The sequence below is a fragment of the Choloepus didactylus genome, chromosome 9 (genome assembly GCF_015220235.1).
Source record: "Choloepus didactylus isolate mChoDid1 chromosome 9, mChoDid1.pri, whole genome shotgun sequence".
NCBI classification, from domain to species: domain Eukaryota; kingdom Metazoa; phylum Chordata; class Mammalia; order Pilosa; family Megalonychidae; genus Choloepus; species Choloepus didactylus.
In genome coordinates, this window is record NC_051315.1 from 63,447,770 (window position 1) to 63,729,118 (window position 281,349).

Here is a 281,349-nt window from a genome sequence, read left to right on the forward strand (position 1 = left end):
TCTCTCCTGGGTTTTGTTGCTTCAGCTTTTGGCTTCAGTGGCTTCGCTTCCTCTGTTTTCTGTGAGTCCTCTCTTAGCTTCTCTGAGGGCTATTTTTCTGTCTTTTATCTTTTATAAAGGACTCCAGTAAGAGGATTAAGACTAACCTTGAATGAGGTAGGTCACATCTTAGTTGAAATAACCTAATCAAAAGATCCCACCTACAATAGGTCTGCACCCACATGAATGGATTAAAATATGATCCTTTCTGGGGTTCATACAGCCTCCAAACTACCACACTCCTTTGTGATTCTTATGGTACCAATTTGGAGAAGAGAGAGTCATGTGAAAGACTAGGGGAATCCTGAAGGTCTGCTTTGGTATTTTCTCATCTCTACTCATCCCTAATCATTTATTTTATTGGCTTTAAGGATTGTAAACAAGTTTGGGTGAGTAGAATGAAAATCCCTGTCAGCCTAGATCAAATAAACTTGAAAGCTTTCAGCAATCCATGATTTTCCCATTTGATCCCCCCTGGAATAGTCATAAGCAGTGTCTAAGTAATAATAATAAAGAACATTTATGTTTCTCTCTTCTAATTTTGTACTCACCAAGTAACTTTCTGTTCTAAAATGTGGTCCCTTAAGTGGATACAGACACTAGAAAAACCACCCCGAACATAAGTTATAAGAATTGCTAATAATTACTGAGTACTTACTAGGTGCTAAGAAGTTTTAAGCATTTTATAAATATAAATTCATTTAATCCTCACAACCACCCCATTGAGGGAGGTCCTATTATTTCCATTTAACAGATGAGGAAACAGGTAAAGTCAGGATTCAAACCCAGGACTGCTTCTTGGGTATGGGCCTTAACCACCATTTGTTATTTATATATCAGGAACACATGCTACTGTACATTAACAACTTGGTGTTCTTACAAACTAGACTCATAGAAGTTTGGAAAGTGTTATACAACAGCATCAGCTGAGCTAATTAAGTACCGAGACCTGCAAAGCCAAGGACCATATCAGATGTGTGGTCTGAGAACTGCGAAGTGCTGTCTGGGTGGTCAAGTGAGTACCCTCTTTTCTGAATTACATGAGGCTTCTCACTGAGACACTAACTTGCAAGTGGTTTGGGATATTCACAGACCATACCATGAAGGCAAGTGAGTAACTGTCATTTTTATAAGGGGCCTCAAACCAGTTAGGAGACCCGAAAGTCACTCAAAAGTCAGTCCTAGACCTCTATCTATTGCCATAGTTTATTTTTATAAGCTTAAAATAAGTTCAGATCAACTTTCTCAGCTAAAGCAGTCTGCTATTAGACACAATCAACATGTTTTTAAGTTTCTGGCAACAGAAAAATACCATGTATTAAGTGAATTTAAGTAGACTAATCAGAAATATATAAGAGGCAGGAAAAGAAGTAATTTTTCTGATTCTGACCCTTGGAATGAGAGGGGACACAGTTGTTTCAAAGGAGCTTTGAGAAGATACAAGGAGACAACCAGCAATAAACAATTTGGATTTCTAATGTAGGAAAGTTGATTAATCATGATAAGGAGATTTACTCCACAGATTGAGCTGGCTACTCATAAGTGAACACAAGTTTCACTTATAACTATGTTAATGAAGAAAAGTGTGCTTCTTTGAGAGATCTGGTTCTGATCTGAGCCATGCCAAAAGTGCAAGTTAGGAAGGTAATATGAGAAAACTAAATTAAATGCTACCACAAATACTTTTCAAACTTTGGGCACAAATCAAATCTCTTTTAACTACAAACCTGATTAAGTTGGAGCTGTAGATAGGTGTACAAATGATATTTCTTACAATCCTAAAAAATCACCAATTTTAAAGGAGGGAAAACATTAGGAGATAGGCATATGCCTGGTTATTTTTATGTAAAAGTTCATGTATTGTGGACTTTTGTATAAATATCCCCAAGGCAATTTTGTACATGTATATAGAATGTTATGAACTTCTAACCAAATTAAACGTATTCAGCGTTTACTTTCAGCCTCTAATGAGTGCTGTTACCTCAAAACTTTTTTTGTTAATGGTTCTGCTCTGCAATGTGTAATTATCACATTAGAAGTTAGAGAAAGTAAAACTCCACAATCTTAAAGGCTTTTTAATGAGATTTCAAACTTTTCTTCTTTAACAGGTCTATACAATTTACTTTGGAGAAGACTTAAAAGCAAGATACTTGATTTCTTCTTATACTATTGAAATCTCTAACAATCCACTAATCTATACATTACTCCAATAGAGAAATATAACAAGAATTTTTCTCATTAAACTCATCAGTCAACCGTACCTGTCCCTGAATGTCATTTGTTTTACTTAGTACCTGTTTCTTTTAACTTTTCACTTAGTTTTATTATTTCTCTACTGCAGTTTACTCATTTTTATGCTAGCAAAAGAAGATCACTATTTTCAATTTCAAAAAGAGCATACTCAATAATAAGCTTTCAAATTATATTCACTACTCAACTGAACTCTCTTTAATATCCTTTTCTAGGTATAGCTAAATCTCCTTTAAAATCATCTCTTTTCTTGCCTTTTGTGTTACATTAGGTAACTTTCAATATTGTATATGCATGTTTCTTTAATAATTCCTCATCTTTAAAATAACCTGCAGTAAATGTGACAAGATAATAGAGTAGAGGCAAAGGCTGGTCAGGACAAGAATGCATTCCATTGAAAGGGTCCTATAATTACACAGGAGCACAAAAAGTCATGGATAGGGACAAGGGAAGGTCTCACAGGAGTGTGAACATGGGAGAGAAAGGGAAGGCACAGGGCTGGGAGAAGTCTAAGACCAGCATCACAAGAAGGCAGCTGAGTGGTAACTGGCTTCCAAAGAACTATTTTGTTATTATTCTTTCTTTCAGAATATAATGTTGCAATTTGAAAAAGTACTTAACTTATACATATTAAAATTTCAGCTGGCCCAAAATATTTTAGTAACAATTGTCAAGGAAAGTTTTTTATTTTTTTTTAATTTTCAAGGACTACTCTTTTTAGTGATTTCAAAACTAGTGTATGAGCTTTTGTACTCACTACTGAATTGAAACAAATATATAACCTGCCAGACATGAATGTGCCAGTTCACACAATTTAATAAATTCAAAGGATTAAAAATGAGCACTCTCTTCAATATGGTTAGAACCAAAAAAAAACAAAAAACAAAAAAAAAAAAACCCTATAATTTTTGAAGCAGAATTTTTTTCCTGCCTTTTTTTTTTTGTCACAGCCACCTACGTTATATCCTTTGTTAACACCACAGCTACCACTTTCAATAAATGTCCATCTACAAATTAATTAACTTTTTTGAGACAAATCCCTGGTATCTATTTTTCTGATTCCCATGAAAGACTCACTTTTAAGATACAATTGCAGCTGCCCCACACTGCCAGTTACTGTGTCATACACACGCCTTAAAATTCTGTAATCAGCAACCACCAGGTGCCGTATCGCATTCAGCACACCACAGTCAGTCAATACAGACATCCCCAAACACACCAAGGCTGGTTTTGTCAAATGTTTTATTGAGTGTAGACATCTGGAGTACTGTAAAACATGCATTATCTGTAGATTCAAAAAGGAGCAGGCCACATTGTCCTCACTGTCAAACGTGTCAGGCTTGGCATACATGATGGAGATTAATGAAGTATCATGAGAGTAATATGGTTCTTGAAAAGCTTCTACAATTTGGATTAGGGTCTTAATGACATGAAAAGCAAAGCTGTTCACATTTATTGAACTTGCATTTCATTGGAGGTACACAGTATTTTAATTTTAAAACAAATAAAAATATTTTTTTTGTAGAAGATCCCCATCCCCCGACTTTATTTTGTCCCTTAGTTTTCAGAAATTTTAACTTAAAAAAAACATGTGTCTTTTGGGAATTGCATGTTTATCTGAGCAATAACAAAAATTTATTTCTTTTTTGGTTGTTGAGGTGTATTAAATTTGAAGAAGATAATATCTCCATCTTCAACGACATAATTTCTGCCTTGTTGTCTGTACTTTCCAGCAGCCTGCAAACAGAAAATATAGAGGAAGCGGGTTATTATTTCACAACTTAGTATATAAGGTAAATGGCAGGTGTAGATGCAAAAAGCACCATATCTCCTAGGTCATATATAATAAGGAAGAAAAATGAAATATAGGAAGGCATATGAGCTCAAAACTAGACTTGACAAGAAGCAAAGTATTCCTGATTTGGGCAGAACTAGATTTTTACATACATACATAATCATAATGTATTCTCCACTAAATTGTTGGTACATAAATGTAATTATACCAATATCATTAAGTTTCATTACATGCTGTTTATAGTACATTTCTGATGTGTCTGCAAACATCTAGCAAGTCACTGTAACAAAACAGATCAAACCAGGCAGAAAACAGATTATATAACAAGTTTAAAGCTGCTTTATTTGCTTAAAAAATTATTTGGTGACATTGGTGATGGCAAAAAGATAGTTTGCTATAAGGAAAACTATTTTCAATTATAGTGTATAGATTCTGAACTATTTCCTTGTAAAGTTTTTATTTCATCTTCACAATGATCACACTTATGCACAGTGGTTTGTACTAGAATTCATCACAAAGAAGTTTACTAACAACCCTAGTTACAAAACAGAATCTAACAGGTTGGAATTGCAAAGGCAGAATGTTTTCTACTGGGGGATTCATAGGCAAATCAACTGATTCCACCTACTGGTATGCAGAGATCCAGATGTATAAGCCCAATAATTCTAATTTTAAACAAGCAGCAGTTCCAGAAACCCAGGTTAACTCTGGCACAGTATACACACTTCACCCTAAGCACCACAGGCTCTTCAGTACCCATGCATAACCCTGCATACAACTGACCAGGTCCCATGTGACCTCACTATTGGCCACTCAACAGGGACTTGTGGATCTTTTGGAATAAATTCTCAAAAGTATTTTTCTTCTGTTAGAATTTATTGATCACATGAAATCTTTGCCCAGCAAGATTAGTAGTTCCCTTTGAAGCTGTCAATAAGAACAAACTAACAAAGATCAGCCATCTGAGGTTAAAATCAACAAACCAGATCAAATATCTAGTAGGCATATTTTCAATTATCTAGACTACATATAAAATGACCTACTAATACAATGTACCATTAAAATGAAGCTTATTTTTAAAAAGCCAACATACTAGGAGATTCTACAAGGCATATATATAAAGATATGCAATGTGTTGTGTCAAAGGCCATATGTATGCTACTTATTTCTAGAATCTAAAGTCCACTGTTATAATAGTCAATTTAAATCAAATATATATCGACAACATAAATGTAAGTTTATATACTTTGTTACCATTCAAGTTTACAATTAATTAAAAGTGACAGTGTTTCTTTAAATTCTCTAGAGACCATTTAATCCATTTCCACTGCTATCAGAAACACTGGTTGAAAAAAAAATCAATACCCATTTGTGAATCTTGAGTATGTATTAAACAAGACACGTCTAACCAGTTCATTTGCACTTGAAAGCAGCCATCTGTAGAAGCCAGCTTTGCCTAAGCAGATATGATTGCTAATAATGTGATATCCCTGTAGACTACAAAGCCCACACAGAGCTATTCAGTATATAGTTCACAGCACTGGCATTAAATTAGTTATGCTGCACTGGTATTAGAAATGCATATACATACATACGCATATACACAATCTTGCTTGCATACCTAAAAACTACTTGATAATATGCAAGTCAATATTTGCTGAATAAAGGAATATAAAGCAATTTAATAAAAGCTATATTTTACTTGGAGTTCAAATTTTGAAACAGTTTTGGAGGCTAAAAATCACATAAAATACTTAATGGTATTCTAAGCTGAAAGGTTAGAGGTCAACCTTCTCCTTTTTATAATACGAACACTTCCAGATAGTATTAAATATTTCTACAAAAGCAGGAGATATTATTTTACTGTATATTATAAAGTTTCTCTGCATCATTCAAAGAAGTATTCACAGTATATCTTTCAACTTTATTACAACATAGACATCTATCAAAGGATTATCTTATAGTAAAACAGGCTTACATTTATTTCAGAGTATAAAAAAAGAGGCATCTGATTTCTTAGTTCTAATAGTAGAAAACATCCTCATTTTAAACATCTTTATGAAAAAATATATATGCTAACATGATATAGCATGTTAAAAAATAATTTTAGACTTTAAAGTCTAATTAGTACTCCTGACAAAGATCAACCTCAAAATTTACATATACCTATCTATTGATACGGATTGTACCACTGAATAATAAATAACTTTGCTTAATCATAAACTGTAACTTCTTTCTCTCTTTTTAAAAAAAACAAAATGGTACTCATTCCACATGGAAACACACTGAAATTTCTTCCCTCCTCTTCCTGGAGTTCCAACAGGTCTATAAAAACCATGCTATTCAGTATGATCTTTCAACGACACTAAATGAGATAGAACAACTTAAACTTTTTTGCATTCCTTTCAAATTATGAAATAGTAAACATAAAAGACCCCTTTTTAACATTTTCCATGGTAGTGTTCAAAAAAAGTCAAACCAAATACCAAATTAAGTCAAAGATAAAGAAGTCCTCCTAAAATGTCAGTTTAATCAATTGACCTACATATATGTCTATTAGGGATGGCATATCTACTAGATTTATCTAAGTAAAAACTACTAAGCCAAGCAAAATTAAGTTTGCAACAATTTACATTAAAAAAATCATTTATTACTCATATAATGTTGCTTTACTATTAATGGCTGCAAATCAAATTACACTTAATAGCTAAAATAAAGCACAATTTTGGACCTGCCCTCTAGTGTTGAGAAAGTAAATCAAATTCTCAAAGATCTTTCAAAAAAAAAAAAAAGTATAACTTTTGAATTTCAGCAAGAACAGGTTTTATTTAACTAAATTTGTCCCTTCTCTGCAGGTAAAATTTTTCATTAGCCATTAGTGCACATAAATTCTTTGAAATTTTTAAACAATTATTTAAAACTAATTTTCAAAATTTTCAGTTTTAGAAAAGAATGCATAAAATTACTGACAATTCACATTTTGAAAAATTATCTAAAAGCATGTGAACATGTACAGCTCTTCAATCGGTTGAGAGTAACAATAAACCCCTTATTATTTTATCTTAGACTACACAGTTTAAAAGACAGTTATCATTAATTTTTGTCATGAGTATTTTCAGGTCACGGGGAAAATTGTAAAATATGAAAATAAAAAATAATTCCTTACCTTAACTGCATTTTCAGAACCTTCCTCTTTAAAATCTTCATATTTCATTACTTCAGCCATAATGAATCCCTTTTCAAAATCTGTGTGAATCTTTCCTGCAGCCTGAGGAGCCTTTGTCCCTTTCTTTGAAAAGAAAGACCAGAGAAAAGTAATTGCATTTAAAATGATAGATTGTAAGTTTAGAGTTTCTCTTCTCTGATGTGCATTTGGGCTCAACTTAAACTTAGTTTAATACCAATTAAAATGTCAGGTATACAATTAGTACATTTTCAACACTGGGGCATGATCTGTGTCAGCAGAGATAAATCAGTAGATACTAAAGAGGTGCAGCTTTGGTTTTCCTAACAGTTATCCACAGTTTTATTGATTTAGATGCAGTGGTCTGGTTTTGGTGTAGATTTCATTTCGATTTTCTATTCTTCACTGAGGAAGAAAGTAAAGATTTTTAAGTAACTTTCAAGCTGAAATATCAAAGGTTTTAAAAAGATAAAAAGCCCTCAAAATTGCAGTTCATCTAAGGAACATACAAAAATCACTATATAAAGGGACTTTTTAAAGGCATTTCAAACTAAAATAATCCATGTTCAGCAAATAATTTTGAAATTCTTACAGAAATAAAATTTTAATAATAAATTTACTGAATGTGTTACATAATACCTACCTTGCCTCTTACCATCATAAAGGAAAATTCAAGTTAATATAGAAAGAGAAATAAATGTCTTACAATTACCCCCTATATTAAATTACAAGGACGTACATTCAGACACACAACCATGGAAAGAAATTTGAGAAATAACGGTGACCTAAAGGCTGCTTAATAAAGCATGTTAAAGTGATAAGGAGTCTGACACTATAAAGCACAGTTTTTACAATAAAAGATGTATTGGGTTAATATGGCTACTCACTGATGCTTACCTGACTAAATATCTTAGCACATTAAATCATGGATACTTACAATCAGTCTTAAGATAAACCAGCTTTCGCATTTGCAAGCCAAGAGCATGTCATCTTTCCTGCTGCATGTACTTAAGTTTAGAAGTTTTAAGGTTTTAAAATATGTCTTTAAGATATATAGTAAAAATAAACCTTGGCAATTTGTTTACCAACTTGGATTTGCTTTGACATTGTTTTGTAAGTTTATATAAAAGGACCTTGGTTAGAAGTCAATCAAACATCCTTTTACAAAGGGTAGGAGAGGAGATAAAAGCAAAGTGAATCTCACATTCACACAACCATTTAACAGTATGTTGAACTGCCTCCATGTTTCTATCCATATTAAATCAAAATAAATGCAACTGAATAAATTATAGTAGTCACTGAAAACAGAAATCAAAGCAGCACTAAAATTTATCATGTAGCATATATTAAAAAAAGCATAATAAAAGACCAAATCAGACAGTATTTCTAAAAGTTCTGGCATTACTTTTATATTCCATAACACTATTTTATTTAGGACTACATATATTTCAAAATATTTTTCAATAGCAACTACCATATTACAATATATTTACATTTAAAAGCAAACCATTACAGTTTAGTTTCTATTGTCCTTTGGGAATAAATTAGTCATTCTCTCTGGTCATAATCGGTACAAGTCAATATTTAAAACACATATTTTTAAAGAAACAAGATTGAACATAAAACACTGTAAAAATAAACACTACTTCTATGAATTCAAATTTTAAAAAGCCATGAATTATTACACATTGAGTTTAGCTTTTTGAACCCAACTGTGTATCTATGAAGAGCATAATGATGCCACAGTGCTTTTACTGCCGAAAATGTAATCCGAGCAAAGCAAAGAAGGATAGAACCACCCGCAACCCAAACAAACTTAGTGAATACAAAATGAAAAGCAACATCAATTTCACTGCAGACAAACCCAGTCACACAGATTAAGCAAGCACAATACTGGTGCGTCTTATCTCTGACCACAGGAGGAGGGTAGACAGATTCTACAGGATGAAGAAATTCAGACTATGTAATAGGCAGAATCAATTGTTACCTGCCTCAATCAATGCCGCTCCACTTTCACTGTTCAGCAGCTCACAAATAATTAAAGTTATCCTGGACAAAAACCTCATCTGTAATGACTAGCTAACCGCCACCATGACAAACTTCAAAGTCAGTGATATCAATCTGAATTCAATAGTGTGGAACTGGATATAGCTGATGAATAAGTATGACTCTTACCCTGATGGTCCATGCACGCACTTCATCTGGGCCTGCAGTGAAAAAGTATTCTAGTTGGAGTGCTGCAAACCCAGCCTTAATGATCTTTGGCAAAGCGCTGAAATAAAATGAAACAAATTCACTCAACATATAAGTTGATTGTGCCAGAGACTGGTATAGAGTTAAAATTATTCATTTCGAGCAGAAAATGTTAAAAATAATGGTAAATGACCACACATCTTTCATAATACACTTGAAGAGGTCAGAAAGCATATAACTCTTTCTAAAAATACCTCTTCTAAAATTGTCTTTAATTGCATTAGCCTGAAGATATCATTTTGAATTGTTTATACTATTAAAAAAAGAGAAAAAATTTAGATCTACCCATCCTGTGACTATTTTCAACCAATATTAATTATTTCCAGGACATGGGTCGTGAAAGCAAAATTATTTGATTGATATTCACTGTTTAAACCATATATTACTATTACTCAGAAAAAATTATGGCAACTGATTCACCCTTTCCCCTCCCCCACTGAACATGACGAAAGAGTTTTGGCGATCATTCTTTCTCAAAAATATACATAACTAATACCTATGTTATAATTAAAACACTGTACAGAGATGACAGATGACAGTTAAAAACTTAATTTAAAATAAATCTTTTCACTCTGTCTCATGGTAAAGAAAGGAGAAGATTCCCTCTTTATAATGGTAATTACTCTGTCATTTATTATTCTATCAGCGCAAGCAATTAAATTACTGCAAGGAAATAGTTGATAATAAAGTGTAGGGAAAATGAATGCTAATTAACCTTTGTGTCATGTTCGCTTCCAGATACTTCTGTCTCTCCTCAGCACTCAATTCTTGCAACTTGAGTTCCAAGGCCCCACTAAAAGGAATGACCAAGGCACCTGGGTCATACTTGTCCACCCACTCTTTAATTTTTATCAACCTATAGACAAAAAAGGGCACAACATTACCTTGTAGTGCATGCATGACTGTACCACATTCATTATTATCAAGTAGCACATACATATTCATAAGAAATGCACGGTTTTATGATGCTATCTTTTTGTATATAGCTTTCCAAGGTCAAGGCATTAACAGGCAGCAATTGCTTCAGGTATGTGCCATATTTGACTGTAATCTAGTTTTACTTGAGCACATTACCTATAGAAACTATTATACAAATATTTTTAAAACTTTCTTCAGTTATACTAAATCTGTTTAGCATAATATCTATGTCCTTGAATAAAACCTCAATTTTATGATTTCTCATTATTTTCCTTACTTTACAAAGTGAATTTTTTAAAAGAAAAAGACATAAAATTCTGTTTGCACTGAAATTGTGCCTAAAAGTGCCAGTTAAGTTTGAAGACTATTTGGCAAACAAAGAATTTGCTCCACCCAGATATCTATATCCTATGTTCAGTTCCTTCTTAGACTAACAGAACTTAGAGCTTCCACTGGGTTTGAGGAAGATTTTTGCTAACCAAAACAAACACGTCCTGAAGTGCAGATTTACAAACCTAGTTAATTGTGAACACATTGTTCTTATGAACCCGAATTTTGTAGGATCATGAATAATTTGAATTGCAGAGGAACTGAATTCCTTTAATCACAAAAGATTTGGAAAGTTAGGAAATTGATACCTGAAAAGACAGAATTGGGTGATTTTTTTTTTCCTTTTCAAAGCATGGAGTGTTTTGGCAAAGTAGTAATTAGAATGCAAATAAAGTAAGTGTAGTAAACAGTTTAAACAGGTTTCAATTCCACTACTTTATGAGCTTTTTATTTCCTAGGCAAGTAACTAAACGTTTCCAAGTCTCAGTTTCTCATCTGTGGAAATGGAGATGATAATAGTACATATTATATCATAAAGAACCTAGAAAAATAATACCTGGCAAATAGTAAACAAACAATTAACAGTAGTAACTTATTTTTATCTCAGGCAATCATAGTATATACACAGAGTTCAGTACAGGACTGATTATAGATTCTATAGAAATTTATATGAAGAAAAATTAACGCATACCATAGTCTTACATAGTTCCACTAGTCTCCCATATTTAGAACAAGGTTTTAATAGCTATCACAGAAAAAACAAAAACAAAAACAAAAACCTGTGGCAGAAATCCTGTAAATAATCAATGTAAATGTCACTTCAAGGGTAAAGAAAATCAAGAACTAAACCACAAATTCATCAACACTCACCTATCAAAGAAAATGTCAGGGGATAAGAGTTACTAGAAAATTAAGACTATGACTACAAAGCAGGATTTAGGAAGGGATAAAGGAATGAAGAGTCCACATAGCCTTTTATACATGCTTATTATAAAAGGAAAACCTATCATTTACTTATTTCTTGTGTTAGTGGTGTTTGATCTTCATAATAACATTTTTTTTTCTTTTAGTCATATCCTAAAAAATGGACCAACCCCTACAATTCATTTTGGAATAAAGTATGTGAACTTTAAAATACAAAATCCAAATCAGATATTTCCTTATCCAAAATTATGAAGGACAGGTAATTTAAAAAAGAGTGGGGGAATTAAACTTTGCTTATAATAAAATTATGGGGTTCTAAATTACTTCATAGGTTTACACTATTCAAACAAAACTTTCAATTAAAATGTTATCAATAGTTCAGTAACACACTTTTATTATACAAGTCGGTATCAAATATGTACTTTTTAAAAAGTAGATCACATACAAAATACAGATTCAATGAAAGAGAAAAATAAAACAAGCCCATGTAAAAGGATAATATAAAAATATCATACACATTTTGTTTCATAAATATGGTCAACATAACTAATCAACTAGAGCTGTTATAAGACAACAAGGCAAGAAATAATTACTTTGGCTAAAACATCAATTCAGAATAACAATAGTTCTACCCTGTCATTTTAATAGCCTTTCCTACAGAGCCCTCAGAGGGATTATTTGCATTCCTCAGGTGTTCTATTGTACAATTCAGATGAATAAAGACTTACAAATCATTCCTCTACCGCCAAAGTGAGACTTTGATCTGGTGAATACACCATTGTACCTTAACTATAATTGGCAAAAAACCTGACAGTGTAGAGCATCACAAGCTTAATAACAAAGGAGAATATCTCAAAGTGTTGACAGATGATCTTCATAATGCAGAAGCAGAGCTGGTACATTTTAGCAATAAATGAGCACTGAGGTCTAAAGGTCTCTAAAGTGACTGACATCAGACCTGCTATAGCCTTACTAAAAGAAAAAGGTACCATAGCACTCTTCGTAAAGTGAGTTAGGCTCTTTGCCTGCAAGCTTCACTTTTGTGACTTTCACTGTCATAGAAAACACAGGGAAGATGAAAAGTGAGTTAGGTTCTTTGGCTCTCTGTTTTACTTTTGTGACTTTTACTATTAAACAAAAGTGAGAAATGTCCCAAAGTGATTTTTAATAAGGTATTTGAAATAAGCTTCAGGTAATTAAAAAATATGACTAGACTTCAAGATTACAGGCTAAAACATATAATACATATCTGTTAGATCAGATGGTTACAACAGCGTGATAATGAGGCCAAGATCACAAGTTAGAACCCCATAGGGACCAGGTGCCTTTTGCAGAAAAATGTCTATTCTATTGCTACAAACCATACCCCAAACTATAGCTAGTCGTCTCAAAAATGTGTGCTACTGGCATATGAGGGATATAGAAAATTAAAGTTGAGGTCAGTACCACTACTAGAAAAATGATTTCAAGTACATTCTGTCAAAGTGACTTAATAATAATCTCCATATACAAATGTAAGCAAACATCTAAAAACAACTATCCAACTGTTACTGACCAAAATAAAAATTTAAAGAAAAATGATATTGTCACAGAATATCAACTCAGTAAAGTGAGCTGACCTCCAAAGAGTTAAACTGTATAGACTTTTGAAGTGTTCATTTGTAAATTTTTTATGCATAAATTATTGCAAAGGGGTTCCATTCTTCTCTTGATAAGGAGCCAGAGCTACTTTTGATTTTCCCCACGTTTCATAAGTGATAGTTAGGGAGAGGAACTGCACTAGTTCTATTCTTCTCCCTGGTAGTGATTCTACAGCAAGGGAACAAAGCAGGGACCACCAGTTTTAAGAATAAAAAGGTGGTGTGTGGAGATACACTGGCAGGTTGTGATCTATTAGCTAGAATCTTTGGCAGAATATCGTTAATAGAGAGAATAATATTAAATTTCCAAAATTACCATGTCTTAAATTTACCTTCAGTGTTATAACGTGATCTTCTTAAGCCAGTCTTGAAATTCCAGTAATTTGATCTTTCTCAGGTTAGTTTATATTCTTTGTACATATTTTCCCAGTTACTAATTTTATTTCTAAAAATTCTATTTGTTTCTTTTTCAAACCTGCCTCCTCTTTTCTGGCAATATTTTACTCTTCTTTAATGAATTCTTTGTCCCTTTTGACATTTTAAACAGATTAACTTAAAAGTTCCTTTCAGACTGCTCTAATTAACTCTGTTTCTTGGGTAACCCCCACTCCCACCCAATTTCTCATCTGCCAAAAAACTCTCAGAGCAGTTAGTTCTTGTGTTTGCACTGTATTTTGCATGTGTGTGCATTTTGGCAGCAGGATTTATCTTCCAAGGGAGTCCTGTGGTCCCCTGGGTAGCTGAAATGTATCTATGGGGTAGTTTTGTGGTTGCTTCTTCTAGGAGACAACTCTGAAGTGTTCTGGGCTCTGGGTCAGTTTATAGGTTTCTAGACTGAGGGTTTCTGCACCAGGTTATAGGAAATGGAAATTAAGGCTCCCTACCTCTTATATAGTAGAGGCCCAGTTGAGATGGGGCATGGAGGATACATTTTTCTAGTATCTGATCATGGAAAAGATAGCTTCTTCTAGACTTTGTGAGGAAGCCTAGTTCCAGAACCTGTAGTGTGGGGCCTGGAGCCTGGACTCTTATTCCCATATGGACACCAAGGCCTCTAAACCACACATGAGCCCAGTTTTCCATCAGAATTATACACTGTCAATTTCACTCTCTACTATCATTGAATTCCTTCTTGATTTCTGACATCTAGAGAATTCATAATCTTGCTTTCAAGCTATGCTGTGTTAAAAAAATACCACACCATCATCAACACCACTCTTCTCTGGTTATTTACTCTGCTGTTTCTATATATCAGGAACAAGAAGGGAACTTCCTATATTGGCTCAGTCTATCATCTTAACTGGAAGCTCTCCATATTAAGTTCTCCATTATATTGTGATCTAGTACAAGAGCTTTCAAATGTTTTTAGGCCACCACGCACAGTAAGAAGTTTATAATTTGACCTAAACATATATGGCACAAAGACATATTATTTTCATATATATATATCCAAACTGAAACAAGTTCTACAAAACAATACTTACCTTTAAAATGGAAAAAGAAGAACCTCAACAGTGTTATTGGATATTGCATAAAATCAAATTCTTCCAACTTAATAAAAAAACCCAAATAATTTTATATAACATATTTTAATAAAGACTTTAATTTCTTCTTTTCTTTGCATCATGTCTTTCTAGCCTTCACCTACTCCCAGGTACTCAAATTCTGATGATATTTGCTAAAAATTTTATAAAAGTGGCCCAATCCAACAATGAAGCCCAGTCATATTACCATGTATCACATATTTGTTAAACATTAGAATTCTCTCAAATCTGCTGCTTATTCTACTTTGCAAGGTCAAAATATATTTAAAATCTTTAAAAATATTATATATGGTATTAGATCCTTATAATATACTTCATATAGTATTCTGTGTGAACCTACGTCTTCTCTCTTTTTTTAAAATCAGCAGTGATATCTTGCTGCTGAGTGTACACAGATGGTGGTAAGAACTATATATCAATATTCAGAATATGATGCAACCTACATATAGGAGGCTCCAGGGCTGTTTAATTCAATGACATCATTCATGATGTCACTCAGTCAATGTCTCTAAGGACTTGGCCTTTTACTAAAGCTAGATCCCCTCTTACTGTTAATAGTATGGATGTACCATTAATTCAGGAGACACTGATAGACACAGAGGTCATTTCTAGGTCTCCTCCCTTGCAGGTTTATTCTCATTTCTATAACAACTGCTCAGAGCCTCAAAGAATGTCTTCTAGATATCACATTCCTCTTTTCTACTTTTCAAATATGAACACTGTAAATTAATGTCAATTTACAGGGACCTTAAAAAAAAAAAAGGTAAGGATGACACAAACATTATTTCATTAATCCAGTTATTTTACAAATAGCATAAATTACACTAAAACCTGCACTGAAATTAATTCCACAAATATACAAACTGAAATACATAAACACTATTCTTTCAAGATCAAAAAAATTAGCTCTAGAAAACCCAAAATTACCAACTCTTTAAAATCCTTTATTTGAATAAAGTTATTAAAATACATCTTAAATTTCATTTTATTTCCTTTTGTAAACATTTTTATGAATGGGGTTATTAAGAAAACTAGCAGGGGGAAATGAGAGGGACTGAAGAAATACCAAAAAGTAAATTCTAGGTTAATTGACCAGTGACTAGAAGACTTATTAATCCTTCTTCTACAAGAGACCCATGACTCTGATGCAAGTAAAGGACTTCCAGTTTGAGGGTGCTTGCCTGATTTATTTCATGGAGTTGTACAGAACAACAGTTATAACATTGTTACTCAAAGTGTAGTCTGGAACAACAGCACCATACCACCTGGGAGCTTCTTAGAAATGCAGAATCTTGGGCCACTCAGCAGATCTGAATCTGCATTGTAACAAGGTCCCCAGGTAATTCAAATGTGCATTAAACTTTCAGACATGCTGAACTGAAGGACTCTGAAAACATAAACACATTCACTGAAAGCAATGAAACATCTGAGATAACTATGCAAACCCAACTGATAACTAAACAGATGTTGCCTATCTATCCCACTAGTACAGGAGAAGTGGGAGAATGATTTCTACTTACATTTCCTCCTAGGTTCAAAACCAGAAGCGGAAGGAGTCACCAGAATTTCAGGAACAATAAGGAAAATGTTCTTAATTGCCTGTTATGTCAAAGCAGCTTCAGATTCACAGGGATATTAATTAAAAAGTTTAAACAGAATTACTATGGTCCATAGTTTCTTAGTTTATAAGGCATAATTATGCCTCCCTTACTAAATAAGACTCAATATCTGGAAAAACATCTGTAGTAAATTTGGACTCTAGATTCAGAACATAAGAAGTGATTCCACCAGAGAGGATTCTGTGGAATCTGAATTCGTATCTAGTGAAAATGATATTATCACAAATTTTTCTCCATGAGGAGCTCACAGATCCACTGTCTGGAAAACCTTATTCATTCTGCAGTCACTATAAAAAAACAGCATTTTGCTGTTTTATTATAGTGACTGCAGAATATATATATATATATATACACACACACATACATACACATATATATATGAAAGGAAATGAATTCTAGAGAAATGGACATTCCTTTTGCAGAAAATAAAATCATATTTCAAGCTTTCTTTTTCAAGGATTAACAAGCTTTCTGACTCTAGTGATAACTGGAAGGCTATCAGGAAATTGGAATGATAGGTGTTGCAACAAGCAGGCAACCCTAAAATCAAATGATAAAAATTGGAATATACTTATCCCAATACTTTGGGCTCACCATGATGTTGGGATTTCTTTAAGCCTGATTATGTTTAAAAAAAAAGAAGAAGAAGAAGAAGAAGAAAAAGGACAATTTATGCAGTTCAATCTGTATTTGAGGAACATAACAACTATATGGAAATATTTTGTTTCTACATTCAACAAAAGGCTCCATTTAAAAAAATTTTTTTTCAATGAATAAATAAGAAGAACCATCAGGGCAAACCCTAATTAGTTTGAGTCTATCATAATTATCCCATTCTCCATCTGGAAACTGGTTTGGGAGTAGGTGGTGTGTGAACTAGTTTGGGCCAATGGGGATGAGGGGAAGCCTGCTAGGGGGCTTCAGGGAAGGATTCTAAAAGGTTCCCTGGCTCTTAAAAAGAGAAAATAAGAGCATTTATGCTGGACACACTAACATCTGGATGTTACCTCTTAAACTCTAGTAGTCATCTTGTGACCACGAGAGTGGAGTTGGGGAAAGAAGGAAAAACTCCTTTTCTTTGATAATATCACAGGGACACTGAATTAATTAACCCTGGAGACAAACTACCTTGGATCTTGTTATTATGTATTGTGATCATCTTTGTTATTTGTAGCTGAAAGCATCCTGATACTGATTGATACTGATAATGACCACATTTTGAGATTATCCTCATTTAAGTAGTGTGTGACTGCAGCTCCCCCTGAATGGTCTAACTCCAATTTGCTGTTTAAGACACGAGCTCCACCAGAAAGCTTTCCTGGAGCTCTTGAAATGTGGTTGGGATCCCTCATATGGGTAGGCACTACCACTGCATTCCATCCTATGCTATTAATTGCCTATTTTCTTGTTTATTTTCTCCTATGATAGTAAAAACTTCCTGCAGTCAGGTACTGTGTCTTTTCCCCTTCCAAATCCAAAGAAGTCTCCTAGCACAAAACCTGGTACATAGTGGGTACTCAAATATTTTCTGAATGGATTAACAAAGAGGAAAGAGCATTCGCTAATAATAACTAGCTGAGTGACTCCAGGCAGATTATTTAACTTCTCTTAGCTTTAATTTTCATCTGCAAACTGGTCCAGATTGGTAGTTTTCAATCTACTCTGGGTTCCCTAAAGGTGCTTCCAAGGTGCTAGGACGAGAAAGCATAGGATAACAAAAGAGGAAGAAAGACTGAGGTTTTGGACACTTTATTCTTGCATTGCAACCAGAGTTGCCTCATTTTTATATGTTGGATTTCTGCATAAAATTTCATATGAATAAACAGTCCTCTTGTTTTTAATAACTGTAACGTTTACTGATTCAATAATCCTTTTCAGATGAAAAATTCTATCACTTTATGGCATGTGCCAGAAATTGAACAAGTACAAGTGCTAAAGCATTGAGGTACTTTATTACGATTTCTGCTTAAATGCTATTTTTTTAAAAATTCAGTTTTATTGAGATATATTCATATACGATACAATCATCCATGGTGTACAATCAGCTGTTCACAGTGCCATCTTATAATTGTGCATTCATCACCCTAATCTATTTTTGAACATTTTCCATACACCAGAAAGAATCAGAATCAGAATAAAAATAAAAAATAAAACAAGAACACCCAAATCACCTCCCCCCCATCCCACCCTATTTTTCATTTGGGTTTTGTCCCCATTTTTCTACTCATCCATCCATACACTGGATAAAGGGAGTGAGATCCATAGAGTTTTCACAATCACACTGTCACCCCTTGTAAGCTACACTGTTAAACAATTGTCTTCAAGAGTCAAGGGTTGCAATTTGAAAGATTCAGGTATTTACTTCTAGCTATTCCAATATTAAAAGCTACTTTTCACCATCTTAAAAAAACCCCAAAACATAGCCTCTCCCCTTCCCACTTTTTTTGTCACTCCCTTTACCTTATCTTGACTTATTTTTCTTTTCAGCACTTATACTATATAGGTGATCGTTTATTTTCTTCTATTCAGTAGGATATATGCTTCTTTATTAGGGCAAGGACATTTTTGAATACTTTGTTCAGTGTGGTATCTTCAGCACTCCCTGTAATAATGCCTGGCATAAGCAGATGCTCAATAAATGTTTGGTAGATCAATGAAAAGGAATCAATTAAGTTGAAATTTAGTGTTAAGAAAAAAAAGATTAGGTAAATGAATACTCAGGAGCCCATATGATTCTTTCTGCCAGAGTCAACCTTTAAAATTAGTAGACTATAGTTGACTTAATTATTCAAATATGCATGTTTATTAAGTAGAGCAGTGAAGAGAAAATCACACCAACAGACCCTGGGAGAAGCATAACTAATTCCAGTTAGAGTATACAAACAAGAATTCATAGTATAGCAAAGTTATTTTCCTTTCCACATTAAATTTGTGGCTTGAACTATCCTGTAATTCAAATCTGAACCACAGAGCTACTAAATATCTCAATATTCATTGTGAATATACCAAAATGAGAACATCAAACTTCAAGAAGCTCCCTGAATCTTGGGCTTCCTATTCCTTCAAGGCTACTGACCAGGTTTATGATTTGTGTTCACGCTAAGTGGCCCATGCAGGGTACATTTTTGGTACTTTAGAACACAGTTTCCCAAAATATAGTTTGGGGACCATCTGTTAATCTAGCACTCTACAAAAAAACCTAAATTTATGATCTTTGGAAGTGTGAATTTGCACTTAACTCTTACAACACTTTACACTCTGATGTCTGAGAACCACTACTTTTAGTACCCCTTCTTTGTAATTTAAGTCTTAAACACAAACCATGGAAATTATTCTGTAATCATAACTGTCTTGAGGTGTGAAATCAATATTTGTGGCTTGAGATTATGAAACTGCTATCTGCAAGAAAACTTCCCAGCTATGTTATGATCCTATAAACAAGATGAAACTGTTTTTGGCCATGTGGACTTGGAATAATGTGGAGACATGGAAGGTTCCCTGGCTTGATAGATTTATACGGTGGTGCGGCCACTTCCTAGCCTCGGAAGCCTGAAGGCCGGCACCAGGCTGGGAGAAGGCCAAAGCTATGCATGCCTGAAGGCAGGCAGCAATTTAGATAAGGGTATAGCTGTGGGGCTCGTTCTGTGCTCCCGTCTCCTGCTCCTGCTGTCTCCTGTCTAGTCCCAAAGACATTGTCCCTTGTGATCAAAGACATGCAATCACACCTTATAGCTTTAGAAAAAATGTACCCTCCCTGACATACTTGAAAACAGTCACGTAGGAGACCACCTTGTATGCTATAAAAACCTGTAGGAATGAGTAGAATAAAACTTTCTTTTGCATGAACACACAGACGGGGTTGGCTCCCTTCTTTCACAGAATAATTTTCCTCTTCTTCCAGTTTTGTCCAAAGAGGAAAACATCAGGTTGGTATATTCTATAATCAAAATATATGTGTATAGAGAGAGATACAAATCTTGATTTAACTTACCACAGACATAATTTTCTAAGAATGTACATGGTATCAGAGACGGGACATCCATGCTTCCAGGTTCAGATTCTTTATGGAGATGAAGACTTTTAAGAGATTACCTTAACATATTAGGAGAGAGGATGCTAAGAATAAGAGTGAGTGAGTGCACACGGGAATGAGGGAGAAGGAGAAGGAAAGAGAGAGAGAGAAGGAAGAAAGGGAGAATGCACCACAGTAGAAGCACCAGAGTGGTAGCATGCCTAAGAGACACAGTACCATAAAGATGATAAAACTTCAGTACAGAGTCTTTCTTGAGATTGGCCTAAGTTTATGAAGGGCTTGTAAATGATAAAAACTTAACTGAAAAAGGAATAAATTTAATTAAAATAGCATAAGACCCAAATAGTTTTCACCCAAAATAGTCAAAACAATCTTGCAAAACAAGAGAGGTAGAGAACACACCCTTCCCTATTTCAAACTTACTACAAAGTGACAGTAATCAAGACAGCGTGGCACTGGCACAAGGAGCAACATATAGATCAGTCGCATAGAATTGAAAGTCCAGAAATAAATCCATACATCTATGGGCAATTGATTTTTGACAAGGGTACCAAGACAATTCAATGGGAAAAGAATAGTCAACAGATGGTGCTGAGAAAACTGTATATCCACACACAGAAATGAACTCAAAGTGGATCAAAGACCTAAATACATGAATTACAACTTTCTAGAACTAAAAAACTCTTAGAAGAAAACATGGGTATAAATCTTTGAAATCTTGGATTAGGCAATGGTTCCTAGATATGACATCTAAAGCACAAGCAACCAAATTAAAAATACAAAAACTACAGTTTATCTAAATTAGAAATTTTATGTATCAAAGGACACTATCAATAAAGTAAACAGACAACCCAAACAAGCTGAGGTCTGAGTGGCTGACAGATCTCAAATAGAGTCAAGAGGCTATCCTGGAGGTTTCTCTTATGCAAGCTCCAGCTAGACATCCTAAATGGCCACAGTATGACACACCCTTTCCAAAAGTAGTTCCCAAACACCTAGGTCCCTATCTGAGATTCTATAAAAGATTCACTCACTAAGTTTTAACTTTCAGAAACAAATCCACCAGAGTGTTCCTATGCCAGACAAGTCCCAAAACCAGAGGCAACAGCCTCTTTAAGATTAACAATCAGATGCAGCCAGTCCCCTTCCCTATACTGTCAACACATCCTTTCAATATGAACAAGTTAGGGCACTCACTGCCTACACACCCCCTGAAGATGGAGAAAGAGATTAAGTGAGAGGAAGGGGTAACAACAAATAAGATAAGATTTAACAAAGGTTTATGAATAGTGAAACTTTATATAAATAAATATATATATATATATATATTTTTTTAGATGTTGGGGTGTTGGAATAGCTGGAAGGAGGTAAAGGACATGGTGGAGCGGTAACCTATAACATCCTTTGAAATTTGCTCTATAGCTACTCGTTGAATTGTGCTTTGAAAGCCTTCACCTTTCTGTATATACCCTATATTGCATAAAAAGGAAAGAACTGAAACTGTGGAACTACAACCCATAACAATTTTTTAAATTACCTATATAACTGCTTGTCGAGCTGTACATCAACAGTTAACACCTTTTTTGTATGTATGATATATTTTACAACAATGGAAAGAGCTGAAGCTGTGGACCTGTGACCCATGACATTCTTTGAAATTTGCTCTCTACTTGTTGAATCATACTTTGAAAGTTATCACTACTATGTTTATATATTAAAGTTCATAACTGAAAAAAAAAGACAACCCACAGAATGGGTGAAAGTATTTGGAAATTATTTATCTGGTAAGAGTTTAGTATCCAGACTATATAAAGAACTCTTGCTACTCAACAATAAAAAGACAAATATTCCAATTTCAAAATGTCAAAGGATTTGAAAAAACATTTCTCCAAGAAAGATATACAAATGGTAACAAGCACTTGAAAAGATCCTCAACATCATTAGTCATTAGAGAAATACAAATTAAAACAAGGAGATACCACTTCACACCACTAGGATAGCTCTAATAAAAAAGACAGATACTAATAATATGTTGGTAGATATACAGAGAAATTGGAACCGTCATACATTGCTGATGAGAATGTAAATAGTGCAGATACTTTGGAAAAGTCTGGGAGTTCCTCAAAGTTAAATACAGGGTTATGTGACACTGCAAATCCACTCCTGGGTATATACCGAAAAGAATGGAAAACACATATTCACAAAAGACTTGTATACAAATGTTTACAGCAACATTATTCATAATAGCCCCAAAGTGGAAACAATCCAAACATCCATCAACTGGTGGATGGATAAACCAATATGCTATACAACGAAATATTATTGGCCATAAAAAGAAACAAAGTACAGATACAAGCTACAACATGGGTGAAACTTTAAAATCATTATGCTAGGTAAGATAAGCCATACACAAAAGGCCACATATTGTATGATTCCGTTTACATGAAATATCCTCAAGAAAGAGAAAGTAAGATTAGTGATTACCAGGCGCTAGGGGAAAGGGGGAAATGGAGTGACAATAAATGGTCATAAAGTTTCTTTTAGGGGTGATGAAAAAGTTATGGAATTGGAAAGTGGTGATGGTGGCACAACTTTGTGAATACACTAACAACCACTGAAGTATACACTTTAAAAGGGGGAATTATATGGCATGTGAATTATATTTTAAGAAGAAACAACCCAAAACTAAACCAAGAACTAATCTAAAGAAAAACACCAAGATGCTCACCTCCCTACATTATGACCATATAATATCTGAATTTCTTGCAGAGATAGTATTGGACAAAAGAAAAAGCAAAGATTTTTAAGTAAGGCAAACATCAAATTCCAGCCCAACTGCTTACTAGTGATAAGATCCTGGGAAAGCCACTTAAACTTTCTGGGCATCAGTAGTTTTATCATTATGTTATATTACCTATAACTGAAATGCATGCAAAAAAAATAATTTTTTAAATAAAATACAAATGTTCATCTACTTTAAAGTGAAGAATGGCTTTGTATTTTATGAATACCTCAATTCTGAGATCATAAATAGTCCTTTTTTTAAAACAAAGTTTTGATGTGGTAACATATATACAACAGAAAATTTCCCATTTTGACCACTTTCAAATATACAATTCAGTGATATTAATTACATTGACATCATTGTGCTACCCTAGCTACCATCTATTACCAAAACTTTTCCATCACCCTGTACCCATTAAGCATTACAGACCATACGTTCTTAATCAGAATTGTATTGCATCCACTTGTGATCTAGCTATTACTCTGATTTAGTTGAGAAGGCAAGTCTAAGCACTAAGCACTAACCACTTCAAAAATTTATTTAAAGGCATTTCTTTTCTTACCTTACAAAGTCTATCTGCTATATGGAAAAATAAGTTTTGCTACTCATTAAAATAAGTTCTGAATGTTATTCTTCCAGCTTCTAAAAAGGGGTAAAAAACTATTTAGGGTTGCAAATATCAAACAATAGATTTGAGGTAAACGAGTAGGACGCATATTTGACTTTGCTATATTCAAAACCATTTTTCACAGTAGCCAGTCTAGGAACCATTTGCTGATACTTGGCTCTGGATATGAAGAGTGACTTCTCATCTGGTTCCCTGGTCATATCAGGAGAGAAAAAAACTGATGAAATATTTATACATTTGCTCCCACTGCCAATGCAAAGCTTCTCTCCACCACCCTGACACACTGTCTGTTAGTTACATTTATCTACTTTTTTCAAATAAATTAATTCATTTGAAAAGAAACTGTCAGCAATAATTTTATTAATGACATATTACAATTAAATGAATATTGAGTGGTTTCTCTTACTTTACTGTAACATAAGATTTCTGCTCTTAGCATACATCAAAATAATCATTATAAATGAGAAAGCAAGAAGTACGCAATTGACTTTAGCCCATTTCTAATTGTGTTCCCAGTGGAGATGCAAAACAAGTGTCTATGCTCTCTCTAATGATTATTTGAACAGTTATCAAATGTACCTTACCTTTCCATTGTAATCAAACAACTAAAAATTAAAATAATATACCATTTTTCACCTATCAAATTGGTAAATATTAAAACAATACTACCATCCAGTGTTGGTTAGGGTTAAGGAAAATGTACTTTCTTGAATGGCTACACGGATTTCCACTACATTTTATTCATTCAGACAAAAAAAAAAAGGTAAAAAATGCACAGTTTTTAGATGTTCAGTTGAATGAAGTTTTGAAAATTTTATATATCCATGTAATCATTCCCCCCCCCCCCGCAAAAAAAAAAACCAGAATATTTCCATTTCTCCAGAAAGTTCCCTTATGTTCTTTTTTGGTCAACCCTACCTCCTGTCCATGCTGCTATGTATTATATGTATTCCATAATATAAATATACCACAATTTATTTATCCATTCTTCTATTAACACACATTTGAATTGTTCCCAGTTTTGGACTATTGTGAATAATGTGGCTACATACATTTTCACGTAACAAAAATATTTATAACATGAGAACATACGCTTTCATTTCTTTTGGGTAATAGTGAAAGTTGGAATTACTAGATCACAGGGTAGATGTATGCTTAACTTCAAAGACACTGCCAATTTTCCAAAGTTGTACAATTTTACATTCCCACCAGCAATGCCTGACAGTTCTGATTGCTCCACTTACTTGCCCACATTTGGTGGTGTTAGTTATTCTGACTTTAGTCATTCTAGTGAGTATGAAATATCTCACTGTGATTTTGATTTGACTTTCTCTGATGACTAAAGATGTTGAGTACCTTTTTATGTTTATTCATATATCTACATTTGTGGAGTGTATATTCAAGTGAAGTATATGCCAATTTTTCAAATTGGATTGTTCTCTTCATATTGTTCATTTAAAGGAATTTTTAAAATATATTCTGGATCAAAGAATTTTGTTGGATATATGTTTGTAAAAATATTTTCCCAGTTTGTGGGTAGTCTATCCATTTTCTAATGGTGTTTTTTGATAAGCAGAAGTTTTAAATTTTGATGACTTCCCCTCCTTTTTTTTAATGGTTAGGGCTATTTGAATCCCTTCCAAGAGATCTTTGACTACCCAAGATTGTGAAGATACTCTCCTATGTTTCAATGAAGGATTGTGGACAGAGAAAATGGCAGAGTGTAAATGTTTAAAGCAAATCAGGATGCCCTGCTGATGGAAAGAATGGTAAGTTAGGAGGCTGTTACCTAACCCAAAAATGAACTGGTGAGGTTTAGTTTTGGTTGACAAGCAGTGGAACTGAAGAGGAAGGGATGAACAAATGCCAGATTTAGAAGAAAAAAGATGGAACTTGATGATTATAGTGTATGAAAGAAGATATGCTAAAATGATTTGAAGAACTCAAGGTCCAAATAATTCATAGAATAAAATGCTGGCACTACTAACAAAGACAGGAAAGTTTGAAAGAAGTTTCCACTGTGGGTGTGGGTCTACAGGAAAAAATAAGGAGTTTAGTTTTACACGTACTAGGTTTAAGATAACGGAATATCCAAATGGAGATTTATTGTTGACACTCAGGAATAATGAAACTTGAAACTAAAGCTGTACATTTGCAAATTATTAGCAAATCAGTGGTGCTTCTCAAAGTAATATCCATTTATCAGCAGCATTAGCATCACTTGGGAACTTGTTGGAAACAACCTATACTAAATCAGAAACTCTAGAGGTGGGGTCCAGCAATCTAGGTTTTAGTAAGAGACCCCCTCCCTGATAATTCTGATGTGCACTAAAGTTTGAGAATCACTGGCATATAGGTTAGAGTTGAAGACTTAAACTCAGATGGCATATGAAGAAATTTAACAGACACTCAATTAGTAATCTAATCCCTAGGGAAGGGCCATGGCAGACAGAGAGAAGAAAAACCAGTAAAGAGAAGAATTAGAAGAAAAAAGCCTACTGCTACTGTATCTATCACCCAAAAGCTAAAGGGAAGAGAATCATTAAGTTTCTAAGCTCAGCTTATTCTGAGAGAGACAGAAAGACAGAGAAAGACATAAAGTATTGAAGTCCTCTTTCACCCATTTTAGACACCCCCCCCCCAATATAGGGGTCATTTTTGGGGGGGGGGTGTTATTATTTGATATATTTTCCATACTGGCTTTCCTTTTAATAAGGCAAGTCTGCAAACAAAGTACAACAACAACAACAAAATGCTGCCATATACAAGCTCTTTTCGTTAAAATGGAAAAGGAGAAATTAATTGGCATTTTCCACAAGCAATTTCATTTAACATTTAAACTAATCCTTTGAGACAGATGCTACTTGACTATAGTGGAGGATGGGTTCCAGCCCATTTGACTCCCAAGTCCCTGCTCTTTCAGCTAAACCAAGTTGTATGTCTATTTTTAAAAACCAAAGTTGTAGATTTAGCTATATTTTTCAAATGCTTTTTTTCTTCTTCATATGTACACAAAAGATTGCTGAATTTTCTTGGCTTCTCAAATAACAATGAGTATGTAAAACTCAAGAAGGAAGAGAAAAATGGATTGCAATTTGAGAGGTAAGTGAGGTCAAGGTTAAGTTTTGTTTTGTTTTGTTTTGTTTTGTTTTTAATAAAGATGGGAGATACAATAGCATGCTTACATGCTAATGGAAAAGATTCACTAGGGAAAGAAAACCTGATAATACAGGAGGAGAGGGAAGATCTGTTGGAGCATACCCTTCAGTAGATCAGTGGGGAATATAACTACACTAACACCATAGATCAGGGGTGAGAAAATTATGGTTGCACCTGTTTTTGTATGACCCATAAGCTAAGAATGATTTTACACTTTTAAATGATTATTCTAAAAAATCAAAAGAAAAATATTTTGTGGCATTGAATATTATTTGAAATTGAATAATATATATGATACACATAAATGAAGTTTTATTGGAACAATGACACACCCACTTGTATATGTCTGTTTTCGCACTACAATGGCAGAGTTGAGAAGCAGCAACAGAGATCCTGTGGCCCTCGAAGCCAAAACATTTAGTATTCGATCCTTTATCGAAAAAGTCTGTTGACCGCTCATTGGTTTGTGCTCTAAACCCTAGATACACCTAGACAGAACAGACTGAGTTCAAATCATCAAGGTACTTCTATTAATGAAGACTAAAATTTGGTGCTGTAATATAGGGGATACAGTCCACTGATTTCATCCATCAAGTCATTCAACCAATCAACAATATTTAGAGTCCAGTGCCAAGGACTGGAGATATAAAATGAACAAGGCAGGCATGGTCCTTGTTCTCATGGAATCTAAATTCTTATGAGAAAGAAAGACAAGCAACAAACAAGCAAGATTACATAGCTTGTAATAAGTGCTCTGAAGGAAATAAATATGGTACTGTGACGGAGAACAAAAGGGAGTCTGGGGGATTACTTTAGTCAGGGTAGTAAGGCAAGGCATTTCCTAGGAGGCCACAAGGAACTAAACACAGTGGGGGAAGGAGTGTGAGTGAACAGGGGAGCAGACAATTAAATATTCTTTAATTTCTACAGATGCAGAAAAAGATGAGGATGGAGAAATTTACAGATTGTGAATAGCACATGCATGAAATACTTTCGCTGATGAATTTTCCAAAGGTTTTTTTTTTTAAACTACAAAGTACATACAGTATAATTATATAATGGGTCCAAATGATTCAGGAACAAAATAGGAATTAAAAAAAAAAAACCCACTGTATAATTACTTAATTACCCGAGAGATAGGAATGGTTCCAGAAAGCCATTTCTGCTTATCAGGTATATACAGTAACAGTTTTTTTGTGTTTTTTTTTAATGGGGAAAAACATTCAACACAATGTAAGTTTGGTAGGCATTTCTTAATTGCTTAAAATAAAATTAAGCTTTTCCTACTTGTAAATTCTATGACTATATCACAACAATTAAATTTCAAAAATGATCATAAAAGGATAAACAATACTAGAAACTATAATTTTTTTGGTTGTAATTCATACACAGCTAATGCAACATAATATAGCAGTTGAAGCTTGACAAATGATAAGCTATGAACTCTGGGAAAGAGTTGGTGGCATTTGGTTCTTAACCTGAAATTTCTTTCTTGACATTACCAGCTTGACCATTTAAAATACAACTTGTCGATTTTGTGGGTTGGCTATGCAGTTTGTTCCATGTCTCGAAATAATTAATTCTTTCATTATCTTATTTCTAGGATATAAATAACAACTTTCTACTTGAAATTTAAGCAGGTTGAAGCAGTATAAAATAAAATTTTCAACAATCTTTTAGATATTTATAAAATAATTATATAATTTTAGTTTATTTCTTTTAAAAAAATGATAAAATATATGATTTTCAATCATTTGAAAAGCCAGACACAGGTTTATGGAAACGTAAGGAACAGTACAATATAATGATTCATCGTATCTCTAATAGGAAGATTCAGCAGTTCTCAATCGAGACCTTTATTCCTTCTCTGAATAAATGATGCCTGAAAATTTTATTCTTGTTCTAATGGAATTTCAATGGCCTTCACTGCAAATCTACTGGAAATTTTTGCATATTAAGTGGAAAAAATTAAATGATGTTAACCACATTTTAATGTGATTAAGGCTGACAGGGTCATTATTTCTGCTAATCACTCAGTTTAAAAGCTCAAACAAAACTTTATAACAGACAAGGTTTTTAATTTTCTGTATATCTTACTGAAATTTTTAAAAAAATATATAGAAGAAAAAGGAAGGGGAAAAAACCATAATACAGTTCTTGACAAAAAGCAATGAGTAGTTCCTACAATTTGCAGACGGGTTTCATTAAACTTCATCTGGTGATGTAACAACAAAAACGCAAAACAATCTTATACTGCACATATTCCTCTGGCTTCTTTCCTTTTAAACACGAAGAGGGTAAGAGAATGCATTTTGTAGAATTTTGAGTTCTGTGTTTCCTATTTGCAACTAAATGGAAAAAATAGTTTTTCTTTAGATCTTATAGCATACTAAAATGTATGCATATTCCTGCCTCAAACAATTCTTCACTGTACTGTTTTTTAGATTAATCTGTGCCATCCAACTATGAATGTTTCAAATATATCAGGGTAAACTAAAAATCTTCACTGATAAAATTCTCCAAAAAAGTGACACTAATTGCTGCTAGAAGAATATTAGAGATTCTAATCATTAGTAGTACTTATAGATAATTTGTTTTTTAACCCAAACTGTTGTTTGACGTGAAATTGACTTTGTTCATCAGTCATTCTATTCTAGAAACTTGATATTAAATTAATTATTTAAGACTGCAGGTGCATTTGATGTAATACTAATGCTCTATATGCAAAGAATTGTTTTTAAAAGTATAACATTACAATATTCTTGAAGCAAAAATGAGTAGCAACCCAGCACAAAAGACAACCAGTATGTTCTCTAATTTTCTTAGCATTTCCATATTTTTCGTGAAGAAAGACAAATAAGCTACATTACATTCAACTATCTAAAACTGATTCAAATACCTCACTACCTCTTTTGTTGGCTGTCAACTGCTTAACCAGTACTGGTTGTTGAAAATCATCTCCCAGCTACCAAAATGGTAATTTCTAAAAATGATTTGAGGACTGTAATTCATTTTGACATACAAAGATAATATGCTGATTCCTAATCTAGTAGTTCTTGTTTTTACAAAACAAAATTAATTAGCTTTTAGAAAAATATGATGAGCAAATGATTTTTGAAAAGAAACACACACCTGAAGTTCAGGCAGTCTAATTCATATTAATTCACCCCAATCTAGTAAACTTAAACCAAATTCAATGACTAAAATAAAAAATCTCATACATTAAAGAAATGCAATTTGGTATCAAAAAGTTTAAGAAATTGCTATTCCACATTCATATTAAAAATCACAACCAAACTACTATTTTCAGCAAAAAGCTCAGCCTTTCATGAAGAGAGTCTGTAGGAGATTATATGAATATCAAGAAAAGAAGTTCAATATTAATGCTGCATTGTAACCACAATCTTTGATGTCCTTAGAATTAATATTGTTGGACATTTTTTATTTTCGTGTGATGCGATGCACTGGTGCACCAACTAATAACCCTCCAGAATTTCTGTGCTTATCTAAAAAGAGTCCCTGCCGAATGTTCTAATGCATCTTATTGTGAATCTTCAGCAAATAAAACTTCATGTATGAGCTCATGATGTGCTTTGCTGCCAGAAAGTCACAGACTCTGTGGGAAGCTCTTTATCTTCCCAGCAGTCAGTTCTCTGAGAACATCAGTGTAGCTACTGTAGTTACCTGTAGATTACTTGTATTTTCTCACATCTGTGTCCAGCAATCTAAACCATGATGATAAAGGGTCATTAGGTTTTGAGTGAGGAAGGGGATGGACTAGACAATTTGCTCTGATAAGCTCCTTGTTGGAAGCTCCAGTTTAGAATGTGAAATGTCAGATATGTACAATTTTTACACTAAAAGGAAAAAACAATTTCACTTTTCTGCACTAATAATTAAAAATGATATGGTTTAATGTCTCACTGACGTCTACTGACTCACATTTTATGTGGGGGGTTTACAATTAAAAGTATTTAAGAGAAATAATTTTCTGCTTGTAAAATGGACATCCACGCTCTATTAGCCACAAAAGAATTCAGGTACAATTACTAAGATAACTGCTGTTTGGAGCACAGCAAACCAATTTCCCGCAGAGGGACTTACAGTTCAATTTACCAGTTGCGCAAATATTTTGTGCTCTGTAGTGGCCTAGAGAGTTAAATCTATAGGTAACATTCGAGCAGTGTTATACTTGGAGAAAAGTTTCTTCAATTCAAATAGATGGTTGAGATTTCAAAGTAAAAGTAGTACCCTAAAAACATTCCCCCAAATTAATATTATCATATAAAGTCTAACACAAAATACAGTTGTCACAGAAATCCCTACTGACCTCTTGTTCCCTCAAAACAGAGGCTCATAATTTAGAACTTGACACTGTAGTTTATTTTCATATTTGTGTTGGATCCAAAATCATTCTGATATGCAATCACATTTCCCAGTAATCAGCTGACAGAATATGCTATATTCTTGATTAGATTATAGAATGGGAATACTAATTACTTAATTTCAAATAGCTTAATATAATTGTGCCAGGTTACAGAAATGTAAAAAAGAAAAGGGGGTTAATTTTTGGCATCATTCAGATATTATGTGGCACACCATATAGATAAAATGAAAAGGAGAAATGTTTTAAAGACAGTAGACCTTAAAAACGACTCTCTAAATTTGCATTCATAATTTACCTCTTTATTTAGGTACGCTTATTCTAGTGCAATATTATGTCTTTTAAAATATTCACTTACCCTCCTCCAAAAGGAAATTTTAAGAGAAAATAGTGACTGAAACAAATAAAATACTGCTCTGCTTCAAAGAACTATATTGAAATAATAAAAGTATGTGAATAAAAGAATACAATATTTAAAAATGAAACATCAATAGTGATTTGTTTTTCTTGGAAATAGTTTAAAACAGTATTCATTTGGAGTGTTTGAAGGCTTTCCAATGTTGCTGGCGAAGAAAAACAAAAATACTAATTTTCAAAATTGTTAGTGCTAAATACAAGCAAGCAATGTTTTCCAACAGATTAAAGATAAAGTAAGCATTTAAAAACTACTGGTTTTCCCTTCAAATACATGAATTGTCTAAAATCCTTTTAAGAAAGTCCGTAAGATGGAAGCTGTATCACTGCTACCAATGTAGAGACATTTCTTAAAATAAAAATTATCGTAAAATACAACATTTTGGTAACTAATGTTAACTTCCTAAGGCAATATGAGAACACAAATCCATAATAATAATTCATACACCAAGTCACTGTAAACCTAAATCATTTCTGAAGACCTAAATGTGTCAAGAACTTTGACAATTATGACTGGAGCCAGGAAACTGTAGCAGTGCAGAATTTCTTATGAATTTCTCCAGTTACTTTTTATAAACGCTGTCTTGGATGACAGCTTAATGTGTACCACATGCAATATTTATTCTTCTTCAGTGTCAGACTGTCTAGCCATCTAACGGAATACAAAGAATGTCATTTATTAGGATAAAAGCACAAGGAAGGTAATCAAGGACATATGTAACATCAGCCAATCATGCCCTATTTCAACATCCTATTCCATTCATAACAGTTCAACAATTATTTGCTTACTGATAATTTGCTTTCAGGCTGTTTGTGTTCACCATAATGGTGGTTTGCATTTATTTTGCTCTTTAGAATTGGACACTTGCTGTGTTATATGGGTTTGTCAAAACTTTATATCTTCTGTCAGAAATGCTTAGCATATAAAATAATTTCTATTTGTCAGAAACTGCAATGCAACAATCAGTAACCCTTAATGTCAACAGGGCACTGAAATAACTATAAAACAGAAAATACATAACTATCAAATATTTCATAGCAAAAAAGTTCTATAAATGATACATAGTATGAAAGTAGTTACTATTGCTAAGCCATACCTTAGCACATATCCTTCTCTAGCTTATGGCTAAAAAAGTCTAATAGGCAGTTATTTCTTTTGTTTTGGTTTATCAAGACTGTAAACCAACAGAATTTCCCATTCTAATCTGGTGGTCTTTAAGCTATATATCCAAAATATGATAGCAGATAGGAGAAATTACATTAAAACATATATGTAGCCACCCATATAAATTTAACTTAGTAACAGATTTAAAATAATGTCCCATCATACACCATAATCATGAACTGTATAAACTGGAGAAATATATTTACTTAATCAGAAAACTTTAACCAGATATGGCTTTAACAATGCATTCTATTAACATTTAAAAGCTTTCAAGAGTACTAATTCCAAGAGATCCAGACAACTTGGATGGTTAGCCCTGAATACAGGAAAGGAAAAAAATGGTTGCTATTCTCTTAACATTCTCTCAGTCTCTTTTTACCTCTGCTGTCTCTATCTCAGATTTGGCCTGAAACAGATACAAGTTCTATGACATGAGAAATATTCCATATATTTATACAGAAAATATTCTATATAATTTCTCAAAATAAGACCTAGAAACAATGCTTTCAAATAATAACATTACCATAGATTTTTCTTTTCCTAAAACTGTCTTGTAAACCACTGATTTTCTTAGTTATATAGAAAGTGATACAAAGTAGCTGCTGATTTTTAAAGTCAGTATATAGGACTAGAGAAAAATCCATTTGAATAGAGTTGGAGAGGTATAGGGGAACTAGTCTTGATTAATGAAAAGAGAAACACAACAAGATTTTCTAAGTTTTGCTGTCCTTTTTAAAAGTCTTAGGCATCCACAAAACAGTAAAATTTCTCAAAATGTGATGTTTGGGACTTATATTTCTTAACAAATTTCTAATTGGATTCCAAATAAAAAAAAAAATCTGGTGGGGAGAAGGAGAGGAAAATCTGAAATATATACATAGTAACCTTGCTTTTGTAAATTTCAGAAGCCAGAACATTATAATAGGAAGTTGCTATGTTTTATTTCCTGAGAATAAATAGGTTAAATGTTTTACAGACTTTTTTCAACTCCAACTCATGAGAGAAAGTGTAATACATTGATTGCATTCATAGCATGCTTTTCATGCAACAAAAAAGTGCAGAAAGAGTTTTGTGTGTTAGTTGCACCCTAGTAAAAATTACACAGAAACAAATTCCTGCTGCAGAACAAACATAATAGCAATGTTTTATATAAGCAGGACTCAAGACAATTTGATTGTGGTTGCAACTAAGTCTGGAGTCTATTCTGCAGTACATTTTAGACTTGGACACTTGATAAAAATTTTTAGTTGTGGTTTCATTAAGAGCCATTGTACATGGTATTTTCTCCATGGAAATTTTTACATAAAGTATTCCTTTAAAAATGGATATTAAAGTGGGTGCTAAAATATGTTGCTGTTGCCTCTTTAACAATAAGATACTGTATAGTAAATTATTTACTAAATGAAGGCAAAAATAGCAGCAGCAAAAGATTACCATAGGAAAAGCACACACTTGCCATCTGAGATTTGTTTCTTTTTATTAACTAAAACCCTCAACAAGTTGATGGAGATGAAATTTTCTGAGATAAATGTAGCAGGATGCTAAATTTATTAATGAAATATTTCCAAAGATTTCTGGAGATTCACAACAAACGCTTGTACCATCACTTGGTTATCAGCCATCAAATGTGGTACAGGCACAAACATTCAAGTCAAACGGATCTATTTTTGTCACTTATCTGCTACAAGAACTTGGTATGCACCATAATCTCTCCAACTGCCCTATCTGTAAAATGGGCATAATACCTGTTTCATAAGTATTAACAAAATTTCCATATGTTTAATCTCTTTTTGCAATTAGTAACTTGCCAATTTCTAAGGACAAAAGAGTGCTGCATAGCAGGAGCTAACCAATAAATGATGGTTTGTTATGTATGTCTTTTGGTTTGGTATAGGAAAAGCTAAGGTAATGTCATTAAATGGAGAACGGGGGAATATAGAGGGAGGCGAGACAAAAGAAAAAGGGCACAACTTAAAAGGTAACAATTTTAAATAAAAACTATGTATAAAAAGAGCTAGTGGCCTTCATGTTTCAAAAACCCAGATATACCTTTTGGGAAAAATCTTTGAAAACATCATTAGAAAGCTAAAAATGATTACCAAGAGATGGAAGCTATCTGATCTTTTCTTTTTAAATTTCAAAGTGGACGAAACCCAAAGATGTTTTCCACAGCCAAACTGTTCTTTTTAAAGAATGTCTAAGGAAAATGCTGATTATCATCCAGGAATCCCTTGATTTTAATGACAAACCTTAGAGTACTGAAAAGGCACCTGTGAATCTTTACTAATGGAAACACAAATCTTATTTATTTCTCTGCTGGCTTAACCCATCCACTCCTAAACTAAAACACAGAACTCTTAATCCAATGATGAAACTGTTTCATTTCAATAAAAATTCAAGGCCAAAATAATACAATGTAATGGGGGCCCATGTTAGGGCTTGTCTGAGGATCAAATGGAATAATGTAAGTTAAACACTGTAAAGTTCTATATAAATGTAAGTTGCTTTATTATTTCTTAATGAAGTTCAATCTATTTCTTTGAGGTCATGCCTTAAGGGACTTTTTAAAAAGTGCCTGATGAATAGTATAGTGAAGTTACTAGACTAGATGGAAAGGAAAGATGAAATTCAAAATAAATGTTATAATTGCAAATATCACTTTAGAGATTGCTTAAAACAATACCTAAAAATATTTCTGAACTATAGGAATCAATTAGAGAAAATAAGAAAACACAATCTTAAAAACCCCAATTGAATTTTAGAACTCATTTAGGATTTTATTTTTTTTTAGGATATGTTTTAAAATCTACTTAAATGCAATTTGAATAAGAATATATAAGTTCTTTTCAAATGGTTGTCTTCTTATTTTATTCTTTTTCAATGCTCCATCACACTCAGAATAAAATCCAAGGTGCTCGCTGTGGCCTATTAACCTCTACACATTAACCTGTCTTCCTCGCTAACTTCTTTTCCTATAACTCATTCCCTTATATACTCCATCTAGCCATCTCAGTCTTCTGCACTTGCTGCTCCTGCACTACTAGATCCATGTTTTCCTCAGACAGTCTCGCAGCATACCTCCTAACTTCAGAAAGGTATTCCTTGACCACTTTAACTGAAACAGAATCCACTTTCCTGTGCTTTATTTTTATTCATTGCTGTAATCATTTCCTGACACTACATTACATATTTGTTTATTGTCTATAACCCCATGGGAATATAAATGCCACAGGGGCAAAGGATTAATTCTGTTCACTCTAAGACTACCCATCTCCTCAGTGAGCTCACAGTCTTCATAAGGAACATAAATTTGAAATCTATATTCATGACAGTTCTTATAAACTTAATATTTGTTCTTGATAAAGTGTTAAAATGACTGAATGGAAACCAACATGCAGCCTTACACACATAAATAGGTTTGTAATCAAAGTTCAGTTATTTTTGAACATTTTTTAAAGCAGAATTTAAAAACTGGTGATAAAAATGGTCACAGATAGCAAAACATTTCATACAACTATGCTATTTCTGCTACATTACAAATGGCTTTGGAGGGTAAGTCTCAGAAGCCAATGTTTTTGATGGGGAAATACTTTCTAGGTCAGTTTAGAATAAGAAAATGCAACAGTTTGAGTAATATTACTAGCCTTGACTTACTCTACAAATAGGTTTTATTTCCACTATGTTCTTATTCTAGCCAGAACAACAGCTGCCCAATATGAGGAAAGATGGAAATATGGTGAGACTCAGAAAAGACTAGAGATATGGGAAGGAATGAAAATAGAAGAAAAGACCTAAGCTTGTTTTAAATCCAGACTAGAAATTTTGCTTTTAATTGGGCATTTGCAATCTCGGGGTTGCTCTGTATAGTTTCACAGTTAGGAAAAATCCAACCACAATAACCTATATATACGTGTTGTGAATATACAAGATATTTGCATGGGCATCTTTTCTTTGTGAATTTGCTATAGTCCAAGCATTAAAATTTTAGCACTGGAAGGGAACCTTAGAGATGATCTCCTTGAATTCTTTACTAACCATCACTGCGCCTCACTTCCAACATATACATATAGACATACATTCAAAAATGGAGAAACTGAGACACAGAAATCACAATGGACTTTAAAAGGCTTTTTTAAAGAACAAACATCTATTAAAACAAAACAAAACAAAACAACAAACAAAAACTATGCCACTGTAACAATTAAAGAACGATTTTGCTCTAATGGAAGCCAAGGAACTATAGTAAAATCCTCTGGGCTACAAATGGTGAAGTCCATGGGCCCAATCTGAGAGAGGGATGGGGACACGGGTCAAATGGAAGATGGCAGTGATATCAGGGCAGCGATATCATATCTGCACAGTAGATGGTTCCTGGTTGGTTGTTTTAGAGGACAACTGTTTCAAAGCATGGAATTACTGCTGCACAATATAGAAATACATATATAGTACATTCTGTTCCTTCATCCATCTAATGAAAAAAGAAACAAACAAACCAAAAAGAAAAACAAAGGGAATGCATCCAGAAGATGCATTTAGACCACACAAGTTCTTGCTCTAGTATTGTGTTCTTTTTGAACTATGATAATTAAGTTGGGGGAATACTATTTATACAGAACACATTTTATGTATATATTCTGCAGCAAAAAAATTTAGAAAACTCCTTGTTGCAGAGTAAAATTCTTCAGCTAGTTTAAAAAAGATGAGAGTCCTCACACATTTGATAAACTATATCACTCACAAATCAGTGAGTCCGTGGACAGTGTTAATGAAGATTACCCAACCTGCCCAAATATATCACTTTCTTAAATTCACCGAACCATCTGGCAAACAGAAATTATTAGTTACAAATAGTGTGGGCAAGTTTGCAAACAGACCAGGGGAAATTCCTATACACATATATTGTTGGTCAATAGCATTATGTTCACATATTAAAAAGAGATGTGCTTCCTTCTAGAATTATCTTTTCATAATGAGAAATCATAAGTGTGATTTGGCTTCATCATGACTAAGTGCTGCAGGGTACTAGACCCCTCGATAGGCCATAAATATGAAATTGTTTGAAGAGTAACCAAAAACTATTTAAATTGAAAACAAGAAAGAAATTCACAAATATTACACATCCAAATACATCCAAATACAAAAGTATATTTGAAGAAAAGATTTCTGACTGGGCAAAAAAATGTCCCCACCCCCACCCCCACCCCTTTCAGTCCTCCATCTCTTATAATAAAAAGACAATTTTTCTTTAGTGAATTATTTTTAATTCTCAAAATTTTGATCAGAGAAAGAAATAATCAACTCAACAAAATCCATTCACTAAAATTATTGAAATCCTAATTTATAGTATGTATGATACTGTTTCAAAGCTTTATCATAAATACAAATTTTAAAGCAAATAATTGAGAAATCATCCAGTAGCAGAAATAAGAAACTATAAGAGGAAGGAGTCTTATAAAAATGTTTGTTTGTGAATTCATTTAATACTTAGTTCAGTGAAATTAAGAATATTTTGTATAGAAGTTCACTGATTTAATCAATTCCATATTTTAAAAAAATCCCAGTTTTGACTTCGAGAATACCCTTGACCCACCCTGTCACCCACTCCCATCTGTCAAAGGGGAACATGAGAACTGGTCCTCATAAAGGTATCAACACTAAAAATATTTAATCCAAGAAAAACCACTATAAAATTAAAACTTGTACAAAGTAAATTTAGATTAAAAAGCCTCATATGTTAAAATAAACCTACCAGCACTATGTTGTGGTTTCAAATAAGCAGGAACACACACAGAATAAACAATTCCTGTAACCATCATAAATCAGGCACTTGAGGATGAAGCTAACGTTATATCCTCCTAAAGTTATATGAACCACAAGTGGTAAAAACAAAAAGTATAATTCCAAAGAAATTGTGCATGGATATTTTGGGGCTTTCACTTGGCCATGCTAGTGGATGATAAAATGAAACATTAAAAAAATCTTATACATGTAGATCTTGCTTTACATAACAGGGTATGCTCTTAGAATCTGTTTATATAAATTGATCCTAATTTCAAATGTAGTTGTGAAGCCTCCTGAACTAAAATGAATAATTTAATTAAGAATAATTAAACATTTCCATTTTATTTGTTTCAAGTAAATCAGACGTATAAGAATGTGATTTTTCCAAAGCAGCATATCTGTGGTAAAATCTCTAGCTTAAATGAATAATCTTGTCAAAAACTAATGACCTCTTACAATAGTTTTATATTTATAGGCATGTGTGTGTGTGTATACAGCTGCATACAAACACAGACATACAAAATTACATATCAAAAGTAAACATATTTCACCCTACATGCATAGATATCCTAACTGTAGTTTTCATAGGCAGTTCAAGAATCAAGAAAATATTGGATGTATTCCCTGATTCTCCCTCTAATCAAGCACATAATGTATAGTATCTCTAACTCATTTTTAGTTGCACATAAATTATATGAAAAACTAACAAAAGCAGAAAGAGAGGGAAAACTCCATAAATTACAGTATAAGAATAATAAACCTTTCCTATTTAAAATTCATTTAATAAACTTGACACACTGACCTTGATTATAAAATGGCTTAAAAGACTTTCCAAATATTTGTCTATATTGACTCAAATAGTATTAGTCAAAAGGTGATGTTAAGTAACTACAAGCTCACCAAGGCATATGCAAATGTGTGTACACATACATACATATGTCTCGGTGCCCTAAATTTTAGTTATATTTCCCAGTTGAATATGGTTATATAGTACAATAAACAATGGAATGTAATTATTCATTAACAGTTTTAGGAAAGGTAGGGGTAGGAAAGCACAAAAATGAAGCATGATTGGGTAGCTATGCAGGAGTACAAAATATTTAAAATTAGTTTGTTCTACTGATTTCATAATTGGATGGCATGTACTACTAACAGAACACAAAGGTGCAAAGACTGAATTTAAACCCCTAATTAAGCAATGGTTTGACAATTCTAATGTCCGTACCTGCTTGACACCATGACTCAGTGGTGAGTTCAAATGAAAATTAAAACTGCCTATAGTATATCTTAGTACAAGTAACACCAATTATGTTCAGATAATGAAAACCTCAAAGATCATTAGCACCCCACAAAAAATGCAACTTCTACACAGTTTTACTCATTCAAAGAACAGTAATTCGTAATAATAATAAAAAAGGTTTCTATGGATTCCCCTTATCTTGATTACTATCATTCCATCACAGCACAACTGCAACTACACAACTGCCATGTCATCTTCTTTTCAGTGGCTAGGTCATTATCGTAAATCAACAAAATGCCTAATTCAACATTGTTTAAAATCAGTGAGGACATGCCTGGAGCCACTCTGGATTTTACATCTTCAAAAGTAAATATACCTACTCAATAACACAATAGACTTATCTTTCAAAGTGTTTTCTTCCTTATTAGGATTGAAAAATAACATTACCATTTAAATTTAAAGTGAAAATTAGTAATTAAAATGTTCATTACTTCTGAAATGGCAACCTACTAAAATAAAGATAATTTTAGTCTTCCTCTTGTGGCCAAAATCACAACCCTCTCCTCCTCCTGTCTGACCATTGTAAACAGTTTTCTAGATCTAAAGACCCATGAAATATTTATTACTGCTTCCTGTATCAGTTTAATTTGCTACAGTATTGTTACACATTAACCTTAAAAAATTAAAAACTTTCTTTTGCTTGAAGGGAGCAACTAATGGAAATAGAACTTGGATATAAAACATTACCAAAAAATATAAAGCTAACACAAATTAAAAGGACATCGTGTTAAAATGTATTTTAACTGTTTACATCTGCTTGATGAAAACCCAGTGTTCCATATCCTTCATAATAAAAATTTATTCTGCATTTTAATACAAAGGCTATGTTGCATAAACAGAAGAATTTAAAAGCTTATGCATAGTGGCTGACTGAAAGGAAAACGGCAATCTTTTTTGGCTCCAGTAGATGCCATTCCCTATCACACAATGTTTTCGCCACTCATAAATACATGACAAAATACTTCCTCAATCATTTTTTTACGAGCAGGGATGCACAGGGGGTAGTCATGGCTAGCTTGAGGGAAATAGGAACAGCAGGCGGCAGAACTGTACAGAAAAATGGCTATGTGGTAATTCTCTTCTGGAACAATCACTCAGTTACCCAGTCCTTTGATCTTTCAGCTACAATTACACTAACTTCCACAGATTTGGATGCCCCCCTCGCTCCCCAAAACATAAATAACACTCCAAACCAGATCATTAGTAATACATAAAAGCCACAAAAATTTGTTTTATAAATGTGATCATTTATATCTCTATATTTTTATAAATTAAAATTTGTATTTAGACAAGAGTTTACTTTCAATTGGCTATAACCATATCATCAATCATCAACTGTCTCAACAAAAACATGGGGTGTCTGGCGACAGCTAAATCACGACTTGGCGTCTCCCAGCATCTGTCTACATTAGGGTCTGGGAAATGGTATTTACTATTCAATTAGAGCCAAGGAGTTCTACCTGTAATCATCCAATACAGGTTGAGAAGCCCCTTTGGGCAAGGAAACTGACTCATCCCTTTTCATGTAAACTTTGAGTGTCTGTATTGTTTTACAGAGCTCAAGAAACCGCAACCATTCATACTACAATGAGAAGATTTACTGACTCAGGTCAAGTGATAAATTTTAAAATTTCTTCGTTCCCAAAGGTAACAGTTTTAACACATTAATCATCACATTTATAAGAATCTGAAACAAGTCAGAACTGATTGTTCTAAAGTTAATTACTGGTTAGAAGACACTGACCAGTCTGAACTAATTTTTATGTTAAGTTTATTATGCTTTCTAGAACATTACCAATAAGAAGCTAAATTCAGTTTCCCATCAGGAACACAAAAATGTCTTACAGTAATATCAACAGGGCAGTTTTAGTTGCAGTAATTTGCACAGAATTTATTCTAATGATATTGAGTTAAACCATCTGACATTAATTATTGTTTTGGCTTCCAGTCTATGAATGTTTATTTTCATTTAAAAGCCTTCTCACTACTTTGATATCATATGGAAATGAGAATTTTAATGGAAAATTGAAACCATGTGCATCTAAGGTACTTATAATGAAGTACAGGGAGAAACCGACAATATATTTTAGGAGAATTCTGATATTTTGCTTTGGATAGTTTTGATTTGTTTGAATGACTTCATAGTATAAAAAATACTGAGAGTCTAGTGAAGCACGTCAAAGTGAGTACTATTGCCAAATATGCACATGCCCAAATGTATCAGGAATATATATGATCTTTTGAAGTTGTTAATAAAAGAAAGCAAACACATACACATTTTGGTATATGTCAAAAATGACAGTCAATACATGAATGCACATTTCTGTCCTTGTGCACATTTTTAAGTATGTGAAGACACCTGTGTTTTCTTTCCAACTGCCTCCTCCCCTCCCCCCCCTACCTTAATTTAAAGCCTTGACTCTGGATGTAAAAATTTATGCCCAGGTAAAAACTCTGGAGCAGATATTTAAAGTCACATGTATTATCAACAGAGAAATTTCTAGCTTAAAAAGTGTTAATTGTTCCAACTAGCTTCCATTTTGGCAAAGGAAGTAATCAATAATGGCTAATAAATTGAAATTTGAAAAGTAAATAAAATTCAATAAGCCATATTGCAAAATTAAATTTTTTTTTTTGTTTAGTTTCTCTCAATATCAATTAACAAGGTGATATCTCTGAATGCAAATACCAGGTAAAGCTTTTTCAGCCATTTTAAACCTGGACATAGCAGTAAGTACGTAAGTGTGTGTGTGTGCGCGCGCACAGATATATGTCGGGTACAGCTAGGCGGGAAAACTTACCATTTATTTTTCTTGTCTAATGTTATTCTTTCTCAGAAAGAATTAACCAAGTAGACCATTGGTTTTGAAGTCAGAAATAAGTGTTTATTCAACACTTCAATCTAAGTAGAGAGAGATAGAATCCTTTAAAAAATTGAGTAAATATTGAGTAAATCATTGAATATTTGAAAGTAAACTTGTTTTAAAGTAAGCATTTTCATTTTCATAATTCTTGATTCCAAAAGATTAGTTGTTATTAAATATTGGGAGTAGGGGAAAAGAAAAACAATCAAGTCTGGAAATAAGCATCACTGACAGAAATAATGTTTAGCTAGATACAGCAGTAAGTGTAAAAAAAGGGACAACTCTAATTAGAAATCAAAGCAAAGGGCAATAATAGGATGGCATGATATTTTTAACTTACCTCTTTGTCATTCCAGTCATGAAAGAAGCGTACAGGTTTCTTGATCTATAACCCAGGATTTGACTTTGCACATTATGTCCTATACAGATTAAGAAAAAAAAAATACAAGATGTTGACCTACTAGGCATTTAGTTACTAAATATTAAAATCAAAAGTTTTCAAATCTTTAATAAAAGAGGAACTAGAGCTACAGATAAGTATTTTCATATCATTAAGAAACAAATACCAATAAAACATTGTTTGTGGCATTATTTTAATACATAAAAATGGAGAATACTAGCAAAAATTAGTAACAAACTTAAAAGTTTTCAAGGCCATTCAGTTACACAAAGACTAGAATACAGGAATTAATAATATTTTAAACATTAGCTAGAGATGCCACATGCAAGATAAACATGCTATTAGGAAATGGGTGAGGGGTTGGGGCAGCAGACTATTGGGGAGAGACTAACAATTTTTTTCTTAAAAGAAAAAAACAAAACAGATGAAATTGAGCCTATTATTGATGATCCACCCTTCAAAATATTAAACCAACTGGCCCAAATCCTTTCTATTCTGAATTAATTTTTTTGCCAACACCTTCTCCCTGCCCACTTTCCCCCCAACCAACCACCCGCACCCCCCAACCTGCCAAAGCCTCCATTACACAATGGCAAGAGCCCTGCACTGCTGACCTCCAACCAGCTGCATTCACTTTCAGAACATCTCTCTCTGCTGGAAATCTAAAGGCCTTTTAGTTAGCAAGCTAGTGTGCATTCAGAAGGAGTAACTGCAGGAAGAGCCCAATGTGCTTTGTTTCTACTGGCCTTTCTTCACAGAAAGATTAATCATCTGTGAAATGGAAACGGCAAACAGCAAGTGACACAAACTGAAACCCGTCAAAGCCTTTCCTCATCAGTTTGTGGTTCTGAATCTAAAAGCTTGCGTGTGGCAAGGTTCTCCCGTACAGGCAGGTGTTAATAAAAGGCCTCTCTAGGTCTGAATAGGTCAACTTAGCTCTTCCAGAAGAAGTGCATTTGAGAGTCATCTTTTTTTGTGTTAAAGATAATTTATGGATATGTTTTAAAATATGCATTTCTTAAAATTTATTGTAATACTCAATTGTTACTAATAGATTTTCTTGAATTTTCATTGATAGATTTTACTTTATCATAAATCAGTTATTCTTCTTGAACATCCACTTGTTACAAATTACCCTCAATATTTAGTATAACTTCCTTCCAAATCTTGCTGTTACAAACAGAAAAAATAAGGAAAAAGTCCTGTATCCTTAGATCCTGATTGGAAACCCTCCAGGAAAAAGGACTTCCCACAGATTTTAACAAGGAAGGGGCAAGCCAAAAACTTTTAATGAAATCTAACATGTTCTCTGCTTAAGAAATAATCGCTTTTACTCTTCTATAACTGAAATTTCACTCATAAATGTTTAAAAGTGGCTAATGTAAACACCATTTCTACAAGGAGAAGATCAAAGTGCTATATTACAAATGCATTATGATTAAAAAAGCCCTGGTGCAGCCTGCTATTAACTGTTCTTTAAACCCTAAAAGGCTTTCCATAGATCTCACTTGGCACTGCATATACAACCTTGACAAGTATATGTAGACCATTATTTATTCATTGCCTAAATTGTAGGCAATTAATGTGCGTCACACTGGCCACCTGCAAATTCTGAATGCCTGCTCCAGTTTGTCAGTGCAAAAAACTAATGTCGGAGGGGATTAATCTAGGGGGAGAGAGTCCTCTTTAATGGCTCCAGCAGGTGAAATGGCCCAGCTGGTTACTCTGATGAGTGGCCAGAACAGCTTATGTAGAGACACGCAACAAGATTACACAAAAGAAGGAGAAAACAGTGGTACTATCTTATATTTGGTCCCATTAGTTTTTTCAATTAAAAAAAAGAGGAGAGAAAAAGACAAAAGAAAGCCAAACCCAAACTAAGGGAATTAAATTTCAATCATATAAAAAGTGTAGAATACTTTTGTAACTATTAACATTTTTCCAAAACCAGAGGGCCTCAATAAATGCTGATCACTAGTGAAGGAATTTTAGTATTTCTCTTTCATTTTAAATTAAGTAGACCATTCAGACATAGGAATCCTATCACAGAAGCTTTTTTGCATTACAGTTTTTCCTCACATCAACATATTATACTACAAATTCGGAGCACTCAAATTTTAGTTAAAGAGAATTAATTCATAATTATAGTTCTCAAAGAGTATATTCCCTTAAAGCCACAATCACATAATTTACCAATTATAATCAAGTTTTTGAATAGTTGAAAATATTTAAAATATTTTGTACTCAATGTTCCCATAATTATCTCCACAAAAGATATAATAGCCAAGAAAAGACACCTTAAATTTATTAAAAGATGTCAATTTTACTTGAGACAAACTAAAAATAGATCACTCTTAGATAATATTATCTTAGTAAATGATCCCTATATGGTGTGGTTGCAAGTTAAGAAAGTAAAAATTAATCTTAATTTTAGCAAAAAATTAAAAGATCATGTTATATTTCTTATTCTGAAAAACTTTTAAACAGATGAAAGAAAACATTTGGACTTATTTGTATATAATACTCAACAGGTTGATCCACATTTTTTTCTTATGAGCCTATGTATAAACATATATTAATAGTGATGGTTAAAACAATAAAACGTTCCAGTTCACTGACTCTTGTAATTAAATAATCTAATACGTATATTATTGACTTTTAACAAATTAGACTATAATAAAAACATAAAGAATGCTTTAATCCTTCATGCATGAAGAGTTACTTTAGGATTTCATACTTCTTTAGTAACATCATTACACAGAAAAACAGATGTAGGTAGAGTACTAAACTGGGCTGTTCTGATAACTTTAATTCCTCATTTTCAAAATAAATTTCCAAACATGATTGAGACCACACAAAAATTCCTGGTCATTTGAACTTCTTGGTTAGATTGGAGTGATATGAGTGTACTGATTTGAAGGAGAACAACTTAATGCTTAAATGTGGAAACAAATTCTAGATCTACCACTTATGAGGTCTGTGGCTTATTACTTTCATTGATAAAATGCAGATGATAATATCTACCTCCTGGGGATTGTTGTGAAGATCAGAAAAGATAATGCATATAGAGTGCTTAGCACAGTTCTTAAGTTGTCAATAAATGTGAGTTGTTATTGTTATTATTATTGTTCAAGGATTAAATAACAGCAATCTAACAAAATGGCAGTATATTCTCTCGAGTGCCCCTTTGCCTCTTTAAAGCACATTATCATCTTCTTCAGTCTGAATAATTGTACATTAGTCCTTTTCTTCAAATTTTTTAAGGTAACCATAAAAGTGACTCTCTTAGTGGAACTTCAAGTCAGGCTCCTTGTCTTAACATTCGACAAGAAGTAGCTACTCTTAGATACTCCATCCAAAATTACCTTTCTTACCTCTTCTGCTTTGACTCTTCTTTCTAATGGTCTCACACTGAACTTCAGAAATGCTCTTTCCTTGATCTCTTTTATTATTGTGTTGTTAATAGAGGCTGTCATGTATTTAGATTCAGGGAAGTTGTATTACTGGACTAAATTTCCCATAGCTAGTATGTAGCAGAGCTGAGATTCGATTCCAGATCTATTAATGACTGAAAAAGTTCATTGTTCTGTCTGATCACCCTGGCCTGTTTGTCTTCTTTCCTGCCTTTTTAACTGGTCCTTGTTTAACCTACACATTCCCAAGGTTGTCATTCAAAGTTCCTAGTCTCATTTTAAGGTCATCAGGGAAATTTAATATTCTTACTTTATTAATTGGGTCTAATATCTGTTTGTCAATCCATACATTACCAAAAAAAATTTTCTCTTTGCACACAATAACATGATAGCCTTCTCAGTATAAATTTCCTTTCCTAGACTACCCATTAGACTTCTCTATTTTGGTATTCTTCAATTCCCACAGCAGAGGCTATTAACCCATGTTACAGATAGATTTCAGGGGTTCCCTAACATCCTGAAAGGCTTATGTGCCTTTGGGGGAAGATGGCACATACCTTCAAAATGCTTTGCAAAATCCAAGAACCCTGGGCTCTATAGTCAATCAAATAAATGTTCTAGGTCCTTGGACTCCCAGACCAGAGGTCCAGAGACATTGGCCCAAAACTTGGGTCAGTCAGACCCTGCACTCAAAGTTCATCTATCCTGTTCAATACTGTATTGATAAAACGTCGACTCATTATAATGTAAATCTAACACAATTCCAGTTAACAGGGATGTTGGAGAACATAAATTGAATATACCATTATTGTAAGAGAATGGGTTGCTTGAGAGTAAAACAATCTTTAAACAGTAAACTGTGTGACTTACCTTACTATATATTAAAATAAATCACAAAACTACAATAATTAAACAGTGTGATACTAGCATAAGAGAGAGACAGACTGGAAAACTAACAAGACATTAATTGCAGATTTACTAATAAATTATGAGTCATTCATACAACAGAACACTTTGTATCCACTAAAACAAGCTATATCTGCATGTACATTTAAATGGAAAAATGTCCAAAATATATTGCTAAGTGAAAAAAGCAGGTTAAGAAAATGGATTTTGGTGTCAATTAGATTTGGGTTCAAGTCCTGGCTCTGCCGCTTTCTAGCTGTGCAACTCTGGGTAAGTTACTTAACCTCTCTGTTTTGTTTCTTCATCTGTAAAATGAAGATGTTAACAACTCCAATTCAACATCTGGTGATTGTGAGAACTAAATGAGAAAATACATGTAAAGCAACTGGTACAGTGACATAGGCACTTAGCAAACATTCAATAGGTATTAACTATTATTATTTATGGTAGAATGTATAATGTGATTTTATTTGTGGTTTTGAAACTATATATAATACATATAAATAGATACTCAAATAACAAAACTGGGTAGATACCACACCAAATTGTTAGCAGTAGAAATCATTGGAAAATTAGATTCCAGAGAAGCTTTCCTTTTCTGCTTTCTTTTTTAAAAAGTCAATGCTGCTTTATTTTTAACTAATAGCCATCACTTTTATAATAGGAAAAATATAAAGGTATATTCACAAGGGGAGAGGGGACTTCATCCATTTTCTGTCTACCATTCATAATCCTAAAATTTGATGGCTTAATGTATACACTTGGCAGTTTATCAAGGTGATATACTCTTGTTCTACAATAATTTATAGTTTACAAGCTTGATACTTTCCTCTAACTAGACCAGCCACCCTAACACTGATGATGGTACTTAACTAGGTGAGCTGACCTATGTTGGTTGAGTGACTTTAACACAGACAGCCAACAATTCACCGAGACAAAAGAATGAGAGACAAGACCTCAAGCTTAAAATAGTCTCCTAGTAAAAGCCTACTAATATGGCTTCCTCCAACTCCCCAAGCCCAGAATACTGTCTTTAAATACCCCAAATCCTGGAAAAAACAATCTAGGCTTTCTTTCATGAAACAGACCTCCATTGTATATTCTAAACTGATTTTTAGGATGTGTCTGAACCAGAATATTAAGCATTTATAACTCTACTAGATGAATGCTGCTTTTTGGGGGAAGCCACCGTACTGATTCCTGACTACAATCTTTCTACATACTTCAATGACTGAAACTTTCAGAATAGGTCTTAAAGGAGAGAACTAAGACAACTGGCAGCAATGCTCTGCATGGCTATGTGTGTACATGGGATAGCCTCCGAGAATGAAGACAATAAACTCTAGCAATAACCAGGGTAGAGTGTAGGTTGGCATCTGTGGGTTTTCAGTTATATGATTCACTGAAACAGGGTGTGACACCTTAATAACACAGCAATGATCCTGGCTTCTGTTTGCTATAAAGTGGCAACCAGAATGGACACAATCTATTCTTGAGGTATATAGATCTAAGCAGAGGATTCAACCAAGAAAAGAAGGCAACTGTCCCTATAATTCCTGAAAATAAGTTAGAATGGATTATACTGTACTCAAGGAAGGACAAAGAGGGAGGGAAAAAAGCCAATAAATCTGATTTTAATCAAAGGGCTACTGAATAAGGAGAATCATAATGGAAGAACATATCTTTAAAAACCATCTATGGCAAAAAAATCAATGAATTATTTGGCATGGTTGGTGGAATGCAAAGAGACTGAGCATCTATGAAACAGGAGTGTAAGGCCATAAGGAGAGTAGAGAGGCAGGTTAAAAAAAAAATGGATGAGATATCAAGAACTGATGAACTAAGAAAGACTTTTAAGAAAACCAAAACCAAAGTAGGAAAATAAAAATCCAAACTAGAGACAAACTGATATGGCAGAAGATAATCAGTAGTCTGGAGGTCAAAATTTGAGAAAGGGTTATGTTGAAGTATAACATACACACAGTAACAATATAACATATGTTAAGTGTACAGCTCAATGAGTTATCACAGAATGAACACACACCTGTTAACTATCAAACAGATCAAGATACAGAATATATCAGCAGTGTACTGACAATACCCCACTCCTCCCTAGAAATAATTACTATCCTGGCTTCTTTGCATCACAAATTAGCCTGTTATTGAAATAGAATACATAAAATATCTGGCTTCTTTTGCTCAACATCAGTTGTGAAATTCATCCATGTTATTACAAGTAGCAGAAGTGTGTTTTTTTCTTTCCTTCTCCACAAATTATCTATCCATTCTATTGTTTATGAACTTTTTGACTGGGAAAACACTGAAGCCATACTTCAATTCCGGAAAGACTTAACATCTTTACAATATAAAGTCTTCTAACACATGGTATACTTCTCCACTTACTTAAGTATTCTTAAATTAACCTTGGTAATGTTTTATAATGTTCTGGGTATAAATTCTAGTAGAATGTTCACTACACTTATTCCTAGGCATTTGTTTTAATGCTTTAACAAATAGTATCTCTAAAAAAAAAGTTGCTTTTAAGTTCTGGAATACAAAATATAAATCATTATTTGTACTGACCTTGTATCCAAAAACCCTGTTGACTTCACTTATTAATTCTAATGGTTTATCACAGATTATTTCATGTTTTCTAAATATACAATCATGTTGTCTGTGAATAATAACACTTTTATTTCTTGCTTTCCAATCTTTATATCATTTATTTTTCTTGCCTTATTGCACTGGCTAATACAAGAACAGAAGTAGTGATAGTGAGCATCTTTGCTTTGTTCCTGGTATGAGGGGAAAAGCTTTCAGTATTTCCTCATAAATTATAATTGTTTATATAAGTTTTTTGTAGAAATCCTTTCTCAGATTAAGGAGATTCCCCTATATTCCTATTTTGCTAAAAGGTTTTATCTCACCCTTAAACATGAATGATTGAATATTATCAAATCCTTTTTCTAATATATAGAGACAATCATGATTTTTCTTCTTTAATCCATTAATGTGGTGGGTTACGTTGCTTAATTTTTGAATGTCAAATCTACTTTGCATTCCTATGTTTTAGTAATGATATAATTATTTATACTGTATTTGGTTTGTTAACATTTTATTTACAATTATGAATTTGTATTTAAGAACACAGATTCGATTGCAAATTTTCTAATTTATACTGTAAGGTTTTGGTATCACAACTATGCTGACCTCATAAAACCAGTTGGGAAGTGTTCCAGTTTGCTAGAGCTGCTATTATGCAAAATACCAGAAATGCATTGGCTTTTATAAAGGGGATTTCTTAGGTTACAAATTTACAGTTCTAAGGCCATAAAAGTGTCCAAACTAAGGCGTCAACAAGAGGATACCTTCACTGAAGAATGGTCAATGGTGTCTGGAACACCTGTCAGCTGGGAAGGTACATGGCTGGCATCTGCTGGTCCTTTGCTCCCAGGCTGTCTCAAAATGGCTTTCTCCAAAATGTCTCTGGGCATCTGTCTTTGCTCCTCCTCTCTCAGCTCCTCTGCATCCTTTCTTCTTTCTCCCAGGGTGTTTCTAAGCATCTGGGCATCCTCTCTTAACTTCTCTGGGGCAAACTTTGGGCTTCATTTCTTAACTCAGCATCTTCAAATGTCCTTCTGTCTGCATCTCCAAGCGTCTCCAAGTGTCAGCATCTCTGTTAGTTCTTGAACTCTCCTAAGTACTCCAGTGAACTAATCAAGACCCACCTTGAATGGGTGAGGCCCACATCTCCATGGAAATAACTGAATCAAAAGGTTTCACCCAACAAGACTGGATTAAAAGATCATGGCTCTTCTGGGGTCCATAAGTTTCAAACCGGCATAGGAAGATTTTCCTCTTTTTCTATTCTCTGGAATAGTGTACAATAGACTGGTTTTATTTCTCCTTTAAATGTACAGTGAAGACATGTGGGCAAGGAGTTTTCTTTACAGTAAGGTTTTAAGTTATGAATTCAATTTAATAGATTCAGAACTATTATTTTATTTTTTGTTAGTTTTTTAAAGTAGTCCTTTAAGATACTTGTTCATTTCACATATTTCTAAAAATCACAGCCATAAATTGTTTACAATATTTTTTTATTCACTTACTAAATTTCGGTAGGACCTGTAGGATCTTTATCATTCTTGATACTGGTTTTGTACTTCTCTTTTTCTCTTAACCAGTCTTGCTAAGAATTTATCAATTTATTAGTCTTTTCAAAGAACAAACTTTTGGCTTGTTGCTCCTCTTTATTACATGTTTCTTTTCTATTCTGCTCTCAACTGCACTGTTTCCTTCCATCTACTTTCTCTGGGTTCTTTTTATTGTTTATTGTTTATTTTATTTTTTTAACAGAGAAAGTTGTAAGTTTACAGAAAAATCATGTAGAAAATGCATAGGTCCCATATACATCGCCACTCTTTACACAAAATTTCCCATTATTAATACTTTGCATTAGTGTGGTACCTTTGATACAATTGATGAAATAATTTTATTATAATTGTAAGTATTAACTATAGTCCATAGTTGACATTAGGGTTCACTGTTTGTGTTGTACAGTCCTATGGTGTTTTTAATTTTATTCTAGTAACATATATACTACCTAAAATTTCCCCTTTCAACCACATTCAAATATATAATTCCAGAAGAGTCTCCTGGCCAGAAATGGTGGGCATGTGAAGTAGTCTCATGCAAAAACAAACAAACAAACAAAAACAAACTCTACCCAAATGGAAACCTATGAGGCAATTAGATGCTTGTTCTCAGGAATGTGAATTAAGAAATACCAAGAGAACAGAAATGAAAACTTAAGCTAAAAGGATGCACTGTAAGAAAACAAAATAGAATGATGCCTATGAAGTTGTAGATAAGTTAATCTGTAAGTAAGGAAAAATGATGATGAAGAAGAAATCAGGACTAAAAACAATATATAAAACAGAACACACACACACACACACACACACACACACACAAAACCACAGAAGATAAACTATGGCAGCAACAGAAAGAAAAGTAGGTAGAATCATAGTGAAGCAGACATGGAGAATATCTGAGTTATAAGACTGGCAAAGCACCACAGAGAAGATGCACAGACTTCTGTTGAATTCCTCCATGCGGTCCTAGATTGATTTACAGTTCAACTCCAAAAGGCCTGGTCATACCACAGTTCATGCTCTTGGATGTCTTTAGATGTCCATTTTCCTTACTGCTTTGTATTTTAAAAATAAAATTCAATTTCTTTAGTCTAAGTTGAATCTGTTCCTTACACCTAAAAAACCCCAATTAGATAAACAGATAAGTGGGAATTCCTCAGAATTAAAAGCTTTTATACCTCGGGGGCGGGGCAAGATGGCAGACTGGTAAGCTGTAAGTTTTAGTTACTCCTCCAGGAAAGTAGGTAAAAAACCAGGAACTGCGTGGACTGGACACCACAGAGCAATCTGTCTTTGGGCATACTTCATACAACACTCATGAAAATGTCGAACTGCTGAGATCAGCGAAATCTGTAAGTTTTTGCGGCCAGGGGACCCGCGCCCCTCCCTGCCAGGCTCAGTCCCGTGGGAGGAGGGGCTGCCAGCTCCGGGAAGGAGAAGGGAGAACTGCAGTGGTAGCCCTTCTCGGAAACTCATTCTACTGATCCATACTCCATACCATAGATAGACTGAGACCAGACACCAGAGAATCTGACAGCTGCCAGCCCAGCAGAGAGGAGACAGGCATAGAAAAAAAAAAAAATAACACGAAAAACTCCAAAATAAAAGCAGAGGATTTTTGGAGTTCTGGTGAACACAGAAAGGGGAAGGGCGGAGCTCAGGCCTTGAGGTGCATATGCAAATCCCGAAGAAAAGCTGATCTCTCTGCCCTGTGGACCTTTCCTTAATGGCCCTGGTTGCTTTGTCTCTTAGCATTTCAATAACCCATTAGATCTCTGAGGAGGGCCCTTTTATTTATTTATTTTTTTTAATCCTTTTTTCTTTTTCTAAAACAATTACTCTAAGAAGCCCAATACAGAAAGCTTCAAAGAATTGCAATTTGGGCACATCAAGTCAAGAGCAGAACTAAGAAAGCTCTGAGACAAAAGGCAATAATCCAGTGGCTGAGAAAATTCACTAAACACCACAACTTCCCAAGAAAAGGGGGGTGTCCGCTCACAGCCACCATCCTGGTGGACAGGAAACACTCCTGCCCATCGCCAGCCCCATAGCCCAGAGCTGCCCCAGACAACCCAGTGTGACGGAAGTGCTTCAAATAACAGGCACACACCACAAAACTGGGCATGGACATTAGCCTTCCCTGCAACCTCAGCTGATTGTCCCAGAGCTGGGAATGTGGAGCAGTGTGAATTAACAAAGCCCCATTCAGCCATCATTTGAGCAGACTGGGAGCCTCCCTACACAGCCCAGCAGCCCAGAACTGCCCTGGGGGGACGGCAGTCACCTGTGACATAGCACAGTCATCCCTCAACAGAGGACCCGGGGGGCACAGCCTGGAAGAGGGGCCCACTTGCAAGTCTCAGGAGCCATACGCCAATACCAAAGACTTGTGGGTCAGTGGCAGAGACAAACTGTGGCAGGACTGAACTGAAGGATTAGACTATTGCAGCAGCTTTAAAACTCTAGGATCATCAGGGAGATTTGATTGTTAGGGCCACCCCCCCTCCCCGATTGCCCAGAAACACGCCCCACATACAGGGCAGGCAACACCAATTACACACGCAAGCTTGGTACACCAATTGGGCCCCACAAGACTCACTCCCCCACTCACCAAAAAGGCTAAGCAGGGGAGAACTGGCTTGTGGAGAACAGGTGGCTTGTGGACGCCACCTGCTGGTTAGTTAGAGAAAGTGTACTCCACGAAGCTGTAGATCTGATAAATTAGAGATAAGGACTTCAATAGGTCTACAAACCCTAAAAGAAACCTATCAAGTTCAGCAAATGCCACAAGGCCAAAAACAACAGAAAATTATAAAGCATATGAAAAAACCAGACGATATGGATAACCCAAGCCCAAGCACCCAAATCAAAAGACCAGAAGAGACACAGCACCTAGAGCAGCTACTCAAAGAACTAAAGATGAACAATGAGACCATAGTACGGGATATGAAGGAAATCAAGAAGACTCTAGAAGAGCATAAAGAAGACATTGCAAGACTAAATAAAAAAATGGATGATCTTATGGAAATTAAAGAAACTGTTGACCAAATTAAAAAGATTCTGGACACTCATAGTACAAGACTAGAGGAAGTTGAACAACAAATCAGTGACCTGGAAGATGACAGAATGGAAAATGAAAGCATAAAAGAAAGAATGGGGAAAAAAATTGAAAAAATCAAAATGGACCTCAGGGATATGATAGATAATATGAAACGTCCAAATATAAGACTCATTGGTGTCCCAGAAGGGGAAGAAAAGGGTAAAGGTCTAGGAAGAGTATTCAAAGAAATTGTTGGGGAAAACTTCCCAAATCTTCTAAACAACATAAATACACAAATCATAAATGCTCAGCGAACTCCAAATAGAATAAATCCAAATAAACCCACTCCGAGACATATACTGATCACACTGTCAAACACAGAAGAGAAGGAGCAAGTTCTGAAAGCAGCAAGAGAAAAGCAATTCACCACATACAAAGGAAACAGCATAAGACTAAGTAGTGACTACTCAGCAGCCACCATGGAGGCGAGAAGGCAGTGGCACGATATATTTAAAATTCTGAGTGAGAAAAATTTCCAGCCAAGAATACTTTATCCAGCAAAGCTCTCCTTCAAATTTGAGGGAGAGCTTAAATTTTTCACAGACAAACAAATGCTGAGAGAATTTGCTAACAAGAGACCTGCCCTACTGGAGATACTCAAGGGAGCCCTACAAACAGAGAAACAAAGACAGGACAGAGAGACTTGGAGAAAGGTTCAGTACTAAAGAGATTCGGTATGGGTACAATAAAGGATATTAATAGAGAGAGGGAAAAATATGGCAAACATAAACCAAAGGATAAGATGGCCGATTCAAGAAATGCCTTCACGGTTTTAACGTTGAATGTAAATGGATTAAACTCCCCAATTAAAAGATATAGATTCGCAGAATGGATCAAAAAAAAATGAACCATCAATATGTTGTATACAAGAGACTCATCTGAGACTCATCTTAGACACAGGGACACAAAGAAACTGAAAGTGAAAGGATGGAAAAAAATATTTCATGCAAGCTACAGCCAAAAGAAAGCAGGTGTAGCAATATTAATCTCAGATAAAATAGACTTCAAATGCAGGGATGTTTTGAGAGACAAAGAAGGCCACTACATACTAATAAAAGGGGCAAATCAGCAAGAAGAAATAACAATCGTAAATGTCTATGCACCCAATCAAGGTGCCACAAAATACATGAGAGAAACACTGGCAAAACTAAAGGAAGCAATTGATGCTTCCACAATAATTGTGGGAGACTTCAACACATCACTCTCTCCTATAGATAGATCAACCAGACAGAAGACCAATAAGGAAATTGAAAACCTAAACAATCTGATAAATGAATTAGATTTAACAGACATATACAGGACATTACATCCCAAATCACCAGGATACACATACTTTTCTAGTGCTCATGGAACTTTCTCCAGAATAGATCATATGCTGGGACATAAAACAAGCCTCAATAAATTTAAAAAGATTGAAATTATTCAAAGCACATTCTCTGACCACAATGGAATACAATTAGAAGACAATAACCATCAGAGACTTAGAAAATTCACAAATACCTGGAGGTTAAACAACACACTCCTAAACAATCAGTAGGTTAAAGAAGAAATAACAAGAGAAATTGCTAAATATATAGAGATGAATGAAAATGAGAACACAACATACCAAAACCCATGGGATGCAGCAAAAGCAGTGCTAAAGGGGAAACTTATAGCACTAAACGCATATATTAAAAAGGAAGAAAGAGCCAAAGTCAAAGAACTAATGGATCAACTGAAGAAGCTAGAAAATGAACAGCAAACCAATCCTAAACCAAGTACAAGAAAAGAAATAACAAGGATTAAAGCAGAAATAAATGACATAGAGAACAAAAAAACAATAGAGAGGATAAATATCACCAAACGTTGGTTCTTTGAGAAGATCAACAAGATTGACAAGCCCCTAGCTAGAATGACAAAATCAAAAAGAGAGAAGACCCATATAAACAAAATAATGAATGAAAAAGGTGACATAACTGCAGATCCTGAAGAAATTAAAAAAATTATAAGAGGATATTATGAACAACTGTATGGCAACAAACTGGATAATGTAGAAGAAATGGACAATTTCCTGGAAACATATGAACAACCTAGACTGATCAGAGAAGAAATAGAAGACCTCAACCAACCCATCACAAGCAAAGAGATCCAATCAGTCATCAAAAATCTTCCCACAAATAAATGCCCAGGGCCAGATGGCTTCACAGGGGAATTCTACCAAACTTTCCAGAAAGAACTGACACCAATCTTACTCAAACTCTTTCAAAACATTGAAAAAAATGGAACACTACCTAACTCATTTTATGAAGCTAACATCAATCTAATACCAAAACCAGGCAAAGATGCTACAAAAAAGGAAAACTACCGGCCAATCTCCCGAATGAATATAGATGCAAAAATCCTCAACAAAATACTTGCAAATCGAATCCAAAGACACATTAAAAAAATCATACACCATGACCAAGTGGGGTTCATTCCAGGCATGCAAGGATGGTTCAACATCAGAAAAACAATCAATGTATTACAACACATTAAAAACTCGAAAGGGAAAAATCAATTGATCATCTCAATAGATGCTGAAAAAGCATTTGACAAAATCCAACATCCCTTTTTGATAAAAACACTTCAAAAGGTAGGAATTGAAGGAAACTTCCTCAACATGATAAACAGCATATATGAAAAACCCACAGCCAGCATAGTACTCAATGCGGAGAGACTGAAAGCCTTCCCTCTAAGATCAGGAACAAGACAAGGATGCACGCTGTCACCACTGTTATTCAACATTGTGCTGGAAGTGCTAGCCAGGGCAATCCGGCAAGACAAAGAAATAAAAGGCATCCAAATTGGAAAAGAAGAAATAAAACTGTCATTGTTTGCAGATGATATGATCTTATATCTAGAAAACCCTGAGAAATCGACGATACACCTACTAGAGCTAATAAACAAATTTAGCAAAGTAGCGGGATACAAGATTAATGCACATAAGTCAGTAATGTTTCTATATGCTAGAAATGAACAAACTGAAGAGACACTCAAGAAAAAGATACCATTTTCAATAGCAACTAAAAAAATCAAGTACCTAGGAATAAACTTAACCAAAGATGTAAAAGACCTATACAAAGAAAACTACATAACTCTACTAAAAAAAATAGAAGGGGACCTTAAAAGATGGAAAAATATTCCATGTTCATGGATAGGAAGACTAAATGTCATTAAGATGTCAATTCTACCCAAACTCATCTACAGATTCAATGCAATCCCAATCAAAATTCCAACAACCTACTTTGCAGACTTGGAAAAGCTAGTTATCAAATTTATTTGGAAAGGGAAGATGCCTCGAATTGCTAAAGACACTCTAAAAAAGAAAAACGAAGTGGGAGGACTTACACTCCCTGACTTTGAAGCTTATTATAAAGCCACAGTTGCCAAAACAGCATGGTACTGGCACAAAGATAGACATATAGATCAATGGAATCGAATTGAGAATTCAGAGATAGACCCTCAGATCTATGGCCGACTGATCTTTGATAAGGCCCCCAAAGTCACTGAACTGAGCCATAATGGTCTTTTCAACAAATGGGGCTGGGAGAGTTGGATATCCATATCCAAAAGAATGAAAGAAGACCCCTACCTCACCCCCTACACAAAAATTAACTCAAAATGGACCAAAGATCTCAATATAAAAGAAAGTACCATAAAACTCCTAGAAGATAATGTAGGAAAACATCTTCAAGACCTTGTATTAGGCGGCCACTTCCTAGACTACACCCAAAGGACAAGCAGCAAAAGAAAAAATAGGTAAATGGGAACTCCTCAAGCCTTAGAAGTTTCTGCACCTCAAAGGAATTTCTCAAAAAGGTAAAGAGGCAGCCAACTCAATGGGAAAAAATTTTTGGAAACCATGTATCTGACAAAAGACTGATATCTTGCATATACAAAGAAATCCTACAACTCAATGACAATAGTATAGACAGCCCAATTATAAAATGGGCAAAAGATATGAAAAGACAGTTCTCTGAAGAGGAAATACAAATGGCCAAGAAACACATGAAAAAATGTCCAGCTTCACTAGCTATTAGAGAGATGCAAATTAAGACCACAATGAGATACCATCTAACACCGGTTAGAATGGCTGCCATTAAACAAACAGGAAACTACAAATGCTGGAGGGGATGTGGAGAAATTGGAACTCTTATTCACTGTTGGTGTGTCTGTGTAATGGTTCAGCCACTCTGGAAGTCAGTCTGGCAGTTCCTTAGAAAACTAGATATAGAGCTACCATTCGATCCAGCGATTGCACTTCTCGGTATATACCCGGAAGATCGGAAAGCAGTGACATGAACAGATATCTGCACGCCAATGTTCATAGCAGCATTATTCACAATTGCCAAGAGATGGAAACAACCCAAATGTCCTTCAACAGATGAGTGGATAAATAAAATGTGATATATACACACGATGGAATACTACGCGGCAGTAAGAAGGAACGATCTGGTGAAACATATGACAACATGGATGAACCTTGAAGACATAATGCTGAGCGAAATAAGCCAGGCACAAAAAGAGAAATATTATATGCTACCACTAATGTGAACTTTGAAAAATGTAAAACAAATGGTTTATAATGTAGAATGTAGGGGAACTAGCAGTAGATAGCAATTAAGGAAGGGGGAACAATAATCCAAGAAGAACAGATAAGCTATTTAACGTTCTGGGGATGCCCAGGAATGACTATGGTCTGTTAATTTCTGATGGATATAGTAGGAACAAGTTCACAGAAATGTTGCTATATTATGTAACTTTCTTGGGGTAAAGTAGGAACATGTTGGAAGTTAAGCAGTTATCTTTGGTTAGTTGTCTTTTTCTTACTCCCTTGTTATGGTCTCTTTGAAATGTTCTTTTATTGTATGTTTGTTTTCTTTTTAACTTTTTTTTTCATACAGTTGATTTAAAAAAGAAGGGAAAGTTAAAAAAAAAAAAAAAAGAAAAACAAGGAAAAAAAAAAAGATGTGGTGCCCCCTTGAGGAGCCTGTGGAGAATGCAGGGGTATTCGCCTACCCCACCTCCATGGTTGCTAACATGACCACAGACATAGGGGACTGGTGGTTTGATGGGTTGAGCCCTCTACCATAAGTTTTACCCTTGGGAAGACGGTTGCTGCGAAGGAGAGGCTAGGCCTCCCTATATTTGTGCCTAAGAGTCTCTTCCTGAATGCCTCTTTGTTGCTCAGATGTGGCCCTCTCTCTCTGGCTAAGCCAACTTGAAAGGTGAAATCACTGCCCTCCCCCCTACGTGGGATCAGACACCCAGGGGAGTGAATCTCCCTGGCAACGTGGAATATGACTCCCGGGGAGGAATGTAGACCCGGCATCGTGGGACGGAGAACATCTTCTTGACCAAAAGGGGGATGTGAAAGGAAATGAAATAAGCTTCAGTGGCAGAGAGATTCCAAAACGAGCCGAGACATCACTCTGGTGGGCACTCTTACGCACACTTTAGACAACCCTTTTTAGGTTCTAAAGAATTGGGGTAGCTGGTGGTGGATACCTGAAACTATCAAACTACAACCCAGAACCCATGAATCTCGAAGACGGTTGTATAAAAATGTAGCTTATGAGGGGTGACAATGGGATTGGGAAAGCCATAAGGACAAAACTCCACTTTGTCTAGTTTATGGAAGGATGTGTAGAAAAGTAGGGGAAGGAAACAAACAGACAAAGGTACCCAGTGTTCTTTTTTACTTCAATTGCTCTTTTTCACTCTAATTATTATTCTTGTTATTTTTGTGTGTGTGCTAATGAAGGTGTCAGGGATTGATTTAGGTGATGAATGTACAACTATGTAATGGTACTGTAAACAATCGAAAGTACAATTTGTTTTGTATGACTGCGTGGTATGTGAATATATCTCAATAAAATGATGATAAAAAATAAATAAATAAATAAATAAAATCTTCCCTAAAAAAAAAAAAAAAAAAAAAAAAAAAAAGCTTTTATACCTCAAAGGAATTTGTCAAAAAGGTAAAGGGGCAGCCAACTCAATGGGAGAAAATATTTGGAAACCATGGATCTGTTAAGAGACTGATATCTTGTAAATATAAAGAAATCTTACAATTCAACGACAATAGTACAAACAGCTCAATTATAAAATGGGCAAAGATATGAAAAGACATTTCACTGAAGAGGAAATACAAATGGCTAAAATATCACATGAAAAAATGTTCTTAACTAGCTATTAGGGATATACAAATCAAGAACACAATGAGATATGATCTCACACCAAGAAGAATGGCTGCCATTAAACAAACAGGCAACTACAAATGCTGGAGAGGATGTAGAGAAATTGGAACACTTATTCATTGCTAGTGTGTCTGTGTAATGGTTCAGCCACTCTGGAAGACAGGTTGGAGTTTCCTCAGAGAAGGAGATATTGAGTTACCCTATGATCCAGCAATTTCACTTCTCTGTATTTACCCAGAGGATCTGAAAGCAGTGACATGAACAGATATTTGCACACCAATGTTCACAGTGGCATTGCCAAGAGATGGAAACAATCTAAATGTCCTTCATTAAATGAGTGAATAAACAAAATGTGGTATATACACATGATGGAATACTACACAGCAGTAAGAAGGTACGAGGTCATGAAACATATGACAACATGGATGAATCTTGAAGACATAATGCTGAGTGAAATAAGCCAGACACAAAAGGAGCAATACTGTATGTTACCACTACTGTGAACTCTGTGACAAATGAAAAATAAGTGTCTTATATTGTAGAATAGCAGCTAGGGAAGGGGGAATGATAATCTAATAACAGACAAGATATTGAGGGTGATCTTAATGATATGGGAATGCTCAGGTATGACTATGGTATGACTATGGCTACTTAACTTTCTTTTGGTATGGGAGGAGTATGTTAGAAGGAATGAAGTTATTTCAATATTTGTTTTTCCCAATGATTTGCTTAATTTTGTTTGGAAATGTTTTTTTATTTGATAAATAAGGTAATTAAAAACAATTTATGAGACAATATTATTATAGTCATATTATGAACTTAAGTCCATAGTTCACATTAGGATTCACTCTGTTTTGTGCAGCAATATGGTTTTTTAAAAAAATTTTATTGTGGTTATATATATACTATAAAATTTCCAATGTTAATCATTTCCTTTTTTTTAAAACTTTATCAAAAAATTAAAACAACAAAAAAACACATTTCAAACAAAACAAAGAATTAAGAAAAACAGACAACCTAAAATAACTACTTTCCTTCCAAGATGTTCCTACCATACCCCAAGAAAATTAATAAACCATATCTAAACAAAGGAATAAGAAAAACAAATAACCTAAAATAACTACATTGCTGCCAACATGTCCCTACCATACCCCAAGAAAATTAACAAACCCTAACAAAACAAAGGAATAAGAAAACAAATAACCTAAAATAACTTCATTGTTTTCAACATGATCCTACCATACCCAAGAAAGTTTGCAAACCATAATCATTCTTGAGCATTCCCGTAACATTGAGATTACCCTCAATAGCTTATCTTTTCTTATTAGATTATCGTTCCCCCTTCACTAATTGCTGTCTATCTCTATGCCCCCTATATTCTACAATATAAAATATTTATTTTACATTTTTCACAGAGTTCACATTTGTGGTAACATACAATATCTCTCCTTTTGTGTCTGGCTTATTTCACTCAGCATTATGTCTTCAAGATTCATCCATGTTGTCATATGTTTCACAACCTCGTTCCTTCTTACTGCTGTGTGGTATTCCATTGTGTGTATATACCACTTAGTGTTTATCCACTCATCTGTTGAAGGGCATTTGGAGCATTTGGATTGTTTCCATTTCCTGGCAATTGTGAATAATGCCACTATGAACATTGGTGTGCAAATATCTGTTTGTGTCACTGTTTTCAGATCTTCTGGATATATACCAAGAAGAAACTGCTGTATCGAATGGTAACTCGGTATCTAGTTTTCTAAAGGAACCGCCAGACTGTCTTTCAGAGTGGCTAGACCATTATACAATCCTACCAGCAATGAATAAGAGTTCCAATTTCTTCACATCCTCTCCAGCATTTGTAGTTGCCTATTTGTTTAATGGCAGCCATTCTAATTGGTTTGAGATGATATCTCATTGTGGTCTTAATTTGCATCTCCCTAATAGCTAATGAAGATGAACACCTTTTCATGTGTTTTTTAGCCATTTGTATTTCCTCTTCAGTGAAATGTCTTTTCATCTTTTGCCCCTTTTTATAATTGGGTGATCTGTACTATTGTTGTTGAGTTGTAGGATTTCTTTAAATATGCAAGATATCAGTCTTTTGTCAGATACATGGCTTCCAAATATTTTTTCCCACTTTCAAGTATATATATATATATAATTTAGATAATTCAGCGATGTTAATTACATTCACAATGTTGTGCTATCATCATCACCATCTATTACCAAAACTTTTCCATCCTCTGAAACAGAAACTCTATATCAATTAAGCATTAACTCTCATTACCTACCCTTACTGCTGGTAACCCATATTCTAATTTCTGACTCTGAATTTGTGTATTCTATTAGTTTCATATAAGTGAGATCTTACAATATTTGTTCTTTTGTGTCTGGCTTATTTCACTCAAAACGATGTCTTCAAGTCTCATCCATATTGTAACACATAGCAGAACTTTTTATTACAGCTAAATATTATTCCATTGTATGTATATACCATATTTTATTAATCCATTTATCCAGTGATGGACAGCTGGGTTGCATCTACCTTTTGGCTACAGTCAATAATGCTGCCATGAGCATCAGTATGCAAATATCTGTTCGAGTACCTGCTTTCAATTATTTTGGGTATATACACATTACTGGGATTGCCAGGTCATATTACAGGTCTATATCTAACTTTTTGAGGAACTGCCAAACTATTTTCTACAGTTGCTGCACAATTTTATATTCTCTCCAACCATGCATGAGGGTTCCTATTTTTCCACATCCTCACCAACATTTATTATTTTCCATTTTTAAATAATAGCCTTCCTAGTGGATGTGAAGTGGTATCTTACTGTGGTTTTGATTTATATTTCCCTAATGGCTAGTGATGTTGAGCATCTTTTCATGTGCTTATTGGCCATTTGTATATCTTCTTGGAGAAATGTGTATGAAAGTCCTTTGCCCATTTTTAAAAAAAATATTTATTTATTTTTATTTTTTTATTCATTTTATTGAGATATATTCACATACCATGCAGTCATACAAAACAAAGTATACATTCAATTGTTCACAGTACTACCACATAGTTGTGCATATATCACCAAAATCAATCCCTGACACCTTCATTACCACAAACACACAAAAATAACAAGAATAAAAATTAAAGTGAAAAAGAACAATTAAAGTAAAAAAGAACACTGGGTGCCTTTGTCTGTTTGTTTTTTTCCTGCCCCCATTTTTCTACTCATCCATCCATAAACTAGACATAGGAGAGTGTGGTCCATATGGCTTTCCAAATCACATTGTCGCCCCACATAAGCTACATTTTTATACAATCATCTTCAAGATTCATGGGTTCTGGGTTGTAGTTTGATAGTTTCAGGTATTTACTGCTAGCTACTCCAATTCACTAGAATCTAAAAAGGGTTGTCTATATTGTGCGTAAGAGTGCCCACCAAAGTGACCTCTTGGCTCCTTCTGGAATCTCTCTGCCACTGAAGCTTATTTCATTTCCTTTCACATCCCCCTTTTGGTCAAGAAGATGTTCTCCATCCCATGATGCCGGGTCTAGATTCCTCCTTGGGAGTCATATTCCATGTTGCCAGGGAGATTCACTCCCCTGCCTTTGCCCACTTTTAAATTGGGCTGTATTCCTTTTTGCTGTTGAGTTGCAGGAATTCTTTATACATTCTGGATATGTACCAGTTTGGGTATATTATATCCCCCAAGAAAAAGCCATGATCTTTTAATCCAATCTTGTGGGGTATTGGGATTAGGCTGTTTCCATGGAGATGTGACCCACTCAAGTGTGAGTGATGTCTTTGGTTAGGCTGTGACCTCTGATTGCATATTTCCATGGAGGTGTGGCCCCACCCATTCAAGGTGGGTCTTGATTTACCGGAGTACTTTAAAAAGAGCCATGCAGGCTTAGACAGAGAGAGCTGCAGCTAAGAGAGGACAAAATGCCCCAAGAGCAATATTGTGGAGAACACCATTTTGAAATGCAACCTGGGAGCAAGCAGATACCAGCCACATGCCTTCCAAGCTAACAGAGGTTTTCCCAACGCCAAGGGCCATCCTTCAGTGAAGGTGCCCTATTGTTGATGCCTTACCTTGGACACTTTATGGCCTTAAGACTGTAATTCTGTAACCAAATAAACCCCTTTTATAAAAGCCAATCCATATCTGGTATTTTGCAAAATGGCAGCATTAGCAAACCAGAACAGGATATTAAGCCCTTATCAGATATATGGTTTCCAAATACTTTTTACCATTCTGTAGGTTGTCTTTTCACTTTCTTGAAAAAGCCTTTTGACATCCCAAAGCTTTTAATTTTGATGAAGTCCAACTTACCTATTTTTTCTTATGTTGCTTGTGCTTGCTGTGAAGTCTAGGAATATATTGCCAAATACAAGAGCCTGAAGATGTTTTCTTTTTTCTTCTTCTAGGAGTTTTATAGTTTTAGTTCTTATATTTAGTCTTTGATCCATTTGAGCTAGTTTTTGTATATGGTGTGAGATAGGGGTCCACTCATTGTTTTGCATATAGATATCCAGTTTTCCCAGCATCACTTGTAAAAGAGACTATTCTTTCCCCATCGATCAAATCAACCATGGCCAAAATCAACTGGCCATATTAAGTTGAGATCTCCAGCAAGGTATGCAATTGACAAATTTACCCTATGGTTTCCATCTTCATACTAAATGAAGCTCATTTAAAGGGTTAAAATAAGTAAAAGTTAAAAGATTCACCAAGTATACAGTATGCTGAGTATAGATGAGTATACCCAGTCTGAAGCAGAAAGAGGCAGTATTGCTCTGGAAATTATATTCCATCCCTATATTTAACAAAATATCTGGATTTTTTGTTTAGTTTTCATACTTTCTGTCCATCCATATTTAATGATTTTATTTCCATATTTATTTCTGAGATTTGGGGGAAGGTCTGCCAGCCATGCAGCAGCCTATGGTACAAGGCAAAAAGCTGCAAACAGAATGAAAAGAACGGTTTAAATTGTAGAGCAAGAAATCCCCAAGGGCAAGCAATGATGATAATGGGAAATGGGAGGGGGAAATTCTAATGAGAAAGACTGCAAAGAGAAATGAAGAGAAGCTCAACTATAGGTATGTTAAATGCAAAAATTCTCCCACCCCAAGGTATCCCTTTTACATGTGTGCTTGTAAATTATATCAATTCAGTTGCATTGCATTCCTTAAATGAAGCAGTAATTTGATTGAAATATGCTGTGAAAGATTAATATGGAGTGATTATCATCAACCAATTGCTACCAACTGACATTCCTTCATCAAATTATAAAACTATCTAACATTCAAAAAAAAAATCAACTGGCCATAGATGTAAGGGTTTATTTTTGAATTCTCAATTTGATTCCATTGATCTATATGTCTGTCCTTGTGTCAGAAACACACTGTCTTAATTACTGTAGCTTTGTAATAAGTTTGGAAATCAAGAGGTGAGAGTCCTCCAACTTTGTTCTTTTTCAAGATGGTTTTGACTATTCAGGGCCCCTTACCCTTCAGTATGAATTTGATGATTGGCTTTTCCAGTTCTGTAGAGAAGGCTCTCGAGATTTTGACTGGGAGCATTGACTTTGGGTAGAATTGACATCTTAACAATATTTTAGTCTTCCAATCCATGAATATGGAATGTCCTTCCATTTATTTAGGTTTTCTTTAATTTCTTTCAGCAGTGTTTTGCAGCTTTCTATATAAATGTCCTTAACATCCTTTGTTAAATTTATTCCTATGTATTTGATTCTTTTAGTTACTATTGCAAATGGATTTTTTCTTGATTCCCTTTCCATATTTCTCAGTATTAGGTTTTATCTCAGACAGCAAGATCCACTGTGAAAGGTACCTGCCAGTTCAGAGTGTATCACTTTTACTCCCGGGAAAGATTCTGTTTAGCTGGAAACTTTATAGGAAGAGAGGTTTGATGCTGAAAGATTATCCAGAAAACAATCTTTTTGTTTTTGTTTTTGTATGTTGAAAGACTGTCTAGAAAACAGAGAAGGCATGTTTGAAAGAACAGAGACAGAGTCAGCAATATTAAGGAATAATCAGCTGAAGAGCTGGTGGACAGTGACCTAGCTATCTTTCTACTAGCTTTCAACAGCTACCTCTACTGCAAACTAGGATCTATGTCCAACCAGGGCCCCTGAGTTTGTTTGCCAAGACTACAAACATAAACTGAGGAAAAGGAGCAAAGAGACATTCATCCTATTTTTATATCTTTAGACCATTTGTTATGTTAGAGAAAATAGGGAAACATTTTTTTAGAAACTACCCTATAAGAACTAGCTGATATCATAATCACATGGGTATCCTTTTTCTACAGAGAAAACGAAATAATCAAAAGCAAGAAAAGCACAAAACACCATCAAAGTAAAGGAAAAGTGATCTTAAAGAATAATAAAAAATAAATGGAAGGGGTTGGGCTGGAGACAGGCAATGGGGAGTTAATGCTTAAACTGTACAAGGTTTCTATTTGGGTGGATTGTAAAGTTTTGGTAATGGATGGTAGTGATGGTAGCACAACACTGTGAAAATAATTAACAGCATTGAATTAACAAGTGTGAATGTGGTGAAAAGGGGAAATTCTAGGTTGTATAATTGTTACTAGAATGAAAATTCTAAAAAAAAAAAATAAATAGAATGACTTAAACGTATATTAGGTGAACAGATGGATGTATAAGTCTAGTGGAGGCTGTTGCTGTCCAGCCCATATCCCTATGCCCTCACTAGTCCAGTACATGCTGATGGCTTCTTACTGTAAGCATCTGAGAGCTCTGTTCAGCCCACACAGACATCAGCTACTAGGGAGTAAACACCTGTAGTAGTAGGCCTCAACCAAAGACCGAAAGAAATTGGTTAACAGTTACCCTAGCTTCCCCACTCTACCAGTAGAAAAGCTTGAGGCATGTTTTACAATCTTTTTCACAGGTCCCCAGCTGGACTGAAAACCAGCTGTCCAATGATAACTTGTTCATTTACACCCTTTGTACTGGTTTCCTTCCCTTCCCTGTCTCAATTACCCATTCCCTGATGTTTACCTCCTTGAGATCACCTCCCAGAGAAAGTACTTGCACTTCAATCCATGCTTCATGTTGTGCTTCTAAGGGAACCTAACCTAAAACATATAGTTTAGATTAAAAGGCAATGAAAACAGCCAACTAGTAAATAGTCTGGAACAACCATCTGGGAGACATCAATGACCGGACACACGTCGTATACCAGTCTGGAATGGGTGAAAGGGCTGAGATCACAGCATGGAACTGTAACTAAAGCCCCCACAAACTGCAGAGCTGGCACACTCCCTCGTGGGAAAAACAAGCGGTCTCTGCTGGCAGCAAGGGAAGGTAGCTCAACCAAGCTCCAACTGTGGTTTTAATGTACAAATCTGGACTATTGAATACAAACTACAAGCACAGACAAACCCTGAAGTCTCTCCCAGCAGAGAGGAGGCAGGGCTAATGGGGGAAAAAAAAGTAAACATATAAAAACAGAGGCTTCTGGAGTTGGCTGAGCTCAGTATACTGGGAAAAGGCTGTGTGCCAAGAAAAGGTGCACAAAGAACCAGGTACCAACTCTAGTACCAACTCTTGACTGGCAAAACTGGGTAGCTCAGGATTAGCTCTGAAAGGAGGATTTTTTTTTTTTTCTCTCATTCTAAGTAGCTCATTAGAGAAAGCCTCAGGCATTTTCCATTGTCAGCTATGACCCAGGAAAGGGTGGAGTTAAGATAGAGAGACAAAGGAAGAAGTCAAGTAAAGAAGATAATTCCCTAAAGGGTGCATCATCCCAAAGAAAAGGGGGGGCATGGCCCAGCTCAAGTGGCCATCCTCCCTCAGTGAATTCAGACACCAGGGCCCAGGGGGTGGGGTGGGACAAAAACAGCTTAAGTTTGGCTTCTGGTTCACCCTCTGTCCCAGGCAGGGGCAGGGTCTGCTGAGAATTAAAGGCACCAAGCCTCTTTATGCCAGTGGGGAGCTGCGGACTGACAAGCACCGCCTGCTGGACAGGAGAGGAAAAGCACAGAGTCTAGAGGCCTCACAATAAAGTCTGACAATCTGCTCTGTCTCATCTTCAAGGAAACTTGATACTGGTTACACTCTCCTCCTGAGTCCTGGGCCTGTCTGGTCTGGGAAAACGGTATTGGGGTAATGAAGAAAACGAGATGCCTAGACAACAAAAAATTACAAGTCTATAGGAAAAACAAAAGATATGGCCCATCAAAGGAACAAACTTCACTTCAAATGAGATACAGAAATTGAAACAACTAATTAAAGATGTTTAAACAAATAGTTCAAAAATCAAATTGATGAGCTAAGGGAAACATGGTGAAAGAGATGAAAGATATAAAGAAGACATTGGGAGAACACAAGGAAGAACTCAAAACTTTGAAAAAACAATTGGCAGAACTTATGGGAATGAAAGGCAGAACAGAAAAGATGCAAAACACAATAGAGAAATACAACAGCAGATCTGAACAGGAAGAAGAAAGGATTCATGAACTAGAGGGCAAAACATCTGAAATCCTACACACAAAAGAACAGATAGGGAAAAGAAAGGAAAAATATGAGCAGGGTCTCACGGAACTGAATGACAACATGAAGTGCATGAATGTATGTGTCATGGGTGTCCCAGAAGGAGAAAAGGGGCAAAAATAATAATGGAGAAAATTATCACTGAAAATTTCCCATCTCTTATGAAAGACATAAGTTACAGAGCCAAGAAATGCACAGTACCACAAACAGAATAGATCTGAATAGACCTATTCCAAGACCCTTAATAATCAGACTATCAAATGTCAAAAGACAGACAGAATTCTGAAAGCAGCAAGAGAAAAGCGATCCATCACGTATAAGGGAATCTCAATAAGACTATGTGCGGATTTCCTAGTAGAAACCATGGAAGGCAGTAGAATGATATATTTGAGATACTGAAAGAAAATTTGCAAAGCAATAATTCTATATCCAGCAAAACTGCCCTTCAAAAAATAGGGGGAATTTAAAATATTTTCAGATAAACAGACGCTGAGAGAGTTTATGAACAAGAGATGTGCTCTACAAGAAATACTAAAGGGAGCAATACAGGCAGATATGAAAAGACAGGAGAGAGTGGTTTGGAGAAGAGTGTAGAAATGAAGACTATCAGTAAAGGTAAAAAGAGAGAGAGAGAGAAAATAAAAATAAAATAAGATATGACATATAAAATCCAAAAGACAAAATGGTGGACAATAGACATTATGTTGTGTGAACTTAGCCAGAAACAAAAGGACAAATACTCTTTGGTCTCACTAATATGAACTAACATTAATGAGTGAACTTTCAGGGTTAAAATTGAGAATACATGTTATAGAAGATAAAAAGAGGGTAGAGATTGGGCATTTGATGCTGAAGGAGTACAGATTGTTCAACAAGATTGATTGTATAGATCCAGAAATTGACAGCACAATACTGTGATGGTAGTAAAATAGTGTTAGTACTCTGAACAAAGAAGAGTGTGAGTACAGTTCAAAGAGTTAGGCTAAGGGCATGTATGACACCAGAAGGAAAGACAGAAGATAAAGACTGGGACTGTATAACTTAGCAAAACCTAGAGTGATCAATGATGGTGACTAAATGTACAAATATAAGAATGTTTTTATGTGAGGGAGAACAAATGAATGTCAACATTGTAAGGTGTTGTAAACGGGATGGTGTGCTGGTTTGGATGTATTATGTCCCCCCAAATGTCATGTTCTTTAATGAAATCTTGTGGGGGCAGACGTATTAGTGTCAATTAGGTTGTAAACTTTTGGTCGAGTGTTTCCATGGAGATGTGACTCACCCGACTGTAAGTGACATGTTTGATTAGGGTATGACCTGTTGATTAGATCACTGCCATGGAGGTGTGGCCCCGCCCATTCAGCTTTGGTCTTGATTAGTTTACTGGAGTCCTTTAAAAACACTGGCCACTCTCTAACTAAGCCACCTCGGCAGGTGATCTCACTGCCCTTGCCCCATGTAGGACCTGACTCTCAGGGGTGTAAATCTCCCTGGCAATGCAGGATATGACTCCTGCGGATGAATCTGGACCTGGCATTGTGCGATTGAGAACATCTTCTTGACCAAAAAGGGGGGATATGAAATGAAACGAAATAAAGCTTCAGTGGCTGAGAGATTTCAAATAGAGTCGAGAGGTCACTCTGGTGGACATTCTTACGCACTATATAGATAACCTCTCTAGGTTTTAATGTATTGGAATAGCTAGAAGTAAATACCTTAAACTATTAAACTCCAACCCAGTAGCCTTGACTCTTGAAGATGAGTATATAACAATGTAGCTTACAAGGGGTGACAGTTTGATAGTGAAAACCTTGTGGATCGCACTCCCTTTATCCAGTGTATGGATGGATGAGTAGAAAAATGGGGACAAAAACTATATGAAAAATAGGGTGGGATGGGGGGGGGTGATGATTTGGGTGTTCTTTTTTACTTTTCTTTCTTATTCTGATTCTGATTCTTTCTGGTGTAAGGAAAACATTCAAAAATAGATTGGGGTGATGGATGCATAACTAGATGATGGTACTGTGAACAGATGATTGTACACCATAGATGACTGTATGGTATGTGACTATATCTGAATAAAACTGAATTTAATTAAAAAACAAAAAAACAAAACACTGGTCAGACCGAGATGATTGCTGGCTTAGCTCACAGATGCTTGGAATTGCAGATTCCTGAAGTTGGCTGATGCTTTGGAAATACTAGCTTAGAGTCTTCCCTGAGAAGCTAAGCTCAGAGACATTTTGGAGAATGCCGTTTTGAAACGCAACCTGGGAGCAAGCAGATGCCAGCTATGTGCCCTCCCAGCTGACAGAGGTATTCGAGACGCCAATGGCCTTTCTTCAGTGAATGTACCCTACTGTTGATGCCTAAGTTTGGACACTTTTATGGCCTTAGGACTGTAAATTTGTGACTTAAAAAAATTCCTTTTATAAAAGCCAGTCCATTTCTGGTATTTACTAATAGCAGCATTAGCAAACTGGAACAGATGGTATAGGCCAAAAAAATATAATCAATGCAAACCAGAGTCTATAGTCAATAGTAATATTGTAATGTGCTTCCATTAATTGTAACAAAGGCAATATACCAAAGCTAAATGTCTATAAGAGGGAGATATGAGGGAATGATATGGGATTCTTGGTGGTGGTATTGTCTGACCTTTTTATTTTATTTTATTTCATTTTAATTTTTTCTTCTTTTATTTTTTTTATTCATTTTTTTTTCCTCCTTTTCCTCTTTCTTTGTGGAAGAAATCAAAATGTCCTCATACAGACTGTGGTGGTGAATGCATAACTATGTGATTAAAACACGAATCACTGATTGTTTACTTAAGATGGATTGTATGGGGAGTGAATAAAACTGTTTAAAAAATAAACAGAGGGATACAAAAGCTGGAGAAAATGTGAACAGGGGGAGGTATCTATCCTCTACTATTAGGGAAGTTGAATGATGCAGCCCATCTGGAGGGTAATGTGGTGGTTCCACAGCAAGCTAAGTATGGGGTTGCCATATGGAATGCCATTTGGAGGAAATGAGAACAGGGATACAAATGGACATTTGCACACTGGTGTTTATGGCAGCAGTATTCACAATTTTCAATGGATGGAGGTGGCCGAAGGGTACATCAACTAATAAACGGAATGGTGAACTGTGGTATATACATAAATGGAATATTGAGGGGCGGTAAAAAGGAATGAAGTCGTGAGGTATGCAACTGGGTGAATGGACCCTGAGGACAGCTGAGTGAAATAAACCAGAAACGAAAAGACAAACATTGTAACGCCTCAATAATATGGAATGTGCAAACTCTGAGAATTTAATCTTGAGAACACAGGTTTTCAGGGGAAGGCTTATCATAAAGGTTCCTAAATTGTAAGCTCTTATAGTAGTCACTTCTATTCATGAATTGTAATGGTTCTTTCTAAATTCTGAGATGCTAAGCTGTTTGTGTATAAGCTGGTTGGTCCCTGAAACTTTGAGTATTTGGTAACAACTAACACTCAGAGCCAGAGTTCAGCAGCTACGAAAGTCAGTATTACCCCAAACAGCAATTGTTAAAGAAGCTGAAAAAGAGATCAGACTTCAATTAGAGATATGAATGAAATGGACTTGGTTAGGACTAAGGTAAATCAGATTAAAGAGTAAAGGATGATATTGACTGTTTTAAAACTTCAACTTCTGCGTGAAACCAAAGGAAGAGATGTTTATTTGTGTAAAAATCTATATTTTCTGAAGCACACTATCTAATTTAACTTGTATGGTCAGTTTATTCAAACACCATAAATACATGGAACCCTGAATAGGGAGTGAGATCCTATTGGTTTGTAAAGGTTAAGTCAAGCCCTGGTACATCCCAGAGTAATCTGGGCAGAGAATAAAAAGTATTTTCAAAGCCCCTTTGAGGGACTAGGGGAAAATGTAGAAATATTAAACTTCCCCACTTGAGGAATTCCAGACATTCTCACAAACACCGAAGACTACCAGTTTAGTAGGCTGAGCCCTTGATCTTGGGGCTTGCCCTTTTGAAGTTTGTTACTGTAAAGGAGAGGCTAAGCCTACTTATAATTGTGCCTAAGAATCACCCCCAGAGAGCCTCTTGGGTTGCTCAGATGTGGCCTCTCTACGCCAGTTTGGCAGGTGGAATTGCTGCCTTCCCCTCTACATGGGACTTGACCCCCAGGGGTGTTAATCTTCCTGGAATGTTGAGCCCAGACCCGGCATTATAGAATTGAGAAAGACAAAAAGGGGAAGAGAAATAAATAAAATTAAGTTTCAGTGGCTGACAGATTTCAAATGAAATTGAGAGGTCATTCTGAAGGTTATTCTTATGCAATATATATACATATCTTCTTTTTTAGTTTTTAGTTTATTAGAATAGCTAGAAGGAAATACCCGTAACTGTTGAACTGCAATCCAGTAGCTTTGATTCTTGAAGATGACTGAATAACTATATATCTTATATGGTGTGACCATGTGATTGTGATTGTGAAAACCTTGTGGCTCAGTCTCTTTATTTAGTGTATGGACACATGAGAAGAAAAATGGGGACAAAAAGTAAATGAATAATAGAAGGGAATGGAGGTATGGGATGTTTTGGGTGCTCTTTTTTACTTTAATTTTTACTTTTATTTTTATTTATTTTTATTTTTGAAGTAATGAAAATGTTCAAAAATTGATTGTGGTGATGAATGCACAACTATATGATGATATTGTGAACAACTGTTTGTACACTTTGGATGACTGCATGGTATGTGCATATATCTCAATAAAATTGCATTAAAAAATAAAGGCAATGAATCTCATTGTCTTTGCAACTCAAAATGGCACAGTCTTGAGAAAACTCATAAGGGGTTTCCTTTTAATCTTTATTTCTAAATTATATTGCTGTGATGGGTTCATTTATGTGTTACCTTGCTTGGTTTATCTTGGTCAAGCAAGCACCAGCCTGATTGTTACTGTGAAGGTAGTTAATGGAAAGAAGAATTTTAATAATCAAGTGGATTGGATGACCAGTTCTGTGGATACCAGTTGGCTTCTTTCCCTTATTCCCAATTCCTTTCATTGCCCAATGGGCTCATGAGCAAAGTGGTCAGGACGGTAGGGATGGAGATTATGCATGGGTTCAGCAACATGGATTTCTACTCACCAAGGCTGACCTGGCTACAGCCACTGCTGGGTGAGCAATTTGCCAGCAGCAGAGACCAACACTCAGGCCCAGCATTGTTACCCCTCCCTGAAATGCTACCACAGCCTACTAGTTAGTGGTAGGTTGATTACTTTGGACCACTTCTACCATGGAAGGGGCAGCATTTTGTTCTTACTGGAATAGAGACATACTCCAGATACAGATTTATATTCCCTGTACATACAATGCTTCTGCCAAAAATAGCACCCATGGACTTACAGAATACCTTATCCACCATCCTGGTATTCCACACAGCATTGCTTCTGATCAAGAAACCCACTTCACAGCAAATGTAGTGCGGGAATGGGCTAATACTCATGGAATTCACTGGTATTACCATGTTCCGCACCATTTTGAAGCAGCTGGATTGACAGAACAGTGGAACGGCTTTTTAAAGACTGAATTAGAGTGCCAACTAGATTGCAACACCTTGCAGGGCTGGGGCAACGTTCTTCATGAGGCTGTATATACTCTAAATCAGTGTCCGCTCTATGGTGCTATTCGTCCCACAGTCAAGATTCATGGGTCCAGGAATCAAGCAGTAAAAATGGGAGTGGCATCACTCACTATTACCCCTACTGATCCTCTAGAAAGATTTTTACTCCTTGTCCCCACGACCTTAAGCTCTGCTGGTCTACAAGTCTTAGTTCCAAAAGGAAGAGTCCTTTCACCAAGAGAGACAACAATGATTCCATAGCATTGGAAGCTAAGACTGCCACTCAGCCACTCTAGGATCCTCATGCCTCTGAAATCAATAGGCAATGAAGGGAAATACTGTACTGGCTGGGATAATCAATCCTGATTATCAAGAGGAAACAGGACTGCTACTACACAATGGAGGTAACGAAGAGTTTGCCTGGAATACAGGAGATTGCTCAGGATGTCTCTTAGGCCTATCATGCCCTGTGATTAAAGTCTACGGAAAACTGCAATAATCCAATTGAGGAAAGCTCTAACTGTCCAGACTTTAGGAATGAAGGTTTGGGTCACCCCATCACACAAAGAACCAAGACCAGCTGAAGTGCTTGCTGAAGGTAAAGGGAATGTGGATGGGTAGTGAAAGAAGGTAGTTATGAGCTATGTCCAGGTGACCAGTTGCAGAAATAAGGACTACAATAGCTATGAGTATGTTTTGTTTTGTTACGAATATGTTTATATATAAACATTTATTTTATACATAAAATATCTTTATTTTCTTTATTTTCCTCCCTATCTTATCCTTTTATCATGTAAAATAAGTTGTATTAACTTTATGTCATAGTGTTTAAAGTTATAAGATCTCAATTTGAGGAGTGAGTACTACCCAAAGACCTGCATCCTCTTTTTGGGGAAAGGTTAGTGTGTTTCTGGTTATAAGCACGACAGCTGAATTATGGTAGGTGGAAGAATGACTGTGAGTGTTTTTATTTGGAGTTTAAGTATGATTTAAGGTAAGTCTGAGTGCCAAGTTGATGAGGGGTTGACTGTGACGGTTTATGTGTTAACTTGACTAGGTTATGGTGTCCAGTTGTTTGTTCAAGCAAGCACTAGTATGACTGTTACTGTAAGGGTATTTTGTGGATTTAAATCATTAGTCAGTTGAGTGCATCGATGGATGGTTATACCTACAATCAACAAAGGAGATTGCTTTCAGCAATGAGAGAAGTCTCATCCAATCAGTTGAAGACCTTACAGAGAGAACTAATGACTTCAGCAGTCAGAAAAGAATTTCTATCTCTACTTCAGCCAGCCAGTTTCTCCTGAGGAATTCACCAAAACCTTCATCCGTGTTCCCAACTTGTGGCCAAACCTATGAAATCCGGATTTGCTAATTCCCATGGCCATGCAAGCCAAGTCCTATAATAAATCTCATAATATTTATATGCATATATATCCCATTGGTTCTGCTTCTCTGGAGAACCCTGACTAATATCATTGCCTATACTGTTTTTCTGATTAGCAAAGATGGATTTGATTCTAAAGCCTATGATTTCTCTTCCAGCTTCACAACTCCTACCACATCCCTTTTCCAAGTTCAGTAAGAAACTCCAAAAATCTTTCTCTAGTTCAAAGCCAAAGTTACAGGTTGATGAATACAGGTCAGAAACATTTAAGGACAATGTATATAGATTTAACTCTTTTTGGGAGATGAGTCAAAGGAAATAATATACTTAGATCTTTTTTCCTAAGTTAAACAGTTTTAAATATATATATATATTAAAAAAAAACTGATATAAAAAAAAGTCAAGTAACAGAAGTCTAGAGAGTAAATAATCAAACTGCCCAGTCATTCACTCTCCCACATCTATTTCCTTTTCCAGTATAATTACTGTTAAAACATTGAGTGTATTTCCAGACTTTTGATTAATTAGGAAAAATACAGCTATCACTTTTTATATAAACAGAATTATGTTTGTAAATATTGCCGTGATTTGCTTTTTAAAGGCAAAAGTAGTCATAATATAAACATAATCACTAATAAACCAACTAGTCAGAAAACTAAAAATATCTTTCACTGGTTAACATTGGTTTATATTCCCATCAATGTTCATATATTTATATTATGATATTAAGCAATTGTTGGTAAAACTATACCCAGGAGACTTCTACTTCTTTAATGATAGACTAGGTGATTTAAGGTAAACCCCTCTCTAAAGACAACAACTACAACAATAAAGCAGGTTTAAATATAGAAAATATCTTCTTAATAGTACCAAGGACCTAATAAGATAGCGAGGCATAACCTGACCAATAAGGGTAGGGGGTGGAGGAGGGATGGAGGTGGGAAATCTAAACCATTTCTACCTCTAGAGGGATAGGCTGATCTAGAGCATTGCCTCTCAAATTTTAGCAAGCATAAGAATCACTTGGGGAATTAGTTAAAACCCAGATTCTTGTTCCCATCTCCAGAGATTCTGATTTAGTAGATCTGTAGGTTGCTTTTCTAATAAGCTCCCAGGGTGATGGTGATGCTGCTGGTCTGAGGACCACACTTCAAGTGTCCTTGATCTAGGCTAGAGAATGGGGACAGTAAGGGTTGAGGTGAAGTATAGAAACAAGTGGTGAACAGACCTGAGGCCAAAGACTCCATGGAATATCAATTCCTTTTTCCATCTTCCCCCTTTTTGCCTTTACCCATCAACAGAATTGGGACCTTTCTTTGCTTTGGGCTGCTTCTGGCTGGGGCCAGCAGTCCGATGATTTATGAGAGACATGCCAATAATGACACTTCATTGGAATAGGGAAAGGGCACTTTGTTTTTAATAAATGATGCTAAGCTGGCTTTCCATATGGAAAAAAAAAATGCTTACCTCACACAATTCACAAAAAAATTAACTCCAGGTAGGTTAATGAATTAAATGTGAAAGGTAAAACAATAAAACTTCTGGAAGATAAGAGATCATCTTGATGGCTTTAGGGTAAGAAAGGTTTCTTAAACAAGTCATGAAAAGTATCTGTTCATCAGAAGATACCATGAAAAAAGTAAAAAGAAATGCCACAGAATAGAAGATATTTGCAATCTCTTTACAACACAGGAGTAGTATCCAGAATAAATAACTTTTACAAATTAATGAGAAAAAGACATTAATCAATAGTTGTTTTGAGGTATAATTTCTAAAAAGTCATCTGTTTTATCATACTTACCAGTAACCTGGATTATTTGCTAACAAGATAACATATAGCATGCATTCTCAATAGGGGCAATATTGCCCCAGGGGCAAAAATTGGCTCTTGGGGGAAAAAAAACTTAGAGATCAAATGGTTTATGGCTCCCCAAAGCTTAATTCTACTAGAAAAAATTTTACTAATTAATATTTAATTTATCTCAGGGAGAAATTAAATTAATTTGAAGTAAATTTTAATTTCTTTTTTTCCCAGGCAGGGGGCGTGATAATGGCAAAAAGGTTAAGAAACAGTACTGTATAGCTTATTCTGAAGCAACTGAATCTCAGGAAAGGAAAACCTGGGATAATTACAATGTTTGGAAATGACAATATTAGGCTATAGTGCTTTCTATCTAACCACAAGAGCCTGATAGTGAAGGGGAAAACGAGTGGGGAAAAGGTGTTTAGATTTCTCTGTAACAAGTCCAAGCTATGCTATTAAATCTCGTACAGGAATTTTAGGAAAAGAGCGAGAAATGAGAAGAGCAAGGAGTAATAGTACTCAATATTCTGGTTTCCTTTGAGAGGAAAAGCCAGGACATAGTAGCTCAAAAATTTCAGAAGAGCCTGATGCCCCTTTCTCCCATTTTAAGTAAAAGCAAGGTATAAAAATTCATTTTTAAGGCACTTAATGTTTCTGAAAGACATTTACAGATGTCAGTAAATTTTAATGAACTAAGGGATAACTGCATAAGGACTTGCTTTCAATCTTAACATCTTTTTCTCACACCTTTTTTTTTCCTTTTCAAAAGGAAATATTTTCCATATCCACACTTTTATTCCTTTTTTCCTTCATGAATCTTGTATAATTTTCTCAGACAAATCTTTCTCTTTTCCCCATTTTATCTGAATAGGAAATAACTGCAATGTTAAACAAAGTAAAGTGATTTAAGTTTGTTACACAGTATCAAGGAATCACAACACAGGTCTCCCTTTTTCAAATCCAGGGCACTTTTCAGCCATAATTTATTGAAAATGTGCCCAGGTTTAGAAGTTGGTTCTGTAATTTATTTCTGCCTTACTAATATAGTGCTCCCTGATCACCCATGTGATTTCCAAACTTAATAAATAAGGAAAGGGAAAGATGAGATAATCAGTTTCTGGAAATGAGAAAATTAAACACAAGCATTAAAAATAAATACATGACCCCTGGACGTATTAAAAAAAAATATATATATATATAGATATATATATATATCTATATATATGAAAATTTAAAAGTAAAGAACATATTTCCCATGACAAAGTATAAAAAGCAAGAACATTTTAAGGATGATTTTAATAAATGAGAAAATGTACAATTAAACCATTGCTTTTCTAATGTAAAATACAACGCGATTATATTTAAACTAAAAACTTCACAACTGATTTTGAAACATTACAATGTTACTCATAATAATTCACCAATCATGTGATATCAAACATATCTGAATGTTAAAGAAAATGACACATTTTCATTCCTTAAAAGATTAAAATTATCTGACTACTTTATAATAGTACATTCATTCAGTCACTCTCCTCCCCTATGGAAGACCAATTCCTTGTATTAATCACTTATTGAAATCTCTGAAATTTGTATATAGGTTCAGTCATTTCTCTAAATCCAATAAATTTTTCATCATAAAAATCACACTTCCTAACACCAAAACTCAGGATCTGCATGGTAACCAAATAAAACACTCAATACTGCTGCTATACTGGACTTGTTAAGAACAGTTTAAGTAGCTTGTTACCATGACCTTAAGATGGCAGAAGAAAATGAAGCTTTAACAATTTTTTAACAAAAATGTCCCTTGGATTCTCATCAACTAAAATTCCATAATAATAGCTATTCTATGTGCTTTATTTTAAAAAAATTTAATGTAGAAAAATGAACTCAAGTATTTAAAGAAGACATAAATTTTTACTTACATATTCAGGTTTTAGTTTTTTATCTCCTCCTCTCACAGCCACCTTTTCTAGTTTATCTATAATGGGTCCAATCATTTCCTCATCTTTAAGCTGAAGCTCTTCATGTATTATTTCTATATCACGAATAGGATCTACACTTCCTTCAACATGTGTGATATCATCATCTTCAAAAGCACCTAAAATGAATTAAAGGAAGCAATTCAACAAAAAACAATACATAGGGTCATTAATCATTGTGTAGGAGTGAAAGGACTAGAAGGTTAACAGATAACTATAGTCAATAAATCATTCTGAACTCTTCGCATATAGGACATGGCATTTTTTCCCCACTTAGTAATATTTAGGGCACTAGCAACAAAATGGTAGTTCAAGAGTCTTATTTCAAAAACCAATTCAAATAAATAAAATTATGGTCTTTACAGAAAGTAAATTATGCTTCAGAACTACGAGCATTTCCAAATTTGGTACAATAAAAGACACTGAATTCTAGGCATAAAAGCTTGAAGTTCTAAATGGCACTATTAGGGTTTCCAAGGGAAACTAGATTTAGAGATGGGGAGGGGGCAGGAGAGAGGAGAGAAAGGTCTGAAATCATCTGGCAGACCTCTTCCCTGCTTCAATCTACTTTATCACTGTGGTTCTGACGGTGATTAGATAATGAACCACTCAGACACACAATTTACACAGCAGCTAATTTCATCGGCCTGATTTGAGGGTATGGTTTTTAGGGGACTATCAAAGAAGCAGATGAAGGTGCATTTGTCATATATGAGTGACGACCATTCACACTATCTGAACAAAATGGTGCTGGCCCTTATTAGAAACACATGCTATTATCACATATTTAAAGTGCAGTTGAAGCCATAATTTCAAATTGCCAACAAGAAACATAAGGGTAAAACAACCAGACATTACTGAAGCATGTGTACTGACTTTATGCCCTTTTGAAGACATAATGTGGCAACATAATTCAACTGGGATTTCTCAAATTACCAGATAAGAACAGTATCAAAAAATGTACAAATACTAAGAAAAACTTATAAAGAGAAAACAATGACATAACCACAAAACAAACACACTTATAAACAAATTAATTTCATTAAAATTACCAATTAGGTTATATTCCCAAAATGAGATGTTTCCAAATTATCAATTATTTTAGATAGACATACCATAAAAATCATGAGACAGTTCAAGTTTGATAAAAGAAACAGTGAATATAGCTCATTGTTAGATAGACCAAGATATTCTCATTACAGTTTACAGTAAGTTTTTAATATAATTTCCTACGATTGAAAATGATAAAGTTGTATTTTAATGTGGAAGTATTCATAAGAATATTACTGCAATAAAAATAAGTCATTAAAGTAATATTTAAGTAGTCTTGGCATACAACTAATGTTGCATTATATAATGTCAAATTCAGAGAAACAAAACACCAAGAAATGAGGAGGTATATTATATTTTATACTCCAGACATACAGTGGTTTAGGTCAATTTTTTGAATCTTTGGCAAGTATGAAAGAAGTCTCCCTGGAGGCACAGTACTATTTACTTCTCATGATTTGAGGTTTCTTACACAAATAGTACAATAAAATAGAAAAGTAAAAAAATAAAAGTTAGCTTCCTGGCAGTCAAAGCAAAAAAAGAAATATGGTCAGTTATAGAAATAACTAAGCTTTTTCTGCCACTTAGGGTAAATAATAACTATATCGTGACCTTTATGTAGGGGCCAAGATTAACCATAGTAAGTGATGGCCTCAACAGCATCCCAACAGTAAATGCACTAGCAAGTTTTAAGTGGCAATTTCTTAATTATGACTCCTAATTTTAATAAATGGATAAAATGGAGGAACTTACTAATTACATTTCTTCTGGGAGCAAAGAAAAAACCTAGAATAAACAGTGGGGGAAGGAATCATTTGGATATTTTATAACCTTCAAACCATTCCCTAGATTGTCCCTTGACGAGAGTCTGCCAACGATTAGTCTAGAAAAGGAGATATGACAGGATCATCACTAATGCATTCTCTCAACTACAAGAAGTAAAGAAAAAAACAACTCAAAACACAGACCCTATATACTCTGGATTATATTGTTGTTACCATGCTCCAAGGTTAGTATACTAACCAAGTGAGTAAACTAACTTGCAAGGGACTATTGTATGTGAGGTGGTAACATGCCACGGGAAGAATTTACATCTATTTTTGAAAATAAATATTGCCAAAAATCAAGAGTAAAAATTAAGTGAAGGGAACACTGGAGCTATACTTTAAAATTCAATAGCTTTATGATGAGATGAGACCTAGAATAGTTGTAAAATATAAGATTCTACACAATTTGGTGACCATTTGGACAACTTCCCATTTCTTAGGGCCAAAAGATTAGGGATTACTTTCCAAAGACATACCCATACCCCTGGTTCAACAGACTTCAACCTAGACTTATGTTATAGCATCTGTTCACATCTTGTCATTTTTAGTACAACATTTAGTGATCAAAATTATGAGCTTTGAAGTCAGACATACTTAATAGTCATTGAATCTTTGACAAGTAAGTTAATTTCTGGATCTCATTTTCCCATCTTTAAAATGAGGATACTTCTTTCTCTCAGAGAACAGCATGATTAAATCAGATAATGTATATAAAGTATTTAGCAGAGTGCCCAACATATAAAACTCTTTCAGTAATGAGGGTATATACTTGTTTTTTACTTATGTAGGAATTAGTAATTTAGAAAAATTCCACAGCAATATATTCCATATACTCAAAACAGTAACTCTGATCAATAAAGTTCCATGTTACTCAATTCACCTTAGGAGAGTTTAGATTTCCCCCCACTGATTTTTACTAGTTCACTAGTACAGTGACCCTACTCTATGACTCAAGTTACTTCTTTCAATTTCATATTATCTAAACAGTTGTTTCTCCAGAGGTATACTGACTTTAGGCATCTTAAAGACTACATTAAATTATGCTGAATTGCATAGTGAAAAAGTTATTTCTATTTCTGTTCTCTTTCAATCCTTTTAATTATGTCAAGGAGAAAGTCTCAGTTTGATGTTGGTGGGTGTTTAATGTCTTACATTAACTAATCTATCTTCTTTTATCAACAGAGCAGTCTCCACCTTCTGAAGGCTAAAAAATTTAATAAAATTGTAATTTTCATTGTATTAAATTTGAATCAGCATGTGTAAAATTATCACATTTTTGGGTAAAATGACTTCTATAAATAGAAGTGTCAGAAAAATATTAATCATGGTCATTTTGATAGTGAGATGTTATTTTATTTTTTAAAAACTTCATTCCTGGTACTATTTTGTATAAAATAGGGTAATTTAATAGGGCATATGTATGTGTGTGTGTGTGTTTGGTGGGGGCTACAGAATACTTTAGCTAGGATAGCCAGGGAGGCTTTTTTGAGAAGATAACACTTGAGCTGAAACCAGAATGGCCAGAATGTGAACATCTGAGGGAAGAGGATTCTAACAAATATAAAAGCCCTAAATTGGGAGCAATCTTGGAGTCATCCAAAGACAGCAATAATAAGGCCAGTGTGGTGGGTCACAGCAAAGAAGAAGAATATAGGTAGCATTTAACTTGAAGTGGCTCCATTGTACTTTGAGGTAAAATAAAATCAAATACCTAAAAAAGGTATTTTATTTTAATAAATACCTTTAAAAGCCATTCACCAAGTGAACAAATGCAAATGCCATTGCTTATACTAAGGTTGTGACTTTTATAACTGCCTCCCTTACTGAGGGCCAATCAAAACACACAGATAATAACTGACTTAGTGAGACACCAAATATTCATACAGTAACACATATTCTGCATATTTCTTTCTTGGTATCATGTGGCAAAAATCATGAGTGAGCTATTTTCAATGATTATGAATGGACTGAAGATTGATCAATTCATTCACTCATTTAGAATCTCAAAGTTTGTCTTATTCCATAAAGATGTGATCAAAAAGTATAAATCTATATAGATATTAGGATGCTAAATCTAACTGTGAAGAACTTTAGCAATAAAAATGTACACTGGAAATAAGGACCTCAGTGAACTGCTTTGCTATATTATTATTTAGTTTGGGCTGTATTACTTAGTTTGGTCTGTATAACTTAGTTTGGGCTGTAAAAATAGATTTTAAAACACAGGCTGTATTGAAGTCTACAGGCTTCACAGCAGTAAGTTATAAACCATCCGTCATAGAAAACATGATGTTCCAAATATTTAGAGCTTTCTTGGGAATATGAGAATATGTATGTGTTAATATGGACGTATTTGAATTATGCTTTTTCCATCTTCTACCAATGCATGAGGCAGAGATAAAGAATTTCTTAGTAAATAAATCAATGCATAAACTGCCACCCCCTTAACATATATGCAAAACACAATATGTCTTACTAAATATAAGTTCTCTAATTGAAGAAAATGTGTTTATATGTCTAACAATGTGCTAAGTCTTGTCAGAATTAAGAACAAAAACCAAAATAATAGGACCTCCATCTCAATGACTGGACAATCTGGTTGGGAAAACAAATCCAACCTATCAAGAAGGGAGAACAATACTCTGGACTTTAAATATAAGTATAGTTATTAATAGATAATCAGCAAGGCCTGTAAATAGAGAAAAAAATCAGTATAGGTGTGCCGGTTCAGGTATATTATGCCCCCCCAAATGCCATATTCTTCAATGCAATCTTGTGAGGGCAGACTGATTACAGTCTGCTGATTAGGGTGGAAATGTTTGATTAAATTATTTCCATGGAGATGTGGACCCTGCCTCATCACTGGAGTCGTGTAAGAGAGCTCACAGAGAGAAGGAGCTCAGAGCAGCTGAGAGAGACATTCTGGAGATGGCTGTTGAAGGCAGATACTTGGAGACATTTGGAGATGCTAGTCCAGAGTTTACTCCAGAGAAGCTAAGAGAGACAAGCCCAGAGACATTTTGGAGAAAGCCATTTGAAACCAGAACCCAGGAGCAAAGGATCAGCAGATGCCAGCCACATGTCTTCCCAGCTAACAGAGGTTTTCCAGACGTCATCAGGCTTTTTTCAGTGAAGGTATCCTCTTGTTTGGACACTTTTATGGCCTTAGAACTGTAAATCTGTAATCTAATAAATCCCCTTCATAAAAGCCAATCCATTTCTGGAATTTTGTATAATGGCAGCGCTAGCAAACTCGAACAAAAGGTAAAGAAAATACAGAAAGGCATGATAAGTAACAGGAAAAAGCATCGACAAAAAAATAAAGGTTAAAATGAAGAAGGCTTATTGTTAAGCTGACCCTGGTGAGAAATTGTTCCGGAGAGCAGTAAAGATAAAAATTTATATCAGGCAGAGGTGGAAGACAGGGAAAACTAAAAGTCAGGGTAAATCTGGATCTCATCAGTTAGCCAACAGGAAACCAACAAGGGTTCTTAAGTTACTGAATAACAAATGGAAAGCAGCATTTTAGGAAGACTAACCAGAAGTAGGGAGCCAGCTAAAGGGGAATTGTTGCACTCCACATATGGTGATGAAGAACTGCACTTGTATACTGATAGGAGATACGAAGACAGGATGAATAGCGATACTGAACCAAAGAATACAATGGCAACTAGGTAAAAATAATATTGGGGGGAGGTGAAATAGGGAGGGAGACAAAGTAAGGAAAAAAAAAAAGACAGATCATGACAAGGTTTCAGGCTATTGATCTTTATTTGCATTTAAGGTAAAGTCAATACATATAAGATTAAAAGCTCAAATCAGGATTGAAACAAAAATATATTATATAACCAAATCAAAGACTCTAGGAAAAAATAAAATTATTACACAAATATGTTGTAGTCTTATATCATGGCACCAAAATGTCCTGTATGCTACATTATTTTACATTTCTTTCTAGTTGGTCCTATGTGGCAAACAGTAAATGTTTTGAACATCTATATCCTAATCCAAATTTCCACCAAAACCATTAAAAGCCCACATTCCCAACCAGCAGAAGAAGATAAATTATTAAATACAATGTTAGAAGTCAAGACAAGGATATTATGCTCATTAAAAACTTTGTCTTTTCTAATTGCTAAAATATTCTTCAAAGCAAAGTCCTATCATATCAGAATTCTGGTTCCCAACTTCCTTATAATTCTACAGCTCATTAATATTTAGAGAGAGAGAGAGATACATGTGTGTACTAAACTTGCACTGGTAAATCATTTAACATCTATATCTTTATTCATAAATACTGGAGAATGCCAGTTCCTACTCACTTTCCACAAACAACAATGCAAAAATTCTTATTGCATGGGAGGAGGGGTGGTTAAAAGGGGGAGTTAAAATGCTATTTATCGTCTACTATACTCTAAATGCTCTGATTTAGAAATGTAGTTTAAGCCCAGGTTTACAAATGTACTTTAAAAATCTGATCCTAATCTAGATAAACTCCTTTCCATCCTGACAATAAAAAGCAATTTGAACAACCAACAATAACAACAACAACAAAAAATAGTACAACAAAAATTTTTTTAAAAAATTTCAAAAAGCAATTTGAGCAAAAACATACTGTAAGTCATAGCTTGATCTCATACGTGTAATATTTCTTTATCTCTGTATTAAATAAGATGTGTAGGTTTAACTAATTTCCTTGAGGTACAAAATGGAAGAAGGACATCTCAATTTATTATATTTACTTCAAAAATTATTTGCCCTGCTTAAAGTGAGGCAAATTTTGGAACACACAAAAGAACTAATAAACTGTTCTGCTAATAAAATTCCTCTAAAAAAGGATGTATGTTTAAATCTTTAGCCTTCAAAATCTGAAGCAAATGAGAAGGGTTGTATCAATCAAGTTTCAATTACTTTAAATGGTATAGATCTAGAACTCTGGAGAAACAAAATATTTTGTAAACATACAAAAATGGAAATAGTTGTTCTAGTAATGTAAACTGTTTATCACTTCATTAAACAGCATGAATGGAATGGTACAACTGGACTTGTGGATTGTAATATTTACAATAATGAAACAATCAAAAGGAGCCTTTACAAATCAGGCCAAAGGGTAAAGGTGATATTGACTGTGTTTTAAAACTTCAACTTCTGTATGAGACCAAAGGAAGAGATGTTTATTTGGTGCAAAATCTATATTTTCTGTAGCAGACTAAATCATTTAACTTGTACAGTCAATTTATTCAAATAACATCATTACATGGAACTTTGACTAGGGAGTGAGATCCGGTCAGCTTGTTCAGGTTAGTGTGAAACCCTGATACATCCCAAAGTAATTTGGGCAGAGAATAAAAATGTATTTGCAAAGCCCCTTTGAAAGACTGGCGTAAAATGCAGAAACACTGAACATCCTCACATGGGGAAGTACTGATATTCTCACAATCATTGGGGACTACCAATCTAGAAGGCTGATTCCTTGATCTTAGGAAGTTTGTTACTGCAAAGGAGAGGCTAAACCTACTTATAATTGTGCCTAAGTTTCACCCAGAGAACCTCTTTTGTTGCTCAGATGTGACCTCTCTCTAAGCCCACTTGGCAGGTAAACTTACTGCCCTCCCCCCTATGTGGGACTTGACTCCCAGGGGTGTAAATCTCCCTGGCAACATGGGACATGACTCTCAGGGATGAGCCTGGACCTGGCATTATGGGATTGAGAAATTCTTCTTGACCAAAGGGGTAACAATGAAATAAATGAAATAAAATAAAATTTCAGTGGCTGAGAGATGTCAAATGGAGTTGAGAGGTCATTCTGGAGGTTATTCTTATGCGTTATTATAAATATCCCTTTTTAGTTTTAGTGTATTGGAATAGCTGGAAAGAAATAACTGTGATCCAGTAGCCCTGATTCTTGAAGATGACTGTATAACTATGAAGCTTACACGGTGTGACGATGTGATTGTGAAAACCTTGTGGCTCACACTCCCTTTATCCAGTGTATGGACAAATGAGGAGAAAAAATGGGAACAAAAATTAACTGAATAATGGGGGTTGGGGGGTGGGATGCTTTGGGTGTTCTTCTTTACTTGCATTTTTATTCTTATTTTTTTGGAGTAATGAAAATGTTCAAAATTTGTGGTAATGCACAACTACATGATGTACTGTGAACAACTGACTGTATAATGTGGATGATTGTAGGGTGTGTGAATATATCTCAATAAAACTGAATTGGAAAAAAAGAGTAGCCTTTGAAGTCTTCAACCCTCATTCTCAAGGGAAAAAACTATTTTTAGATACAGTAAAGGCCCTAAAATAATCTCCAGTCTATGTTACAGGCTAATTGTTTAATGCTAGAATAGCAAAAAGAACTATGCATAGCTAGAAGAATCTGCTTTTACTTTGTTTCTCTCCTACTTCCTCTCTCCTCTGCCTCTTTCATTATAAGGAAAAGCTCTGAAACTAAATCTTGGCCAAGAGAAAGAAATGAGTATCAAAATCCCTTTGATATTCAAAAATTGATAAAAATTTTCAAAAGCATAGTAAAATAAAATGTACATGTGACTGAGTTTGAGGGAACAATCTAAAATTAAAGATATTCTAAATGATTCATGTAGGACTTTTACACAAAGTAGATAACACACATGGAAGCAATCAAGCCATGCTTCAAAGGAAAATTTTTCTCAATCTTGAGACAAATAGATATTTAGTGTAGGAGAGAATAATAAAGTGGGTCTGTCAGATTATGAGAATCTTAAAATTTTTTGTGTTATTTTCTAATTTTAAAAGTTCATTTAAATTCAGAACAATATACTTTTAAACAGTGACTTGAAAACAAAACAATTAGTAAGAAGGATGAGATAAAGAGAAAAAAAGCAGATAGAAAGACATGGAAAGCGTTAAAATTGGAGCTTATATCAGTATATTAACAAGATAAAATCCTTTTGGTTATGACTGACATTACTTACCTGACAAGAATCAACACTTTATTCACAATATTAAACAACATAATTATTTTAAATGTACAGAACACCAGAAATCCTATATAACAGTCACTAATAATGTATTCATATTGTAGATAATTAGACATCCACACCATTTAGGGATCCTTAAAGTCACTTAAAAGTTATGAATTATAACCCAGAGTCAACACCTGTACTTAATTATATTCAATTGCTCAAAGGTTTTACATTTTTAGTTGATATCAACTTCTACCAAAGATGCAGGCAGAAAAGAAGTACCTTAATGAGATCTAGCATTCATCTCTCAACAAGATTTTCACTTCTTAGTCTATATTACATAATAGATGCTTTAAGTGTGTAAAAGGCAAATTTAATAAATGATATTTTGAACTAATTTTATTGAGATTCTGCTCTATCACCAATGTTGTGTTGGCTGCTTTTGCTGTATTTAACCTTCCCAATAACCATCTTGCCAACTCATCTCCACTTTAAAATATTTTTCCTCTACACCAAGGTTAAGTTTTTTAAATCACCATTTAGCCTTATGCTCGTAGAAAAAAACCTCTATAACCTGGCCTCACCCACCCTTACCCTTCCCACTTCACCACCACGACTCTCCACAAATTCTCAGTTCAAGCCAAAGTCTTCTAGTGATACATTAAGCCCTGAAAGTTCCTCATATTTAAATGTCACTGTATTTTTGCCTATTCTCTTTCCTGGGCCTAAAGGACACATATCTTTTCTTTCCATTACACGTGACATTGATCCTTAAAATGCATAGTATAATTTCCCCTTATCTACTAGGCAATTTTGGAGGAATTCAGCTGTAAGCAATCTCTACCATCCCTGAGTCACAGAAAGGTTTGTAGAGACTTGTTTGGAATAGAGTACAGTGAAACTGATGGTACAGATATGATCCTAAATATGGCTTCTGAGAAAATCCATTTTTATACCTTCCAGGGGATAATGTAGTAAAAGGAAAAATGCAAAAAGAGAAATTAACAACTAGAATTCTATCCTTACTACCAACACAGTAAGTAGTGAGCAAAGAGGTCATGTGACTCTGCATCATTTAAGAAATAAACTAAACCTCTTAAAGGGCAAATCAAAGCTTTAACTTTTTGAATGTTGGTGCCCACAAATACCATTCATTTCAATCAAACAGAACAACTCTAATGCTTTCATTATTCATCTTCCATGCTGCTATTGATTCTTTTTCCCTATTTAGAATGTTTTTCCTAACCCTCAGGGCCTTGATTAGATGTCACTGAAACATCTCCATGATGATGCCATCTTTAACCCATACTCTCTATCTCTGAAGTGCTACAACAATCTCTCCATTCTATTCATATGACCTGAAGATATCTAGTATTAAGAGTATGAGATTCAATCTTTTAGTTTCTTAAGCTTAGGGATCCTCTGTCTTAAATGCCTTTCTAGTTTCCATGAGTGCCTTGATCGGAACTGATAACACAATTACGTATAAGGTGAAGTGATGGACAAAGGAATGAATGAATGCCTCAGAGCATTTATTAGTACTCAGAAAGAGCAACAGTTAGAGAACTACACATTCTAGATGAAGTCAGACATGCAGCACAACAGCAGAGGGTCAGTTTCACAGCACACAATAAGATATTTAGCAAGCATTTCAAAGAAACCAGTGCTATTGCAAACTATAGAATGCAATAACAGATGTGAGAAGTTTCTTTTGTTTCATCTCTTCACCTCTGAATTGCTTACTTATTAGTTACAGATACATCATTATTTTCTGACAACTCCTTGGTTCTGTGTTGCACTGGATTAAATGTTACGGTAAACACAGAATTTTGAAAAAATTTATAAAACAAATTAAGAATAGGATTGACATATTTATATACTATAGCTAAGACCAATAAATGTAGCACTAAAAAAAGGAGAGAGAAGGGACTGGTCTGTATGAATCTGGATTAAGGAGGGAAGGCTTGAAGATAGATGAGGCTTTTCAGGGACAGATACTAGCAAAAGCAAGCAGAGTCAAGAGGACATTCCAGGCAGGAGGGAAGCATAAGCATAGCAGAAGTAATTAAGGGCAGAGATTCTGGAATCAGAACATCTGGAATCAAATCTGGAATTCAGACTGTCTGATTCATTAGTTGCATGGAATTTAACATCTCTGTGCCTTATAGCTTCCTCATCTGTAAAATGGAGATAAAGAGTACCCACCTCATAAGACTATTCTGAAGATTAAGAGATAATACATGTAGAGTACAGAATAAAGCCTGGCACATAGTAAGCACTCAAAAATGTTATATTTATAAATGAATGTCTACAGACAAGGTGTATGCCAGAGTTTCTCAACATTTGCACTTCTGACATTTGGACTGGACAATTCTTTGTTGTTGGAGGCTAACATGCACTGTAGCATATTAAGCAGCACCATTGACCACTGCAAACTAGATGAATGTAGCACACGTGCACACACACTCAGTGGTGTCAACCAAAATGTCTCTAAATGTTGCCAATCTTTGGTTAAAGACCACTGGTATACACTAAAAGACAAAAGTTGTGCTATGTATGTAGCAACCCAAAGATATTACCATAGGTTCAAATGTGCAGATGCCAACTGATGGAAAGGTTCTAATGCTGGGTTGAAGAAATTTAATGTCTGAGATTTATAAAGTTCCTATGTTGATTTTCAAAAGGAGAAGTGTTCTTTTTGATCTCACTCTTGCTTGCTCATTCACTTACACTCTCTTTAAATGATTCTGTCAGCTATGTTCAAGATTAGTAGCTAGAAGAGAGACTGATGGTCACAAACAAAGCAGTTAACCGTTGGGTACTAATTGTAGAAATAACATGAAAGGGGTCACATCTAAAAATATAAAAGAAAACAAAGTAGAACTTAGATTTTTTGACTGGTAGGGAGGAAGAACGATAGAAGGTCATGCAATTGAAGATGCATAATATTCAGTTAAAGACACAAATGTTAAGACACATATTTAACAAATGTTTACTGAATGCTAATCCCTGTGCCAAGAGCTGGAAGGGAAATATTAGATATGAGAAAAACATGAAAAAGATAAAGTTTACAATCTAGTACAGGAGACAGATTCACACATAATAAATAGAAGAAAGCAAACCCAGGATATGGGGGAGCAGGCAGGATGTCAGTATTCAGTATAAGCTGATGGAAAAAGACAGCCTCAAGGCTTTAAACTGGAATACTGGTGGTGTTATATGGATGCAAATTTTAAACTTAGATTAAGATTTATATACACTTTTTATGGAAGTATAAATTCTTTTTTCTCAACCCCATATTTAATTGTATTGATGCTATGATAAGAGATAATATTGTATCTACCAGAGTTTGAAGCTGGTGTTTAAATGCTTGAAAAATGTAAACATATAGAAGGTATTAATCAGTTGCACAAAGGCAAGCTATTAATTTTTAAAATAACTACTTTATAGCCTTTATCCATAGTATCAATGCACTTTGACTTTTATCTAGTTTTTCTTAGATAGAAAAGGGGGAATAGAAGGAATGTAAAAGGGAAGACTAGCTAAGAACATCTAATGTTAGAACAGAAAGATTATGGTTAGACTAAATCCACACTACACAATAGTGATCACATTCTTGGTTCTAAATGAAAACTACTAAAACTAGATAGCATACCTCACAAAATAATTATACCCTTAAATACATAACCCAGTTTTAAAACTGGAATGGAGACATGGAAGAAAGGAGAAGGCCTAGAGGAATTAAGGGCAGGCAAACAACCTCATCTTTGGGAGTAGATTGTGTAAGCTAGGTCACTGAATGCCCAGTAGCCTCCCACCCAAACCACCATAACAGTCCGAACAAAATGGGCACCAAAGACCTAAAATATTCCCAGAATTTCTATTACTATCCTAAAGTTCTTGCCAACCACAAGATCTAGTCATAATGATCAACAGTGAAGTGGGAACAACCACCACCAGGTGGTGCCAACTCAAAGCCAAGACCAGAATGGATTTGGTAGGCTAGGATCCAGCACAACCTCCCACACCCCTGCAGCTAGTTGTGCAAATTCATCCCAGTCATTTCAATAATCTAGCAATAAAATAACCCCATATTATATGGGATTGAAACTTTTGGTCCCACAGAGCAAATATTTGCAGGGGTGGTTATTGTATTACATTCTTTCAATGGGGGGAGGGGGAGCACAACAACAATTGGACTTTATTTAAGAAGACATGTTACAGCTGAATAAATTCAAAAAAATTTTTGGCTTTATGCCATTCTTCATTAATATAACTCAGATACAGTCTTTAAAATATTCAGGAAATCATAAATAAGAATTCAGTGTATAAAATGTTCTGGCATAATCAAGACTTCAAATAGTTAAATATCAACACAATTAATACTTCAAGGTTTTGCCACATGGCTCTACTAATGAACCATGATCTTCAACAGAAGTGAAAGGATATTATATTGCTGATCCCCCTTAAGAAAGCTAAATGATTCTATTAGCTGTATTTTGTCTTTAGACATGGGAACTATAATAATAAATTAAGATAAATCTCCCCACTACCACCACCAATGCAAAATCAAAACAAAACATATGGTGTTTCTAAAAATTTCCAGTGAAAGACTTCATGGCAAACTTCCTCCCCTTTATCTTTATCCTACCCCCACCCCCACAAAATTTTTAGCTCTGCTTATATGTTATACCTGTCAAGATCTGATGACTGTATGTTATGTATTCATCTGAACAGAACCACTACACTTAGTTACAGGCTATCATCAACCAATTCATTCTCTTGCTAAAATCAAGTCATCCAATTACTCCTTGACTAATCAAGGCTGTTTTGGCTTTTTCTTTTTTCAAAAGGTACTCAACAGCATAAACAGTTCACTTACAAGAAATGGAAAGGGGCTAATCAGCAGAATTATTGTTTTGCTGCTACAATTTGCAGTATTTAAATTTAGTTCCTGATTGGACTGAAAGTTTTATGATATAGCATATGAAACTAGTTTAATACAACTGGGAAGCTGTGTAGGCTGTATTGTCTTGCCATGGCTATATTCGTCCATTTTGAAGGAAAGACAATTGACTATGTACTTTCTTTAAAATAAGGACATTTAAAAATAATCAATTTCAATGCTCTTTTCCACACATTGATTTGTAAACAAAGGTACACAAGCTATTAATTCCTGAGCATTATTTTTAAAGTTAGCATCCATATGTATACGCACACATGTGTATATAAAAACTACAATTGCTTAGGTTTTTTCATCTATATTAATTTTGGTTTCTAAGCAACAACAAACTATGGAGACAGGGTACCATTTAAGAAAATAGGCCTCATCTAACACAAGTAACATTTTAAATAAATACATGTTACCCCTCATATAATAACTGAAATAGTAAATGCCAAATTTCTAAAATGGGTATATTTTAATTAAAAGTATAATTCTGGATGAACATAAACTATATTTAAAATGAAATCGTTATCCATTAGTATTACTCAGTTATACAGACTTTCTGAGAGACCATTTAACAAAATGACTAAAGTCTAAACAATAAACTAAAAACTTCAAAACAAATTTAAAGAAAAGATTTCTGTTAAGTCGTAACTTTGACTGAAATCCTCAGAAAATTCTGAAGAGATGGATGCAGTCTTTAAGTTGAGATTTACCTTGTTAAATAAGATAGATTAACCAAAATTATAAATTTCATTTTGCAGAAGGAAATATATTCTTTTATATTAAAATGAGCAGTTTAAATTTAGCTTTTTTTTTTAAATCTCAAAACATAACCAAATTCTTTATACATTAGAACAACCCTTACATCATAGAAAGGAAAATACAACACAAAAACAAGCAGGTTTAAGACTATATCTAAATCTTTTATATATATGCATATACAGTAACATTACATAAAAGATATACTCCATAGGTTTATTTTTACATAGTAAGATTCTGGTAGAAACAGAATTCAATACAGAATTATAAAATTCCATTTCCATAAAATGGCTGATGGAACAATTCAATATATACATAAACATTTCAGAAAAGTCTTAATTCCACTAATGTACTAAACAAGGAATATGAATGCTAGTATGTTTCTAACCAACCAAGCTTAATTGCCATAAAACATGCTAACACATTAATAATTTTTTTAAAAAAAGACTCAATCTGGGTATCCATGTTGAAATTCAAGGAAACAAATAAACCAAAATATATTAACTAACAATAAACAACTATTATTCTTTAAAGATGAATATTTCTCACTAAGAGTACGCACCACCTGCAAATATATTAAAATAGGTAAAATCAACTACAAAAGTGATAAATCAAATGCCATAGTAGACCTGACTTCCCGAGACAGCATTTTCAGCTGTCTTTTGTGGCTTTGTTTGGCGCCACAGTCCTTTAAGTTTTGTCTTCATAGAGCCCTAACTAGTTGTAATCATTTGCAGCCTAATTGTGGACATTTATCTGCTTTTCTTATGCATAGAACATAGCTATTAAAGCTGAATGGTGATGGTGTGAAGTATAGGTTAAATTGGGTGAAATTAAAGCAAATTACTCCGGGATGTGGAAATCTGAAAATAGAAACCACCAATGATTTGCAACCCTCTTGATGATCAGCTTCACAGAACCCTAAACGACAAGAAAACTTACATATTTTAAAGTTAACTAGGTTTTTAAAAATAATATGTATAAATGTATTTTTAACTACATGCACCTCTTAGTAATAGTGTCAAGAGTATTTGTTTTACTTAGCTGCAATGATAAAAAGATATTGGGCTTCTATTTTAAATAATGGCATTCATTTCTGAAATAAGATTTCCTTTCCTTTATATAAATTTTTACTTGTAAAAATTTATCCGAGTATATCAGACACAACAGTTAAACACAGTATCATTTTATTTTGATAGGTTAAGTTTTAATGCTGGATAAAAGTATTAATACTAGAGATAGTATAATACTGAAATTATAGTATCAAGCAAATTGACAATGTAAACATAAATGTACATATGCCATATATAAACCTGCATGCAAAACAAGCAGAAAGAAAAAATATACAGAGGCTCAGCAATAAATGCAAAACGTGAAAACACAATAATTTTTTTTCATTTATCTAAAAACCTACTGCTTGATTCACAGATTTGAATAGAGACAATAAAAACATATATCCAGCTGCACCTTCCATAGTCTCTTTAGACAACCAAGAAAAGTAATATAAAAATTTACCAGACCACAATTCAAACCATCTTACTCTAAAGCTGGAAAAATTTTCTAGCAATGAAATTGCCATCTTTCCTGCCTTCCCTTTATTGACTTCTTCATAAAAATCATATATTAGGTATCTGGACAGAGATGAAATTATATGACATGGCCATACCTTCAAGGAGCTCACAGTCTTGTTGGCAAAATGAGACAAGCATAAGTAACTAAACCATGGCTGCATGAAATGGTACCTACATTGAGTGGGCTCGTGATCCCAGAGGTAGGAAGGAGCTAAAGGAGGGGAAAAGGAAGGGATTCACAGATGATATGGACCCAGAAGGATAAAACTTAGCTAGAGGTACAGCAAAGACAAGAGTGAGATTCATATGGTACATTTAGGACAGAAAATCTGTCAAAGAAAAATTTAGAACAAAACCAAGAGAACTGAAAAACACACTGATGCTTGACAACGAAGAGCATTGAGTACCGGCAGAAAATTAATTTCTAAGAAGGCATGAATGTTTTACAAGAGGCAGTAATATAATCAAAGTAATTAATTAGAAAAAAAAACTGAAGAAAAAAGATTCTGAAGCAGTGGTAAATCTAATTTCTTAATGACCATATCACTATTAAAAGTGATGTGGCTCTCTGGAATGTAAGCAATATCCCCAGATCTTAGGTGTTCCCTTTTCCTCACCTCATTCATAACAGCCTATGAAAGAAATGTGTTCTTAGGTATTCATTCTTTGTGTTTTAGAGTTATCATAGCATAAAACAATATTCATTGTAATATGCAGCTACTAGAAGATTTTTGTAAATATTTTTAAACCATAGCAATAATATTTACCTCTAAATCATACTGCAACTTAAGTAAAACTAAGAAATATAACAAAACAACAATTATTTCTTGCTTTGTAAAAAACAGGTATTTGTTTCCTCCATGATGTGGGATTCAAAAACTGACAAAACTACTTTGGGATAATAGAATGGTTGAGAAGCACAGGTCTTGAAGGAAGTCAAGACCAGAATGGTGACTCTCAAGAATCCCCTAGGATGCAGATGATTCACAATTCTCTCCTGGATTCTGGATCACTATACTAAGGTGCTATCTGGGATTCTGCATTTTAAACAAAACATGCATCTGAGGCAAGTGATCGCAGGAACACTGATGAGAAAAAGAGAGTTCCAGAAAGAATTTATTACAAAGGTCAGGTATAATGCAATGGGACCCTGAACTAAGAAGTGGTGGTGGAAATAAAATGAGGCAGAAAAAGAAGAGATGAACTTCCAGAAAGAAAGAAAGAAAGAAAGTAAAAAGAACTTGATGACAAATTATAGCAATAGTATAAAGTAAAACATCTCTCTAAACAAAAGTATGGGTGCCTACTTGGAAAATGTAAATATCACAACTCTTTTTATCAAAAAAAAACCAAAAAACTTTCATTTGGACTTCAAAACTTTATTTAACAGCTGAAGGCTGTTTAAAAATTAAAAAAAAAAACAGAAAAAAACTTTCAGAACATGGCACTTAACAAAGTTTTTTACTTATACTATGCCTTTTTTTTTTTTTTTTTTTTTCATGTAACTAAGCTTAGTGGCACTAATGATAAAATTCTGTTTTATGTTTGGTGATTCCACAAAGCAATATATCAGTTTCATTTTCATGAACAATAAACTTCAATATATACTTAATGAAGAGGAAATATTTTTATTACAACTGTAGTAATGAAATATCATCAGAATTATACTGCTTTAACTTTTATAATAATGTGATGTTTTAAACCAGTATTACAAGGTATTACACAATGGGAAAAAAAGTCAAGAACCAAAGTAAATTAGTTGCTAAATTTTTTTTTTCCATTTTTTCAGCTACTTTTTTTTTTATTATTAAAGAAGCTGTGGGTTTACAGAATAATCATGCATAAAATGAAGAATTCCTATATACTACCCTATTTTTAACAGCTTGCATTGGTATGGAACATTTGTTGCAACTGATGAAAGCACATTTTTATAACTGCACTATTAACTATAGTCCATAGTTTAACTTAGGATTGTTTGTGAAGTACAGTACCATAGACTTTTAAAAAAATTTTTAAATCAGTTACCATATACAGAACCTAACATTTCCTCTTTTAACCACATTCAGATATATATTTCAACGCTGTTAATTATGTTCACAATGTTGTGCTACCATTACTACCATATATTACCAAAACTTTCCATCATTCCAAATAGGAACCCTGTACATTTAAGCCTCAGTTTCCTGTTCCCGATCCCTCCGAGTCCCTTGGTAATCCATAATCCTCTGTGAGTTTGCTTATTCTGGTTATTTCATGTCATGAGACAGATCGTACAATATTTGTTCTTTTGTGTCTGGCTTACTTCACTCAACATAACATCTTCAAGGTTTACCCATGTTGTCACATGTATCAGAACTCCATTCCTTTTCACAGCTGAATTATATTCCACTGTGTACATATATATATACCACATTTTGTTAATCCATTCATATGTTGGTGGATGTTTGGGTTGCTTCTATCTTGTGGCAATTGGGACTAATGCTGCTATGAACATCGGTGTGCAAATATCTGTTTGAGTTCCTGCTTTCAGTTCTTTTGGGTATACACCTAGAAGTGGATTAATGAGCCATATGGTAATTCTATCCATAACTTTCTGAGGAACTGCCAAACTGTCTTCTCTAGTGGCTGCACCATTTTACACTGCCACCAGCAATGAATGAGTGTTCTAGTTCTCCACATCCTCTTTAATACTTGTAATATTCTGTTTTTTAAATGGCAGCCATTCTAATGGGTGTGAAATGGAATCTCAAATTGGTTTTGATTTGCATTTCCCCGATAGCTATTGATGTTTAGCTTCTTTTAATGTGCTTTCTAGCCATATGTGTATCTCTTTGGAGGAATGTCTATACAAGTCTTTTGTCCATTTTAACTGAATGTATCACAACTCAGACATTATGTTGCCTACCATAAGTAAAACAGTGAAATAACGAATTTCTATTATCCCATATTTTAAAAATTAATACATCCAACTGGCATAAGGTGTGATGGAAAGGCTATGAGTCTTTGGGCCAACAGTCCTGGCTTCAGAAATTATGAGTTCTGCCATTAAATTGCCAAAACTCATGTAATTAGCAACATAAACTTTCTGACTTCTAGTTCATCTCCAAAGAAATGGAAAAAAAAAAACATGTAGCAAAATTCATCTGGTTCAATTTTTATTTCTTCCTTAAACCTTTACTAGCTCACTAGAAGATACAATAACATAAATGATTCATTTAAATGATGTTTAAATTGGATTAACATGTCAAATTAAACAATTTTGGTAACAAAGACAAAAAGAAACACATTTCATAGATACTGAGAATGCTTTCCTCTTTGCACTGTCTAGCAAATGATTCATCATTCATAGCTCAAATGTTACCTCCTGATATTTATCAGAAGATAATATCGGATAATTTTTTTTATTTACCTCATGAACATTTTGATTTTTGACCCAACTTAGGGAATTTCAATTCACATACTAAAAATAACCCTATTTATTTACAAATGGAGCCTAAATTTGCTTCCCGTACAGCAGGAAGATATAACAAAGTCTCTGAGAAGTTTCCTAAGCAAACGAAGGACTGCTATCCCTCTGTAAGTTATGAGCATGCAGACACAACAGAGGACTATGAAGCATTCCAGTGACCCAACTGGGGGAGTGACAGCATCGGTTCACATACTTGGAAAACATGATCCAAGCATTAACTAGGAACTCTTAAAAAGAGGAATGGTAGGAAGTATAAAATTCCTTAGGAATATCCTTGATCTAACTAAGCACTTATTTGAATGGGACTCTAATCCCCAAGAGGAAAGCAGTTTCTATTACTTCTGCATAGTGCAATACTGCCTCCTTATCATTTTTCTACATATCACCATCTAAATAATTTTAAATGTCTGCAAAATTCTGTTCCAAATAATGTAGATTACTACAAAACATGACAATAATAATCATCAGTATTATTTTTTAAATAACAGGGCACAAACATATGGTAAAATATATTTCTTGTTATCTATCTGTTACTTCAATTTATGCCTCCAAATCAGACAGTTAAAGGATCTTACTTAGACCTACTTTAAGGGAAAAATATTTTAAATAATTGTCCTCCTTTTTCTTATTATGACTATTTAACTAAGAATTCACTTAATATATTCTTTTATAACAATATCATAATAATTGTTATGCAGGATAAAGATGAACTCACATTAAAAGGAACTGACAATCTTGTTTTAAAGAAATCTTAACTAGAAAAATATAAAAGGAAAAGAACCCAGAAGTCCATACAACATTTACCTAACAAAAATGTTTCCCTATCAGAAATAAGTAAATATAAGCTAGTTACATCTTAGAAATTAATATACTAGACTGAATCTTAAAAATTTTTTTCAATTCATCCCCAAACTATGAGAGATAATGCTCTACTTTAAGTAAATTCAAAATCTTTTTTTTTTAAACAAGCAAAGGACATGAATAGACATTTCTCCAAAGAGGAAATAAAGATGGTTAAGAGGCACGTGAAAAGATGCTCAGCTAAACTAATTACTAGGGAAATGCAAATCAAAACCACAATGAGCTATCTCACACCTACTAGAATGGCTGCTATTAAACAAACAGGAAACTACAAGTGTTGGAGAACATATGAAGAAACTGGAACACTTATTCACTGCTGGTGGGAATGTAAAATGTTACAGCCCCTGTGGAGGATGGTTTGGTGGTTCCTCAAGAAGCTTAGAATAGAGTTGCCTATGACCCAACAATCCTGCTAGTTGGGATATACCTGAAAGATCTGAAAGCAGGGATGTGAACAGACATTTGCACACTGATTCATAACAGCATTATTCACAATCGCCAGAAGATGGAAACACCCTAAGTGTCCATCAACAGATGAAAGGATAAACAAAATGTGGTATGTACATATGATGGAATATTATTCAGTAGTAAGAAGGAATGAAGTCCTGAAGCATGCAACAACACAGATGAAACTTGAAGACATTATGTTAAGTGAAATAAGTCAGGCACAAAAGTATAAATATTTTATGATGTCACTGATATGAACTAATTATAATATGTAAACTAATAGACATGAAATCTAGAATACAGATTACCAGGATATAGAACGAGGCTAAAGAATGGGGAGTGGTTGCTTAATATTTGCAGAATATTTACCTAGGGTGAACTTGAACGTTTGGAAATGGATAGAGGTGATGGTAGCATGTTATTGTGAGAATAATTAACAGTGCTGAATGGTGTGTAAGTGTGGTAGAAGGGACAAGTTTAGAGTCATATGTCTCAACCAGAAGGAAAACTGGAGGCTAAAATGGGAATGTATAACACAGTGAATCTTGTGGTGGACAATGTCTGTGATTAACTGTACAAATATAAAACAGTTCTTTCATGAACTAGAGCAGACATACAACACTATTATAAGGAGTTAATAATAGAGGGGTATAAGGAAAAACTGTACCTATTGCAAACTATGGACTACACTTAACAGAAATATTTTAATACTCTTTCATCAACAGTAACATGTACTGTTACATGTTACACACCAATACTATGGATCAATAATAGCAGGGGATAAGATGTATGGGAAGATTAGGGTTTTCTTTTGTATTTTTATTTCTTTTCTGGAGTAATGAAAATGTTCTAAATTTGATCATGGGGCTGTCTGTATACCTGTGTGATGATACTGTGAACCAGTGATTGTATACTTCAGATGGTTTTATGCTGTGTGAATACAGCTCAATAAAATTGCATTAAAATATCTTTTAAAAAAGTAATCCTTATAATTTTCAATTATTCATTCAACAAAAATTTCTTAAAAAGGAATCAGTGTATGACAATAACATTAAGGATGAAATATGACACAATAATATATGAGTATGATCATATTTTGAATAAGTCGAATATAATTACAAATTTTAAATACCCTCTTTTTTTGGAACCCACTAGTTTAGAATGCATGCTATCACTTTAAGAAACAAAGTACTAGTGTACAAATCTGATAAGAAATTGTATTTCAGGTTTTGGTTTTGCACTAACTTATTGGTAGCCTAAAATTCTACCCAAGGAATTCCACTTACAATAATGACACAGTAATTGTCATTATTGTAATTGACAAGGCAATGACCAACCCCTTGCCCCCATCCCAGGGGGGAAAAACACTATAAAACATGGATCAGATAGAAGAAGCTACCTAAAGGCACTGGAGAGTTAAGGGAAGCAGACAGACTGGTTGGGAGAACATGCTCAGAGGACGGGCTTTATATTATGTAGGCATCAAGTGTATGCAACACAGTGCATGAAGCAGAGAGCAGTGGTGGATAAACCACAATATTTCCGGCATGGAGAACTAGAAAACCAGAGCCAGGGAAACTATGACCATGGAACAGAATGAAGGGAAGAGAAAGAGTCAGAGAGGAGATCCCCAAATTTGGGCCAAGTATATCTTTGACACCAGTAATGTGCATGGGTAAGACAGACTCAAAGAAGACAAAAGGAAGGGACGTTTATTTCATGCAAAATTTATATTTTCTGTAGCTCACTATTTAACTTGTATGGTCAGTTTATTCAAACATCATAATCACATGGAACCTTGAATAGGAAGTGAGATCTTATTGGTTTGTACAGGTTAGTATGATGCCCTGATACATCCCAGAGTAATTGGGGCAGAGAATAAAGTATTTGCAAAACCCCCTTGAGGGACTGGGGAAAACTAGAAATATTAAACTTCCCTACCTGGGGAATTCCTGACATTCTCACAAGCGTTGCAGAGTACCAATTTAATAGGCCAAGCCCTCAATTTTGGGGCTTGTTTTTATGAAACCTATTCCTACAAAGGAGAGACTAAGCCTACTTATAATTATGCCTAAGAGTCACCCCCAGAGAATCTCCTTTGTTGCTCAGATGTGGCCTCTCTCTCTCTCTCTAAGCCCACTCAACAGGTAAACTCACTGCCCTCCCCCCCAAGTGGGACACGATTCCCAGGTGTGTAAATCTCCCTGGCAACGTGGGACATGACTCCTGGGGATGAGCCTGCCCCTGGCATTGTGGGATTGAAAAAGCCTTCTTGGACCGAAAGGGGGATGTGAAATGAAATGAAGTTTCAGTGGCTGGGAGATTTCAAACAGAGTTGAGAGGTCATTCTGAAGGCTATTCTTATGCATTATATAGACATTCCTTTTTAATTTTTAGTGTATTAGAATAGCTAGCAGGAAATACCTGAAACTGTTGAATGGTAATCCACTAGCCTTGATTCTTGAAGATGACTGTATAACTATATAGCTTTTACAGTGTGACGGTGTAATTGTGAAAACCTTGTATCTGACACTCCCTTTACCCAATGTATGGACAGATGAGTAAAAAAATAAAGACAAAAAGTGAATAAATAATAGAGAGGGATAAGGAGTATGTGATGTTTTGGGTATTCTTTTTCATTTTTATTTTTATTCTTATTTTAATTTTTTGGAGTAATGAAAATGTTCAAAACTTGATTGTGGTGATGAATGCACAAGTATATGATGATACAGTGAACAATTAATTGTACACTTTGGATGATTATCTGGTATGTGAACATATCTCAATAAAATTGCATTAAAAAAAGATAGACCCAAAATAGACCAGCTGAAGACAAAATAAAAGAAGTGAAACTAGAGCTGCCAACTAACTAGAGTAAATTCATCAGGAGATACAATATTCATAAATGTATATGTGCCTAAAAGCAGAACCTCAAAATACTGAAAGCCAAAACTGACAGAATTAAAGAAGAAATTTACAATACCAAAACCAGAACTGGAAAATTTAACACTCTTCTCTTAACAATTGACAGAACAACTAGACAAAATTTAAAAATCAGTAGAGACATAGAAGATATGAACAATGCTGTCAACCAAACTGACTTAAATGATGTAGAACACTACATCCAATAATGGCATAAATGCATTCTTTTCAAGAGCAGATGGTACATTTACCAAGACAGACTACATACTGGGCTAAAAAAGAAGTCTTAATAAATTTTAAAAGATGCAAATCATAAAGAATATTATCCTGACAACAAAGGAATTAAATCAGAAATAAAAAAACAATAACAATACTAGGAAAACCCCTAATAATTGGAAATAAAATGACACCCTTCTAAAGAATCAATTGGTTAATGAAGAAATCACAAAACAAATGAGAAAACATTTTAAACCAAATGATAATAAAATCACAACATATCAAAATATTTTGTGTGTAGCTAAAATAGTGCTTAAAGGAAAGTTTGGTAACTTTTATATATATACATTTGAAAAGAAGATCTAAAGCTGGTTATCTGAATTTCCACCTTAGAAACTAGAAAGAAAAAAAAAGCATATTAAAACTCAATAGAATAAAGATATGAGGAAAAATTGGTGAAATAGGAAATGAACAAACAACAGAAAAATCAATGAAACCAATGGTTCTCTGAAATGATCAATAAAACAAGCTTCTATCTGGACTGATCATGAAAAAAGATAAAACACAAAAATTACATTTCAGTCTAATAAGAGGAATAAAAAAGGAGCTATATTATAAATGCTAAGTCATTAAAAGTATAAGAGAAAATTAATTTTTTGCCAATAAATTTGACAATGTAGATGAAAAAATCAAATGCTAGAAAGACATAAATTATCAAAAGTGAAACAAGAAAAAAAGAGAATATATAAATAGCCCTTGTTTCAGTTTGCTAAAGCTGCCAGAATGCAATATACCAGAAATGGATTTGCTTTTATAATGGGGATTTATAAGCTTACAAATTTACAGTTCTAGGGCCATGAAAATGTCCAAATTAAGGCATCATCAGGATGATACCTGGACTCTGAAGAAAGGCTCCCAGCATCTGCTGGTCCTTCTCTCCCAGGTTTCGTTGCTTTCAGCTCTTGGCTTCTGTGGCCTCTTCTCTTCCGTGGGTCCTGTCTTAGCATCTCTGAGGCTTTTTTCTCCAAGCCCTCTGGGCTTTTTCTATCTTTTATTCTCATAAAGGACTCCAGTTGTGCTGGTTTGGATGTATTATGTCCCCCCAAATGCCATTACCTTTGATGCAGACTTGTATGGGCAGGAAACTATTGGTGTTGATTGGGTTGGAGATTTTTGATTGGATGTTTCCATGAAGACATAATCACTCAATTGAGGGCAAGATCTTTCATTGGATAATTTCCATGGAGGTATGGCCCAGCTCATTCAGCAAGGGCCTTGATTAGTTTACTGGAGCACTGTAACTCAGACAGAAGGAGAGAGCTTGCTACAGCCAAGAGGGACACTTTGAAGAATGCACAGAAGCTGAGAGAGGAGCTGAAGCTTACAGAGACATTTTGGAGACAGCCTTTGAAAGCAGACTTTTGCTCCGGAGAAGCTAAGAGAGGACAAACGCCCCAAGAGCAACTGAGAGTGACATTTTGGAGAAGCTGAAGCCTAGAGAGGAACATCCTGGGAGAAAACCATGTTGAAACCAGAACTCCGGAGCAGACACCAGCCACATGCCTTCCCAACTAACAGAGGTTTTCTGGACGCCACTGGCCATCCTCCAGTGAAGGACCCAATTGTTGATGCCTTACCTTGGATACTTTATGGCCTTAAGGCTGTAACTTTGTAACCAAATAAGCCCCTTTTTTATAAAAGCCAATCCATTTCTGGTGTTTTGCATTCTGGCAGCATTAGCAAACTGGAACACCGGTAAAGAATTAAGACCCAGAATTGGTTGGGGCCTATCTCAATTGAAATAACCTAACCAAAAGGTCTCACCTACAAAAAGTCCACATCCACAGGAATGGATTAAAAGAAAATAGGCTTTTCTTGGTTACATACCAGCTTAAAAACAACACAGCCCTCTTTTAAACCTTCTCACAAGGAAAATTTCAGGCCCAGATTACTTTATTGGTGTATTGTGTTCCTATACACCAGTAATAAACAATCTGAAAAGGAAATCAAGAAAACAATTCCATTTACAATAGCATCTAAAAGAATAAAATATCTAGGAACAAATTTAACCTAGGATGTGAAAGACTTGTACACTGAAAACTACAAAACATTGTTGAGGGAAATAAAAGATGATCTAAACAAATGGAAAGACATCCCATGTTCATGATTGATGACCTACATATTCAATGCCATTTCTATCAAAATCCCAGCAGCCTTTTCAGCAGAAATAGAAAAGCCAATCTTGAAATTCATATGAAATTATAAGGGGCCCCAAAGAGGATGTCTTTAAAAAGAAAGTTGGAACCATTTCCAGGCATGGTTCATTCTTTTCTCTTTAAATTTATCATTTTATCCCACGTATGGATGTGATCTCTCCAATAAAACTGTATTTTCTTGAGAACAGATAACATGCCTTATTTTTCTTTTGGTTTCTTCTGCAATGTTTGGCTCAATACTCAGGGATCCTTAATAAATGACTGTAGATTTGTAAAAAAAAAAAAGAAAGTTGGAGAACTCACTTCCTGATTTTACAACTTATTACAAAGCTACAGTAATCAAAATGTGTGATACTGGTATAAGGATAGAAATACAGACCAATGGAATAGAACGGGAGTCCAGAAATAAAGCCATACAGATATGGCCAGTTCATTTTTGACAAGAATGCCAAGTCCATTACAAAAGGAAAGAACAGTCTCTTCAACAAATGATGCCAGGAAAACTGGATGTCCACATACAAAAGAATAAAGTGGAACCCTACACCTCACACCATATAAAAAAATTAACTCAGAATGGATCAGTGACCTAATTATGGGTACTAAAACTATAACATTCCTAGAAGAAAACAGGAGAACATCTTCAGGTCCTTATATTAGGCAGTGGGTTCCTAGGCTTTACACCAAAAGCACGAGCAACAAAAGACAAAATAGATAAATCAGACTTCATAAAAACTGAAACCTTTGTGCTTCAAAGGACATTAGAAAGAAAGTAAAAAGACAACCCATGGAATGGGAGAAAATATTTGAAATCATATATGTAACAAGGGCTATGGAGGACTTCAAAACCTCAACAACAAAAAGACAACTAAAAAATAGGCAAAGAAATTGAATAGGTATTTCTCCAAAGAAGATATACAAATGGCTAAACAAAAACATCATTAGCCATTAGGGAAATGCAAATCAAAACCACAATGAGAGCTCACTTTACACCAACTAGGATGGATATTAAAAAATGGAAAATAAATGTTGGCAAGGATGCAGAGGAACAGGAACCCTGGTAAGTTGCTGGTGGGAATGTAAAATGGTGCAATACTGCGGAATCTAGGTATATACCGTCCCCAAAGAATTAAAAGAAGGGACTAGAACAGATATTTGTACATAAATATTTGTAGCAGCATTATTCACAATAACCAAAGGCAGACACAACCCAAGGGTCTATCAACAAATGAAATGGACAAACTGTGCTATATATACACACAGTGGAATATTATTCAATTGTAAAAAGGAATGATGTTCTGATACACGCTACAACATGGATGACCCTTGAAAACATCATTGGTAGTCTCAACTGGTAGTTTCAATACAATGTCAATTCTCCCCAAATTGGTATCTACATTCAGTGCAACTCAGTCAAAATCCTGGCAGGCACTTTTGTAGAAATTGACAGGCTAATTCTAAAATTCATACAGAAATGCAAAGAATGTAAAATAGACCAATCAATCATGAAAAAGAAAGAAGGACAAAGTTGGAAGATTTCTACTACCTGATTTTAAGACTTACTATAAAGCAATAGAAATGAAGACAGTGTGATATTGGGGAAAGAATGAATAAATAAACTGGCAGAACAGAGTTCAGAGACAGAACCATCCTTATGTGATCAACTGATTTTTGACAAAGTGTCAAGCTATTTCAGTGAAGGAATAGATATTCTTTCCAGCAAATTATATTGGAACAACTGGATATCTGTATGGAAGAAAATTAACTTTAACCCCTCATCTTATACCATATTCAAAGATTAACTAGAAATGGATCATAGACCTAAACATAAGAGCTAAAGTTATTAAATTTGAATAAAAGAAAATTGTCATGACACTAAATTAGGTAAAGATTTCTTAAACAGGACACAAAAAGCATGGACTATAAGAGAAAAAAAATTAATAAAGTCAACTTCATCACAATGAAAAACAACTTGCTCCTTGAAAGACACAATTAAAAAAAAAATGGCAAGGCATAGAATGAAATAAAATTTGCAAAATAATTGGACAAAGGGCTTGCATCCAGAGTATACAAAGAACTCTTTCAGCTTAACAACCCAATAATACATAAAACCCAAATAAAAATGGCCAAAAGATTTGAACAGACACTTCACCAAAGATATACAGATAATGAATAACTACTAATCATCTGGAAAATAGAAATTAAAGCCACGATGACATACCTTCTAGAATGGCTAAAGTTTAAATGATTGATAATATCAAGTGTTGACAAGGATGTAGAGGAACTGGAACTCATATATTGCTGGTAAAAAATCATAATGTTGCACCCACTTTGGAAAACAGCTTGGGAGTATCTTATAAAGCTAAATACACACTTACCATATGTCTCAGCAATACCATTTCTAGTTATTTACCCAAGAGAAATGTCCACACATTATTGTGTGCACAATATTCATAAAAGTGAGAACTGGAAACAATTCAAATGTCTATCAGCTGTTACAGGGATAAACAAATTTAATATAGCCATACTAACTGAATGCTACTGTACCATAAAAAGGAACAAAAGATTAATACATACAACAATATGGATGAATTTGCTAGGTAAAAAAAAGTCTAACACAAAAGTCTATATTCTACAAATGGAAAAACTACAGAAAGCAAATCAGTGGTTACTTGGGGATGGGATTTAGAGGAAGGGATGGATTACAAAAGGGTATGATGAAGTATTTTAGGATGATGGAAATGTTCTGCATATTGATTGTGATAGTAGATATATGCCTACATAAAATAAATGAAGTTCAAACTGTATGCTAAGCATGAGTAATTTATTATATTCAAATTATAAGTCAATAAAGTTTGGGGGGGACTCCATAAATGGAGAAATTGATGTGTGTGTGTGTGTGTGTATGTGTATGTGTGTAATTTAGTAAGGTTTTATACTAAAGTTCAACACTTACAGGCTCTTAGGAAATCAAGTTAGATTGAATTTCACCTATTTTAAAATCTTAGTATGGGTAAAATAGTTCATAATGATTTGCTATCAAAAGTTCAAATTATCAATATTCAAAAATTATTCTGGTCTCAGGTTTCGAGAAATATAAGTGAAACTGAATTTTAAAAATTTAAATTAGTAAAAACAGAAAAAATTTAGTAAAAATACCAATTTAAAACAAGTCACAAATATGAATAATAAAGAACAATTTGAGGGGAACAATTTGTTTTAAGAGGATTAATCACATTCTACTTCTAATGATTTGGGGACTCTCCTAGACTCATTCTCAGTGATTTGGGGGCTTTTCTAAACTTATTCACAGGTGACTCTATGGCTATGCAAGGAGAAAAAGGAAGCTCTTGACAAAATACTTAGGATGTTAATACCTGAATATTTCACCAGGGCAAAAAAGATACTCATTCTATATTTAATTACTCCTTTCCTTTATGACCTAAAGAGCTTTTCATCACAAAAGCCTGGGGAAGAGGTTTGTGGATTAAAACAAAGAAAACAAAGCATGTTTCTGTGAAACTTGATTTTCACAGGAACCATTTTATTTTAGATGTCAAACTCATCAGAATGCAAAATTTTGTCTTCAAAAGACCTCCTCAATGAAGCAGTTCATTTTTCTGCTATTTACTTCACTGTATTTTTACAAGCACAGACTGAGCAAACCATGATTGAGAGAAGCCATCTTATGCACATTGCTGTTGTCCCACATCATTCAGAACAAACCTTTTTAGATCGTTAACTACCACAGGAGTGCTGATTACACAGGCACCAGCAATTTCCTAACCAATGACCACCTGAACAATGATGTGTTCAGCTTCTCAGACCCTGCAGCCTTTCAGAGGTGAATCATTTCACAGTTTGGAACTAGATCTCCATAGCAACTTCCCTTTGAGGGTTTTAGAATCACCATCCAGTAATTCTATGATCATCAACCATTCCCAATGGTTCTTTTCACAGCAGATGGAAAAGGGAGCCTTGAAATTTTACAGTCTATTTCAAGCAATTCATCTGGCAGCCTATTAGAATTCAAAATATTTCGACCTTCAATCACAAAGCATGTTATCTGAAGCTGTGGTGATCTCAAGTCAAGACAAGCAGACGTTTTAGTCTAATCATCCATGATGAGAAGAGACTGACAAAAACTCTTAATTCAACCATCAAAATGCTTATTTTAACTGCATGAAAGTCTTTCAACAGGCAATGAAAACACACCATGTACCATTTTATCACAACCTTCTGTTCAGGGAAAATATGAATTCCTCATATTGACATGGATCTCCGCACTTCTTAGACTATTTGGAACAAACATGTTTTTTAAAAGTCAGCATAAATTCAATTTACGAGCACTGTTATTCTCTGCTGCAAAAGCCAGAAACTATACACAAATGGCAATGGACTTTTGGTAGTCAGTCAGCTTAATAAAATCAAGTACGTTTGGATTGATAAAATTTTTTTCAGTCAAACTCTAAGACATTTAATCAGAAAATTAATATCAATTCCTCAGGAAATTACTATCAATTAAAAAGGAAAGGCAGCTTAAAGAAAAATCTTAATTTCCAAATAGTTGTTCCATTTTCTTCAATTCAACTAATTCTCTAGCAGTTTCAAATATTCTAACCCTCCTTCTTTAAAGTATTGGATTCAACCATATACAAAAGTTGCATACATTTCAAAGTGCTACTGTTGACAAGCTATTTACCCAATTCCTTCTACAATTGAAGGTTCAATTGTATGTAAATTTCACTATGTAGTTTTCAGTATTTATTATTTGTATTAAGCAAAAAATTTAGTGACATCTTAGAAGCCTATGCAAAAACAAAACAAAAAATGCCTATTTTCTAATTACCAATTAATACAAAAATGTTCCCTTGGAAGAACTAAACTAACTTTAAGCATAAACTAAATCAAAGCAATGGTAAAACAAGACAAATACAATCTATAAATCACAGAACCAATTCAAAGCAGATCACTTTCTAAAAATATGAGAACATTTTTTCCATAACCTCAATTGTAAAATAAAACATGAAAATATGTATGGTTCTCTAAATTACCACCCCGAGTCTTCAAATATATAATGCCTGTTGAACTAGACCAATTTTAATTTATGAATCCAATTTCTTCCACAAAGGAACAATATAAGTAAATACCAGTTCCAAATCCTTAGTGCTTTGGAAAATTAAGATCTAAATTCAATTATTTTATGAATTTAATTATTTTATGAACTTCCTTAAGACAAACACAAAGAAACACATATACACATACCACATGATCAAAATTGTAATTATTTTCTTCATAAATCGTGCCAGCTAATTTAAATCACCTCTATATGGGCCAATGAAATAAGTACATTTCAAATCAAGTACATATATATTTTATTTTCTGTTCAATATTTCTAACCTAAGCTTTTTACTGGGTTTAAACTTCAAGTCACAAATTGAGGAGATAGCAAAATTACATCTGTTGTAGAAACTAGATAAACTAACTTCTGAAAACTAGAACATATTTTTAATGGAAAAATAAACAATTTAACAATTATTTTGAAGACAGCAACATTAAATTTTGCTCCTCAGAAGTATTATCTCTTATTCTCAAAATCTCTATTCACACCAGGAAAGAATGCATAATGGTAAAGAAGTTGTCATAACATTTAACCTTACTTGCCTTAGTATATTTTGGACTGGTTTGGTTTATTATCTGAGCTACATAACTTATATTAAAATTATCTTATATATATAAAGAAAAGTAAATATGACTGGAAATTTAAACCGAGGATAATGAACAAAAATTATATACACATGCATACATGCACTTTTTATTTTTAACTGTAATCAGTTTATGTTACTCATATTCAAGGGTAAAATTCATCTAAGGGAATTACAAATAACATACTAATGAAGTTCTCACTGTATCAAATATCCAGCATTCTCAAAGTACAATTTGATGACTAATGTTTAACAACAATGTGAGAAATCACTGGCTGTTAGTACCATACATCACAAGTTTTAAATAAATAGAAACTTCTCAAAATAGTTACGCATAAACATTGTGTTTATTATATACTCCAAATTTCACAAACATAGTCTGAATATTCATATCCATATCTTTGCTGGCCTTTAAGGCTCATTTATAGGAACCCTATCTTGACCTAGGAATACTTAAGAATTCTTTAATATCAATAATTATGGAACATTTATACTTTTGCTCAAATATCTATAAAACAGACAATATGTAACAGTTGTACAGACATTTCTACTGGAACTTCCAAAAGCTTCATACCCCTTAGATGGAATACAAAGCTGATTCACTTACTAATTCTGAGTTATTAACAATTCATCAGGTTGTCTTAATTCTCCCATTTGGCTTTGAGTTTTTCCAGGAGAGAGACACTATTCTTTTTATTAACCCAGCCCCTAGAACTTTGCACCTGACACTGTAGTTACTTAATAAATGTTTCCTATCAATTATTAGATAGTAGTGATAGCTATAATTAAAAATCTCCAATTTCTGAAACAAACTGACTAAACTCACCTTTCATTTGCTACTTATATGACTATCAAGAACCAGAAATAGAAATAGATTGACTTTACGAGATTAATAAAATGGAAACTATCTTGATGTATCTTCTTTTTTACTTTTATTTCCACCTCCCCTCCCAAATTACAAAAACCTGCTCCTAACAGTAAGGTACTGTTAGGTAAACAACTACGAATTTAACAGCCTAGGGTAACCTTAGGTTAATTTTATAACATATAATCAAGCAACAACTATAATTGAAACACTGAAAACAGCAGTTACTAGCTAATTAACATTAGCAGAAACATTCCTCTCATGAAGGGAAAAAAACCCAAAGATTCTGTAATAAAATAGTCTGTTATAAATGTTACACTTATGTGGGAAATAAATAATTTTACATTCAGCCTTACTCTAAGAAAATAGTTATGTCTACATTTTGACTCCAAAATGCTGGAAAATGTAAATAAAGCCAGACCACTCAAGCTTTAAGACTAGCAGTAGAAATCTGGCCATAGAATCAGAGTACAAATTTGTTGTGTGTGGGTGTATACACGTGTGTTAGGTGCTCTATTTCTTCAATCAACATAGCAAGAGTGTAGTTACCGGAGCACTTGAACTCTGATTGGGCAGCAATCTAAAAGAAAGCACCTCTAGCAAACCTGTTATTCCTCAGGTAAGACAGCAGGATGCAGTGTAACAGCTAAAACCTTTTTCTAAGGACAGTTATAGTTCTTCCATGACCTCCAAAATGCTCACTGCCCTGAAGACACAAAACTTTAATAATAGAATATAAAAGTATGCAATTGCGAGTTAGCCTGGAATTTGAACCTGGCAATCTGAGAAAAGATATAAATTTAAAATAGTAAAGGTAAATAGAAAAGGTGTACGTAATGAATGCCAAGATCTTAAAAACAAACAAAACACTAACAGATTGTGGTTAAGGAGGCAGCTTACTGACAAGTAATAAAAGCCTTTAAAATATGTACAACCTATGACTCAGAAATCTCTACTTTTAGGATTTTATCCTAAGAAAAAAGACAAGAAGACAAAGGTGCACGTAAGTTATGTACAAGGAGGTTTGTAGCCTTGTGCCTCTATTCATTCAACAAACTAGGAGCTGATGCTGTTTTCAACAAAATACCTGTTATCATGGAACTTAAATTCCAGTAGGAGAAACAGACAATAAACAAGTAAACAGTTATTTTAGGACAGTGATAACTGCTATAGAACAAATACACTGTAGGGATGGAGTGTCTATAGGAGGCATGATATTTTAAATAAAACATTCTTCAAGGAAAGCATTTTTGAAAAGCTAAGATTTAATCAGAGATATGATGAAAAAGGAGCATTCAGAAACAGAGGTCATTGGTAACCTAGACAAGAGCATTTTTAAAGCTCTTGAGGGAGCAAACCTGCATTAAATTTTTTAAAGACGGAATTTGAAGAAGTGGAGACAGTAAAGTTTAAGCCTCTTTGCAGTTTTGTTGCAAAGGGAAGACAGAAGTAATAGCTGGAAGGGAGCATAAGGATCAAGGAAGATTTTTGCCTTGGTTTTCTTTTTTTAAAAATTTCTTTCTTTTTAAGATGAATATTGTAGCATGTATGCATGCTCATGGGAACAAACCAACAGAAAGGAAATCAGATTTAATGCACAAGTCGAGGGGTTGGCCTTGGCAGGAACAATTCATGTGTTATAACAAGAGGAAACGTAGAGTATATGATGAAGATGAATGTAGGGTGACAGTCCTCAAACACACCAGGCCCCATCATTCCTCAAAGCCACCGCATTAGCTGTTGCTCCTGTGCCCAAATATCAGCATGACTTGTTCCTTTATGTCCTTCCATATCCTTCAGTTCTTGACTCAAATGTCAACTTCCCAGTGAGGTTTACCCTTACAGTCTTTAAAACTGCAAACCCCACCCCAAAACTTACTATCCTCCTTCCCTACTTTATTTTTCTTCTTAGTATTTATTTTATTTCAGTCCTTAAAATCTTGTTTACTATCTGTCTTCCCCTTTAGAATGAAAACACTGAATTTTGTCTGTTTTGTTCATGAGCATATCCCTGAGTGAATGAATTGTGGGAAAAGGGGAGATACCCTTTTCTGACTGTTTCTAACTTAGTAAAATAGGGAACTAAGAGAAGAGGAAGAAGGTATTGAAAATTTGAGAAGGTGAAAATTGGAAACAACCTAAATGTCCACCATTTAAATAAAGTGAGGTATATTGCTATGACAGAATGCTGCATAGTCAACATTGAAAGGAATGAGTGACTGATTATATGTATTACATGCCAATATATATAATGATAAAATTTAAAAAAAAAACATTACAAAAGACAATATAACAATAACATGCTACTCTTTAAGGTTTAACTATTAAAGTTATACCTGAATGCTTTCTCTGTGCTAAGCAATACTCAAAGGGCTTGGCCTGTAATCCTATTAATAACCTATTACTATTATAACTTTTTACAGCTAAGGAAACATGAAAGTTGATTTCTGATTTTTAGGTGTGTGTGTATATATATATATGCATATATATATAAACATATGGATGTTGTGCTGGTTTGAATGTATTATGGCCCCCAAAACGCCATGTTCTTTGATGTAATCTTGTGGGGGCAGACGTATTAGTGTTGATTAGACTGTAATCTTTGATTGAGTGTTTCCATGGAGATGTGACTCAATCAACTGTGAGTGAAACGTTTGACTGGATAATTTCCATAGAAGTGTTACCCCACCCATTCAGGGTAGGTCTGAATTAAATCACTGGAGCCATATAAATGAGGTGACATACAGAAGGAGCTCAGGGCAACTGAAAGTGACATTTTGGAGGAGCTGCAGCTTACAGAGACATTTTGGAGCAAGCAGACGCCTAGAGAGGAACGTCGTGGGAGAAAGCCATTTTGAAACCAGAACTCCAGAACAGACACCAGCCACATGCCTTCCCAGCTAACAGAGGTTTTCTGGACGCCACTAGCTATCCTCCAGTGAAGGTACCCAATTGATTGTTGATGCCTTATCTTGGACACTTTATGGCCTTAAGACTGTAACTGTGTAACCAAATAAACCCCCTTTATAAAAGCCAATCCATTTCTGGTATTTTGCAAAAAGGCAGCATGAGCAAACCGGAACAGATGTGTATAAAACACACAAATTAGAAGTCTGAAAGAATACCTGCCAAATTGTTAACAGTTTTTCTATTTCCATTAGGTACAAATGGGGGTTGGAAGAGGTGTACACACAAGGCAGAATGGGTTACTTTTTCTTTAGTACAAATTTCCTATGGTGATCATATTAGAAACAAAATAATTTTATTTCTTCCAAATGGAAAAAGTCCAGTTTATATCATTCAATTCAGCATGTTATCAACAACTTTCCCAAGGAGGTTTCTCCAGGAAAAGACTGTGTATATCTTGTTTACAAGAAGCCATGGAAAACATGAGGTGTTCCTTTTTTGACAATAAAACTGTCTGCTCCCCAATCCCCGATTAATTTATCTAATCCTGGGAAGTGAAAAATTAAGCTAAAAGTTTTCTACAGATGTTAGAATCTCACATTTTGTCAAAGAATTTGATTCAGTAGAAGGCAGGAATGTCCTGCCTCAGCTAGTGACATCTTAAAGATAGCTTCACCCATAAGTGACTCCATACATACAACAACCTCTAAAGATTCCATTAAAGAAAACTCTGGCAACCCTTTAAAAAAGGATATTATTTCAGGGGAAAAAAAGGTCAATCTATGCTAATATGACTACTAGTACATAAACTTGTTATGAATTTTCTGGGAGTAAGTTATTTTACCATCATCAGTTCTCAGGAGGAATTAGTTATAATTAATAGGAGTACCAAGACCCCAAGTTAGCAGAAAGTAAGCCACTGACATCAGAAAGAATTAGCCAATGGTTGAAAGCCAGACATATCCAACCATCAGTTTTGCTACTATAAGAACTGAGAACAGCCAGTTTCAGAAGGATTTATCTTCAGATACTTCAGGAAGTATAAATTAGGGCAGAGAAAATGAAGAAGGAAAGGTATGCATAGATCTAGGTTGAGGAAGAATGAATCCTAGACTGAAAATCTGAATAGATAACATAGCATTTATAGTCTTTATCTCTCTATGCTGCCTATGAAGTACATTCAATAGCTACCATATCCCTTTATTAAAAATAATGTTAACTCTAAAGTAGCACTAATAATAACTAGGTTGTTTTCACTGATGCAGAGGCATAAGAACTAGCAGCACTGTGGTGTAGAAGAGGAGAGGAAAAAGATACAGGTTTTTCATCTTTTCATCTGGATGCTACCACTCACAAGTTGAATGACATCAGGAAAGTCAAAATCTAAGCCTCAGATTCCACATTTGTAAAATACAGATGATAGTGGTACCTTCCTATTAGGACTGTCATAAATATTAAAGAAGATTATTCATATAAAAGGCCTACCACAATCCTGACCCAAAATGGAGCTCAATAATCATTAATAAATCTTTTTCCCATTGATACAATCAGAAATGTTCAGGTCCCCAGAGACAGGGAATTTAACTTTGATTTCTGGATCAAGAAGACCAACGGAAAAAAAAAAAAAAGGGAAATTTGAGGAATGACCAAGGTATAATCAGCTGATCCCATTTATTCCTATGTCGTTCCCAACCAGTAGGCAATATTCCAGGCAACTATAGAAGAAATTCCAGCCTGGTCCCATGCTTACTGTTCAACTGTCCACTAGAATCAAAGCAGAAAAATGCAAGCATCCAAAGCTGGTCTGGTGGACATCGATGTCAGTACCTACTAGATTAAATTTATTCCCTAAAATAGGTATCCACCATTAAGCGTCGGCTGAGTTGAAGTGATTCCAAAAAAATAGAACATAGAAAAAGGAAAAATAGTAATTTGGCAATGGAGAAACCAGGCAAACACTGTCTTAACCAAGAGACAAAGGAAAAATCATCAGTAATGTCAGGTAGATAGCATGTACTCTGGAGATAATGTAATGAAAAAGGCATTTAAACTCTGTGGTAGACTTTCCAAAAAACAATTATTTTTAAAGTACGGTTAATAACAGATGAATACATTGATAAGACCAATGAAACAGAACAGACCAAAAATACACCCAAATACTAATGGAAATTTAGCATATGATAAAGGCAGCATCTCAAAGCAGTAAGGATACACTTTTCAATAACTGCTACTGGAACACCCAAATAGCATTTGCAAAAAGATAAAGTAGGATCCAAGCCTCACTGTGCATATAAAGATAAACTCTAAATGGATTATTGATTTACAAACAAAAAATGAAACCGTAAAAGTACTGAAAGAAAATATAAGTGAATTATTTTATAATCTTGGATTAGAGAAAGCCTTTTTTATAATTAATCAGTCCAGCTACCAAAAAAAAAATAATAATCTGTATAGCAAAACATACCATAAGCAAAGTCAAAAGTCAAATGACAGGGGGAAATTTATAGCACTAAACGCATATATTAAAAAGGAAGAAAGAGCCAAAGTCAAAGAACTAATGGATCAACTGAAGAAGCTAGAAAATGAACAGCAAACCAATCCTAAACCAAGTACAAGAAAAGAAATAACAAGGATTAAAGCAGAAATAAATGACATAGAGAACAAAAAAACAATAGGATAAATATCACCAAACGTTGGTTCTTTGAGAAGATCAACAAGATTGACAAGCCCCTAGCTAGACTGACAAAATCAAAAAGAGAGAAGACCCATATAAACAAAATAATGAATGAAAAAGGTGACATAACTGCAGATCCTGAAGAAATTAAAAAAATTATAAGAGGATACTATGAACAACTGTATGGCAACAAACTGGATAATGTAGAGGAAATGGACAATTTCCTGGAAACATATGAACAACCTAGACTGACCAGAGAAGAAACAGAAGACCTCAACCAACCCATCACAAGCAAAGAGATCCAATCAGTCATCAAAAATCTTCCCACAAATAAATGCCCAGGGCCAGATGGCTTCACAGGGGAATTCTACCAAACTTTCCAGAAAGAACTGACACCAATCTTACTCAAACTCTTTCAAAACATTGAAGAAAATGGAACACTACCTAACTCATTTTATGAAGCTAACATCAATCTAATACCAAAACCAGGCAAAGATGTTACAAAAAAGGAAAACTACCGGCCAATCTCCCTAATGAATATAGATGCAAAAATCCTCAACAAAATACTTGCAAATCGAATCCAAAGACACATTAAAAAAATCATACACCATGACCAAGTGGGGTTCATTCCAGGCATGCAAGGATGGTTCAACATAAGAAAAACAATCAATGTATTACAACACATTAACAAGTCAAAAGGGAAAAATCAATTGATCATCTCAATAGATGCTGAAAAAGCATTTGACAAAATCCAACATCCCTTTTTGATAAAAGCACTTCAAAAGGTAGGAATTGAAGGAAACTTCCTCAACATGATAAAGAGCATATATGAAAAACCCACAGCCAGCATAGTACTCAATGGAGAGAGACTGAAAGCCTTCCCTCTAAGATGAGGAACAAGACAAGGATGCCCGCTATCACCACTGTTATTCAACATTGTGCTGGAAGTGCTAGCCAGGGCAATCCGGCAAGACAAAGAAATAAAAGGCATCCAAATTGGAAAAGAAGAAGTAAAACTGTCATTGTTTGCAGATGATATGATATTATATCTAGAAAACCCTGAGAAATCAACGATACAGCTACTAGAGCTAATAAACAAATTTAGCAAAGTAGCGGGATACAAGGTTAATGCACATAAGTCAGTAATGTTTCTATATGCTAGAAATGAACAAACTGAAGAGACACTCAAGAAAAAGATACCATTTTCAATAGCAACTAAAAAAATCAAGTACCTAGGAATAAACTTAACCAAAGATGTAAAAGACCTATACAAAGAAAACTACATAACTCTACTAAAAGAAATAGAAGGGGACCTTAAAAGATGGAAAAATATTCCATGTTCATGGATAGGAAGACTAAATGTCATTAAGATGTCAACCCTACCCAAACTCATCTACAGATTCAATGCAATCCCAATCAAAATTCCAACCACCTACTTTGCAGACTTGGAAAAGCTAGTTATCAAATTTATTTGGAAAGGGAAGATGCCTCGAATTGTTAAAGACACTCTAAAAAAGAAAAACGAAGTGGGAGGACTTACACTCCCTGACTTTGAAGCTTATTATAAAGCCACAGTTGCCAAAACAGCATGGTACTGGCACAAAGATAGACATATAGATCAATGGAATCGAATTGAGAATTCAGAGATAGACCCTCAGATCTATGGCCGACTGATCTTTGATAAGGCCCCCAAAGTCACTGAACTGAGTCATAATGGTCTTTTCAACAAATGGGGCTGGGAGAGTTGGATATCCATATCCAAAAGAATGAAAGAGGACCCCTACCTCACACCCTACACAAAAATTAACTCAAAATGGACCAAAGATCTCAATATAAAAGAAAGTACCATAAAACTCCTAGAAGATAATGTAGGAAAACATCTTCAAGACCTTGTATTAGGCGGCCACTTCCTAGACTTTACACCCAAAGCATAAGTAACAAAAGAGAAAATAGATAAATGGGAACTCCTCAAGCTTAGAAGTTTCTGCACCTCAAAGGAATTTCTCAAAAAGGTAAAGAGGCAGCCAACTCAATGGGAAAAAATTTTTGGAAACCATGTATCTGACAAAAGACTGATATCTTGCATATATAAAGAAATCCTACAACTCAATGACAATAGTACAGTCGGCCCAATTATAAAATGGGCAAAAGATATGAAAAGACAGTTCTCTGAAGAGGAAATACAAATGGCCAAGAAACACATGAAAAAATGTTCAGCTTCACTAGCTATTAGAGAGATGCAAATTAAGACCACAATGAGATACCATCTAACACCGGTTAGAATGGCTGCCATTAAACAAACAGGAAACTACAAATGCTGGAGGGGATGTGGAGAAATTGGAACTCTTATTCACTGTTGGTGGGACTGTATAATGGTTCAGCCACTCTGGAAGTCAGTCTGGCAGTTCCTTAGAAAACTAGATATAGAGTTACCATTCGACCCAGCAATTGCACTTCTCGGTATATACCCGGAAGATCGGAAAGCAGTGACACGAACAGATATCTGCAGGCCAATGTTCATAGCAGCATTATTCACAATTGCCAAAAGATGGAAACAACCCAAATGTCCTTCAACAGATGAGTGGATAAATAAAACGTGGTATATACACACGATGGAATACTATGCGGCAGTAAGAAGGAACGATCTCGTGAAACATATGACAACATGGATGAACCTTGAAGACATAATGCTAAGCGAAATAAGCCAGGCACAAAAAGAGAAATATTATATGCTACCACTAATGTGAACTTTGAAAAATGTAAAACAAATGGTTTATAATGTAGAATGTAGGGGAACTAGCAATAGAGAGCAATTAAGGAAGGGGGAACAATAATCCAAGAAGAATAGATAAGCTATTTAACGTTCTGGGGATGCCCAGGAATGACTATGGTCTGTTAATTTCTGATGGATATAGTAGGAGCAAGTTCACAGAAATGTTGCTATATTAGGTAACTTTCTTGGGGTAAAGTAGGAACATGTTGGAAGTTAAGCAGTTATCTTAGGTTAGTTGTCTTTTTCTTACTCCCTTGTTATGGTCTCTTTAAAATGTTCTTTTATTGTATGTTTGTTTTCTTTTTAACTTTTTTTTCATACAGTTGATTTAAAAAAGAAGGGAAAGTTAAAAAAAAAAAAAAAAAACAAGGAAAAAAAAAAGATGCAGTGCCCCCTTGAGGAACCTGTGGAGAATGCAGGGGTATTCGCCTACCCCACCTCCATGGTTTCTAACATGACCACAGACATAGGGGACTGGTGGTTTGATGGGTTGAGCCCTCTACCACAGGTTTTACCCTTGGGAAGACGGTTGCTGCAAAGGAGAGGCTAGGCCTCCCTATGGTTGTGCCTAAGAGCCTCCTCCTGAATGCCTCTTTGTTGCTCAGATGTGGCCCTGTCTCTCTAGCTAAGCCAACCTGAAAGGTGAAATCACTACCCTCTCCGCTACGTGGGATCAGACACCCAGGGGAGTGAATCTCCCTGGCAACGTGGAATATGACTCCTGGGGAGGAATGTAGACCTGGCATCGTGGGACGGAGAACATCTTCTTGATCAAAAGGGGGATGTGAAAGGAAATGAAATAAGCTTCAGTGGCAGAGAGAATCCAAAAGGAGCCGAGAGGTCACTCTGGTGGGCACTCTTACGCACACTTTAGACAACCCTTTTTAGGTTCTAAAGAATTGGGGTAGCTGGTGGTGGATACCTGAAACTATCAAACTACAACCCAGAACCCATCAATCTCGAAGACAGTTGTATAAAAATGTAGCATATGAGGGGTGACAATGGGATTGGGAAAGCCATAAGGACCACACTCCACTTTGTCTAGTTTATGGATGGATGAGTAGAAAAATAGGGGAAGGAAACAAACAGACAAAGGTACCCAGTGTTCTTTTTTACTTCAATTGCTCTTTTTCACTCTAATTATTATTCTTGTTATTTTTGTGTGTGTGCTAATGAAGGTGTCAGGGATTGATTTGGGTGATGAATGTACAACTATGTAATGGTACTGTGAACAATCGAAAGTACGATTTGTTTTGTATGACTGCGTGGTATATGAATATATCTCAATAAAATGAAGATTAAAAAAAAAAAAAAAAAAAAAAAAAGACATAATGCTGAGCAAAATAAGCCAGGCACAAAAAGAGAGATATTGTATGTTACCACTAATGTGAATTCTGTGAAAAATGTACAATGTTTTATACTGTAGAATGTAGGGGACCTACAGATACCAATTAGTGGAGGGGGAATGATAATCTAATAAGAACAGATAAACTATGGAGGGTAATCTCAATGTTATGGGAATGCTCAGGAATGATTATGGTTTGTAAACTTTCTTGGATATAGTAAGATCATGTTGGAAGCAATAGAGTTATTTTAGGTTTTTTTTTTCTCTTATTCCTTTGTTTTCTTAGGGGTTGTTAATTTTCTTGGGGTATGGTAGGAACATGTTGGAAGCAATGTAGTTATTTTAGATTATTTGTTTTTCTTACTCCTCTGTTTGGACATGGTTTATTAATTTTCTTGGGGTATGGTAGGAACATATTGGAAGCAAAGTAGTTATTTTAGGTTATTTGTTTTCCTTAATCCATTGCTTTGTTTGAAATGTTGTGGGGTTTTTTTGGTTGTTGTTTGCCTGTTTGTTTTTAATTTTTTGATAAACAAAGTTAAAAAATTGAAAAAAAATCAGTAGAAAAATGGGAGTAAAAACTAAATGACAAATAGGGTGGGATGGGGGGATGGTTTGGGTATTCTCTTTTCACTTTTATTTTTTATTCTTATTCTGATTCTTTCTGATGTAAGGAAAATGTTCAGAAATAGATTGTGGTGATGAACGCATAACTATATGATCATACTGTGAACAGTTGATTGTATACCATGGATGACTGTATGGTTTGTGAATATATTTCAATAAAACTGAATTAAAAAAAAAAAAAAAGTCAAATGACAGACTGGGAAAAAATATTTGCAACTCCTCTGGTATAGGGCTAGTTTAAGGAGGAAAGGAAGACAACACAATAGGAAAATATGCAAGCAACACCAACAAGCAATTCATAGAAAAATTACAAACAGCTCTTAAGCATATACAGAAATACACAACACCACTCACAATGAGAAATGCAAATTAAAATTTCAAGATACCAATTCTTCCTAAAAACATAAAAAAATCTGTTAAGTATCACACACATTCTGCTCACAAAAAAATAAAAAAATAAAAAAGGAAAAAGAGGTACTCTCATACATTGCTGGTGAGAATACAAAATGGTTCATCTCCTAGGTGGAAAATCTGGCAATGCCTACCATAATTATAGATACATTTGCCCTTTGACCCTAACTATCCCATTTCTGGAAATCTGTCTGTCATGTACCTGATGGCCATGAAATGACATGTACAAGATTATCAATTGTAGCACCGCTTGTTATGTAAACAGAGCAAAAAATTGGAAACAGCCCAAGTGTCCAGCAATACTGAATTATTTGTATTAATGAAAAATGAAAAATGAAGACAATCTTTTTGCACTGACATGGAAAGCTTTCCAGAATATTTTAAATGCAAAAGCAGGTACATGACAGTGTATAGGGTAAGTTATTTTTTGCTTAGGAAAGGGGAGGAAAAAATATTTAATTGTATTTGTATAATGAAACTACAGAAGCATAATGAAAGAACTAGTAAAAATGAATACCATTTGGAGTGAGACTTCTCAGTATACACCCTTTTTTGACCACATACATAACTACAAATTCAAAACAAATATTTTTGGATTTTAATTTGTAGAGCATTTCTCAGTATTTAGGGCTTGACATACACTTCACTTAATCCTCACTAGAAGCCTGTAAAGCAGGTATAATAATCATCTCGTTTCATATATGAGGAACCTGAGACTCAGGGAGCTTAATTGTCACTGCTTGCACAAACTAGTCAGTAAATAACAAAGCTAGAATTGAAAAATACAAATCTGTTTCCAAATATTGGGTCATTTCTATATTGAATATGTGAAATTCAATCTTTGAAGGTAATAAGCATGGCTCCAAATGATTAATTTGGAAGTTATCCACATAATACTAACAACAGATTGTAATCTACCACAGAGTAGTATTTAGAAGAGTAATATGGAGAAGACAGTTTGGTTGTTCCTCAAAAAATTAAACACAGAACTATCACATGACCCAGCAATTCCCTTGTAATGATATATCCCAAAGAAGTGAAAACAGGGATTCAAACAGATAACCGTACACCAATGTTCACAGCAGCATTATTCACATTAGCCAAAAGTGGAAACAACTCAAATATTCATCAAAAGATGACTGAATAAAGAAAATCTGTTATTTCCATACAGCCATAAAAAGTAATGCAGTTCTGATACATGTGGCAACATGGATGAACCCTGAAAACATACTGAGTGAAGTAAACCAGACACAAAAGGACATACATTGTATGGTACTGCTTACTTACATGATGTTATCTAGAATTGGCAAATTCATAGAGACAGAAAGTAGAATAATGGTTTCTGTTTGAACTAGGAGGAGAGAGGTATGTGGAGTTATTGCTCAATGAGTACAGAGAGTACAGAGTTTCTGTTTGGGGTAATGGAAATGTTTTGGAAATGCTGGTGATGATAACACCACTGAACTGTAAACTTAGAAATGGTTAAAATGATAGATTTTGTGTTATGTATATTTTACCACAATAAAAAGTAAATTTGTAAATTAATAAAGTAAAACAGCAATGTGGAAGCATTACTAGTGTGTATCATACTACACTCCACAATATTTCAAAGGAAAAATAGGTGTGTACCTATTGGGAATAGATGTGCACCTAATAAGAGATTCTACTTCACAAACGAAATTTGAAAACTTCCTACATTATCAAAAATAATTCCTGACCCAATGTGATTTAGGAAATTGACAAGACTGAACAGCTTCAATGTATATTTATAGTAGCAATTCCTCCTTTCTTTTGGATTGACATTCCTGAAGTCTGAAACCCAAACTGTCCTTTTATCTCTGCCCTCCCTCATGGCAATTCAATTTTCTCCCCTAAAATAAAAATCATTCTTTGAAGGTAAATTGCCATTACACTGGTGGGTATTGCTATGTAATATCTAAATTCCTCCTCATGAATGTTTATGAATATCTAAATTCCAGATGTCCTATAGGTTTAGGACCTCTCTTATGCACATGTAAAAACAAATGAAGTAGTACATGTAAAAACAAATGAAGTTGTCAGTAGTTTGCCAATTCCTATTTTAGATTATTCACATCATGTGATTATCCATTGATTTCACTGAATTAAAATCTACTATCTTACTACTTGTTTTCTGTTTGTTCTATCTTTTCTTTGTTTCTTTTCTCCTCTTTTGCTGACTTCTCTTGTATTAACTGCGCATTTGCATGACTGCATTTTGTCTCCTGAATACATTTATTATTTATGCCTCTATTTCAAAATGTTCAGTGACTGTCCAAATGTTTGCAATATCCCTTTTAATTAATCTAAATCCACCTTCAAATAATACTGTACAATTTCATGTGTAGTGCATGCCCTCAAAGTAATATGTTCCCAGTTCCCCTCTCCCATTTACTGTAGTCATAACTCTTATATATGCAATGAACATATAAAACGTCACTACTATTTTTTATTTAGATGTTATCTTTCACAGCAGAGGTTAACCAACTATAACCCTCAGGCCAAACTCACCTGCCTGTTTTACTTAATAAAGTTTTCTTGGAACACAGACACACTCACTCACTTACATATTTTCTACGGCAGCTTTCACACTGTAATACCAGAGTTGAGTACCTGCAAGAAACTGTATGGCCCTCAAAACCTAACATATTTATATCTAGTGCTTTATATTAAAAAGTCTCCTGATCCCTGTTTAAAGCAACTAACAAAAAGAAATCACTTTATTTTACCTTCATTTATTCCATTTTCAGTGGTGTCTGTGTTGGTCTAAATTTGTGTATATCATATTCTTTCTGGATGAGGAACTTGCTTTAACATTTTTTGTAGAGTAGGTCTGCTGGAAAGGAATTCCTTTAGTTTTTATTTGCCCGAGAAAATCTTTATTTCTCCTCACTTTTGAAAGATATTTCCATTAGGTATACATTTCTGAGCTGACCATTATTTTTCCTTTCAGCACTTTAAAAATTTCACTCCACTGCCTTCTGGCTTGCATGGTTTCTTACAAGAAGTCCGCTGTCCAACAAATTCCTATCTTTGTTTCTCTGTATACAATGTTTCTTTTTCCCTCTGGGTGCCCTGGAGATTTTCTCTCTGTCTTCTGTTTTTAGCAGTTTGAATATAATATGCAAGGTGGGGGTGGTGGTATTTATGCTACTTGTTATTCTCTGAGTTTCCGGATCTATAGTTTGATGTCTGTCATTAGTTTTAGAAAAGTCTCATCATTATTTCTTCAAATATTTCTTTTGCCCATTTTCTCTCTCTTTATCTTCCGGGTATTCAATTATGTATATGATAGAACTCTGATGGTTTCCCACTGCTCTTGGAGGTCAAGCTTGTTTTGTTTTGTTTTCAATTTGGGTAATTTCTATTGACCTATCTTAAAGTTCACTGATTCTTTCCTCAGCTGCGCAAGTCTACCCATTGTCTATTGAAGGCATTCTTTATCTATGTTACTGTGTTCTAATATTTCCATTTCATTCATTCTTCCAACTCTGCTGAAGTTATACACCTGATCACATGTGTTCCACCTTTTCTATTAGAACCTTTAAAATATTAATCATAAATTATTTTAATTTCCCTGTCAGTTTCAACATGTGGTTCCAATGACTGCTTTTCCCAAGTGTTTTTTTGTTGTGTTTTCACATGCCTTATAATTTTTAGTTGTAAGCTAAGAATCTTGTGTAACACTTAAGGACTGAAGTAATTAGTTTTACAGACTGGTAAGGGGCAAGTCTTTCCTTTTCCCAGGCATTAAGTGTAGGGATTTGAGTTAATCTAGTTAGGAGCTTTGCTGGGTTTAGGGTTATGCTATGGTTACCCTCAGCACCACAGGCTTCAAATTCCTGTGAGATATCATGTGTTTAGGATGGAAGTTGGCTTATTAGAGCAATGTCTACTCAATTCTGAGTTTTACATCTTCCCTTTGTACTGTGCAATAGGTAGGGTCTCTTTACTCTTTTTCCTCTCTTATTCCTCACCCAGCAGTATTCTGTTGTTACTTATTAGAAATTTGTCATTTGGATGGTAGGGAATCGTAGAAGAAGGTACATTCTCTGTTGTTCTGAGTAAGCCTCAGCTTTAGTCATGTACAGTGTTTCTGAGTCTTGAGGTATGGCATTTTCAGTTCTCCTCCCCCCTCTCCACCCTCACAGTTGTAAGCCCAGCATATTCCTGAGAAAACAGCCCTCCCACTTCCTCTCCTGGGCTGCACTGTGTTCACATCAATGCCCTAAGGGCAACATGCTTACTGCTTCCTCTACCCTCTCTCACTCTCTTGTCTAGATTAAGGCTTTTGTTCTGTCCTGGAGATAGGAGAGAAGGATCCTGGCACTATGCACCACAATGGTTACTTATTGGAGCTTTTTCTATCTCTTATGGGCTCTTTCTCATCTCCCATCTCTTGGGGTTCTTACCCTACCCAGTAAGGTTAGTGGAGATGCAAGAGAATGTAGGCTTTCAAGGATTTCATACTTTCCTGTCAACCCATACTACACTTTCACTAATTTATCCACAAATCTAGCTGAACTAAACTTAACTGGCATCCACTTGTGTCTAGCCCAGCTGAGCAAGTGTGCATGTCTCCTCTTTCCCTGCAGGCACTGACTGTCCTTGGATTTTGAAGGATTTCTGAAGTTAATCAGGCTCTTTTTCATTGTAAGGGTAAGAGTGACACTCCCAGCTCTCTACAACCCAGGGTAGCAGCCAAAATTCCTGATGACTGTTCTCTATTTCAAGGATTTACATATCCCAATATGTAATTTAAAGTGCACAATGATTATTCAAACCCCTGTACTTCATGTTAATTACATTTCTATTTTCTTGTCAAAAAGTTCAGTTGAACATATATATACTTAGGTAAGCATAAAATAAATTTTCTAAGGGAAGAAGGGCAGCGTCCACTTTAGATTGCAACCTTTACTGAAAATTTAGTATGATCATAAGAATTTTTCTTCTGTGGCTTGCTGATTATAAAGAATAAAAAACACCTACACGTACCACAACCCTCGCTATATCATTATCATCATCTGATATTCTACAAAGTGCTTTTAGTTAGCCTATATGCTCTCTCTGATGATAACTTAAAAATCACAGGAATGTTTCAGTCCAGAAGAGGCCCACAACATAGTCTTCTGTTTTATTTAAATATCCTGTCTCAATCCTGCTGTGCTCCAGCCTTCATCTGGATTTCTCTCCTGTTGTAATACCAGTATTTACAAGAAAATCTCTTCTGGTAAACATCTACTGGTCTATAATGTAAAACCCTACCATGAATAAACATTTTAAATCATGTAAAAGCTGAAGTTATATATTTATTGCCATTCCTTATACTATTATGCTCAAAGAAAAGTATCATTGCTGTAATTTTTAAAAATCTTATATTTCAGGCACAAATTTTCCAGTTGTATGCATGGAAAAAAATTTACTATGCTATCTTCATATAGCAACACTCCAAAATAGAAAGCTATCCTTGCACCAACCCAAAGTCTCTGGGACAGATGCACTGATTAGAGATTTCAACAACATAACTCATACTGTCTGAAAGGCCTTTTGAGGCAGATGTTCCATCTTATGACTCATCTAATCATTTACTTATATATACTGATGTCCACTATATTATTTTCCTCATATCAAACCAAGCAAGAAGTGAAAAGGAAACTGAAAATTTTGTTCCTGAAAATATAAAGTTCACATTTAGATTTGGAGTATTTCTGAAAGAAACAAACAAAAAAAAAAGCTTTATTTTAAGTAGTTTTCAGCTTTATAATCACTGAACTCATGTTGAGTTTCTGTATACAAAGTTGTCAAGGGTTGGCAAGCCAACTGTATCACAGAGACATTATATCACTGGCTGGCTACCTTGTAAAATGTATCTATGTTATACTTTACACTTTATATACTATTAAAATAAAAAATGAATACTGACATTCCTAAAGATTTGTTATGAAGAACAAGATAAAATTTTCTTTAAATGAGTAATTTTATTCCATTAGTTCTGAAACCTGTTCCTGAAAAAAATTAACTGAAGAAAATATTGTCAATTTAAATAATGTCAATATATTGGTGCTAACTTATTTAAATAAATTATAGCCAGGATTACTTAAAAAGACATCAAAGAGAAAAATTTCAGATACTTAGAATCCATTGGTAAGGTTCTCTAAACATCTAGACTGCTGTGTAGAGTTAATATTAGCATAAGTATAAAAGAAGTTATCCAACAGTCTAAATATTTATTCTAATATCAATATTAAGTCTTAATCTAACAGTTATACTTTGTTCCTTTTTAAAGGAATAAAATGAATAAAAATTACTACAAAATGCTTTTAACTGAGAATTTATAAATTAGAACAATGCCATTAAAGTGATCATGACTGTATCATATTAGGAGTATTACCCCTTCATTTGAAAATCAAACCATAAATTGAAGGATTTTCCACACATGGGATTTTCAAAATTTTACCTGAATATTTATTTAAGGCAAATTTTCAAATTGAGGAAAACTTTTAATATTATAACCACCTTCTTATTTGCAACTTTACGGAAATTTTTATGAAACTGTCACATTAAACAGTAGTCAATAGCTGCATAAAATCAATAAACAAATTCAGTTCAAGACAAGAACTACATCACCATTTAGTGGTTGCAATTTAGGTTATTCTAGCGTGTAATACTTTAATTGCATAAAACAAAGCTGATGTCACAAACACAAAAGAACTTCTTGCAAATCAAGTACCACAGTAATTTTTATGCTGCCACTGATGGCTGCTGATGAGTAATGAGCACTTTGTTCAAATGTATACACTATGCACATAAGACAACAGGTGGTTTATAAAAAGAAAATACTGAAGCCTTTAAAATCTTCACAACTAACATTTTTATAATATGTCTTGTCAGAATATCTGCGATTATCTTTGAACAGCTAAATGATTTATTGTATAAAGAAATATAGCATTCTCCATGTTTAAAAAAAGCTAAACCAGACAAACTACAACCAGTATTGGGCTAAAATACAGACAATGTATTAATAGATTGCCAAGTATTCTATACATTATTGATTTTGGTTGCAATATTTTCAAACTTAAAAAAAAAAATCTATCTTTAATAATAGACATCCAGGTACTGCTATTCAGTGCTGGAGAAAAATCTCCTCCCAAAAGCAAACACACACACACACCCAACCTCGATGGGCCTAATTAGTTAGCAGAGTCAGAGGTGTTTTCCCACCAGTGGAAAAGATTTAAACAAGTGGCAATGTCCACAATGAACAGCACTCCCCATGGTACCACCACACCACTACCACCCAAACCTAAGAATCTATTCTTTTAATATAGCATTGGAAGCTATGTTGTTGCTGTTGTTTTAAAGAGAATAATGCAAAGTTAGAATAAAATAAAACTTCAAAAGTTTGACACATAGGTATTTACTACCACACTCCCCAATCCAATAAACTAAACTAAATATGCTTAGGAAGGATTATATTGTAAAGGATGCTTCCTACTCCCCCACCTCCAAATATCCCTATGTACAAAGACTCCTTATCTCTTTTAAATGATTTTATAATTTTAGCTGTTCTAGTTCAGAGGGCAACAACTGGGGATAATGTGGGTGGGGGTGGGGGTAGAGGCAATCCATTAAAAATATAAGAAAAAAACAAACAAGAAAAATTTGAAGTAATATTGGTTGAGGATTTTCCAAAAATAATAACAGACACCAAACCACAAAACCAGGAAGATCAGAGAACACTGAACAAGATAAATACCAAACAATCTATTCCTAGTAATACCATATTCAATCTGCAGAGTATCAAAGACAAAGAGAAAAACCCTAAAGAGGGAAAAAAAAAAAACACCTCACATACAGAGCAGAAGATAGGCATTACATTGGACTGCTCTTTACAAATCATGTGAGCAAGAAGAGAAAAGAGTGAACTATTTAAAATGTTAAAAGAAAAAAAAAATCACCAGACAAGAACTCTGGATCCAGTGAAATTACCCTTCAAAAGTGAAGGAGGGGCCAATTTGGCAGATGAAATCACTGCCCTCCCCCCCTACATGGGATCTGACACGCAGGGGTGTAAATACCCCTGGCAATGTGGAATATGACTCCCGGAGAGGAATCCAGACCCGGCATGGCATCGTGGAATGGAGAACACCTTCTTGACCAAAAAGGGGATGTGAAATGAAATGAAATAAGTTTCAGTGGCTGAGAGATTCTGAAAGGAGCCGAGAGGTCACTCTGGTAGGCACTCTTATGCACAACATAGATAACCCTTTTTAGGTTCTAATGAATTGGAATAGCTAGCAATAAATACCTGAAACTATCAAACTACAATCCAGAATCCCTGAATCTTGAAGACAATTGTATAAAAATGTAGCTTATGAGGGGTGACAATGTGATTGGGAAAGCCATGTGGATCACATTCCCCTTTGTCAAGTGTATGGCTGTGTGTGTGGTAATGAAAATGTTCAAAAATTAATTTTGGTGGTGGACGCACAATTATATGGTGGTACTGCGAACAACTGATTGTACGCTTTGTATGACTGCATGGTATGTGAACATGTGAATATATCTCAATAAAACTGAATTATTTAAAAAAAAAAAGTGAAGGAGGGGAGAGAAAGCCATAGAAGCAAGAAGCTGTAAGCAATAAAACCTGGAAGAGAAGGGAGAAACCAGCTGATGCCGCCATATGCCTTGCCATGTGACAGAGGAGTACAGAATCACAGGCAGCCAGTCTTCGGGGAGAAAGCATTGCCTGATGATGCCTTGATTTGGACATTTTCCTCAGTCTTGAAACTGCTAAGAAATGGCATATCAAAAGGCTGTAAAAGGGGCTAGTCTTGTTAGTGGGGAGCTCTGCAACTATTTTAGGCCTCTCTCAGTTTACTCATTACAGAAGGAAGCAAGTGAACCTGGCCCATGTTGAAACAGCAGAGTACACTGCAGAACCTGTTAACAGAAGCCTCTTTCCAGAGAAGCTTCAATATTGACTTTGCAAAATATGTATGAATTTGATATCCTTGTTACTGGAGGAGGAACAACAGCATGTGGCTGTGCACTAGATGCTGTCACACCAGAGGACTAAAAACAGCCCTTGTAGAAAGAAATAAGTTCTCATCAGGGACCAACAGCAGAAGTACTAAATTGATCCATGGTGGTGTGAGGTATCTTCAGAAGGCTCTCTTCAAGTTGGATATTGAGCAGTACAGGATGGTAAAAGAAACCCTTCATGAGCATGCCAACCTACTTGAAATTGCTCCTATTTATCAGCTCCATTACCTATAGTGCTTCCACTATACAAGTGGTGGCAGTTACCTTAATACTGGATAGGAATCAAGCTATATAATCTGGTTGTAGGAAGTAACTGCCTGAAAAGCAGTTACGTCCTCGGCAAATCAAGAGCTTTTGAGCATTTTCCAATGCTCCAGAACATCAAACTGGTAGGAGCCATTGTCTACTATGACGGACAACCCAATGATGCAAGAATGAACTTCACCTCTGGTCTCACTGCTGCCAGGTGTGGGCCTGCCACAGCCAATTACATGGAGGTAGTGAGCTTGCTCAAGAAGGCAGATCCCCAAACAAGGAGAGAGCACATAAGCGGGCCCCAGTTCACGGAAGCGCTCACAGGACAAGAATTTGATGAGAAAGCCAAATGTATTATTAATGCTATGGGACTTTTCACAGACTTGGTGCACAAAGCAGATGACAAGAACACCCCTGATATCTGCCAGCCAAATGCAGGTGTTCATATTGTGATGCCTGGCTACTACAGCTGAGAGACCATGGGACTTCTTAACCCAGCCACCAGTGATGGAACAGTTATTTTCTTCCTACCCTGGGAAAAGATGACTATAGCTGGCACTGCTAGAAACCCCAAGTGATATTACAAACCAGCCAATTCCTTCGGAAGAAGATATCAACTTCATTTTGAACGAAGTACATAACTACCCGAGTTGTGATGTTGAAGGGAGAAGAAGGGATGTCCTGGCAGCATTATGATGTCACCCCCTCATTACAGATCCCAAGTGTGTAGACATTCAGTCAATCTCCCAGAATCATGTTGTTGATATCAGTGAGCGTGGCCTTGTCACTATAGCAGGTAAAAAGTGGACAACACATTGGTCTATGGCAGAGGATACTATAAATGCTGCTATCAAAACTCCCAATTTGAGTGCAGGACCAAATAGAACAGTCGGGCTTTTCATTCAAGTGAGTAAAGATCAGAGTCCCACTGTCTATATTCAGCTTGTCCAGAATTATGGACTTGAAAGTCAGGTGGCATAGCATCTTGCCTCTAGCTATGCTGACAAGGCTTCTGAGTTGGCCAAAATGTCAATGTGACTAGAAAACAGTGGCCCATTGTTGGAGTGCATCTTGTGTCAGAATTCCCATATTTTGAAGCTGAGGTGAAAGGTGAAATTAAGGAGTATGCCTGCACTGCAGTGGATATGATTTCACGTCACATTCGTGGACTTTCTAAATGTCTGGGGAGCAGAGGAAGCCCTTCCTTGGATTGTTGAGCTGATGGGCAGAGAACTGAACTGGAGTGATTATAAGAAAGAGGAAGAACTTGAAACAGCCAAGAAGTTTCTGTATTATGAAATGGGCAATAACTTTCGATAAGAACAGTTAACATGTAGCTCAGAAATTAGCCTGCTGCCTTTAGACACTGACAGGTACAAGAAGAGGTTTCATAAGTTTGATGCAGACCAAAAAGGCTTTATTACCATAGTTGATTTCAATGTGTATTAAAGATCATCAATGTCCAAATGGATGAAAATACACTGTTTGAAATTCTGAATTAAGTCGATTTGAGCATAAATGGACAAGTTGAACTTTGCAGCTGATGAGTGCTATTCAAAAAGGAAGGGTGTCTGGAAGTCGACTTGCTATACTCATGAATACCACGGAAGAGTTCTGATTCCAGTGGACCAAATTGTGGAGGATTTTGAGTCCAGCAGTAAATCCACAGCCAATAAAAGAAACAATGTATCACCATGTAACAGTCAGAGATGACTTATACCACTCCAAAATTTTGTTATGGATAGCTGCCTTTTTAACACTGGGAAACATTCCAAAAAACTTTAGGACATTGGTGTATATCCTTTAATTGTATTTGCCATTCTGTCTAGCTTCTAAAAAGTGTGTTTTATCTTTTTTCTCATTTTCAATGCACACTGATTTAACGTTTTACATCCATTTTGTGACCTGTTAGATTGGACATGCTCCTTTTATGTTTGTTTATTCATTTATTCTAAATCAGTTCTAGAGGCAGAAAATTTGGGCAGAAATTGAAACAAGAAGCTGGAAAAAATTTTTGATATGCACAATCTCTGAATATTAAGCTTGTAGACAGCATTTGCTCCTAAAATAAGTGGAGTGGGGAATGACTCCTATTGAAATGATAGCGTTTCTGGAGATCGCCCAGCCCCTTCTTCCTTCAAAACAATTTTTTTCAAGTTTATATCTAGCGTATGACTGGCAAAACTTGAGAGAGAAGAAAAAGTTTAGACATGGTTACAGGAGCAAGTCTCAAAGAGTTACTTTCAAAGCTTCCAGAATCTTTTTTCTTTTCATATAAACGTGGTAACTCTGTTGGGATGGGGTATGCAGAGATTGCCTTTTATCATCACATGATTTATTCTTAAATGCTTTAAAGGGGATTCAGGTGAAGGAAGCCCCACCTGTGGTGAAGTTGGATAGTTCTTTAAGTAGCCATATCATAAAAATTGTGATAATGCTGGATTATGTGTTAAGCAAAGGTTGTCTGCCTCATATCCATCATGCTGTCTGCAATATTCTTGCTTTCAGTCAATGCACACTGAGTACAATTTTAAGATTTCTACTATTAAATGCATGACCCATACTCTGCTTTGGTTTCTCTGGCTTTGTTTTGTCTGTTTCATAATATGTAGCTTCCTCTTTTGTAGAAAAAAATTCATTCTGACTTTTACTAAATATACTGTAAGGGTGTCACTGATTTTATTTCCCTCTTTTTTACACATTTATATAGATTTTTGATGTATGAATGTAATAATGTTGATGTCAATGAAATTAGAACTTGCATTTTTTTCATTATATCAATCATTTTTAGTGAGTAAAAACATCCTTCTGTGTTTTTAAAGAATATCAAGTATATAAGCCCAGTACTGGAGTGGATATACACACAGCTAGTTTTTATATGTGGCACTTTCATATATTGTGTTGGGTTACTGTTCTACATGGGACTGTTAAATATTATGTTTGAGGCTAGGCTGTCATTTTTATAACTATTTGGTATTTTATTGCCATTATTTATTACTTTTTTGATATACAGAATGAGCTGCATGCATTGATAGAGCTATAAGTGGATGTATTTAATGTGCCTTGTTTTTAACTGAATAAGAACTGAAAGCATGAATCAATAAAACAGTTTAAAATGGAGAAAAAAAAGTGAAGGAGGGTAAACAATCTGATGGTTCCTCAAAAAGTTAAAACATTGAACTGCCATATACCAGTAATCCCACTTTTGGGTATACACGCTAAAGAATTGAAAGCAGGGACTCAAACAGGTATCTGTACACCAATGTTCACAGCAGCATTATTCACAATAGCCAAAAGGTAGAAGCAGCCCAAATGTCTATCATCAGATGAATGCATAAACATACAATCAATTATTCCTCAGCCATAAAAAGGAATGAAGTTCTGATATGTGCTACTACTGGACGAACCTTGAAGACATCATGTTAAGTGAAATAAGTCAAATACATATGGACAGATAATGTATAATTCCACTTATATTAAAAAGCTACAATAAGCAAATTCATAGAGATAGAAAGTAGAGAACAGGTCACCAGGGCCATGGGGAAGGTGAATGGGGAATAAATGCATAATGGATATAGGGCTTATATTTGAGATGGTAGGAAAGTTCTGGTAATGTATCATGGTGAGGGTAGAGCAACATTGTGAATGTGATTAATCTCACTAAATGGTATGCTTGGGAGTGGTTGAGATGGAAAAAGTACACGTTTGTAAATAAGTTTCCACAATTTAAAAAAAGAGAGAGAGAGAGCCTAAAGAGACAGTAACAACTTATCTATGCTCCTGGACTGGATCTAAAAATGGAAAAGAAAAGACTCAAAAGGACATTATTGGGACATAGGGAAAAAAAGGAATATAGATCTAAACTTTATATCAGTGTTAAATTTCTTGAACTTGATAACTGTACTTAAGGTATTTACATATAATATTCTTGCTCTTAGGAAATGTACATGAAAGTATTGAGTAGTCAAGAAGCATGATGTACACACCCAGGCTCAAATGTTTGGAAAATAGACTGACAGACTGGCGGAAGCACAGACAGACAGAGAGACAGTAGATAGAAAAGATGATATGGCAAACATGACAAAATGTTGAAAGTCAGCAGATCTTGGTATCTGGATGGGGAATATGTTGAAGTTCTCTGCATGAGTTTTTGTTTGCTGTTTTTTCCAACTACCCTGTAAGTTTGAAATTATTTCAAATTTAAAAGTTTACAGAAAGGAAGTGAGGGAGGTATAAAGACTTTCTCAGACAAACAAAAATTGAAAGAATTTGTAGCAAGTAGACGTGTTTTGCAAGAAATGTTAAAAGTTCTTCAAAGAGAAGGAAACTGGTAAAGGTTAGAAACTAAAATTTACACAAAGAAAGTAAGGGCATTAAGAGAAGGAATAAATGAAGGTAAAATAAAATATTTTATTTTTCTAATTATAAATTGCCTTAATGGCAAACAGTTTTTTCAAAATAACAACAATGTATCAGGTGATTGTAGCTTATGGATAAGTGAAAAAATGACAGGAATGTTATAAGGGATGGGAGGGAGGGATTGAGAATACTCCGTTATAAGCTACCTACACTGCTCATGAGGAAGTATAGTGTTATTTGAAAGTGGACTAAGTTTAGCTGTAAATGTATCTTGCAAACTCTAGGGCAAACACTAAAAAATTTGAAAAAGAATTATAATTGACATGCTGAGAGGACAGAAAAATGGAATCATATAAAGTGCTCAATTTAAAACAGAAAAGCCAGAAAAAGAGGGAAAGACCAAAAAGAGAAACAAAGACCAAGGGCAATGAATAGAAAACAATTACAAACATGGTAGATATTAGTCTAACTAAATCAACAATCACTTTAAATGTTAATGCTCTAAATACACCAATTAAAAGACCAAGACTATAGATACAAAAAAATAACAAGAACTAACTATATTTTGTCTTTAAGAAACCCACTTTAAATATAAAGACACAACAGAGAGATTTAAAAACAGATATCCCATGATAACACAAAACAAAAGAAAGCTAGGATACCTACATTAACTTCGGACAAAGCAGACTTCAGGACAAGGAAGATTATCAGGGATAAAGAAGGGTATTAAGTACTGATCAAGGGGTCAATTCTCCAAGACATAATAGTCCTTAATGTGTATGAACCTAATGACAGAGCATCCAAAAACAAGGGAAAAATTGATAGAATGGCAAGGAGAAACAGACAAATCAACAATTACAGTTAGAGACTGCAACATCCCTTTATCAGTAATTGAGAGATCCAGCAGGCAGAAAATCAGTAAGAGTACAGTTGAACTAAACAGTACCATCAATCAACTGGATCTAATTGACACTTACAGAATTCTTCAACAACAGCAGAATACACATGGAACAATCACCAAGAACAACAACCTGGGCTATAACACAGACATTAACAAATTTCCTTCCTTGTAATGTCTTTATCTGGTTTGCGTATTGTGTAATGCTGGCCTCAAAGAACTGAGTTAGGAAGTATTCCCTCTGCTTTTATTTTATGAAATAGGTTATAAGGAATTGGTGGTTTCTTCCTTAAATGTTTGGCAGATTTCACCAGCGTGAACATCTGGACACAGTGCTTTCTGTTTTGGAAGGTTATTATAAATTGTTGACTCAATATCTTTAATAGATGTAGGACTACTGTTTCTCATCATGTGAATTTTGGTAGGTTGTGTCTTTCAAGAGATTGGTCTGTTTCATGTCAGTTATTCACTTAGTGGGCACAGCACTGTGCCAATACACAAACCAGATAAAGACATTACAAATGACCAATTCTGGAAGACAGTTTGGCAGTTTCTTACAAAGCTAAACACCACATGATCCAGTAATGGCTCTCATAGATATTTAACCAAATGAGTTAAAAATGTATGTCCACACAAAAACCTTCACTCAAATATTTATCGCATTTTATTCATAACTGCCAGAATTTGGAAGGAACCAAGATGTTTTTCAGTAGGTGAATGGATAAACAAACTGTGGTACATCCTTACAATGGGATATTATTCAGTGATAAAAAGAAATGAGTTATCAAGACACAAAGAGGCATGAAGGGGAGGCGGACCAGATGGCAGCATATAGAGCTGTGGAATTTAGTTAGTCCTCTAGAGCAACTAGTAAATAGCCAGGAACAACTAGTAAACAGTCTGGAACAACTGCTGGGGGACATCCATGACTGGATACACATCGTACACCAGACTGAAATGGCTGGAACAGCTGACATCGCAGCATAGAACTGTAAGTAAAGCTCTCCAAACTGCAGAGCTGGCGCCTCTCCCCCACAGGCACAGCAGACTGAGCTGAAACATTCCCTGTGGAAAAAGGAAGCAGGTTACCTGGAGCCAGAGAAAGTAACTCAACCAAGCTCCAACTGCAGTTTTAATTAACAAATTTGGACTATTGAATACAAGCTACAAGCATAGATAAATCTGGAGCAATCAGGAAAGTACCCTGAGTTGCTCCCAGCTGAGAGAAGGTAGTGACGACAGGAAAAAAATAATAAATAAATTAAAACAGAGGCTTTTGGAGATGGCTGAGTTCAGAATACTGGAAAATGGCTGTGTCCCAAGAAAAGGAGCACAGAGAACCAGGTACCAACACTGGTCGACCGGAGAAACTGGGGGGGGGGGGGGGGGGGGGGGGGCTGGAGACCGGCTCTGAAAGGGGGCTTTCTCTCTTTTTGCTTTCTTTTTCTCTCATCTCATTAGAGAAGACCTCAGGCATTTTCAATTGTCAGCTCTGACACAGGCAAGGGTGGAGTTAAGAGAGTCAGAGAGACAAAGGAGGAATTCAAGTGTAGGAGATAACTCCCTAAAGGGTGTATATTCCTGAAAAAAGGGGGGGCACGGCCCAGCTTAAGTGACTGCCCTCCATCAGAGAATTCAGACCCCAGGGCATGGGCGGGATTGGGGAGTGGGGAGGTAGGATAGAAACAATTTAAGGTTCGCTCCTGACACCCTTGGCCCTTTGCCCTTGGCCAGGACAGAGTCCCCTGAGAACTAAAAGGACCACAACTCTTTATACCAGTGGGGAGCTACAGGGTGACAAATGCCACCTGCTGGGCAGCATAGGAAAAGCACAGAGTCTAGGAGCCTCACAGGAAAGTCTCACAATCTGCTGGGTCTCACCTTCAGGGAAACCTGATACTGAATACAGCCTCTTCCTGAGACCTGGGCCTGTCTGGTCTGGAAAAATCTGATTAGGGTAATCAAGCAAACCAGATGCCTATACAACAAATAATTGTGAATCACATTAGAAAAAATGAAGATATGGCCCAAAGGAACAAACTTACACTTCAACTGAGATACAAGAATTGAAACAACTAATTATTAATCAAACAAATCTCCTAAATCAATTCAAAAATCAAATCAATGAGTTGAGGGAAGATATGGCAAAAGAGATGAAGGATATAAAGAAGATATTGGCCGACCCTAAGGAAGAACTTTAAAGTTTGAAAAACCAGTTGGCAGAACTTATGGGAATGAAAAGCACAATACAAGAGATGAAAAACACAATGGAGAACTACAACAGCAGATTTGAAGAGGCAGAAGAAAAAGTTTATGAACTGGAGGAGAGGACATCTGAAATTCTACACATAAAAGAACAGATAGGGTAAAGAATGGAAAAATACGATCAGTGTCTCAAGTAACTGAATGACGACATGAAGCACATAAATGTATGTGTCATGGGTGTCCCAGAAGGAGATGAGAAGGGAAAAGGGGTAGAAACAATAATGGAGGAAATAATCACTGAAAATTCCCCATCTCTTATGAAAGACATAAACTCACAGATCCAAGAAGTGCAGCATACCCCAAAGAGAACAGATCTGAATATACCTACACCAAGACATTACTGAGTAGATTATCCAATGTCAAAGACAGAGAGAGAATTATGAAAACAGCAAGAGAAAAGCAATCCATCACATATAAGGGACGCTCGATAAGACTGTACAGATTTCTCAGTAGAAACCATGGAGGCGAGAAGGCAGTGGTATGATATATTTAAGATACTGAAAGAGAAAAACTGTCATCCAAGAATTCTATATCCAGCAAAACTGTCCTTCAAAAATGAGGGAGAGTTTAAAATATTCGCAGACAAACAGATACTGAGAGAGTTTGTGAACAAGATACCTGCTGTACAGGAAATACTAAAGGGAGCACTAAAGACAGATAGGAAAAGATAGGAGAGAGAAGTTTGGAGCACAATATTGGGTAATGCTAGCACAATAAAGTACACAATAAAGTACATTTAAGAACACTGAAAAAAGATGACTGTGAGTATGGTTGAAGGAGGAAGGTTAGGGGCACACAGACACCACAAGGAAAGACTAAAGATAAAGACTAGGACTTTATAACTTAGTGACACCTAGAGTGGTCAATGATTGTGATTAAATGTACAAATATGTTTTTACACGAGGGAGAACAAATGAATGTCAACTGTGCAAGGTGTTAAAAATGGGGTGGTATTGGGGAAAAATACAATCAATGCAAACTAGAGTCTAGAATTAACAGTACAATTGTAATACGTTTCCATTAATTATAAAAAGGCAACATACCAAAGCTAAATGTCTATAAGAGGAGGACATAAGGGAGGAGTATGGGATTCTTGGAGTTGTTGTTGTCTGACGTTTTATTGTGTTTTACTTTAATTTTATTTTTTCTCCTGTTGCTTTTTAGATGCCATTTTTTTGTTCTTTTTCTTTTTTTATATTTTTCCCCCTCTTCCTCTTTCTTTGTGGAAGAAATGGATATGTCCTTATATAGACAGTGGTGGTGGATGCATAATTATGTAATTATACAGGGAACCACTGATTGTTTACTTAGGATGGAATGTATGGTGTGTAAATAAAACCATCTAAAAAATTGGCAGAGAGATACAAGTGCTGAAGAAAATGAAGAGAAAGGGATGTACCTAATCACCATAGGTGGGGTGGTAGAATGGTGCAGCCCATCTGGAGAGCAGTGTAGTGGTTCCATAGGAAGCTAAGCAGGGGGTTGCCATATGGTCCTGCAACTCAGTTACCGGGTATATACTTGGAAGAACTGAAAAGAGGGACACGAATGAACATTTGCACAGTGAAGTTTATAGTGTCAGTATTCACTATTTGCAGTGGATGGGGGTGGAGTAAGGGTACATCAACTGATGAATGCAATGGGGAACTGTGGTGTATATATACAATGGAATACTGAGCTGATACAAGAAGGAATGATGTTGTGAGATAAATGGACATAGAGGACAGTATGTTGAGTGAAATAAATCAGAAAGAGAAAGAAAAACATTATAATGCCTCACTAATATGAACTAACTATAATGTGCAAGCCCTGAGAATTGAGTCTGAGAGTGCAGGTTATCAGGGGAAGGCTTATGGTAAAGGTTTCCAGATTGTAGGCGCTTACAATCTGTAATGGTTTTTTTAAATTCTCAGATGCTGAGTGCTTTGTGTATAACCTGGTCAACACCTGGAACTTCTGTGTGACACACGAGTATCTGTGTGACACATGAGACTCAGAGCCAGAGTCCGGCAGCTATGAACGACAGCATTACCCCACACAGCAAATGTTAAGAAGTCTGAAAAAAGGGTTTAAGACTTCAATTAGAGATATGAACAAAATGGACGTGCTCAGGACTAAGGGAATTCAGACTAAAGGATAAAGGACGATATTGATTGTGTTTTTAAAACTTCAACTTCTGTGAGAGACCAAAGGAGGAGATGTTTATTAGGTGCAAAACCTATGTTTTTTTGTAACACACTATACAATTTAACTTGTATGGTCAGTTTATTCAAACACCATTATCACATGGAAATTGAATAGGGAGTGAAATCTAGTTAGTTTGCACAGGTTAGTATGAAGGCCCAATACATCCCAGAGTAATTCAGGCAGAGCACAAAAATGTATTTGCAAAGCCCCCTTGAGGGACTGGGGGGAATGTGGAAATATAAAATTTCCCAACCTGCGGAATTAATGGTATTCTCACAAGCACTGGGGACTACCAATTTAGAACGCCGAGCCCTCGATCTTGGTGCTTGCACTTATGAAGTTTGTTATTGCAAAGGAGAGGCCAACATTACTTAAAATTATGCCTAAGAGTCACCCACAGAGAACCTCTTTTGTTGCTCAGATGCGGCCCCTCTCTCTAAGCCAATTCTGCACGTAAACTAATTGCTCTCCCCCTAAGTGGGACATGACTCCCAGGGGTGTAAATCTCCCTGGCAACATGGGACGTGACCCCCGGGGATAAGCCTGGACCTGGCATCATGGGACTGAGAAAGCCTTATTGGACCAAAAGAGAGAAGAGAAATCAAACAAAATAAAGTTTCAGAGGCTGAAAGATCTCAAATAGAGTCAAGAGGTCTTCCTGGAGGTTATTTTTATGCATTATATACATATCCGTTTTTAGTGTATTGCAATAGCTAGAAAGAAATACCTGAAACTGCTGAAATGCAACCCAGTAGCCTTTATTCTTGAAGACAATTACATAACTATACAGTTTACACTGTGTGACTATGTGATTGTGAAAACTTGGTGGCTCCCACTCCCTTTATACAGTGTATGGACAGATGAATAGAAAAATGAGGATAAAAAGTAAATGAATAATAGGTAGGGATAGTGGGTACGGGATGTTATGGGTGTTCTTTTATACTTTAACTTTTATTCTTATTCTGTGTGGTAATGAAAATGTTCAAAACTTGATTGTGGGGGGCAAGATGGCAGAGTGATGAGGTACGTGTTTTAGTTACTCCTCTGGGGGAGTTGGTAGATAACCAGGAACTTTGTGGACAGGACACTGCAGAGGAATTTGAGTTTGCACATCACAAAACCCTCACGAACACGTGGAGCAGCTGAGATCAGCAAAATCAATAAGTTCTCCCGCCCAGGGGGCCCGCGCCCCTCCCTGTCAGGCATAATCCCGAGGGAGGAGGGGTCATCAGTACTGGGAACCAGGAGGGAGAACTGCAGTTGCAGCACTGATTAACAAACTCAGACTGTTGAACAAAAACTCCAACCATAGATAAACAAACACCAGACACCGGAGAATCTGGGAGTAGTCAGCTCGGCGGAGAAGAGATAGGGCTAGCAAAAACACCAAAAAAAAATAAAAACAGAGATATTTGAAGTTAGGGTAAACAAAATACAGAGAAAGGCCAGGCTCAAATAGAATCAAACACCCTCCTTCCCTCCTTCTCTTCCTCCTTCCTTCCTTCTCTCCCTCCCTTCCCTTCTTTCTCCACCCCCCCTTTTTTTTAACTTTTTCTCTCTTTTTTTTTAAATAACTATTCTAAGAATCTAAGAAGCCCATTACAGAAAGCCTAAAAGACTTCCAATTTGGACCCAGGGAAGAGCCGAGCTAAGATAGCTTTGAGAGATGAAGCAATAGGTCTAGTGGCAGAGAAAATTCAATAAAGACCACAACTTCCCCAAAAAAGGGGGGCATGGCCCAGTTCCAGTGGCAGCCCTCCTTTGGAGAACTCAGACCCCAGGGGCTGGAATTCAGAAACCACCTTCAGTCAGCCATGTCCCCTACATGGTCAGGGTCATCAGGAGAACTAAAGGCTCCAAAACTCCTCACATTGGTGGGGGAACTGAGGGTTGGCAAGCGCCACCTGCTGGACAGCACAGGAAAGGCACTGACTCTAAAGGCCTTACATGAGGGTCTCATTCTCAATGAAACTCCATACCCTCCTCCTGAGACCTGGGCCTCTCTGGACTGGGAAAACCTGATTGGGGTTGACCGTATCTGAGGAGAACCTCATACAAAAAGGCTACACAGAAGCAGGGCAAGAAACAGGAAAACAAGAGGTGAAAAACTCCAATCAACTAAATAGAACCTAAGTTAGAGGCCTAGAATAAGCAGAACTAAACACCAAAGTTTAGAGAACAAAGCCAACCACTAAGAAAACACTAGGTAAAAGAGTGAAAATGAGCTGCAGAATAACTACTCTAGAAAGTCAGATGCCTAGACAGCTCAAGATAATGAGCTACCCTGGGAAACACGAAAATATGGACCAGCCAAAAGAAGAAACTAATAGTTCAACCGAGATACAGGAGTTGAGGTAACTAACACTAAATCAATTCAATGAACTGAAGGAAGAACTAATTAAAGGTGTTCAAACAAATCTCCAAAATGAATACAAAAATCAAGTCAATGAACTGAGGGAAGATACAGCAAAAGAGATACAGGATTTAAGGAAGACACTGGATAACCATAAAGAACAAGTCATAAACTTGAAAAAACAAATAGCAGAACTTATGGCAATGAAGGGCATAATGGAGGACATGAAAAAGACAATTGAGAGATACAACAGTAGATTTGAACAGGCAGAAGAAAAGATCAGTGAATTGGAAGACCAGACATTTGAATTAATGCACACAAGAGAAAAGATGGTGAAAAGAATGGAAAAATACTAGCAGGGTCTTACGGAGCTGAGTGACAACATGAAGCACAAGTGTATTCATGTTATGGGTGTCTCAGAGGGAAAAGAGAGGGGAAAAGGGGCAGAAAGAATAATAGAAGAAATAATCACTGAAAATTTCCCAACTCTTATGAAAGACAGAAAATTACAGACTCAAGAAGTGCAGCACACCCCAAACAGAACAGACCTCAACAGACCTACTCCAAGAGACTTACTGAGCATATTGTTCAATGGCAAAGACAGAGAGAATTCTGAAAGCAGCAAGACAAAAGGAATCCATCACATACAAGGGAAGCTCGATAAGACTATGTAGAGATTTCTCTGCAGAAACCATGGAGGTGAGAAGACAGTGGTATGATATATTTAAGATACTGAAAGAGAAGAAATGAGAACCAAGAATTCTATATATGGCAAAACCATCCTTCAAAAATGAGGGAGAGACTAGGGGGAGGATATAAGATGGCAGCATAGAGAGGAGTGGAGGCTAGTTAGTCCCCCCTGGAACAACTTAAAAAAATACAGGAAAAATAATAAATAATCTGGAATACTTGCAGGGGAACAAACATGACTATCCACTTATCATATACCAACCTGAATTTGGAGGAATGCCTGAGATCACAGCATAAAATCTGTAAGTAAAAACTGTGGATCCAAGCCGGGAGACCCCTCCCCCCACAGCCTGAGTTGCAAAGCCTCATGGTGCTAAGAAAGAAGCTCTCTCCCAGCAAGTGTATATAGCTCAGCTGAGCTCCAACTGGGGTTTTAATTAGCGAGTATGAACTGCTCACTATGAGCTATGAATCCCCAACAAGCAGACAGAGGCTTTGGGTGATGACTGACCTTGGAGACTGGAGGATTGTGCTGTGGACTAGCCCTGAAGGGAACTTTGTCCCTTTTTTGGCTCAGTGGAGAAAGCCTCAGCCATTTTCAGTTATCAATGCTCTGACCCAGACAAGGGTGGAGATAGCACAGGCAGAGAGAGACCACTGAAATGCTAATGAACTCTCCCTGGGGGGGGGGGGGGAGGGCCTATCTTCTCTAAGAGGAAAGGGGTGGGGCCCAGCTCTACTACTTGCCTTCCATTGAGAACCAGCCCCCAGAGCTGGGGGAAAACAGCCATGGGCCACACCTCCTTACACAGGTATGGAATTACAGGCTGACAGGTGCCAACTGCTGGGCAGAAAAGCACAGTGACCTGAGGCATCACAGGGTATATCAACTTTCTCTAAGACACACCCTCAGGGAAACCGGATACTGAATATTTCTTCCTTCTGAGACCTGAGCCCGTTCTGGTCTGGGAAAACCTGTTTGGGTAACAAAGGACATCATGCTCAGACAACAGAAAACTACAACCTACACTAAGAAAAATGAAGTTATGGCCCAAAGGAACACAGTTACACCTCAACTGAGATACAGGAATTGAAACAACTAATAATAAGTCAATTCAAAAAGTTTAGGGAAGATATGGCAAAAGAGCTGAACCATATAATGAGAACACCGGACGTACATAAGGTAGAAACTGAAAGTTCGAAAAACCCACTGGCAGAATCTATGGAAATGAAAGGCACAACACAAGAGATGAAAGACACAAGGGAAACATACAACAGCAGATCTCAGAAGACAGAAGAAAACACTCAGGAACTGGAGAACAAGGCACCTGAAAGCCTACGCACAAAAGACCAGATAGAGAAAAGAAAGGAAAAATATGAGCAACGTCTCCGGGAACTTAAGGACAGAACAAAAAGCAAGAATGTACATGTCATTGGTGTCCCAGAAGGAAAAGAGAAGGGAAAAGGGGCAGAAGCAATAATAGAGGAAATAATCAATTAAAATCTCCCATCTCTTATGAAAGACATAAAATAATGGATCCAAGAAGCGCAGCGTACCCCAAACAGAATAGATCTGAATAGGCCTACACCAAGACACTTAATAATCAGATTATCAAATGTCAAAGATAAAGAGAGAATCCTGAAAGCAGCAAGAGAAAAGCAATACATCACATACAAAGGAAGCTTGATAAGACTATATGTGGATTTCTCAATAGAAACCATGGAGGCAAGAAGGAAGTGAGGTAATATATTTAAGATACTGAAAGAGAAAAATCACCAACCAAGAATCCTATATCCATCAAAACTATCCTTCAAATATGAGGGAAAGCTTAAAATATTCTCTGACAAACAGACAATGACAGAGTTTGTGAACAAGATACCTTCTCTACAGGAAACACTAAAGAAAGCACTACAGACAGAAAGGAAAAGACAGGAGTGAGAGGTTTGGAAAACAATTTTAGGAGATAGTAGCACAGCAATGTAAGTACACTGAACAAAGATGACTATGAATATGGTTGAAAGAGGAAGGCTGGACCCATGTGGGACACCAGAACAAAAGAAGAACAATAAAGACTGGGACTATGTAACTCAGGGAAACCTAGGGTGCTCAATGATTGTAAGAAAAGGTACAAATATGTTTTTACATGAGGTAGAACAAATGAATGTCAACATTGCAAGGTGTTAAAAATAGGGTGGGATTGGGAGGAAAACACAATCAATGCAAACTAGAGACATTGTATTATGCTTCCTTTAATATAACAGAGGCAATATACCAAAGCTAAATGCATATGGGGGGGGGTAGGGAATGGGGGAAGGTAATGGGATTCCTGGCATTGGTGATGTTGTCTGACTCTTTATTCTACTTTAGGTTAATGCTATCTTTCCTTTTGTCCCTTTCTAGGTATCAATTGGTGGTTTTTGTTTGTTTGTTTGTTTTTTCTCTCTTTCTCTTTTCTTTTTCTTTTGCCTCTCTGCCTTCTTTGACTCTTCCTCTGTCTTTGTGGAAGAAATGGAGATGTCCTTATATAGAGAGTGGCGATGGAGCTGAATACACAAATATGTGACTATACAGGGAACCAATGATTGTTTACTTAGGATGGAATGTATAGTGTGTGAACAAAACCATCTTAGAAGAAATGGGTTGATGAAGAAACCCTGAGGGCACTATATTAAGTGAAATAAGACAGACAGATAAAGGCAAATATTGCAGGGTCTCACTGATGTGAATTAGTTGTAATATGTAAACACATAGACGAAATATAAGCTACCAGGATATAGAAAGAGGCTAAAGAATGGGGAGCAGTTGCTTATTATGAGCAGATTGTTCAATTAGGGTGAACATAAATGTTTGGAAATAGGGGAGATGGTAGCATGTAGTGAGAATAACTAACAGTGCTGAGGGGTAAGTGAAGTTGGTGGAAAGGGTAAGCTCAGAGTCACGCATGTCACCATAAGGAAAGGTGGAGGTTAAACGATGGGAATGTATAAAACAGTGGATCTTGTGATGGATAATATCCGTGATTAACTATACAAATATTAGAAATCTCTCTCACGAACTAGAACAAATGTACGACACTGTAACTAGAAGTTAATAATAGAGAGGCATACAGGGAAAAAATATATATCCATTGGAAACTATATAGTACAGTTAGTAGTATTTTAACATTCTTTCATCAACAGTAACAAATGTACTATATCAAAACTAGGAATTAATAATGGAGGGGGCGTGCTTAGGGGTATGGGAGGATCTGAGTTTCCTTTTTTTTGGTCTTTATTTCTTTTCAGGAGTAATGAAAATGTTCTAAAAATCGAAAAAAAAATTAATTATTTTGATGGATGCATAGCTATATGATGGTACTATGGGCAGTTGATTGTACACTTGGATCTTTGTATAGTTGTATGGTATGTGAACAATCTCAATTTTATATATATATATATTACATATATATATATATATAGAATGATGGAGAGATTAAAATATTTTCAGACAAACAGACATTGAGAGAGTTTGTGAATAAGAGACTGGCACTACAAGAAATAATAAACGGAGTGCTACAGGCTGATAGGGAAAGACAGGAGAAAGAGGTTTGGAGAAGAGTGTAGAAATGAAGATTATCAGGAAGGGTAAAAAGAGAGAGAGGAAAAAATAAGACATGATGTATAAAATCCAAAAGATAAAATGGTAGAAGTACTGCCCTTACAGTAATAACACTGAATGTTAGTGGATTAAACTCCCCAATAAAAAGACACAGACTGACAGAATGGATTAAAAAACAGGATCCATCCACATGCTGTCTACAAGAAACTCACTTTAGACACAAGGACAAAAGTAGGCTGAAAGCGAAAGGTTGGAAAAAGATATTTCATGAAAGCAGCAATCAGAAAAAAGCAGGAGTAGCTATACTAATATCAGAGAAATTAGACTTCAAATGTAAAACAGTTAAAAGAGACAAAGGACACTATATATTAATAAAAGGGTCAATTCACCAAGAAAACATAACAATCATAAATATTTATGCACCAAGCCAGAATGCCACAAAATTCATGAGGCAAACACTGAGAACACTGAAAGGAGAAGTAGATAACTCTACAACAACAGCTGGAGACTTCAATACATGGCTCTCATCAATGGATAGAACATCTAGACAGAGGATCAATAAGGAAACAAAGATGTTGAATTGTATGATAAATGAACTAGACTTAACAGACATTCTAGTTTGCTAATGCTGCTGAAATGCAAAACACCAGAAATGGCCTGGCTTTTATAAAAGAGGGTTTATATGGTTACACAGTTACAGTCTTAAGGCCAGAAAATGTCCAAGGTAACACATCAGCAATCGGGTACCTTCACTGGGGGATGGCCAATGGTGTCTGGAAAACGTCTGTTAGCTGGGAAGGCACGTGGCTGGCACTGACTCCAAAGTTCTGGTTTCAAAATGGCTTTCTCCCAGGACATTCCTCTCTGGGCTGCAGTTCCTCAAAAATGTCACTCTTAGTTGAACTTGGGGTATTTGTCCTCTCTTGCTTCTCCAGAGTAAGAGTCTGCTTTCAATGGCCGTCTCTCATCTGCAGCTCCTGTGCTTTCTTCATAGTGTCTCTCTTGGCTGTAGCAGCTTGCTCCTAATGTCTGATCTTACATAGTGCCCCAGTAATTTAATTCAGACCCACCGTGAATGGGCAAGCCAACACCTCATGGAAATTACCCAATCAGAGTCATCATCCACAGTTGGGAGGGGCTCATCTCCATGGAAACACTCCAAGAATTACAATCTAATTAACACTGACAGGTCTGACCACACAAGATTACATCAAAGATAATGGCGTTTGAGGGGACACAAGACATCCAAACTGGCACATTCCACCCCCTGGACCCCAAAATGACATTATCTTTCCATATACAAAATACATTCATCCTACAACAATATCACAGAAACTTAAATCATTTCAGTAACAATAGTTAAGTACAAGATCCCATCAAAATCAATTATTGGCATTGTCAGTCCTAAGGCATAATTTTCCTTTAGCTGTGGATCTGTGAACTTAGAATAATTTATGTGCCTCCAATATACAAAGGAGGGACATTCATAGGATAAACATTCCCACGGCCATAAGGATAAAGAGTAAGGAAAACAGGGTTAACAGGACCAAAACAGTTCCTAAAACCTGCAGGACAAACTCCATTAGATTTCAAAGTCTGAGAGTTATTAACAAAATTACATTGCATCCTTGGGGCTTGAGAGAGCGGGAGCCTAACCCTTCCTAAGGGCCTTTTCGGCAGCCCTCTCCTCTCCAAATGCTGGGGTGAGTTCTCCAACGTATCCATACATTGGGGAGACCACTTTCTCGGCCCCACCCTCCTCAAACATCGGGGCAGTACCCGGATTCCCTTCCAACTCCAGGGCACACGCTCAACCCCTTCCGAAAAGAGGGGTGGTAGCCAGGCTCTCCCCATTCCCCTGAGAATGTGCTCCAACCTCTTTGGGTCCTGAGGTGGCAAAACTCTTCCAGAGCATCGAGGCAGAAGGCCCACCCTCAACCTCCAGGGCAAACTCACCCTTTCCATGTGTGTGGGCTACTCTGCTCTCCCAGCCTGAGACCTCTTGACTCCAGATCTCAACCTCCATGGCTCTGTCCCTGAAGAAATTTTTCCTTCAATTTGTTCCTTGTCTGTCTCCTCCAGTCCTAACCGGCAGCGGCTCTGTCTGTAAACAGCTCGCAAAACTTCTGTTGTCTTCACATGAAGCACACAGGGGTCAAAGCCATCAGACAATAGGACTTTCCACAAATCCTTTCTGCTTAACTCCTTCTCCAATCATGGCTTGTGCTGAAATGGAGGATGGGTTCCATGTTTGGTTACATCCTCATGTTTGCTATAGCTTCTAGGGTTTCACTTCCTGGAAGCCCAGAGTTTTTCAGGCCATCAATTTCTGGTTTCTTTGAAACCAAGAGTTCATTTCTCAGCTTATCTCTGTCTTCTCGCATTTTACTATAAGCTGCAAGTAAAAGTCAGGCAACTTCTATATTTTGCTTGGAGATCTCATCAGCTAAATATTCCAGGTCATTGCTTTCAAATTCTGCCTTCCATCAAACACCAGAACTCAATTTTGCCAAATTCTCTGCCACTTTAAAACAAGGATCGCCTTTCTTCCAGTTTGCAACATCACATTCATTGTGTCTGCTCAAGGCTTCATCAGAAGTATCTTTAGAGTCCATATTTCCACAAAGAGTCTCTTCAAAGCAGTAGGCCTTTTCTATCAAGCTCCTCACAATTCTTCCAGAATATTCCCCTTATCCATTTAAAAAGCTGTTCCAACATGTTTGGTATTTGCAAACACAACAGCACCAGCACCCCACTTCTCTGGTACCAAAATCTGTTATAGTTGGCTAATGCTGCCAGAATGCAAAACACCAGAAATGGATTGGTGTTTATAAAAGAGGGTTCATTTGGTTACACAGTTACAGTCTTAAGCCATAAAGGGTCCAAGGTAATGCATCAACAATTGGGTACCTTCACTGGAAGATGGCCAATGGCATCTGGAAAACCTCTGTTAGCTGGGAAGGCACATGGCCGGCGTCTGCTCTAAGTTCTGGTTTCAAAATGGCTTTCTCCCAGGATGTTCCTCTCTAGGCTTCAGCTCCTCAAAAACGTCACTCTTAGTTGCTCTTGGGGGGTTTGTCCTCTCTTAGCTTCTCTGTTACAAAAGTCCGCTTTCAACAGCCGTCTTCAAACTGTCTCTCATCTGCAGCTCCTGTGCATTCTTCAAAGTGTCCCTCTTGGCTGTAGCTCCTCTTCAAAATGTCACTCTCAGCTGCACTTCAAAATGTCACACACAGCTACACTGAGTTCCTTCTGTTTGTCAGCTCATTTATATGGCTCCAGTGATTTAATTTAGACCCACCCTGAATGGGTGGGGTAACACCTCCATGGAAATTATCCATTAGAGTCATCACCCATAGTTGGGTGGGGTGCATTTCCATGCAAACAACGTAATCCAAATGTTCCAACTTAATCCCCACTAATATGTCTGCCCTACAAGATTCCATCAAAGAATATGGCTTTTTCTGGGGGACATGATACATTCAAACCGGCACAACAGGTATTTATGGAACACTACACTCCACAACAGCAGGATACACATTTCTCTCAAGTGCTCATGGAACATTCTCTAGGAGAGACCACATGTTGGGTCACAAAACAAGTCTCAACAAATTTAAAAATATTGATGTCATAAAAAACACTTTCTTGGATCATAACGGAATGAAATTGGAAATAAATAACAGGCAGAAGACTGTAAAATTCACAAATATATGGAGACTAAACAACACACTCTTAGAAAACCAGTGAGTAAGAAATAACAAGAGAAATTAGCAAATACCTCGAGGCAAATGACAATGAAAACACAACATATCAAAACCTAAGGGATGCAGCAAAGGTGGTGCTGAGAGGGAAATTTATTGTCCTAAACGCCTATATTAAAAGAGAAGAAAGAGCAAAAATTTAGGAATTAACTGTTCTCCTGGAGGAACTAGAGAAAGAACAACAAACTAACTCCAAAGCAAACAGAAGGAAAGAAATAACAAAGATTAGAGCAGAAATAAATGAAACTGAGAACAGGAAAACAATGGAAAATCACCAAAACCAGAAGCTGGTTCTTTGAGAATATCAACAAAATTGATGGACTCCTAGCTAGGCTAACAAAAAAAAAAAGAGAAAGAGAGAGCGGATGCAAACAAAGGCAATCAGAAACGGGAAAGGAAACATAACTACTGACCCTGCAGAAATAAAAGAGATAATGAGAAGATACTATGAGCAGCTATATGCTAATAAACTAGACAACTTACATGAAATGGACAACTTCCTTGGAAAGCATAAACAATCAACATTGACCTGAGAAGAAACAGACGACCTCAACAAACCAATGACAAGTAAAGAGACTGAGTCAGTAATCAAAAAGCTCCCAAAAAAGAAAAGCCCAGGACCAGATGGCTTCACATGGGAATTCTACCAAGCATTCAAGAAAGCATTAATACCAATCCTGTTCTAACTCTTCAAAAAAATTGAAGAGGAGGGAAAGCTACCCAATTCATTCTATGAAGCCAACATCACCCTAATACAAAAACCAGACAAAGATACTACAAAAAAAGAAAATTATAGACCAATCTCTTTAACGAATATAGATGCAAAAATCCTCAACAAAATACTCGCAAATCGAACCCAGCAGCACGTTAAAAGAATTATACACCACGACCAGGTGGGGTTTATTCCAGGTATGCAAGACTGGTTCAACACAAGAAAATCAATGTAATAACACCACATCAATAAATCAAAGCAGAAAAACTACATGATCATTTCAATCGACGCAGGAAAGGCATTTGACAAAATTCAACATCTTTTCTTGATGAAAACACTTAAAAAGGATAGGAATAGAAGGGAATTTTCTCAATATGATACAGGCAACATATGAAAAACACACAGCTAACATCATACTCAAAGCAGAGAGACTGAAAGCCTTCCCTGTAAGATCAGAAACAAGACAACACTGTGTTGGAAGTTCTAGCTAGAGCAAGTAGGCAAGAAAAAGAAATAAAAGGCATCCAAATTGGAGAGGAAGAAGTAAAACTTTCATTGTTTGTAGATGACATGATTCTATATGTAGAAAATCCAGAAAAATCTAGAGCCAAGCTATTAAAGATGAACAATGAATACAGCAAAGTGGCAGGCTACAAGATCAACACTCAAAAATCTGCAGTGTTCTTATACTCAAGTAATGTGCAACAAGAGGAAGAAATTTTTAAAAAACTTCCACTTACAATAACAACCACAAGAATCAGGTATTTAGGAATAAACTTAACAAATGCCACAGAAGACCTATACAAAGAAAACTGCAAGAAACTGCTAAAAGAAATTGAACAGGACCTGAAAAAAATGGAAGAACATACTGTGTTCATGGATTGGAAGACTAAATATAATTAAGATGTCAACTCTACCTAAACTGCTTTATAGAATCAGTGAAATACCAATTAAAATCCCAACAACTTACTTTGCAGAAATAGAAAAACCAATAACCAAATTTATTTCCAAAGGCAAGGTGCCCCAAAGAGCCAAAAATATCTTGAGAAAGAGGAACGAAGTGGGAGGTCTCATACCACCTGACTTTGAAGCATATTACAAAGCTAAAAGTGCTCAAAACAGCATGGTACTGGCATAAGGATAGAGGTACCGAACAATGGAATTGAATTGAATGTTCAGAAATAAGACTCTCACATCTACAGACAACTGATCTTTGATAAGGCAGTCAAGCCAAAGCAACTGGAACAGAGCAGCCTCTTCAATAAATGGTGTTTGGAGAACTGGATATCCATTTCCAAAAGAACGAAAGAGGACCCCTATCTCACACCTTATACAAAAATTAACTCGAAATGGATCAAAGACCTAAACATTAGCGCTAAGACCAGAAGACTCTTAGAAGAAAATGTACGGCAATTTCTTAAAGATCTTGTGATAGCAAGTGGTTTCCTAGACCTTACACCCAAAGTGTGAGCAACCAAAGAACAAATAGACAAATGGGATCTCCTCAAAATCAAACACTCTTGTACATCAAAGGACTTTGTTAGAAAGTGAAAAGGCAGCTGACACAATGGGAGATAATATTTGGAAATCACATATCAGATAAGGGTTTAATACCCCGAATATATAAAGCAATCCTACAACTCAACAACAGAAAGACAAACAACCCAGTTAAAAAATGGGCAAAAGACATGGACAGACACTTTTCTGAACAGGAAATACAAATGGCTCAAAAACATATGAAAAAAGGCTCAACCTCACTGCTTATTAGGGAAATGCAAATCAAAACCACAACGAGATATCATCTAACACCAACCAGAATGGCCATTATCCAAAAAACAGAAAATTACAAGTGCTGAAGAGGATATGGAGAAAGAAGCACACTTACTCATTGTTGGTGGGAATGTAGAATGGTGCAACTACTCTGGAAGACAGTGTGGAGTTTCCTCATGAAGCTAAGTATAGATTTGCCATATGACCCAGCTATTCCATTGCTATGTATATACTCAGAGGAACTGAAAGTTAAGACACAAATGGACATTTGTAAACCAATGTTTATTGAAGCATTATTCACGATTGCCAAGAGATGGAAACAGCCCAAACGTCCATCAGCAGACGAGTGGATAAACAAATTATGGTATATACACATGATGAAACATTATGCAGCTGTAAGACAGAACAAAGACACGAACATATAATAATGTGAATGAACCTTGAGGACATTATGTTCAGTGAAGTTAGCCAGAAACAAAAGGAAAAATACTGTATGGTCTCACTAATATGAACAAATATTAACGAGCAAACGTTGAGAGTTAAAAGCTTTTAACACAGGCTACCAGGAGACCAAAAGAGGGTAGAGACTGGGCATTTGATGCTGAAGGACTACAGAATGTTCAGCAGGATTGAATGTATAGATCCAGAAATAGATAGCATAATACTGTGTGATGGTAGCACAATATTGTAAGCACACTGAACAAAGACGTCTGTGAGTAAAGATGAAAGAGGTTGGGTAGGGGAATGTATGACACCAGAGGTAAGATAAATGATAAAGACTGGGACTGTATAACTTTGCAAAAACTGGAGTGGCCAATGACTGTTACTAAATGTACAAATTTAAAAATGTTTTCACATGTGGGAGAACAAATGAATGTCAACCATGCAGAGTGTTGAAAAAGGGATGGTATTTGCAAAAAAAAACATAATAAAAGCAAGCTGGAGTCTATGGTAAACGGTAACATTGTAATATGCTTCCATTAAATGTACAAAGGCAATATACCAAAGCTAAATGTGTATGAGAGGGGAATATAAGGGAGGCATATGGGATTCCTGGTAGTGGTGCTGTTTTCTGTCCTTCCTATTGTATTGTATGACATTTTATTTTTTTTATTCTCTTTTTTATTATTCACTAAAAAAAATTTCGTAATAATATGTTCAAGTGCTGACTATGGTGATAAATGTACAACTATATGATGATACCATGAAGAACTGACTGTACACTAGGGATAAATTTATGGTATGTGAATATATCCCTATAAAATTGTAGGAAAAAATATAAATGGGGTAAAAGTGCTGGAGAAAACATGGAGAGAGGGACGTACCTAGTTACTGTTGATGAGGAGGCAGAATGGTGTAGCCTTTCTGGAGGACAGTGTGGTGGTTCCAAGAGAAGTTAAGTATGTGGGGGCCATAAGGTCCTGCAACCTCACTATAAGGTATGTACTTGGAAGATCCCAGAGCAGAGACATGAATGGACATTTGCACATTGGTGTTTATGGAGGCAGTATTCATAGTTTGCAATGGATGGAGGTGGCCTAAAGGTACATGAAATGAGGAACAGAATGGTGAACTGTGGTGTATGCATACAATGGAAAATTGAGCAACCACAAGAAGGAGTGAAGCTATGAGACACGCAACGAGATGAATGGATCCTGCAGACAGCATTTTGAGTGAAGTATGCAACAAACAAAGGCAAACACTATAATGCCTCACCAATATGGACTAACTACAATGTGTAAACTCAGAATTGAATCTTAGAGCACAGACTAACAGGGAAACAATTACGGTAATGGTCCCCAAACTGTAAGCTCTTACAGCAGTCAAATCTATTCCTGAATTGTAATGGCTATCTCCAAACTCTGAGATGCTGATCCCTTTGTGTATAACCTGACTGGTCTCTGGAACATTGGGTACCTGCCTGAAACTCAGAGCTAGAGCTCAGAAGATATGAATGTCAGTATTAACACATACAGCAATTGTTTAAAAAAACAAACAAACAAACAAACAAACATGAAAAAGAGCCCAGACTTCAATTAGAGATATGAATGAAGCAGACCTGGTTAAGACTAGGGCAAGTAGGGCCAAAGGGCAAATAGGGCCAAAGGGTAAAAGGTGAAACTGACTGTGTGTTAAAACTTCAACGTCCATGTAAGACAAAGGGAAGAGATGTTTATTTGGTACAGGATCTGTATTTTCTAAACAGTATAACTTCTATAGTCAGTTCGTTCAAACACCACAATTACATGGAACTTTGAATAGGGAGTGAAATAAGGTAGGTTTCTATACATTAGAGTGAAATAGCAACATATCCCAAAGTAATTTCGACGGAGAATAAAAATGTATGTAGGGGAGACAGGGCAAAAAAAACATCTCCATGAAAAATACTAGATAAAAGACAAAAAGTGACCCAGAACACCAGTCCCAGCAACGCACAAGCTGGACAAGGTCTGCTAAATCCACAGGGACCGTGCACTTGGTGAAACTGGAAGTCTGTGTTCTGAAACGAGTTGAGTAAGCCTGCTGAATGACCAACAGCCACATTGCAGTCTGGGGAAGCCATGGGTTGGCTAGTTTTAAAAACCCAAAAGCGTCTGCGCATATGGCAGTGACAACGGCACAGTGAAGCACAGCAGGAACTGCATCCCCACAACCTGGGGGCACACCTCAATATCTGGTGTGGAGGATAGCCTTTCACACACACACTGCTAACTGTCTTGGAGAGAAGAAGGCAGAGGTTAGCCAAAAGGGGAAAATAACCACTCCCCTCACAGCCATCTTCCTGGCAGGCTGGGAAAACTCCTGTCCAGCACCAGAGCAGCAGCCACTAAACAACCCAGTGTGATGGGAAGTGTTTCCAGCAACACGCGCACACGCCACAACATCTGGCACAGACAGCAGCCTTTCACGCACACACAGCTAACTGTCCTGGAGCTGGGAAGGCAGAGCTGTGCGAAAAGGGGGTAATTAACGTGCCCCATACAGCCATCCTTTCAGCAGGCTGGGAACGCCCCTACACGGTCCTGCAGCCCATAACGTCCCTTGGGGATGGTGCTCACTTCTGATGTAGCACAGTGTTCCCTCAGCAGAGGCCCTAAGAGAGCACAGCTTGGAAGAGGGACCCACTCGGAAGTCCCAGGGACCATATGCCAATACCAAGGACTTGTGGGTCTACGACAGAGACAAACTGTGGTGAGACTCAACTGAAGGTTTAGACTCTTGCAACAGCTTTAAATGTCCAGGAACACCTGGGAGATTTGATTATTAAAGCCACCTTCCCTCCCAAAATGCTCAGACACATGCCCCACATTCAGGGCGGGCAGCACCAACTACACATGCAAACTTGGTGCACCAACTGGACCCCCACAAGATTCAGACCCCCACTCACCAAAAAGACCAAGAACTGGCTGGAGGGGAACAGGGGGCTTGTGGACGCCACATGCTGGTTAGTTAGAGAAAGTCTACCCCACCAAACTACAGATCTGATAAATTAGAGATAAGTGTGTGAATAAGGTTACATATCCTAAAAGAACACTATCAAGTTAAGCAAATGCCAAGAGGCCAAAAACAACAGAAAATTTTAAAAGCATATGAAAAAAACAAACAATATGGATAACCTACATCCAAACACCCAAACCAAAAGATCAGAGGAGAGATATTACTTGGAGCAAGTAATCAAAGAACTAAAGACAAATAACAAGAGCATGGCACAGGATATAAAGGAGACGAAGAAGACCCTAGAAGAGCATAAAGAATAAGCTGCAAGAGTAAATTAAAAAAATAGACGATCTTATGTAAATAGAAGAAACTGTTGACCAAATTAAAAAGATTCTGGATACTCATAGTACAAGACTAGAGTAAGCTGAACAGAGAATCAGCGACCTGGATGACAGCAAAACGGAAAATGAAAGAACAAAAGAAAGAAAGGGGAAAAATCAAAAAAATCAAAAAGGACTTCAGGGATATGATAGGTAATATAAAAAGTCCAAATATAAGACTCATTGGTGTTCCAGAAGGGGAAGAAAAGGGTAAAGGTCTAGGAAGAGTATTCAAAGAAATTGTTGGGGAAAACTTCCCTAACATTCTAAACAACATAAATACACAAATCATAAATGCCCAGCAAACTCCAAATAGAATAAATGCAAATACACCCACTCCAAGACATATTCTGATCAGATTGTCAAATACGGAAGAGAAGGAGCAAGTTCTGAAAGCAGCAAGAGAAAAGCAATTCACCACTTGCAAAGGAAACAGCATAAGACTAAGTAGTGACTACTCAGCAGTCACCATGGAAGTCAGAAGGCAGTGGCATGACAAATTTAAAACTCTGAGAGAGAAAAATTGCAATAAGAATTTATTAATAAATTAATAAATTTATTTATAAATAAATGAATGATAATTATAAATAAATAATAAATTAATAAATAATTAATAATAAATAATTAATAAATTTATTCTTAATACATTTATTATTAATAAGAAAGAATCAATAATTCTTTATCCAGCAAAGCTCTCCCTCAAGTTTGAGGGAGAGCTCAAATTTTTCACAAACAAATGCTGAGAGAATTTGCTAACAAGAGACCTGCCCTACTTGAGATACTAAAAGGATCCCTAACGACAGAGACACAAAGAAAGAAGAGAGAGATATGGAGAAAAGTTCAGTACTAAAGAGATTCAGTATGAGTACGTTAAAGGACATTAAGAGAGTGAGGGAAAAAATATATCTGATGAATATAAACCAAAGGATATGATGGATGACTCAGAAATGCCTTCATAGTAATAATGTTGAATGTAAAAGGATTAAACTCTCCAATTAAAAGATATAGATTGTCAGAATGGATCAAAAAATATGAACCATGAAAATGTTGCATACAAGAGACTCATCTTAGACACAGGGAAACAAAGAAATTGAAAGTAAAAGGACTGAGAAAAATATTTCATGAAAGCTACAGCCAAAAGAAAGCAAGGTAGCAATATTAATCTCAGATAAAATACTTTAAATGCAAGGATGTTATGACAGACAAAGAAGGCCACTACATACTAATAAAACAGGCAATTCAACAAGAAGAAATAACAATCATAAATGTTGATGCACCCAATCAAGGTGCCCCAAAATACATGAGACAAACACTGGCAAACTAAAGGAAGCAACTGATGATTCCACAATAATTGTGGGAGACTTCAATACAACACTCTCTCCTATAGATATGTTCCTAGTTTGCTAATGCTGCCAGAATGCAAAACACCAGAGATGGATTGGCTTTTATAAAAGGGGGTTTATATGGTTACACAGTTATAGTCTTAAGGCCATAAAGTGTCCAAGGTAATGCATCAACAATCGGGTACCTTCACTGGAGGATGGCCAATGGTATTGGGAAAACCTTTGTTAGATGGGAAGGCACGTGGCTGGCATCTGCTCCAAGTTCTGGTTTCAAAATGGCTTTTTCCCAGGATGTTCCTCTCTAGGCTGCAGTTCCTCAAAAATGTCACTCTTAGTTGCTCTTGGGGCATTTGTCCTCTCTTAGATTCTCTGGAGCAAGAGTCTGCTTTCAACGGCCATCTCTCGTCTGCAGCTCCTGTGCTTTCTTCAAAGTGTCCCTCTTGGCTGTAGCTCCTCTTCAAAATGTCACTCTCAGCTGCACTTCTATTTGTCAGCTCCTTTATATGGCTCCAGTGATTTAATTTAGACCCACCCTGAAGGGGTGGGGTAACACATCCATGGAAATTATCCAGAGTCATCACCCACAGTTGGGTGGGGCGCATCTCCACGGAAACACTCAAAGGATTCCAATCTAATCAGCACTAAAATGTCTGCCCCACAAGATTGCATCAAAGAATACGGCTTTTTCTGGGGGACATAATACATTCAAACTGGCACAAGATAGATCAACCAGACACCCTAAACAATCTGATAAATGAATCTGATTTAACAGACATATATAGAACACTACATCCCAAATCACCAGGATACACATTTTTCTCTAGTACTCACTGAACTTTCTCCAGAATAGATTATATGCTGGGCCACAAAACAAGCCTCAATAAATTTAAAAAGACTGAAATTATTCAAAGCACATTCTCTGACCACAATGGAATACAATTAGAAGTCAATAATGATCAGAGACTTAGAACATTCACAAATACCTGGAGGTTAAAGAACACAATCCTAAACAATCAGTGGGTTAAAGAAGAAATAGCAAGAGAAATTGCTAAATATATACAGAGGAATGAAAATGAGAACACAACATATCAAAACCTATGGGATGCAGCAAAAGGGGTACTGACGGGGGAATTTATAGCACTAAACACATACATCAAAAAGGAAGACCTAAAACTGAAGAACTAATGGAGCAACTGAAGAAGTGAGAAAATGAACAGCAAACTAATCCTAAACCAAGTAGAAGAAAAGAAATAACAAGGATTAAGGCAAGAATAAATAACATAGAGAACAAAAAAAATAGAGAGAATAAATAACACCAAAAGTTGGTTCTTTGAGAAGATCAACAAGATTGACAAGCCCCTAGCTAGACTGACAAAATCAAAAAGAGAGAAGACCCATAAAAATAAAATAATGAATGAGAAAGGTGACATTACTGTGAATCCCGAAGAAATTTAAAAAAATATAAGAGGATACTATGGACAGCTGTATGCCAACAACCTGGATAATGTAAAGGAAATGGACAATTTCCTGGAAACACATGAACAACTTAGACTGACCAGAGAACTAGAAGACCTCAACAAACCAATCACAAGCAAAGAGATCCAATCAGTCATCAAAAAGCTTCCCACAAATAAATGCCCAGGGCCAGACGGCTTCACAGGGGAATTCTACCAAACTTTCCAAAAAGAACTGACACCAATCTTACTTAAGCTCTTTCAAAACATTGAAGAAAATGGAACACTACCTAACACATTTTATAAGGCTAACATCAATCTAAAACCAAAACGAGGCAAAGATGCTACAAAACAGGAAAACTACAGGCCAATCTCCCTTACGAATACAGACACAAAAATTCTCAACCAAATACTTGCAAATTGAATCCAAAGACACATTAAAAAAAATCATACACCATGACCAAGTTGGGTTCATTCCAGGCATGCAAGCATGGTTCAACATTAGAAAATCAATGTATTACAGCACATTAACAAATCAAAAGAGAAAAATCAAGTGATCGTATCAATAGATGCTGAAAAATCATTCGACAAAATCCAAAATTCCTTTTTGATAAAAACACTTCAAAAGGTAGGAATTGAAGGAAACTTCCTCAATATGATAAAGAGCATATATGAAAAACCCAAAGCCAGCAAAATACTCAATGGCGAGAGACTGAAAGCCTTCGCTCTAAGATCAGGAATGAGACAAAGATGCCCGCTGTCACCACTGTTATTCAACATTGTAGTAGAAGTGCTAGCCAGGGCAATTGGCAAGAAAAAGAAATAAAAGGCATCCAAATTGGAAAGGAAGAAGTAAAACTGACATTATTTGCAGATGATAGGATCTTATATCTGGAAAACCCTGAGAAATCGACGATACAGCTACTTGAGCTAATAAATTTAGCAAAGTAGCAGGTTCAAGATTAATGCACATAAGTCAGTAATGTTTCTGTACACTAGAAATGACCTAACTGAAAAGACACTTAAGAAAAAGATACCATTTTCAATAGCAACTAAAAAAATCAAGTACCTAGGAATATAATTAACCAAAGATATAAAAGGCCTATACAAAGAAAACTACATAACTGTATTAAAAGAAATAGAAAGGGACCTTAAAAGATGGAAAAATATTCCATGTTCATGAATAGGAAGGCTAAATGTCATTAAGATGTCTATTCTGCCCAAACTCGTCTAAAATTCAATGCAATTGCTTCCAAAATCCCAACAACCTACTTTACAGACTTGGAAAAGCTAGTTATCAAATATATTTGGAAAGGGAAGATGCCTCGAATTGCTAAAAACACTCTGAAAAAGAAAAACGAAGTGGGAGGACTTACACTCCCTGACTTTGAAGCTTATTATAAAGCCACAGTAGTCAAAACAGCATGGTACTTGGCACAAAGATAGACATATTGATCAATGGAATAGAATTGAGAATTCAGAGATAGACTCCCAGATCTACAGCCCAATGATTTTTGATAAGGCCCCCAAAGCCACTGGGACATAACAGTCATTTCAACAAATGGGGTTGGCAGAATTGGATATCCATATCCAAAAGAATGAAAGAGGACCCCTACCTCACACCCTACACAAAAATTAACTCAAAGTGGATCAAAGACCTTAATATAAAAGACAGTACCATAAAACTCCTAAAAGATAATGTAGGAAGACATCTTCAAGACCTTCTATTAGGCAGTCACTTCCTAGATCTTACACCCAAAGCACAAGCAACAAAGGAAAAAAATAGATAAATGGAAACTCCTCAAACTCAGAAGTTTCTGTACCTCAAAGGAATTTGTCAAAAGGTGAAGAGGCAGCCAACTCAATGGGAAAAAATTTTTGGAAACCATGTATCTGACAAAAGACTACTATCTTGCATCTATAAAGAAATCCTACAACTCAATGACAATAGTACAGGCAGCCCAATTATAAAATGGACAAAAGATATGAAAAGACAGTTCTCTGAAGGGGGAATACAAATGGCCAAGAAACACATGAAAAAATGTTCAGCTTCACTAGCCATTGAGAGAGATGCAAATTAAAGACCACAACGAGATAGCATCTCACAGCAATTAAAATGGCTGCCATTAAACAAACAGGAAACTAAAAATGCTGGAGGAGATGTGGAGAAATTGGAACTCTTATTCATTGTTGATGGGACTGTATAATGGTTCAGCCACTCTGGAAGACAGTCTGGCAGTTCCTTAGAAAACTAGATGTAGAGTTACCCTTAGATCCAGCAATTGCACTTCTCGGAATATACCCGGAAGATCTGAAAGCAGTGACATGAACAGATATCTGCAAGCCAATGCTCATAGCAGCATTATTCACAATTGCCAAAAGATGGAAACAACCCAAATGTCCTTCAACAGATGAGTGGATAAATAAAAATGTGGTATATACACACAATGGAATACTACGCAGCAAGAAGGAACAATGTCTTGAAACATGACAACATGGATGAACCTTGAAGACATACTGCTGAGCGAAATAAGCCAGGCACAAAAAGAGAAATATTATATGCTACCACGAATGTGAACATTGAAAAATGTACAATAAATGGTTTACAATGTAGAATGTAGGGGACCTAGCGATAGAGACCAATTCGTGAAGGGGGTACAATAACCCAACTAAGAACAGATAAGGTATCCTGGGGAAATTTAATGTTCTGGGAATATCTAGGAATGACTATGGTTTGTTAATTTCTGGTGGGTATGGTAAGAACAAGTCCACAGAAATGTTGTTATTTTAGGTTACTTTCTTGGCATAGAGTATAACATGTTGGGAGTAAAGTATTTAAGGTTAGTTGTCTTTTTCTTATTCCCTTATTTTGGTTTGTTTAAAATTTTTTTATTTTTATTTTTTTTTATATATAGTTAATAGTTATTAAAAAAAAAAAAAAACCGGCAAAAAAAATATGCAGAGTCCCCCTGAGGAGCTGGGGGAGAATGCAGGGGTGTTGGGCTTCCCCATCTCAATGGCTGCTGATGTGCTCACAGACAAAAGGGACTGGCAGTTTGATGGCTAAACCCTCAATCATGGGACTTGCCCTTGGGAAGACTGTTGCTGCAAAGGAGAGGCTAGGCCTCCCTATAATTGTGCCTAAGAGCCTCCTCCCGAATGCCTCTTTGTTGCTCAGATGTGGCCCTCTCACGCGCACTAAGCCAACTTGGTAGGTGAAATCATTGCCCTCCCCACTACGTGGGATCTGACACCCAGGGGAGTGAATCTCCCTGGCAACGTGGAGTATGACTCCCGGGGAGGAATGCAGACCCGGCATCGTGGGATGAAGAGCATCTTCTTGACCAAAAAGGGGAAATGAAAGGAAATAAAATAAGCTTCAGTGGCAGAGAGATTCCAAAAGGAGCCAAGAGGTCAATCTGGTGGGCACTCTTACGCACAATATAGACAGCCCTTTTTAGGTTCCAATGAATTGGGGTAGCTGGTGGTAGATACCTGAAACTATCAGACTACAACCCAGAACCCATGAATCTTGAAGACGATTGTATAAAAATGTAGCGTATGAGGGGTGACAATGGGATTGGGAAAGCCATAAGGACCACACTCCACTTTGTCTAGTTTATGGATGGATGAGTAGAAAAATGCGGGAAGGAAACAAACAAACAAAGGTACCCAGCGTTCTTTTTTACTTTAATTGCTCTTTTTCACTTTAATTGTTATTCTTGTTATTTTTGTGTGTGTGGTAATGAGGTGTCAGGGATTGATTTTGGTGATGAATACACAACTATGTAATGGTACTGTGAACAATCAAATGTACGACTTGTCTTGTATGACTGCATGGTATGTGAATATATCTCAATAAATGAATATTAAAAAAATTAATTTTGGTTATGAATGCACAACTACATAATGGTATTGTGAACAACTGATTGAACCCTTTGTATAACTGCATGGTATGTGAATATATCTCAATAAAATTGCATTTAAAAAAATAAAATAAAAAAAAAAATATATATATATATATGCAAGGTCCCCCTGAGGAGCTGGGGGAAAATGTGGAAGTGTTCGACTTACTCACCTGGATTGTTGCTGAAGTTCTCACAAACACTTGAGGGCTGATGGCTTGGTATGCCGAGCCCTCTATCTTGGGGCCTGCCTTTATGAAGCTTGTTACTGCAAAGGAGAGGCTAAACCTGCTTATAACTGAACCTAAGAGTCTCCCCCAAGTGCCTCTTTGTTGCTCAGATGTGGCCCTCTCTCTCTAGCTAAGCCACCTCGGCAGGTGAACACACTACCCTCCCCCCTACGTGGGTGGAAATCTCCCTGGCAACACAGGATATGACTCCTGGGGATGAATCCGGACCCAGCATTGTGGGAGTGAGAACACCTTCTTGACCAAAAGGGGGATGAGAGATGAAACAAAGTGTAGCTTTGGTGGCTGAGAGATTTCAAATGGAGTCGAGAGGTCACTCTGGTGGACATTCTTATGCACTACATAGATAACCCTCTTTACATTTTAATGTATTGGAATACCTAGAAGTAAATACCTGAAACTATCAAACTCCAATCCAGTGGCCCTGACTCTTGAAGACAAGTGTATAACAATATGGATTACAGGGGGTGACAGTGTGATTGTGAAAACCCTGTGGATTGCACTCCCTTTACCTAGTGTATGGATGGATGAGTGGAAAAATGGGGACAAGGACTAAAAGAAAAATAGGGTGAGATGAGGGGAATGATTTGGGTTTCTTTTTTATTTTTATTTTTTAATCTTATTCTGATTCTTTCTGGTGTAAGGAAGTTGTTCAAAAATAGACTGGGGTGATGAATGCATAACTATGTGATGCTACTGTGAACAGTTGATTGTACACCGTGGATGACTGTGTGGTATGTAAATGTATCTCAATAAAACTGAATTTAATTTAAAAAAATTTGACTGTGGTGATGAATGTACAACTATATAATGGTACTCTGAACAACTGATTGAATATCATGGATGACTGTATGGTATATGAATATATCTCAATAAAACTGAATTAAAAAACAAAAGACATGAAGGGATCTTAAATACACACTGCTAAGTGAAAAAAAGCCAGTCTGAAAATGCTACATACTATATGATTTCAACTAAACGACATTCTGGAAAGACAAAACTATATAGATAGTAAAAGGATCAAGGGTTGCCTGGGATTCACAAGGAGGGAAGGAGAGATGAAGAAGTTAAGCACAGGGGATTTTTAGGGCAGGGAAACCATTCTGTATGAAAACTATTATGGTGGATATATGACATTGTCTGTTTTTCAAAATCCATAGACCTGTGCAACAACAAAGAGTCAACCCGAATGTAAACTATGGACTTTAGTTAATAAGATCATACCAACAATGGCTCACAGATTTCAAGAAATGTACCACACTAATGCAAGATGTTAATAATAGCGGAAAGTGTAAGGCAGGAGATGGGGTATGTGGGAACTCTGTACTTTCAGTTCGGTCATTCTGGAAACCTAAAATAGCCTTAAAAAATAAAGAATATTTATTTAAGAACAAAAAAAAGATTACTACAATATTTTATGAAAGACTTTCTGTGCCTCTTCAGTAATATGTTTATACATAATTTCTTGCAGCTAAATATTTAAATGACTTATGCTCATTACATGTTTTGCCAGTTTCATAATTATAATACAATGATAATAAAACTTGAAACTAAAAAAATCATTATCCACCTTTGGAGGATGCTAGTGAACCAATGTATTATTTTACTTTATCCTAGTAAAATGTCAATATAATCCCATTTTATGTATCTCAAGCACACATGCCCCCAGGAAAGTAAATAAATAAGAATAAGTCAGCTTAGGATTTCTATGGAATCTTTATTCAGTAAAATAAGCTCTTGGACCTTTTAAATACAATTTTTAAAAACCCAGATAAAATACTGATATATTGATACCAATTGTTCTAGTTTGCTAATGCTGCCAGAACGCAAACCAGAAATGGACTTGCTTTTATAAAGGGGGTTTATTTGGTTATACAGTTACAGTCTTAAGTCCATAGAGTGTCCAAGGTAACGCATCAACAATTGGGTACCTTCACTGGAGGACGGCCAATGGCATCCAGAAAACCTCTGTTAGCTGGGAAGGCACGTGGCTGGCATCTGCTCCAAGTTCTGGTTTCAAAATGGCTTTCTTCCAGGACCTTTCTCTCCAGGCTACAGTTCCTCTTCAAAATGTCACTCTTGGTTGCTCTTGGGGCATTTGTCCTCTCTTAGCTTCTCCAGAGCAAGTCTGCTTTCAATGGCCATCTTCAAACTGTCTCTCATCTGCAGCTACTCTTTCAGCTTCCGTGTGTTCTTCAAAGTGTCCCTCTTGGCTGTTGCAAGTCTGCTCCTTCGTTAGAGTTTATATAGTGCTCCAGTACACTAATCAAGGCCCATGCTGAATGGGTGGGGCCATATCTCCTTGGAAATTATGCAATCAGAGTTATCACTCACAGTTGGGTGGGGCGCATTTCCATGGAAACAACCTAATCCAAACATTCCAACTTAATCCCCACTAACATGTCTGCCCCTACAAGATTGCATCAAAGAACATGGCTTTTTCTGGGAGACACAATACATACAAACCAGTACACCAATTAACAATAACCATTCACTTTCTAAAGTAGGCTGAATTTCCCTTGACATAAAGTGCCTTCAAAGAAACCTATTTAAAACACCTATCCTTAAGAACCAAAGTACAACCTCTGTGACTCTCTGTCCTCTGAACACTATCTCTAGAACAGCTAGACAACCTAAAAGTGATTACCATGAGTACTTTAGGTTTAAAAAGAGAATGTGGAATTCTTCTTGAAGGAACTAGGTTCTGAGGTAGAGGAGGGTAACAACTTAAAATATGGGACCTCCAATTTTATAGTCAATTAACTAAAAATAAGTATACAACATTTAATTAAAGAGGCATTGGTTAAAAAATGGGTTTTCAGGTCAAAAATTCCTAGTTCTGCTATTTACTAACTTGAGCAAGTTAATCTTTCTAATTATTTCTCTCATATACAAATGGGAATAGTAGTACCTACTTCATGTGAATCTTGTGAAAAATTAAATGAGGTAACAGAGGGGTAATAAGGCCTTTAATATGGTGCCTGTAACACGTTAATCTTCAATAAATAAAGCTTCTGGTAATAGTACATTTTTGATATTTCATTTCATATAAGAAAAAGCAAAGAGATGATGAGAAAATTGTTGGATAAAACAGTCACCAACTGTCACCAACTTCATCAGTCCAGTAAAGGTTAGCTACCATTTTGCTTTAGCTGATATGGACCAGTTATCAAAAAAAAAATATGAGAATAAAATACATAAACGTGTATATATTTTCACAGACACTAGGTATAAGTATACTATCTGAAATGACATTAATTTTTTCTCCTTTTGTAGACTTCCTAATAAAGTATTATACCCAACAAATCATTTAGTGGAAAAACAAAGTGATGTTGGTTTACAATGTTATTCTTCTAAGTAAATACTCCATGTAAACCTCTTTGCAAATAAAGGAGGTCAGTCTCCTAATGCTTCTCAACTCAAATAAAGCCAATTTTTAAATTCTCATCAGAGAATTACAATGCTAGCAAAGAAAGGCTGAAGAAGAGAAAGGGATTATAACAGAGAGGGATTAAAATTAAAATTTTAGTCTGGTCTCAATTTACATCAAATTCAATTCACAGGGATTAATTATAACACACCCCATAATTATAACAAACCAAGCACAAACCCACACCTTAATAAGTTACAGGTTATTTATGCTACCTCATTCTTTCTCACAACAATTTAGCTATAGGCTTTAGAAACAGTCCCACCCTTAGGGCTTCTCCATCTGTTTCCTTATGGTGGTCCCTCCAACCCCTCTTTATTCTGATAGGTTAGTAGTTACTATGTTATTTTATTCGCCCGAATGATAGTCACTTAAGTAGCCCCCAATGTATAGTGTACAGATTACATTTACAGTTGATTAGATAAGAGTATGACAATTTCTACAAAAAGCAAATCAAAGAAACCATTTTGGAAATCAACATAGCAATGTGTAACGAGTCACTACAAAAAGTATATCCTGGATTCATTAATTACTCTCCTGCAAATATTTCTGAAGGAAATAATTCAACAAGGCAAAAAGATACATAGAGAAAGTTGTTCAATAGAAAGTTATCTATAACAGCAAAATAATTGAAAACACCCAGCTGTCCAATATTTAGGGAATGACAAATTGGGGTTCACTGACATGATGAAATATTACTCCCTCATTAAAATTACTATTAAGACTATTATAAAACAAGAAAAATATTTTATGATATAATATTAAGGAGTATAAATACCTTTAGGAACTAATCATGAGCAACAAAACGGGTATGGCTTTTGCTAAAAATCCTAATTCTGCTGCTTAGCAGCTGTGTGATTTTAGACAAGTTACTTAAACTGTCTGGGATTCAGTTTCCTCATTTCTGAAACAGGATAATAAAATACCGTATTATTCAAGGTTCTCTAGGGAAACAGAACCAACAGGAGATATCTGTAAATATGAGTCCAAATTCCATAGGGCAGGATGCATGGGTCTAAATTACGTAGGGCAGGCTGCGAGCTGGCAACTCCAATGAAGGTCTTTGAAGAACTCCCCAGGAGAGGTTGGCTGGCTGAAGAAAAAATGAAAGTTCTCTCTTAAGTCTTCAACTGATTGGATTCTCTCATTGCCAAAGATACTCCCTTAGTTGAACACAGATGTAATCAGCCACACATGTAATCAATTGATTGATTACTTAACAAACCAGCCTTCTGGTTCATTAACCAGCCACAAAATATCCTTGCAGTAACAGTTAGGCAGTGCTTGCTCAACCCGACAACTGAGCATCACCACCTGGCCAAGCTGACACATGAACCTAATCATCACAAATACTTAACAACTCCCAGGGTTCCTAGGAGAATCAAATGAGCTCACTGTAAAGTGCCTGGTCCCTAATTCAATAAATTCCCTTCCCTATTAACTCAACTTATTCCCTTCATATTACTGCAACAGTGAATATATAAATAGCAGGTCATATCTATATAGTGTTAGAAGGTAAAACTGTGGTTCTATATTTAAAATTAACACTCATAGTAAATTTAATGGTAGTTATACTTTCCTCAGTTCTTTAAAATGAAGACATCAGCCGTTGGTGTCTTCCTAATTACCCCTAATATAATACTATTTCAATTGTTTTTTTAAACCATATTCAAAATAATTTCAATTTTATAATTCTTTCCCAAGCATGTTACTTATAGCACATATATCAGAATTCAATCTGTATGTACAAAAATGGAGAAAAAAAGTTAAGAAAATGGGTAAAGTATATGTGGTGCCCTGTACTTTCATGCTCAATGTGTTATTAAAATATGGAAAATAAATTTAGTTGAGGGGTAAGGAGGAACACCATTCCTGGATAGCTATAAAGTAATGTGTAATCTGTAGTTTTGGTTCTATCTATTTAGCAACCTGACATGCAAGAGAAGTTCCTCACAACTGGCTTGAAGAGCAGGTGGGTACAGCTGTCCATTTCACCTCAGGGATTAAGGATGAGGAACAAAACCAACCTCCCCTGACCCAATCCCTTACCTGTGGGAAGTGCAAAGCATCTAAAGCCCTGGTGGTAGAATGGGGTCTTTCTTAGGTCCTATAGCAAGAGCTGCATCAGTCAAGTCCAGACCTCCCAGGTAATGTTCCTTCTTCCCTCCCACAAGGGAGTAAGGACAGCAAAGACAGAGTTGGGGTGGGAGAAGAAGAAACATCAGGCAAGAGGTCATCATGAACATGGACAAACTAACTGCAGGCCTGTGGCCAGTCTGGGGGTTCTTATGGGACACCTTGACCTCACCAATGGAAAGGAGGGGAAACTTTCAATTCTAAAGGACCAGGTGCTGCTACACAGCCTATAGCCCTTAGAGGAAACCCTGCCTTTCCTTCAGCTGCAGGGGGCTAGCAAGTAACACTACTTGTGGCCATAAAATCAAAATAATAAGTCATTGATGTATGAAAACTGTTTTTGGCATTCAAAGGGTAGTTTAATGGGGTTAATGTATAATTTGCAAAAGAAAAGGTTATAAAGAAATTGAAGACACTAATAAAACAGTGTTAATCTGATTTCATTCATGTAAAGTATAACAATAAATGCAATTGGTTTTCAAAACCAAATTAAACTCAATACTTTACATTTTTTACTTGAAATAATGACAGTGTTTTGTCAACTAAGAAAAAAAGCAGCTCAAAACTTGATACTTAAAGATCAAAAGACTCTCCAGAACCTTAAAAGATGTGCTCACATCCCTGAGTAATTTCAATTTCTTACCGACAGAAGAGTTTTGGAAAGAACCCACACAGTTGGCTATTTTGGGCAGAGAAGATAGGAAATGAGATACCTAAAAAATGTCAGAAAAGATAATCAAGAGAAGAATGAAAATGTCTCAAGCACTTAAATTAGATACAAGGCCACCAAGAATGTGAGGATATGTTCAGGCAGTTTAACTGAAAATAGCTAGTAGATTGAAAAGCTTCATAAAATATTACAACACAAAGTAGAAAGAACTATTTCCTACGGATGCAATATTTTCCACAGTAAACAGAAGTTGGTTAATAGAATGCATTGTATATGTAGATGAGAACCACTGCATAATTACTTAACCCATTGAATTTGTACTGAAGAAACAAAGAAAACATATGGTTTTTGGTCAGATTGTTTACTGCAATCCAATACTAGATTAATTTAATAAATACTGCTGAAAAAGAAAATTACAGGACTCAAGGAAAAAAACTGTTATTTTAGGATACAATCAAAGACAGCTTCATAATGGCAATTTGTGTCTAAGCAAAAATGTGCAACTCATTTTAAACTTTCAAATAGTGTGCTCATGGGGATGGGGGCAGGGAGCATCTTGAAAATAGTAATTTATATTCACAGTAATTAAAGGTGACCTACTAAAAATATAAACACCTTACCTAATCTAATGGTGGGGGGGGGGCAATTAAATGAGAATCATTTTACCTTCTTATTCAGCAGTTCAATAAAGTTGTAACCCCTGAGGGCTACAATTCCATATAAATTAGAAAAGCACTTAAAATCTTTTTCTTCCACTGGTGACACTTTCCTTACCTTTTAACAAACACGCAGACAATACTAAAAGAGCCCTCTGGAATCTTATCTTTGAATTCTAAAGAAGCAATTTAGAGGTATGAAATTCAAAAAGATAAAGAGAGGCAGTAATATAAAACAGAATGAAGATACATCTGTCATTAATAAAAAGGAGAAAGGATAAGGGCTTTTATATTTCCTGGCCAAAAAAAATTCTAACTATCTGCATAGAAATCATCTGCATAGGTTAATCTTAGTTCTATCTCCATAGAATTTGTCTGCCCAGCTTAAGAGGAGTGAAGGCAAGACAAAAGTGAAATCAGTAGAGGGTTTAAAATCACATTGGGGAGAGGAGATTCTAAGAATTGTAAAACAGCATAGATCTTTCAAAACAAAAAGAAGTGCCATCAAAATCAGACAGTACAATTAGCAGTATTCCAAGAACTGAAATACTCTACATATTAAAGTAGAACCTCAACTTCATGGCCTCCCAAAGAGAGGAAGAAATATGAATTTTCCTCCTTGTCTTTCAAACCTATAAAAAATGCACTTCTCTAATCAGCTATACAACATGCCACTGTGGTAGTAAGTATCTTTGCTACCCATGACTCCCCTTTCCCACGTCAGGGCTTGTTGTGTCCAAGAAGGTTCAAAATCAAATTCAGTGTTTAAAGCCTTATTATGGTTACTAATATCAATTCACCATGTGATAGGAGCAAAACACCTATACAACAGAGAAGACAAAAATTCAAAAATCAGAAAGTAGATTATACATTTTTATACATTCCCTTCTTCCTATGCAAAGTATCTGTGCCCAGGTATTACTATCAACATAAGGTTTGATCTGTTCACTCTCTGTTTGCACGCCCTCTTCTACGTACAAGGGACAGACCAAGACGTCAACTGCAAACGAGTGAGTGGAGATTGAGATGTCAATCTGAAGCACAGGTAGACAATATAGGTTAAGGAGATTAAAGAAACAAAGCCAGAATAAACTCTCTATTAGTAGCTGGGTATAAGTGAGATCCTGGGCTTGGAGGGGAAAAAAATTTTACTGCTCATCCACCACTGCTCACCCCAGTCAATTGGACCTGAATAAGGTTGTAAAAGGGGAAGATCCTGTGATTTTCCTAAATGGAAAAATACATTGTTGATGGGAGTAAAAATTATTTATTTTTAGAGGGTAAGTGGTAAAGGGTAATTTCACTTCTGGGAATCTATGTTTCAGAACTATTCAGAAAGGTTTTGCAAAGATGTCTGTGTATGATGTTCATTTTAGGATTGTTCATAAACAACTCAAATGACCATGTATTAGGAAATATTAACCTATGATATATCCGTATTATAAACCAATGTAGTTCAGTTGATAAGGCCAATATCACCTTAACACCAAAGTCAGATAGAGGTAATATAAGAAAAGAAAAATTACAGACCAATATCCCTTATGAATTAGATGCAAAAATTCCCCAAAAAATACCATAATACAATGAAATAGAGCTAGAAATCAGTCAGAGAAAGAAAACTGGAAAAATTACAGATACGTAGAAATTAAACAACCAATGGGACAAAGACGACATCACAAGGAAAATTAGGAACTATCTTCAGATGAATAAAAACAAAAACAAAACATACCAAAAATGATAGGATGTAGCAAAGGCAGTGCTCAAAGCGAAATTTTTAGTTCTAAATCCCTACATTAAAAAGGAAGAAAGATAAAAAAAAAAAAATCAATACCTAACTTTACACCTAAAGAAACTAAAACAAGAGGAACAAACTAAATCCAGAGTTAGTAAAAGGAAGAAAATAGTAAAGATAAGAGGAGAGAGAAATGAAAGAGAGAGTAGGAAAACAACAGTGAGAATCAACAAAACCAAAAGTTAGTTTTTTTGAAAAGGTAAATAAAATCCACAAACCTTTAGCCAGACTGAAAAAGAAAAAGAGAAGGCACAAGTAACTAAAATCAGGAATGAAAGTGGGGAAATTATTACCAAACTATCCAAAACAAAAAGGATTATAAAAGGATAATGTGAACAACTATAATGTAACAAACTAGAAAACCTAGATGAAATGAACAATTTCCTAGAAACATACAAACTACTAATCTGACACATGAAGAAACAGAAAATCTCAAATGACCTATAACAAGTAAAAAGATTGAATTGGTAATTTAAAACCTCCCAACAAGTCCAGGACCAGAATTTTACCACTGAATTCTACTAAACATTTAAAGAATTAATACCAATCCTTCTCAAACTCTTCCAAAAAATGAAAAAGAGGGAAACTTCTTGTATTAATTAGAGTTCTCTAGGAAAACAGAACCAACAAGAGATATCTATACACATAAGATTTTATAAAGGTATCTCGCACAACTGTGGGGATGCACAAGTCCAAATTTCGTATGGCAGGCAGCAAACTGGCAACTCCAATAAAGGTGTTCAATGAACTCCTCAGGAAACACTTCTCTGGCTAGCCAAAGAAGAAGCAAAGGTCCTCTCTCCCTTAAAAGTCTTCAACTGGTTGGAATAAATCCAGCTGATTGAATTCTCAAGGAAGACATACCCTTTGTTGATGTAATCAGTCACAAGTGCAGTCAACTGATTGATGATTTAATAAACCAGCCTTCTGGTTTATTAACCAGCCACAAACATCCTTGCAGTAACAGTTAGGCCACTGCTTGCTTGACCAGACACCCAGACACCATCACCGGTCCAAGCTGACACATGAATTCTATGAGGCCAGCATTACCCTGATACCAAAGCCAGATAAAGATAGCACAAGAAAATTATAGACCAACATCCCTTATGAATATAGATGCAAAACCTTCAACAAAATACTAGCAAACTGAAACCAACAGTATATTAAAAGGATTATACACCGTGACCAAACAGGATTTATTTTAGGAATGTAAGGATGGTTCAACATAAGAAAACCAATGTAATACACAACATTAAGAGAATGAAGAAGAAGGGAAAAAAAAAAAAAAAAAACACACGATCATCTCAACTGATAAGGAAAAGGCATATGACAAAATCCATGCAGAAAACTAGGAATTGAAGGGAATTTTCTCAACAGATAAAGGGTATTTATGAAAAACCCAGAGCAGATATCATACTCAATGGTGAAAGACTAAAAGCATTCCTCTTAGGATCAAGAAAAAAACAAGGATGCCCTCTGTCACTACTGTTATTCAACATCATACTAGAAGTTCTAGTCAGAACAATCAGGTAGGAAAAAGAAATGAAAGGCATCCAAGTGGAAACGGAAGAAATAAAACTGTCCCTATTCACCAACATGATCTTATATGAAGAATATCCCAAAAAATCCATACAAAAGCTACTAGAACTAATAAATGAATTAGGCAACTTTGCAGGATACGAGATAAACACACAAAAGTCAGTTGGGTCTCTATACACCAGTAATGAACAATCTGAAAAGGAAATTAAGAGAACAATTTGATTTACAATAGCATCTAAAAGAATAAAATACCTAGGAATAAATCTAAACAAGGAGGTGAAAGGATTATATACAGAAAAAAATTAAAGAAGCTCTAACTAAATGGAAAAACATCCCATGTTCATGGACTGGAAGAGAATATTGTTAAGATATCAATACTGCCTAATGTGATCTACAAATCCAATGCAATCCCTATCAAAATTCCATCAAATTTTTTGCAGAAATGAAAAAGCTAATCCTCAAATTTATATAGAATTGCAAGGGACCACAAACAGCCAAAACAATCTTGAAAAAGAAGGAAGTTGGAGGATTCACACTTCGGATTTAAAAACTTATCGCAAAGCTACAGTAATTAAAACAGCGTAGTACTAGTATAAGGATAGACATACAGACCAATGGAATAGAATTGAGGGGCCAGAGATAAATACGTATCTATGTCCAGTTGATTTTCAACAAGGATGCAAATCCACCTAACAGGGGAAAGAATAATCACTTCAACAAATGGTGCTAAGAAACTGGAAATCCACCTGCAAAAGAATGGATATTACCACTACCTCTAAACATATACACTAACTTAAAATGGATCAATGACCTAAATATAAGAGCTAATACTATAAAACACTTACAGAAAAACATGTGGAAATAGCTTCAGAATCTTGTAGAAGGCAACAGAATTTCAGATTTTACACCAAAAGCACAAGCAACAAAAGAACAAAACAGATAAAATGGACTTCAAAATTAAGAACTTTTGTGAAATAAAGGACATTATCAAGAAAGTGAAAAACCAAACTACAGAATGGGAAAAAATATTAGGAAACCATGTATCTGATAATGGTTGAATACCCACATGATATAAATAACTCCTACAACCTAACACCAGCAACAACAACAAGAACCCAATTTAAAAATGGGAAAGGGACTTGAAGAGACATTTCTCCAAAGATGACATACAAATGTCCAATAAACATCATTAGCCATTAGGGAAACAGTGAAATGCAAATCAAAACCACAATGATACCGCCTCACACCCACTAGAATGACTGTTATTAAAAAGTGGAAAATAATGGGTGCTGGCAAGAATGTGGAGAAATAGGAACCTTAGTGCATTGTTGGTGAGAATGTTAAATGGTGCAGCTGCCATGGAAAATAGTTTGGCAAGTTCTCAGAAAGTTAAACAAAGAACTACCACATGACTTGGATATCCCACTTCCAGGTATATACCCAAAAGAAATGAAAGCAGGGACTCAAACAGATACTTGTACATGAGTGTTTATAGCAGCATTATTGACAACAGCCAAAAGTTGGAAGCAACCCAAACATCCACCAGCAAACAAATGGATAAACAAAATGTGGTATATACATCCAATGGAATATTACACAGCCCTAAGAAAAGAATGAAGTTCTGATGCTATTACATGGATGAACCTTGAAGACATCATACCCAGCGAAATAAGTCAGACTACAAAGGGACAGATCTTACATGATTCAACTTACATGAAACAGGTAGAATATGCAAACTCATAAAGACAGACAACAGATTATAGGTTACAGGGGGAGAAGGGGATGAGGAATTAATGCATAATGAGTGAAGGTTTCTGTCTAGGGTAATGGGAAAGTTCTGGTAATATGGTGCAGTAAAGGTAGCACAACATTGTGAAAGTGATTAAACCCTCTGAGTGGTATGCTTGGGAGTGGCCGAGACAGAAATAGTTCATGTTGTAAGTATGTTTTCAGGATTTTAAAAAAGAGAAAAACTAAAGAGAAAGTAACAATTAAATGCAATACATGTTCCTGGATGGATTCTAGTAAGGGGGAAGAAAAGGCCCAAAGGAAAATTATTGGGAAATATGAAAAAATTGCACTATAACTTTTATGTCAACGTTAAATTTCATGGACTTGATAAATGTACTTAAGGTGGTTACGTTAAGTGAATATTCTTGTAACTTAGGAAACAGACATGCAAATATTAAGTGTTATAGGAACATGATGCATGCAACTTCCCCAAATATTTAGAAATTAGATGATAGATAGATAGATAGATAGATAGATAGATAGATAGATAGATAGATTATAGATAGAGATGGATGGATGGATTCATAGATGATGCAAAGATGGAGGGAAGGGATGGAAAGAAGGGAAGGAGAGAGGAAGGGAGTAAGGAAGGAAGGAAGGGCAAAGAAAGAGGAAGGGAGGGGGAAGAGGGGAGAGAGAGAGACAGAAAAGAGAGAAACAGCACAAGTGGCAAAAAGTTAAAAGTTGCCAAGTCTGGCTTATCTGGTGGGGAATACGTTGGAGTTCCCTGCAAGAGTTTTGAATTATTTTTGCAACTGTCCTGTAAGTTTGAAATTATTTCAAAATCAAAAGTTTATATATGTGCATATGTATGTATGTATATGTGTGTGTATACACACACATCCCAACAAGAATATACAAACAGGAGCAAGAGATAATTCCACACAAATAAATTAATTTGCTATTGGGACAAGGGAATATAAGGGTAACCACCTCTCCCCCTACACAAACACACAGACACAGACACAGAAACACACGTTCACTACACTAAGGTTTCTTAGAAATGCAAGTATTGCTTTATGGAAGAAGAGACTATACAAACATAACGCTGTGGGAGCAATAAAGGAAGTAACTTTTCTAACAACAGAGCCCACTAACTGAGTTATCTTAGAGCAAAATAACTCTTTAACCAAATCATCCTGGTGGAAACTTTCTGATTAACCATGCTTAAAATCAAACATTTTATAGAAATATAGATCACTGATAACTCCTGACATCCCAACATTATAAGTCAGTCAACTTTTCATTGCTTTAATACAGAACTCTTGGAGGCTTTTATTTGTATCACTTGTCCAGATCTAAAACTGGTATTTAAAACAGAAATTCTTCATGTTTTACAAACCAGAATAATACATCTTCATTTAAAGAACTCCAGGGGTCTATCAAGTTCCCTATCTCTGTCTCCACCTCAATTCTATTCTCCAAAAATCTAGCAATAGTTTGATACATCTCCTTCAATATTTTTACTACACATATAATGTAGAACTGGGCTTTCCAAGTCACACGTAGCTATTAAGCACCTGATGTGGCTAGTTAGAATGGAAATGTGCCAGATTCCACAAAATGTAGTGCAAACCAGATTTCAAATATATAGAAAAATAAAAGTAAAATAGCTCAATTTTTTTATATTGACTACATGTTGAAATAATATTTTTTATATATTGGGTTAAATAAAATACATTATTCAAATTAATTTCATATTTCTTTTTCCCCACCAACATTCACACCAATTTAGCTAACATCAATCAAGCTGGACTGGGAACTGTGTCTTCAACAATGGTAACTGTTATATAGTTTATAATAAACAATTTTGTAAATCAGAACCTACTATATGTTTCTAAGTTGGAAACAAAATTGTTGCCTAGCTCAGAATGCAGAACTCTTGCTTCTAGCCTAAAAGGTCCTATCTCTTAAGTACCTGTTGAGAAATGTTAACAAGTTTTATCTATAAATACCTTGACAGTAGGTGCTATCAAGGTGCTGTAAAAGGTGCTGGCCTTCAGATAACACATGCATGTCTTAGATCTCTGTTGAAATATAACTTCAAAACTTCATTGATTTACAAGAGAATCATTGAATGTTTGAATTAAAAAAGAATTTGCTTCCCATAATATGGTTGTGGTTTCCTTATTCTGTATTGAATCTTTGGCATAGTCTTATTTGAGAATTCTGTTTGTAAGAGATGAAAGAAAAGCCTATCATTAAATCCTATTCCTTCTCCACAAAATCCCTCAAATTTACCCCTCCAGTCTTCCTGACCTCCTCAAGCCTCCTGGCTGTTCTTCCTGCTCCAAACTTCTTCCTACACAGATCCCTTCAGAGTATGCTGAGTTGTTGCTAGAACATCAACTGAGTTAACCAAGTGATATAATCCTCCAATTGGCCTCAACGTGAACAAAATCCAAATTTCTTGTTCAATAAAACTACAAACCATCAATACTGATATAATAGCAATAGGGATGAATCTCACATACATTATGTTGAGGGAAAGAAAGAAGGCACAAAGGATTATAGAATGAATAACTATATTTACATGAAGTTTAAAAATAAGCAAAACTTATTATGTAATCAATGATGACATAAGTCAGAACAGTGATTACCCTCAGGGAAGGATTGACTGGGAAGCAGGAGAGAAATGTTCCATACTTAAATCTACCTAGTGGTTACACAGGTGTATACAACAGCTGTGCAATTCGGATTTGTGCATTTCATGCACCGAGGTGTAAATATTTTATAACTCACCAAAAATAAAGGAAAAAAATTAGAAGAAAACAGCTGTGAATATTTACCACATCTTGCAGAGGATAAGAAGTTTCTAAGTATAAACTAGTAGAAAAAAATCAAAGGAAAAGGCAGATAAAAAATATTTTCAACAAAAAATAAACGGGAACATCTCAAAATCGAATACTTCAGAGTTTCAAAGGACTTTGTCAAAAGGGTGAAAAAGCAACCAACTCGATGGGAGAAAGAATTTAGAAACCACAGAATTGATAAGAGTTGGATATCCAAAATATATAAAGAAATCCTACAACTCAACAATAAAAACACAAACAACCCAATTAAAAAAATGGGCAAAAGATATGAATAGACATTTTTCCAAAGAGGAAATACTGATGGCTAAAAAGCATAAAAGCACAGGAAAAAATGCTCAGCTTCACTAGCTATTAGGGAAATGCAAATCAAAACCACAATAGCTGCTATTAAACAATGTGGAAAAACGATGTGGAGAAACTGAAACATTTATTCACTGCTGGTGGGAATGTAAAATGGTACAGCCACTGTGGAGGACAGTTTGGCAGTTCCTCAGGAAGCTAAGTATAGAGTTGCCTTAGGACGCCACAATCCCACTACTCAGTATATACCCGGAAAATCTGAAAGCAGGGACACGAGCAGACATTTGCCCACCAATGTTCATAGCAGCATTATTCACAATTGCTAAAAGATGGAAGCAACCCAAACATCCACCACCAGATGAACGGATAAACAAAATGTGGTATATACATACCATGGAATATCATTCAGCAGTAAAAAGGAATGAAGTCCTGAAGCACATGACAACACGGATGAGCTTTGAGGACATTAAGTAAAATAAGTCACATACAAAAGGACAAATACTTTATGATCTCACTGATATGAAATCATTAGAATAAGCAGACCCACAGAGGAATACAGGTTACCAAGGTACAAAGTAGGGATAGGGAATGGGAAGCTGAGGCCTAAAATGTACAGGGTTCCCCTCTGGAACAATGGAAATCTTTTGGTAATGGATGGTGGTGATGGTAGCACAACATTGTGAACGTAAGTATGTATGATCTCACTGATATGAACTAATTATAATATGTAAACTAATAGACATAAAATATAGAATATAGATTACAGGATATATAGAATTAGACTAATTGGAGCAGTTGCTTAATACGTGTGGAATGCTTAACTAGGTTGAACTTAAATGTTTGGAGATGGATAGAGGTGACAGTAACATGTTAAAAGTATGGAATGTGGTGGAAAGGGGAAGTTTAAAGTCATATATGTCACCAGAAGGAATGGTGGAAGTTAAAGCATAGGAAAGTGTAACACAGTGAATCTTGTGGTGGACAATGTCTATTAACTATACAAATACAAAAAGTTCTTTCATGAATTAGGACAAATGTAGGCTATTGGAGGAAGTTAATAACAGAGGGGACATGAGGACAATGTACCTATGGCAAACTATGGACTGTAGCTACCAGTAATATTTTAATATTCTTTCATCAAAAGTAACAAATGTACCACACCAATACTATAGGTCAATAACAGGGTGGGGATAAGGTTCATGGGAGGATTTTTCTTTCTTCTTTTTACTTGTTTTCTGGAGTAACGAAAATGTTCTGAAATTGATCATGGGGATGTATGCTTCACTATGTGATAATACTGTGAGTCAGTGACTGTATACTTCAGATGGTTTCTGTGGTGTGTGAATATATATATCAATAAAATTACATTAAAAAATATTTCCAACAAAGATGGAATATAATTAATATATTCCTGTGTACCTGTATTATAGGAAGAAACTCCAGAACAGAGACCAAAACTAAGGCTTGCGGACTGTTTTTGTATGACTCTCGAGCTAAAAATAATTTTATATTTTAAATGATTATAAACATACACACAGAGAAGAACACGGAATAGAGCAAAATATTCACTATCTGTACCACTACAGGAAATGTTTGCGAACCCTTCCTTTATAAGAAAACACAAAAAAACTAATAAGTGCTGTTACTTAAGAAGGTGAAGCAGAGGAATCAGAATGTGGGTAGAAGCAAGATTTCTCATTGTTCAACCCAATATTATATCAATGTTCTTTTTAAACTATGTTAATGTTTTATCTATTTCAACATACGACCTCTCTAAAATTATTCAAAAAATAAAGTTTAAAAAAATGTAATAATAACTTGAAGATATAGGGGGAGGATTTGGATGTATCTGATATAATTTTCAACATATATACCCTTTGGCCCAGTAATTCTACTCCTCAGAATATCCAAGAGAAACATTCAGGCATGTCCAAAAAAAGAGACATGTAGAAGAATATTCATTAGCAATATTCTCTGTAATAAAAAGGTTAGAAACACAATAAATGCCCATAAATAGGAAGTTCAATGAACTCGAGTACTTACACACTATGGATAATGATGCCATGATCAAAAACAATGAAGTATATAAAAGACTCCTACAACTCAACAGCACAAAGACAACCCAATTTTAAAATGAGCAAAGGACTTGAATAGATATTTCTCCAAAGAGGATATACAAAAAGCCAAGAAGCACATGAAAAGATGCTGAACATCATTAACCATAAGGGAAATGCAAATCAAAACCACAGTGAAACACCACCGCACACCAACTAGAATGGCTATTATTTTTTAAAAAAATGGAAAATAATGAGTGCCAGCAAGGAAGTGGAGAAATAGGAACCTTAGCACTTTGATGGTGGGAATACAAAATGGTGCAGCCATCATGGAAAAGTCTGGCAGTTCCTCAAAAAGTTAATCTCAGAACTATGACATGACCTGACCATCCCACTTCTAGATATATACCCAAAAGAACTGAAAGCAGGGACTCAAACAGGTATTTGTACACCAAGGTTCAAGCAGGACACTATTCATAATAGCCAAAAGGTAGAAGCAACACAAATGTCCACCAGGAGATGAATGGATCTAAAAATTATGGTATATACATACAATAAAATATTCTTTGGCCCTAAAAAGTGAATAAAGTTCTGATACGAGCTACTATATGGATGAACCTTGAAGAAATCATGTTGAGCGAAATAAATGAGACACAAATAGTTTGTTCTCACTTATATGAAATAATTACAATATGCAAATTCAGAGTCAGAAATTAGAACACAGATGTGCTGGTTTGGATTTATTATTATCTTTGATGCAATCTTGTGTGGACAGATGTATTAGTGTTGATTAGATTGTAATTCTTTGAGTATTTCCATGGAGATGTGCCCCACCCAACTGTAGGTGATAACTCTGATTGGATAATTTCCATGGAGGTGTGGCCCTGCCCATTCAGCATGGACCTTGATTAGTTTACTAGAGCACTATATAAGCTCAGACAGAAGAACCAAGCTTGCTACAGCCAAGAGGGACAGTTTGAAGAACGCACAGCAGCTGAGAGAGGAGCTACAGTTTACAGAGACATTTTGGAGACAGCCTTTGAAAGCAGACTTTTGCTCCGGAGAAGCTAAGAGAGGACAAATGCCCCAAGAGCAACTGAGAGTGACATTTTGGAGAAGCTGAAGCCTAGAGAGGAACGTCCTGGGAGAAAACCATGTTGAAACCAGAACTCCATAGCAGACACCGGCCACATGCCTTCCCAGCTAACAGAGGTTTTCCGGACACCAACAGCCATCCTCCAGTGAAGGTACCCGATTGTTGATGTGTAACCTTGGACATTTTATGGCCATAAGACTGTAACTGTGTAACCAAATAAACCACCTTTTATAAAAGCCAATCCATTTCTGGTGTTTTGCAAAAAGGCAGCATTAGCAAACCAGAACAGGTTTCCACGGACGGGGTGAGGTGGGGACTGGGGAGTTAAGGCTTAATGGTGCAGAGTTTATTTGTGGTGATGTGGTTGGTGATGGAAAAGTTCTGGTAATGGATGATGCTGAAGGAAGCACAACATTGTGAATGTAATTAAAATTACAGAACTGCATACCTGAAAGTGGTTAAAAAGATTATTGGATTATTCTTCAAGTAATACTCTTTTTAAAAAGTTTTAAGCATTTAAACTAGGTGTGATGGTTTGAAACTGTATACATCCCAGAAAATCATGTTCTTAAAGCTAATCCCTTCTTGTGGGTGTAAACCTACTGTTAAGTAGGACATTTTGATTAGGTTGTTTCCATTAAAGCATGGTGGAGGGTGTGTCTTAACCCTCTTACTGGAGTCCTTTATAAAGGGGAGGAATACAGAGAGATAGAAAGCCACAGAAGCAAGAAGCTGAAAACAAGGAAACGCAAAATCCAGAAGAGAAGGAAGAAACAGATCAGCAGACACTGTAATGTGCCCTGCCATGTGACAGAGGAGCTCAGGATTACCAGCAGTCACCCTTCAAGAAGAAAGCAACAACTTGATGATGGCTTGATCTGGACATTTTTCTCAGTCTCAAAACTGTAAGCTTCTAAGCTAATAAATTCTCATTGATCTACTTTGAGCAGCTTAGCAAACTAAAACTCCAGGGTAAGAAAATTAAGTGATACTCCAATAAGTGAAGACTCTTAATTCTATTTTTTAATTATATTTTAATAATCAGAGATTCATTTGTACTATAAAATACTTCCCACAAAGCTCTGCTTATAAAAATCACCAGAATAAAAAGATTAGCTCTAATAATTTCCAACAATGCAAAGTCTGACAATTTCTATGTTTTTATGTCAAAATAAGACTTATTTTCACCATTTTTTCCCAACACTTGTTTAGTGAAAGTTAATTTCTGTTTATATATCTAATTCCATAGCTATGAGTTAGTATACAGTAAATTTATACTTCAAAAGACAGTAAGTGTAAACCCAGATTTGCACACATGTGAGCAAAAATTCTTTCTAGCTCTCACATCCTTATTGGTATACTTTGCAAGCAAGAAAACCATTGAAAATAAAATTTTAAAGAGAACTCTATATGATTAATGGGGAGGTAGGGAAAGACAGATTTGAAATATCTATACATTTGGCAACAAACCTCACCAGGAAAAAATTCATATTTGGGGGGCAAGTAAACTAAGTAATGTGTACAGATTCTTTTACAAAAAGGACTATTCTATATTCCTTTTTATGTTCTATATTTCTTTTATGCTCAGACTTCATCTATGGATAGCATTATCAGTATCTTGGAAATATATTTTTATGACAAAATGAAATTTCTAACTCTTAGTGCCTTAATCCATTTTGATTTTTTGAAACACTAAAAATGCAACTCAACTGAGTAACCACAAAATATGCTCCTAGAACAATTTAATCTGCCCACCTCCTCCATTCTCCATTTGAAAGCTTTTAAATTTAAAATCAATGTAAAATCATTAGAGACGAAAATCCTTAATATGGTGGACATGGAAAAGTTCCCAGTGCCCTCCCTGGGCTCTTTTCCATCACTCTCACTCCTCATCATTCATTCTATCCACACTGACAGTTCTTTCAATGCAGCAGGCTCCCTTCTACCACAGGGCCTTGAAACAAGTCATTTACCCTGCATCTTGCCTTTCCTCCTCCTACTAACTTAGTGCCCACTCAACTTTGACCTCTCAGCCTAACTGTCACTTCCTCAAGGTTAGACCACACATAGACACACAAACTCTCTTCTTCATACAAAACCAGAAAATGACATCTAATGTTTACATGACAATTTATTCAATGTCTGTTTTCTCCACTGGATAATAAATTCCATGAGGGCAAGGCCATACCTGCTTTTTACGCACCATTACATATACCACATCTAGCACAGAGCCTAGCATTTATAAGAAGAGATCCAATAAATATATGCCAAATGAATCAGCATACAGAATGATCTAAAGATTTAAAACCACAGTAAACCTGTCCAAATAAATATTTAGATTTTTAAAAAGTATAAATTTTTGAAACCATGTATATGTTTACATACATAATAACCATCAGAAGTAAACAAGGTGAGGGAAAAGTTCTTTTTAAAAACGTAACCAGACTAATGAGGAGAAACACAGCATTAATAAATTAAAATTCAGTAAACTAAAACTTCCCATTAGCAATTTTTCATTCTCTCCCATAACTTTCAGAAGTTCTAACAGAAATCTTAAAAGTGCCATAAACACTAACATGTATCATCATCCTTTTAATTCTCCCTTTTCTTAGCAGTTTTAAATCAACTGTCCAAACTAAAACAAAAATAGAGAAACTAAAAGAAATAAACTTAATATATTGATTCTTCACTACTAACCAAAATAAGATATGAAGTTAAGAATCAAAATAAGATTCGAATGTGTGGTAATAGGTAAATAAAGCAATAAGTTTAAAAAAAAAAAGCCAACTATGCAATTAAACGTGTTAATATAATTATTCAATATCTATCTCCACTATTAGACTGGAAAATCCATGAAAGCAGAGAACATATCAGTTTCTGTTACCTACTCTATATAAATATCCCTAGTACCTTGAACAGAAAGTATCCGATATTTAATTAATGATTAATATACATATCAATAAACTGAATCTTCCATGATTTTAAGACATTTGAAGAAAATAACCTTCAAATCAAGAGAAATATGAAAGATGAAACTTTATTTCATACTCATTCAATAACCTAATTGTTCAAGATGAAAACTCATCAAAATTAGGAATTAAAGAATTCTGAATTTTCATATAGCTTCAAAGTAATCACCTTACCTTTTTAATATCTGCAAGTCTTTTTTCCTGATTATAATTCTATGGAGGTTTTTTATAAAATTATGGCTGTAAATGTATCATTCCTGTGTCCTGTGCAGTATACAATAATATACATATCATATTTCATCAATTCTTTTTTTAACTTTATCAAAAAATTAAAACAAATAAAAAGCACATTTCAAACAAAACAAAGCAAAGGAGTAAGAAAAACAAATAACCTAAAATAACTACTTTGCTTCCAACATGTCCCTACCATACTCCAAGAAAATTAACCCTAACAAAACAAAGGAATAAGAAAAACAAATAACCTAAAATAACTACATTGCTTCCAATATGATCCTACCATACCCAAGAAAGTTTGCAAACCATAATCATTCCTGAGCATTCCCATAACATTGAGATTACACTCAACAGCTTATCTGTTCTTATTAGATTATCATTCCCCCTTCCCTAGTTGCTGTCTATCTCCATGTCCCCTTCATTCTACACTATAAAATATTTATTTTACATTTTTCGTCAAATTCACATTAGTGGTAATATACAATATCTCTGTTTTTGTGTCTGGCTTATTTCACTCAGCATGCTGTCTTCGAGGTTCATCCATGTTGTCATATGTTTGACGACTTCATTCCTTCTTACTGCCACATAGTACTCCATCGGGTGTACAGACCACATTTTGTTTATCCACTCATCTGCTGAAGGGCATCTGGACTGTTTCCATTTCTGGGCAATTGTGAATAATGCCACTATGAACATCAGTGCGCAAATAGATGTTCATGGCACTGCTTTCATATCTTCTGGATATATACCTAGAAGTGAAATTGCTGGATTGAAGGGCAACTCGATATCTAGTTTTCTAAGGAACTGCCAGACTGTCTTCCAGAGTGGCCGTACCATTATACAGTACCACCAACAATGAATAAGCATTCCAATTTCTCCATGTCCTCTCCAGCTTTTGTAGTTTCCTGTTTGTTTAATGGCAGCCATTCTTTTTTTTAATAATTCATTTTTCTTGAGATATATTCACATACCACACAGTCATACAAAACAAAGTGTACATTCAATTGTTTACAATACCATTATATAGTTGTGCATTCATCACCAAAATTAATTTTTGAACATTTTCATTACCACACACACAAAAGTAATAAAAATAAAAATTAAAGTGAAAAAGAACAATTAAAGTAAAAAAGAACACTGGGTGCCTGTTTTTGTTTTTTTTTTTTTCTTCCCCCATTTTTCTACTCATCCATCCATAAACTAGACAAAGGGGAGTGTGGTCCATATGGCTTTCCCAATCACATTGTCACCCCTCATAAGCTACATTTTTATACAATCGTCTTCAAGATTCAGGAGTTCTTGGGTTGTAGTTTGATAGTTTCAGGTATTTACTGCTAGCTATTCCAATTCATTAGAACCTAAAAAGGGTTGTCTATATTCTGTGTAAGAGTGCCCACCAGAGAGACCTCTCAGCTCCTTCTGGGATCTCTCTGACACTGAAGCTTATTTCATTTCCTTTCACTTCCCACTTCTGGTCAAGAAGATGTTCTCCATCCCACGATGCCAGGTCTGGATTCCTCCCCTGAGTCATATTCCATATTGCCATAACATTGAGCATTGCCAGGGAGATTCACTCCCCTGGGTGTCAGATCCCACATAGGGGGGAGGGCAGTGATTTCACCTGAACGGCAGCCATTCTAATTGGTGTGAGACGATATCTCATTATGGTCTTAATTTACATCTCCCTAATAGCTAGTGAAGATGAACATTTTTTCATGTGTTTTTTAGCCATTTGTATTCCCTCTTCAGTGAAATGTCTTTCCATAACTTAAGCTCATTTTATAACTGGGCTGTCTGTACTACTGCTGTTGAGGTGTTGGCTTTCTTTATATATATATAAGACATCAGTCTCTTAACAGACACATGGTTTCCAAATATTTTTTCCCATTGATTTGGCTGCCTCTTCACTTTTTTGACAGATTCCTTTAAGGTACAGAAACTTTAATTTTGAGGAGTTCCCATTTATCAATTTTGTATTTCGTTGCTTCTGCTTTGGGTGTAAGGTCTAAGAAGTGACCTCCTAATACAAGGTCTTGAAGATGATTCCCTACATTATCTTCTAGGAGTTTTATGGTGCTGTCTCTTATATTGAGGTCTTTAATCCACTTTGAATTAACTTTTGTATAGGGTGTGAAGTAGGGGTCCTCTTTCATTCTTCTGGATACGGATATCCAGTTCTCCCAGCCTCATTTGCTGAAGAGACTGTTATGTCCCAGATCAGTGGTTTTGGGGGCCTTATCAGAAATCAGTCAACCGTAGATCTGGGTGTCTACAGCCAAATTCTCAATATATCTCAATACATCTTTGTGCCAGTACCATGCTGTCTTGACTACTGTGGTTTTACAGCAAGCTTCAAAATCAGGAAGTGTAAGTCCCACCCGCTTCATTTTTCTTTTTTAGAATGTTTTTAGCAATTTGAGGCAATTTCCCTTCCAAATAAATTTGATAACTAGCTTTTCCAAGTCTGCAAAGTAGGTTGTTGGAATTTTGATTGGGATTGCATTGAATCTGTAGATGAGTTTGGGTAGAACTGACATCTCAACCATATTTAGCCTTCCTGTCTGTCCCAGTGTGGATGTATTATGTCCCCCAAACGCCATTATCTTTGATGCCATTTTGTGGTTGCAAATGTATTATTGTTGATCAGATTGGAATCTTTGATTGAGCGTTTCCATGGAGATGTGACTCAATCAACTGTGAGTGAAACATATGATTGCATAATTTCCATGGAGGAGTTACCCCACCCATTCAGGGTGGCTCTATATTGGAACACTGGAGTACTTAAAGAGCCATAAAGGCCCAGATGCATAGCATCTGTGAGTGACATTTTAGAGAGCAACTGAGAGCAACATTTTGAAGAGGAGCTGCAGCTGAGAGAGGACAAAACACCACAAGAGCAATATTTTGGAGAATGCCATTTTGAAATGCAACCTGGAGCAAGCGGATGCCAGCCACACCTTCTGAGCCAACAGAGGTTGTCCAGACGCCATTGGCCATTCTTCTGTGAAGGTACCGTGTGGTTGACGCCTTAGCTTAGACATTTTTATGGCCTTAATACTGTAACTTTGTAACCAAATAAACCCCCTTTATAAAAGCCAATCCATTTCTGGTATTTTGCATTCTAGCAGCATTAGCAAACTAGAACACATTCATGAACACGGAATATTTTTCCATCTTTTTAGGTCCCCTTCTATTTCTTTTAGTAAAGTGATGTAGTTTTCTATGTATAGGTCTTTTACATCTTTGGTCAAGTTTATTCCTAGGTACTTGATTTTTTTAGTTGCTATTGAGAATGGTATCTTTTTCTTGAGCATCTCTTCATTTAGGTCATTTCTAGTGTATAGGAACATTACTGAACTATGTACAATTAATTGTGCATCCTGCTACTTTGCTAAATTTGTTTATTAGCTCAAATAGCTGTGTCGTCGATTTCTCAGGGTTTTCCAAATGTAAGATCATATCATCTGCAAACAATGACAGTTTTACATCTTCCTTTCCAATTTGGATGCCTTTTATTTCTTTGTTTTGTCGGATTGCTCTGGCTAGCACTTCTAGCACAATGTTGAATAACAGTGGCGACAGCAGGCATCCTTGTCTTGTTCCTGATGTTAGAGGGAAGGCTTTCAGTCTCTCGCCATTTTGTACTAGGCTAGCTGTGGGTTTTTCACATATTCCCTTTATCATATTGAGGAAGTTTCCTTCAATTCATACCTTTTGAAATGTTTTTATCAAAAAAGGATGCTGGTCGTGGGATTGAGAACATCTTCTTGACCAAAAGGGGGATGCAAAATGAAATGAAATAAAGTTTCAGTGGCTGAGAGATTTCAAATGGAGTCGAGAGGTCACTCTGGTGGACATTCTTATGCACTATATAGATGATACCTCTTAGGTTTTAATGTATTGGAATAGCTAGAAGTAAATACCTGAAACTACCAAACTCCAACCCAGTAGCCTTGACTCTTGAAGACAATTGTGTAACAATGTGGATTACAAGGGGTGACAGTGTGATTGCGAAAACCTTGTGGATCGCACTCCATTTATTCACTGTATGGATGGATGAGTAGATAAATGGGGAAAAAATTAAATGAAAAATAGGGTGGGATGGGGGGATGACTTGGGTGTTCGTTTTCATTTTTAGTTTTTATTCTTATTCTGATTATTTCTGGTATAAGGAAAATGTTCAAAAACAGATTGGGGTGACGAATATACAACAATATGATGGTACTGTGAACAGTTGACATTTTGATTGGGGATGTAATGCTCTGTATATGTCTGTTAAGTTGAAATCATTTATCACATTGTTTAGTTTGACAATTTCCTTATTATTCCTCTGTCTGACTGATATATCTATAGGAGACAGTGATATATTGAAGTCTCCCACAATTATTGTGGAAACATCTACTGTTTCCTTCAGTTTTGCCAATGTTTGTCTCATGTACTTTGGGGCACCCTGATTGGATGCACAGACATTTATAATTGTTATTACTTCTTGTTGAATTGTCCCTTTTAATAGTATATAGTGTCCTTCCTTGTCTCTTATGACATCTTTACATTTAAAGTCTATTTTATCTGAGATTAATATTGCTACTCCTCCTTTCTTTTGGCTGTAGCTTGCATGGAATCTTTTTTCCATCATTTCATTTTCAATTTCTTTGTGTCTCTGGGTCTAAGATGAGTCTCTTGTAAGCAACATATTGATGATTCATACTTTTTCATCCATTCTGCCAATCTATATCTTTAATTGGGGAGTTTAATCTACTCACATTCAATGTTATTACCATGAAGGCAGTTCTTGAATCAGCCATCATATCCTTTGGTTTTTATTTGCCAGATATATTTTTCTCCCCTCTTTCTATTTCCTTTAACCTACCCTTACTAAAACTCTTTAGTTCTGTACCCTTCTCCATACCTCTCTCTCCTTTCTTTTTCTCTTAGCTGGTTGGGCTCCCTTTAGTATTTCTTGTAGGGCAGGTCTCTTGTTAGCAAATTCTCTCAGCATTTGTTATTCTGTGAAGATTTTAAACTCTCCCTCGAATTTGAAGGAGAGCTTTGCTGGATAAAGAATTCTTGGTTGGCAATTTTTCACTCTCAGAATTTTAAATGTCATACCACTGCCTTCTCCCCTCCATGGTGGCCGCTGAGTAGTCACTGCTTAGTCTTATGTTGTTTCCCTTGTATGTGGTGAATTGCCTCCCTCTTGCTGCTCTCAGAACTTGCTCCTTCTCTTCAGCATTTGAAAATCTGATCAGAATATGTCTCAGAGTGGGTTTATTTGGATTTATATGTTTGGAGTTCATTGAGAATCTATGATTTGTGTATTTATATCATTTAGAAGGGTTGGGAAGTTCTCTCCAACAATATCTTTGAATACTCTCCCACATCCTTTACCCTTCTCTTCCCCTTCTGGAACACCATTGGTTCTTATATTTGTGTGCTTCATGTTTTCCATCATATCCCTGAGATCCGTTTCGAATTTTTCTATTTTTTCCTCCATTCTTTCTTTTATATTTTCACTTTCCAACCTGCACTGTTCCAGTTCACTTATTCTTTCCTCAGCTTCCTCTTATCTAGTACTGCGTGTAACAAGAATCTTTTTAATTTGATCAACAGTTTCTTTTATTTCCATAAGACCGACTCCTTTTATTTACTCTTGCAAATTATTCTTTATGCTCTTCTAGGGTCTTCTTGATGTCCTTTATTTCCTAAGCTATGGTATTAATGTTTGTGATTACTTCTTTGATTAATTTCTCCAAGTTCTGTATCTCCTCTGATTTTTTAATTTGGGCATTTGGTACAGCCATATCTTCTGCTTTCTTCATATGCTTTAGAATTTTCTGTTTATCTTTATAGGGTTCTTTTAGGGCATGCAGGATTATTTAAACAATTATCTATAATTTGACAGCGCTACAGCTTGATGCAGTGTACTTTCCCTGACCTACCAGCAGGTGGCACTCTCAGGCCACCTCTTATCCTCAATCCAGGTCTCCCCAACATCATTTATCCAGCAAGTGGGGGTCCAAACCGTGTGGATGTCCAATCAATGCACCAATTTTCTGTGTGCAATGGGGACCACCAGCCCTGTGGTTGGGAGTTGTACCCTGTGCAGTTCAGCAGGGAAGACGGCTTTAAGACCCAGTATTTCCAGCCATTCCCCAGGTTTCGGCTGTGATACTCTGGGGCTGCAGCAGGCATCTTCCCCTTCAGCTCAGACTACCCTCAGTCCCTCTCTGCTATGGACCTATAAGTCCCTGGGCTTGGTGTTGGCTCTGGTCATTTCCGTGTGGCTCCCACACCTCTCAACTGTGAGCCTCATGGGCTTCTGTGGGGGCGGAGTTGCGCTGTCACAAGACAGCTGAATCCTGAGTTCCCTTGTGGAGGCTCTTGGCCGCAGCACTGTGAAGGGATGGCTCCCAGTCCGCTTCAAAGCTCGTCGCGTGCGGCATGGAAAATAACCCACTCCCACAATCGTTTGCTTGCTGCAGCAGCTTGTCCCTAACTCAGGGGCCTTTAGCTGCGACTGTGTAAAGGGCATCACCCATGCCAGTTACCAAGGTATGTGCCTGGGGCATGGAAGGCACTCCCCATCATGCTTGATCACTGCTCCTGCTGCCATCTCCCTGGCCGCTCCCTGGGTCCCACTCCGACCGGCAGCCAATCACAGCGTGAGTCCGGTTGCCGTTTTCCCAGCAGCTCTGTGGATCCGAGTTACATGATTCCAAATGCAGGCTCTTTGCTTCTCCAATTGCTCAACCACTTAGTAAATGTAAGTCCTTGCCCAGCCGGAGGGACCCTGGAACCAGTATTCTGGAGCACTTTCTATCTTTTATCTAGTGTTTTTCACAGAGGAGAATTTTCCTGTCTCTCCCAATCCGCCATTTTAGATTCCTCCATCAATTCTTAAGATACACATTTTCACACTTTAACATCTCTGAAAACAATTGCTATAAGAAGGCATTCTGTCTAGTTTAATTGGATTTTTTTTCCCTTAAGAATGGTGCATCCTTCTTAAGGATGTATTGAATGAAATACATCAAAGTATGTGTGCTTCTAAACAAATTCTTTTCCTCAGGAGTTAGAAAAAACATATCAAATAAATATTATCTAAGAAATAACAAAACATTACTTTTTGGATCTCTGGGAGAAAATAAGATGTAAAAGTATACTCAATGTTGCTATACTTCAAACCTCTCACTAACCCAAAGTACATTCAAAATGAAACTGCTCCAGGTCTCAAAACTTTAAGTCAAATATCCCTTAGTACATGCATCCCCTTACGCCCAACCTGTTCTTGAATCTCATTATGAAATCAGAGCCAATGATCCTTCCTTTTTAAAGTCCACTCCTATCTTTATTACTATTCTTTGTTAAACTCTAGTCCACCTATCAGTTCAATCACTTTTACATGCAAGCCTTCAGTTCCCTTGCCCTCTCAATCCTATTTCCTGGTAGACATCTCCTACCTATATGTCCTAGGTACACAAATTCAAAAAATCTGAACTTGTCTTTCCCAAGACTTACTACTACTTCTATATTTAGCATCTCTGTGAATAAAACATGATTCATTATTCAACTGACCCAGTTCAGAAACATAGGAGTCACAGTTGACTCCACCCTCTCTTCTAAACCCTCAGTCCAGAACCAGTGGAGAAGCAAACCATCAGGAAAACAGAGACTCTCACCAATGAACAAACTTGAGAGAATACGTCTCTACATGACTGAGCTTTCCCTTTTGATGACCTTATTCTTTGCCTGTACCACAAATTCTTCCAGAAGGTCTCCAGATGCTTACCCATGGTGAAGCTACCTTGACTGGTGCTGCTCAAACTATTTGTGATTGACTTTTGTAAAATACAACAAAAATTAATTTACCAAGCAAATGAATTTTTCTTAAAAGATAAAAATTCTAGCACGTTTTTTTTTTTTTTTTACTATTATTAGATTCAAATGGCAAAAAAAAATACTTCAATTGCTATAAAATTTTCTAAACACTCAATTGCTATAGTCATCTGGTGGAGAACCAGTAATAAAAAAGGCACTAAACTAGAAATTGGATTACCCCACTTCTAACTTGCATTTCCTTTGATTGCATTAAATTGCTCATTATCTATTACCACGAAGTGCAGTCTTAGCCTGAGTCTTGATCTAAACCCTTCCATTTTGTCAGAGGACTACTATATTCTTGGCTCACTTTTGTGTCAACAGACACAAACCAACCTGTTTTCTCCCTTTGCTTTATATCCCTCTCTGTACATAAGGAGCAGCTGATCTATACTTTCTCCTTAATCTTTTCATCCTAATAAATAACCCATATGCTTTTCTCTTCTCCAAAATAACAGAATCCCCTCCTCTATAAATTCTGCCTTCTCAACACATGGCATAAGCAAGAATGCAGAAATGTTCTACAACTTATGAACATTTAAAAATGTCTTTACAATCAACAAAATTACTTCCACATAGAAACACTTCTAAATGGATCTAATTCAGAACAGGGGATAAAACTTGATCAGAATTATCAACACAGCATAAACTTGCTATGGAATAAGTCTCATATATGGAGACGATGCTACATAAAAAAAGCACAAATCCATTATTTTTGCAAACAAAGCAAACCTTGTATTAACTAGTCAGTTCTAACTTTATTTGAGCAATAATGGAAAGAAAATACCGATCTTAATGAAATTAATCAGTTGTATAAGCCATTTGTACTTACGTGTCAGATGAAAGATTCCATCACATGCACTAATATGAGATAAAAAAGCATTTCCCAGCCCCTGCCCAATGTGAGCTCCTTTCACAAGGCCAGCAATATCCACTACATTTAGAAAGGCAGGAATTTTGCTGAAAAACAAAAGATGGTTTTATTATAAAATAGTACGAAGAATCTGTTATTAATCAAACGTATTCCCCAAATATTTTAGATAAATTCTTTCCTTTCTAGAACAATGTTTCGAAGGCACTCAATAGTGATTTGAGAAATGACAGAAAAAATTAAGAAACAATCTTTTAATACATTTAGGATTTTCCTGCCTAGGAAAATGAAAAAATTATATGACAGAGAACAGATGTCTTGACTGTGTCTCTAAAGATTAAAACATTTATCATTCATTTTACTATAAAGTCAAAGTAAGTATAAAGTTCTGTTGATACATGCATGCACACATACAAAACTAGTAGAAAATATTTAGAGAGTATACTGATGCAAGACAAGGTAACTATCAAAGAAGACTGAACTTATTTTGTGTCAAGCATTAGAGCAACTACTTTGCATGTATTATCTCATTTGAAACTTTAAAACAACTCTACAAGGTAGGCTATTTCTTCAACCGATTTTACAGATGAGAAAGTTGAGACAAAGGAATTAAATCTATTGCATGCAAAAATCAGTCAATTAGTAGTGACAAGACTAGAATTCAAACACAAGCTTGTCTGCGTTTGCAATTAACCATCATACAGATTTCAGAGCCAAAAAATGCATAGAATGATGTAAACCAATTATCAGAAAAGTAATAAACTAGTTGTTAATAACTGCAACAGAATTAGAAACATACAAAATAAACTGTGCCTTGCTCAAAGTAAAGGCACACTTAAATACAGTTCGAAACCAAATTAGAAAAATCTGGGTTTTACCAGTCTGCCATGCAGAAATGGAGATTTAAAATATGAGCAAATAAAAGCACTTTCAGTGTCATATGACAAAGTGAATGATACAATCTTGTATCTTTGCCAATTTTCAACAGAGTATTCATTTTCAGTATATCAGTTTTATTCCTGATGAAACACAACAGAAATGTTCCAGAAAAGACTTCTCTATTATCTGCATGGAAAAAGAATCCTTTCAAAAAAATTGTTTCATAAAAAATTTTTTATTATAGAAATTACTTGATAAGTGTTATTAGCAAATCCAATAGAAAAAAATACATAAAATGCAGTGAGGTTTTCTGCTGAATGTTGTTGCCTCTTCAGCATCCACTGTCCCTTTGGAGAAGCTGGCTCTACCCCTAACTAGAAGTGGGGCATGGAGTTCAAGTCTATACTAAGCAGTTAAATCTGTCCCCTAGGTTCAATTGATGAATCTCAGGCCTTCAAATTACCCAATTTACTAGAAAGACTTGAGGAGAGGTTTGGTTAGGAGAGGGGTAAGAGAGGGAGGTTGGTGTGTGGAAGAGGTGGTTCTTAAATAGAAGCTCATCAATCTTCTGGGAGAGCTTCTGGAAGCAACCCCCTCTTGTTCACTCTGAGCATGGATGAAAATGTATATAGCCACAAGAGAAAGTAATCTTAGGATGAAACTAATGAGGAAAGCAAAGTGGAAAAGGGAAAGAAATCAGGCTTTTGATAACAGCACCAAGCTATTAAAACCAACACTAAACACCATCCTACCAGTTACTAACTCAATAAATCAATTTTACGTCAATTACATTAATTGCAACCAAACTCATCCTTTATGATATAATATTAAACATGATACACATTAAAGCACAATAGTGAAGATGGCGGCATAGAGAGGAGTGGAAGCTAAGTAGTCCCCCTGGAACAACTACAAAAAACCAGAAACAACTAGTAAATAATCCAGAATAACTGCAGGGGGACAAACGAGACCATCCACTCATCATACACCAACCTGAATTGGGAGGAATGCCCAAGAACACAGCATAAAATCTGTAAGTAAAACCTGCGGATCCAAGTCGTGAGACCCCCTCCCCCATAGCCTGAGCTGCAAAGCCTCGTGGTGCCAGAGAGACACTCTCTCCCAGCAAGCGAATATAAGCTCAGCTGAGCTCCAACTGGGGTTTTAAGTAGCAAGTGTGAACTGCTCACTACAGGTACGCTTCCCCAAAAAACAGACAGAGGCTTTGGGTGATGACTGACCTGGGAGAGCCGGAGGGTCGCCTTGGACTGGGTCTGAAGGGGACTATCTATTTCTTTTTTGGCTCAGTGGAGAAAGCCCCAGTCATTTTCAGTTTCCAGGGCTGTGAAGCAGAGAAGGGTGGAGACAGCAAAAGCAGAGAGCAAGACCATTGAAATGCTAATGACCTCCACCTGGGGGGTCTGTCTTCTCTAGGAGGAAAGGGGTGGGGCCCTTTCCATTCAGAACCAGACCCCAGAGCCTGGGGGAACACAGCCATACCTCCTCACAACAGTCAAGAATTATAGGCTAACAGGCATCACCTGCTGGCAGAAAAGCACAGTGACCTGAGGCATCAAAGGGTGGAGCAATTTTCTAAGACACAAATGCAGGGAAACCAGATACTGAATATTTCTTCCCTCTGGGACCTGAGCCTGTTCTGGTCTGGGAAAACCTGATTTGGATAACCAAGGAAACCATGCCTAGACAACAGAAAATTACAACCTACATTAAGAAAAACAAAGTTATGGCCCAAAGGAACAAATGTACACTTCAACTGAGATACAGGATAAACAACTAATGCTAGATCAATTCAAAAAGTTTAGAGAAGATATTGCAAAAGAGATAGAGGCTGTAAAGGAAACACTGGGCATATATACGGCAGAAATCAAAAGTTCAAAAAAACAACTAGTAGAATCCATGGAAATGAAAGGCACAACACAAGAGATGAAAGACACAATGGAAACATACAACAGCAGATCTCAAGAGCAGAAGAAAACACTCAGGAACTGGAGAACAAAACACCTAAAAGCCTACATGCAAAGGAGCAGATGGAGAAAAGAGTGAAAAAATATGAGCAACGTCTCCAGGAACTCAAGGATGGAACAAAGTACAATAATGTACATATCATTGGTGTCCCAGAAGGAGAAGAGAAGGGAAAGGGGGAGAAGCAATAATAGAGGAAATAATGAATGAAAATTTCCCATGTCTTATGAAAGACATAAAATTACAGATCCAAGAAGCGCAGTGTACTCCAAACAGAAGAGATCTGAATAGGCCTACACCAAGACACTTAATAATCAGATTATCAAATGTCAAAGACAAAGAGAGAATCCTGAAAGCAGCAAGAAAAAAGTGATCCATTACATACAAAGGAAGCTTAATAAGACTATGTGTGGACCTCTCAGCAGAAACCATGGAGGCAAGAAGGGAGTGGTGTGATATATTTAAGATACTGAAAGAGAAAAACCACCAACCAAGAATCCTATATCCAGCAAAGCTGTCCTTCAAATATGAGGGAGAGCTCAAAATATTTTCTGACAAACAGACAATGAGAGACTTTGTGAACAAGACACCTGCCCTACAGGAAATACTAAAGGGAGCACTACAGGGTGATAGAAGACAGGAGTGCGTGGTTTGGAACACAATTTTGGGAGATGGTAGCACAACAATTTTCTCATGAGTGTGAAGTGGAGTTTTCCAGAAGCTACATGTGTGATAACGCAACAGATTGAATGAAGGAGCAGATGTGAGATCCAGCTATCTTCTTTCTATTAAGCCAAACATTAAAGAGATTTGCAATAAGTAATACAGTACCAGTCTTCTCACTAATGATTGTTTTGAAAAATATACTTATTTTTAATAAAATTACTTTTTTAACATGTTAAAAAAAAAAAGCACAATAGCAAGGAAGTGGGTAGACAGGCACTTAATTTGAAGTGAGAGCCTTGGGTTATATTCCTGGTTGACACTATATGTGTGACCTTGGACAAATCACTTCACCCTTCTGGGCTTCAGGATCCCTTTTCTGAGTAGACCAAACAGGACAATCTCCAGCTCAGAGCTTCTATTTTTAAATGGAAATGGGTTTCTGAATTCTGACTCTTGATTCAAGGCCAGGATAAAGGTTTAAACTATTAAAACAATATCTTAAAAACTTAGTACCTAATTCAAGGATTCCTGATGCACTGTCAAAATGATTTAATTATTATTTTAATTAAATAAGTTGTAGGTTTACAAAAGAGACATAAAAAAATACGGCATTCCCATATATCCTCCTATTGTTCACACTTTGCATTAGTGTGGTATCTTTGTTACAAATGATGAAAGAATATTAAAACGGTACTACAAAATACAGTGCATAGTTTATATTAGGTGTATTTTTCCCATATTCCACCCCAATGATTTTCATAACTACTTAAGTAAAATAATATTTTTAGACCTTATTAATTTTCGTGGGACTAAAATAGGATTAAAAAAATTTAATCACTATAGTATGATAAAAACATACTACTGAAAATATTCATGATAGATTTTTTCAATAGAAATAGAAAAGATACATCTAAGTAGGATTCTTTTTACATAAAACAATGAGAATTTGCAATATAACAGAGGAATTGGGAGTAGCAAGAAGAAATACTATGAATTATTGGTAATTCTCCTTTTTTATTTTCTTGACCACAAAATAGCCAAAATTAAGTTATGGAAAAAATGAATATGGTTTCTCATTCACTCTTTTTACTTATATAAGGGCATTTAATCAATGTTTCTAGTAAAGGAAAAGCAGGGGAAATTTTTAGAAGTTAATTCACTTACTGCCTACAATCTCAACAAATTTGAAGTCCAATAGGTTTATTATTTTTGTTGTTCTTTTTATGTCTCTGAAAATTTTTAGCAAAGATCCTAAGACCACACAGTCTGGAAGTGGCCAGGGCCCATACAAGGAAGATGTCAGAAAGGGGAGAGAAGGCAGTACAACAGCAGCTGGGGCCTGCACGAGGAAAGCAGCAGGGCAGGAAAGCAGCCCAGCGATTTGGGGGCCCAAGCGAGGAGAACCAAATCTGGGGCAGTCCAGTGGAATCAGGAGATTAGCTAAATACAGAGGAATTGAACAAATAAGTAAATATACTGAGGATAACAGGAACTAGGTTTCTCAGTGCTAAAGAAAGAGGGACAAGTAGGGAAAAGGGAGAAGGCTAGAATGAACCCTGTAATTTTGGACTGGAATTGGTGGTGAACTCATGGTCTTTAATAGAGATAAAGAAATAAATATAAATGTATATTTGTGTATGTGTGGGTATGTGTTTATATAATTATATAACCATCTATATACATGCATTTCCTAGCTCTGTCCACTGAGAGGGCATAGGAACAGAGACATAAAAGTACCAATGAACGTGATGGCATTTAGAAATCTGTTTCTAAATAACATTCTTCATTAAAAGGAACCAGGACTCCTTGTAGAAATGGCTAACTCCAAGACTGAGGCAGGAAAAATACAAGAGCCAGAAACATGTTACACCAGAAAGGAAATGTTCAAAGAATGATTGGGGGATGTCAAAAGAACACAGGAGCCACCTTGAAAATAAATAATGCTATTAACAAATTGTAATTCTTTGAACAAAACCAGGAGTCCATACTGATATAAGCATATAAATGAAAAAGTAAATTATTGGTAGAAGACCAAAAGCAAAAGCTCTACCCTACAGTAGAAAGCTAATTAATAAATCTACAAATAATGATGGAATTAGAAAATCATTGTTTGAAAATCATCACAGCAAAAAGTGATTGAGGTAAGAATGCTCAATCTGAGGAAGATCTGATGAGGAAAAGGATATTTACACAGTCTCAAAGTATCATCCCACAAAATATGTATTAATTACTTATTAACTTTGCAGTGGAGAAATACAGCAAATATCAAATTAACCAAGTACTCAATGTTCTTTTCACCAGTATTGGGACAAAATATGACACATGCCTTCTGATATAATGCACTGCAAAGAACACATTAGCACTTCAGTATTATGCCAAAAATGCATAAAGAGAATATCAGTAGAGAGATGGTAATCATAGAAAGGAATCAAACAGAGCTGAAGACCACAGTTACGTATTTAAAATTCCCTAAAGGGGTACAAAAGCAGATTGGAGCAGGCAGAAGAAAAAATCAGCAAACATGAAGACAAGACAGTTGAAATAATCCAGTCTGAGAAGCAGAAAAAGGACAAATGAAGAAAAGTAAACAGAGCCCGAGGAACCTATGGAATACCATCAAGTGTACCAACATACTCACTGTGAGGGTTCCAGAAAAAGAAGAGAATGAGAAAGGGGCAGGGAGAATATTCAAAAAAATAATGACTGAAAACTTACCAAATTTAACAAGACATGAATACACAAATCTAAGACACACAATGATAAACCCAAAGAGACCCACACCACACCCTGTTATAATTAAACTGTTGAATGCCAAAGATAAAGACAAGAGTTTTGAAAGCCACAAGAGAGAAGCAACATGTCACATACAACAGAGCCTCTAAAAGATTGCCAATTTCTAATAGGAAACCATGGAAACAGGAAGGAAGTAGGATGATATATTTAAAGTGCTAAAAAGCAAGAATTCTATATCTGGCAAACTATCTTTCAAAATAGAGGGAGCTCCTTAACTAAGATATACAAATGATCAAAACATACATTAAAAGTTGTTCAACATCATTAACCATTAGGGAAATGTCAATTAAAACCACAATGAAATACCATTTCATACCTACTAGAATGGCTACCATAAAAAAATGGAACATAAGCACTGGAGAATATATGGAGAAATAGGAACACTCATACATTGTTGGTGGAAATGTAAAATGGTGTGGCTACTGTAGAAGACAGTCTGGCAGCTCCTCAGTAACTGAAGTATAGAATTACCGTATGACTTGGCAATTCCACTTGTTGGTGTATATCCAAATAGGTATTTGCACACCAATGTTTATAGCAGCATTGATGGAGGCAACCATCTATCCATCGATAGATGAATGGATAAATGAAATGTGATAAATATTATTCAGCCATAAAAAAGAATGAAGTTCAGCTACATGTGACAAAATGGATGAACCTTGATGATATCATATTTAGTGAAAAAAGCCAAACATAAAAGGATGACTATTGATCAACCACACTGATATGAAACAATCAGAATAAGCAAGTTCAAAGAGTCAGAAAGTAGAATACAGGTTACCAGAGGCCAGGTGTGTGTAGGAAATGGGGAGTTAATGCTCAATTAATACAGAATTTCTATTTGTGGTGATAGAAAAGTTCTGGTAATGGAAGATGATGACAGCACAACATTGTGAACATAATTAACAGCACTGAATTACATAGTTGAATGTGATTAAAAGGGGAAATTTTAGCTTATATATGTTACTAAATAAAAATCTAAAAAAAAATACCATAGGACTGTACAACACAGTCAACCCTAATGTAAATTTTGGGCTATAGTTAGTAGTATAATTATATTCTTTCATCAATTGTAACAAAGGTACCACCACACTAATGCAAGGTGTTAATAACAGGATGGGTACATAGGAATTATGTATCTTCTGAATGATTTTTCTATAAACCCACATCTTCTCTGATAAAAAATTAAAATTTTTTCTTAAATGAGGGAGGGATTAAGATATTCCCAGATAAACAAAATCTGAGAACTTCATCACTAGACCAGGCCTATAAGAAATGCTAAAGGAGGGGTTCTGTGGGTTGAAAAGAAGGGACACTAGACAATTGAGTGAAGCCACATAGGAGATAAAGATCTCCAGTAAAGATAAAGACACAGGTAAATATAAATACCAGTTTTACTGTATTTTTTATTTTGTACTCCACTTTTAACTTCCTACAGAATCTAAAAGACAAATACATAAATCAGTGGTTTGAGTCATAAGTATAAACGTAATTTGAGACAAGAACTACATAAAGGTGGGGGATGGAGGGAATTAGGAACATAGTTTATATATGTACTATTGAAGCAAGCTGGTATCAAAACAAACAAGATTATTAAATATTTAGGATGTTAAATTTAAGTCCCATAGTAACCACAAACAAAATATCAGACAATATGCAAACTCACAGAGACAGAAAGTAGAGTACAGGTTAACAGGGGTGAGGGGCAGGGGCAATAGGAAGTTACTGCAGTATGGGTGTAGTGTTTCTGTTTAGGCTGAAGGGAAAGTTATAATAATGGATGGTGGCGAGACTACTGCAAAATCATGAATGTGGTTAATCCCACTGAATGGTATGCTTGGGAATGGTTGAGATAGGAAAGTTTATACTGTATATATATTCCCACAATTAAAAGAAAAAGTAGAAAAAATATAAGAGCAACTAAAGAGACAATGAAGATTAAATGCAATACATGATCCTGGATGGGATATCCAGCAAGGGAGAAAAAATTCTAAGGGACATTATTGGCACATATGAAAAAATTTAATATAGACTGTAAGCTTTGTATCAATGTTAAATTTCTTGCTCTTGATAACTATATTTAAGGTGGTTACATAAGTGAATATCCTTGTCCTTAAGAAATGTATATGGCAGTATTAAGAGTTCAAGGAGCATGATGCATACAATCTACACTCAAGTGTTCAGAAAATCAGTAAACAGACAGAATAAATAGAATGATGTGGCAAATGAGGCAAACAGTTAAAATTGGTGGATCTGGGAATCAGAGCTGGGGTGGGGTGTAGGGTATGTTAGAGTTCTCTATATGAGGTTTGAATTATTTTTGAAACTGGCCTGTAAGTTTGAACATGTTTCAAAATTAAAAGTTAAAAAAAAAAGGTGCTAAACCTAGTAGATGAAAATGGGAAAGAAGTGAATGAATTCACTATATTTAAACTCATGAGAATGCTGATAGACCAGAAGTAGTAGTAGGAGAATGGAAGGAATCAAGGATAAATATTGGGCTTTGACTGTACAGCTGGGGAAACAGTACCATTTACTGAGTTAAGAAAGTCTGAAAAAAGACAAATTTAGCATAGGACTGTGAAATCACAAGGTCCGTTTCAGACATGTCAAGCGTATTCAGACATTTAAAGTCAATGTCAAAAAAGAAATTAGATAGAAATCTAGAGTTCAGTAGAGTTCAGGGCTGGGGACATAAATTTGGGATTTATCAGCACATTCAAAAATACTGAAAAACTAAAATCAAATTAAATTCAATAGACGAATTATAGGTGATTTCCACTTCTCAGTATACACATTTCCCTTTTATCTGAACTTCCTACAATGAACCTGTATTATCTTATTTTTTTCCCTAATAAAAGAGTTTTACTTATTTTTTCTAATTAAAAATATAATACTTGCTTGTTGAAAAAATTTAAAGATAAATATAAGAAATAAAGTAAAAATTATCTAAAACTTCCACTTATCAGAGATAACCATCAAATCGTTTGTCATCTCCATTTCATACCCTTTCCTATGCATACACACATAATTTTACAAAATGGGATCATATAATAATCACTCCCTCTATTTCACACTTCCCACAAAAAAATAACTGCAATGTTAACAGCCAGATGTATCCTTGCTCACTTTTCTCCAAGTTCTACATGGAGCATCCTACATGAGCTACTTTTATAAATCACAATAATGCCATATTAATTTTGAAAGAAAAACCTTGTGATTTTAAACATATCACATTCATTTACTCAGTCTATACAGGGCCACTAAAAAATCAATGGCATAAATATTTTCTTACCTTGCTGGTTTGTGGTATTGGCAAAGAAAGTCAAACCTTTCATCTGGCACAGGTACTCTGCTCTCATTAGGATCAATAGTGCAGAAAGGGAAGTTTTCTGCTGAAGCCTGACTATTGGTCAACACATTGAAGAAAGTGGATTTCCTAAAAGGAATAAAAATAACTTCAATAAATTGCTTGGTAAACACTGAGAAAAACTTATCTCACTCCAGTTACAATGCTCAAATTATATCCAGGTGGAATATAAAACCAATCTGGGAAGGAAAAAAGAAAGAATTTACTAACAGAAATGAATGAAATTTACAATGCAGCTCATGATTTATAATTACATTATTAGGTTATCTCAGTTTATTTGGAACTTGAAAAGCTTTTTCCTAAAGAATCTTTATTATAAATGATAGCCTGACTCTCACTTCATCTCACAAAGTCTATTTTATTCATAATGTACCTGATAGTATCAGTATTACTTCACTACATCTAACATAATCTTCTCTACATAAATGTAGGAAGGTGTGTTTTCCATTTAGGTCAATCACTTTCCAAGCACTCTGAATTAGGGGAACAGACCTTGTCTCATAGGAAATGGGAGGCTGGAGCTCAGACTCCCTTCTAATAGTACATAAGGATTACTGGTAAGTTTAGAATTGCTCAAAATGTGAATTTTTTTCAAGGTATGACTTAAACCAAGAAAAATAATCTAATAACAATAATAAACTGGTCACTAATTTTCTAACTATCTGATTTTTATCAGGTGATATGTACTAAGATAATGCCAACTCATATTAACTCCAGTTACATTTTTTAAAATATGATAATTAGTGCTAAAAATCATAGCGCAAACCCCAAAACAAAATAGGATTATTAAAGGAATTTTCAATTCCATTACTAATACAGAAGTAAAGAATTCTCTATAATGACTTTCCTTACTCCAGAAATAGGGTTGTAGCACTCATAGATTTACTATTATATAATCTTTTTCTTAACTGGAGGAACCAAAGAAGTAGCTAAGAATCATGTGGGAATTGTGAGATTGGTGCTTGCTAACTCATACTTGCTAACATGATTATGTAAAAATGTTTGTATACGGACCAAATTTGAAAACAAAGAACACTCAAAAAGTATAACGGTTGTGTTAGGATGGTGAAATTATGAAGGATCATTTTCTCTCTTTTCCTAACATTTTGTAAGATAAAAATGTCTATTAAGATGAGATCTAAGTAGCTTATATCATCAGGAGAAATTAATACTACAGTTAGCTAATTTGATAAAACTTTTAAACCAAAGAACCAATCCCTTTTTTAAACTGTGAGAGCCCTATAAAAGAATGATGAATAAGATATTTGACTTGTACCTGCCTACAAGTCTTTAAGTATTGCTCTTACATAATATTCAGACTAAACACTTCAGACTGAAGTAGAAATGTAGCCACAAATGTAGCCACATAAATCATCACTGGTTACTCAGAGCACCATTAGTCAACTCATTAGCTTTCAAATGCCTGCATATAACAGAATCAGTTGAGGATGCAAAGGTATGCATTACAAGGCCCCTTTCCAGACCTACTGGTATGAGCCGCAGTATTTTTAAAATATTTCAGGTGATGCACATGTAAAGACAGGTTTTGGAGCCACAGGGATAGACTCAGATTCAGCTAACAACCCATGGAATAACACTGACTATTGGAGAATTTATACTCACAACTCGTGAGAGCCTGCTAACAATCCTAGAACTCCAGGAAGGATTAAGAGGAAATCACTGCTTTCTATAGAGCTGGCTTTTAATTTCAATCCTGTTAAGATAAATGTCCCAGTACTTAATTCATTAAAATAATCTGTATGTCTATAAGGATCAGTCCATCTACTTCCAAAAAGACTCCAAAGCTTAATACAATTTGTATTTTTTACATTTATGTAGTTTACATAATTTTATATACGTGAGGCAGATAATTTTTTTAAAAAAGGATTCACATTCAGACTATGATCTTTAAATACCATAGCCAATCAAAATAACTAAGATTTCTTGGAAAAATGGCTAATTCCAGGTCTGGGACAAGAAATATACAAGAGTCTCAAACAACTATTTTTTTTTTTAATCTTCATTTTATTGAGATATATTCACATACCACGCAGTCATACAAAACAAATCGTACATTTGATTGTTCACAGCACCGTTACATAGTTGTACATTCATCACCAAAATCAATCCCTGACACTTTCATTAGCACACACACAAAAATAACAAGAATAATAACTGAAATGAAAACAATTAAAGTAAAAAAGAACACTGGGTACCTTTGTCTGTTTGTTTGTTTCCTTCCCCTATTTTTCTACTCATCCATCCATAAACTAGACAAAGTGGAGTGTGGTCCTTATGGCTTTCCCAATCCCCTTGTCACCCCTCATAAGCTACATTTTTATACAATTGTCTTCGAGATTCATGGGTTCTGGGTCGTAGTTTGATAGTTTCAGGTATCCACCACCAGCTACCCCAATTCTTTAGAACCTAAAAAGGGTTGTCTAAATTGTGCGTAAGAGTGCCCACCAGAGTGACCTCTCGGCTCCTTTTGGAATCTCTCTGCCACTCAAGCTTATTTCATTTCCTTTCACACCCTCCTTTTGGTCAAGAAGATGTTCTCCGTCCCACGATGCCGGGTCTACATTCCTCCCCGGGAGTCATATTCCATGTTGCCAGGGAGATTCACTCCCCTGGGTGTCTGATCCCACGTAGGGGGGAGGGCAGTGATTTCCCCTGCCAAGTTGGCTTAGCTACAGAGAGAGGGCCACATCTGAGCAACAAAGAGGCATTCGGGAGGAGGCTCTTAGGCACAAATGTAGGGAGGCCTAGCCTCTCCTTTACAGCAACCGTCTTCCCAAGGGTAAAACCTATGGTAGAGGGCTCAACCCATCAAACCACCAGTCCCCTATGTCTGTGGTCATGTCAAACAACTATTATAGAGTCCTGTTGAAAGCGCTATGGAGCCAACTTGCATAGGCCCACTGGCCAAAGAAGGACCAGTATGAATATTATAATAATAACAGCTACCATTGAAACAAATCAAGTAACTTTATATTTATGAGTTCTTAATAATTCTCAACAAAACAAAACCAAAAGCCTCACAGGCCACCATTTAAAGATATTAGGTGATTTATTCCTTTGAAAACTGGTAACATCTTTCCTACACAAGCTGTACTTTCAGAGTAACCAATGAGTTGATGAAGAGATTATTTTACACACATATTCCAGCAAATGAGGAACAAATAAAAGAATTAGAATATCACCATTTTGTAAACATTAGTGAATTAATGGATCTGGGTAATGATTAACAATGACAATATCACGCAAAGAGAAAAAAACATTGTACATCCTGACAGAAGTATATACACCATCTCTCAAGTATTCTTTACAGAAAAATTAAATCATAATCTGATCAAGTCTTTAGACATTACTACTAGTTTACAGGAAATATGGAGAACAGAAGAACATATTAAATAGCACCACAGGGACAATCAACAAACCCAGACTCTGGAAAATTTTATAAGGCAAACAACCAGATTTCTTCAACAAATTGGACAGGGTGGGAGCCAACTTAAACAAAGCAGAGTTTCTGCTTCTGGGTAACATGCAGAAGCTAACAGCAAACCAGAGCTCCAATCGGGAACTGGAAGAGCCGTATAAAATGCAGAATACAGAAATCATCTGTTTAAAGACACCAGAGAGCTGCTGAGACCACACAAGTGGAAAGGCTAGGACTCTGGAAATGGGGGGAAAAAAAACTTCAAAAAAGCGATCTGACTTTTTGCCCATTCTGAGCAAAGAGTTGAGAATCCAGGCTTTACACACAGAGAAGGCTGCTGTTGGAAGACAGAGAAACCAGCAGAGCATTTGGAGGAAATATGGAGAACCTCAAGCACACGAACAGTTTTCCCCTTAGGATATTTCCTCTAAGAGGGAAAATATTAAAAGTCTGCTGAAGTAAATGGTGATATGGATTGGTCCACTCTCCATACCTTTTTCCTCTCCACACACACACACAAATAAATAAATAAAAAGTGATAGGCTGCCACAACAGTCCAAGAGTCCTTATTTACCTAAAATTTAACTAAAATAATATATACCTATAATGAAACAATCACAAAATAATATTGCAATAGCAGTAGTTAAAACTTAAACATATTCATATATTCTAACATTTACGGAACATTTTCGTCTAACATTATGGGGAACAAAATAAAGTGTTATTACACTACTATACACCATAGTTGAGAAACTGCTCATTGCTATTATCAAAGTCTTATTAACTGCAATACCAAAAAGGCCATAAGGAGTGCAGGGAGTTTTTTTCAAATTTATGGCTATGATTAAGTACATAATTTTTTACTGCCTACCTGAACAAAAATAATTTTATAATAAAGAAAAGAAATTCCATAAAATGTATCATATGGTAAAATACAGCAAAAGAAAGTCTCATTCTATCTTAGTCTGAAGAAGTTCTTACAACTGTCAAACAAAATTTAGGAAATATATCTCCATTTTCAGATTTTCTCATCTTACACATGTATTTTAAATCTCAAAAAACTCAAGTTATCTGTACCTTCCACTAGCTTTGTGAAGGAAGTGAAGGAAGAAAAAAGAAAAATTTCTAAGGATTATTACTATAAGCTTCAGTGGCAAGTTAAGGACATTCTGATCTATTCAAATTTATTAAAGAAAGGCCTTATAAAAGCAAAGAAATTGAAAATTGTGGCCTAAGTCTGAAATGTTAAAACCCTAGGGCTTTATGTGAAACGAGTACTCCACATACACACACATACACATACATACACATACACTCTTTCTTTTTCTCTCTCACAGACATATTTAAAGAGCTGAAAGAAAAAAAAAAAAAACTGTTACTCAAGAATAATGCATCCGACATTGTCCAGACATATCCAGACAAACAAAAACTGAGGGAGTTCATTACCACTTAGACCTGCCTTACAAAAAATGCTAAATAGGGTCCTCTGTGTCAAAAGGAAAGGATGCTAGATAGTATCTCTCAATGCTGGATGAAGAAAGATCTCCAGTAAAAGTAACCATATGGGTAAATACATAAGCTGGTATTACTTCATTTTTTCATTTGTAATGCTTTTACTTCTCATACAGCTGAAAATTCAAATACATAAAAAACAAGCATAAATCTTTGTTATTAGGCACACAACACATAAAGATGTAATTTGTGAAGTGAATAAAATAAAAGGGAGGGATAGAGGGATATAGGTACTGAGTACCAAATCAACACAAAATGAATTTTAATAGATTTAGTATGCTAAATGTAACCCCCATGGTAACCATAAAATATCTGTAAAAATCTAAACAAAAGGAAAGGTAAGTGATTCAGAAAAGCTCATTATAAAAGATCATCTAAACAAAAAGGAAAGTGGTAATGTGGAAAAGGAGGAAGAAAAAAGGTATAAGACTTAAAAAAACAATTAGCAAAATGGTAGAAGGAAATCTTTCCTTATCAGAAATATTCCCACATGTAAATGGAATAAACCCCTCAATTAAAAGGCAGAGATTGGCAGAATAGATAAAGAAACATGAACCAACTATACACAAGAGACCCATCTTAGACTCATAGATACAAATAGGCTGAAAGTCAAAGCATGGAAAAAACATATTTCATGAAAATAGTAATCAAAAGAGAGAGAGGGTGGCTATATTAATATCAGACAAAATAGCTTTTAAGTCAAAAACTGTTACAAGGGACAAAGGAAGACATTATATGTCAATAAAAGGATCAATTCAATCAGAAAAATTAACAATTATAAACATATATATGCACCTAACAGCAGAGTGCCAAAAGATATACAGCAATCACTGACAGAAATGAAGGAAGAAATACAGTTCTACAATAATAATTGGAGATTTCAATACACCACTTCCAACACTGGATAGAAAATCAAAACATAAGATAATAAGGAAATAGAGGATCTAAGCAACACTATAAACCAACTAGATGTAACCAACATATATAGAACACTTCGCCAACCAATGGTGGAATACACATTCTTTTCGAGTACAGACAAATCATTCTCTAGGCTATACGATATATTAGGGCACAAGAGAAATATCCATAATTATAAAATATTGAAATCATAAAAAGTAATCTCCCTGACCACAATAGAATAAAGCTAGAAATCAGTAAAGAAGGAAAACTGGAAAATTTACAAATATGTGGAAATTAAACAACATACTCAATAACCAATAGGTTAAAAAAGAAATTAAAAGGGAAATTGGGAAATACTTAGAGACAAACAAAAACAAAGCCACAACATACCAAACTTATGGAATGCACTGAAGGCACTACTGACTGTCATGGATTAAAGATGGCCATACATTCTTTGCCATGCTTCCCATCAAAAGGTAGATTCTATTTTCCCTCCCTGCTTGTCTCTAGGCTGGTATCATGATTCGCTTTGACAAAAGGAATAAGGAAGCAGTGAAACTGTGCCACCTCCACACTTCTACTTTTTTGAGAGCCAGTCACCATGGTGTAAAGAAGCTTGGGCTGGAGACCACACGGACAGAAAGAAAAAGAGACTATATAAAGGAGAACAGATGTGCCCACAGACTTTCAGCCATCCCTGAAAAGGTCCCAGACTTGTGGGTGTGGCCATCTTGAACCTTCCAGTCCTCACTAGCCACCAGCTGAATGCAGCCACATGAGCCAGGTGAGATCTGAAGACCCACCTAGCTAACCTACAGAAACATGAGAAATAAATTGTTGTTTTAAACCATGAACTTTTGGAGTGGTTTGCTACACAGAGTGATCATAATTATCTTGCAATTTAACATCTCCTACAACCTTTCCTTCAGCAATAGTAAATATCATTTAAAGACGCTGTGACTGGTATTTGGTAAACTGGGAGAACTCTGGTAAGTTGTGTGGAAAACCAAAGCACATTTCCAGATGCATCAGCTAAGCAAGACAATTACTCCCTTGGGCATCCCGAGTGTTTGAAGGAGAGTGTACTAATTGTCCCCCAATATCCATTTTTCCCTTATTCCATGGCAATAGAATTGTTAACATAACATTCTTGCAACTAAATTCTCATGACTGAATTCTGGACAAAGAGATGCTAGCAACAATTTGATGAGGCAACTATTACTACTGTATTTTGGTTTCAAACTTCACTTTTTACTTCCTACAGGATCTAAAAGGCAAATGCATAGAATATAATGATAAATCCATAGTTTTGGACTCATACAAATATGTAATTTGTGACAAGAACTACAGAAAAGCAGGGAACATAGTCTGTAAAAGCTATTGAAGTTAAGTTGGTATCAAACCAAATGAGATTATTTTAGGTTTAGGATGTTAAATTTAAGTCCCATGGTAACCATAAAGAAAATACAAGAGAATATGCAAGCAAGCTCATAGAGACAGACAGTAGAGTAGTTTGCCAGGGGCATGGGGTAGGAGCAATAGGAAGATTATGAATGATGGGCACAATTTCTGTTTAGGGTTCAAGCAATAGATGATGGTGAGGGTACTGCAAGTTTGTGAATGTGATTAATCTCAGGCTTAGGAGTAACTGGGATGGGAAGGTTTATGTTGTATGTATGTTTCCACAATTAAAAAAAAAAATAGAAAAAAAAAGAGCAACTAAAGACACAATGGTAGGATTGTGGGAAGACGGCAGAGTAGGGCGCTTCAAGAATCAGCCCTTCTGAAATAGGATTAGAATTAGGGAGGTTGTTTAGCTGAGCAAAGAGCAAATACCCCAAAGCAGTCAGTCCTCAAGGAGAAAGAGATCACCTGAAGCCAAATGACCCCCATCTGAGTGAGTCATCTATGGAGAGGGGTAGAGCCAACCTACCCACCCAAATGCAGGCTCTATACCAGGCATCGCCTGGAGAGAAGGGAAAGAAAGCAAAAGCCCCGAACAGGGGAGGTGGGTGGAGAGTAAGTAAAGCTAATCTATAAAAGCAAATGGCCCACATTGCAGGGGTCTCCCGCCTTTATCACCTCTATCTTTGCAAGAGTGTCCACATGTTCCTCTCACATGCATACCTAATAAATTTTTTGCCTGCTTATTCTATGCTGTGATATGCCCTCAAATTCTTTCTCACGGCATGGCCAAGAACCTGGAAGCCAAAATCTGGCAACATATTTTGGCGAGCCAGCCAGAAGACACCTCCTTTCCAACCATCTGAACTGGTAAATTTCTCCTTTCCAACCGTCTGAACTGGTAGGTCGTGCCTATTGACCTGGAGGCCTGGCCATGTGCTTTCGCTGTTTCTTCTCTCTTGGTTCATTGCTATCCTCTACTATGTCCTCACACAACTCTGTGTCTCTAGGAATCTAGGGGCTCTGATCCAGCTCCCCCAGGAAATAAACTCAATTCACTCTGAGCTCAGATGCCTCCTCAAAGGTAGTAGGAGTTCATCTCCATGTCATGCAGATCCAAGTAGGCTCAGGGCAGTGGGTGATACTACCTTTTGGGACCTGACTGGGGGTCAAGCAGGAGTCCATGAGAACCCAATTAAGTCCCCATCTCTCTCTCTCTCTGTCTCTCTCTCTCTGTTTCTGCCTCCCTCTCCCTCCCCTCCTTGGCTCTCTGAGATTTCCCCACTCACTAGGCTTTGTCTCTAGGAATCTAGGGACTCTGATCCAGCTTCCCCAGGATATAAACCCAGTTCACTCTGAGCCTCCAGCTCCCTCCTCAGAGGTGGCAGGAGCCCATCTATCCAAGGAGGCTCAGAGCAGCGGGTGACACCACCCTTTGAGACCTGACTTGGGGCTTCTCCCTGTGTCAAGCAGGAGTCCAATGGGAGCCAAATCAAATCTCCCTATTTCTCCCTCTCCCTCTCCCTGGCTCTCTGAGACTTCCCCATAGTCTCTCTTTTCCTTCCCTCTGAGGATCCGGACCCTTTCTACTGACAGTGGTCCTCTCCCCTGCCTCCTTGAGAATCTCCCTCTTTCTCCTCTGTCTGGCTTTCAATGCCTTCTGAGACATTCCATCTTTTGGAACACAGGATTCTGGGCTAAGGATTCCTGTACCAAACAAGGTGTTCTCTTTAATATTCCAGAGAGTAACCTCTGGTTTATGCCCATGGGAATCAGGTTATTACCAATGGGAGTATCTCCCCTTCAGGCCCTAATTGTTTAGCCTCTATCGAGACCCTTTGCCACGCCCGAATGTAAGGCTCCCCTTCTTCTAGAGCATGCTCACTAAAGTTTTAGCCCTCAGGAAAAAGGAAACTTAGAGGACAAAGGTATTCCCAGGAACAATGTCCTAGACTTCTCTCAGGTGGGGCAAGTGCCCCCACCTTGGGATCGTAGTCTAGACATGTTGCAGGAAGGAATGTCCCAGGGACGCCCAGCAACTTCACTCCCCATGTTCCCAAAGCATTGGGCAAATAAAGAGGCAGGGTGGGGTTAGAGTCCCTGAGCTATGTTTGAAGACCCCCAGAAACATAGCTCCAGATATCTCTCAGGAAAGTATGCAGTTTGAGTCCCCAACTCCTCAAGAGCATTGTCCTGGAATTTTTCCAGGCAAGATCAGGGTTAAAGTTCCTGACCTGTGTCTGTAAGCTCCTCTATTTCCTTTTCCAAAGAAAATGGGAAATGCCAACAGTCTATAAGCTAAAAGATGGGAAAGCATAGCTCTCCAAAGGGACTCTTAATTACAATACCATCCTCCAGTCTGTGAAAGACAGGAAAAGTAGTCAAAAATTCCCTATGCACAGATGTTTATAGCTCTCTATCAAGACAAAGACCTAAAAGACTTGTCCTTTGTGTTAAGCACATCTCAATTTCCATTAGAGGAAAAATCTTAATGATCCCCTTTTAAAATTTGCTTGATAAAAAACATAAGAAAATGTACCACCAAGCCAGTTAATTATGATAACCTAAGGGAGATCACACAGGAGAAAGAGGAAAACCCGACTCTATTCCGCGGGAGGCTAGTGGAAGTAACATTAAAGGGAGTTCCTCAGAATGAAAGGACAGGTCACTAGATAGTGGTTCAAAGTAGCAAAAGAAATAAAGATTTCAGGTAAAGGTAACTATTTAGGTTATTGTAAATGCCAGTATTATTGTATTATTGTTTGGTATGTAACTCCACTTCCTACTTCCTACGGTTGCTAAAATACAAATACATGAAAAGTAATGATAAATCTATGCTTTCAGACATACAATGTAAAAAGATATACTCTGTAACAAGTACAAAAAAAGTGGGGAGACAGAGGGAAATAGGTACAGTGTATGTGCATGCTATTGAAGTCAAGTTGGTATTAAGTCAAATATGATTGTTATAGATTTAGAATGCTAAATTTTAACTCCATGGTAACCACAAGGAAAATATATGAAAAACATATCCAGATAGGAACGAGAAGGGACTGAATATGGTACAATGCCGAAAAAAAAAAAAAAAAATCAAATAAATACAAAAGTAGGCATTAACAGAAGAATGGAGGGACAAAAAAGGTATAAGACTTACAAAGACTAAATAACAAAATGGCAGAAGAAAGTCCTGCATTCTCAGTAGTGAGTAATGTAAATGGATTAAACTTTCCAGTCAAAAGGCAGAGATTGGGAGAATGGATTTAAAAAAGCAAGACCCAACTATACACTGCCTACAAGAGACTCACCTTAAATTCAAAGACAAAAGTAGTCTGAAAGTGAAAGCATAGAAAAATATATACTGTGCAAACAGTAACCAAAAGAGAGCTGATGTAGCTATATCTTATCAAACAAAATAGACTTTAAGTCAAAAATAGTTATGAGGGACAAAAATGGTCATTATATACAGATAAGGGGATCAATTCAACAAGATGTAACAACTATAAATATACATGCACTTAACAGCAGAATCCCAAAATATATGGAGCAAATACTAATAGATTTGAAGAGAGAAACTGATGGTTCTATATTAATAGTAGAAGACTTCAAAACACAACTTTCATTAAGGGATAGAACATCTATACAGAAGATGAATAAGGAAATAGGACACCTGAATGACACTCTACACCAACTACACCTAACAAACATATATAGAACACTTCACCCAACAACAATGCATATTCTTCTCGAGTGCACATGGATCATTCTCCAGGAAGAATATATATTAGGTCACAAAACAAGGCTCAATAAATTCAAAAATACTGAAATCATACAATGCATCTTCTCTGACCACAATGGAATGAAGCTAGAAATCAATAACAAAAGAAAATTACATACCAATATCTCTTTATGAATAGATACAAAAATCCTCAACAAAACACTAGCAAATGAAATCCAACAACACATTAAAAGAATTATACAAAGCAAGTGGGATTTACTCCAGGTATGCAAGGGTGGTTCAAATTAAAAAAAATCAATTAGGCACACTAGTTTCTCCCCGCAAACAAACAAGGCTTAATGAAAACCCCAGAAAGTAGGAGCTCGTGGGAGAGAAGAGAGAAAAGACAAGTTCACAAGGTTCCTGGGTGGAGCTCCCAATGAACAGCAGCAATGGCAACGACAATGGCAATGGGAAAAATGGGGGGCTTGAGCATGTACCTTCCTCATCCTCTATCCACAATGGAGACATGGAGAAGATTCTTTTGGATGCACAGCATGAATCGGGACAGAGTAGTTCAAGGGGCAGTTCTCATTGTGACAGCCCTTCCCCACAAGAAGATGGACAGATTATGTTTGATGTGGAAATGCACACCAGCAGGGACCATAGCTCTCAGTCAGAAGAAGAAGTTGGAGAAGGAGAGAAAGAAGCCGAGGGTTTGAAGAAAAGTGTAGACTGGGTTTCTGACTGGTCCAGTAGACCTGAAAACATTCCACCTAAGGAGTTCCACTTCAGGCACCCTAAGCGTTCTGCTTCTTTAAGCATGAGAAAAAGTGGAGCCATGAAGAAAGGGGGTATTTTCTCTGCAGAGTTTCTTAAGGTGTTCATTCCATCTCTGTTCATTTCTCATGTTTTGGCTTTGGGGCTAGGCATCTATATTGGAAAACGACTGAGCACATCTTCTGCCAGCACCTACTGAGAGAAAGCCCCTGGAAACGTGTGACCTATGAAGTGGTGTTATTGTCAAATTAGTTTATTTGAACTTGAGACCATTGTAAGCATGACCCATCTACTGCCCTATTTTTACATATCCAAGTTCCAGTAACTCTTGAAATTCAGTATTTTATTCAGACTCTGTTGAGGCATTTTACTAACTTCATTCATTCCCTTTTTGGCCTGTAAGACACTTTAGAATTTCCTAACAGAGTTTAATGTTGTTTAGAAATTTGCAAGGGCTTCTTTTCTGCAAATGCCACCAGCAGATTATAATTTTGGCAACAATGCTATTGTCTCCAATTAGTACCACCAGACTAGACCTGCAGCATTCGTAGTATAAATTTTACTCTTGCAAGGTAACTACTATCACTCTGTTAAAATGAGATGAGGTTAGTGGATGATACAAAAGCTTTGTTTTTGTTTTTGGTCAAGTCAAAAGCAAGCTTCCCTAAGCTTGATTTAAAAGTTATTTAAAAAGAACACAAAGAAACAAACAAAAAACAAGATACAAGGAAAAAAAATATCCTGGGCAATAAAATATTATTTTAAACCAGCTGTGGAGCCACGTTCTGTCTGTGCCTCCTAGTAGCGCCTTTTCATTTGTAGGAGGCAGGCTGTACAAATGATAGATATGAAATAGAATAAGAACTAAAATCATCAGCAGATTTTAATACTAGTATGTTGTAATGCTGTCTTTTCTATGGTGTAGAATCTTTATTTCTGGTAAGGAATGTCTCAGGCCTAGAAATACATGAAATTGCTTTTGGAATTTTTGTGTTTGGGATTTTTATGTTTTTTAGCTGCATGTGAATTTGTCATGATTTTCTTTAAATTTATTTCTTCATTTTATTTTCTCTAAGAGGAGGCTTTGGACTGAGTTCAAATTTGTGGTGTAAATACAGGCTTCTTGTTTTAGGAAGCATCGTTTATAATCTGAAGCTTTTTAAACTGCAGATAATTGTTTCAGAGTTACACCAAGCACTTGTGCAACTTAGAAAAACAGATTTGGGTTGTGGGAACAGTTGACAAAGTTCTGAAAAGATGCCATTTGTTTTCTTTTGGTCTCTCGCTTATTAATGTTTACTCTACTGTCTTACTGAGGTAATTCCTATGTTTCTACAGGCGCTGTTGATTTTCTCATGTAACCGTCTTTTCAGTTATGTTATGCTCTTGAAGTTCCAGAGCACTCAACAACTTCTTCCTTCATTGACACGCTTTTTTCCTTCTAAAATGTGAAGCATTAGGACCAAATTGTTAGAAAGTATCAGGATTGCCAGTTATTTCAAGTAGATTTTGTTGGATTTCAGAATACATAGCATAACTAACTCTGAAGGATACTACTATATGTTTTATGTATATATAATTACTGTTTGATTATAGACATTACTATTGAATATTTAGGGAACCATTACTAATTTTAAAACTAGCGGTGTATTCATTAAAGTGTATCAAGTTGACTTGAATTAAAAACACTATGACAGCCAGGTTTGCCAAGTGCAGAAACTCTTTTCTCTCTCACATCATATTTTATAGAATTGATGTGCTATAGCAGAAAATAACATACCGATTAAACAAAAATTAATTTGACTTTTTTCAAGAATATAGCTGGGTATCTTTTAAGAAAGATGGCATATCCAAAATTGTTTTCTGAATTGGTTTTCTTTTCTTTTTTTCTTTTTAGCATTTGATGTCTAAATAATTTTAGATATCTTATTATACCTTGTTTCTATCTTAATCTTAAACCTGATAACACTTGATTTGCCTTCTATAACCTGTTTATTTCAAGTGCTCATATTTGAATTTCTTTGGAAAGAAATTAAAGCTATGCTCTCTGATTTTGAAAGCTTGAATAAAATTGAAAAAACTGATAAAGTTGAGAGAACGACATAGCACACCTTACTTTGTATTACAATTGGCATGTCATGGGAGGGAAAAGTAAAATTATACCTAGAGGAATAGCAGCTTTTTACAGGCATCCCATTGCCCTCTTTCCAAACTCAGTAGTGATTCTATCAATAGTATGATCAGAACTTGAGTGTATTTATGATTTATTTTCAATATTAAAAATAAACTTAGTTTTGTCCTTTTTCCTAAAGTATCTGGGAACTTATGGAATATTAATTAAAACATGAACACATGATCACAGTAAAACTTAAAGGTGAAATGCAGTATTTATTGATAGCCCTAACAAATGGGCTGAATGTTTATAGTTCCTACCCAGATTTGTGTTGAACAGAAACAGATTGTATGATTGGAAAGGAGAATTCAACAATTAATAGATGAGTTGTTTGGGGTTTTTTTGTTTTGTTTTGTTTTTTTAAGATTAATGTTTTAAAAGCTTTACACCTGTTTACAGTTTGGAGACAAAAGGCAGGCATTGTTTTTATGTTTGAAGAAAACTGGCTTAAAATATTTGTAAAAAGTGTCAAGATCAAGAGCAAACATACACAGACTTGCACACTGAAAATGCAACAAGTTACCTTGATTGCAGTAAAAAATACTTACTATTCTAAAAAATGAAAATTGACTCAGCCAGTCAGGTGATGTTTTAGATGAACCAGTTGTTGAAATTATTGGAATTAACTGAGCCAAAGCGATTATGCATTCTTCATCTATTTAGTTGGCACTTTGTATCATTATACACAGTTTACAATACATGTATAACTTGTAGCTATAAACATTTTGTGCCATTAAAGCTCTCACAAAAAAAAAAAAAAAAAAAAAAAAAATCAATTAATGTAATATACCCCATTAACAGAATGAAGGGGAAAAAAAACACACAATCATCTCAAATGATGGAAAGAAGGCATCTGACAAATTCCAGCACCCTTCTTGATAAAAATACCTAGAAAACTAGGAATGGAAGGAAACTTCCTCGACATGGGTAAATATTATATGATCTCACTGATATGAAATAATTTGAACAAGCAAACTCAAGACAGTCAGAATCTAAATTATAGGTTACCAGGGGACAGGATGGGGTAGGGAATGGGGAGTTAATGCTTAAATTGTACAGAGTCTCTAATCAGGTTTATCATTAAGTTCTGATAATGGATGATGGCAATGGTAACACAAAACTGAACATAATTTACAGCACTGCATTATACATTTGAATGTGGTTAAAAGGGGAAATTTAGTTGTATATGTCACTAGAATAATTCTTTTTTTTTTTTTGGAAAAAAAAAAAAGGACGGTACAACACAGTGAACCCTATAGTTAAACAATGGACTTTGGTTTACAACATAATTATAAAAATGTTCTTTCATTAATTGTAGTAAAGGTACTACACTAATGCAAGATGTTAATAATAGGGTGGTATATGGGAACTCTGCATTTTATGCATGAGTTTTCTGTAAACCTACAACTTCTCTAATTAAAAAAAATTATATATATATATAGATATATATATATATATACCTACCCTATATCCCAGCAATTCCTCTTAGGTATTTACTCAAGAGAAACGAAAATACATATCCTCAAAAGACTTGTACGAGGATGTTCAAGGCAGCTTCAATCATATTAGCCAAACACTGGAAGCAACCCAATGTCCACCAACATCTGTATGAATAAAAAAATTGTGGTATATTCATACATAGAATACAACTGAGCAATAAAATAATATGAGCCACTGGTACACCAAACACACAGGAATCTCAAGAAAGAAGCTAGACACAAACGAGTACACACTATTATTCCATTTTTATGATATTCTAGTACAGCCAAAATCAAGCTCTGGTGATAAAAGTTAGCACAAAGGCTGTTTTGGAAAGAAGATGCTATTGAATGGAAATGGACATAAGGGAACTTTCTGCAGCAATGGACATATTCTACAATTATTGGGGTGGTGGCTATACCAATGAGCATATTTATCAAAACTCATCAAAAAGTACGCTTAAAACCTGTGCATTATATAGAAACAAATTATATAAAAATTCATTATATATAAATCCATTATTGATAAATGCACATGTGTATTTATAAATATTTATTCATTATATATAAACAATACTTTAACATAAATGAAGCAAGACCCAGGAAACATATATGGTATGATTACACTCATTAAGTTACAAAATAGGTATATCTGAACTATAATTTTTAGGGATTCATAGATAGGTCGTATAACTATAAAGAAAACATGGAATTAGTTAATGTTAAAGTTAGGAGAGTGGTTATGTTATTTTTAGGGGCTAAGGAGGGTACTGTGATCAGAAACACAAAAGGGATGTCTGGGGAGAGTGTGGTCATCAGTGTTCTATATTTTACCTGTGTTGTGTTTACACTATTTTTTACTTTCTAACCATTTGGTTAACCCTTGCCTATATGGCTATACATTTTTCTGTGTGTATGTTATATATCACAATAAAAATAGGTGGTCAAATATTTGACAAGATAAAAAAAAAAAAATTACACAAAATCCCATTTCACATGCAGTAGAATAGCTACTATTCCGGTTTGCTAAAGCTTCTCTGAGGAAAGGCCAATGACATCTGGGGTTCCTTTGTCACATGGGAAGGCACATGATGACGTCTGCTGGTCCTTCCTCTCCTGGGTTCTAGTTCCAAAAATGGCTTTCTCCCGGGTGTTTTCTTTCCTAGTTTCTCTGAGCTCTCTCCAAAATGTCTCTGCCTTTTATCCTCTCATAGAGGACTCCAGCAAGGGGAGTTAAGACCCACCTTGAATGGGGGGGGGGGGAATCACATGTCCATGGAAACAACCTAATCAAAAGGTCCCACCCACAACAGGTCTGCCCCCACAAGACTGGATTAAAAGAACACAGGCTTTTCTGGGATATATAATAGATTCAAACCAGCATGGCTACTATTAAAAAAAAAAAAAAAATTACAAGTGTTGGAGACAATGTGGAAAAACAGGAACACTCATTCATTGCCAGTGGGACTGCAAAAAGGTACAGTAACTATAGAAGTCAGTTTGGCAATTCCTAAGAAAGTTAAGTGTAGAATTACCATATGACCTGGGAATCCCACTTCCACTTCCAGGTATATACCCAAAGAACTGAAAGCTAGGATACAAACAGATATTTGCACACCAATGTTCACTACAGCATTATTCACAATTGCCAAAAGATGGAAGCAACCCAAATGTCCAACAACCAACGAATGGATAAACCAAATGTGGTATACATACACAACAGAATATTACTCAGCCATAAAAAGGAATGAAATTCTGATACACATAACAACATGGATGAACCCTGAAGACATCATGTTGAGAGAAATAAGCCAGACACAAAAGGACAAATACTGTATGATCTCATTGATATGAAATAATTAGAATAAGCAAACTCAGAGAGTCAGAATCTAGAATATAGGTTACCAGAGGACAGGGTAGGGGTAGAGAATAGGGAGTTAAGGCTTAAAATGTAGAGTTTCTATTGGGAACAACGGAAAAGTTTTGGTAAAGGGTTGTGGTGATGGTAGCACACTGTGAACGTAATTAAAAGCACTGAATTATATAGTTGAATGTGGTTAAAAGGGGGAAATTTTAGATAGTATATATGTTACTAGAATTAAAAATTTAAAAAAAAAAAAAAAACCTTATCATGGTAATGGCTAAATCATGGGTTAAAAATGATTGGATAATGAAAAAGTTCTGGAACCAGATAGTGATTATGGCCTGCAGAACATCATGAGTGTACTTAACACCACTCAGTTGAACACTTCAAAATAGTAAAATTTATGTTATGTATACTATACCAAAATAAAACAAATTTTTTTAAATTATGAAAAAAAGAGAGAAAGAGACAATGACAGTTAAATGCAGTATAAGATCCTGAATGGGACGTAAGAATGGAGGGAAAAAGAGGCTCAAAAGGACATTATTGGAACAGATAAAAAAAAAAAAAAACTGGAATATAGATTTTAAGCTCTATATCAATGTTAAATTTCTTGAACTTGATTACTGTCCTTAAATTATCAAGGATAAATGAAGGATAAGTGAGCATCCTTGTTTGTAGGAAATGTATACAAAAGTATTATGTGTTCCAAGAGTATGATTACAAAAGTATTATGTGTTCAAAGAGCATGATGTATACAGTCTGCTCCCAAATGTTCAGAAAACAGAGACAGATTGAGAGGAAGAGAGAAAGATGATAGATAGATCGATAGGATCACACTGCAAATGTAGCAAAATGTTAAAATGGGTGGCTCTAGGGATATGGGATGGGGTATGGGGGTATGTTGGAGCTCTCCGTATGAGATTTTATAATTTTTGCACCTGTCCTGTAGGTTTTAAATTATTTCAAAACAAAAAGTTTAAAGGAAAAAAAAAAAAGTATGGTGTGGCAGGTTACAGGAAAATAACCCTTTGCTGATAATCAGCTGCTTAGAATTCACATGACACCTTGGACCTAGGGATAAGGGCCACACCATAAGGACTACAGAGCTGGGAGCTGGAAGGAGCTGGGTCCCCAGTGACTTCCTAAAGCAGAGCTACTATTCCAATTTTTGACTGCAAAAATTCACATTTTTATATGAAAAAGAAATTTCCTCTCATTAAGCCACAGTTATTTGGGATTTTCTGACACTCTCAATTGAATCTAATCTGAATTAATACAGTCAGAGCAACAAGAAGAGCTGTCCCATGACAGAAGTGTGGAACATTAAAAAGTAGTTTTCCCCAACAATCTCCAAGCCTCACACTGGTAATAATACATTGTGGCCCAAAAAAATTTTATTTATAAAAGGTCACTCAGGCAAGAAAAGGCAGAACAGAATTAGAAACCAAATCTTCACACTCCTGATTTGGTATTCTTTCTATTTCATTAAAAGCAGCCATTAAAACATGCCTCCTTATCATTCTACCTACACATGGCATCAAAGGGGAAAAAACCCATCCCATTCATTCCTTCCATAAATAATTATTGGGTGCCTGTATTCCTAACACTAGTCTGGGCACTAGAAATAAAACAATAAATAAAACAACAAATCTTGCCCTCATGAAATTTAAACTCTACATGGGGTGGGATGTTAAACAGTTGATTAAATTAGATAATACATATGAAGTGCTCAGAATAGTGATTGGTATTTAGTAAGTGTTCAGTAACAGTTATTATTAACTATACATATTGCCTCTAAGTTTCTAGGTAATCATTCTTACACATACAAAAAAGCAAGCCTTCTTGTTCTCCCAGCTCTCTCAAAATCAAGACATTTTTCAACGGGTTCTGTACTGAACACCCTCATTTTTCATCATCAGGTCTTCCTTTAAAAACTGCTCTCCCCTCCCCCAATCTATTTCTTGTGGGCCTATCCAGAAGTAGATAGGTTCAATGTCTCTCTTACCCAGGAATTTGAATCACAGGATAGACAGCAGAAGATGAGAAACATGCAGGGGTTCAGGAGTTCACCTGGCTGAGCTACATGTTGACTCCTCTCTGGCAGCACCATCCTGATTGTTCAGGTCCTCCTTCAATCCTATCCTTCCAATAAAACCCCTTTTCTTATTTAAAGCAGCCAGAATTTGTGTAAGATCATTTAAAACCAAACGTAATTAACATAACTCATCAAACTGTGCCCTTAAAATGAATAAATTTTGTTGCATGTAAACTATATCTCAATAAAAGTGGGGAGAGGAGAATTAATTTAAAAGCATAAACAGCACACATTTACACTGGATAATCAAATATTTTTAAGTTATGGTAACATACATTGATATTTTCATGCTCTATAACTAAAAAGCTTATATAGGAAACACTTAAGGTAGCCCATTGTAAGTAGTCCCATTTAAAGTCAAGTTGTACTGGCTGGAGTGGTTCTAGATAAAAGCAGTACCTTGGTATCTAAAAACTGTCTTGCTTACCAGTGCAATAAAAACTCACAACACACATAATCATATCTTCCCTTCAAGTTTATTGACAGCACCCTCCAGTACTTTGCTTAATTAATTGTTTTGCTTACATTTCCACTCTCTATTTAGTCTTACTTTGCAAGCAGCCTATATCACAGCAGGATACTCCTTCAAAATGCAAACCTCTCCAGCTCCAGGAAAGATTAAAATTAGGACAGCCATACTCACTTATGTTTTACAAGAATTTATAACTGCCTTCCTTGGTCATACCATTCTGCACTCACTGGAATTTCTATGACCAAGGTGCCAATGACCACTTGGAAGAACATGGTTGTCCTACTTGCCACCAATCTAAAATCCTAATGCCACATCCCCAAATATCTTCAGTCACCTTAATAAATCCACATTGGTCTGTGACCCATTAATAGACTTTTAAAACATTTTTTATTTTAAGCTTGTACTGCCATGCTCACTTAGGTTAGTGAAAGGTATTATAATAGAAAGATAATTAATGAAAAAAGCAGACTGAATGTTTATGTTGCATGTGATAACCCCACATATTTTCCTATCAGTGTTTTTTTTGTAAATAATGATTCACCTTAATTTTTAAAACATTATAAAACTCACATTTTTGCTTTCACAAGTTTCAGATTTAGCCATTTTACTACAGATATTCTTTTACCTAACAACTTCCAATATTGAATTCAAAATTGGCACCACCTTCTTCAGTAGAAATTCAGTCACCTGATCTCCAATTTCCCCAGAATCTAACCAAATTCATAACGGGCTTTTAAAACTGCTTTCTAAAGTACCATTCTGAGTAACCTTTGACAGCTAGCCAGCACTGAAATTAATGGTAAACTACCCAATTCCACTTAAATTCAATACTGTGTGTCTATCAACAAATAGCTGGTCTGATTCAACTTGGTATTTTAACTCTCTCGTTACTTCTTCCTCTGAATTGAGGAAACCATCTAAACTAAAACCTAATTTTGCAACACCTAGAAATTCCAGTTTCCTAACCTCTTTTTCTTCAATTTAAATTTAAATTTCCTCATAAGTTCCCATTTCTAAAAGAAGACCCAAAATATTTACAAGATGAAAATGAGACAAGCCCAATGTTCACCTACCCAACATTTGGCAATCCAACAATACCAATTTTCAGTGATGTTCCAAATCTTCCAATGATTGGGGGTGGTTTAATTCCATCACCTCCCTTTTTGGGGGGCATCTGAAATGTCAAAACAAACATATTTACTATCCCCATTGACCAAAACCACATTTCATCACATAAAGTATATTACTGGGGAGCCACTAAAATATACTGCAAATATCAATCCAAAATTGACCCAAAGCTAAATCGCTTTATTTTCTAACAAAAGTAAAAACAAAAAAGTTGTATAAATAGATCTGATTCTGATGGTTCTCAGTCACTCCTGAGAAGTCCTGGTAGGACTGATTAAAAAGATGTGGCACCAGAAATCAAAGATAAACTTAATATGGTGTGTGACTACATCTCAATAAAACTGCATTTAAAAAAGGGATAAACTTAAAAGTTAGCTACCAATCCCTCCACCAAGATTGTTCACACAACACTTCATTTCTAAACCTGATATATGGTTATACATACTAATGAAAGCATTGGGAAGCAGGGGTATAGGTAAGAGTCAAAGAAAGCCCATTGCAGAACCGGCAACAACCGAGTCACTTCCTACCAAACCATTCCTCTATTATATGGAAGCGGTTCTTCCTATTCCCCCCACTCGCCCCCATTTTTCACATTGATGAACACTCCCTAGGTCCTCCCAACCAAGTCCCTTCCACCTTTAGCACTGTAGGTACCACTCAGTCTTCATAAGCCACCTCCGGATTCTACACAGACTTCAGTTACTTCTAGTCTTAAAGGAAAGTACTAACCATTTTATTGTTAAAAGTCGAAACTTTCTCCGTCCCTTGCTGGTTCTGGCTCTAAGTTCCTCCATTCTGAATCAACCGAACTTTACTACTGCAAACTGAACTCACGAGGACTGCTAACCTTAAAAACTAGGATCTAAAACTATCCCAGTCTTCCAGCTCCAGTTGGTCCTCCCTGGGCCACGCTAGGGGGGAGCCTACTCAAGAAGTGATATTCCAGACTTTGATCCCTGATCCGAGGGCCCGGCTACTTCTTTCTCAGGGTCTTGACTCCCACCTGTTCCTGACCAAACCCCAGGCCTCCGAAGCACAACTGCAAGATCAAAGCCTCCTCCAATCCTCTGGCCCCCTACCAAGGAGTGGCCGGCCGCCCGACCAAAGCGGGCCCTCACCCAAAATCTTCCCCTCCGGACTGGGCCACTGGCCATCCCGGCCTCCCCAGGGCGTGCTCGGGTGAAGCGCGGGCCGTTCCCCAGTAGCGGCCTAGTCCGAAAGCGCCTCATTCATCCACACACCCTGCGCCGCCCGCTGCCCTAACCTCATCCGGGCTACCCAAGATCGGGCCGGCGCCTGCCTCAGGGTAATGGGCCCGGGCACCGGAGACGCGGCGGGGAGAGTTCCCACCGTTTCCCTGAGGGCCTCACCGTGCTCGTGGCGGGCGACGGCCCAGGGTCCCAGAGGCAGCGAGAGACTGGTCCTGCCGGCAGCGGGAGGCGGGGAGGAAGGAGGAGAGAGCGCAGGCCCGGCCCCTCCGAGAGGGGCACGCACGACGGCGGCGGCGGCGGCAACGGAACGGGCGGGCCGGGCGCCGAGCAGCACCTGCGCGCAGACTGCGGGGCCCGCCCCACGCCTCGGCCGACCCCGCCCATTGGACCGACCGACCGTGGGAGGCGGGAGCCAAGTGGAAGGAGTTGTGGAGCATCGGAGTCTGCGGGACCCCGGAGCCAGGCGCCAGGTGGGCTCTGGTGGAGGCCCGCTTCTCTGCCCTTTCGGCACTTGCGGCTCCTCGGCCCTAGATCTCTGCTTCACCCACATCGCGCACTGCGTTTCCCTAGCACAAGCTCGCTGGCCGACGTGCAGCCTCCACTTCACCTGCTGGGTCTCAAAGCCCGCGTCATCCCTGGACGCCCGCCCGAAGCACTGGCCAGCCCCTGCGACCCTTTGGCGCCTGCCCGGGCCCAGCCCGTCTTCTTTTCCCTATAGTTATTTCTTGAGTCAATGCAGACTGGTAAGAAGCTGTTATAAAAAACTTCCTCAAAGAAAAAAGAAAGGATAAGAAAAGGAAAGCTTATGATCTATATCTTTCCACACCTTCTTGTCAGACATCTCACACAGGTACTGGATTCCAGAATGCTGATTTTTACCCCTTCTTCTCTGGTAGTTAAGAGCAGGGCCTTTGGAATTCGAGAAACTGCAGGTTCCAATCTGGAATCCGTCATCCACTAGCTGGACGAATTAACCCCTCTAGTCTTCAATTTCTTCTTGGATAAAATAAGAACCATCTCACAAGAGCATTCTGAGGATAAGGGGAGATAATGTGTGTAAAGCTTGTAGCAACAGTACTTGGCACGTATAGCAAGGGCTCATAAATAGTAGCTGTTGTCATTATTAGGTTTCATCCCATCTCACCCATAACCTTTTGACTACAGCATGACCTCCACTATAGAAAGAATTCTATTTTTCAGGCCCTGGCCCTCAGACAACATTGAATTATTTGTTGCAATGAATACCTGACCAAAAAAAAAAAAAAGTAACATGAGCTTCTTTCCAAGAGACTAGTTGCTAATAAAGGAAAGGATCTGAGTTGTTGCTATCCCCATTTTAAGGATGAGGAAACAGTCTCAGAAACGATAAGTAATTTGGACAAAGTCAAACAACTAGTAAATGGCAGAAGCCAACTTCCAAACCCTAATCTAACTGAAAAGCCTGTTCCCTTTTCACTCAGCCAGAATTCTTTTTCTCTAATAGGGACTCCTTATGAGCAACAACTGAGCCACTTTTTTTTTTAATTGCATTAAGTTCTTTTCTTAGCCCTGTGAGATCAGATGCTAAGGTAAATTATTTTTTTCTGTAAATTTGGAAATTCTCAAGGAAACTGACATCTTGATTTGGTTTGGATTTTGTATTATTTTTTTCTTACTATCATTCATAAATACGCACTGTTCAGCGGTTTTTCGTTTCCATCGCATTAGCAATCTGGGGCTGCTTCTGAGGGGTCTACTTGACAGGACACACCCCCCATGTTCAGGGCTGGCTGCACCAACTACACATGGAAATTTGGTGCACTGATTAGTTCCCCACAAGATCTGGACCCCCACTCGCTGCATAGATGAAGTTGGAGAGAACTGGCTTCTGGATAATAGGTGGCTCGGGGGTGAGGGGGTGCCATCTGCTGGTGCCATCTGACAGATTATACACAATTGTTCAAATAAACATGCATAGCCAAAAAGAACCCTAACAAGATAAGCAAATGCCAAGAGGCCAAAAACAACAGAAAATTTTAAAGCATATGAAGAAACCAGAATAGATGAATAACCCAAACCCAAACACCCAAATCAAAAAATCAGAGGAGATACAGTACTTGGAGCAATTAATCAAAGAACTAATCACAAACAACAACATCATGGCACAGGATATAAAGGACATGAAGAAGACCCTAGAAGAGTATAAAGAATAATTTGCAAGAGTAAATTTTAAAAAATAGATGATCTTATGGAAATAAAAGAAACTGTCAATCAAATTTAAAAGATTCTGGACACAAACAATACTTGATTAGAGGAAGCTGAGGAAAGAATAAGTGAACTCAAAGAATATAGAATGGAAAGTGAAAGTACAAAAGAAAGAATGGAGAAAAAAATTGAAAAAATCAAAATGGATCTCAGAGATATGATGGACAACATGAAGCACACAAATATAAGAATCAGTGGTGTTCTAGAAGGGGAAGAGAAGGGTAAAGATCTAGGAGAAGTATTCAAAGAAATTGTTGGGGGAAGCTCCCAACCCTCCTAAACAACATAAATACACAAATCATAGATGCTCAACGAACTCCAAATGGAATAAATCCATGTTAACCCACTCCGAGATATATTCTGAACAGATTGTCAAATGCTGAAGAGAAGGAGCAAGTTCTAAAAGAAGCAACAGAGAAGCAATTCACCACATACAAGGGAAATTTAACATAAGACTAAGAAGTGACTACTCAGCGGCCACTGTGGAGGCAAGAAGGCAATAATATGACATATTTAAAATTCTGAAAGAGAAAAATTGCCAACCAAGAATTCTTTATCCAGCAAAGCTCTCCTTCAAATTTGAGGGGGAGCTTAAAATCCTCACAGACAAACAAATGCTGAGAAAATTTGCTAACAAGAGACCTGCCCTACTTGAGATACTAAAGGGAGCCCTGGCAGAGAAACAAAGAAGAGAGACTGAGATATGAAGAAGAGTTCAGAACTAAAAAGATTTAGTAAGGGTATGTTAAAGGAAATAAAGTGAGAGGGGAAAAATATATATCTGACAAACATAAACCAAAATATAGGATGGCTGATTGAAGAAATGCCTTCACAGTAATAACATTGAATGTAAATGGATTTAACTCCCCAATTAAAAGATGTAGATTGGCATAATGGATTAAAAAACATGAACCATCAATATATTGCTTACAAAAGACTCAGACACAGGGACACAAAGAAAGTGAAAGGATGGGAAAAAAAGTATTCCATGCAAGCTACAGCCAAAAGAAAGCAGGAGTAGCTATACTAATCTCAGATAAAATAGACTTTAAATGCAAAAAATGTTATAAGAGACAAAGAAAGTCACTTTATACTAATGAAAGGGACAATTCAACAAGAGGAAATAACAATCATAAATGTCTATGCACCCAGTCAAGGTGCCCCAAAATACATGAGACAGACATTGGCAAAACTGAAGGAAGCAATAGATGTTTCCACAATAATTGTGGGAGACTTCAGTACATCACTCTCTCCTACAGGTAGCTCAACCAGACAGAGGAACAATAAGGAAATTGAAAACCTAAACAATCTGATAAATGAATTTGAATTAACAGACATATATAGAGCATTACATCCCAAATCACCAGGTTACACATTCTTCGCTAGTGCTCATGGAACTTTCTCCAGAGTAGATCATATGCTGGGCCATAAAACAAGCCTCAATAAATTTAAGAAGATTGGAATTATTTAAAGCACATTCTCTGATCACAACAGAATACAATTAGAAGTAAATAACCATCAGAGACTTAGAAAATTCACAAATATCTGGACGTTAAACAACACATTCCTAAACAATCAGTGGGTTAAAGAAGAAATAGCAAGAGAAATTGCTAAATATATAGAGACAAATGAAAATGAGAGCACAACATATCAAAACTTATGGGATGCAGCAAAGGTAGTATTGACGGGGAAATTTATAGCACTAAATGTAAACAGTAAAAAGGAAAAAAGAGCTAAAATCAAAGAACTAATGGAACAACTGAAGAAGCTAGAAAATGAACAGCAAACTAATCCTAAACCAAGCAGAAGAAAAGAAATAACAAGGATTAAAGCAGAAATAAATGATGTCGAGAACAAAAAAACAATAGAGAGAATAAATAACACCAAAAGTTGGTTCTTTGAGAAGGTCAACAATATTGACAAGCCCCTAGCTACACTGAAAAAATCAAAAAGAGAGAAGACCCAAATAAAATAATAAATGAGAGAGGCAACATTACTGAGGATCCTGAAGAAATTAAAAAAATATGAGGATACTATGAACAGCTGTATGCCAACAAACAAGATAATGTAGAGGAAATGGACAATTTCCTGGAAACACATGAACAACCTAGACTGACCAGAGAAGAAACGGAAGACCTCAACCAACAAATCACAAGCAAAGATGCAAAAATTCTCAATAAAATACTTGCAAATTGAATTCAAAGACACATCAAAAAAATCATACACCATGACCAAGTGGGGTTCATTCCAAGCATTCAAGGATGATTCAACATAAGAAAATCAATCAATGTAATACAACACATTAACAAAAGGGAAACTTCAAATGATCATTTCAATAGATGCTGAAAAAGCATTCAACAAAATTCAGCATACTTTTTTGATAAAAACATTTCAAAAGGTAGGAATTGAAGAAAACTTCCTCAATATGATAAAGGGCATATATGAAAAAACACACAGCCAGCATACTACTCAATGGTGAGAGACTGAAAGCCTTCTCTCTAAGATCAGGAATGAGACAAGGATGCCTGCTGTCACCACTGTTATTCAACATTGTGCTAGAAGTGCTAGCCAGAGCAATCCAACAAGACAAAGAAATAAAAGGCATCCAAACTGGAAAGGAAGAATTAAAACTGTCATTATTTGCAGATGATATGATCTTATATCTGGAAAACCCTGAGAAATCCACAACAGAGCTACTTGAGCTAATAAACAAATTTAGCAAAGTAGCAGGATACAAGACTAATGCACATGAGTCAGTAAGTTTAACCTCCATAACTTATCTGTTCTTATTAGATTATCAAGTACCTAGGAATAAACTTAACCAAAGATGTAAAAGACCTATACAAAAAAAATTACATAAGTTTACTAAAAGAAATAGGAGACTTAAAAAGATGGAAAAATATTTCTTGTTCATGGATAGGAAGGCTAAATGTCATTAAGATGTCAATTCTACCCAAACTCATCTACAGATTCAGTGCAATTCCTATCAAAATTCCAACAGCCTACTTTTCAGACTTGGAAAAGACAGTTATCAATTTTATATGGTAGAGGAAGATGCCTCGAATTGCTAAAAACATTCTAAAAAAGAAAAACGAAGACGGAATGATGTCGTGAAACATATGACAACATGGATGAACCTTGAAGACATAATGTTGAGAGAAATAAGCCAGACTCAAAAAGAGAAATATTGTATGTTACCACTAATGTGAACACTGTGAAAAATGTAAAATAAATGGTTTTATACTGTAGAATGTAGGGGACCTAGCAATAGCAAATAGTGAAGGGAGAATGATAATCTAATAAGAACAGATAAGTTATGGAGGGTAAACTTAATGTTCTGGGAATGCTCAGGAATGACAATGGTTTGTTAATTTCTGGGGGGTATGGTAGGAACAAGTTTGCAGAAATGTAGTTATTTTAGGTTATTTGTTTTTCTTATTCCTTTGTTGGGTTATAGTCTGTCTACTTTCTTGGGGTAGGATAGGAACATGTTGGAAGCAATGTAGTTATTTTAGCTTATTTGTTTTTTCTTATTCCTTTGTTTTGGTCTTGTTTAAATTTTTTTTTTTTTAATTTTTTGAAAAAATATGTCTCAAAAAAAACTGGGAAATTGGCTTCAATGTAGTTATTTTAGGTTTTTTGGTTTTTCTTATGCCTTTGTTTGATTACAGTTTGTTAATTTTTGGGGGGTATGGTAGGAACATGTTGGAAGCAATATAGTTATTTTAGATTATTTGTTTTTCATATGCCTTTGGTTATGGTTTGTTAAGTTTTGGGGGATATGGTAAGAATATATTGGAGGCAATGTAGTTATTTTATGTTATTTGTTTTTCTTAATCCTTTGCTTTGTTTTGTTGGAAATGTGTGGGGTTTTTTGTTGTTTGTTTTTTAATTTTTTTATAACTAAAGTTAAAAATTTTTTTAAAAAATGCATTGTTCATATTCTCTCAGTCCAGTACCCTTTTCACCAAAACCATGTATTTATGAAACAGTTGTCTAGTATACTCTAGCTATGAAACAGGGAAACTAGCGAGCCCACATTTTGTGTCTGCCATCAATATAACTCTCAAGAATAGTCCTAACAAAATAATTCCTGAATAGTTCTGCTGTTTTAGTATGGCAAAGTTCTATAGTTGCATTCATGCTGCTACTTATGGAAAGAGAGAGGTAGAGGAATCCCAGAGAGCCCTCTCTGCCCAGCATCCAGCCACTCCAATATTAATTGAAAAGGTTCCCCAGTTGTGGAGTAGTAGAATCATCTTCAACTTATCACTGTCTTTGGTTCAAGTCTAGCTACTTCTTCAACCTCATTATCTCTCATATCTACCCATTCCCTTCAATTCACACTACCAAGTCCTTGAGTCAATTATCTGTTTCTCAATTTGCAGTAACATCTTTCTTACTTGCCTTTTGACCACCTTTAAAGTGCATTGACAAAGTAGGTCACACAGATCTCAGTGAGCTAGGAGTGGCCAACTGCTACTAACAGTTGCTCAATAATAGGACTCCATTTCCAATTAGCAGTCACTGGGGATAAATTCATATTCATGAGGAAGAGGAACTGATAGGCTGAGTTTGAGGGAAGTTCTCCTAGGGATCCAATCAGCCATGATTTGGTGAGTAAGGATCACATAGCAGAAATATCCCTATGAGTGACCTATCCCAACTAACATGGCAGGCAGTTCTCAGAGAAGACCCTAGTGGGTGACTACAATTCTACATGGTGGAAGAAGACTCAGTGAGAGACACAAGCTTTTTAAGAATTAACACAAATGCCAAACCTAATAAATTTATTTTGAGTATAGGAAATCTTGCCCTTGGGCCTTTTGTTTATTATCTGTTGGCCCAGTAATTAAGTGAAGCCTAGAAGAAAGTTTCAGAAATGGACTACAATGGAAATTGAGTGAAAGATTTCTATCAGATGGGGAATGAAAATAGACCATTGCATCATCTCAGCATAAGGTAGTACTGAGGAAATATCAATAGGATGAGAGAGAAAGTAGCTAGAGCCCATGTTTTCACTCTTTGCTATCATTAGTCTCTCTGGATTTTTCTTTCCTTCCCAGGGATCTAGTGAGTTGACCAAAGGTCCCAAAAGATCTAGGGAATAGTGTGGGGCCAGTAATTTATCCCCTAATAAATAATACTCCCGTTGGAAATCCAGAGATTTACTGATCCTGAACAGGTAACTAAGGGACAGGAGGCAGGAAGAGAGTCCAGAGAGAGGGAGAGTCTGAAGGAAAGGAGGAAAAGGAGCAGTGATGTGTTCCCTGTGGGCTTGCAGCACTTGACTATACCAGCTGTTCAGAGTCATCCACATCTGTTACAGATGTAATGGATAATAAAATAATAGTAAAAACCACACTAAAAGGGAAATTGAGTCCTGATGGTATCTTTAGAGGGGAAAGAGAAGATTGCAAATAAAATAAGTACTCTGAATAGAGTTATTAATAGTGTTGCTTTCTGTTACTTATATCAGGTTTATCTGATATATCTATCTATATCTATCTCTATCTTTCTGTCATATCCAGTTTCAGGAAATAATCCTGTATATTTAGAATTTCTATTCTTCACATTTTTTTGTTCATCTGAAATAATTTTCTTAATCACCTACTCCACACCAGGCATTACGCTAGGCTTTGAAGCAATCAAGAACAAGAAAAATATGGTCCTTGCCCTCAAGGAGCTTGTAATCTCATGGGGTCGACAGACAAGTAATTACAGAACTATATAAGTACCTGGTAAAATCTATAGAAAGATGCCTAAGTACTTTGATTACAATTTGAAAGTTTAAAACAAACCACCTTAATTTTCTCTTATTTTCAGGAATTCTGATGTTATGTACTAGACAGTGCTTAATCACTAAACCATTATCCCCTTTCCCTGTTGCATTACCAGCAGTACCTAGACCAGTTAGGCATCAACACAGAAGCAGATTTTCAGTTTTCAATCTTCTACTTTATAGAACATGATTTCAAACTTTGAAATTTGACCAAAAGTTGCCTATGAAATAAAATCTATGTTTAATCAACTGCTTTCTATTCTGGAATTGCTCACACAGTGTTTGAAAGAATGTTGACTAAAGAGTCAAACTAACATCCCAGAAAATACTAGCGATATATGTAATCTCTATAACAATTCATAGATTAAGATTTAGGAATATTTAAAATTTTACGTATTATTTTCCCAGAGACAATAGAAAAAAAGCATATGCTAATCTAGAAAAGCAAATATTAATGTATTAGCTAGGATGCTTTTTACTACAAGTAACAGAAATTCTGATTCAATGGAAATTGATCCTATGTAACAGGAAGTCCAGAGAGGGACAACTTCAGGGTGAGCAGATTCAGTAGCTCAACATTATCTTCAAGGATCCAGATTCTTTCCACTGCCCTGTCTTCCCTAGACTTCTAAAGTTTCATCTTGAAGCTAATATCAAAGAACTGCTGTAGGAGTTCTACACAACACATCCAGAAATGACAATATTCAGAGGAGGAATAGAAGAAGCCATCTCTTCTTATAGCTCTCTTAGAAATAAAGAAATGTGTCTCAGAGACCCTCCAGCAGACTTCTCCCATTTCACTAGGCAAAACTGGGTCTCATGCCCACCACTGACCCAAACAGTGGCAGAGAACATTGGATTACCATTAGACCATTCAGCCCTTGGAAAGGAGATGAAGTGAGCTTACCCTGAGGCATGTGGCTGTGTGGCGTATAGTTACGGAGAAGAATTCCTGAGCAACATTAGGGCCCTGTGAAAAAAGTACACCAGCAGTGTCCACTATACTTCCTGAACTATTTTTTCAAGGAAACATCCTGTGCAGGATATGGTAATTCTGAAAGAAACTAGTGGCACTGATAGTCATTTGATCAAAATGTCATAAAGTTAATAAACCTAGGTCACTGAGAACACTGAAGAAAACTGATCATCTTCTAATAACATTTGATTGAGTATATGAAAATAACATTATTATTAATCTTTAGAAGACCCATCTCCAAAATAAAGTCCTTTATAGTAAAAATTATTCCAAACAGTAGTGCTTGTTTGTAGGTATTTTGGCTCTATTTTATACATGAAAAAATTGAGCCATGGAAAGGGAAGTTTACTTTTCAAATATGTCACAAGAGTCCTGTCAATCAAACTGAAAATTGGAGAATCTGGCATGGGCCTATGTCACCAAGCTCATGGCCTCTCAAGTTAACATCAGCTTATCATAATAGTTCATCTTTGCGGGACACTGATTACGTGCTTCAACTTGGCGGGCCTGGGCTGGGGGACCTGATCAGCCCCTGGGGAGGGTGGTGGGCACGGGCGACAGCGCCCTCCGCAGCCCCCCGGGCCTGGGAAAGTGAGGCCGGAGGCAGGCCCCATTTCCTCACCCAAAATACCACTGTTAGGGGAGGCTTGCCGGAGGGAACCGCCTTTTCCCCACCCCCTTATCTTGCCCGGACACTCCCCGTTGCCAGTGCAACTCCCATTACCACCAGTGCGCATACATTGTTGCCAGACACCGTTACCGGAGCAACTCTCGCCCCTTTTCAATCAACCTCCGCGCCCTCTCAGAACCAATCCAAGCCTTTAACCTCTACAGCTACCCCGCCCTCTAAACGCCGGATATAAGCTTGTACTCTCCCCTAATAAACTCTCTCTCTCTTGGTTTCTTCACCCTAAAAGAACCGTGTCCCGCCTGTTCCTTTCTCGCCGCCCTCCATACTTTGCACGCCACCCCGCCGGGGACCTGGCCAAGTCCCCCGCCTCGCCCTCGCCTCCGGGAAAGAGCCCCCGCCGCCGGTACCCTCCAAGCAATCCTGAGAGCCTAGGATTTAGCAACCGGCCGCCACCCCCTCCCCGACAAATCAACTGCGACCACACATCTTCATTAAAGTTTTGAACCTGTGTTGTTCATTTCAATATTTGTACTAGTCAGAATAGTTTTTTTTTTTTTTTTATGGAAATTGTTTATTTTAAAAATATCTTCCCAACAAACCATGAAACACTTAGATGTTACTTTATGGTTTTTCATTGAAAACATACTACATCGTAAATGGAATTTCAAAGTTAGACATAGACTTGATCAAAATCTAAGGACAATATTATGTTAAGGACAATATTAAAAATGGATAGGAAAGTTTCATTTGGTGAGGTTAATCTAAAGGATGCATAACCATGTTATGTCGGATGCTTGTAAAAGGTGGTAACCTTGTGCTTTTGTTCAACTAAGGTACATACCAAACCCTTAGGTTTTATACAGCTGTCAAACTCCCACCTGGAAAGGGATGGTTTTCTATATTACACCTAAATCTACTGAAACGCAACACAATAGTTATTTAAAAGAATTTAACAGTCAAATAATAGCTATATCATTTAGTACATTAAAATAAAACTAGTGATAGAACTGGGTATCTGGGGGTATGGGGTAAGTGAGAGTTTTCTCTATGGGGATTGTATTATTTTTGCAAATGTCTTATAAGTTTGAAATTATTTCAAAATAAAAAACTAAAAAAAAAACTAGGACAGTGATAGTTCAATAAATCCTCAAAAATATACAGCTGGGGAAAATAATGACTATACAATTTGGAGGTTGTTAAAAATGATCACTCAGAAGGTTGAACAGTGCAAGACATGCTTTTCCAGTTACAAGCTCAAAAGAGGAGTGCAAAAAAAAATAAAGCTTTTGTTTAAAATTGTAAGATAAGGAAAACTTGAAATTTAAATAAAAAAAGCTTCTCTCAGGTCACCCTGCCCCCCGAAATGAAATGATCAAAATGCTTTTTCATAGTACAATTATTTTCAATGAACTTTGTTTCAATTGCAAAGTTGCATCCCATAAGTCTGTTGCCTACTCAATCACCACATTTGACCAGTGAGCAACACAGAGTAAGGAACAGTACTAGTTAACAGAGGTCTGATATTGATAGAAACAGCCTTGGAATTTGGGGTACTGCCTTAGCCAGTGTACCTGAATCCTACAGAGAACAGATAAAGCAACAGGATTCAATAGTCTCTTGCCCCGTAAAACTGGAGGACAAATGGACCAACAATTTCCTCTCTAGGGGCACCCTGTTGTGGTGGAAGATGCTAAGCGCTTAAATAATCTAAGAAGCTGCTCTAAAAAGTAGAGAAGTACAACGGTTCAAGATCCATACCAGTGCAAGAGGTTTTTAAGTGAACTGACTAGGCAATGCATGCATCCATCCATGCAGATGTAGGACACGGCCCCAAGAGATCTGAAAACATGTATATAACAACTGGGTAAGTCCCTTACCAGTAGTTTATAAAAATATATAGTCAATACTGTAGAGGCCCCTTCTACAGCCAATACTATGCAAGTCCATTTTAGTTACCCATTACTTCAATACCAAAAAGCATTTACTTTTCAGACATTCCAGACAAAGGTCACTTATAACAAAAAGTTAACTTTTTTTTTTTTTTAAACAAGATAGTGTCCATTTAAAAAGTAGGTCTTTCCTTTCAAGTGAACAGGACATTTTCTGTATTTAAACTTAATTCTAGTTTGTCAAGGCTGGGTTTAAGATCCTTATGTAATGTGCATATATGCAGAAACAAACTCACTTTAAACATTATCTGCACAGGAAAAAAGTTAACTCCTCAAAACATGATAGAACAGATCTGGTTAGTACAAATCCATTGCAAAGTAAAAAGATTCTGTGCATCAGTACAACCAGGAGAAGCAGGAAAAGAATTTCCCAACCATAAGAGTTCAAGTTTAAATTGTGTTCTAAAAGCCTAGAAGCCTAAGGGGACACTGTGTTGCTCACAGTGTCCTGATATGCATAACTGCTTAAGCAACTAAGCCACGTCTTCCTCTGGAGCCAGAAGCACATTCCAATTTACTTTCTATTCCGAAGACGTTTAGATTTCCTAAGAGAGTCTATGGCTTCCACTGCCTTTTTCCGTTTCCGAGGAGACTCCTCATTCTGCCCAGATCCTGAGGAGTTTCCTACTGCACTTTCCATTACTTCTCTCAGTTTGCATTCCAGCTCGGCCAACCGTGCATTCTGTTCACCTATGATCTGGGTCTGCTCTAGCAGTTTCTGATCCTGGTCTTGAAGCTGTTTCTGTTGCTCTTGCACTTTGGTGCGAAGCTCAGAAATTTCACGCCTGAGAACAGTCACACCAGCACCATTTGTTTTAACCTGCTGCTGGAGTTTGGTAACCTGTCTTGAAGGGTTTTGCTTGGAGAAGAGCTGCATTGTTGTTAGTGTGGCAGAAGGTCCTGGGACTGGAGGAGAGCCCATGAGTCTCCCAGACACATCTGATCCTGGTAATTTCCTCTTTAGAATTGGAACAATCCTCTCATCAAAGTATTCCATTGCCATGGAGGAAATATCCCTTAATTCTTGAAGTACTTCATGAGCTCGCTGAGGGGCTCTGGTAGAATTGACGTATCTCAACACTCGATAAATTTCATCGATCACCTTTCCTGGGATGAAGCAACAGAGATTGGAATCCACATACTTCATGAAAGTCATATTTAACAATGATAGTCTTGTTTCAACAGCAGCAAGGATATCTGCATGACGAGCCAATGAATGGTTTCTCCTTTCTGACTCTCTCCTTGGGAGTTGTGCTTTAACTTGTTTCTGACATAGATTATGGTATCTCTCAACTTTCAGAAATCCCTGATTCAACATTCTCTGGCAGACCAAGTCCATTCTTTTACAAACCAGGCGGAGCTGGCTAATTTCATCGTAGGACATAAAGCTGAGGATGTTCTCGATGGCTACGATGGGCAGCGCTACCAGCGTGTTGTTTTGAGGCAGCTGGTCCGGAGCCAGGGCCAGGGCTGGGGGCGCCTGGGACGCCGGCTGCAGGGGCTGCGGTGGCGGCGGTGGGGGCTGTCTCTGAGCAGAGCCGGCGGCCGAAGAGGAGCAGCCATCACTGTGGCCGCCGCCTCCTTCCTCGGCCATTCGCTCCTCCGACGCCGCCGCCATCTTGGGGGTTTTCCAGAATAGTTTTTAATGCAATAACAGACAGCTCCAAAATTTCAGGGGCTTAGCAGAATAAAAGTGTACTTCTGACTCATACAACATTTGCTGGAGATCTTCCAGATGTCTACTAGTTGAGTCTGCATTTTCAGGCTGCTTCAGTCTCAAATCCCTTCCATTCAAAGTGTTCCCACCCCAAAATGACATTTAATTGACTAACTTAACCCACATGGACACATCTAATTTCAAGGGGCAGGAATTCTCCTTGTACCCAGAAGTAGAGGAGAATTAGATAGTGATAACAAATGATAATGCCTAACACAATATTCATTCAGAGAGATTCTATGAAGGACATTCTTTCAAAATCCATTTGCTAATGTCAACATACAAGATACTAAAATGAAGACTGTCCTTCTTTCTAAGATGATTCTTATAAAGAAGCCATGGGTAATGTTACTTTGGTGATGCCTGCTCATCCCAGGGCCCCTGAAAAGTCCACTTCCCTCACCCTACTGAGGAGGTAGGCCTAAGCCTGTTTATAGCATATGAACCCTCCATCCACAGCAGATTTGGCTAGAAGTGAAGACCTGAGTCAAGCTGAACGGATCAACATCCCCTTTCTCTCTGCAAGTTGGGCTTAGAACATAGCAATAAATACTACTGGCTTCTTGAAGGAGAACTTATAGAATCAGGACTATGTCACACACTTTCTTGACAGGTACAGTGAAAAACACACAGAAAAACAAAACAGGCAGGGAGGACGAAGGAGAGAGAATCAATCATAATGTCCTGGGGAAATAAAGAGAAGTAAATAATCAGAAATTTTGATTTTCCAGTTCCAGATTCTAGTCCTCCTAAAGTCCTACATATTTTCTACCCTTAGACTCTGTGAGAGATAACCTTGCATTCTACTAAGAACTTCCATTTTATGTTTAATTGGTTTGTAATGGTTTCTATTTCTTAAAGCGAAAGAATGGTTACAATGGCCAAAGCAAATAAGAACTTACAGTCTCCTGAATGCCATTTTGTATGTTGGGCATACTTTGGTCCATTGTTCCTCTTTCTTGTAGTTTTATATTTTAATACAGTATTTTCTGAAGTGTGTTCTGTGAAACAATGATCCTCTAAGCTGCTCTGTAGATCAGGGGATCTAGGCTCAGGTAAATTTGGAAAATGCTGCACATTGCAGCCTGCTTTGAAAGACTGATAATATATATTAGTATATTAGTATATATATATACTATATATATATCCTATATATATAGTCCTGAGATAAACAGACCTGTTCGTTTCCTTAACCCAGCATTACCAAATATGTGTATACTTTTTTCAAGTAATACACATTAAAATGTCTTGGAACATGTGATATGTGGGACATGCTGTGAAAGTTGCTATTATGGTGATTTAGGAGGAATTCTTTTTGTTTCAGTTAAAAAAAAAAGTGTGCTCTCTTCCCTTATTATTTTTTTTAACTACCACCAAATGACAGAAGTGATTATTTAAAAGTAAAAAAATCAAAATGTGAGTACCAGCCCTAAGGAAAGCATTACTCCCACCAGATGTCTCACTACCAAGAATTAAGATTCTTGTACTGCATTTTACTCTGGATGAGAAAAGTGGAGTAAAATGTCTCCAAAGGGTGGGATGAAACTTGCAGCTGTTCTTAAATGACCTGGAAAATTATTTCAGGATCTCCCTCTGGAAACTACCTTTGCAATACCCTGTCTGATGGCCATTTGGAGAACCCCTGCTTAGGATAGCCACTTTTTTATATTACCTATGTGCCCTATATAAATTAACAGGACTGGAAAGACTACTTAATACATTGGCTTCATGGCCAGCTGAAGCAATAAGAGTTCAGTTTGGCACTACCTTTAAAGTAGAGCTGGACTACACAAAATGACTGAAGAATCAAGTTAGAGAGGAAGTAGGACTGTACTCATAGTCATCTTTGAAATCAAACTTTCTTCCGTGTTTGTTTATCTTAAGAGGCTTTTAGGTTGAGAGAAAGAAGATGGTTATTAAGTACCTATTGTGCCAAATACTCTGCTAGCCACTTTACATTTGGGACGTAACTTGCTGCTCAGGATAGCTGTAAGTATGTATTATTACACCCCTTTTACATCTGTGGACACCAAGTGTGCTGGTTTGGATGTATTATGTCCCCCAAAATGCCATGTTCTTTGATGCAATCTTTTGGGGGCAGATGTAGTAGTGTTGATTAGATTGGAATCCTTTGAGTGTTTCCATGGAGATGTAACTCAATCAACTGTGAGTGAGATGTTTGATCGGATAATTTCCATGGAGGTGTTATCCCACCCATTCACGGTGGGTATTAATTGGATCACTGGAGTCCTATAAAGGAATTCACAGAAGGACCTCAGTGCAGCTGTGAGTGACATTTTGGAGAGCAACTGAGAGTGCCATTTTGAGGAGGAGCTGCAGCTAAGAGAAGACAAAATGCCCCAAGAGCAACATTTTAGAGAATGCCATTTGAAATGCCACCTGGGAGCAAGCTGATGCCAGCCACATCCTTTCGAGCTAAAAGAGGTTTTCCAGATGCCAATGGGCATCCTTCAGTGAAGGTACCCTTTGTTGATGCCTTACCTTGGACACTTTATGGCCTTAAGACTGTAACTTTGTAACCAAATAAACCCCCTTTATAAAAGCCAATCCATTTCTGGTGTTTTGCAAAGGGCAGCATTAGCAAACTGGAACACCAAGTTTGTAAAAGTTTAGGCAATTTTATTACATTCTTGTTGTTAGTTACTGTTGAGGCTACATAAAACCAATTCCATCTGACTCCAGAGTTCTTGTACTTTCTCTTTAAACATGTTTTGTCCCACAATAGCCAAATGATGTTTCATACACTGTGAATGTTGCAGTCTAACAGTACACAAAATGAAGAAAGAAATCTGTATGTGTGTTTTTTTACTGCTGCAAAAGATTAATTCAAATATTTAATGTAAAAAACTTGACTTCAAAAGGAACTGCTGGCTAGGATTCCTTTTTTTTAATCATGAATATTTCAACTCAGTAAATATGATTATTAACAGTATTAACAGTATTAATAGTATTCAAGGACAGACTGAAGAGCCTGGAAACATTAAGACTTCAGTTTTCATGACATGACTACATTATCTAAATTGAGGCAATATAAAAATGTTTTATCAAGGAAAAGTTTATTCAGGGAATCCCGGACGAATTGTTGTGAAATCATTGGTGTACTATTAAATGATGCATAGAAGTATGGTTTCTTCCCATTTCAGTCTTTTTACCTCAATTCTTACTACAGCTTGAAGAAAACTATTTTCTAATAATGCTTATAAAATAAAGCAAAGAACGTTGCCTGACAAAGTACCAAAAAGTCTGTTCTAAAACAAACGGACTTAACTGTATGCCAAGCTGGTGACGTAACTGCCTAAAGAACTATTTCAAAATTTTTTAAAATGTAAGACTTTGACTATATATTCTTTGAAATATATATTCTAGGAAGAAAAAGAAATGCAAGTTTTAAACTTCAGTAGAGTAGTGTAATGGTTAGTAAAAATACTGGTATCATTTTGAGACTCTTATGGATATTATAGAGCAAATGGTTATGTTAATGTGTTAGGATCCAAAATTTTCCATGTCAAAGATGAAGGATACAAATTGAAAAACAAAGAAGTTAAGTAAAAGCCCTGTAATCTTTTATTTCATAAAAAGGCTTAGAAGCAAAGACAAGCCAATAGCAATGAACAGCCTTAACACCAGAGTACACCATTTTTAAATTAGCTGATTCCAGGACTGGGGCAGAAAATGCCCAAAATGGCTTAGGGTGTTTTGTTCCTGAAAGCAAAGAAGTTATCAAAGATTACTGGGTTATATAAAAATGACACAAAAGCCAACTTCTTCTGGAGCCTCCTCTGGCCCAATATGGAACAATTTAAACATCAAAAAGAAAAACAACTATAATTAATTAAAACACATTGAATATATAAGATCCATGAACTCATAATGATATGAAAAAAAGCTAATTAATTAATTAAACAGAATGTCATTAGTCACCATTAGAAATAGCTAGGGCACCAAGCCTTTACTCTGAAAATTAGAAATCAAATGAAAAAGAAAAAATAATTTATCCTGCCTTTCCTGTACAAACCAAATTTTAGAATAACTAAATAGTCCTAGTTGAGGAGAGAAGGTTCTTTTACACAGGAATTCCAGTTAATAAATGTAGAAGGGATGATAGAATTAGGAAATCACTATTGTTTGATTGGTTTAGGCAGCACTCATCAATGGATGATAAAACTGTTATGAGAAGGGTTGATAGACCAGTTTACAGTGGAAAGATCAGGCTCTCACCCCTAGAGTCCATGAATCAATTTAGCATCACTGAAAGTGGGACAACCAAATATTATATGCCACCTGATGTCATACAGTACAAAGTCCACTGACCACATCATCTACAAGATATTCTTGCTAAGGAGGTTAAAACTGAATCTAACCAAACCTTTAGTTCCACTTTACAGGAAATACAGAGAATAGAAGGACACAAGTTAAATGACAAGGAAGCAATTATCCAAATCCAGAATTTAGGACATTTTATAGGACAACTCATCTGACTTTTCAGTAAGTCAATGGCATAAGAAAATAGACAAGAGAGAGACCACTGTTCTAGATTAAAAGGTATTTACAAGCCATGACAAAATGGAATGTGTCGACCTTGTTTGAATCTTGATTTGGAAAAACCGACCATTAAAATGTTTGTTTTTTTTTTAGATAATCAGAAAAATGTGATGATTCTCAATTAGCTAAAGTAAGGAAATTTGTTAACTTTTAGGTATATTAATATTATGTCATATCAAAAGAAAAGTTATTTTTTAGATGCACATAGATGTATTTAGGAGTGAAATGAAAGAGAAATGTCAGAGATTTGCTTTTTTTTTTTTTTTCATTATTTAGAGAATACTTTATTAGTTTCTGTAATCAAACCCATGTAGATAAGACCTTACATTTTAATACAGTGCATTACCCCTGTACAAATGGAAAAAAATTAAATTTAATGTTTCTAGACCAATATGGCTGTTAATTTCTGTACAATGCCAACTCAACACGGTACAACTGGGATACTTTTTTCCAAAGTTGACAGCACAGCTAAAGTTTCCAAAAATTCAAATTATATATATATATGTGTATATATATATATATATTTATATCAAAAGACCAATAGCAGTATGTTATGCATCAATAGCAGCAACAGCTTTTCCAGGTTCTGCAGTCATCTGAACAAAATTATAGAGACATCCAGCACACTCCATTAAAAAAAAAAAAAAAAGAAACAAAAAAAGTAAAAAATAAAAATCCCAGAAAACAGTAAGTAGAGATTTGCTTTTGAAAACTAGAGAAGACAAGGAAAAGAGGGAAGGAAGGGAGGAGTGATAGATATGGCAGAATATTGATAATTTTTTGATTTGCTAGACAAGTCATTCTCAAAATGGGGTCCCCCAACCAGCAGCATCAAATCACTTGGGAATTGTTAGAAATCTCATTCTTAGACCCACGCTGGACCTACTGGATCAGAATTCAGAATAGGGTGCAAACTGTATTTTAACAAACCCTCCGGATGATTCTAATGTAGTTAAAATTTAAACACCACTGTGCTAGATGAAAGGGCTTCCAAGAATTTTAAGGATGTTAACTATTGCTGAGTAGTAAGTTGAAAACTGTCATAGAAAAATATTTTTAACTGTTTATGGTATATGTGTAGCCTGGAAGAGTATAAATTTTAACTGCAACCAGTGGATCATCACATCAGCATAAATAACCCTAAGAAATGAACTATATGGGATGTGAATTACCTGTCAGTAAACCTATTTTTAAAAGAAAATGGTATTTTTCTGTGATTCTCAATGAAGGTACATTTCCAAGTCTTGATTTTTTTTTTTTTTAGAGAGGCATCTCATTAATTCTCTCTCTTTTAACAGTAGAGGATTAGGATAAGATTGAAACTAGGTTGAAATTAGTTTAAGATGCTTATTGTAATTAGAATGGCAAGCTCTAAGAAAATAAAAATACAGAGAAGAGGAAAGAAGAAGGGAATCAAAGTGGTACACTAAAAATAAAGTTACACTACAAAATTTCCACTAAATAAAAAAGAGACAGTAATAGAGGAATAGAGGAACAAGAAACATACAAGACATACAGAAAGCAAATAGCTAAACGTCGTAAGTAACTCTTTCCTTATCAGTTATTACCTTAAACATCAATGGATTAAACTCTTCTGTTAAAAGGCAGACATTGGCAGAGTGGATGAAAAACATGTTCCATCTATATGCTATATATACAAAGACTCAAAGACTCAAAGAATAAGAAAGTAAAAGGATGGAAAAGACATTCAATGCAAATAGTAACCAAAATAGAGCAGGAGTGGGTACATTATTGTCAAACAAAACAAATTTTAAGTCAAAAAAGTTTACAAGAGACAAAGGATATTAAATATTGATAAAGTTTCAATTCAGCAAGAAGATATAACAGCTATAATCATATAAGCACCTAACAACAGAGCCCAAAAATATATTGACACAATTTAAGGGAGAAACAAATAGTTCTGCAATACAGTTGGATACTTCAATACACCACTTTCAAAACTGTAGAACATCAAAACAGAAGATCAATAAGGAAATAAAGGACTTGAACAACACTATAAGCCAACTAGACCTAATGGACATATAGAATACTCCACCCAACAGCAGTAGAATACACATTCTTCTAAAGTGCAAATGGATCATTCTTCAGGATAGATCATATGTTAGACCACAAAATCAAATCTTAATACATTTTAAAATATTGAAATAATACAAAGTATCATCTCAGACCATTATGGAATAAAGCTAGAAATCAATAACAGAAGGAAAACTGGAAAATTTATAAATATGTGGAAATTAAATAACCAATGTGACAAAGAAGAAATCACAAGGGAAATTCAAATACACTTAGAAGCAAATGAAAATGAAAACACACCATACCAAAACTTATGGGATACAGTAAAAGCAGTGCTTAAAGGAAAATTTATAGCCGAAAATGCCTATATTAAAAAAGAAGAGAGATCACAAATCAATAACCTAACTTCACACTTAAAGAAACTGGAACAAGAAGAGCATTAAACCCAAAGTTAGCAAACAGAAGGAAATAGTAAGAATTAGAGCAGAGATAAATGATATAGAAAATAGAAAAACAATAGAATGAATTTTTTAAAAAACCCAAAGTTGGTTTTTTGTAAATATTAATAAAACAGATAACCCTTTAGCCAACTGATGAAGAAAGAAAACAGAGTATCCAAATAACAAAAATAAGAAATGAAAGTAAGGACATTACTACCAACCTTTCAGAAATAAAAGGGATTATAAGAGTGTACTATGGACAACTGTATGCTAACAAATTAGAAAAACTAAATGAAATGGGCAAAGTCCTAAAAACATACAAATAACCAAATCTAACATGAGGAGTGTGCTGGTTTGGATGTATTATGTCCCCCAAAACACCATGTTCTCTAATGCAATCTTGTGGGAACAGAGGTATTTAGTCTTGATTAGGTTGGAACCTTTGGATTAAGTTGTTTCCATGGAGATGTGACCCAGGCAACTGTGGGTAATACCTTTGACTAGATTATTTCCATGGAGGTGTGGCCCCGCCCACTCAGGGTTGGTCTTGATTGATTTACTAGAGTACTTAAAAAAGAGCCACACAGGCCCAGACACTTGCTGCAGCTTTGAAGAGACATTTTGAAGAACACCAGTTTGAAGCACAACCTGGGAGCAACAGACGCCAGCCACATACCTTCCCAGCTAACAGAGGTTTTCCGGACTCCATTGGCCTTCCTTCGGTGAAGGTATTATCGTGTTGATGCCTTAATATGGACATTTTCATGGCTTTCAGACTGTAAATTTGTAACCAAATAAACTCCCTTTTATAAAAGCCAATCCATTTCTGGTATTTTGCACATCGGCAGAATTAGCAAACTGGAACAAGGAGAAATAGAAAATGTCAGCAGAAGAATTACAAGTTAAGAAGTTGAATCAGCAATTAAAAACTTCCCAACAACAACAAAAAAGCCTAGGACTGAATGGCTTCACTGTTAAATTCTACCAAACATTTAAAGAAGAATTGACACCAATCCTCCTCAAACACTTCCAAAAACGAAAGAGAACACTTCCTAACTCATTCCTTGAGGCCAGCATTACCCTGATACCAAAGACTGACCTACTGTCTGTCTCCCTATTTCTCTCTTTCCTACTCTCTTCCCTCTTTGTCATTTTAAAATAAATGGGTCTTCAGTAAAAAGGTGGGATAAGGAGATCCAAAAGGTGTCTGTGTTCCATTAAAATTCAATTATTCACACCCCACATATCTGTCAACCAAATGTGGTATATGTATACATCAGCCATGAAAAGCTATGAAGTTCTGTTACATGCTGCAACATGGAGGAGCCTTGAAAACATTTCGTGTGAACCCATTTATATGATATATCCATAATAGAGAAATCCATAGAGACTTAAAGCAGATTAGAGGTTGCCAGGGATTGGAGGTAAGGGAAACAGGGAGTGACAGTGAATAAAACAATGAATAAAAATATTCTAGAAATAGTGGTGAAAGTTACACAATATTGTCAATGTACTTAAGTACATTGTCACAGAATTGTTACTTAATAATGGTGAAAATGATTTTTGTTATGTATATTTTACCACAATTTAAAATTAATTAATTATAAAAATTCAAAGTGCTCACACACAAAAAAGACAAATTTGGCCCCATTTTTTCAAAAATTTTAGTTCAGATAACTTAATAACTTAGGGGTGATGGATGACATAACAAGGCCAAATAAATAAAAAATGCTTTATTTCCATGTAGCATAGACCTTACTTTAATCTCTAGTAACTTTATTCACCTTTTTATTTTTAATTGAAATATAATTCATAACCATAAAAGTCACTTTTTTAAGATGTACAATTCAGTGGGTTTTAGTATATTTACGATGTTGTACAACCATCACTACTATCTAACTCCAGAATATTTCCATCACCCCAAATAGTCATTCCCCATTCCCCATCCCCCCAACCCCTGGCAACATCTAATATCCTTTCCGTCTCTATGGATTTACCTATTTGGGACATTTCATATAAATGGAATCATACAATATGTGGCTTTTTGAGTCTGGCTTTTAGTGTTGGGCTTCTTTCACTTAACATGTTTTCAATGTTCATCCATATTGTAGCATGCATCAGTATTTCATTTCTTTTTATTGCTGAATAACATGCCATTATATGGATATAGCATATTTTATTTATCCATTCACCAGTTGACAGACATTTGATTTGGGTTGTTTCCACTTTTTAGCTATTATGAACAATGCTGCCATGAACAGTTGTGTACAGCTTTATTCACTTTAAAGATACCTACAGAATGTTCAAAATAAGTTTAATGCCTTTTTTAGCTTTTTAGTTTTGACTTTAATATTAGAGATAATGTTTTAGAGAAGACAGCAGTCTAAAAACTGATTCCTAGAGAAAGAAATTAGGGCAATAATGAGTAGTTAGATAAAGTATCGAGTATGAAGTTAGAAATTACAGGTCCACTTTACTAATCAAACTCATAACCCCAGGAGGATGACGAGAACATAAAAGAGAATTCAAGCTGTTTTTCAAAGGTAGGGGGGATTTATATAACGAAACTTAAATAAAAGTTCTCTTGTTTCAAGATTTACAGGAAGTATAAACCAAATAAAATTGGCTTATTATGAAGATTTGGGCAAAGAATTCTTTTCCAGCTAGTCATTTAGCATAGCAAGAGGCAGAGTGCTTACCTCTCCTGTCCTGTTTCTTGTTTTGAGGGTGTTTTGTTTTTACATGTAATTAATGGTCCCCAGATGTACTTGCTTTTTAGAGCTCTATCTTCTCACTTTCATCTTCCTTAAGGAACAGGAGTTTCCAATATTTCCCCAAGCCCAAAGCTAAAAAGTGCCAACCCATAGAGCCATGTTGACAGAACTTTTAGGACATTTTCCTTCAGGTTTAATATAAAACTAAAACTCTCCTATGTAACATTAACACATATCTCCACTCATTAATACTGATTTCAAGACCTTGTCACTACCTGAAACTGCATTTGCTCTGAAATCTTTATTCTGAAATCCCAGTTTTTCACCACAAACTCCTTTATTCCTTTATTTCACATATCCTCCATGCATTAACCCTACTCCTTAGCCTTCCTTCTACCTCTACTGTCTTATTTTTTCAGACTTCCAGCCCCTCTTGGCTTCTTTCCCTTCCCCCATGCTTGTATCCACCAAAATGTCACCACCCTCTCACCACCAGCTCCTTCAATCCCCTAAGCCTGTGACTTCGGCCATATCAATCCTGTCAGCCATCCAAACAAAAACAACCCAATTCAGTTTCTCTGCTCCAAGAGCACTGAAAGGCCTGAAAACAGCATAACCCTATCTTCTGGCTGCTTTACATTCTTCTGAGAGCCTCCCTCTGCTGTGAATTCAACTTGACTCAAGAAATTGTTTTATTCCCTTCCTATTCATACTGGCTACTCCAAACCACCTTTACAATTTTCCTCAAGTCCCAGACTGTCACCACTCTTTCAGCATAAGCAAAAAAAAAAAAAAAAAAAAAAAAAATGGCCATCAGGCAGGGCCTCATTTAATTCCCCTCCATCTACAAACTTCTCTGAATCTTTCCTCATCCTCTCACTTCTTTCCTCCTTTCAGCATCAATCTCTCTCTCTGTGCCTTTTTTGCTTCCTTATTTTACCAAATTCCTCCTTATAGCTTGAGGTTCTCCCACATCATGTCCTCCCTTACAATCTCTATATAACATCCTAAAAACCCTCTCCTCTGAGCTTGCCCAGTCTCTCTGGACCTTTAACTTCCTAATTAGTTTCCCTGACTTCAGCCAGTTCCCCTCCTTGCAATCCATTCGCCACAATACAGACAGAGCTTTCTAAAACACAAATATGGCCCTGCCATTTTTGTCATTTAAATGTTCCCATGACTCCTCATGGTCTCCAGGATAAAATCCAGACTGCTTAATGTGGGAAACAAGACCCTTTGTCCTGTGAGCCCCATCTACCTCTCCAGCTCCATCTCTCTCCACTCCCGAAGGAGCACATTTTACTTGCTACAGCAAACACTCAGCACTCATCCTGTGCTTTCATGTCTTCACACCTCTTCCTAGAATGCTCCTCATGCCCTCCCCGAGTTCCTTCTAAATATGTACGATTTAAGCTACCAGCTGCCTTCTTCAAACTTTGTGAATCCCATCTCCTCTGTAACACCCCTTTGCTGCTAACATACAGCCCCTCCCAGCTTGAGCTCTATTCCTCCCGGGATCTCTCCACTACCCACAGACACCATTATATTGTCACCATCACCATTGTTCTGTATGCCTCAGTTGCTTCTCTAACCCAGAGCAATGAAAATAGCATCTATGTTGCCGTTGTGATCAGACTCTTTCTCTGGACCTCAAATATCTGGGAGCAGACATTTCTTTTCCTGATAGAGACACCAGTAGCATTAGAAGCTATCAAAACTTCACTTCCATGTAAAATTCTCAGTATCTTCTAGTAAAACCAACAACTCGAGGTGGTCTGAAATATATTGTGCTATACAGGTGCTAATCCAAGAAGTTTTTGTTGGTTTTAAAGACTCTTACCATGTATGACTAATAACATTTTTATAATTCTTAACATTGAGTTTCTCAGATCTTAAAGTATAAAAATATACTATATAAAATTTATACATCCTAAGAGTGCTTGAGTAAAGTGGTTAAGGATATGGGGGAAGTTTACGTAAGGAAGCAGGTAGTTTAAAAGGGTGTTGCTTTTTTCAAGACATCCCCAAATAAAGAGTGGTCCTTTAAGATGTGAAATAGGTTGCAACCTTTGCCAGATCAGCTGGAACTCTTACAAGATTGCAAAAGGCGTCCTCCTTTAAAGATAGCACTTTCTCAGTGGCTGAGAGATTTCAAATGGAGTCGAGAGGTCACTCTGGTGGACAGTCTTATGCACTATATAGATGACACCTCTTAGGTTTTAATGTATTGGAATAGCTAGAAGTAAATACCTGAAACTACCAAACTCCATCCCAGCAGTCTGGACTCCTGAAGACAATTACATAATAATGTAGATTACAAGGGGTGACAGTGTGATTGTGAAGACCTTATGGATCACAACCCCTTTATCTAGTATATGGATGAGTAGAAAAATGGGGATTAAAAACTAAAGGACAAATGGGGTGGGATGGGGAGGATGATTTGGGTGTTCTTTTTTCACTTTTATTTTTTATTCTTGTTCTGGTTCTTTCTGATGTAAGGAATATGTTCAAAGATAGATAGTGGTGATGAACGCATAACTATGTACTGTGGACAGTTGATTGTATACCATGGATGATTGTGTGGTGTGTGAATGTATCTCAATAAAACTGAATTTAATTAAAAAAAAAAGATAGCACTTTCTGCAGTAACAATGGAGACAGAATCTGGCTGCATGCTACACAAGGTCACAGGAGTAGAGAGAAAGGAGTGATGACGTTTGTCTGTAGCCTCACTCAGAGCTGGAAAGAGCATCTTAGGCAGGTGGACAACAAAAGAGACTAGAGGAAGATCACCTCCATGATGATGAAGGCATTGAGAGAACTGTGTGCTGGCCATATGTGTAGTTTGAGGCTGGAGGCATCTCACTAAGGCTTTGCTTCAAGCATTTTTCAGGGTGATTGTACGGCTATACAGCTTTCTTGTGACTCAATTCTAAAATTTTAGAGGAAATGAGAATTTGGTACACACTTCAGCTGTGGAATTTAAGAGCAGAACTTGTAAGTAAATATTAATACTTCCAAAAATCTAGTCTTTAAAAACAAAAAAGACAATCCATGGAAGTATAGACTAAGAGTTGAGATAATATGGCCTCATTTCCATTGCTGCAAAAAAACTCTGGAGCAATAAAGAAAGACTGTCCCATTTCTTGGCCCTGCCTTCCTCACTTATTGCTTAAGTCTCTTTCCTCCTTACCTTCTCACAAAGCTCAAAGTCTAGATCCAGTCTGGGTCCAGTTTGCACTAGCTCTATTTCCTTTTCTAATTCCAACTTTGCCATCTCCCACCCTGTATAAATTGCAATGTTATTTAAGTGTAGAGGAGGACAATTACTTAATAATTAGTGAAGAAGTCACGGGTCAAGAAATGGGACAGCCTCCTTTTATTGTTCCAGTGCTTTTTTGCAGCAATGAAAATGAGATTATAGAACAGTGTGGTAATTGATGTCAGATTTCATTCTTATCCTCTTTTGCTTACACTCGCCATCAAAAAATGCCTGAACTCAGGTACTGTGAAAGCCCACCCCTAGTTTCCAGAGGCAATAAGTAGCTCTTTTTAGGTGTGGGGGACAAGGAGGGACACCTAGGCAAAGTAACCAAACTTACTACCCACCCAGCCCTTCACACGGTCTTCTCTTCTGTTCCCTTTCCCATCGTCTTGGTAATTTTATGTTGTATCTGTGGAAAAGAACTTGGACTCTAAGACTGGGTTTAAAGTTTAAGTTTACTGTACTCCACTCTCCTAATTGCAGCGGACTGTCTCAGGCCTGCCCTATTTATATTGTTATTGTGACATTTAAACAAGGTGATGTATGTGAAAGCTCTCTATAAACTCTAAATCATTATTCAAATATTAATAGCCATTTCTGTTGTTATTGTTGTAACATTTTAGATAAACTGAGGAAAGTACCATGTAATTCATTTGTTTCTTCACCTATTCTTTCATTCATTCAACAAATTGTTGAACTTCGGGGTACAGAGGTGAATAGATACATGCTTACAATAATAGCTACCATTTATTCACTTTCACCTTGTGCAAAAAACCGTATAAATATTTAACATAATTCATCGCATTGCATTCTCACAAAAACTCTGTGAAGTAGGTACTATTATCCCTGTTTACAGATAAGAAACTTGTGGATCCTAAAGGTTAAGTATATTGCCCAAGATCTCATAACTTTTAAGTGGCAAACCACGTTCTCAGTCCAGGTGTCTAGAATGACAAACCTCCTGACCCCTAAACTAACCTGCCTCTCAATTGTTTTTCTAATAGCTGTCATGCTGTCAGAACAGACTAAACACTAAATTCTTGACCTTAGAATTTTACTCTGGATGATTCTAGAAATCATTTAATTTCCCTAGCATGATTGCACATTAAATGTAATAGGATTTCCTGCCTAATATAAGAGTACAGATTCAGATTATCAAGGATGGCAGAAAAAACATCTGAATGAATTGTATCATTCTAAAATTTTTGATAAAAAATCAAAATTTGATTTTGAGAATTACTTTTCTCACTTTAAAGTTAAAATCTATTCTATCAGCAAATGTGATAATTGGTTCTGATCATCAATTCTAATCCAATACTGTAAGAGATTTACTCATGTTCAAAGAATAATGGTAGCCTCTGAATGGAGTCTGGTATGAACTTACCAAAGTGGGAGAGTTGGCTTGACCAAGTTCTGCCTTTTGTGTTTATCTATCCACAGGAGATCCTAACCCATGACATGTCATTTATGATTTGGAAGACTTCTAACAACTTCCTTTGAAAAGTTACATGTTGGTTTTTCAAAAATCAGATTTTTACAATTTTTAAGTACTTTATCAAGGTATATAAATGATGTACAATAAACTGCATATATTTAAAGGGTACAACTTGATAGGTTTTGACATGTGTTATTTTGCATATGGGTATCCAATTATCCTAGCACCATTTGCTGCAAAGATTATCCTATCTCCACTGAATTGCCTGAACACCTTTGTCAAAAATCAATTGCCCATATATGCAAAGGGCTATTTCTGGACTGTCCATTCTGTCTCATTGATATATTTGCCTACCTTTGTATACTTCACTGTCTTGGTTACTGACACTTGATAAAAGTCTTGAAATCATATAGTGAAAGTTCTCCAACTTTGTTTCTCTTTTTCAAAGTTGTCTGGGTAATTCTAGGTCATTTTTACTTCCATATGAATTTTTTTTTGAACTTATATTACTTTTATTGTATAGAATTATATAATAAACATTTTTAAGAGGAGAAATTAATTGTAAAATGCATTCTTGATCATCTATTTAAAAATATTGTTCATTTTGCTATTAGAATTATTTTAAAACTTAATAGACTTATGACTAGTACTTTTTAAGAGATGGATGAGATATTTTATAATAAAGTACAGTCTATAAAAGCAGCTAGGCAAAATCTACAATCTGGCCTTTAGGTAATGAAAAGTCAACTTCCATATGAATTTTAGAATCAGTTGTCAATTTCTTTAAAACAACCTGCTGGGTTTTTATTGAGATTGTGTTGACTCTGTAGATCAACTTGAAGAGAATTTACATCTTAACAAATGGTCCTGTATCTTGTGAACATAGAATATCGCTCCTTTTTGTTTAGGTATTTTAAAATTTCTCTCAGTAATATTATATAGTTTTTAGTGTACAGGTTTTGCAGTAAGATTTATCTTTAGTAAGAAAAGTATTTCATGTTTTTGACACTGTTGTAAATGTTTCATTTTGTTTCATAAGAAATCAGATTTTTTAATTATATTAATTCATCTTTAACTGTAGATTATTTGAGTACACTAGAATAAGGCAGTCTGTTTTGAGGGTAGAAATATTTTAATATCAGGAATCTGTAAAAATTCCCATACTTCCAGATCTGTTTCTTATTGACAAGAAGTAGCATAAGTAGTTTGGGCAGTTCATTCAAATGGATAACTATTTCAATCCTTCCCAACTACACCTTCGCAACTACAAAGAAAACATGCTTCTCTCCCTAACTTTCTAATCAGGAAAGCCATGAACAATATATATTCCAGTTTGAATTTCAGAGCCAAGTTCTATTTTTCTGGTGAATGAAAACATTTCCAGCTTTCAGTCACAATCCTGGAAGGAGCTTAGCAAATATTTGTTTGGAAGGAATGAATCCTTAGCATATGGGGCACAGAGGCACTCTGGGAAGATGCTTTCTGCAGCTCTGCCTGGGTTTTATAATTTCACTCAATTTAGTTTTGCTCACTACTTTGAATTTCAAAGAACGTCTAAAATGAGAGACATTTGAGGATGCTTAAATGTCCATGGGCAGAAGCCAGCAGAGATGGATTGGTTAAAGTTAAGAACAGAAAAAGGCAGTAATAATTTAAGTGAGTTCTCTAAGAAAACAGAAAAAAATTGGTATCCAGGGCACAGATGGAGGGATTGGTTTACACAGGAGGAGAGTAGAGACCTCTTGCACTGAAGTTGGAAGGCTATAGATGCATAAGGGCTATGAGTGTGTTGCCAAGACATTCAAGGAGTTCTGGTTTAATGGCTTCTACTTTCTGTGAGAAAGTGGGGTTGTGTGGTAAGGCAGAAAAACAGGAAAATTTAGTAGTGGGAGCCTAATAGAGAAAGATAGAATCATTCTAGACTGTCTCTAATAAATGGTAAGTAAATCTTTAGGCTACAAAATTAGCTGGAATCCCCAACCCTGTGCCAAGCTCTTGCAAAACCCTTCCTAGCACTGTTGAGGACCCAGTGATATAAGAAACCATGAATAACTCAAAAGCCCACCTTCTTTTCTTTTTTTTAAATACATTTTTTATTGTGAAATTTAACATATATACAGAACAGTGATAACTTTCAAAGTACGATTCAGCAAATAGTTAGAGAGCAAATTTCAAAGAGTGTTATGGGTTACAGTTCCACAATTTCAGTTACTTCCTTATTGTGATATATAACATATATGCAGAAAGGTGGTAACTTTCAAAGTACTATTTAACAAGTGGTTATATAGGTAATTTCAAAGAATGTTATGGGTTACATTTCCACAATTTTAGTTATTTCCTTATTGTGAAATATAGGATATACACAGAAAAGTGTTAACTTTCAAAGTACAATTTAACGAGGAGCTATGGAACAAATTTCAAAGAATGTTATAGGTTACAGAGCTACCATTTCAGTTATTTCCTTCTAGCTATTCTAATACCCTAGCATCTAAATATATATATATATATTTGTATTCATATTTATATTTATATTTATACAAAGATTCAGTATTCGTAGTCCTTTGTTAAATCCTTTCTGTCTGTTGTTACCCCTTCCTCTCATTTAATCACTTTCTCGATCTTCAGGGGTGTCTAGGCAGTGACCACCCTAACTTGTTCATATTGAAAAGGGGTGTCAATATTATGGGTAAGGGGGCTGCATCAGGTTGATGTTCTTAAAGAGGCTATTGCCTCTGGGTTTTAGGACTTGAATGGCATAGGAACACTCTGATGGATTTAAGTTTCTGAAAAATATACTTAGAAACAACACCTGGTACATTAGTAGCAAACACTAACTAAATGGTGGGTGCTTATATTAGTTATTGCTACATGATAAATCACCCCCAAATTTAGCAGCTTAATACAACAAACATTTATTATCTCACAGTTTCTGTGGGTCCAGAATGCAGAAGCAGCTTAGCTGACTGAGGGTTCTGACTCAGAGTCCTCATGAAGTTGCAGTCAAGACATTGGACAGGGCTGCAGTCATCTGAAAGCTGACTGGGCCTACAGGATGGCTCAGTTACATGGCTTTTGACAGAAGGCTTCAGTTACTTCTTGGCTGTTGGCAGGAGACCTCAGTTTCTCACCAGGTGGGCTTCTCCATTGGCCTGCTTGAGTATCCTCATGGGATGGCAGCTGCTTTTCCCAGAGTAAGTGACTCAAGAAAGGAAGAAGCCTCAAAGCCTTCTATGACCTAGTCTCCATTGTCACACCCATTGCTTTCATCATATTCTGTTTGTTAGAGGCAAGTCACCAAGTCCTGCCCACTATCAAGGAAAGGGGAATTAAGTGTCACCTCTTTCAGGGAAGAGTACCAAAGAATTAGAGGACATACTTTTAAATCACCATAGTGCTATTTTTATTTCCTTATGGTAGCATGGAAAGCAAAGCTTTGTAAAAGGCACCCTAGTTTAAATTCCCCAGAAGTGCCCATGACTTCCCACCAATCTTTTTTGGGGGAACTGGTGAAGAACCTAGCCCTACAGGGACTGTTTTGTTCCAGATTTGACTTGCATTTCTAATTGTGGATGGGAAGTGATCCTCCCTATGCTCTTCCTTCCCCTCCAAATAGGCTTTGGCTCGACTGGTGGTTAAGATGGCTCAAAAACCTGCAATCATAAATGTTGTAGAGCTATAGGAAGAGAGAAAAAGATTGACGTGGGTGTTATTTTCCCCCTCTGTGGTACCACATAGCAATGAAGATGCCAAGTGTTATTGCCACAGCTACATTGTTACACAGCCCCCGGGAAGTGTCCAGCTGGGAGACAACACTCTATAAAACGAATGCCTTTAGAAATCCTTCATTTTGTAAAAATTTGGACTGTCAGCATTCCTCTAAGTAGCCAGCACTGCTATCACATTTAAACTTTTAAAAATTTGATTCAGAGGGATGCATGAGAGATACATGTACAGAACCATGGGAGCCTGTCAAAGTTGTGCAGTTCCCAAAACTATCTAGTTTACAACCAGGAAGAAGTTTAAGCAGTGGAAGCATTTGGCTAATTCAGGTCTGCCTTAGCTGACAATCTGAAGGGAAACTGAGTGCAGTATAAGATGGAATCAAATACTGATCTTTCTTCAAATGTCTATTGTTTATTTTATCAAAGATACTCGATACTGACACAGTGCACGCTACCGAATCTCAATGAAATCTATTCTTCACTTTCTTCTACCTCATCTACAGACTGTTGGCATTTTCTTTTATTTCAACACTGTTTTTCTTTCACATTGGAGATTTTAGCACTGATGTTGTAATTGCTTATCACACAGCTGGCCCGGTTATGATGTTCTTGTTTATGTCCCTTCATTTTCCTGAAGGTCCTGTGATCCAATCTACAATCCATTTAAAAACAAAACACTTCATGTGCATTTTATCCTGTGGCTCTTTTGGAGTTCCATTTCAACTTCATTAATATTGATGTTGTCTGTCTCCTTGCTTATTTCAGAAGATTCTTTGAAATTAATCTTCAGAATTTGAAGTGATTTGTTGCTGTTTTGTGCGTCAGCCCCAGTACAGCTTGTCTCTTTAATTTTGTTTTTCTTTATTTTTATGTGTCTGCTATGACTATTCTCCTACTTGTACTACTGGTGTGTGTCAAATCCTTTATGGAATCCGGTTTTATCTCTGCCTTTCACTGTGATTTTCCATCATTAGGGTCCTCTTGAATAAAAATGTAGCCCTTGTTTCTAACAGAGTCCATGTTCCTTTTCTTTTCTTTCCGTGTGATTTTCCATCATTATGGTTCTTAAATTTCTTGAATAATGATATATACTATGAACAAATGGACAGAGCAGTAATGGCTTCATCAGTGTTTTCTAAAATGTATCTGCTGCTTTTAGAGCACACAGTATCACAGCAGAATATGTGCTATGTAAAAGAATTTTTAAAATAGAGTTTGTGGTCTGTTAGTAACAATGTTATCATGCATTAATAATTCACATTTTTGCCTACAGAATCTGCTTGTTAGGATAACAGTTCCATGGCAGCCAGGCTGGAGAATAAATAGCCTTACATCTGAATTTCTTTGAGGAATATCGGTGCAATGTTATATCTCCTCTTTTTCCCCTAGAACATTTTCAAAGGTAGCCAATATTTCTTTGACCAGGAAGTTAAATTGAAAATTAGTCTAATTTAAAAAATGAAGTACATGAAGCCAAACTTTACAAATTTGAGATTTTTGTCTGTTGGGATGAAAATTTCATTTGCCACTTCTGAATTAAACAACTCCATGCTTCTAGTTATAAATAGGCAATAGAGCAGTATGAATGATACAAAGAACAGCATTCAAATCTAACAATTATAACTGACTAAAGCCAAGTCAACAAATGCCATGAAATAAGAGGGTAAAACTGAAAATATTGGCTGTCCAATTATTTGCAATAAAAATATAGAGAGAATATAATGCTAAAATAAGACATATCAAATGTACTGCTCACTATTGGTTAAAAACTATGCTTGCTTCATGTTCATATGTTCATGTTCATATGAACATGTTCATGTTCCTCAGTTGGTACCAATTACCAACTGAGGAATTCAGAGTCAGCTCAAGCATTTTCTTTCTTAACATGCCCTATAAAAGACTATCAAAACCTATAGAAACAGCTGGTATTTCAAAGAGTTTTACAAATCCATGTTGCTCAAATGATTACAAAGTTAAGTAAAAGGGATTTAATGGCTCCCTTAGATGAAAACCAGTGTAACAGACGCAACTCTTGAAATCAGGAAATTCTGAGTTCTTGATTTATTGTTAATACTGTATTTCATTAGAATTATTTCAGTTCCTTCGTCAACACTTTCCATAGTGTTAAATAGAAGCAAAAATGCCTATAAAATAGAATAGAATTGAGTGTTCAGAAATTAATTCAATCCAATATATTTTCAACAGAGATACCAAAACAATTCAATGGGGAAACAATTTTCTTTCAACAAATGGTGTTGGGACAATTGGATATTGCAAACTGGATACCAAAGAATGACGTTGGACCCTACCTCACACCATATACAAAAATTAATTCAAAATGGACCAAAGACCTAAATGTAACAGCTAAAACTGTAAAATTCTTGGAAGAAAACACAAGTATAAATCTTTGTGATCTTGGATTGGGCAATGGTTTCTTAGATATAATACCTAAAACACAAACAACCAAAGAAAAGATATATTAAAGTGGACTTCATCAGAATTAAAATTTTTTCTGCTTTAAAGGACACTATCAAGAAAGTGAAAAGACAACCCACGGAATAATAGAAAATACTTTCAAATCATATGTCTTATAAGGATCTAGTCCAGAATATATTTTTAAAAAACTCTTACCACTCAACAATAAAAAGGCAACCCAATTAAAAACTGGGCAAAGCATCCTCAAGATAGAAGGTTGATCTTAAGATAGCTAATCAAAAGGAAAATGAGATATAAATGGGACTGTATCTAGTGGACTGAAATTAAAAATAAGATAAAAATAATAGACAATCAACTGGGAAAGTAACCCCACTCCAGGGGTCTTAAATGTAATCAAACAGCCATCCAATGAACCTCACTACAATTAAAAAAGGAAACAAACATGAAAAATGAAAAGGAAGAAAGGAACAAAATTACTGGCTGATCCTACTCAGCTGCCCAGCAAAAATAGAACTCATTGGTGGTGACTGGAGTGTTTTGCTTCTATGCTGGGCATCACTGGGAGGGACCCCTTTCCAAGAAGAGTTTCCTAAAAGACAAAAACAATTTATCTGCAGGGGCTTTCTGAGAAAATGGAATAATGGAACACACCCTACAGAATAAGCAACGTCTGCTGACAAACTAGTTTCAGTCCAGAGAGAACAAGAATACCATACTAATCAATGTTTACCTGCTTCCCACTTTGTAAAACCCCCCTATGTAAAATGGAAACTTAATATCAGCCAATCAGAACATTTCCTCAACTGTTTCTGTGTTCAGCCTATATGAGCTTCCCCTTTCCACTCCCTTGGCGGCACTCCTTCACACTTTCTGAAAGGGATGCTGCTCGATTCATAAATCACTCAATAAAGCTGTGAGGGCCTTAAAAAAATAAAAATTAAAAAGAAAAAAAACTGGGCAAAGGACTTGAATAGACATTTCTCCAAAGAAGATATACAAATAGTCAGTAAGCACATGAAAAGATGCTCAACATAATTAGTCACTAGGGAAATGCAAATCAAATCCACAATGAGGTAATGTGATACCACATCACAACTACTAGGATGGCTATAATAAAAAAAAAAAAAGATAGTTAACAAGTGTTGGTAAGGATGTGGAGAAATTGGAACCCTCATACATTGTTGGTGGGAATGTAAAAAATGGTGCAGCCAGTTTAGAAAACAGTTTGGCAAATTCTCAAAAAGTTAAACATAGAGTTACCATGTGACCCAGCAATTTCACTCCGTGGTATATACCCAGGTGAACTGAAAACATATTTTCATGTAAAAACTTGTACGTGAATGTTCATAGCAGCATTATTTATAATAGCCCCAAAGTAGAAACAACCCAAATGTCTATCAACTGATGAAAGGATAAACAAAATGTAGTATATCCATGCAATGGAACATAGTGATTCACTATAATGAGAGTAGTGATTCATGCTAAAACATGAATGAAACTTGAAAACATTACAGCATATGAAAGAAGCCTGAGAAAAAAGGTCACACAATATATGATTCCATTTATATGAAATGTCCAGAATAGGCATATCCATAGAGACAGAAAGTAGATTAGTAGTTGCCAGGGGCTGGAATGAGGAGAAATAGGAAGTTACAGCCAATGGGTAGGGGGTTTCTTTCTGGGGTGATGAAAAAGTTCTGAAGTTAGATAGTGGTTATGGTTGTACAACTTTGTGAATATACTAAAAAACCACTGTATTGTACTTTATAAGGGTGAATTTTATGGCATGTGAAGTGTAAATTATATCTTATTAAAAGAAAAGAAAGAAAAGAATGCCTGGAAGACTGAATTACTCTAATAATGTTAATAATAACATGGATTTTTAATTTAAGTTACTGTTTAATTCTGGAGAAAAATATAGATTTGGACAGAGCATAAACAGAAACTTGTGGGCTACATTTACATTGTCACATGATGATAACACTGGGAAAAAATTCAATTTCCAAACATGGATGTTGGACATTAAATTCTTGACTTTTCATCAGGATGTTTTAATCTCTTTCCTGACAGGATCCATTATCTGGTTTCCTTCAGACCTACTTTTCAAGTACTATATATCCAATAACACTTGTAGAGTTTTAAGTGTTGAGATAGTTATTGGTTCGAATACATAGTATTGAGCCACCACAATCACTCAAAGCAAGAAATCCTGGGAAAAAGAGATTGCCATTTCTGAACCTAAAGTATAATGATACAACAATAGCATTGAACAGTGAAACACTTTTCAGTTAAACTCAAAGAAGTAAAAAAAAATTCACTAAATTCTGATCAGATGTGAGCAAAGACATTCACCTGAAGTCATTATGCTCATAACACATTTGTTAAGAATTCTTGTATCTAAATTATGTCATAAATCAGACATAAGGAATGCTCCCAGTTCACCCTGCTCCTTTGAAGTCCCCAGGAATGCTCTCAATTCAGTGTTACATTATTCTCTTCCTGCTCTCAACAGACAAGGCCCTCAAATTAGCAGAACAATTTCTGGTGTGCAGCTGAATTCTAGGGTTACCATCTGGGCTCATGGTTCTTGGCACAAGGTGACAAATTCCTGATGGAGGTGCATCTAGTGATACTTGCAGTTAGCGCCCCATCATGACACCCTCCCTTACTGTGTTCTACCACCAAGTATGAAAGCCTAAAAGTGGATTCCATGTTGCACTGTTAATCTTACCACCCTTTTATGTTCCAATTATGATTTATGGGCCACCTTCCTGCCCACACAGAGCGATATATGGAAAAAGTCTGAACACAATAGTGATTTACAGGATGCTGGTCCTTCCGTCTACCACAAAATGGGTTACAGAAGGCCAGCAGCAGACAAATTGCCATCTTGTGTAGCACTTCAAATGGGGACAGGATAGTTGAGTGCAAACTTCCAGAAATCCAGTCAAATTAATCTGTAGTATTGACCCATCATCAAATGGAACTTCTGGAATCCCATGATTCTTGGATACAGTCTTTTGTTACAGCAGAAACGGAATGTGCAGGGAGCAATATACGTTCATTATTCCTTAAAAGAAAAGGCCTACTGGGATAGGAAGGGCTTTGAAACAGCTGTTTTCTCCCCAGTTTTACACATAAAAGAATCCTATATGTAAAACACCTATACAGCATGAATTGTCTAATATGTTTACTATAGGTCCACTGCCCAGCATATTGCTTACCACATTATGAGCCTGAGAAAACATTTATAACAAATGAAAGCCAACCGTTTGCAGACCTGGACTCTGACCACCACTGAATACATTTGGTAGCCCTGAAAATCCTGTCTCTTTTCTTTCACATTGCCCATGTGCGAGTGAGTTAATTCTCTGCATCCAAAAGAATGAAGATGGATTGGGAACAGGTTCAAATTAATGTATCCTGTCTTCATTTAAATTTCCAGAACACAAGGAAGATGTTTTAAACTACTTAAGAATATCAGCAGTTTCATCTGGACCAGGCTAGACTACTCCCTCCCTGTAAGGGATTTAACCCAGGAACTAAAGCATCTAATGAAATAGAATAGAGAGAAAGATGACCAAAAGAGACAGATCTCAGCTCATATTAACCCTTCTGCTGCATGAGTAAGGATAAAGTACTAAAAGGAGCAAAATGTCTAAGAATGTTCAAAGAAGAAGGTCTAAGTCAACTCACTGCAGGGAATCAAGGAAAAGAAGAAAATGCATGTCTTTAATCAGAATGATCCTGACTACAAGTAATTGTGGTCTAATAAGTTTCTTGGAATCTGACCAGAGACTCCTGGAGATAGGAGCAGAAGATTTCCCTTTCCCTTTCTATAGTTTACAGAACACAAATTCCTTATCCTAGATCCTAGCTTTCCACCCCAGATTGGCTTTGGCTGACACAGCCCCCACTTTCATGTCTTGCTCCTGCCCAGTCTGAGTTAGATTCTTGGTAAAACCACTCACATTATTAGCCAGAGCAAGATCTGGGCAGGCACCAACACCAGAACTGACAGAATTCTTAGTCTCTTCCAGAAGTCACCTGCTGGTTCTTATCTCAGGATGTGGGCCAAAGGCGCTAGTCAGTGCCATCAGTCACCTTGTCCCCTGATTTCTGCATTATCCCAATCCCTTTTTTAAGGAAGGAAAAGACTTTCTTATCTGGCTTCAAAAATTCCTTGGAGTAATCCTGTATTGACTGGCAAGTCATCTTTTTCACACTGATGAAGATTGGGCCTTGACCATTGACTCCTGACCCCTTTTCTCAGTCCACTTTCCTATTTCTGAAGCCCTTTTGTTTGATTAATTGTGAAGGCTTTCAAGAAATATTTCCTTCTTCAGCAATTCCATTTGTTCTAGTCTCCATAGTGAGTATTCCATCTTATGTCACCATCCTGCCAGGGCCAGCAGAAGAATATCTGAGTCTTCAAGTTCAATGTTCATGACTCTCTGTTAGATTAATTTACTTGGTGTTGCTGGTTTTTATCTCTTGGAAACCTCAAACTCTCAGCTCATGTGCCTGGCAAAGATAAAAGTCAAGTTTTAAGCCCAATGAACAATTTCACCTTTACCTACTCTCTCAGGTCTACCCATTGCCCAGAATCTCTTTGATGACTCATCTCACCCAATAATAATGACAGATGAGTCTCTCTGAAAACAGTGGGGCTGGGAGGTGGGGAGATGATTCTCTCATGTGCACTAAGAAATAAGATTCTGAAATAATATCAGGAAGACCATCATATCATAGTAGAAACTGAAAAATATGGTGGCATCAAGCAGACTAAAATTAAAGCCCTTGAAGCTGTGGTGGAACACAATCTCTTTCAAAAAATAAAATAAAAAAATAAAATCAGGCAACATACCAAAATTCTTGAATCACAAATGAAGACAAAGTCTCTATGGTAGCAGAGTTCATCAAAAGCAATCCCTTGCCCAGGACATGTTTTCTCAGAAAATGTAAAAAATCACACAAATATGATGGATATTGAAAGAAACAACAGTATCACATGAAAGATAGAACAGTATATCTAAATATCTGTAAAATAGGAGTTCCAAAAGGAAGAAAGGAGTGAATGGATTGGAACTTAATTGTAAAAGGAGCAGGAGGACAATTGATATTCTTGAACTCTCAGATATTCCTGATCCCTCTGGGACTGCAGAAGTGACCTACCTCCAATTGTTAGAAGAAAACAGGCTCACTTTGCTTAAACACTATGCAGAAGACTGAAACAAGACAGACGTTTAACAAAACCATGTTTGCCTTTCTCAGGATTTATTCGTATCTCCTCTCTTGGCCAATAGACCAATAACTAGGGCCAAATTTCAGCTTTACCTGACTGGGTAGGTGCTGAGCCGTCTAAGCTTTATATTTCTTACTCATTAGGTCCCTGATTTTAGCACAGAACACTTCACTGAACTTGACTAAGCTGAAAATTCAGCCTTCTCTGCTGATGAATAGATACAGAAATGCAGAAATAAATATAGATGTATGTATATGCATGAGTTAGTATACATGCATATATTTCCTAGGTCTCTCACCTGAGAGGTGCTAGAAGCAAAAACATCCCAGTAGCAATAAGCACACCTGGCACCCAAAGGGATATTGAAATTTCTATTTATGATGGTAGATTTGTCTATTTCTTTTTTTAATTTCTATCTGTTTTTGCTTCATGTATTTTAAAGTTCTGTTATTAGGTACATAAATGTTTAGGATTGCTATGTCTTCTTGATGAATTGACTTCTCTATCATTAAGAAATGAGCTTCTTTATACCTGCTAGTATTCTTTGCTCTGAAATCTACTTTTCTGATCTCAGTATAGTCACTCCAGTATTCTTTTGATTAGTGTTATCATGGTATACCTTTTTCCTTCCTTTTACTTTTAACCTATTTGTGTCTTTAGTTTTAAAGTGGGGTTGTTGTAAGCAGCATAGAGTTTCTTCTTGCTTTTTTATTTTTTTTGATTACATCTGACAGTCTCTGCCTTTCAGTTGGGTTGTTTAGGCCATTTATATGTAATGCAATTATTGATATAGGTCAGTTTAAATCTAACATCTTGCTATTTTTTTCTTGTTGAACCATTTCTTCCTTGTTTCATTTTTTCTATTTTCTGCCTTCTTTTGAATTAATTGAATAACTTTTATTACTATATTTTATATCTTGTATTAGTTTATTAGCTATAACTCATTTTATGTTACTTTAGTGCTTGTTTTAAGACTTATAGCATACACCTTTAACTTGTCATGGTTTATCTTCAAGTGATATTAGACCACTTAGCTTACAGTACAAGAACCTTAGACCAGTATACTTCTATTTCATCCTTCCAAGTCTTTGTACTGTTGTCACACATTTTACTTGTAAACCCCATTTCTTCCTTCTAAGTCCTTGAACTATTGTTGTCACACATTTTACTTGTAAGCCCCATACTACACTGTTATTATTTTTTAAGTCAAATATCCTAAAATATTAAAATAATAAGAAGGAAATCTTATACATTTACCCATACAGTAACTATTTCCTGTGCTCTTCATTCCTTTTTGTAGGTTCATGTTTCCAACTGACATCATTTTCTTCTGCATCAACGATTTTCTTTAACATTTTTGTGTAACATGGGTATGCTATTGATGAATTATTTCAGCTTTTTATTGTATTAAAATACTTTACTTTGCCTTCATTTTCTCCTCTTTTTAAATTTTTTTTATTTTTTATTTTTGAATCTGCAGCTTTTATTGAGATATATTTACATACCATATATTCCATCTAAAGAATAAAATCAGTGTCTCATACTATCATCACATAATTGTGCAATCACCTCAGTTTTAGACCATTTTCTTTGCTTCAAAAGAAAAAAATCAGCAGACACAAAAGAAGAAAACCCAAAACACCCCATATCCCTTATCCTCCCCTATTATTGACCCCTATTATTGGTGTGGTACACCTGTTACTGTTGATGAAAGAATATTAAAGTATTACTGTTAACTATAGTCCTATAGCTTGCAATAGGTAATTTTCCCCAATATACATTCAATTATTACTGTTTGTAAAAGGGTCATACATTTGTACTAGTTCCATGCAAGAACTTACTTATATTTGTAGTGTTAATCGGTGACACACATACTCTAAAAACCACACCTTTCAACCAAAGTAACCTTACAATACAGCACTACTACTTATAATCCCAATAATGAGCTACCCTCACCACTATCCATTTCCAAACATTAAGTTAAACTTAGTTTAAAAATTCTGCACATATTAAGCAACCATTCTCCAGCTTCATTCTATATTCTGTAACCTACTATATTCTAGATTTTATGTCTATGACTTTACATATTATAATCAGTTCATATTAATAAAAGATCATATGATATTTGTCCTTTTATGTCTGACATTTCACTTAACATAATGTCCTCAAGAGTCATCTATGTTGTTGCATGCTTCAGGACTTCATTCCTTCTTACTGCTGAATAATATTCCATTGTATGTATATACCACATTTTGTTTATCCATTCATTGATACTTGGATTGTTTCCATCTTTTGGCAATTGTGAATAATGCTGCTATGAACATCAGTGTGCAAATGTCTGTTAGTGTCCTCCCTTTCCTCTGGGTATATGTTGAGTAGTGGAATTGCTGGGTCATGGTGGTTTGTTTTTAAAAGATATATTCACAGGATATAGGATTCCAGGTTGACAGATCTTTCCTTTTCTGTATCTTAAAGATGTTGCTCCACTGTCTTTTTACTTACATTGTTTCCAATGAGAAATGTTCTGTCATCATTATCTTCAGTCTTCTATACATAGCAGGTCTTTCCCACCCCCCCATCCCCCCACCCCCACCTCTGGCTGCTTCTGATTTTCTCTTTATAACTGGTTTTGAGCATTTCAACTATGATGTTGCTTTGATGTAGTTTTCTTCAGATTTCTTGTGCTTGGGATTCATTGAACTTCCAGTTTTCATCAAATTTGGAAAAAGTTTGGCCCTCATTTCTTCAAAGACCTTTTTCTGTCCCTCTCCCCCAACCTACTTTCCTTGAGGGCTCTGATTACCTGTGTGTTAGGCCACTTGAGTTGTCCCACAGTTCTGTTCCTGTTTTTGCTTTGTTTTGTTTTATTTTAACCCAGACTTATTTTCAACTGGATTTCATTTTGGATAGTTTATATTGCCATGTCTTCAATTTCTCTCCTGGTTTTCCTACAATGTCTAACCTTTTCTGAATCCTATCCAGTGTATTTTTCATCTCAGGCATTCTTGTTTTCATCTCTAGAAATTCAATTTGTACCTTTTTTTCATATCATCCATGTTTCTGCTTAACATATTCAGTTTTTCCTCTAAATCAGGGCTTCTCAACCTTGACACTAGTGACATTTGTGGGCTGGATCATTTTGTTGTTGTTGTTGTTAGGGGATGTTCTGTGCATTTTAGGATGTTTAGCAGCATCCTTACCCTCTGCTTACTAGAAACTAGTAGCACCCCCACTTCAACACACAGTCACAACAACCAAAACTCTCCAGACATTGCCAATGTCCCCTGGGGGAAAATCACTCCTCCACTGAAAACTATTGCTTTAAACTTTTGAACATAGATAATACAATTATACTAGCTGTTTTAATGTCCTTGTCTACTTATTCTATCACTGCTGTCACGTCTATCCGGTTTCGATTGATTGATTTTTCTTCTCATTATGGGTTGTATTTTCCTGCCTTGTTTTTGATCAGATACCAGAAATTGTGAATTTTACTTTGTTGAGTACTAGATATTTATATATTCCTATAAATATTCTTGAGCTTTGTTCAAAGTTCAGTTAATTTCCTGGAAAAAGTTTGATCCTTTCAGGTCTCCTTTTTAAGTTTCATTAGGTAGGCCCAGAATAGCAGTTAATCCAGAGCTAATTTTACCCCACTACTGAAGCAATACCCTTCTGCATACTCTACCCAGTGCTCCATGAATTATGTTTTCCAGTCTGACTGGTGGGATGAGACACTATTCCTGACCCTGTGTGAGCTCCTTTTGGGTGGTTCTTTACATGATCTAGTATAGTTTTCTCACATTCATTCGCTAATAAGTATTCAGTTGAATACTTGAAGGAGAACCTCTGTACATTTGAGGGGTTCTCTCTCTCTTTGAGCTTCTTTCTCCTCTCTGATACTTTGCCCTATAAATGAAGGAAATCATTGGATTCTGCTTGTCTCCCCTCTTGCCCTTCAGCCTGGAAAGTCTCACTAGGCACTAAGCCAGGACAATCGCTGGGCTCACTTGATCTGTTTCCCAACTCTCAGGAATCATTGCCCTTCATGGCCTCATGTCTAATGTCTTGAACACTACTGCTTCATATATTGTCTGATTTTTTCAATTGTTCCAGACATGAGGGTAAATCTGGTCCCTTGGCTGGAAACAAGCCACGTTTACATTTTTAATTTACCTGGAATTTATACAGGAGTTAAACATTCTGAATTACTGATTTTCAGAGAATAACTTCTTTGCTCTCACCCTTGATTGAAAGCTTTGAATAGAAATAGAATTATAGGCTTAAAATAATTTCCACTTCAAATTTTGAAGGCATTTTTCCTGTTTTTGCAAATAAAATTTGTTGGAACATAGCCATACTCAGTCATTTACATATTGTCTTTGGCTGCTTTTGTGCTACAAAGGCAGAGCTAAGAGCTGCAACAAAACTTATGGCCCATCAGCCTAAAGTAACTACTTTATAGAAAAGTTTGCTAACCCCTGTTTTATCCCTGTTTTATGATATAACACCAACCTGCTTTAGCATATTACCTGCAAATGCAAATTCTATTACTTATTAAAATTGAGATTGTGGGATTTTCTGTACCTCTAAAAGGAAATACAGTGCCATTTGCAGGGGTGGATGAGCTTCTGCAGTTTGGGACACTCAACAGTTTAATATTTAAAACCCCCTAGTCACTGGCATTGAAGTCAGAGTGGTCTGGGTTTGAGTCCAGTCTCTCCCAGTTGTAATTGAGGATTAGAGGACTCACACTGCCTGACTTCAAATTCTACTACAAAGTGATAGTAATCAAAACAGTGTGGTACTGGCACAAGGAAAGACAAATGATCAATAAAACTGAATGGAAAGTCCAGAAATAGACCTACACGTATATGACTAATTGATTTAGGAAAAAAAAATTTTTATTAGAGAAGTTGTGGGTTTACAGAACAATCATGCATAAAATACAGGATTCCCATACACCACCCCAACACCAACACCTTTCGTTGGTGTGGAACAGTTGTTACAACTGATGATAGCACTTTTTTATAATTGTACTATTTTTTTAACAGTAGTTAACTTTGCTACAATTGATGAAAGATTATTAAAATAGTACTATTAACTATCACCCATAGTTTACATTAGGTATATTTTCCCCCATATACCACCCTATTATTAAAATCTTGCATTAGTGTCATACATTTGTTATAATTCATGAAAGAACATTCTTATGCTTGTATTATTAACTACAGTCCATCGTCTATAATAGGATTCAATACAGCCCTTGGTTTTATCTTTTGATTTATAGTCTAGCAACATATATGACCTAAAGTTTCCCCATTTAACCACATTCACCTATATGATTCAGTGCTGTTAATGACGCTCACGATATTGTGCTACTATCACCATCATCCATTTCCAAACCTTTACAATGATCCCAAATAGAAACTCCGTACAAATTAAGCATCAACTCCCCATTCTCTAATCCCAATCTATCCCTGGTAACCTATATTCCAGGTTCTGACTCTATGAGTTTGTTTATTATAATTAGCTCATATCAGTCAGATCATACAATATTTGTCCTTTTGTGTCTGGCTTATTTCATTCTGTATAATGTCCTCAAGGTTCATCTATTTTGTTGCATGCATCAGGACTTCATTCCTTTTCACCACTAAATAATATTCCATTGTACGTATATACCACATTTTGTTTGTCCATTCATTGACTGATGGACACTTGGATTGCTTCCATCTTTTGGCAATTGTGAATAATGCCACTATGAACATCAAGGTGCAAGTATTTGTTCATGTCCCTACTTTCAATTCTTCTGGATATGACTAACTGATTTTTACAAGGTTGCTAAGTACCTGCAGTGGGGAAAGAACTGTTTTTTCAACAAATTTTGCTGGGAAAACAGGAAATCCACATGCAGAAGAATGAAGTTAGACCCCTATCTCAGACCATATACAAAAATCAACTCAAAATGGATCAAGGACCGAAATATAAGAGCTAAAACTATACAACTCTCAAAAGATAATACAGGGGCAAATCTTCATGATGTGGGATTCAGCAATGGATTCTTAGATATGACACCAAAAATATAAGCACCAAAAGAAACAATAGATAAATATGATTTCATCAAAATTTAAAACTTTTGTGCATCAAAGGGAATTATCAAGAACATGAAGAGACAATCTACAAAATGGGAGAAAATAGTTTCAAACCATATATTGGGTAAGGGTTTAATAACCAGAATGTATAGATAACTTTAAACTCAACAATAAAAAGACAAACAACCCAATTAAAAATGGAGCAAAGGACTTGAGACATTTATCCAAAAAGATATACAAATGGCCAATAAATACATGAAGAGATGTTCAACATCATTAACCCTTAGGGAAATGTGTATTAAAACCACAACAAGATACCTTTTCACCTCACAAAGATAGTATTAAAAGAAGGGAAAATAGCAAGTGTTGGAAAGGATGCAGAGAAATTGGAACTCCAGTGCATTGTTAGTAGGAATGTAAAATGGTACGGCTACGTTACTCAAAAAGTTAAATATGGAATTACTGTTTGAACTGGCAATCTTATTCCTAGGTATATACACAAAGGGAGTGAGAACAGGATCACAAACAGATACTTGTACATCAATGTTTATAGCAGCATTATTCACAATAGTCAAAAGGTAGAAACAACCCAAATGTCCACCCACAAATGAATGGATAAACCAAATGTGGTATATAACACACAATGGACTATTATTTGGCCATAGGAATAACATAGTTGTGTGACAAGAATAACCTTGAAAACACTATGCTCAGTGACACAAGCAAGACACAGAGGGACAAAAATTGTGGGATATCACTTATGTGACTAGAAATACCAAATTTGCAGAGATAGAAAGCAGATTACCAGGGATAGGGGAAAAAGGGAGAGGGAAAAAGATTGTGTTTGTTTGCTAAAAAAAAAAAAAAAAAAAAAAAGAGTCTGGGACTGGGTATAGGGCTATATAACTTCTATACTTAGAAATAAGGGCCATAAACTCCCAAGTATGGTTTTTTTTTGAAGAAACAATTTTAATGAAATTTTTGGCAACAAAAAGTTAGCAGAGAAAATGACAACAAAATGTAAGTTAGAAAACTCCTAAACATACATTTATTCAGGAAATACAATTACCAAAGTCCTTGATATTTCAATGATCTTTCCACATCATAAAATATTCACATGTATTCTCTTAAATCTACACCAAGTCATGCAGACATTCTTTTCAAGGAAGTCATAACCATTTCTTCTATTAAATGCTATGGTATCCATTTTAATTGTAAACAAAGTACTTGGGCAAAATGACTTAAAAATTTAAAGGAGAAGGAAAATTATTTTTTAAAAAGCACATCTGAATCATCAAACCCCAAAGAACTAGGCCACTGTATTCTAGTATTATACTAACAGCTGCAATAGCCATATAAGAAAGTAAGTTATTACCAATGATACTATTTCTCACCTGCATTTTTAACTTTTTCAAATAATATTTATTTTTGTAAGTTTTAAAGGTGAGGGGAGCAGAAAGGTGCCAGACATTAAAATTTTACATTTAACCTACTAGCAGATTTTTTTTTAAATAAAAAATGAAGGTAGACTGCAATTATTCCCAGGTTAAGGAACATCTGTACCTTTTATTCCTAAAGAAATTATTAAGAAATGTAATCACTCATTACATAGCTGCAAATTGAATTACTCTGATACTTTTAAACAGAGTCCAGTGTAATTAGAATATTTTATAAAGGGGGAAACTAGAGGTTTTCCAAGTATGGTTTTTATTAGTACTTCATATGTCTGGAAAATAACTAAACTCTGATGTAAATTGTATTGCTTAAAAAAAACTTTCGTTTTCCCATATCAAACATTTCTTTTATATCTATCATGTGCCAGGCATTTTACTAGACACTGGAGATACATCAGTGAATGAGACATGGCCTACCTCTGCCCTCATGTGATAAATGACAACAAAAATGACAATAAGTACATCAGCAACAAAACTGATACTATACTACATTATAGGCTCTGAATCATTCTCATGGATATTTACATCTGTCCTCTACTGCAGTGCCATTACCCAGTTAGGACAGATCCTATATCTGCTTTACATTTGAAGAAACTGAGTCCCAGAAATATTAAGTAACCTTGCCAATGCTACATGTAACTAATCAAGGAACTCACACCACCATTTAGGAGTTAGAAGGGTTTTAGAATTTTATTTAAAAATTCACAAACACCTTATACCCACCAAGCAACAACTCCCCCTTATGTTCCTCCCCCCTTACCCTGGTAATCTCTAATCTACTTTCTATCTCCATGAATTTCCTACTTCTAGATATTTCTTATAAGTGACATCTTACAGTATTTGTCCTTATAGGCCTTGCTTATTTTACTCAGCATAAAGTTTTCAAGATTTATCCATGTTGCAGCGGGATTTGGAAATTTTTATCTTTATTATTGCCAAAATAGGTTTCTCTGTGACATTTTCAAATGTACTAAAAACTTAAGAGCGAATAGTACAATAAATCCCATATACCCATAACACAAATTTTAAAAATTATCAAAACTTTGACAATATATTATTCAACTTTCCCCTTTTTTCCTTTGCAAAAATATTTTAAGTAAATCCCAGAGATCATCATTTACCCCTTCATAGTCAGTATGAATTTTTTAAAAGTAAAAGCATTATATCAACATAATCCCAATATCATTTTAACAATTAAAAACATCAATACTAAATACTTGGACTCATTAATACAATTCTTGATGTTCATTTGGATAGAATGAACCTTAAAAATCATTTTGCTATCCATTCACATGCTAACTAGCTAAATATAGTATAAATTTATCTCACAACAACACTTTATTCTTTTCTAGGCATCCCTCCTTTCCCCAAACACTTATTTTGTGGTAGGAAACACTGTTTGCCTCTAGTGTCTCAACTTCCCTTTTTCCTTAGTTAAGGAATTTCTAGGTAAAAACATGGTCACCAGGAATAAAGATCATATTTGCCAGACTTCCTTGCAGCTAGATGTGGCCATCTGAATAAATTCTAGTAGGTACATGAGATGTTAACAAAAGTGTTGCATTCAGCTTCTGGGAGGTACCCTCAAGGGGAGAGAGCATGTGTTTTTTTGTCCTTCCTTCTTCTTGCTGGCTAGAATGTAGACTCAGTAGCTGGAACTCAAACATCTTAACCTATGAGCCAGCATATTAAGTAAAGTAAGGCAGGAAGAGAGGAATCAGATCACTGATGATTATTGTTTTAGTTTCCTTGGCTGCTCAAGCAAATACCATTTTTAAAAACAATGGGAATTTATTAGCATGGTTTTAAGGCTAAGATATGAGTCCAAATCAAGGCATCATCAAGGAGATGCTTTCTCCCCAATGACTGTCACATGCTAGGGCTGGCTGCTGGCAATCCTTGGCCCTCAGCTTGCCCATGTCAAGGCACATGGTAGCATCTCCTAGTCTCTCCCTTCTCTTCCAGGTTCTGTTAAATTTCAGCTTCTTGCTTCCTATGGCTTCTCTCTGTCTGAATTTCATTCCAATTTTAAAGGACACCAGTAATAGGATTAAGACCCATCCTGATTGGGCTGGGCCACATCTTAACTGAAGTGACCTCATCAAAAAGTCCTACTTACAGTGGGTTCACACCCACAGCAAAGGATTAAGTGTAAGAACATGTTTTTCTAGGGTATAAACGGCTCCAAAACATCACAGTTATTAAGCCACGATATCAGTTAAGAAGGAAACATCTCTCTTCTAAACTTCAAGCCACTATTCTTATCTTTGTTTTGACAACTGTAGCCAAATGAATCCTAACTTATATACATATCTGAATACATCTTCCCTCATCCCTTAATTATGATGGAGCTAAGCATGCAAAAAATGGACTACCTATAAGCTAATGTCACCTCATTTAATATAACTATTAATTGAGATATATCCCATTCAATTTCATATTTTGAAATGACACATTTTCAATTTCCAAAACTCCTTTCCCTTTGTTCTGTCCTTGCTATATAATTGACGTCTTTTCCTCCTTCTTGATAGATAGGTTACCAATCATTTGGTCCCTAAAAGAGGTCTATCGTTAATAAAGTTTGCAAAAAGATTTGAAGGGTGACAAAGACCTGAATACCAAATGAGTAACAAGCATTGGGTATTGAAGTCAAACCAGTCTCTTGACCTGCTCAGATCTCTGAAAATGCATTATGGATTTCAGGGCTAGTTTGGGTGAGTTACATTGAGCTGTCACAATTGATGTAGTTATTATCAGAAGATCACAGTGTATGTACAGAAGTTCAAACATTGCTAACGGTTCTACATTTTAAAGGTTTCTTAAGTAATTTTGCAGCTGATAAATCAACCCCTGATGACACAGTGAAATAGCACCAGGATATTAAAACATTTAAGCATGGGTTTTTATTTTGTTAACCAAATATTAGGACATTTCCTCAGTCTCTTTTCATATGCAAAACAAAACTGTAAAAAAAAAAACTTGGATCTCAGTGACAAAAGTATTAAATTTCTTTCAAGATGAAGTCCAAATTTCCAATATTCCAAACCTTAAGATTATGTAATCCAATAGAACCTAAAAAAAAGAAAGCACACTTAATGCTCAGATTATATAAAGAACTCCTGCAATTCAACAATGAAAAGACAAATAACCCAATTTAAAAATGGGAAAAAGACTTGAACAGACATGTGCTGGTATGAAACTTATGGACCTCAATGAGCCATGATCTTTTTTTTTAAATGCATTTTTTATTGTGAGCTTTGACACATATACATAACAGTAATAACTTCCAATGGACGATTTAACAAGTAGTTAGAGAACAAATTTCAAAGAATGTCATGAGTCACAGTTCCACAACTTCAGCTATTTCCATTATTGTAAAATATGACATACATACAGAAAGGTGTTAATTTTTTTTTATTAAATTCAGTTTTATTGAAATACATTCACATACCATACAATCATCCATGATATACAATCCACTGTCCACAGTATGATAACATAGTTATGCATTCATCACCACAATCTCTCTCTGAACATTTTCCTTACATCAGAAAGAACCAGAACAAGAATAAAAAATAAAAGTGAAAAAAGAACACCCAAATCATCCCCCCATCCCACCCCATTTGTTCTTTAGTTTTTATCCCCATTCCTCCACTCATCCATACACTAGATAAAGGGGGTGTGATCCACAAGGTCTTCACAATCACACTATCACCCCTTGTAATCTACATTATTATATAATTGTCTTCAGGAGTCCAGACTGCTGGGTTGGAGTTTGGTAGTTTCAGGTATTTACTTCTAGCTATTTCAATACATTAAAGCCTAAGAGGTGTTATCTATATAGTGCATAAGAATGTCCACCAGAGTGACCTCTCGACTCCATTTGGAATCTCTCAGCCAAGGTGTTAATTTTTGATGTACAGCTCAACAAGCAGTTATATAGGTTATTTCAAAAATTGTTAAGGGTTACAGTTCCACAGTTTCGGATTTTTCCTTGTTATGCAATATAGGGTATATACAGAAAGCACAATTCAATGAGTAGCTATAGAGCAAATTTCAAAAGATGTTATAGGCTACAGTTCCACTATGCCATTTGCCTCTTTCCAGCTATTCCAACACCCCAGCATCTAATATATATATATAATTTATATAAAGTTTCAGTATTCATAGATCTTTGTTAAATTTGTTGCTACCCCTTCCTCTCACTTAATCACTTTCTCCATCTTCAGGGTTGTCTAGGCAGTGAGCATCCTAACTTGTTCATATTGAAAGAGAGTGTCAACAGTTTGGGAAAGGGGACTGCATCTGATTGTTGTTCTTAAAGAGGCTGTTGCCTCTAGTTTTAGGACTTGTCTCATATAGGAACACTGGTGATTTAAGTTTCTGAGAGACAAAACTTAGTGAGTGAATCTTTTATAGAATCTCAGGTACCTAGGTATTTGGGGACTCCTTTTTGGTAATGACATGGCATACTGTGGCCATTTGGGATTTTCAGCTGGAGCTTGCATAAGAGAAACCTCCAGGATAGCCTCTTGACTCTATTTGGGATCTCTAAGCCACTGTGACCTCAGGTTGTTACCTTTCTTTTTTTCACCATGATCTTTCAATCCTACCTTGTTGGGTGGAACCCTTTGATTGAGTGTTTCCATGGAGATGTGACTCATCCAATCATTGGTGAGAACTTTGATTAAATTATTTCCATGGAGATGTGACCCCACCCATTCCAGATGGATCTTAATTAGATCACTGGAGTCGTTTAAGGGAGTTCACAGAAACAAGGATCTCAGAGAAGCTGAGAGAGACATTTTGGAGAGAAGCTATGTAATCCAGAATTTGTCCCTGGAAGAAGCTAAGAGCCAACATAGGTACAGATGCTTGGAGATGCTGGGAGATGCAGATAGAAGGACATTTGGAGATGCTAAGCTAAGAGATGAAGCCCCAGAGAAGCTAAGAGAAGACCCCCAGGTGCTTAGAAAGAAACACCCTGGGAGAACAAGCAAGGATGCACAGAGGCTGAGAGAGAGAAAAACTAAGAAAGACAGAAATTGTGATGGTTATGTTAATGTGTCAACTAGGCCAGGTGATGGTACCCAGGTGCCTGGTCAAGCAAGCACCGGCCTAACCATTACTGCAAGGACATTTGTGGCTGGTTAATAAACCAGAAGGCTGGTATATTAAATCATCAGTCAGTTGGCTGCAGCTGTGACTGATTACATCAACAAAGGGTGTGTTTTTCACAATGAGAGAATGCAATCGGCTGGATTTAATCCAATAATTTGAAGACTTTTAAGTGAGACAGATAGAGGACCTTTACTTCTTTGGCTGACCAGCGAATCATTTCCTGAGGAGTTCACCAAATATCTTCATTGGAGTTGACAGTTTGCTGCCTGCCCTACAGGATTTGTACTCGTGCATCCCCACAGTTGCGTGAGACACTTTTATAAAATCTTATATTTATAGATATCTCTTTTTGATTCTGTTTCCCTAGAGAACCCTAACTAATACAGAAGCCCAGAGATAATGTGAAACCAGAACCCAGGAGCAAAGGACCAGCAGACAACAACCACATACCTTTCCAGCTGACAGATGTGTTCTGGATGCCATCAGCCTTTCTTCAGTGGAGGTATCCTTTTGCTGATGCCTTTAATTTTGACATTATCTTGGCCTTCAAACTATAAATTTGTAACCTAATAAATCCCTTTCATAAAAGCCAATCCATTTCTGGTATTTTGATAACAGCAGCTTTAGCAAACCGGAACAAGACATTTCTCCAAAGA

General features: G+C 35.9%; 3 protein-coding genes across 3 annotated transcripts; 1 reads left to right on the plus strand and 2 right to left on the minus strand.

Annotated features, from left to right (window-relative positions):
- Positions 1–3,514: 3,514 nt before the first annotated feature.
- Positions 3,515–229,181, minus strand: OLA1 (Obg like ATPase 1). The gene is given in 12 exon segments (XM_037849184.1): positions 3,515–4,026; positions 7,251–7,373; positions 9,444–9,540; positions 10,237–10,377; positions 42,947–43,047; positions 43,350–43,392; positions 43,394–43,428; positions 80,498–80,673; positions 196,967–197,094; positions 206,622–206,765; positions 227,605–227,705; positions 229,033–229,181. Coding segments are annotated over 11 exon segments (1,191 nt in total). The 5' UTR covers positions 229,033–229,181; the 3' UTR covers positions 3,515–3,924.
- On the plus strand, positions 218,000–219,146 carry LOC119544080 (BCL2/adenovirus E1B 19 kDa protein-interacting protein 3-like). Its single transcript, XM_037849183.1, has one exon. It carries the CDS (start codon positions 218,106–218,108, stop codon positions 218,643–218,645), a length of 540 nt encoding a protein of 179 aa, XP_037705111.1. The 5' UTR covers positions 218,000–218,105; the 3' UTR covers positions 218,646–219,146.
- Positions 229,182–239,077: 9,896 nt separating the features above from the next.
- Positions 239,078–242,073, minus strand: LOC119544260 (F-box only protein 28-like). The gene has a single exon (XM_037849581.1). The coding sequence runs from the start codon at positions 242,071–242,073 to the stop codon at positions 240,970–240,972; it is 1,104 nt and encodes a 367-aa protein (XP_037705509.1). The 3' UTR covers positions 239,078–240,969.
- Positions 242,074–281,349: the final 39,276 nt, after the last annotated feature.

Bases quoted from the DNA above. Each gene is read 5' to 3' on its own strand.
- LOC119544260 (XM_037849581.1), bottom strand. From the start codon at position 242,073: ATGGCGGCGGCGTCGGAGGAGCGAATGGCCGAGGAAGGAGGCGGCGGC.
- LOC119544080 (XM_037849183.1), top strand. From the start codon at position 218,106: ATGAACAGCAGCAATGGCAACGACAATGGCAATGGGAAAAATGGGGGG.